Here is a 288,358-nt window from a genome sequence, read left to right on the forward strand (position 1 = left end):
CTGGGTTCAATATCTAGCACTGTATTAACTGGGTATGGGGACGGCTGCTTGTAACCCCAACACTTGGGAGGTAGAGGCAGGTAGATCAGAAGTTCAAGCTCATCCTTAGCTACTTGGCAAGTTCAAGGCTGACCTGGGTTACAGGAGACTCTGTTTCAAAAGAAAAGTAAATGAACAAAAACATAGCAAATAAAGAAGACAACAACAACAACAAAAAACTACATTAGCAGATCTTTGGGGAGCTGTGGCCCAGTTCTTTGGGGAGCTGTGACCTGGGTTGGGTTTTGGAGGCATGTCATATGACAGAAGCCTCGTTTGTTGGCCTAGAGAGAGAATTAGGTAAAGGATGAATTTGGACCACATTTAGGAGCAAAAAGTCCAACACTGAGTGTCCCTGAGGTCAGGGACACCGGAAGCCAGTCGCCTCTTGCCAACAGAATGGAAGATGACTCCACAGAGTCCTCACTTTTTCACTGCTGGGAACCGTGTTTGCCCGAGGCACCTATGACAGTGAGCTTATCTGCAAACAGGGTCTTTGCTGGCAGAATCGAGAGAAGATGATATCATTTGCAGTGAAGATGGAGGCTATTCCACTGTGGTTGATGTTCTTATAGGAAAATAAACATCTAGGGAGGAGACTGCCATATAAAACCACAGATTCGGAAAGAAGACACAGATTCAGGAGGAAGACGGGTAAACAAACATGGAGCCTGGGGCTTCCAGAAGTTAGAGGAATTCAGGAAGGGCCCACCATGGAAAGCTGGGGAGTGAGAAAGGTCCAGCCAGCATATTGACATTATTTCAGCCTCAGGAGCTGTCAGACAACAATTTTCTCTTATTTTAAGTCAACGGTTTGTGATGCTTTATTAAGTAGCATAGGTAATGAGGATACCCAGCTATAACTCTGCTACTGTGGTCCCACACTGTCCCGCAGTCATTTCTAGATAATCATTCAGAGGCTTAATATGAATTACAGAATGTTCGGCCTATTGTTTAGGCTTATTACTAACTAGCTCTTACATTTAAATTAAATTTACATTTAAATTAAATTACATTTAAATTCTTTTTCTTTTGGGGGAGCATTTCAAGACAGGGTTTCTCTGTAGCTTTGGAGCCTGTCCTGGAACTAGCTCTTGTAGACCAGGCTGGCCTTGAACTCACAGAGATCCACCTGCCTCTGCCTCCTGAGTGCTAGGATTAAAGGCATGCACCACCACCACCAGGCTTAAATTAACTCATTTCTACTAATCTTATATTGCCATGTGGCCTATCTGCTGGCATCTTTCTTCTTGGCTGTATCTCTCTTGACTCTGTCCTTCCTCATCTGAGTTCTCAGTTTGATTGTTTGGTCTAACCTTATCTTGCCTGGCTATTGGTCAAACAGGTTTTTATTATTAACCAATGAGAGAATACATATTCACAGCACATAGAAAGATCATTCCACAGCCATGGTGGCCTTCCGAACAGTCCCAGGAACTATCTGGAGGATGAGTTTGAAGGATCCTGTGAGCCCAAAACCTTGAGGATAGCTTGGGAAACATAGGAAGACACCAACTCACCCCTTATTGGATTCAGTTGGTTAAAAATAAACAGAAGACACCAACTCACCCCTTATTGGATTCAGTTGGTTAAAAATAAACAATCAGCCATAAAGTTGGGAGTGGACATTGTGGTGGGGTGGGCAGGAAAATGTTGGAGTAGGGAGAGGGGTGAGCATAACAATCAAAAGACATTGGATACATGTATGAAATTCTCAAAAAAATAAATTAAAAATACCAATAAAGAGCCAGTGACATGGCTCAGAGGCAAAGACGCCAGCAAGCCTGGTGACTTGAGGTCAAGCCCTGGGACCCACGTGGACGAAGGGGAGAACTGACTCCTGTAAGCTGTCCTCTGCCTCCCACACGCACACAGTGGCACTCTTGTCCTGCCACACGTGTGTGAGTGCACATGCAGAACATAGCATACAGAAAATAAGGAAATGCAAAAAGGAAGATGATTTTTAGAACTCCGGGAGACTAGGCAGCTCAGCAAATACGACGGCCTCGGTGTGACAAAGAGCTAAAGGCTGGTCCAGCTATCAGCATAGGAAGTAATAGCGTGTGCCAGTCTGGGGTCTTGGGGTCCAGTGAGGTGCCACATTCTCAGGACAGTACTGGAGATAAATTCTGACCAGAGAACAGAAGCTGAAGAACAAACATAGTTACCTTCAGGGTCTCTGTACCAGGGCTTTCAAATCCATGACTTTAAAAAAAAGTATCATTATCCCAACACTTCAGTTCCTAGTGTCCTCCTCATCCAGGTTTGCAGACAGTCAAGGAGGGTAGCGTCTTACAGAGCACGGCTGCCAGGATCTGTTCAGACCGGTCAAGCATTTGTTTAGATTGTTCAGGCTTCTGCTGTGATGAGCTGGTGACTGTGGCCTACCAAAGGTTAAATGTTTGGGATTCCAAATGCTTTGAACGAGGCAGAGCCTATTCAGAGCCCCTCAGTGTGCTAGACATAAATAGTATCCTAACCTCAGGGTCTTAGAGACAACTTCTGGCCTCTTGAAAGAGAGCGTGTAGAATTCCTGGATGTGTAGATCACCGGAGAGAACGTTTCTGTGTTGTTTCCCTCCCTGTGGAGGGGTATTTATGATGTGACACCCTGTCCCTATTCTCTTGGAGGAAGAGTGTTTTATGTGACCAGTGGATGCAGGATAAAGGGTTGAATGTGTTTGGTTCTGCTCTCTGCCTTTACTCACTGGGTGTGTGGGCTCTGCTCTACTCTATTTCTCTGTAGTGTGGACCTTAAAATTGGGTTTACGTCTGTCTAATTCTGGGGCTCAGCTTAACTTTTTTACATTTATTTAGTTATTGTGTGTGCGTGCGTGCGCATGCGTGCGCGTGCTTGTGCGTTCTTCAGTGCTCAAACTGATTTTCAGGGTGTGTGTGTGTGGAGAAGTCAGAGGACAAGAGTGAGTTCTCTTCTTCTACAGTGGGAGTCCTGATATTGAATTTAGGTTTTCAGACTTGGCAGCTGGTACCTTTACCTACCGAATAGTCTCACTGCCCTCTGGTGTTCAGTTTTTTTTGTTTTTTTTTTTTTTTTTTTTTTTTTTTTTTTTTTTTTTTTTTTTGGTTTTTCGAGACAGGGTTTCTCTGCAGCTTTAGAGCCTGTCCTGGAGCTAGCTCTTGTAGACCAGGCTGGTCTCGAACTCACAGAGATCCGCCTGCCTCTGCCTCCCGAGTGCTGGGATTAAAGGCGTGCGCCACCACCGCCCGGCTGGTGTTCAGTTTTAAGACCACTTACCCACAGGTGGGAAACGCATTCAGCATTTTCAAGTCTGACCACTGATGCAGGCAATATCACCATCCCTCTCTCCCTTGCTTCTACATCTTCTCTCTTAACTGGTTCAGAATTTGCGTTGTGAAGAAGGGTACAATTTGTTGTGGTCCTTCAAGACCACAATAGAAAGAAGAAAGGTACTGGGAATTAATTGGCCTTTTGTTTGTCTGAGAAGGGAAAGACCTAAGACTCTCCAAAGACACCCCTCCCTCCCTGTTCATTTCCTGGCCGCCCAGACTCCTGAAATAACCACACAGAAACTGTATTAATTAAATCACTGCTTGGCCTATTAGCTCTAACTTCTTATTGGCTAGTTTTTGAATCTTAATTTCACCCATTTCCATTATTTTACTATGAGGCTTGTGGCTTACTGGGTAAAGTTCTGGCATCTGTCTCCCGTGGGGCTCCATGGCTTCTCTCTGACTCTGCCTTCTTTCTCCCAGCATTCAGTTTAGTTTTCCCCACCTAGCTCTTCTCTATCCTATCACAGGCTCAAGACAGTTTCTTTATTCATTAATGGTAATCACAGCATACAGAGGGGAATCCCACATCATCCTCCTGTATGCTTTAGGTCACCTCCAGATAACTTATAAGACCCAGTACAGTGTAATTATTATTGAAGTAGTTGTCATGGTGTATTGTTTAGGGAGTAATGCCAAGAAAATGTCTGCACATTATTCAGAACAGGTACAGTCTTTCCCTCTAACATTTCTGATTCTCGGTTACTAGAATATATGGATGTGGGACACTCAGATACACAGTATTGAGCATGCACACACACGCACACACACACAATCACCTAACACTATTGAAAATATGTCTTTGGTTCTCAAAAAACAATATTCCTGTCTTTTCCCAAGTGTCTTTATTATCTTTATAAAATCAGCACATACTGGCTAGAATTAAGCAACACAGGATTAAAAAAAAAACCCACGAAGAAAGTATGCCATCTGAAGTTCTTACTGCAGAGATGGGAGTTGATGGTGACTGTTCTGTTTTATATAACTTTCTTCATGTGATTGTGACTGTAAATTGCCATAGTCACACCACACAAGCGATTCTGCTGCTTACGTTCTTGCTCAAAATATGTGACTTTTTCCAAAACTATTAGTCTGTATTGTATTTAATGCCTGCATATGGTAATGATGGTGATGCTGGTGGCGGCGGTGTGTGTGTGCTTGTGTGTGCACATGTGTTCATGTGTGTGCGTGTGTGCTGTCATCTATTTAACCCAACTTTACTGGTTGACAATAAGGTATTTCTGCCTTCCTTTTCACTTTTATGAACAACTCGCTGACAAGAGGTGAGGCATGGGCCTGGAGCCCTGAGGAAGTGGTGTTGACAGCCTGTTTTCCCCAGGCAGACAGGAAGGACTTGCTCCCTCCTTGGGGTGTCTGGCTAGCTGCTGCCTTGAGTTTTCACAGTCTTAGGGAAATCACCATCTATGACAAAGAACCTTGTTAGGCGTGTGACTTGTTTGTGTAAAGGAATTTCAGTCTGGAAGCTACTCAACCTGGAAGTTTCACTACAAGAGGGACTGCATTGCTCAGGTTTCCTGGGGGGTGGGGGATGGGATGGGGGTGGGACTGCCAAAGCATGGAAAGCCCCGTGGTAATTTAACCACAGAGAGAAAACCGTGTATGACTTTCTCCACTGCATTCCAACCTGGACAGGTAACCTGGTGCATCATTCTGGAAATATGTCCCTTCGGTGTGTCATTCTGGTTGTAGTGATGATCTGCAGCTTCTTACGTGAGCCTTGTCAAACCGGATTGTTAGGTCATCTGCTACAGTGAAGAAAGTCTTGGGTCCAATTCTCCTCACCTTTCAAGTCCTGCCTAGTGAACTTACGTCTTAGCAAGCAAGCAGAAGGCGTGGACACATCTGTCTGTATCAGGGTGTAGTTCTCATAATCAGCCATGCATGTCCTTTATCATTGTTACATTTTTTTATTATTCAAAGAAGATACATAGTAATGGTACCATGTCAAAGAAACCAGGCAGCGCTAATTGGCCTCAGTGAGTTATTAAACACATTTAAAATGTGGAGTTGGGAGGAGATGTGTTGCTCATGGGGCAGCAGAGTTGGGAGTAGATGGGATGGATATAATCAAAATAGGTTACATACATGTATAAAATCCCCAAAGAATGAATAAATACATTACAAATGAATCTCAAAGGGTTTCGGTCAAAGACTCTTGGGGAACATCTAGGTCAAAAGATTTGAGAGGAGGTAGAGGCCCAAAGGGAGGCTGCTTGGTGAGAGGGCCATACTGCTAGGGAAAGGGAGGGCCAGAGGATTGATCTTTCTCAAAAGTACCCTAAAAATTACCTATGCTGCATAGGCATTCATCGGCTGTTTCTGGTTCTCCTGAATGTTCTGAGTCCCCTTGGGAGACTGTTGATGACACATTAACCATCCAGGATAAAGACAGTCTGCATAGGCAGAGAACCCTTCTTCTCTCACGGAGATGATCTCCCAGCTGTCTCCAGGATGGAGACAGTCTGCATAGGCAGAGAACTCTTCTCTCATGGAGATGATCTCCCAGCTGTCTCCAGGATGGAGACCGTCTCTACATAGGCAGAGAACCCTTCTTCTCTCACGGAGATGATCTCCCAGCTGTCTCCAGGATGGAGACAGTCTGCATAGGCAGAGAACTCTTCTCTCATGGAGATGATCTCCCAGCTGTCTCCAGGATGGAGACAGTCTACATAGGCAGAGAACCCTTCTTCTCTCACGGAGATGATCTCCCAGCTGTCTCCTTACAGAGGTGGGAGGAAACGAGTACAGTTTGATAGCCCAAGCATAGTGTCTTGGTGGGAGGAAGTGAGTTCTGTTTCCATGGGAACAGTATAGAGTCCTCGAGTGGATTTAAAAAAATAGTAAGTCGAATGTGAGAACTGAGGCCATCAGTATCCTCATGGCTTAAGCTCTGGGGGTTAATCTGGTTTCACTACTCATTAGAGGAAATTCAGGCCAAGTGAGAGGGCTGTAAAGCTAGAAGCAGGTTCAGGATGACTTCATGGACCCAAACTGTTGTTTGAGCAAACTGTTGTCTCCTCTGGGCCTGCAGGCCCGCCCCTCTCTGCGCCAGTGCTGAGTCTCAGACTTTGTATGACCCGGTATGACTTGTGTCCTACCTTAAAAACAATCTACAATAAGCCCCCGAGTCTAGACCTTCAAATCCTGGGATGCCTGTCATCGACTGCCTCCTTCTGAGATGCTGGAAAGTCTATTAAGGTGGTACTCTTGAAGAACTTACAGAATAAAAATTTATTACTGTTGTTATTACTACTGCTATTATGTTGTTACTGTTGTTACTGTGTGTGCGAGGGGGCACACACTCCTGTCATAGTGCACATGTGGCATCGGAGGACAACTTCGGGGAGCCAGATTTTCCTTCCACTGTGGATTCCAGGGGCTGAGCTCAGCTTATATCCCAAGTACTTATCCACTAAGCCCCCTCCCCCCCCCTTTGCTAGAGAAGGCTAAATAAGTTCAGCATGGTTTGAACTTTTTGAAGTATTCATTGATAATAGTTATTGGAAGATATTTTGTGTTGCCCCCCTCCTCTCTCTCTGTATGTGTGTATGTGTGAATGTCTGTCTGTCTTTGTGTATGTGTGTTTCTTTATTTTTCCTCTTATTGAAAATAGATTTTTTTTTCTCACATAATACTTCTTTATTACTTTCGCTTCCCACTAGTCCTCCATTTCCTCCCCTCCCCTCTGGATCCTCTCCCTTTCTGTCTGTCATTAGAAAACAAACAGGCTTCTAAGGGATAATAATAAAATGACAAGATAAAACAAAAAGGGCAGGAGAGATGGCTCAGTGGTTAAGAGCACCGGCTGCTCTTCCAGAGGACCCGGGTTCAATTCCCAGCACCCACATAACAGCTCACAACTGCCTGTAACTCCATTTCCAGGGGATCTGACACCCTTACACAGACATACATGCAGGCCAAACGACCAATGCATATTAAATAAGAATACATTATTTAAAAAATATAAAACAAAAACTAACATACTTAAATTGGACAAAACAAACCAACAGAAGGAAAGAGCCTAAGAGAAGGCATAAGGAATAGAGACCCACTTGTTCAAACACTCGGGAATCCCATACAAACACTAGACTGGAAGCTATAATAGATACCCAGAGGACCTGGTGCAGACCCATGAAGGCCACGTAATACTGTTTCGGTGTCTGTGAGTTCATATGAGCATTGATTATGTTGATTTGAGCACCTTGTTTTCTTGAAGTTCTCCATGCCCTCCGGTTTTTATACTGTTTCTGCCTCCTCTTCCGAGGAACCCTGAGTTCTGAAGAGAAGGATTTGATGGATACATCTCTCTTAGGGCTGAGGGTTGTCCAAGGTCTCCAACTCTTTGTATAATGTCACCTGTGGGTCTCTTTGTATTTGCTCTCATCAGCTGCAGGAGGAAGCATCTCTGATGATGGCTGAGCAAGGAACTAATCTATGAGTATAGCAGATTGTCAGTAGGAGTAAGTATATATGTATATATACACATACATATGTAATATATTATATACCACATATGTCCAATATATACTAATATATATGTTTTAATATATTTATTATGCTCATATATATGTATATACACACACACACGCACACATATATTTTAGAACAGTGGTATTTGGTTTTCCCCTAAGTCCCTGAGCTATCTAATCTCTGGTTCTTGCTCACCCAAGCCGTGTTGGATATGAGTCCCATTTGGTGGAGTGGGCTGTCAGTCAAATCAGATATTGGTTGGTTACTCCCACAGAACTGCCCTGACTCATATTGCAGGCAGGATGCCATTTAGATGCAAGCACTTGTGGCCGGGTTGGTGTTTATGTTTTCCTTTGGGTAGAGCGCAGAGTGCCTTCATGCAGCAAAGACGATTGACCACAACGGTGAAAGCTCTATGTCAGCATCAGTTCAATATCTGCTTGTTCGGTGAGGTATGCGGGTGTTGTCTTCAGCAATGGGGCCTTGCCCGCGGTGTATGGAAAGCAGCCCACAGTCTTGACAACAGCCTGGGTTGCTTGGAAGTTCCCATGGGACCCTCAGGTGAACAACTCAACTCGATGTAACCTATCCCAGTACTGAAAGCGTCATTTGGTGACAAGAGATGACTATTTGGGGTAGTTTCTTCTTTGTTTGGTGGTTTCATTTAGACCACTTTCATAAATGCATATGTTTTAGGAAGCTTTACTATATAGGCTATCCTTCAAATGGCCCTTAATTTTAGCTGTCTCTCCCTGAATTCCCTTCCCTGTCCTCCTCTTCCCTCCCCCTCCCCTCCAGATCTAGCCCTCCATCGGTCCATAACTACCTATTCAATTACTCTTTCCTAACAAGATCTACCTGTGGTCCCTAGTGCCTTATTCTGTATCCTGAACATTGATGAACATTTCTTTCAGGATGTTTTGTGTTTCTTTCAGACTTCTGAACATTTCTTTAAGGGTTTTTCAGCCTTTTGAGTTGCCTGTTTTGAGAATTCTGTTTATATCTGTACTCCATTTTTTAAATGGGGTTGTTTTCTTGATATCTAGCTTTGTGGTTTTTATATATTTTGGTTATTAGCCCTCTATCGGATATGGAGTTGGGTAAAAACCTTTTCCCATTCTGTGACTGCCACTTTGTCCAAATGATGATGTCCATTGCTGAGCAGAAATTTTCAGTTTCATGAAGTTAATTTTATCTCTATCTATCTATCTATCTATCTATCTATCTATCTATCTATCTATCTATCTATCTATCATCTATCTACTATCTATCTATCTATCTATCTATCATCTATCTATCTATCTATCTATCTATCTATCTATCTATCTATCTATCTATCTATCTATCTATCTATCTATCTATCATCTATCTATCTATCATCTGTCTGTCTATCTATCTATCTATCATCTATCTGTCTGTCTATCATCTATCTATTTATCATCTGTCTATCTATCTATCTATCTATCTATCTATCTATCTATCTATCTATCTATCTATCTATCATCTATCTATCATCTATCTATCTATCTGTCTATCATCTATCTACCTATCTATCTATTTAGTTTTTTTTTTTTTTTTGAGACATGGTTTTTCTGTGTGACAGTCTTCACTGTCCTGGAACTCACTCCATAGCCCAGGCTGGCCTCGAACTCAGAGGTCAGCCTGCCACTGCCTTCCTAGTGCTGGGATTAAAGGTGCGCCTCCACCGCCTGGCACATTTATTAACCGATGACTTTAGTGCCTGTGCTAATGGTGTTCTCTTCAGAAAGTCTTTTCCTGTGCCAGATTTCTCTGCTATCAGGTTTAGTGGATCTGTTTTTATGTTGAGGTTTTTTTTTTTTTATCTATTCAGAATTGTTTTGTGCAGGATGAGAAGTATAGAGCTATTTAAATTATTTTATACATAGCCAAATGCTATTTGGCAAGCACCATTTGCTGAAGATACAGTCCTTTTTTTTTTCCAGTGTATATTTCTGTCTTCTTTATAAAAAAAAAAATCAGATATCCATAGGTGCGTGGATTTATGTCTGGGTCTTCAATTCAATTCCATTGATCAATGTGTTTGTTTTTGTGCTAATACAATGTTGTGTTTACTACTATAGCTCTGTAGTACAGCTTGAAATTGGAGATGGTGATACCTCTGGAAGTTCTCTTATTATTCAGGATTGTTTTAGCCATACTGTGGGGCTTTGTTTGTTTGTTATTGTTTCTTCGATGTGCATTTCCATGTGAAGCTGAAAATTGACCTTTCAAGATCTGTGAAAAATTGTGTTGAATTTTGATAGGGATTGCACTGAACCTATAGATTTCTTTTGGTAGGATGGCCGTTTTTACTGTATTAGTCCTACCGATCCATGAGCATGGCAGAGCTTTCCATCTTCTGATATTGTCTTCAGTTCTTTCCTTTGTGTCTTAAAGCTTTTATCATACAAGTCTTCCACTTGCTTGGTTAGAGCGACCCCAAGATATTTTATAATATTGGAGGCTGTTGTTAAAGGTGTTATTTTCCTCATGGTACATTTGTCTTTTATATATGAGGGGCACTGATTTTTGTGAGTTTATTTTATCCAGCTACTTTGTTGAAGGTGTTCATCAGCTGTAGGAGTTCTCTGGTGACATTTTTAGGGTCATTTATATATACTACCATATCATCTGCAAATAAAGATACTGTGACATCTTCCTTTCTAATTTGTATCTCCTTCAGTTGTCTTATTGCTCTAGCTAAGACTTCAAGGACTATATTGGATAGGCATGGAAAGAGTGGACAGCCTTGTCTTGTTCCTGATTTTAATAGAATTTCTTTGAGTGTCTCTCCATTTAAATTGATGTTGTCTATAGGCTTCTTATGTTTAGGTTTGTTCCTTGAATTCCCTAATCTCCCAGGACTTTTATCACAAAGGAGTGTTGGATTTTGTCAAAGTTCTTTTCTGTATTTAATGAGATAATCATGTAGTTTTTGGCCTTCTGTTTGTTTATAGGATGGATTACACCAGCCAATTTACATAGTCATTCCTGCAAATTTGGGATGAAGTCTACTTAATCATGGTAGGTGATCTTTCTGATGTGTTCTTGGATTCAGTTTGCAAGTATTTTATTGAGAACTTTGCATTTATTTTCATGACAGAAAATGGTCTGTAATTCTCTTTCTTTATTTGGGTCTTTATGTGGTTTCGGTATCAGCATATCTGTGGCCTCATAAAACTAACTAGGCAATGTTCCTTTTGTTTCTATTTTGTGAAATAATTTGAGGAGTATTAATGTTGACATTTTTTTCACAGAGAAGGAATTTTTATTGAAAAAAATTTTATCCAGTAGAGAATTTCAATTATGAATCATGTTATTAAACTCATGTTATCTCTTTCCCCCTTCTATTGAAAATAGATTTTTTTCCCCCTCACATAATATGCCTCGATAAGAGTTTCCTCTTCCTCTGTTCCTCTCAATTCCTTCCCACTTCCCCTACAATAACTCTCTGAAGGGACTTTTTTTTCTGGTCCAGTCTATCTGGTTTTTTGTGCCTTGTCAGATAGCTCCTTCTTTAGGTCAGGAAATTTTCTTTTTGACTGTTTTGAAACTATTTTCTGTGCCTTTGATCTGGTGCCCCCCCCCCCCATCTTCTCTTCCTGATATTTTTAGATTTGGTCTTTTCATAGTGTCCCAGATTTCCTGAATGTTTTTCTGTGTCAGGATTTTTTTTAGACTTAATATTTTCTTTGACTGAGGGATCCACTTCTTCTCTTGTGTCTTCACAGCCTGAGACTCTTTCTTCCATCTCTTGTAGTCTGCTGGTGAGGGTTGCTTCTGGGGTTCCTGTTTGAGTTCCTAAATTTTTCATTTCCAGATTTTCCTCAGTTTAGGTTTTCCTATTTCCACTTTCTGGTCTTGAATTGTTCTATTCATTCCCTTCCATCGTGTGTTCATTTCTTTAAGGGCTTTATTCATTTCCCCTTTAAGGACCTCTATATCTCTAGCATATCTATAAGGCCTATTTTAAGTATTTTTTTTTGATTCAGCTTTGCTTGTAGGTGTGGTTACGGGGAGGAGGGGGTGTTTGCCGGTCAAACGTGTTTCTAGGTGTTGGGAGCTCTGACACTTAAGGTTGCAGATGGGCAGGGACCCTGGGGGGGGGGGCAGGGCACAGGAGAGGGAGGCAGGGTGCTCACTAGATCTGCTTAGTTCCCTGAGAATGGGGCAGACAGTGAGGACCGTCACAGCAGATGGTCTGCTGCAGAGCTGGGGTTGGCACTGGAGGACTGGATTTGCAGGACAGGAGGGAGAGGTGAAGATCTGCAGTTAGGTTACTCGTGTCTCTGGCTGGCGTGTCCTGTAGTTCCCAGGGAATGTCTGCTGGGGTTAGGGGCTGGGATAAAGCAATGAGTGGTGGGAAGGAAGATCTGTGGGCTCCAGGGGAGATGGTGTGGGGGCGGGAGGGGTCCGGTGGAGAGGCCACAGCAGCTGGTTGGTCTTCTATAGAACTTGGGATGAGACTGGGGGGGATTTGGTCTGGAAAGAGCTGAGTGTTGTTTTTATTTCGGCAGTGACTGGACTGAGCCTTACTCTACTGCTCTCTCAGCCAGCAATTGCAACTCCGCAGTTGCCAGCCTGCTTCTCTAGCAGCGACTTGGCCCCTCGGGCTGCAGCCTGGTGGGAATTCTGTTCCCTCAGTCACCAGCCCTGTTGTTGCTACTAAAGGTGTCTTTAACTAAATCTCTATCATTCCAATTATAAATAAGACTTGAGATTCAAAGGCTGCGGTGAAAACCTGGGAGTTCAACGAGGTTGAAGAGCAACTAACTTTCTCTCCTTGCTGGTGTCCATGGAAGACCCATGCTTCTACTTTGCCAAACCATAAAACATTGTGACATTCCAGACTGTACCCTACTGCTTCCTGTTTCTCTCTATTTCTTCCAGTGCCCTCTGGTGCTCTATGATTACGTTCTCCCAATTAGTGGCTATTGCAGCCTCCTGATCCAAGGTTAATTTTATTTAATTAATGCAAATGCAAACTCAAGTTCACGGTGTGATCGAATATTCCTCAACAGCCTAGATACAGGTGAAGATCTGCAGGTACCCTACCTGCTTCCCTGACTGGAGTGGTTTTTGTCTGGGACCAGCCTTGACAAAAATACCACTTGCCAGGGTAGGGGCATGGGGGTCAGAAATATAAGGAAAGAGTACGAAGACGCGAAACTAATAAAACAGAAAACATAGAATATTACTGGGAGGGAGTTCTAGTGAATACTGAAATCGCCCACGTTTAATTTCCAATTGCTTTAAATACCCTGACTCCAAGATAAAAGAAAGCACTCTGAGACATCAAGTCCTTACCATTCTGTAGTCTAGGTAGCTGAGGTACCCTAAGTCACACACTCTAGGTTACGTGTGTATGCGAAGACCGCCCTCCCTAGGTGACCTCATAGTTAAAAGAAAGGAGCAGAAGTACATCTGCATATCCCGACCGTCCATCAGGATGGTGTTGAGCTATCTTAATTTCAAAAGAACCAAGCAATCACCTCCTGAGTTAGGACTTACAACTATGCTCGTCAAATCTCCAAACTCTCTGACCATCAGACAAGGTGAAAATGGGCCTGCATTTTTCAGCCTCCACACAGTGGCCATCAAGAATCCTGAATATGTATCGATTATTACGTAAACATATCTTAATTTGCCAAACTCTGCAATAGAAATAACATTCACCACTTGCCATAAATGATTAGGAAGTAGTCCTTGGGGATTTACTCCCAGAAGAGGTAAAGGTAAATACTGGGGACATACATCACATTGCTTAACAATTTGGCGTGCTGCTTCTCTTGTTAATTTACTTTCTTTTTCTTTCTTTTTTTTTTTTTTTTTTTTTTTGGTTTTTCGAGACAGAGTTTCTCTGTGGCTTTGGAGCCTGTCCTGGAACTAGCTCTTGTAGACCAGGCTGGCCTTGAACTCACAGAGATCCGTCTGCCTCTGCCTCCTGAGTGCTGGGATTAAAGGCGTGCGCCACCACTGCCCGGCTTTAATTTACTTTCTTAAACATATTCTATTTTGATGATGCAGAGCATGTGATCACTGAGCAAGCTCAATGTGAGGCAAAGCAATTATTGTTGTAATCTTATCAGCTAAAGCATTACCTTCAACTAAAGGACTGGCAAGGTGTGCCCTAAAAGTATGGCAACCTTCTTTGTTGTAAGGCATTTTGAAGATTTATTTATTTATTTATTATGTATACATAGACAACATTTTGCCTCCATTTTTGCCCGCATGCCAGAAGAGGGTGCCAGATCTCATTATAGATGACTGTGAGCCACCATGTGGTTGCTGGGAACTGAACTCAAGACCTCTGGAAAAGCAGTCAGTGCTCTTAACCACTGAGCCATCTCTCCAGCCACCTATAAGGCATTTTGAATTTGCTGGAACAGCATCTTAACTTGCTTATTGTTAGCCCCAATACATGGGATGGTTTCTAGGACTTGAAGAGCATTAAATATATATTGGCTGTCAGTATATAGATTAAATGCCTTATCTGTAAAAAGCTGAAACACTATTGTAATGTTTTAAGTAAAATGCTGCAGGTCCCCAAGCGGCAGCAGGCAGCAGGTCTTGAGACCAGGGCAGGCCACCTAAGGCAGCCCCAGGCAGGAAGCCGCGTGGTGCGTGAGAGACCAAGATGGATAGGCACACCATGCAGAGTGAAGTTGGATATTTATTTAGTGGGTTATGGAAGGGAAGGGGAGAAGAGGGAAGAGCAGAGAAAGAGGAGAGAGAGAGAAAGAGAGAGAGAGAGAAAGAGAGAGAGAGAGAGAGAGAGAGAGAGAGAGAGAGAGAGAAACAGACAAGAGGAGAAGTAGAAAGAAGGGAGAGACAGAAGCTGCCTCTTTGAGAGAGAGATGGAAAGGAAAGGACTCAGGCTGGAAGCTGAAGATCAGCTTGCCTCAGAGAATGGGGGAGGGAGTGGGTGTGGCTTGTTCCTTAAAGGGACAGGACTGACCATTACAACTATAGCAACAGCTCACAGCTGAACTATCTGAGCTGAGGATGGCTCTGTTTGCACTACATGTCCTTCACCACTAACCACATAGGCTGCTCTCCCATTGGAAAACTCATCTGTAAAAATTAGTGTAGCATCCTTTAAGGGATCTTTTGCTACAGCTTTAAGAAAAATAAAGGAATATGGTTGTACAAATTGTAGCAATGATCAATTGGGAAAAGATTATTAATCTGGCCTTCAAATTGAGCAAATGCAATTGCCTAAGAATCACTATTTTGAAATGATGAATCAATCTGTTGCTTAGTATAAGCAACATTGATCACAGCCTGTTTTCTGCCAAACTATCTCCTAGATTTCATCCTGCTCTTCTTTGCTAAGCAAGCTACTGCTTCAAAATAAGGGTTTTAATACCTCAACTGGTGAAGTGGGAAGGTGTAGTCAAAAAGTGGGCCGTTTTGCTGCAATACAGCTGTAGGAGTAAGTTTTATAGTAAGATACATGCTAGCCAAGACTGATCATAATTAATATAATGTACTTGCTGTTTCTGTATAGCATTCTACCTGGGTGAGTACCTGTCTGGCAGCTTCTGTAACCTGTCTGGTGGAACTCAGATCACTGCTCCCTTTAAGAATTTCTCTTTAGTGGCTTAGGGTCTCCTGTAGAATATTTTAATAAGGTTATTGCCATCGAATGTTTTATTAAAAGTTTATAAGATATATTTCTAATCCTAGTTGCAAGTCTGTCCAGCTGACAGGCTTGTCTTGTTCATTTACGTTTTCCACAGACCCCTGTCTGGGCTTGGAGCTGCAGTTAGCTGCAGTTCCTTGCGGCTGGTTTTTACAGCGTGGCTGCCAGGCTGGAAACTGGGATCTGGGCTTGAAACTGTGCCGTGCGGGGTGGCTTGCAAGCCATGCTCCCTCCACCACTAGGCCGTTCTGCCTGGGTACTTGGGACCAGGCAGCCGGTCCCTCATTGCCTGCTCTGCCAGGGCAGGGCACAGGCCACATCCAGCGGTCCAGTCATAGACCAGCATTAGATTCGGCTGACAAATTCAGCTCAGGTTCTCAGGTACCCTCATTGCAGCGGCTTTGAGACTGCCGTGTCCACAATCTTAGACGGGTATAGCCACACCGATTCTTACTATCCTTGCATTTTTATTTTAAATCTTGTAATCATAAAATTAGGAGAATTCCAGAATCTTCTCTTCTGCTAAAAGCCATAGATTTATCCATGTAGGCTCCTTGGCTCATGGGTCAATTAGCCTCTAGGCATTTCCGTTGACTGACTCAAGGCACTGACTGTGAGAGGTATAGCCCTTTAAATGTTTTTGTCTCCTGCCTTTCCTGGCTCCACAGCTCAGTGTAGGTCAGGCTCAGCCCGCTATAGCGCGTGTGCGTGGACTGCCACAGTCCCAGCGGTAACCCAGGCCGTTGCTGGGCGGTGCACCATACTCCCATCGTCCTTCCCACCCACTCAGCAGCAACAGAGGCTGCGGCTAGGTGACCACAGCGCTATTGCTTGCAGAGCAGCCCGAAGGCAGCGGTACATATGCCGTCAGCGTGAGGAGAGGAATATAATATTTACAGACTCCAAAAGTCTCCGTATTAGTTTCTGCTCCACCTCAGCTTCCCTAACTATTAAAATATATCCAAGCAACTGTACAGGTAGTTGAATACTATTTCCTTGTCCCATTATAGATATTTACAGTCTTACTCCTGATTTTTGGCCCTTCCTTTTTTATTATCTATTATTTATTTCTGAGTGCTCATTACTCACCTCTACACCTGTGGTGCAATTTTCTTTATGTGGGGTCCCTCACGTACTCCCTTGTATACCTGACCACATTTCTGTACATTTTGGGGTTCACTGGTCAGACCCACATTGTGGTGCCATATGACGGGAACCAGCCTTGCCAAAAATACTACTTGCCAGGGTAGGGACATGGGGATTAGAAATATAAGAGTAGAAGACATGAAAATAATAAAACAGAAAATATAGAATAGTACTGGGAGGGAGTTCCAGTGAATACTGAAATTGCTCATGTTTAATTTCCAATTGCTTAAAATACCCTGACCCCAAGATAAAAAACTGCATTAACATGATACAAGGAAATGAACAGACCAGTTGAAGGTCAAAGGCTAAGTCCGCAGTTAAATATTCTGTTGCCAGAACAAAACAAGTCATGATCACACCCTAAACCAAAACATTCTGTAGGCAAACCACTCCCTGGGTGGAATCCAATGTTATCTTCTTAAGGGAACTGGAACCTTAGTTGGCTCCTTAGCTTCTGTTTGAAGTAGGAACAGGTCTACTTCTATTTTCTATTTTCTGTTCCTGAAATACAAGGTCTAGATATTGGCCACACCTGTTGACTGTAACCTTGAGAGAGCAGAACTCTCTGAGCTAAATTTAGACGGTATCTTTGTTTGAGGTAGAAACACAATAACCTTGAAGGAATAGAGGTAAGTTACAACTCTCTGACCTTTGGTCACGGTGGAAATAGGCTCACATTTTTGGGCCTCCACAGGTTATGGGCATTTCCTAAATAGGATCCTGCTCTGTGTGTGTGTGTGTGTGTGTGTGTGTGTGTGTGTGGTATTAATATTGTTAACTTGGCAGTATCTAGAATCACTAAGAAGGCAAAATTCTCAGTAAGTATGTATGCCTATTTCTAGATTGAGTTAAGTGATGTTGGAAGACCTTAAATGTGGGAACACCATCCCGTGGCTTGAGTGAGAAAGTGGAGCACTTCATCCTGGCAACAGCTGCTCCGCCATCAACAGCTGCTCCGCCATCAACAGCTGCTCCGCCATCAACAGCTGCACCGCCATCAACAGCTGCACCGCCATCAACAGCTGCTCCGCCATCAACAGCTGCTCCGCCATCAACAGCTGCACCGCCATCAACAGCTGCACCACCAACAGCTCCACTTTCCCTACTGGGAACTGTATCTTCTTGAACTGTGAGCCAAAACCAGTCCTTCTGCCATTAAATTGCTTTTGGTTAATAGTTGATCACAGCCATGAAAAAAGTAGCTAATATACCATCTAACCCAGGCTGGCCTCAGACTTAATATGTCACTTACATGCCCAGGAGACCTTTAACTTATGATCTGATTGCCTCTGCCTCTAGAAGGAGGGTGCTCTAGGCATCTGACAGCAAGCTTCCTCCCCAGCTTCCTGTTTGGATCACCATTATTTCTCTGATAATTAAATAGAGAAACAAGCCTGTAGAGAAGGAGTTTACCTCATCAGTAGGCAGGGGCTACATAGGTATAGCCAAGGGTTCTTGTTAAGGTGAATGCCAGGAAGACTCTGATATACAGTATTTTTTTTTAAATAAATATCCTCCCTGCCAGGCTGTGGTGGTGTACCCCTCTGGAGGCAGAGGCAGTTGGATCTCTCTGAGTTCAAGGTCATCCTGGTCTATAGAGTGAGTTCCAGGACAAGTTTCAAAGGTACACAGAGAAACCCTGTATCCAAAACCAAACCAAAACAACAACAACAAAATCCTCCTTTTGCATAAGGACAAATTGAGGTTTAAAGAGAATAGATCCTTTTATGATTTTGGGGAGAGACACTAAATTTGTCTTCTTTGAGGGATATCACCTTTCCTTGCCCTGGATTTTTAAATTCAGCCAACAGCCACTGTTTGTCTGAAACATCTTTTCTTTTGAGTCAGGGTCTTTTTCCTCTCTTGATCAGAGGTGTATGGACAAGGCTTTCCCATGCAGTGGATTGAGGCAGGATCTTGCTATGTTCCCTAGGCTGACTTCAAATTGTAAATCCTCTAGTTACAGCTTTCCTGAGAGCTGGGATGACAGTTGCATGTCTTGAAGCCTGACTTTATTTATCTTGGAAGGAGAAACATCTCATTATTTGTTGCTGTTCATGAAGAAAATTCCACATTAGGACAAGGGATGTAGCTCAGTTTGCTAGGCATGTAGAAAAACCTGGGTTTGATTCCCTGCCTATGGCATCCCATGCTTGTGATCCTAGCACTTGGGAGATAGAGGCAGGAGGGTAAGAAGGACAAAGTCATCATCTGCCACAGACTGAGGCTGAGGTCATTTGGGCTATATGAAACCTCCTAGTCTCAAAAGGCAAAACAAATAAAAAAGGCCTAACCCCCTGCAAAAAAACAAAACAAAACAAAAAAACCCTCAAAACTCCACAAACAAGTGAACAAATAAACTGAAGCCTCCCCACCCCAAGCTAACATGGAGAACCCAGGGAGATGTTAACAGAGAGGTGCGTGGCTTAGGGAATTGAAACTTATTTGCTGGCAGGAGAGCTGGGACGAGGCAGTGGCCCCAGGATCCCTTTCATTTTCTGCCTTTTTCAGATTTTTCTCTCCTGATTCTTTTTTTCTTGTTCCAAGTTGTCCATCAGATGCTCTGCAGAAACTGGAAAATTCCCGGAGGGAGTTAATGCTTTTTGGTGTTAACAGAAATCTGAACCACAGGGAAAACAAGCTCTTTGTATGTTTTTGGAGACAGTTCTAAAACGAAACTTGTTACATAATTCTCTAGATGGTTTTAGGCCCCTTGGTACAGCCAAGGCTGTGTCGTGATCTGAAATTCTGGCTTGATCAGTTATACACCATGTAAGACCTCAGATAAGCTAATTTCTCATCTTCTCATCTATGCAACAGGCATTGTGTACTCAAAGAACTGTGTGCATACTAGGATTCACAGGATGTCCAGCAAATAACATATTCAGTAACATTAGCCAGTGATTATTGTTACTCCCTTCCTAGGGGAGCAGCCATGTTTAAATCTGAAGTCTTGTAGGAGCAACACAGTTGATATTCTTTCTATTAGCTGCTACCTGCAGTCTGAAATTGAAGTAAGCAGTGAACTTTGTGTAAACACACGTTCCTAAATCCTTATCGGGAAAACTCGCGCTGGGCAAGGTCTAGCTGAAGTTTGATTCCTGCCTAGAGGCTTGTTGGGAAATGAGATACACCTCCCCGATTATAGGGATGGGCAGAGCCTAAGAATGTAAACCCTGGGACGAGTATGCTGGAGACTATCTGAACTCCTCAGAGAGGAGGACTCATAAAAACCAGCATGGTGAGGGAGCAGCGTTGGGCAATAGCGCACGCACACTTCATTCTCAGAAGTGGAGCCCTGTCTCTCTTATTGGGGACAACACAGATGTGGCTCCCTGGGCAGTGCGAGGCACTGGAATGTGAACGTGATGATCAGAAGAACAGCTGCGCACATAAGTAAGAGCATGGAAGACTCGGCTTGCCTCCGTTGCATTCCTCACACGCCAGCTTTGAGCTGAGGTCTTTGGGGAAAATAACGCACTGTCTGTGTGGCTTCCCGGCACCTCCTCTTGGTCTCATCTTATGCTTGATCCCAGCTTCAGTGGCAGCTAATTATAAATGCGACTAATTTAAATAATGTATTTTGTAGTGAGAAGCGGCGGGGCTGCGTCCCGCCACCCGCCGCTGGCTAACTTTACACCCGAAATAATTACACGGAAACTGTATTCTTTTAAACACTGCCTGGCCCATAGTTTCAGCCTCTTATTGGTTAATTCTCACATTTTCCTTTAACCCATATTTAGTAATCTGGGTAGCACCACGAGTTGTGGCTTACCAGGAGAGATCTTAACCTGCGTCCATCTCGGAGAGCAGCAGCATGGAGACTCACCACGCGACTGCCTGAAGCGTCTCTCCCCAACTCTACTTCCTTGTTCCCACAATTCTGTTCTGTCTACTCCACCTACCTAATTTTCTCTTAAAGGGCCAAGGCAGTTTTCTTTATTAATTAACCAATGAAAGAAACATAGACAGATAACTCTCCTCCATCAGTATTTATTAAATTTTATGTGTGTTTGTGCCTAAGAGTATGTATGCGTAGCATGCGTGTGTAGGAACCTGAGGAGGTCAGAGAGAGGGGTCAGATTCCTTGGAATTGAAGTTACGGATGATTTTGAGAGCCATGTGGGTGCTGGGAACTGAACCTGGGGCCTCTGCAAGAACAGTGGATGCTCTTAATTGTTGAAGACTCCAGTCCTGAGGCTGATTTTACTGTCTTAAGTTTTAGAGTAGTCTCTTTCTTTTCTGGGTATTTGACCCTTGGCTCGTCCTTGGTTTAAGGTTACGGTCTGCGTGCTAGGATATGAGAACATGTTCCTTTCTCTTCTCTGATGCAGACCCCAGTGTCTGTCCAGACCCTCAAGACCAGAAGAGCACAGCTGAGAGCACGCATGAGCACAGTAGTGCCACGGAAGAGGGAAATGGCGGTAAGGCGGATCATGGCATTGGTGGAAGGACCTTTGTTGAGACTTGCGTGACAGAACTGACCCACCAGGGAGTGGCTGGAAGACACCGATGATCAAATAGAGCAAAGGTGGCTTGCTCATGCTGACAGAGACATGTTGCGTCATGGAGAGAGGGCAGAAGGTCACAGGAGTTGTGAATCATGATGCTGGGGACACAGGAAGATGGAAGTACAGATGAAATCAAAGGAACTTTGTCACTGATTCCGGTAGCTACCTCAACACAGTTTACATTTTTTATTTCCTAGGCTAATCTAAAGTAGCGGTTCTACCATGGAATCCTCATATGTACTTGATATTTGCTAATCCTTTTCCCTCTACCCGTGCCTCCAGATCCTCTGCCTACCCTTTGCTTGTTCCCGCTGCCACCAGCTTCTCTTCCACGCCCCATGGTTTCCCTTAGCAGCTGCCCCCTCCTCTTCCTTTCAGCAGCATCTGCCCTCAAGCACAGGATGACCTTGAACTTTTGATGCTCCTGCTTCAAGTCCCAAGTGCTAGGATTACAGGCTAGGGTGACCAAGCCTGATTTATGGGGTGCTGATGATCAAACTCAGGGCTTTGTACAGGTGAAGCAGGCATTCTGCTACCAGGACTATATCCCCAGCCCTTAGTTTCTTTAAGACATTTTCCCCTTCTTATGGTCCCCTTCCTAGTTTCATGGCCTTCACACAGACAGTCACACAGACAGACAGACAGACAGACAGACAGACAGACACACACACACACACACACACACACACTAAAATAAAGGGTCCACATGAGAAAAAAGGTGGTATTTGTCTTCCCGGGTCTCGGATTCTTGTGTAAGAATTTTTGTTCTCTCTCGTTTATCTTTCTGTGTGTGCACTTATTTGTCATGGTGTAAATACGTGTGTGTGTGTGTGTGTGTGTATGTGTGCACTCGTTGTCATGGTATAAATACATGTGTGTGTGCGCGCACACTTATTTGTCATGATGTAAATACATGTGTGTGTGTGTGTGTGTGTGTGTGCACTCATTGTCACGGTATGGATACAGAGGTTAGAGGAGCTCATTCTCTTCTTCTACCCTGTCAGTTCCAGGGATGGAACTCAGACTGGCTAGCAAGGCTTTTTTACCCACTGCTTAGTCTCACCAGCCCTGGTTTCATTTTTCTTTATGGCTGGATAAAATTCCAGCTTGTTTCATTTTCAACGTACAGTCACAGGTTGATGTGTAACCATGCTGGTTCTGTTTCCCGGTTTCCTAGCTACTGGGAAGAGTATAGCAACAAACAGGATGTACAATTATCTTTCGGTAGGGCCTACAGTCCTTTAGCTGAATTGCCAAGAACGGCATAGCTGGGTCAAATGATACTTCTAATTTTAGTTTTATGAGAATAGCCATACTAATTCCCTGTGGCTGTATAGATTTGCAGTTACATCAGGAATTAATAAAACTTTTTTTTTCTTTTTCCTGTGTCCTGGCCAGCATTCATTATTATTTATTTTCTCGATGGCCATTCTGACTGGGGTGTGATGGAATCTTAAAACGGTATTAATTTATATTTTTCCAATGGCTAAGGACGTTGAACACTTTTTCAAGTATGCCCTACCCGTTACAATTCTTTTGAGAACTGCCTGCTCACTCATGGGCCCATTTATTGATTGGAAAAATATTTTAAATTTTGCAGCATATGCATTATGGATACTAGCCCATCACCTGCGGTGTAGCTGGCAATGATCTCTTTCTGTCGCCTGCCCGTTCACTCTGCTGATAGCTTCCCTTAATAGCCAACATCATTTTTTGTCCCTGAATAGCTAACATTTGGGAAGTGGGAGACTGGTATAAAATGAGCATTTGGTGTGAATCAAGCTATATTCCACAAACTGTTTTTTTTTTTTAAGTTAAAAAAAATCTCTTTTGATGCCTGTGATGGTAAAATACACCTTTAATCCCAGCATTTGGGAGGCAGAGGCAGGTGGTTCTGGTTCTAGGTTCTAGGCCAGCCTGGTCTACAGAGCGAGGTCCAGGACAGCTTAGGTTTTACAAAAAAATTTTGTCTCAAAAACAAAACAAAACACCTAAACCTAACTAACTAACTAACTAAATAAAAATCTGTGGTATGGGTATTTTTGATTGTGCGTATGTCTGAATGTCTGTGTACCACATGTGTGCCTGATGTCAGAAGAAGGTGTTAGATCCCCTGTAAATGGAGTTTATGTAAGATTGTGAGCCACCAAGTGGGCACTGGGAATTGAACCCTGGTCCTCTTGAAGAGCAGCCAGTGTTCTTAATCACTGAGCCATCTCTCCAGCACTACCAAATAAGTTTTAGCCATAGAAGGGCTTAATCTTTCTAACATTTTCCTGTTTTCAAATTATGCCAGGTTTATATGTTAATCTAAAACCACATTTGGATTTTGGGGACTGTCTGATTCCATAACCAACATAATTTCTGATTTGTGTCTACATTTTTTTTCTGTCCCAGCATTTTGAAAGAGAAACAGGAGCCTGGGGAGCATAAAGAACGGCCTGTGCAGATGGTGTGGTTGCACAGTGGCCTGGACTGCATTCAGATACATGCGATCTCTCAGGGACTGCTGGGCTTCTGAGGTAAAAGCAAGGCGGAGCCTGGGACTGAAGTCAAGATACCTCTGCATTTCTCCAGGCTTGCAAATCTTTCCCCATGGAGAACATCGGTTCTTTGAGACTTTACCCATCTTTGCTATCACGGCTTCACAGAAACGTCTCTGCTGGATAAAAATAATTATACACGTTGGAAAAAAAATCCTCAGTGTGGGCTGAACACTCGGTAAAGTCCTGTGAAAAGTACACTGTTAAGTCCTTGTTGACGTTAAACCTCTAATCCCCACACGCTTCCCTAGAAGATAAGTAGTATTGACGTTCGTTTTCAGATAAGGAGACCAAGCTTGTTCAGCTGTGCGCGGCAGAGCGAGCCCTGATCTAAGCCTGGCTGTCTCCAAATCCCAAGCTCTGCACTGCAAACTGAGAGTGCCTCCTTAAGGACAAATGGCGTCATTGACGCCCGACAGCGTGACCAGACCACGACAACCATGCTCCTTGGAGACACCACCAAGGATCTTGCAAAGTTTAGAGCCTAAACTCAAGACGGCCACTTACAGGTTATTTTGGTTGTCTCTCGGTACATAAGAAATCTCCCTAAATTTCATTTAAAGACTACAGTAATTGTTTCTCACAGTTCTGTGGGCTGAGAATTTTTACACAGGGCTTAGGTTGTTCCGTTTTACGTGGTGTAGAGCTGGGTAGTCCTTGGCGTAGCTGCGTATTGCTGATGCCAAGGTCGTCCTGTTACTTAGTGGTTCTCGGTGGTCCTTTCACGTGGTTGGTGGGCGTTCTTCACAGTTTGGTGGTTGATTCCAGGATGGAAGGTGACCACATACACCGCCGAGGATTGAAACTAGGGCTTCATATGCATGCTGTGACCGATTTGCATTTGACACGGTATTGTTTCTTCAAGCTAGAAGTGGAGTTACCCGATAAAACACATGATTAGTTACGTTTGCATTTTATATCAGCAATAAGTCAGTTCAGGCATAAGTGGGTCTCATATCTGGGGTGTATTTATGCTAAAAATGTTACTTTAAGAAATGAAACTGAAAATGAGCAGGATATTCTGTAAATTCCCTTGCTATCTCTAGTCACAAGAACAATCTGGACTCGGGAACACAGGAAACAGACTTCCTCTGGTAGGCAGAGGCAGCGTGTGTCAGAGAGGCCCTCTCTGGTATTCTACCTTGCTACAAAGAAGAATGAAATGCTCAAAATACATGATATGCATATATGGAAGGGTGAAATGAGCCTCCTGCTTTTTATCTAACTAAAAGATAATAAATATGAAAAAGATCCGTGTTCTTTAGGCAGAAATGCTAGCAAAGACCAGGTTAATGTTCTGGTCTCACATGGCCAGAGAAAAAAGAGCCCTTGTTCCCACCCTTGCAGGCCCCTCGGAAGACCACAGCCAAGGCAGGACCATTTTAAAACATTGCCCCTGTTTGGCAGAGCGGGCCAGTTGTGCATTGGCATTTTCTTCAGTGTGACCTTGGAGAGAAGGCTAAGGCACATATGTGATGTATTTTCATTTGGAAATCCCCTTCAAGAAGCAAACTGTGAGCTCAGCTTTATTACGTTAGCAAGGTCATAATCATCCAGGGACCTGGAATCTGAGATTAATACAGCACAGAGACCAGGGCTTCAGGAAGGAGGAGGCAAGAACGCAAAGGTCACCATGGAGTGAATACTGGGTTGAAGTTGAGGCAGAGAGTCCTAGGCCTTAGGGACCAAGGCTAGTGAGCCCTCCTGTCCTGTGCTTGTTGGGAAGTGCCCTTCTCTTTAGGCTTCTTCACCAGAGGGATTCGCTTCCTGTTTTTATGTTTGCCGGTCTTCTGTGTCTCCATGGCTTTTGGGGGAGTTTATTATCTTAAGGAAGGGTCTTTGTTAAGGAAACTGTCTTCTTTTAGTGAAAAAATAGCCCGATTACTAAATTCGTACATCTGGGCAAAGAGTCGAGGTGGTGATGGCCGTAGAGGTTTCCTGGAACCTGGGGTGATTGTTGAGAAAGATTATCCCAAACCTCTAAGTCAGGAGATAATTCCTGCGTCACCCTGAGGCATTGGTTGACATGTTTTTCTGGTTCATTTTGTCACGTATAGGTGGTGAAGCAGTTAGACTCTGACGTCAACAACCCTGTGGAGGTGGAAGTTTTGTCTGAGAGATGTCCAAGTTGAGCCAAACCCACCCTGCCCCATCCTCCTTTTTAAACTGGCACTGCAATTCACGACGGTCGAGTTTTGCTTCTCCTCCTTTTTCAGTTTGTAGTCTCTGTGTTCTTAGCCCTGGGCTTCTCTTCTTGATGACGGATTCGAAATCTGACCAGCTCAGGATCTCTGGAAGCGGGAATTGCAGCTACTCGGGGGTAAAGCACAAGCAATGTCTACTCCTCCACCCACTGTGGCTCGGTCCACTTTCGGTTGCTGTAACCGAGTGCCGGAGACGGGGCACCTGATAAGTCTAGAAATGGGGGGAGGGGCTGGTCTTCACCTTTATCACAGCCTGCTTTGTGGCAACTAAGCAGATTTTCAGGAAAGCTGCATTAATCTCTTGAACCACTGTGTAAGGATGATGGCTTCCTGCTACTGTAGACCATGGTATAGTCCTTGGTTATTTTTCATAGTGATTTCTTCCACAAAATTAAATACTTCTGCATGCTTCCTGTGTTTCGAGTCCACAGGGACCAACTCTCCACTGTTACTCAGAAGGGCACTGTTCCCCAGAGAACCTTACAGGGAGAGATGAGCTGGTTGGCATTTTTTGTTGTTTGGCTTGTAATGTTCCTGTCCGTGTTTGGGATTCACTCCCCTCCCTCCCTCCCTCCCTCCCTCCCTCCCTCCCCCCTTTCTTTCTTTCTTTCTTCCTTCCTTCCTTCCTTCCTTCCTTCCTTCCTTCCTTCCTTCCTTCCTCTCTCTCTCTCTCTCTCTCTCTCTCTCTCTCTCTCTCTCTCTCTCTCTCTCTTTCTTTCTTTCTTTCTCACACCCACTTGTAATGGTGGCAAATGCTCCCTTTATGTGATCCTAGCTGTGAGCTCTGAGCCAGTATGAGTCAATCACTGGGTGCACCTGCTTGACCTTGTAGGCTTTCAGACTTGTGAGCTAAGCAAACCTCACTTCTTTACGGTTGATCCCGTTTCTGGTATTTTGTTCTAACAACACAACATGGACTGAGAGGTGCAGAAAACCCTGGTAAGAGCAGTAATAGAATTGGTCTATTTGGAAACGGTTGGCAAGGGTGTTCCCTTGGTTTATCTTCACATCAACCTCTGAGGTCTGCCGAGAAAACTTATGGTCTCTATATTGTAGAGGGGACACCATTAGTGTCAAGGTGGTGACATCATTAGTCTGACATCATGTCTGGTCAGTGGCACAGTTTGGGCAAAATCAAGAGCGTCTAACTTTGATGCTTGCTTCTCGTGCCTCAGCCTCCCTAAGCTCTTCTGGCTTACAGCACATGGACACTCACCACTCTATTCTGTGCTGTGGAGTCTTGAACATGAGTCTCCCTTAGAGACTCCTGCTCTGCACTTTAGCGGCAGAGTCCAACGACACGGTGCCTAGTATCTGCCTCTCCCCCCAATACCAGTTGTCTGGAGGAATGGGATCCAGCCTTCGGTTGAATCCCAAATGAACCCGTACCTGGTTCTCCCTCTCCTCTCTTCTGTCTCTGTGTTTCTTTGTTTGTTTTTCCCCTATTTGTAGCCCAGCACATTCCACAACTTCAGAGGACCCCAGGTGAGCTGCTCGCCTGGCTGGTGCCACCTCCTGGGACACACTGCTGATACAACCTGAACTTACCGCTATGACAGGCTTTGAATGCTTTTCTGTGTGGCAGCCTCTTTCCCCAAAGTGTCTGCTCCCGACTCTATGTCTTGGCATCTACAATGTCTTCTTCCCTTCAATGAACTGCTCCCGCTTAGTTCCATATCTTTCTATCTGGTCATAGGCATCCGAGTCAGGCCAGTGTGTTCCTGAAATGTGGTAGAGCTTTTTGCATCTTAAGAATCAGGACGAAAGCCTTTCTGTCAGAGAGACTTACAGTTATTTGCGTTATGTAAGAATAACTCTCAAGAGCCATCCAGGCATAGAGGCGCATGCGTTGCAAAGGTGGAGGAATCAAGAGTTCTGTACTTCACGAGGCGGAGTCTCAACCAAACAACCCGCCAACAAAACTTCCTAGAAAATAGGCATAGAAACTAAGTGTACAGTCAAAGAGCCACAAAAGTACCATGTATCTATGAGGCACGTAACACATTATGTCCACACCAGTACTTGGTATCCATGGCATCTTACACAGACGTTCTTGGGTCCATGTGTCACCGTCTAAGTTGGTCATATAAAGCTTGTGACTGCTCACAACACTCTGGTGAGCAGGCGATATTGGCCAGGCACGCTTGCACACGTGTTCCCGCGACTCTCTGATGGAGCATCTGTTGGTTCCAGGCACCTTCCATTAACACTTCATTATCTTCAGCTCAAGGGTCTCATGTTAGGAGACAAGCCGAGGGGCAGGGGGAGGGGGGATTCAGTGCAGGCTTGAGACTGCTTTTTTTTTTTTTTTCCTCACGTGCACTGCTGTCTGGATTTGTCTTTTTTTTTTTTTTTTTCTGACCTCTCTGTTTCTCTTTCTGCTATCACCTTGGCAAGCATTTGATTTACGCATCTGAACTTGATTCACAATCCTTCTTGATCGGTAACCTCCTTGAAGTCAAACAAGGAGCCTATTTTGTACCCAGTCGTCCATCTGATAAGTAGCATCAGGTCTTACTCCAGCTGTGTTTTTGGGGGTGCTTGAATGAGACATCTGGGTTCCTGAGTCACTGGGAGCTGTTTACCCCCCTCTTCCACCATGTTCCCTGAGCCTTAGCACAGGAGTTGTCTGTACCATTTTTAATGTCACCATTTTGTCGTGGGTGCCCAGGTGTTCTGTGTGCTCTCTGACTGGATTCCACTTCACTATTTCCACCTACTTCTGGCCTAGTGCCAGCTTCTCACACTTGTCTTTCTCTGCCTCCTAGGTTCTTGGGTTCCTTAGGGAAAGATGTGAAGACTTGAAGGAGCCAATAGGAACAAGAAACTTGGGGCTAAAGAGTTGGCTCATCAGTTAAGAGCTCTTGATGCTCTCTCAAGAGGTCACAAACTCAGTTCTCAGCACCCACCTGATAGTTCACAATGCCTGTAGAGACAGTTCCATGGGAGTCAGCCTCCTCTTCTGGTCTTTGTAGGCATCAGACAAATACATAGTAAGCACACATACATGCAAGGAACATACTCACATACACAAAAAACAGAGACAAGAACTGACAGCTCCAGGAAGAAAAGGTGAGAGACTGGCTCCTCTTTAACCTTCTAACCCATGAGAAATTATTGTGTGAAACCCAAAGGCTTACCTGAAGGGAGAAACACCCTCTTTAGACTTCTGACTCCGGGGTGGATCCCTGGCATGGAGAGATCTGTACAGCATTTAGAGAGGACAGAGGACACGCCATGGACAGATCCACCTGCTGGTTCTGAAGGGCTGGCCCGTCCACCTAGATTCCGTCACCATATTCCTCTTTCTCAGTGACCCCATTCACTACACATTATAAGGCCCAACGGTGTACTGGGTGTGAGCGTTTATCGTTATCGTCAACCTGAGGCCTTGGCACCCCTTCACTCTCCCTCCAGTGTATGAGAGGTTATAAGGCCTCTGCCAAGATGTCAACAAAAGGTTATCCTGGCCCCGTGAACTAGGGTAAGGCTTTCCCTTTCATCCTTGTTTTGTGTGAATAAACTCTTTTCAGTGCCCATGCATGTACTCTGCCAAGTTTCCACTCTGCTCTCAACGCCTAAGAGTCCACAATGACCCACCTGCCTCAGGTGAGGGACACAAGGTGACTGAATGCCGAAAACACGGAGCAAACCGGCAAAGACTGGCCTGGTCCGGACAGATCCCGGAAGCAGAGGCTGAAGAGAGTAAACAGATTGCGGAATGCAGGGAGAAGGTAGACGGCTGTATCCACGTCTGTGTTTACTGTGGGGGGCAGTCTCTAAGGGGAAGGCGCGTCTGTACATTTCACATTCCCGGAGTTCAAATCAGTAACTGAGTTGGTATAAACACAACATTGCTCATGGGGAAAGCGGCAGCAAAGAGATGCGGCTGTGGCCGCCGGGGCTGCCGGGGAAGCAGGGACCTGGAGATGATTAAAGCAGGAATCTCCAAATGGGATTCTTTTAAGATTCTAAGTGACGGATTTGAGAGCCTTAACTTTTATGTTTTCTTCTTGAAGGTGAAGCTAATCAGGTAGAGCGTCTGGAGAGGGAACAGCAGTGAGTCACTGTGAAACGCAGGCAGTTTCAGGGACAATTAGACCTTTCAAGGGAAGGAATGAGACGCATTGTGCCAAACGTAGAGTCATTTTCAATGGGTGTGTGAGTTCTGAACTAGTTTTGGTATTCAAGTTTGGTTATTTGTACAGAGGATGAATTTACCTTTCAATGGACTGTTGTCTTCCTTTGGTGACTACTCGCCAACTGGGAATTCATTTATTTCTAAAGCAGTACAGGGCTTTTTGGTTTCAACTACCAGAAGTGAATGGGCCTCTGTCTTTCAAGGCTGCACATTTTTCTGTGTCATTCAGGAGAGATAAGAACCCCAGTGCTGCGGAATACAATGGGCTATTCTGGTCCCTCAGAGGTAGCTGAGTACGTGAGGAATCTCTGGTCTTGACCCTACACCCACCTTGAAGCAGAAACTTTGTTATCACAGCCCCCAAATAAATCCACTGCACAAAGGATTAATGAATAATGACAATGTTACTGGCCCTTTCTTGGGGAGACAGAAAAGATCTATGTATCCTCTAGAGATAGTTTTGATTTGTAGAAAAGCCTAACAAAAAATTTCATGAGACACACATGCTTCCCCTACCCAAAGGGGAAAGGGTCACACTCTTTTTGTCTCTCTTTTTATTTTGGCATTCTTAAGCAAAAATGATCAGATCTTACCAGCTATCCCTCCGCCTGACCAGTGAAGAAGGACCTTGTTTCTTCACTGAAGGAGGACCAGAGGGTCTAGGACATGGGGGAAGGATCAAGACATTGCTAATTAACCTGAAATCTGCCAATAATTCATGATAAGTAGAGACGAGGAATGACCCCCATTTTGTGGTATCCTCTGATCTTACCAATATTGGGTTTCCTTTGGGCACGGGAGTCTCTTCTTATACAATATTTTAAATTTATTCTTTGGCAATTTCATAAGGGTATACAATATATTTTTTATCATATTAACCTCCCCACTTTCCCCTCCATCTATGGGTCCATCCGCCTGTTCATCCCTCCCTCCCTCCTTCCCTCCATCCATCCATCCATTCATCCTTCCCTCCAATGTTATAGATCATCCACTATAATCAAGGGAATGTTAAAAACAGAGATGAGCAAAACTGACAAGATTTGCTGTGCTCTTGTAACAAGAGAACTGAGTGGCTCTCTCTGACTACATAGGAGTATCTGTGGGTGATAAATTCTTTGAAAGCAAATCTGATATCAGGTGAATAACAAAGGCCTTATTAATGACATGGCATTTGCTGACCTAAACTTTTAGGGCTCACAAAGCAAAACTATGACTGACATTTCCCCCACCTCTCAAAATTGAAGTTTTGGGGTCAGTGTACTGAAGTATGTTGTCCAACTCCTACAGGATAAACAGGAATCTAATGCAAAATGGCAAAATTTCTTCTATAAAGGGACCGACAATACTGATTGTTGGCTTTGTAGGTTATATGGGCTCTGTCATACTACAGACCTCTGCTGTTTATCACATAGAGGGGTCACTGTGTTCATATATATCTTTACAGAATGAGGGTAGCTTGCATTGGGCCTGTTAGCTGCAGTTTGCTACCTCTGAACTAGGTTGCACTTTCTCAAAATTTCTTCCAAGTGATACTGGCAGTCGTTTTCCTGAATGGGCAAAGCCTCCTTCTGTATATGGTCCTTTGTTTTATTCTCTTCTTTTCTTAAGACAATTCAAATTACAGTCATCTAATCTGGGAAGTTTTATATAGGCCATATGACGGGTAGTTTTAGTTGTCAGGTTGACACCACATGGAATAACCTGGGAAGAAAGTGCCAATGGGGGACTGTTTAGATTGGCTTGCCTTTCAGGGCAAGTCTGTGGAGGATTATCTTGATTGCATTGATTGAGGTGGGAGGCTCTGCCCACTGGGGATGGCATCATTCCTTGGGCAAGGGATCCTGGGCTTTATGGGAGTGGAGGGGGTGAGCTGAGTATACGTATGCAAGTCTTATTTTCTCTCGTCCTGACTAGGAAGGTGATGTGGCTGGCTGTCTCAAGCTCCTGCGTACCACTCTGACTTTCCCTAAGGATTGTAACTTAGAATCCTGAAGTAGAACAATCTTTTTGCTCCCTAAGTTGCCTTTGGTAGGGCGTTTCATCATGGCAACGGGAAGCGAGACTGTGGTGGTTTGAATGAGAATAGTTCCTGGAGGCTCACACGTTTGAACACTTGGTCCTCAGTGTGGAACTGTTTGGGAAGGATTAAGAGAGAAGGCCTTCTTAGAGGTGTGCCACTGAGAGTGGGCTTTGATGGTTCAGAAGCCTGTGCATTCCTGGGAAACTTGCTCTCTCTGTCTTTCTGTCTCTCTGTCTCTCTGTCTCTCTCTCTCTGTCTCTCTGTCTCTCTCTCTCTCTGTCTCTCTCTCTCTCTCCTTAGAGTTAAGGGTGTAAACTCTCAGCTGCTTCTCCAGTGCCATGCCTGTCTGCTTCCATGCTTCCCACCACATTGGTCATAGACTCATCCTCTGAGTCCAGGTAAGCCCATTGTAAGCCCCAATGAACTCTTTCTTCTGTGAGTTAGTTGCCTTGGTTGTGGTGTTCTGTATGGCAATAGAAAAGTAACTAAGAAATCACGACAGGAATTGGTACTGAATTCCTTTGCTATGACAAACTTGTGGCTTTAAACCTTGTGGCTTTTTAAAGGGGTTGGAACGGCTTTGTGACTGGAAGGTGGAAGGGGTTGGAACTCTGAGTTAAGGACCCTTGAATTCTGGAAGCTGGGTCATTCTAGTGTGAATTTGGAAGAGAAAACTGCACAGAGAAATGCAGGCAGTAGGGGGGTGGAGATTTCAGAGGGAAACATGGCGCTCTACCAGAGTCTGAAGTATTTATGTAATGCTTTGGTAAAGTGTCTGGATTCATTCTGGGCATGTCCTGAGATCCTTAGTGAACTTGAATTGGAAGACAATGGACTGATTCGTTTGGCCTAGGACATTTTGGGATGAGAGGGCCTTCTGGCTGGTGCTGAAGCAGCAGCTGGAATGGACAGAGAGCATCATGGTAGAGGAGACAAGAGGAGAGTGTTTCCACAGGGTCAACACACAGCTGGTACAGCTGCTGTCTGGTAGGGTTCGACAACACTTGCAGCCGGCAGCAGGGATGAGTGTTGTAAGCATTGTTCACGTGGTACTGATCAAGTGGGTCATGGAGATCAGCTGAGCCTAGGTACTGTGTGTTAAGCTCCTGAAAGGACTGCTCGTAAAGCCGTGAAGTTGCAGTGGGGACTCCAGGACATTGGAGATTCCACCAAGGAGAGCTTCAGATTTGAAATGGAGCAAGTCTAACCTGGAGAGAGAAGGTGCATAGGCCACAGATGGTAAAACTGGAGACAGGCTACCCAAGCCCTCCGGAGGGTGGTTGATTACTTTATAAACCCCAATGCTGGACACAGAATTGCTGGAGTTTGGTTTTCTTTGGTGTGGTTGTTTTGTTCCTTGTTTTTCCTATTTTAGGGTAAAAATGCTTACTCTGTGCCATTATTTCTTGGAATTATATAACTTTTTTTTTAATTTTTGGACCAGCCAGGCAGTGGTGGCATACATCTTTGATCTCAGCACTTGGAAAACAGAGGCAGGAGGATCCCTGTGAGTTTGAGAACAGCCTGGTCTATAGAGTGAGTTCCAGGATAGCCAAGGCTATACATAGAAACCCTGTGTCAAAAAACCAAATAAATAAATAAGCAAACAAATAAATAAATAAGAGACTTTGCACCTTTTAAAGGTTTGTTTGTATTTTGTTTATCTTTTTTGTTGTTTGTTTGTTTGCTTTTTTTTTTGTTTTCCGAGACAGAGTTCCTTTGTGTGGCCCTGGCTATCCTGGAACTCACTCTGTAGAAAGGATTGGCTTTGAATTTAGAGATCTGCCTGCCTCTGCCTTCCCAGTGCTGGGATTGAAGATATGTGCCACCACCGCCCACCAGACACTTTGCGCTTTTAAAGCGTTAAGATTTTAAAAGCCTAAAGGGACTTTTAAAGTTGGCCTGTGTCTTACATTATGAGATGAACATAAGGCTTTGGGGCGAGGAGTGGGAAGGAGTGGCTTAAAGTTCTGTGTGTCAAGTTGACAAGGGGTGGGGCTGTGGTCATGCCCCGTCAGCTTGCACAGTGGAATCACTGGGAAGGGAGGCTCAGTGAAGGGATAGGCAGCCTGTGCCTGTGAGAGTTTCTTTACTGGTGAACTGAACCGCGAAGACACACCCTGGATGTGGGCAATGCTATTGCATGGGCTGAACCCTGGACTGAATGAGAAATTGATGAGGAATGACACATTTGCAAGTCAGTATGTATTCACTTCTGCTCTTGACTGTAAACGGAGGTTGTTCTTTCATTTCCTGGCCACCCAGACCCAAATAATCACACAGAAACTATATTAATTACAACACTGTTTGGCCAGTAGCTTAGGCATATTCGTAGCTAACTCTTACATCTTAAATCAACCCATTTCTATTAATCTACGTATCACCACGAGGCTGTGGCCTACTGGTAGAGTTCCGGCATCTTTCTCCTTTGGCAGCTACGTAGTGTCTCCTTAACTTTGCCTACTCTCTGTTTGGATTTCCAGCCTTGCTATAGTCTGTCCTGCCATATGCTGAAGCAGTTTCTTTATTAACCAATGGTAATAAAACATATTCACAGCATCCAGAGGGGACCCACATCTCTGGCCTGTGAACATGACTTGCTGCTTCAAGTTCTTGGCTTGATGTCCTCTCAGTGATAGACTCTGTCCCTCCTGGAATTGCAAGTCAAATGCTTTCTCCCTTAAGTTCCTTCTGTTATTACTATTTTTTAACCATAGCAACAGGGAATGAAACTAATGTAGTCTATAAGAAAACAACACAAGCCGGGTGGTGGTGGCGCACGCCTTTAGTCCCAGCATTTGGAGGCAGAGGCAGGCAGATCTCTGTGAGTTCGAGGCCAGCCTAGGCTACAAGAGCTAGTTCCAGGACAGGCCCCAAAACTACAGAGAAACCTTGTCTCGAAAAACAAAAAAAAAAAAAAAAAAAAAAAAAAAAAAAGAAAGAAAGGAAAGAAAACAACACGAAAAGATGTGAATCTTACCTCATTCCCTTAATTATACTTCAAGAGCTGGACATCGTGGTGCATACCTGTAGCCCTGCATATGAGAGGTTGAGGCAGGAGGATCTCTATGAGTTGAAAGTCAGCAAATCTCTGCCTAAAGTAAGTTAAACAAAACCCCCAAATGTCCTTCAAGATTAGTCACTATTTACAATTTGAGATTTATCCATTTTACATGTATGTGACTGCGATAAAACCTATTTTATGTGTGTGTGTGTGTGTGTGAGAGAGAGAGGTGTTCTTTTCCTAACTTCCTTTTCTTCTCTTCCCCATCTTCTCTCCTGCTTCTGTCTCTCCTTTTATCCCTCCCTCCCTTCCTCCTTCCCTCCTCTCTCTCTCTGTGCTAGAAAGACTACTTCACAGTGTTCTCTTCCACCTTCAGTTACCTCATTGCACCCTCTTTGATCTGAGAGGCCTGCCTTCCACAGTTGGTGCACTGTTGCTGCCAACTGACGTGACGTCAACTGGTTTGATCACATCCACCCACTACTTCCCCCCTCCAACCTTCCCCAAACCACCCCCACATGTCTTCCTCCTTATGTCATAGCCCATTCTTTTCCTTTTTAGTTCACCCACCGAGTCGAATTAGCGCACCTCTGTGCCCACGCACTGGGAACCTACCAGAGGCTACACTCCAAAGAATGCCTCACCCTCCTTCGGCACCACCAACTGCTGATGGTCCTCAGCGAGGGGTAGGGCCTCCTGAGGTGCTCGCCTGTTCCTGCTGGAGTTTTCAGTGGCTTGGTCTTATGCAGGTAACCACAGCTGCTGTGTTAATGAGTGTAACGACCGTGCCATGTGTGTAAGATGTTATCTCATGACATTCCACCCATCCTCCGGCTCTTACACTCTTTCTTTTGTTCTCCCATGATCCCTGAGCCTTGGGCGATGGAGGTGGGGATTTTATATAGATGTTTCATTTATGAGCGAGAATTCATAGTCAGTCACTTATTCTCAGCATTTAGAACCGTTGTGACCCTGTGCTAACTGCTATCTATTGCAAAAGGAAGATCCTGGGACAAAGGCTGAGAGTAGTACCTGTTATTCTTTTGGTCCCCGCCCCTTTCCACGCCCACTCCCAGCGACCTCTGGTCTCTTGGAGTCATCCTGAATCTCTTCCCTCTCTCTCTTCTCACTGCCCCCCTTTTGCGTGTGCACACACGCCCCCCTCCCTCCCTCCCTCTCTCCCTCCCTCCCTTCCTCCCTCCCCCTCCCTCCCTCCCTCCCTCCCTCCCTCCCTCCCTCCTCCCTCCCTCCCTCTCTCTCTCTCTCTCTCTCTCTCTCTCTCTCTCTCTCTCTCTCTCTCTCTCTCTCTCTTCCCTTCCCTTTTTTCCTCCCTCCCTTGACCCGCACTGTGGAGCACCCCCCTTCCCTTAATAAACAATCCTCCCATGCACGTGGTCGCATCCTGGGTCTCCCTTCCTCCGGCTCCGAGATACACCCCACGCCAAAAAGAAGAACAGCAGTACCAACTTATGTATATAAATATAATTTTAAAGAAGGCAGTTTGACAACATGACCACTTAACAAAACAATAGTAACGAGTCCCCCTAGGGCTCTGATCTCCTCAGGCATAGGCTTTAAGACTAGGTTTACAGTACCAGGCATGAATTCTCTCCTGTGGATCAGATCTCACTTCAAACCCATTTGCCAAGTGGTTGGTTGATTATCCCATAATAATCATGCCATTGTTGTACCAGTGGATACATTTTGCCCGGAAAGTTGATATATCAAATTTTGAAATCTACTTATCTGTAGATATGTGGGAGTTGTTGTATTTATGTTTTTTTCCAAAGTAAGGTGAAGCATTAGGATGCCTTACTGTTAAAATACTGAGAAATAAGATATTCTTTTATTGCCATAACTATATAATCAGTCCTAAGAAATTTAACTTTGAAATATTGTCATTAATATATTGTATATATTAACATAAAATTCGCCCAATAATGTTTTTTAGATCCATTAATTTAACATCTATGACCTTCCCCCCCTTCCTTCTCCACATTTCTGTGCTGGGGATCAGATTTGAGGGTCCCACAAATAGGGGGTTAAACCTCTAATCATGCAGCTCTATTACAGCCTTATACATTTTTACATTTTACAGCCTTAATCATTTTTTTAATGATTTGTCTTTATTTCATGTGCATTGGTGTCTTACCTGCATTTATGTCTGTGTGAGGGTGCCTAATTCCTTAGCACTGTAGATACCAACAGTTGTGAGCGACCATGTGGGTGCTGGGAATCGAACCCAGGTCCTCTGGAAGAGCAGCCAGTGCTCTAACTGCGGAGCCGTCTCTCCAGCCCCACGCTCTACTTTAATTTTTCAAAAAAACCTTTTTTTTCCTCTTAGACAAAGAAAGTTCTAAATAATCCAGATCAGTGGTTTTATATAATGCATGATTTATGCCTTTCTAGTTATATATATCTATATTTGTCTAATTATGATTAGATCCAGGGAAAACATTTTTTTGGCAAAAATTCTAAATAATTATCTTTCTCACCCATGAGACCCCAAATGTCAGTTTGCCCCATTCCCGGTTCTATTTGTTTGTTAGGTTGGTGTCCGTCAGTTTCATCATTATTAGCTATTTATTTTTCTTTGCAATTACGTAAGCAATCATGGGTGATATTCTGATATTGGATCCCTATTAGCTTCACCTTTGACTCAGGGACCTCAGGCTCATGGGTTATCCTAGCCTGGATCAGTCACTATCATGGTGGCTCTCATAAATCACATCTCTTAACCGCTAACATCTCCAATTAAAGCTGTTTCTAATTTTTCTTATGTAATTACAGTCTTAAGGGAATAAAAATGTTGGTTTATTCACACATACTACACTGCTTATCCCAATGGAGGTCTTGGTAAATCCGTGGGAATAAAATTTAGAATCTAGTTGACCTATTTACCAGGTGATCTGAAAGCCATCCGGTTTTATTAGTGCTGGGCTGGAAGGAAGGCTCCCCAGGGGCAGAGGCTCCACAGCCTGCTCTTCTAGGATCTTTGGAACTCAGTAGGTGTCCTAGAAGACCTGAGGCAGTTTGGTTCGCTAGGATTTTGGAAGAAAATCTTGTCTCTTTCAACAAATAACTTTTATGATGTTTAAAGGAAATACCCTGACTTGCATTTGGGCTGTTACAGTCTGAATGTCTGTGCCTCTCTCTCCCCCTGTTTATATGATGAAGTCCTAAACCCCAAGGTCAAGGTGGTACCTTTCAGAGCTTGCTAAGTAATAAGGACTGATTCTTCATAAATAGAGTTATTGCCCTTATAAAAGAGATCCCAGAGAGCTGGCTTGTCCCTTCTACCATGAAGGAACTAATGACAAATGAATATTCTGTGACCCAAAGGGGGACCTAGCATGTTTGCGTGTGATCTTTAATCTTCTAGCTTAAATACATTCTATTGTAATAGTCCAAATGGACTAACACAGTCTCTGGTAACCATGGAAGATGGAAGAGTAAATTGGAGAGGAGGCTTGGAATAATAGCACTCACTTTTATTTAGCAACTAAAGCTGACTTGCTGAGTGGGTTGTCACCAGTGGTGACTAAGTAGTCATGAGTTTGCAAAGCTCAGATAACTGGCCAGTTACCCAGAGGCAAGTAATTTGTACTAGATTCTTTCATAATGGAGGAGATCATTAGTTTCTTTTTTTCCCAAAATAATTGCTCCAGATTTGAGTTGGTTTTCATTGCATAGCATATACCTCAACCATAAAATTTCTCAACCAAGGGAAATAATTATATCTTAGGTTATTGCCTTAGTTTTCTGTTGCTGTGAAGAGAAAACATGACCACAACAACTCTTAAAAGGAAAAAAGCATTTAGTTGGGGTGGCTCACGGTGGCTCATGGTTCAGAGGTTTAGTCCATCTTCCTTTTGAAGGCTTCCTGTGTGTGATTTCGGGCTTGAGTCTGAAGCAGATAATCAGGAATTAAGCTCGTGTAGCTCAGTTGTATTAGATTATGCAATACATGTAATAGATTATGGTCCTATAACATCTCTGAGATCTGCTGCATATGACATTTAAAATTTTTTTTTCTGCAGTGAACCATGGCCATTCCTAGCAGTGACCTGTGAAGTCTCCAAAAAGATGATGAGGCCCCACAGCAATGAATTCACCTGGGTTGTGGTAACACCACTAACCTAACAAACACCATCCAAAGATCAGCTTTGGACTACAAACTACTCAGGACAACTTCAGAACATTTAGCCAAGAGGATCCTACTGTGGAATATTAGTTGAAGATGTCCTACATTTGTTTATGCTGTAGAACATTTGTTTAATAATGCAAAGATGTGTTGCCTTCTTTTATGTTGCATTTGTTTAACTCTGTGAAACTGTGTTACCTTGCCTGCCTAAAACACCTGATTGGTTTAATGAAGACCTGAATGGCCAATAGCTAGGCAAGAGAAGGATAGGTGGGGCTGGCAGGCAGAGATAATAAATAGAAGGAGAAATCTGGGAAGAAAAGATTGAGGAACGAGAAAAGGAGAAGAGGAGGAGGACATCAGGGACCAGCCACCCAACTACACAGGCAGCCATGGAGTAAGAAGAAGGGGATATAGAAAAAGATAAAGGCCCAGAGGCAAGAAGTAGATGGGAAAATAAAAAAAAAAAAACTGGCTAAAAAGTAAGCCAAACTAAGACCAGACATTTGTAAGTAAGAATAAGAGTCTGTGTGACTCTGGGCAGCAGGCCTCCTAAAGAGTAAAAAAACAGAAACAATCCCCCCAAAACATAGTCCAGTTTCAGAGACTGCTCAAGTTAGGACATCAGATAAGTACTGCACTTTGTACAACAGATAGCTCTCCCAGGACTTGATCTTTATCTCAATTTTTTTTTCCCCCGGAATCCCCTAAAGATGCCATCATCCCCAGACAACAGGAAATAATTTTAAGAACATGATGCCCACATTCTCAAGAGGTGGGGTGGTGGGTTTTTTGGTCATTCAGTAGATGTTTGTCATTATTTAGTGTGGGCAGTAACAAGTTGTTATTGGTCATGATCAGAGAGGAAACTAAGCAAAGGAATTTAGATTCAGGGACCTTGTTATGAAAAGAAAAAAGGGGGAATATAGAAACGATAGGATAAATTAGGTGGTAGTGGCACACATCTTTAATCCTAGCACTCAGGAGGCAGAGGCAAGTGGATCTCAGTGAGTTAGAGGCCTGCCTGGTCTACAGAGTAAGTTCCAGGACAGCCAAGGTTACACTGAGAAAACAAAAACAAAAACAAAGAAACAAACAAAAAGGATTAAAAAGGTAGCTTATTGAATCGACTTGACTCTCAAACTAAGAAAACAACTACTAGTCTCAAATATTTTATGTTGGTATAGATTTTCTTATAATTGATATAAATTTAAGGCTATTTTTGTTATACTGTATTATATTTCTCTGTTTCTTGTTTAAGGTATTATACCTATGCAGCTAATTTAAAATTGTAGTTATAAAATTTTAGTCCTTGTAAGCTATTTAGGTATAATAAAGAAAGGCATGTTATTAGTTAGTCATCTATAGCAATCAAATTTAGAATCATGCTAGGTATGTTTTCAAGGTCAAGCAGGGATAATTTTAAATAGATAGATGGTCTTCAAATACTTCAGAGACCTACAGAATGCATGTAAAATCTTTTACTAGCGTTAGGCTTTTCATGAAGATGGGACACATCTGCTCCTGGAAGTATCAAGTTACTTTAAAAAGTTACGATGGGCACTGAAGAACCTCCATATGGAGTTTGCTTTCAGTGTGGCAAAAGCTAGCCATTGGACAAGAAATTGTCCTTGCCTTGAGTGCTGACATTATGCTGTCCAAATTGGACAGACAGGACACAAAAGAAGGTGATTGACAAATTTGGCCAAGACAAGGTAGGACAGCCCTTCACAATTTTCTGCTGCATGGGCTGGAGAGATGGCTCAGTGGTTAAGAGCATTGCCTGCTCTTCCAAAGGTCCTGAGTTCAATTCCCAGCAACCACATGGTGGCTCACAACCATCTGTAATGAGGTCTGGTGCCCTCTTCTGGCCTGCAGGCATACATGTAGACAGAAAATTATATACATATAAAAATATTAAAAAACAAAAATCAATTTCCTGCTGCACAAAATCTTCTGTCAGATATTCTAGACCTGTAGGTCAAAGATGGATGCCCCAACATTGCAGAAGAATTTTGGGTGACTGTCCAGGCAGCCAACTGTTTCTGTTGATTCTATAGTTTTGGAAGTTGCTTGTTTGGCACTTCCTGTTTACTTATATCTCTCTCAGGTCTCTGATGGGGTTGAGGTCTAGATAGTTATAGATACAGTTTTCCTTAGTTATGATAGAAAGTAAATTAGGTACAAAACTTTGGATTCATCAATAGAGAATAGATAATGGAGTATTTTCTCTGAATTTGCCAAATACAAATGAACTGGTCATTGTGAATGTAATTCTTACCTGATAATTGTTCTTATTGTATATAGTTTTGCTATGTTAGAGTTAAAAACCATTCCTTTTTTATTTGAACAAAAAGAAGGAAATGTTGCAAGAGATTTGTTTATGTTGCTGCTCTAGACTGCCAATGAAGTTGGATCTTAGTTTCGAGGGTGGAGTCTATACTAAACTGTCCAGAGTGGACCGTAGAGTTTTCTGGCAAACTTAGAGGAAGCTAGAGGGATACAGAGGGGGATTAAGGAAAGGCCTAAGGAGATGGGCAGCTGTTTAGATTGGGGAAGGTGGGGAACAGAGCAGGTGATTGTTTCTCCATTGCTTTGTGCATCTCTAAGGCTTTTTCCCTAATAGTTAACTCCTGAATTTTATGTTTTAATAAATTTAATAATATGTTTAATAAGAAGAAGTTGCAATAATTTACATAATCTTTTCAGGCATGTGCAGAGGCTAAAGAATTTCTTCGCGATCTTGTCAAGTTGACAATTAAAAGCAAGCATGACAATTCAGAATGTTTGGAAATAAACCTTTTTATTTTGTGGCGTAGATAGTGCTCTGGAATCTTTCTGAAGACACATCAAAGTAGGTTAATATTGTCTTCTCAAATCTTGCTCTCTGAGACTATAAAATGGAAATAATAATACCAGTTTGCTGGCCAGGTAGTCTAGCTGAATCAGAGAGGGGAGTGGCATGTTCAGTGAGAATTCCGGTCTTAAGAAAAAAAGGTGAACTAAGACACCTGACATTATCACTAGCCTCTGTGTGCATGTGTGCACACGTGTGCATGAACATCAGCATGTACCCATATACATATGTACAATGCACACACACACTCACGAGAGAGAGAGAGAGAGAGAGAGAGAGAGAGAGAGAGAGAGAGAGAGAGAGAGAGAGAGAGAGAGGTGACGGCTTGGACTTTATAGGGAGGGTTTGGAGCATGCTCAGGGTGGTGACAGTGGAAACTGGTCCACACTGGCCTGTAGAGGACTTGAAGGTGGGCGGGGGGGTGGGGGGGGGGGAGAGGGAGCACCTAGTTCTGGAATGTGGGCGGTCCTAACACACTGAGTGGAGACACAACCACAGAATCATCACAAGGCACTTGGTGGTAATGGTTCAGATGACAAAGGATAATAACGAGTAGAACAGCCGTAGGGGGGACCGCAACAAGATGACTGTGTGAGTGACCTTGTACTTCTCACTATTAGCACTGGCAGTGAGCATGCAATAGGGTGCACTCTCAATGCGCAGCAGAACTACGAAGCTCATGTGGCTTAAATATAATGGTTGAGAGGAACGATGTCACCTGTCCCGACAGGGCCACTTCACCCATGAACCTGCACAGGATTAAGTCAGTCAAAATTCTAGCATGGAACATGGAGAGGTGTGTGAGCCCCACCCTTAGCTAAGGTGCTAGCCGCAACTAATGGTTTCTAGGAGAGGAGAGTCAGATTTCTTTAAGGGTGTGGCCCCTGGTAGGTCTTCCTCGCTCTGGTGGATGGCCCCATGCTATGATCTGTAGTAAACACAAATTAAACCCTGTAGGTCTCTCTCTCTCTCTTTCTCCCTTTCTCGTTCTCTTTTTCTCTGGATATTAAGTTGTTATGTGAGTAGGGGTAGATCTGAGAGGAATTACGAGTTGGGGACTGAATATAAGTAAAATATACTGCATGCATGCATCAACTTCTCAAAAATTAATAAAAATATGATATTAAGGAGAATGTTTCGAAAGTACTTGGTCCCTTTTGGACATCCTGTCTCAGAACACTGCAGAGAAAGTGGAAAAAATCAAGAAGTAAAGTATGAAAGAGAAAGATCTTAGCTATAACAGCAAGAATTCAAAGTGTAGGAAGGAAAAGGAATTCTCCTGCTGAGAGCCCAGTCCTGAGGGAGAAGAGTAGCGGGCCCAGTGGGTGTGCAGCTGACAGATAACGCTGAGTTAGGGGGGGACTTGTGTGAAGATTGTTGTTCCTGTTTTGTTTGTTTGTTTGTTTGAGACAGGGTTTCTCTGTGTAACAGCTCTGATTGTCCTGGAACTCGCTTTGTAGACCAGGCTGTTCTCAAACTCACAGAGATCTACCTGCTTCTGCCTCCCGAGTGCTGGGGTTAAAGGTGTGCACCACCACCACTGGGCAAAGAGGGAATTTTTAAATTCTGCTTGGAGATAGTTTATGCACTAATTGCAGGTACGTACAGAGCTAAGCAAATGTGAACCAAGGCAACTGAGAAAAAAAATAAAAATAGATATATGATTATAACATACTGTGCTGTAAATCACATTTTTATAGCTAGCAATACAAATTAAATATTAACCAATATTTTGGCTATGACTTTGTTGGGAGGCTAGAGATGGATCCATTGATGAGGGTCTGGTTTGTGAATTAATACAGATTAATACAGCCGGATCTTTGTTCTTCTGAAGTCAAGAGTTAAAGTCTTGAGAAACTGCTTAGAAAACCTGTGAGCATATGACCTAGAAATACAGCAAGCAAGCCAGAGGAGAAGCCAATGGCAGACATGAAAGTGACTGAGGAAAGGAAGTCTGAGGGAGGGGTGATCTGGAGAGGCTTCTTGTTTTAAGCCTCATGGCGCTGCTCAGCTCTTCAGACTGCATAATGAAGTCTTTGACAATGAAAATGAACTATATATAAACCAGTATGGAAATGAGGTGGTGATCAGTGGGTCTCATGGTACGGTGTTCACAGGGAACGGCTCAGAGGCTGCAGGCGTCCTTCGCGGTTTGGTCTTTGAAGTAGTCACAAGCTTATCATGTTCTCTCTGACGGAACAGAAGGTCTGGGAACCAAGAGTCTCTCCTTGCTCATTTGGGTGTAAACAAATATGCAGATACTGCACACATATTGGGCTATTTCTCTCACTGGAAACACACACACACACACACATACACACACACACACACACGAGCCCCCCTCCACATACATGGGCACGAGCGTGCGCGCACACACACGCGCACACACACAGACAATGGCTGAAATGAAAAAAAGAGATAAAAAACATTGTGTGTGCACAAGGAGATCAGAGGACAGACTTTGTATTGTTATTCAGGTGCTGTACACCTTTTTATATTCTATTTATGCTGTGTGTGTGTGTGTGTGTGTGTGTGTGTGTATGTGTCTGTAGAATCACACACACACACACATACACATGCCCCATAGTATGCAACTGTTCTTCCACTATGTGGGTCCTAACTTTTGGACTTAGGTTGTCTTAGTAGCAAAGCCTCTTCACCCAATGGATCGTCTTTCTGGCCCCATTCACTTTGTTCTTGAGGCAGCATCTCTTTCTAGCCTGGTTTTGCTGGCCAGGGAACTCTGGGGATGCACTTGACTCTATCTCCTTGCTTATCTTTTTTTTTTTTTTTCTTTTTTTTAATTTTTCGAGACAGGGTTTCTCTGTAGCTTTGAAGCCTATCCTGGAACTAGCTCTTGTAGACCAGGCTGGTCTCGAACTCACAGAGATCCGCCTGCCTCTGCCTCCCGAGTGCTGGGATTAAAGGCGTGCGCCACCACCGCCCGGCTCTTGCTTATCTTTTTATATTATTATTTTAACATAATATTCTAAGGAATTGTTGGATGATTTCATGTGTGTTTTGATCTTATTCTCCACTACTTCCTCTGCTACCAGATCCAGCTCTACGAGCCTAGCCTACCAATGTTATGTTCTCTCTCTTTTTCTAAACAATCCAGAGTCCAGTTTATGCTGCCCATGTGTTCCTGGGTGTGGTGCCGTCTGTGGCTCCAGGGGCCACGCCACTGAAGAAAACCTTACCCCAGAAGCCCTCAGCTATTTTCATTACCCCTTTAATGTGGGTTCTGAGGATCTAACTCAAATCCTGGCACTTGCGACAGAGCCATTCACATTAACTTGTAGACACATCTCTCTGGGGTTGTGCACATTCTCTGTCCCTGGTTCTTTCCCTTCCAGATTGTCTGAACCTACTCCAATAAGCTTCCGGTCCTACCACCCTACAAAACCAATATCTTTCTAAAATCTTTCCCAATCATAATTCAGTTTTCTTAGGTTATTATTATTATCTTATAATCTTACTCAATGCACTGGCAGCATTTGGCCCAGCTGAACTGGATTTTCTAAGTCAGGTTTTCCATTGGGCATCCAAAGAGCACATTTTCCTACTTTTTCCCTTAAATTCACTGCCCCTTCTGTCTCCCTTGTGAACTTCTTCTAATTTCTCATCTCAACACAGAAGCGTTCAGAGGGCAGTTACTGGCCAGGATTGCTTTTCCGTCTGATTTCTCATCCCACGCACCCATGAATCATCTTACAGCCTTACATATAATTAATAAACTTATGAAATCTAAACTTCTCTCCTCATTTTAGAGTTTTCTGAGAACTTCAGGTCTATGGATCTTGATCTACTTAAATGTGTCCCAAAGGAAATTTTAGACTATAACTAAACTATTGCTTTGCCTGGCAAAACAGCCCTTCTGGAGACTTTTCTCATATGAGTGTCTGGCTATTCCATCCTCTTAATGGTTCAGGTTAAATTTAGGTATTTTTCTCATCTCTCTTCTTTCTGGACCCTCACATTCCGTAGTCAGTTAAGAAGCTCTGTCGTCTGTACTCTGGGATAGTAGGACCCTGTCGCTGAACACGTCAATCGCACATTGTGCACACAGCACAGAAAAACCAAGCTGTAACCGATTGGAGAGCTTTCCTAGCGCCGCGAACTGCTCTGCTGGTTATGAGGGTAATGAACGGCTTTCTGATCCTATCTGAGGCCTGCTCTGTCAGAGGGAATCTACGCTTGCTACTGCCAACCTGTTTAACAGCCTGGTGCTGTCAGCCTGGTTAAGGCTGGGAGGTCATGTGCCCTAGACGGGTCCTTACTACCAGTTTTTGTTACACGAACATGTTAGACAGCTCTTCTAATTCGTGTTCGCAACAGTAGGTTAGTGTTACTCCTAACCATCATCAGAGAGCTTCTTAGAGCTACAGGCAGAGGCCGGTGCAGAGGCTCATAAACGGTCAAAGTGCCAAGAATAAGTATGGTGCCATGATTGGCTCTAAATGGGACAAAGAGGGATGGGAACAATGCAGGAGCCAGAGGAAACGGTGCTGTGCTGCAGAATGCTGTCTCCCGGGCATGAATGGCTAATGCGGTCAAGGACTCACTGCGGCTGTGCGTTGGAGTACATAGCTGGCTGGCTAGAAGCCGTAGTCTTCCATAGCCTGGCAGAGTTCTCTCAGCTTGGCAATACAGAAACTCCCTTCCTCCCAGCCAGGCTTCCTGCTCTCTGCCTGGCCTCATCTGGAGGATGTCCCTGGGCCTGGAGGACTGATCTTATCGGAAAGCTGTCTCTAAACCAGATGCCTGACTTATCTTTAGCTTGAACCCCGACATAGATTCCTGCTAGAAGCCTCCCTTGCTGCCAATACGGTAACCGACTTGTACTAGGAGCCTTATGGTAGGAGTGTGTTTTTTAATTGGAATTAGGGTTTGTCCTCAGGCTCCCTAATTCTATATATTCCTTATACTCTGGAATAAAATTGAGTTGGTTCAGAGAAATCTGTCTCCCAGAGGGCTGTCTCTGTTTGTGCTCATGGGCTGCGTACAAATCTTCCTGTTGCCCCTTCTGCCCCTGTCCCTCTCGAACTGATGGCCGTCAGAACCCCCACGGCTGTGCAACCCTGCATAAGATTTGTCCGTGGTTGGGCTTGCCAATATTTCAGCATGGTTGGGGAGGAGTGCATGAGGCCCTGTCTATTCCAGAGGAAGTCAGTCCCGTGGTTGATAGGAAGAAACTGGTGACATTTTCTTAGTGGTGTACCCATTGAAAAGTAGCCCGGTTCCAGGAAATACCATCCTGCCATGCTTATGTAGACAGATATCATGAAATCCAGTGGGTCACACATACATTAAAAGATATAAAGGTTAAAGGGGGCTTCTTGTGAGGAAGGGCTCCAGCTGAAGAGGGAGGGGGTGTGAGAGAGGGTAATGGAAGTGAAAATCGAATAAAAAAATACTATATAGATGAATGAAACTTTCAAAGAGTAAATAAAAATATAAAAGAAATTTACATGTTTTCATTTTTTTTCCTGCTCAAACTCTTTGACTTTCCATGTGGTTGTAGCTTTTTCCTTTTCTTTTCTTGCGTGTGTATGTGCATGTGTGTGCACGGGCCGATGGATGGATGTGCAAGCAAGCATGTGGGAGTCACGCTCAATCTTTGCGGGTATTCATCAGGTGTCATGGACCTTTTAAAATTTTTCTTTGAGACAGGATTCTCTCTGGCCGAGGGCTTACCAAGTACTCTGAGCTGTGAGCCCCAGGAAGCTTCCTGTCTTTGCTTCTGTAGTACTGGGATTACAAACCGGGGCCACCATGTTTGATTTTTTTTTAAAACATGGTTTCCCGGCATTGAACTCAGCTCTGCACGCTGATATGCCTAGCTTTTTGCTGACTGAGTCATCTCTCTTATTTCTTTAACAGATTTTCTTTATGAAAATTTGAATTCATATGTTTAAATTCATAAGATGTCAGGATGCCTCATTTTGACCGAGTGGACCTTTAGTGAGCATAAAACGATACTGTAAAATTTAATATCCTTTTTGGGCTATAAATCCTATCACATTAGATTAGCATCATCAAACATGCTTTCTTTTTCATTTCCTTCCTGTTGCTGTATTGAGACACTTTCTGCTGTGCTATAATAACACACAGACCTTTGATCTCTCTTCACACAGCAAAGTTCTGTTTCTTCTTATTCATGCACCCATGGAGGGATTCGGGCTAACAAACGTTCTATGGAGGACAAGGGTGGAAGCTGAAGGATCACCTAGGCCCTAGAGGGTTCTCAACCTTCCTACTGGTCAACCCTTTAACACAGTTCCTCATGTTGTGACCCCAACCATAACATTACTTTGTTGCTACTTCATGACTGTAATTCTGCTACTGTTAGAATTGTAATGTAAACACCTGACATGCAGGGTGTCTGATAGGTGACCCCAAGGGGTTATATGGCTCACAGATGGAGAACCATTGGCCCAGGGATCTTTTTCAGTGCTTCAGGCTGGACGAGACATCTGTCTCTCACACTCTGAGAGTTCGTCCTCCCTGTACAGAATAAGCAGGAAGATGAACAGGATTTAGCGAACAAATGCCTGGGCTTGGACTCATGTTTCAGGTTGCACTGTTTGAAGTCAAAGAGAAAAAAATACACCATCACAAAACCATATTCTTATTTTGGTCCTAAGAGATGGTTTATTATTTAAACCAGTCTTATTTATGTAGCTCCCCAATCATCTCTCATGTCTTCCTGCTTTGGAGTAAGTTTATTTGGTTTACCCTTCTGCCCTTAGGTAGGTAACCTTGCTGCAGAACTCAGCAATTCTTCTAATTGTAAAAAAGCATCTTTACAACAGCCTTGTGAGCTAGGTTTGATTATCCTCATTCTGGAGGTTGGGGGCCACAGACTTGGTCACAAAGCAAACAGGTAGGAGCACTGGGATGGTCTCCTGGGGACACTGAGCCTGACTTGGTTTTAGATGCCCCCATTCAGCTTTCTAGAGAATGAAGACTTTTCTCTTCCATAATCTCTAGGGTCCCTTTCGCCCCAAAGCTCTTTGCTGCCCTCTCTCTACTGCTTTCTGTAGTTGCGACCATGTAAAAAGTTGTCAACTCACTTTCTGCTTTAAGGGTTTAATACTTTCTGTTTTAAGATTCAAAGTGAGTCCACACTTGTTGGTGTTTTACAGACTCACTGGGCACATAGTGGGAACTAGAAAACATTCTCATGGATTAACATGTGTGAGTAGCAACTCTGATGGGGACCTTTAGAGCTGTCTAAGCGGCGGCTGAAGCAGGCCCCTCTCTGTGTCTGTAATCCCACAATGGCTCAGAACAGCTCCTCAGAAACTGTCGCCACACCTCTCTCACCGTTAGGAGACTTGAAGCGCAGACGGAACAGAGTGATACGCTTTCCTGATCCACATTCTGTGAAGGCTCATTCAGGCAAACACCATGCTAGATGCTGAGGCGGAGTCCACTAAGGTCTGCATTTAACAGGAGGATGTGTATCTGAGGCTTGTCATTATTTTTTTCATTACAAAATTTTTCATAACATTTAAAAAATGTTGTTTGCATTTGAGCTCGTGTGTATGTGTGTGTGTGTGTGACAGACAGTGAACGTGGAGGGCAGAGAATAGCATGCAGGAGCTGGCTCTCTCCTTCCACCTTGGCTTGCCTTCCTCAGACATTCCAGTCACTGCTTTGCTGAAGAAGTTCTTCCTGGTTCTGCCTTCTTCCCTCCTCTTGCAGACATTGCAGAACAAACAAAGTCTTGGTTTCTGGAAGCCTCTACAGTTACAGCAGCAAAACTGGGTGCTCTGGCTTGTGATAGTTTCCTGTGAGACTACCCTTCCTGGTTTCGCCTGTGGATTGCAGAAATCACTTCTTCCTGGGGTCCCTGCAAACATCACGGCCGGCAGGAAAACTGTATGATTAAAACCTGGGTCAGTACTATTGAGTAGGTGCTGCATAAAAAAACTTCCAGAGTCTGACTTCGTGATTTATTTCTCTTACACATTTAAACACAGTCAAACTTTAGAAAAAAAGTCTCCATGTGACAGTTAACACTATGAAGCTCCAGGGATGGTTACACCCGAACTCCCTTGCAAAGCACATTTTTATAGCAAAGCACCTATGACTTTACAAAGAGAATGAGCTCCATTTCTGGGTGTGGTGGCACATGTCTTTAACTCTCAGCATTTGGGAGGCAGAGGCAGGCAGATCTCCGTGAGTTCGAGGCCAGCCTGGTCTACAGAGCAAGTTCCAGGACGCTTAGGGTTACACAGAGAAACCCTGTCTTGAAAAACCAAAAAAGTAAAAATAAAATAAAAAAGAATTCGATTGATTGATAAACTGCTCAGGGTAAGGGTCAAGGGGGGAAGGATTTGTAATAAACTTAGGGCTCTACTGATGGAGGGTGGAAAATACATGGCCTCTTTCATGGTGATGAGTTCTGTCTAGTTACTAAGAGACAAAACGCAGGATAAGGACCCAAGCAATGCTCATGGTTCCACCTATGGTCAGGTTAATCTTTTCTTTCTTTCTTTCTTTCTTTCTTTCTTTCTTTCTTTCTTTCTTTCTTTCTTTCTTTCCCTCCCTCCCTCCCTCCTTCCCTCCCTTTCTCTCTCTCTCTCTCTCTCTCTCTCTCTCTCTCTCTCTCTCTCTCTCTCTCTCTCTCTCCCCTCCCTCCCTCTTTCTTTCTTTCTGCCCTTCCATCTTTCCACAACTGCCTTGGATGATTTAACAATAATGATGCCGAAACACGGAACGGGAAATCTGAGCCCACTTGAGGCTCAAACTCACCCGTGGACAAACCTCCCTGCGTCTCATACAGTCCTCTTGTTTCTCTCAGGACCACCCGTTCTCTCAGGCGACCTTTTATTTTCACTATCTCTGTCCTTTCTCTCTCACCGTACTGTCCCACCCTGATGCAGTCAGATCTAGGCAGGAGACCAGGCAGCGACGGAACGTGGCGTACAACACAGCAAAGTTCCGGGCTAAGGTAACCGTGCACCTACTCAGAGGGTCCGAGATCTGCAGCACTGAAGGCTGCAGTTTTTCCACTGGTGGTGAGAAAGTTTGACTGAGAATTCTGTGTATTCTCTGTTAGCCTACCACTTGATCAGCCGAAAGCCCCGAGAACCTTCCTCTGGTTCCCTGGTTTCTTAGCCCTGGAATTGTAGAGGCTGGGGATGCTCCCTTATTTTCCGGGTGCATTTGGTCGATTCAAGATTTAGAGGATGTCTAAGAAGCTGTATATTGACTCCCGTTTCACCTTGATCCTGGACCCTGCTATGGGTTCCAAAATCTCCATTCCAAGGTGCACACACCCTCAGTCTTGCTACAGGCTAATCTAAAAAGCTCCGTGAGATAGACCTCATACCTAGTTCATTTCTTCAACTCTTAGTTCAAACGTGGTTTCAACGTACATGGGATAAATGGCCATTGCTGGCCCAGAGTCTTTCGATTTCTAATACCTGAAACGACTTAAATACTTCCACGAGACAGAATGCCATCATGGTTCAAGACCCCTCCCCCAATATAACACAGGCCCTGGCTTTCAGTCACAGCCAAGGCCAGAATGCCCTCCACCTTGGCTGATGACCTAGGCTCACCTTGGAGTAAATAACCACCTGGCTTGTGGCCACCTTGGCTGATGATCTGGCAACTATGTGGCTTGCTGCCATGTTGGCTGTTGACGATAACTGTTAAAGATAACTAAGATATATAAGTTAATCATCAGTCATGCTGAGTACAAATGCAATTTATATGAAAGGAAGCTTGGAGGCATGCATTAAAGCAACACAGTGTTGGGACCGTTTGGAGTACTGGCCTCCAGTTGCTCTTTCCTGCTAGAGATCTTTACTTTCCTTCTGATTTGAGTTACTGAAAGCTGTGTCAAAGTTGTTTACCAGCTCTGCTTCACGAGCATGTGTTGCCTTGCCTTGAGGATCAGAGGATGAGGTTTTCACCTGTTGGCCCTCTTGACTGTTGGGTATATAAGCCTCTGTGGCGCTACTGAATAAAGGGGCTTCTTACCAGTGACTAGAGGTTCATGTCTCTGTCTCGCTGTCTGTGTGTCTGTGTGTTTCAACCTCCAGCCCCTTGCCTGAAGCTCGCGAACTGTATGGTAGCGCATAGAGCACAGACAGGCGTTGTGCGCTGCAACACAGTCCAGGAAATTGTTGACAACTAAGATTATACTTGATCAACAAATAGTCCACCCCTATTTTGTAAAATAAACTGTGGCTCTCACTTGGCCATCTCTTGATTAATTTCTGCTAGTGTTTTTGCTAGAATACTAGTAGTTTTAGGAAACAGAGGAGCCACTTTGAGACCTCTCTTTGTAGTTCAGTAATTATTCCTGGGACTGGTAAGAAAGCATAAAAAACAATCCTCAGCATGGCAAGGATTGTCCTTATGGCGATGTCTCCTACTCCAGGTGTGTCTTGTATACCTGCTCCACCTCCGACCAGAGGCATTTGGATTCCGCATTAATGAGCCGAGGATTAACATGTAGTGCAGTCAGTAAGCATAGCATCGTTTTGGGTCACCTTGCTGCCTCCTCAAGTCACTGACTAATTCTTCCTTGGATATCTCTTTTTGATTGGCTTGTCAGCCATCTTCAGATGTTGTATTTGACCGATGGTCTCCAGGATGCTGCCCTGGTCAGATCTATCAGAGTGGGAGCCATCTGGAACTTTGTTCATGTTCTGGGAAGACAGAGCATAACCTTGAGAAAAACGTCTGGTACTTTCCATTGGTTAATTTTTAGATTTTTTTCCATTCAACATATACTTTAGGCTCTGACTCCTTTAGGGCAACATCTTTCAGAGGGAGAAAGCTTAAGGTAAGCATAACTAAATAGCATAGTATGTGGGGATTTAGGTAGGTGTGTGCACCCTCCCCCTTTTATTTAAAAAATTGCCATTTAAGTGTTTGATGGTGTTGTTCCATGATAGCGTGGCCCTGCAGATTGTAAGGGATTCCTGTAACATGATTAATATCTCCTGAGTTGTAAAATTCCTTAAAGCGTTTGCTAGTATATACAGGACCCCTATCAGATTTTAGTTGTAATGGGCGTCCTAGAAAGAAGAAGGTGCATGATAAATGATTCATGGCATCCGAGTTGATTCACCCCTGCGAACAGAAGCAACAAAGTGCCAGAGAAAGCATCAACTGTTACATGGATATATTTGAACCGCCAAATTCTGAGCGATACCTGTTTGCCAATGGCAATAGACTTTAACTCTCGAGGATTAATTAAGGAGTTCTACCAGCAGGTGGCAGTGGCGTAAAAGAAGAGCTAGCTGGTGAAGCGTGTTGAGATCTCTGAGTAGCCCCCAAAGAAAGCATGAGGAGCAAGAAGGAGGCCGGCTCATCTCCTCGGCTTGAACTCTGGTTGATGGGAATGCACAGAATATGGGCTATAGAGAAAGATCGGGCTCGTTGTCGGATAGACGTCTCAAGGGAGGGAACTCGCTGTGAGACAACGTTAGTAGTGGGGGTTTAAGTCTTGCAGTTTCTAAAAGAGAAGCAGTTTGGCACAACTCGCAGAGTCAGTTAAAATATCCAGTGGCTGAGAGACATCTGATAAGAGCTGATTGATCACGGGGAGTTCACTATTGCGTGGACAACCGGGCATGGGTACAATCTTTTTTGTGGCTGATGTAGCATTTGTATATAAGACATATGCTCCTAATCCTTTAAAGAACGATCTGTAAAAGCACTAATAAGCATTGTCTCTGGGGTTTTTAGATGTGTAATTCCAGGTAATGTGCATGGGGAAGCTTCAAAAATAATCTTTGGGATAATGATTATCTGTAGGTCCCAAGTAACATGCTCATGTGACCTGCCAGTTATTATCAGTGCGGAACAAATAATAAACCTGCATCTTATTTAATGGCACAATAATTTCTATAGGCTTTTTTACCAGCAAGTTATTTAAGATGTGTCCATCATTATCAGTTTCTTATAAATAAGGAGTTACAGACTGATGTGGAGAATTAAGGCATCCATAAACTTCTTACTGTTGATATGTAATCCTAGTGGGTGATGAGGAGGAAGGAAGGCAGAGTCACTGATAAGGAAGTTAGGGGTTAGTTAATTCTACGGGCTACTATTAGCTACTAGTTAATGCTACTTTAGCAGTAGCATTGTTTAATGAACTAATAACTCGCTCCATTTCAGGTGTTAGACTTCCTTTACAGGGCTCCCAGGTGCTTGCTCCCTGTGCAGGAGTCTGATGTAACAAATGACTGATTATGGTTACCTTACCCTTCCACGATCTGGTGCATGGTCCATCCATTTGTACCATTGCATTTAACCTGATGTTAACTTTGTTTTTAATCTTGTATCAATTCGTGTTAATCTTGATGTAAAAGTTCTCCTCCTGTAACTAACTTTGTAGCACCATTGTTACCTCCTGCCATGTTCTGGATCTTTGCTGTTAAGTTTTAACACAGCCACTCAGATGGACCCTCTTCTGAGGCATACTAACTGCCATGCCCCTCTTCGCCCTTCTGTCAGCCTAGAAGCAGTTATTGAGATGCCCCCAAACCCTAAAAGCAGTTTGGGTGACCTCTCAAAGGGGACCAAGGGGCCATGGGCCATCCAACTCATCCTTCCTCTCGTCACACTGAACAAAGCAGCTGAACCGAAGCATCAGTTAACCTCCCTGTCTCAGGTTTGGTTACATCCATCAGGACCAGCTCAGCTCCTTGACTGCCGTACTCCACGATTACAAAGGACCGGATCGAGCCGCTGGGATGGGATTTGTGCTCTCTGTGAACAGGCTACTTCCAGGCTAACACATCATCAGTGGTTGAAGATGGAGCCTAAGACAGGGACCAGAAAAAATTCAACCACAAGCCTCCTGTGTATGGGTTCCAGTTTGCTCCGCTCTGGCTCTCCCCTGGATAACTGCTTTTCTTTTTATTATCCTCACACTTATGTTTTTACTCTGCCTTTACAATGTTTTATTTGCTGAACCCCACACAGAATGTCCCATCTAAGCTCTCCCAATACCCTCACCCTGTAACAGAACGGTTTCATTTATTCCTGATACATCTGCTAAGAGACCCTGTGGATGCTGTGGAGAAACTCTGGCTAAAAGTGAATCTTCATCTCTTCCCTCCCATGTCAGATACAAGTCTTTACATCAGTCTTCTATGTTCTCCTCTTCTCCTCCTTGGATGCTCTGTAGCTCCCTGCTAGTTCTGCTAGCTCATTCGGGTGCAACAGCTCTGGCAATAGGACCACTGTTACCCCGAGTCAACTGTCCGTCCACTTTCTCTCACTGGTCCACTCTCTTTCTCCCTCCTCTGCTCCTCCCTCCTCAGCCTTCCAGAAAACCCCTCGGTTTTACTCTGTAAACAGAATAATCTGCTTACAACCTTCTAATAATAATTAATAATACTTTTTCAAGTCTCTTCAGTAATGCAGGGATGACAATTTCATGGTCCATTGCAGCTGATCAAATTAAGACTCTCCCCTTGCCGTGTGACCAGAAGACCGCCCCACCCCCCTTTTCATTGGGCCTGGAACCACACACTCCAACAAAGACCTTCCTCAGCAGAAAACAGTTATGACTCCCCTGCCCTACATTTTAAAATATCCTCTCAGAGTTAGGAATGATAGTTTCCTGCTCAAAGACTACACTTCCCAGCTTCCCTTGTGGACTACGGAAGTCATTTCCGCCCCTGTAAGGGGCCGCATCCCATCTTCTGGTCATTTTGGTCATCTGCACACGTGAGTGATAAGGAGCTTCCTCGCTGTGAATAAACATGGTCCTATCTAAGGTCAGACTGAGCCTCTCTTTCTTTCCTCCTCCTGTCTCTCTACAGCTGCCTTACACAATCTAACACATCTAACAGCTTGCATGTGCTTTGAGCATTGAGTTCTGAGCATGTTTTCAAAGGTTCATGGCTTTAATTCTTGTATACGAGGGGATGCAGTAGAGAAATTGCTGGCGTGATGGCTCCATGATACGGTTAAACTTTTTGTCGTAGACAATGAGAGTGAGAACAGCCAGAGACATCTGGAGGAGTCCAGAGCACAGAGAAAAAGATGTGGACAGACCATGGCCAGCAGACTGGATGTGGCCAGGGCCAGGGAAGCGGGAGAGGAGGAGAAAGGGTGTAGATAGTGAGAGGGGGGTGGGGAGAGAACAGGCATAGTGGGGGTATAGGAATAACACCTAGTTAGCGGATAACCAGAAAGAGAATAGTTAGAATCTGACGGTGGGTAGCTGGGAAGGGAGGCCAGGAGACTGGTGTGGGGCCTTTGAAATGTATAACAAGTACTTATGAGTAGGGATTGAGAAAGCCTGGAGGCTGGCATGGCTTTGATATGCAGCCACGTATGGCTCAATGGAGCCATATGTCCTTTCTGCCAGAGGTAAGGGAAAAGACAACTCTGGCAGATGGGAACTGGTTTCAAAAGTTCCTGAGGAATGCTGTTTTTTATCTAGCCTCCAGAAATCCTCCTGTAGTCCAGCTTGAGCTCATTTCTGTCTATTTGGACAGCTGTGAGAACTCGTTGTCCAGCCTTTTGTTGATGATAAGGGGTGATGTAGTGTCTCTCTTCTGTAGCTGCTTCTTAGTTGGGGAGGGTTGGTTGCCGTGGCAGTCCAGGAAGGCCGGAATTTGAGTCAAAGGCCAGGATGGGGTGGGGGTGGGGGTGGTGGCAGGATCTGGTTTAGCTGAGGGAGCCTGGAGAGATACAAGGAGCAATCACATTGGTTTAACAATGAATGGCAAGGGATCTCAGAGTACGGTGACCTATCACAGTCGACCCTCTGAAGGTTACATAAATTGTTTTATGCTTACAAAAAGAGATAAGAGCTTTAGGTATTAACAGGACCACTCTCTGTAATCTAAGCTGAAGTACTCACTGTAGGGAAAGCAGTTAACAGACTTAGTGACGGGAGTAGACACACATCTCCAGACCATGGCAAAGCAAACTTGAGAAGTGACTGGCATAATAAAAGCATGAACATTTATTTATCTATAATAAGACAGATATTTCTTGGATATTTCTTGGCAGGGAATGAGAAGCACTTTAAAGTCTATATTTAGGAAACAACCACAGGAAGTTTAAAATTTTGAGCCTGTGACTATGATGATTTAAAAAAAAGGTTTGGTAGCCAGTGTTTTACCAAGGCTGGGTTAACGTACCAGGACTCCACCGAGTGATCTGTGACGTCTTAGCACCGTGTGTCGTCTTTAAGATTCATCTCACACACCTTCAATTCCTTCCTCAGACTTTTACAACCTGCATAAACTTTAAACGTTTTCTTCTTTTTTTCTTCCTTCCTTTTTTTCTTTCTTCATTCCTTTCTTTTTTGTTTTTTTGAGACAGGGTTTCTCTGTGTAGCCCTGGCTGTCCTGGGACTTCCTCTGTAGACCTAACACCTTTTCTTTTTATCTGGAAAGATCTAACCATTTACCATGAGACACAGGTACTTGCTTACTGAGAAAAGTCACCCAAAAGCCAGTTCTTTTCAAATAAGGGACGGTAACAATCAATTTCTTAGTCAGAGCAACAGGATAGCTTGAGTTTGCTTTTTTTCCACTGAAGTCTGTTTTGTGAGTTTATCTTTCTCAGCATGAAGCCTGTCAGCGGGGGTAAACCTGTGTGTGAGCTCCCCTTCCCAGCTCTAGAAAAGATTTTAAGTAGGAAAATGGTCTTGAGGGAGGAGCTGGCTCAGGTCAGCTTGCTGCTCCCCTAACTGATAAAGCTAGGGCTTGCCCATCCACACACCGAGATCTGAGGAGGATCAATTAGAACAGGAAGTATAACCGAATGGCCTCTACACCAATTAGGATGAGAGCTACCTGCCACCAGGACAGTATGATAATGCCACTGGCTTTGCTGGTTGCCAGTGCTTGGCAGCCACACAGGGCAGCGTTATGTCTTCAGTTGACACCCAGGGAAATGTCACAGCAGCCTTCAGCCACCAGACCCAGAAGGTCACAGAGATTTTCCCGTGGAGGAGGGACTTGGACAAACTACCTTGGTGAGGCAGAGAGGGCAGTCAACCCAACAGCTGCCATAGTTTCCGCAGGGCCTTGGCGGCAGGGGAGGCGTGGGCAAGTCTTTGCTACACTCGCAGCAAGCTCTAGGTGTAGGGTGTTGCTGTCTTTCTCAGCTCCTTTACCAGAACTGGTACTTTTGTCTGTCAGGGTGAGAGATCAGGAATTAACTTCCCGGTAGGCAGACAGATTGGGAGAAGAGCCACCGCCAGGTAAGAAAGGTGGCCAGTTTCTTTCTCAGCCTCCTAGCTTGAGCCTCAAGCCCCAAGCTTCAAGCTGAGAATCCCCGCTGAGGAACTGGCCCAACAAGTTCAAGGCCTGAGGAGGACAGGTCACACATCTTTTCAGACCAATCATCCTATCTGTCTTCAAACTGACCAGCCCTGAAGTGGGGGAGGAAGGCTCTTCTGAGCCTTTAAAACCCCAGGCCTTCAGAGGAGACCGGGTTTCCGGCTGCCGGACTACTCTCTCTGCTTAGACTGGGTTTTCCGCTGCCGGAGTACTCTCTCTGTTTAGCATAGGGTCTTTTTCTCGGTGTGGCTGCTGCGTGTGTGTTTCCTCATCCTCACAGACGTCTTCCTTCAACTGCCGAGTCTGTCAAAAAAAAAAAAAAAAAATCTGTTGCATTTCAGATTTTTTTTCTGCCTTTTATTTCTTTAACTGGTAGGAAAGCTGAACCCAATCAAGACCCCCTAGGCCGTATTATTTCTAGACTGACTTGTCATTTTGGGGGCTGGCCTCCGGATTTCTTCTGAAGACGGTATAATTTTGAAACCTCATCCCTGGATCTCTTTTGAGGACCATCGACTCACCAAGGTAAGGAATCCAGGAGGGGGATGCGTGCTGGTCAGTCTGGCCGGCCCACGCACCAAGTGTCCAGGTGCCTTTCGCAGTCTCCGTGTCGCGGTCTCTAACGCCCCTAGGCAACGCTCGCCGGTTTCAGAGGCCACGGAAACAGGAACCGGTCCTCTGCCTTGGCATTCCTGGCCTCTAGCAAGCACGTTCTCAGAACAGCCGATTTACCGGCCCAGCCTCACTGGTTACTTAGCCCGTGTTCTCAGCGCAACCGCAGAGAGAGAAGATAGGCCAGACGCAGTGGTACACCTAATTCTAGCCCCCGAGAAACATCGGAAGATCGCTGCCAGGTGATAACAACCTGATATATAGTGAGCCCAGCCAACTGTTGTGAAGTCATGCTGTGGTTTCTAAGTTTTCGTTTATTTATGAAATATGCCGACGATTTCAGATAACTTATGAATTCTTTCATCTCTAGCAGCACGCATTGAATAACCTTACCTTCATTGAAGTTTTTAATATTCTTAATGATCTTCATTTGTCCATGCTATTTTGTCATAATATTAGAATATTCTTTTTCTGCCTGCTGTTGTTATTCCTTTCCCATGAGATTATTTTTAGTTTACCTTATTTTGGGGCAGGGGTTGAGACAGGGTTTCTCTGTATAGCCCTGAATGTCCTGGAACTCAACTCTGTAGACCAGGCTGGCCACAAACTCAGAGATCCGCCTGCCTCTGCATTTTGAGTGCCGGGATTATAGGTATGCACCAACACCGACCGGGTCATTTTTGCTTTTTATATTATGAATAAGAAGTTAGAGTCATACAGTCTAAATGCTGTTTGACTAAATAGCATCTTTATTTCAAGAGAAATTTTTGTTTTATGAAACCATTTGTGTCAACTACTTTTGTACTTAAAAGAAAACCATATAAATGTCAGTGAAATGGATCTATTACGTCATCAGGAAATTTTATATTGAGCAATTTCCCAGAAAATTACAGCTCACTGTAACTAGAGTCAAATCCAAAAGGATTTGCGCTATTGGATTGGTCAATCTTTCAGTAAATTGATTACTCAGAGCCAGGCACTACCTTGGGAGGGTTTTGTGCGTGTATTTGTGAGTTTTCATTTCTGTTTGTTTTAAATCACTCCATGTTCTAATATCCATTCTTCAGGTCCAAAATGCTTTGTTTCATTACTCCCCATATTTAAGTTTTGGTCTGGGGAATCTTTAAAAATATGACCGACTTATGGCTTAGTCTCTCCTCCCACCTTTGCATAAGTGCAGAGATATAACTAGATTGCAGTGTCTGTGCAACAAATGCCTTTGTCTTCTGTGCCACCTCCCTGGCTCGAACACAGCAAAAGGAAATAGGATGCCCTCTGGGCTTTGTGAACTATATGGTATTAATTGTCTCCTTACCTTAAATATCTTCCGACTAAAATATCTTGTTCACGCCACACAAGCAGCAGTTGCCAGGTTATATTGTGTTCCCCAAAGGAAAACAACCACACTAGACACAAGCTTAAGTTCATGAGGCTAGTGATTAGCCCTTACTTAGTGCCTCAAACACAGAGGTGGGGTATTTCAAGAGCGGCCACCTCAATGTGAATTCAGGCTCCTTCCAGAGCATTCCCACCATTTACAGCGAATCCGTATAGGTAGAGCCATCTTCATATCTTAGGACAGCTGTGGAGTCACATGTGCGTCATCTGTGGAACGAGGCAAAGGGGACTTGGGCTGGACCTTCACAGACAGTGCACTTAGAGGAAGGGTAATTTTAAAAAGCAGCAAATCTTCAACCTTACAAAATAAAACACATACTCGTAGATCCCACCCCCTCCCCAACCAGGGTTCTCAGCCTGTGGGTCGAGACCCCTTGGGGGCCACAGCTCAGATTTTTACATTACGATTTATAACAGGAACAAAGTTACAGTTATGAAGTAGCAATGGGATAGTTTTCTGGTTGGGGGTCACCAAAGCAGGAGGAGCTGTTTTAAAGGGTGGCAGCGTCAGGTAGGTTGAGGAGCCCCGCCCTAGACAGAGAGTATCGTGTGCTGACATCTAAATCCATCGCAGATCAGCATGATGAGCCCAGAGTAAAGAGTCGTTCTTTCGGTAGACATAAGCTAGCCTCTGTCGGGCAATCGTCATAGGATATATAGCATTTAGTGAGTAAAAGGGGTCCCTGTATTTAGTAATGGTTACAATCTTGAGAATCAACATGGCTTAATTACACGAGTGTATATTTAGATGTTTTTGTAACATTTAGTTCTTTGTATAATTTTGGTACTTTGAAGAGTTGTAGGTATTTTTGAACAATAAACCTTCATGTGTAGGATAACATATGACTTAGTGATTACATTGTAAACCATCTGTGTGTTTTCTCCTACCCAACACTTCCCGAAGGCCTGCCTCTTTTGTCTTGAATCGCTATTCAGTTGATAAAATTCATCTGTGAGTCTAATTGGAAGGATGACTGAAATTTAAAGGCGAACATTACCACGAATTGATTGGTTGGGTTCACAACAGCCCAGAAACCATTTAAAGAGGAGTTGTTAAAGCCTTATCTTAAGAAGAGAAAACATCAGACCTTCACAGTTTTAAAAGTTCAGGACTACTTACTTGCCAGTTTGAAAAGTCAACTCTCATCTCCCATACCCTTCCTCTTTCTTTTCTAGAGACAAAATGGTAACACAAATTTTTGTAGTTTCGTGGAAGTATATAATGTTTTTTTCCTTTTCTCTCTTCTCCCCTCCCCTCCCCTCCCCTCTCCTCTCCTCTCCTCCTCTCCTCTTCTCTCTCCTTTCCTTCCTTTTCCTTTCCTTTTCTGTCTCTCTCTCTTTTTTATCAAATCGATTCCCCCTCTCTTCTATAAACCTTCCCATAAATCACTGAGTCTAGTTAAGGTTGCCAGTATGCACAAGGATGTTCCTCTACTAGAGGTTGGGCATCTTACTGTGGGTCTATCACAGTCTGACTCAAGTTTTTTTTTAAATATAAAAAGATACTGACTGGTTAAGACCAAACCAAAGAGAGTTCTCTAGGTAAGGCCCCAACTAAGGATTATAAGGATTATAAAGGCAAAACCCACAAAGCTATAATTTTGGGGAGCTAAATTAACTCATATCCTGCCTGGAGCAGGCAAGTCCAACAGGTACCTCAGTCATTCGAGTAAACAAAACCAGAACGTAGCAGTTAGCCTGTCTCATCATGTGACCCATCACCTTGTAGGAACAGCTGAGGCAGTGAGATATTTTGCAATAATCAGCAATATTTTTTTAAGAATAGCCAACTACAACAGGAAGTGATCCATCTTGGGCCAGCTGATGGTACATTCAAGGTAAAAGCAGCTTCCTTTTGGCTTATACAAGCTAAAAACTATTTTGTGTTTACAAGCTGAGCACAGGAAATTTATCCTCTAAACATAAAGGTCACCATCACGCTACCATGAGCCACACTCAACAAAAGAGATTTTCCCATCTCCAGCAGCTGTCAATTATCAAGACCTTTCAAGTGGGGCCTCCTGAGTCCCGTTCTTACCCAGGCCAGAATGTCGACTGGTTCGATCTTGTACAGGTCTTGTGTGCACAGTCACAGTGGCTCTCAGTTTTGAGAGCCAAGTCCAGAAGACAGTATTTTCCATCATTCTTCCTTTTTTTACTATCTTTCCAACCCACCTTCTTTAGTTCTGTCGGAACGTGGGGGAACATTGTGATATAGATGTCTCATCTAAGGATGAATACTCCGTAGTCAATTATTTTCTGTACTTTACTAGTTGGGGCTTTACTAGAAGCTGCTCTGTTAGGTTTGGGGGTGAAAGCTGCACGAATAATCTATGTTTGTAAGACTAGGTATTAAAACGTGGTTTGATACTTAGCAAAACAATAGTATTGGGTTCTCCCCAGAGCCTATGACCTCCTCAGCCATGTGTTCTGGGAAAGAATTATAGTACCAGGCCTGAGTTTCTTCTTGTGGAGTGAGCCTTAAAAAAATCCAATTATAAAGCTGTTGGTCACCCCTGTAACTCGTGCCTCTGTTGCACAAATAGGCACACATTGCCCAGCTGGTCCCTATTGCATCTCACAAAGCTGCTGGGTAAGGCTGCTGGTGACTTTTCTCCCTTACCTGCGTAATGACAGAAGAGCTAGTTCAGCAGGTAGAGCACTTGCTACATAAACAAAAGGAAGTTCGAATCTCCTATATCCTTCTAAAAGCTGGGTGGTCATGGAGCTCTGCCTGTAATAAAATATTGTAGGAGGCAGATCAGGGAATCAGCAAGTTGGTGAGACAACTAGCTAAACAGTGAGTTCTGGGTGCAGTGAAGACCCTTCCTGGACCTCAAAGGTGGAGAGTGGTTGAGGAAACATCCAATGTTAACCTCAGGCTTCTATACACATGGCCTTATAACCACCCCCCCCTCCACATGCATGAAATACATGTGGAGCCATTTGTCTTCTGTGTTCAAACTAGTCTCAGAAGGCAACAATTGAAGAGAAATTTGGCCATGAAGCTCTATTTCTACTGTGCTCATGAGATTAAGTTGGAACTAGATTCCAGGAGTACTGAGGCCATAAGACCCTGGCAGGGGAAATTGATCAAGAGTTCTTTTTAATTTTAGATGGAAATATCTTTTTAGGAGATATATAGGTATACACTAAAAAGAAAGAGAAAGGGCAGGGATGAAGAGATGAAGTGGGAAGATAATATGGACAAACTAGAGAGGGATTATAAATGGTATAAATACCTGTGATTTCTAAATCTTGGTAGTTATGTGATAAACTTTGGTTTCATAGTGCAGGAACTATCAGACCTTGGAGATTTGTAGCTGTGGAAAAAGAACTGGTTTGAGAAAAGTAGACTCTGTGACTTTTGATGCATCCGTGGCTCCAGGCCACCGTAGGTCAGGGGCCCTCACTTCTGACACAGATCCCTGCTATAGACTGACCTATGCTCTCCCCAGAGCTGCATGCTGGAGCCTGGCCTCAAGTGTGAGGATATTCGAGGAGATGTGTTTTAGGAGGTAATTACAGTTCAATAGAAGGCAGGTTGTGTTTCTCGTCTGCTGTGGTTGATGAAGGTGCACACACAGAGAAGATGAGCAGCTTTCTGCAAGCCAGAGAGAGCCCTCTCCAGGAACCAGACTGACCGGCATTAGTTCAGGACACAGCAGTCTACAGCGGGAAACGTCCCTGCTGTGTAAGCTGCTCTCTGTGTGGGGCTGTGTTATGACAGCCGAGAGTACTGGACAGCATCTGTGGCCTCAGCCATAAAACCCTTTAGTTGTTACCTGTGAAGATGAGTCTCAAGCTATGTCGTCTGGTCTGGAAAGCCACCCTCAACTGGTCCAGTTCCCGTTCTTCCCAGCTAAACCATCCAAGTCACCTCCCTACAGTTGTACCTCCTCGTCGGGACTACCAGCCCGCAAATTAACGACTTTCCTTCTCTTCTTAGATTTTTATTTCACACTTTCACTGAAACAAGTCCAATAATTTGAGAACATACCTACAAGAATATTTAAAATCTCCTATGCTCTTAGATTCAAGGAAATTTTGGCAACCCATTCCCGGATTTGTTTCCTGTATAACACAGCGATGAGATGATTTTCCTTACCGAGTGCAGGAGACAAGTGAGAGAATCAAGGGGGCGCTAAATGCCCAGTAACGGGAGCCGCTGTTTGCTTCACCTCTGTTCCGATTTAACTGACAAGCGGTGGCTCCCGCTCCTCATGGTAGAGGAGAGCATCTCCAGGTTCCATCGAAACAAGCTCAGCACAACACGGGTAAACCAGACAAAGCAAAAGCTGATAACGGGGAGGGACTTTTAAAAGAGGCTCAGACACGTTAGGATTTGCTCTTTCCATTTTTCTTCTCTTTAGCTGATTCTTTAATGTGTGAATTTATGGTTTCTGTTCCCCCTCGAACTTTGGAGAACAAGGGAAATAGGATACATGGCACACTCTCAAAGACATTCTTTTTATCTGGCTTAATCTCATCTATTTATTCAGGTTGTATCGTTGGGCAAACTTCTACAGCATTTCTATGTGGAAGATGCGGATTTCAGATTTCTTTCTTCTTTTTTTTATTAATATGGTTAGTTTAGAACTGGGCTGAAACTTGATCTTCTGTATATATTTGGATAGAGTGATGGGAAATGCTTTTCATTAATAAATATAATTGCTAATAAAATAGTTTAAATTAGAAGAATAAAACATTTGAGCAATATTCAGTATTATAAATGATGACAAAAACTGCTACATAATTTATGTAATTTAATAAATTTTACTTATAGAATTAGCATAGCAGAGAAAGCTGGTTTTCTCCTGTTGTAGCAGAGACTTCCTAAGTCTCTTTCACAAGAGGCAGTTAAGATAATGCTTCAGTAGAAGTCAATAGAGACGCAAATAATGCATTTGTTAGCTTTCTGTTTTCCTGTTAAAATTTGATGCCTATTCCATACATGTTAGTTCTTTTAAGAGTGTTGCAGGCAAATGCGGCGGCAAATGCGGTTCAGGTCCCCCTCTGCTTCTGTTACTTCCTGGTCATCTAGGCATTAGATATTAGAAAGTAAATGATGGTTAGCAAACATAATTCCAGTCAGCCTTCCCTGGTGGTTGCACAGCGTTATCGTCAAAATATAACAACCTGGAAAATAGGAAATCTCTCTGAAAACGTTAAATCATTACAAAAATGTACAAGCTTTTATAGTTACATGTCTTTGTGCTTCTAATACCATTATTGAAATTAATGTATCCCCATATCTTATATTATCCAGAGTCCTGTTCTAGCTTCATTTAGATTTTATGTTGTAAAGGAGCCTGGTGCTCACATCTTGCTTACCGCCATGACCCTGTGCGCGAGGAATGTGGCTCCCAGGGAAGTTAGCAAGGAGATAAGCCAGGGCTGTGTGGACACACTAGTCTGTGGTACGCTGTAACCATGAGGCTTCTCAGCCATGCTTTCCCCTGGAGACTCACCCAGACATTTGCATTCCCACAGTATATGTTTTCGGAAAATACTCTTTTCCTGAGACGGCAAATCTGGTTCACAGATTTCTTCCTGAGACCGAGCCGTTCCTCCTCCACTAGAGAATGTGACTTGATAGTCTCATAAAAAAATGCTTTAAACAACAATTCATTTTCAGCACCTAGTTATTATAGACGTGTTAGAATTTCCGCTTGAGAATACTGCTTACATACAGTTAAATTCAAAACACGGAAAAGACTGGCCAAGCGATCCTGTCTCCAACCACAGCAGCAGCAACAACAGAAGACAAAACCAAAACCCCCAAATCTGGAAAATATAGAAAAAAATGAACCAGTTATGAGAATGGCTTTATAACTCGCCTCTCTCCACATGGTGTAGTTTTATACTGTTTTTTTTCCTGTCTTTATTTTCCGTGGCCTTAGGGTGCTGCTAACTCATCCAAATCGAGATACTGCAAATAAAAAGGCACATGGCTTGAGAAAGTAGCCTGCTGTGGTTTAGTGGGCATGACCCTGGGCTCCCTGAGTTCTGCAGACAGATGTAAGGAGCACAGAGAGGAAACAGCATTGGCTGTGCTGCTAAGAGAACCTTACATGAAGGTGGACGACGTTTCTTCAGAATGTTTCTGCCTTCCTAGCCGTCAAGTTTATCCCTCATGCCTTCATTGGTGGACCATAAACAAAGAATCAGCCGAAGTAAAATTTCTGTCTCTTTAGACATAGGAAAGTGTTCACTAGATTATATATTCATCATAAGCCTTTGTTTGTTTGAACAGGCTCTTACTGTGTAATCTGGCTGTCCTGGAACTCACTATGTAGACCAGGCTGGCTATAGAGATCTGCCTGCCTCTACCTCTTGAGTGCTAGGATTAAAGGCATGCGCCACCATGTCTGTCTACCCCATAAACTTCTTAAAAGATCAACAAAGGGAGAAAAGTAAAGAAAATCTGCACCAGGAAGCTCAAAGTTACTAGCATCAAACTGTAATACATGTGCTTTTTCTTTTTTTTGAGAAAGGGTTTCTCTGTGTAACAGTCCTGAATGTCCTGGAACTCACTTTGTAGACCAGGCTGGTCTCGAACTCACATAGATCCCCCTGCCTTTGCCTGCCTCTGCCTTCTGGGTGCTGGGGTTAAAGAGTTGTGCCACCATGCCTGGCTCATGTGTAAAATTAATACATGAGTTTCTTGGGTAATTTACACATGACCAAATATGTGTGCACTGGCTGGACTAGACTCATGAATGTCTACTCGTTGTAGCATGCCTTCTCATGAACAACATATTAGAAAGCTAGTATTCTTCAGATCTCCCCTCCCACTTTCTTAGTCTTATGGGGAAGAGTCACGATCTAGCTATCCCATTCAGAGCTATTTTTATTCTCCATACCAGTTATGGGTGCCTGTATCAATCATCATCTTCAGAAAAAAAGATGCTTCTCTGACGAGGACTGAGAGATGCTCGGATCCCTGGATATAGTGAAAAGCCATTACGAGTTTAATATTTACCTAGTATTAGCTTCATCTCCAAGGCCTATGACCTTGCTGGGGTTTTGGGCTCAGCTAACAGTTTCAGGCAAAAAAATACTATGTCCTGTAAGGCAGCCAAAACCCCATCATGAATGGGGAAAGGGCACGTAAAAATTGCATTGGCTAGTTGTGAGTCCTGTGTCAGGTAAACGCTTTGCAAGTATTTCCTATTACTCTGTAGGATTTTACATTTTTCTTCCCTGACTGTTTTGTAGGAGATGCTTCTGTTAACTGAATGCAATTTACTTTCTTCTCATTTGTTCTTTTTGCTTTCGATGTCATTTCTAAGGGATTTTTGCCCATTCTAAGGTCCCAAAGTTTTTGTCATATTGCCAAGCATAACAAGGTTCAGTTCTTCCACTTAGGCCATTGGCCTATTTTTGGTGCAATTTTGTTTATGTTTTTGGTGCAAGGGAAGGGTCTAGTCTCATTGTTTTGAAACATGGCTATCCATACATGCCAACATCTTCAGGTGAAAAGATAAATATTTCCTTACTGAATGGTCTTAAAACGCTTGACATTGTCAGTTGATTGTAGACATTGATCTGTTTAATGATTCTCAGTTCTCCGTGAATCCATACGGCTGCCAAAATATATTGATTACTGTAGCTTTGAGTTGTTTTCGGTTTTTGCATATGATTGGTTCACACTAAGTACACACGAGTGGAATTTTCTGTGTCATTTTCCTATACATGTGTCACAATTAACCGTCCAAATTCACCTTTGTTAATCCTTCTGTTTTCAGACTGCATTGTTATTTTCTCTCCATTCATTTGGCTCTGTGGACTTAACATGACGGTTTCCGCTTGTACCCAGTTTTTTGGGACTAACTTGATTTCGTCCTTCTTTGTGGACACATGCTTGCAGCTCCATTATGATGCGTCACACTCTTTCTTTATCTGCAAAGGCACCCACCTATATCACAAAGTGTGAGTCTGCCAGCCTTGCTCTTTTATGTGATTGCTTTAGCTATGGTAATAGCCAGAGTCTCCACATGAATTTTAGGATTTCTCTGTCAATGTTGACAAAAGAAAATCCTGTTGGGGAGTGCACAGAAGTTACAGGAGATATATAGATTACATAAAGTAATGTTGTGATGACAGTATTAACAGTAAATATTAATAGTAAATCTTTCCTTCTGGGAAAGATGGGTATATTTTTAGCCAATTTAGGTCTTAAATTTCTATTTTTTTTTACTAGATTAAATATACATCCCTGTATAATAACCTGCTGGTCTCCCTCCTCATTTAACTGCTGTCTGATAAAATGAATATAGATGGGCGGATAATACAGAGGAATATGAACACTCAAAAGAATTCCAACCATCCTACGTTTTTAGAATTCCTTATTATGTATTATAATCAGGGAGGTTGGTTTTTGTGTTGATTCCTGAGTAGCTCTCATATAACTTTCATTATGTTATGATATCTTGTTATAATATTATGTTATAAATTTTCTTCAATGAAACATAACATTTAAAAATTTATACACAATACACATCGTATTTACGTGTGCAGAGCAGAAAAGTCTATGCATTTGTAACAGCATCCACAAGCTCTAGATGAAAGCACACTGGTTTTTTTTCCAGTGGTAGTTTATCGTGGGAGAGGAAGAGTCAATGGGATGAAGAAGGAAGAGGCTAGGGCTCGACTTGCATTCTATAAAAGTGTTTCCATGTACTTCTGTTATAATTTAAAATACGCATAATAGTAAATATAGCTATAGCTTCAGTGAGATGCTTTTGTCAACGTCTGTCACAGCAAGACTAACATGCTGAACTTGAGATCAAGGGTGATGTTGAGCCGCTGGTTGAGGTTGCTCACAGTGAGGAACATTATTAGGTTATTAAAAATGTTTCTAGGGGCTGGAGGTATGGTTCAGCAGTTAACAGCATTGGCTGTTCTTCCCGGGTTCAAGCCCCGGCACCCACACGACAGCTCACAACTGTCTGTAACTTTAGTCCAGTGGATCCAGCACCCTCACACAGACATACATGCAGACAAAACACCAATGCACATAAAATAAAAATAAATAGTTTAAAAATGTTGCTGAATGGATGGTATCCTATACTTTCAATCAGAGCAGACCACTACCGGCCCACTGTCTAGTGGCGGTGGGGTTGTAGAACCGTAGGCAGTGGTAGAGGACAAGGGACTGAGCACGGATTCACAGGAGAGAACTCAAACTGATTTACTAGTATCAGCAAGGCTATACTGGGTTGGAAATGACATACATGACCACTGTTTACCGAGGACTATAGAATAAGAGTTATAAATAAGATGATAATAGTTAAAATTAATACTGCTTCAAAAATTCCACTGAGACTGGGCCTGCTGGCCTATGCCTTTAATCCCAGCACTCAGGTCCAGAGGCAGGAAGATCTCTGCGAGACTGGGGCTGGCCTGTTCCATACTCAGTTCCCGGCCATTCAGGGTTCCATAGTGAGACCCTGTCTCAAAACAAACACACGAACAAAAAACTCCGAAACATCCCACCACACTGAGTACAAATATATAAGGTTCTGGAAACTATCAGCGGGAAGAATGGTCACCCAATGCAGTAGATAACCACTTTTTGTAGTTACTTTTTAATAAATTGTATATTTTTAATTACTTTTACTTTTTGAGTAATTATGTAATTATATCATTTTCCCTTTCCCTTTTCTCCCTTCAGACCTTCCCATATACTGCTGCCTCCTTGTCTCTTTCAAAGTCGTGATCTCTTTATTAATTGTTACATGCATAAATGTACATGTATATACATATATAACCCTCAATCCAACCTACTCAGTTTGCATAATGTTATTTGTACGTACGTTTTTCAGGGCTGACCATTTGGTAGTAGATAACCAGTGGGTGCGCTTGTCCCTTGAGAAGACTGTTTCTCTGGCTTTCAGCATCCCTTAGTCACCAGTAGTACTTTGTATAGAGTTGAAACCATGTTTTGGGCTGTAGAGATGACTCAGCTGTTAAGAGCCATTAACGTTCTTTCAGAGGATCAGAGTTTGGTCCCAGCACCCATATCAGGCTGCTGACACCCACCTGTAACTCAGCTCCAGGAGATCCAACACCTCTTCTGCCACCCTGTCCCTTCCTTGCACTACAGACATAGATGCATGTGTGCACTACAGACATATAGATGCATGTGTGCACTACAGACATAGATGCATGTGTGCACTACAGACATAGGTGCATGTGTGCACTACAGACATATAAATGCATATGTGCACTACAGACATAGATGCATATGAGCACTACAGACATATAGATGCATATGTGCACATCAAAAAGATCAGCCATGCTGTATATTGCCTTGCTCACTCCAGATCCCTTCTAGCTTTCACATCTTTTGAATCAAGTTTGGGAAATTTGTAATCCATTTGGGTTCCCTGAATGCTTCACCTTAAAGGTCCTACTCTGAAAGGTTCCTCTTTCACAAACTGGAATTGCCAGGTTATTTACTAGCTGTTTGTACCTGGTGTGTAAAGAAACGTTATGGCGCAGCATCCAGGAATGGTGAGGACCATATTCCATGCTGCGGATGGGGCAGGGACTGAGAGGAGCTGGACTGAGACAGAGAATAAAGCAATTAGAGACTCCTGATGGTGCTCAGTTCTTTGGCTGGAGTTGTCTCTGAGATGAACATAAATTGGCCCTTTTAGGCTTAGGTAGTTCTACATTTTCTGAAATGTGGCTAATGACATTTTGACCTAATTCATCTAAGCTCCTGGCTTTGGCTACTTGCAACCAAACGAAGACTAAATGGCTAAATATAAGCAATATTTTAAGCTGCAGCTTTGAAATAAGACAACGTGATAGATTGAGAGTCTCTATTCTTGAGTGTTTAACAGGCATCCAACCCAAGCCTGTACTCTGAACCACCTAGACAAAAGGCCTGCTTCATGTTACATTCAAAATACAGCTGCCTTGGACTTTTCATGGAATCAAATGGAATTTTTTTTTTTAAATATTATTTATTTATTTATTACATATACAGTGTTCTGCTTACATGTATACTTGCAGGCCAGAAGAGGGCACCAGATCTCATTACAGATGGTTGTGAGCCACCATGTGGTTGCTGGGAATTGAACTCAGGACCTCTGGAAGAGCAATCAGTGCTTTTAACCTCTGAGCCATCTCTCCAGCCCCTCAAATGGAATTTAAGAGTCTCGGAAAGGACCCTGGTGGTGGTGGTACACGCCTTTAGTCCTGGCACTCTGGAAGCAGAGGCAGATCTCTGTGTGTTCCAGGCCAGCCTGGCTGTTATACAGAAAAACTCCATCTTGAAAAATCAAAAAAAGAAGCCTCTGAAAGTGTTTGAAAAGCAAATGAAAACCTAGAAGTTTAGCAGAAATGCTCTCTGTAATCACATGTGCGTATCAGAATCTCGTAACGACATGCGGTCTGTTGTATGAGTTACAAATATCTAACATTGCTGCTTACTGGAATTCAGACATGCTTTAGCATTTCCAGTATGTCATGAGGAACAAGACTGTAGTTTGCCAGTGATTTTAGTGATGCAGAAAGTAAATGGCCTTATTACTTTACTACTAACGTATTCCAAGGCCATTCATGTAATTTTATTTATTTATTTTTCTACTTAACAGTATTCTGATTTGGCACTTTCCAAACTCCAGAATTATGACAGAAATCTCTAGACCTTAAAAATTATGCAGTCTTAGGCATCCTTCTATAGAAGTAAAAGTTGACAAAAGCAATTTGGTATACAATAAAAACTGTGATGAAGGTGTATCTGTAGATCGCACGTTTGCTCCTGACTCTAAAGCATCAACATCCCATGGTCTTTGTTTCCTTTCAGCTTTGAGGGCAAAAGGGAAGTCATTTTTTTTTTTTTTAAAGCTACGTGTTTTTCAACTTCTTTTCCTTTTTAGATCTAGATCTTTAAATCAGTTTGAAACAGGAAATGTCTCACTTCCTGCAGGAATTCATTCCCCTCAGGGTGCAAAAGCGTGGGCTCACGGCTTCTCCGTAAGCTGGGGAAAGGTGAACCGAGGGGTTGAAGAAGGGAGTGTCTGGGATGAAAGGCCCGTCTGTTGTGCACAGTTACTGCCTGCTTACCTCACAGAAAACCTGGTTAAGACGTGGGCTATCTCTGTGAGTTCGAGGCCAGCCTGGTCTACAAGAGCTAGTTCCAGGCCAGGCTCTAAAAAAGCTGCAGAGAAACCCTGTCTCGAAAAACCAGAAAAAAAAAAAAAAAAAAAAAAAAAAAAAAAAAAAAAAAAAACAAAAACCACAAGGACCAAGAGGGAGAACCGTGAAAATGCTTCCTCTCCCAAAGAGGGACCAAAGCAGACAGGAAGGGTAATAAAAAATGGGAAGTTGTCTGAGGAGTGTTAACCAAAGAAAATGCTGGAAGAATTAACACACAATTAGTTCTGACAAAGAAAGAAAAGCATCTGAGTGGCGAGGAAAATGTAACCTGTTTAGACTGAAACCATGTTTTTATTAATTCATCTTAGGCTGCGTTTAAAACACCACCCCATTATTCTGCCGCATCCTCCCTGACCTGTATGTATCGATTACACACGTGAGAGACGGCGCCAATCCACATTAACGCGCACTTGAACGTCTCTCCTCGTTCCCCTTCAGCTTGTGTTTTCAAGGCTAAAAGATGGCTTCCTGTCGAATATTAGTGAACGCACCCTGCACAGATGTGACTGTATCTCTAAATAGTTGAAGGACGTGTTCCAAGGGTGAACCTCAGAATGTGTGGACAACACCCGCGCACGTATTTGATTCCCTCGGAGCAGCGTGCGAGAGTCCTACCAGCCCACAGACACATCCGCACGGGTTCCCTAGTAAGCATGTTTGTGTTCTGTATTTCAGAAATGACTTATATGATGAAGAAAGAACGTGCCTTTTGGGCATCTGTGTGTCTGTTGCTTAGCGTCGTCCCTGAGCTTCTCAATGCTCTGCCTGAGAAAGTTGATGAATCTTCAGAAACCACAGGTAAATGCTGCATAGTTGATCTGCTGGTTTTTTGTTTGTTTGTTTGTTTGTTTGCCAAAACTCTCATATTTTTCATTATGTTGGAAATTTTAATGTCTTAATTTTTATTTTACTACTTTATGTTTATGTATGTTTTAACTATTTGTGTGTATGTGTACCGTGTGTGTGCAGTGTCCTCAAAAAACCAGATGACAGCATTAGATCTCTTGGAACTGGAGTTATAGACAGTTGTAAGCCACCATGAATGTGCTGGGAATTGAACCCTCATCTTCTGGAAGAGCAACAAGTGCTCTTAACTGCTGAGCTATCATTCCAGCTCCCTTAGGAATTTTTTGTAAAACAAAGTAGTATTTTCCTTAAGATAATTCTTGTATTATTAAGTGGGTTACGTTTTAGACTATACAAAACCAAGTCACTTCAGCAAGAGAAAATTTTGTTTGTTTTTTGGAGACAGGGTTTTCCCCCGTAGCTCGGGCTGTCCTGGAACTCACTCTGTAGACCAGGCTGGCCTCGAACTCATGGAGAGCCACCTGCCTCTGCCTCCCGAGTGCTGGGATCACAAGCATGTGCCAGCACAGCCTGGCTCTGAAGGAGATTCTTACTGACATGATTTTAGCTTTGAGCTAGGAAAAAGAACTGTGTCCACAAGCTTCAACCATCCTCTCCTTTCTTTTCAAAATAAGAATGTCTGAGATGAAACTCACATTGGAGTCTTAGTTGAGCTGCACATCAAAGGAACTAGTGTGGAAGTGAGGTTCAACTCCATAAACTGTGTCAAAAATAAAAAATTAATAATTAAAAAAGGAAAAACTTGAACAGGTATCATAGAAATTTATATATTTCTCCCAAAGTAACATTTTGTATAAAACTATTGATAGAGCTCAGGTTACTGGTAATGGAAAATATTAACGTGATAGTCTCCAAATTATCTTATTTCTGACATATATATTTCCATATATATATTCTCATCTCTAGTGACTTGGTTTCATGTATTCCCCTTAACAAAGGTTGGGTAAGTATATTTTCTGAGCCCGAAACTGTAGTTGATGGGAGGGAATAATGGTGAGTGAAAGTCTTAAATTCTCACAGCTTTGTAGAGTGTTCTCGCTGCGTAGTTCAGGTTGACCTTAGACTTACAAGCTTTTGCTTCTCCTCACAGGGCTAGGATTGCAGGCAGGGGTCCCGCACCTAGCAATAGCTTGACTTTATTGTAGATGTGATGTAGTGGCATTTCATTTGTATTTTAATAAATAAAGCTTACCTAAGGACCAGAAGAGTAAAACAGCCACACTGGCCAGCGTTATAGCCCAGGCAACAATGATATACACCTTCAATCCTAGTAGCTATACTAGCTTGCCATAGAAACCAGGCAGTGGTGGTACACATCCTTAATCCCAGAACTAGACAGAATTATAAAATGGGAGGAGACCACTCAGTCACTGTCTCATTCTGAGGTTTCCTGGAGGCAGGATCACAATTTTCACACTGAGGCTGAGGTAAGAGCCAGTGACTGGCTGCTTTGCTTTTCTGGTCTTCAGGTTGAACCTCAATAATTGTCTCTGAGTTTTTATTACCATACTTCAACTTGAAGCTCTCTTGATCAATGAGTTGCACAGTCTTAATTAGGTTTGTTTTGTTTCCATTTGGTTTTTAATTATTTTTGCAATACCCAGAGGCACGAGCATGTAGACCCTTAGACAGTAAGCAACTCATAGGCTCTAAATTCACAAACAATCTCCAGGAAAGTAAAATCCTAGCATCAGGGTGTCCCATAACCTTGAGCGCCCAATAGTCTACTGAGACTTTTTTTTTGACATCCAAAGACACAGGAAAGGGAACTAAGATTCAGTACCAGATTTTCATAGGAAAATAATTTGCAACTTTATAAACCAAAGTCTTAGAATGCTATTGAGTGGAAATCACATTATTAAATCTAATTGTTTAACCCAAATGCCAGAGGGGGCATTTCGGTCATTCAGGTTTGTGAAAATATTATTCTTATTAAGATTGTGTAGTATACCTGTTATAACAGTATGTAACGGTCAATTCTATCATTTTCTGGTATAAATAAGAGCAACTTAGTTAATTTCTGAAGTTTTTTGGTTGTAAGATGAAGATAACATTCACATTACAAAATGGTGATCATTAGCTAATTTTATAACAAAGTTCTGGGAAATTAATTACTCAGAAAAAATCCCGGTATTACTATAACTACATAAACAATTTTGAAACAACAAAGAAACTCTTTTGTGGTACACTCTCACCCTCTTGTGGCAGAACTATTAAATAACGGGCCCCACTTGGGCTCTGTGTTTTCCTGAACAGACACACACACACACACACACACACACACACACACACACAAGCTTATAAACAAGAGCTTATGTAAATCAGTAAAGGAGAAGAAAGACAAAGCCTGTGGCCAGTTCACGTTTCCCTTCCCTTCCACGGTCTAGTCCCAGCCCAGAGAGTGGGAGCCAAGTACAGGGTCCTCCCAGTCAGTTGCTCTAATCAGTATTACCCCACCCATACCTCAGTCCTGCTCAGAAGCCATCTCTAGGTGACTCTTGATTCTGCAAGTTGACAACTCCAACTACCACAGTCTAAGTGTAATTTTATTAATCCTATAAGTGTCTGGGCTGGGGAGATTATAATGTGTTTGTCTTGCAAGACCAGGACCTGAGTTTTATTCTAGAATCTCTGTAGAAAATGCTGGACCTTGATGTTGCATGTGTGTAAGCCTGGTGGTGGGAAGCCGAGAAAGGCAGATTCCTGGAGACCACTGTCAGAGAGCAAGCCAGCCAGCCTCGCCTACCTTTTGAGTTCCTGGCTAGTGAGAGTTAGAGTAGTTGAAGAAAGACAGTCAGGGGTATGTGTGCCTCTCCACATATATGCACACATAAATAAGTAAACGAATAAACAGATAAGTGAGAACATACCAATTTGTTAGAATCTTAATATTATTAAAATATGGCTAGAAAATATTAGTTTAATATATATAGCTATAATAATAAAATACAAATGGAAGAAGATACTTGAAAGTAACCTAAATCAAATTTATATGAATATTTTCCAAAAGTTTGTTTTAAAATTGCAAGGAATTTAAAAAATGGATTTATTACTAGAGTAGCATCAGTATACAAATTTATGCTTTGCTTTAAAATATTTTCATATGAAAACATTGAAGTGATGTCCACTCATGCTTTAGTATTTGAAAATAATGTTATAGTTGGGTAGTTGTGCGGATGGATTTTGCTCTAGCAGAGCACGGCTGCCCTCTAGAGGGCTAATTAGCTCATGTCGTTTAAAGCTTCAAGCACCTTCTTTAAGGATTGTGAACAAATTATGAAAGCCGTGGAACATACATGCACACTCGGCTTGCAACTCTCACGGAACTCATAATGATTTTACTTTTCTGTTCTAACTTCCTTATTTAAAAATCGAGAGTGAAAATTATGTATTTGACAAGGTGACAATAAGGACATTGTCGTAGTGTTGGCAGAGAATTAAAGAGTTAGACGCGATATTGTTATTCTTCCCTTGTAGATTCTGCGCTGCCACCAATGAAACCGAAACAAACACTTTGCGCAATGAAGGTAGACGACGGGCCGTGTAAGGCGTTGATAAGGAGTTATTTTTTCAATATTCTTACTCAGCAATGTGAAGAATTCATATATGGGGGATGCAGAGGAAACGAGAATCGATTTGAGACCCTGGAAGAGTGTAAGGCAACATGCTTACCAGGTAGGTTTCCAGGAAGCCTTTGACACCAAAGCCTGCATGGATACCAGGCCTAACTGCAAATTCAGCAGTGTTAGACAGTACCATTCCCCAAGAAACCCCATTGCTTTCTGTAGCTGGAATTTTCTTGGGGCCGCCAACCAGCTCCGAAATAGAGACACAGAGACTTATTATTAATTATGAATCTGTCCCACTAGCTCTTTTAACCAGTTGTAATCTGTTTCTAGTCATCTGTGTTTTGCCTCTGGGTCTTTTGCCTTTTCTTTCATTCAATATGACCTACTTCCTGCTTCCTCTGTATATGACTGGCCCCTGGTGTCTCTGTGGTCTCTTTTTCTTTCTTTCCTGGAGCCTAAATTCCTCCTCCAACTTACTCTCTCTACCCGGAAGTCTTGCCTCTACCTCTCCCCTTGCTTTTGGCCATTCAGCTTTTGATTAGAACTATCAGGTGCCTTAGGCAGGCAAGGTAAAACAGCAACACATTTTTGCATAGTTAGACAAATGCAGCACATCTTTGCATAGTTAGACAAATATTCTACGACAGTTTACATTCCTAGATTTCCCAGTCAGCTGTTGTTTTTGAGTTTTTTCTTATCAGTTATCATAAAATTATGAAGCCTCATTTATCATCTTGGGGTCTACTCCATGGTGGAAAGGGAAGGGACCCTGAAGTTCACAGAGAATTTCATAGATTCATTGACATGAGTGCAGCTAATTTATCTGCGGGCTAGGCTGACAGGAAAAGCATTGTTTTTCATACAGACTTGGCTGCACCTGTTTTATAAACAGGACACTCTGCAAGCACGCTTCTTGGAAGATAAAAGCACGCTTCTTGGAAGATAATGAATCAGAGAATTGACTGTTAGGCTCTGAAGATAAATATATTAAATGTACAAATTTCTGCCATGTGAGTCAGCTTAGCACTTCTGAGACTGACCTAGAAACATCTCATTCCTCTTCTTTTTTTCTTTTTTGTTTTTTCAAGACAGAGTTTCTCTGTAGCTTTGGAGTCTGTCCTGGAAACTAGCTCTGTAGACCAGGCTGTCCTTGAACTCGGAGATCCGCCTGCCTCTGCTCCCGAGTGCTTGGATTAAAGGTGTGCACCACTACCACCTGGCTGAAATGTGTTATTCTTATTGGAATTTTAATACTACAAAAAAATTCCAAATTTCATGTATGCTATGCAGACTTTACCAAACCTAGCTTTGGTGTTGATTTTACTGATGTAGGTCTATAAAACATGTGATAATGTATGTTGCATCATAATTTCATAACATTTTAACAGTGTTTACAAATTTTATCATTGGTAGTTTTGCCTGATCCTGATGCATATAGCAGGAGAGCTACAGGCAGCGAGATATTACACCTTCCAAAAGCTGCACGGAAGAGTTTAAAAGGTTTCAATAAAAAGAACTGATTTATATTTGAGGGGATAGACATATTTAGCCTCACCTCAACATTACTTAATATACCCAGGTATTGAAATGTGAAATAACACCCTATCACTATGTATAAGTCTACATTTTTATCTATCACTTAAAATCATGTCCAGACGAGGAAGTGCGAGTTGGAGGTTCAACCCAGTGGTAGAGTTTTTGCATAGCATTTGTAAAATGCTGCATTTGATAGAGACTACGACAAGAAATAACAAGAGGACTAAAGCAAACAAACAAAAATGACTGGGCTGTAGGCAGCAGTGGTGGCGAGGGAGGCCTGTCCTGTCCTGGCCTGTCGGAGCGCTGTCCCTACAGTGTGGGGCGGAGGAGACGCTCCTGGCCTACAGGTCCCCAAAGACTTTGGCTAAGGTGAAGAGGAGGAGAAGGAGGAGGCAGCGGTGGGCGGCTGTGGTGGGGGAAAAATGACTACAATCATCTATAAATAAAAATAAAGAAGTCATTAAGACATCTGTGTGAGGATAATATTAATGTAATTGTTCTTGTTTAGGGTCAAGTTCATAGTATTTTAAGTGATGGCCTCTCATTGACATACTTTCTTTACAGGTTATAGAAAGACGCCCGTGAAGACAATATCCGCAGCAGGTACACTTTCGCTTATGTGAAAACTAGTAGCGTTTATCTAAGACAGCTGGATATTCCGTTTTTATAGACCGCTGTTGTGTATTGACTTTGAATCTGTGCAGCATCAGAGACAATGTTTCCTCTGGTGGATACAGTGACAGCCTGGACATTGCAGACCCTGTTCAGTAGGGCGGCTCCACGGGCTGCGAGTCTGACGTCACAGGCTCTCTAGACCACTCATTCTCAACCCATGGGTGGGGACTCTCTTGCAGGAGGTTGGACAACCCTTGCACAGGGGTGGCACATCAGGTATCCTGCGCATCAGATGTCTACATTACAGTTCGTAACAATAGCAAAATTGTAGTTATGACGTAACAACTAAATTATTTTATGGTTGGGGGGGGTCACCACAACGGGCGGAGCTGTATTAAAGGGTCGTTGCAGGAAGATTGAGAACCACCGGTCTAGAGCCACACAGGCTGTTTTAACAACATGCAGACAGCGAGTTAGCTCTTGATTGTCTTGTTTTAGTTCTCCAGTGCACTGGGGATTTTTTTTTTTTTTTTCGAGATAGGGTTTCTCTGTGTAGCTTGGACCCTGTCCTGGAACTTGCTCTGTAGACCAGGCTGGTCTCGAACTTGCAGAGATCTGTCTACCTTGAAAGAAAAAAAAAAACAAACAAGCAAACAAATGAAATAAACTCAATCACAATTTGTATAACAAATAAAAGTGATTATTTATAATTTAAAAACATATCCCTTCAAATATTGAATTGATATTGGTAACAGTGTTCAGTCCTCCAGTTAAGTAAGGTCGTAGTCATTGTTAGCACTTAAGAAAACAATATATTTATAAAATGAGTTTGTCTACAAGTGAAAGAAGATTTAATTTTTTAATTTTTTAATATTTTACATACCAACTCCAGTTTCCCTTCCCTCCCTTTCTCCCACCCCCTCCTCTTGCTTCCCTCCCCCCTCCCCCCGAATCCACTCCTCAGACTGGGTAAGGCCTCCCTTAGGGAGTCAACAAAGTCTGGAATACCAAGTTGAGGTAGCACCAAGGCTCTACCCCCTGTATCAAGCCTGAGCAAAGTATCCCACCATAGGGAATGGGCTCCAAAAAGCCAGTTCATATACCTGGGAAAAGTGCTGGTTCCACTGTCAGCCCTGCCCCCTACAAGATCAAGCCACACAACTGTCACCCACACTCAGAAGGCCTAGTTTTGTCCCATGCAGGCTCCCCAGCTGTCAGTCCATGGTCTGTGAGCTCCCACTAGCTCGGGTCAGCTGTCTCTGTGGTTTTCCCCACCATGATCTTGACCCCCGTGTTCATATGATCCCTCCTTCCTCCCTTCAAACTGGACTCCAGGAGCTCAGCCCAGTGCTTGGCTGCGGGTCTCGGCATCTGCTTCCATCAGTTACTGGATGTAGGTTCTATGATGACAATTAGGGCAGTCACTAATCTGATTACAGGGGAAGGCCAGTTCAAGCACTCTCTCCACTACTGCTAGGAGTCTTAGCTGGGGTCGTCTGTGTGGATTCCCAGGAATTTCCCTAGCACCAACTTTCTCCCTCACCCCATAATGGTTCCCTCTATCGAGAAGATATCTGATTGAAGATTTTTTTTGTGTGTGTGAACAGAAGTAGCAACGTTGAAATACTAAGATTTCTTTTTTAAAAAATATTTATTTATTTATTACGTATACAGTATTCTGTCTGAAGGTCAGAAGAGGGCACCAGACCCCATTACAGATGGTTGTGAGCCACCATGTGGTTGCTGGGAATTGAACTCAGGACCTTTGGAAGAGCAGGCAATGCTCTTAACCTGTGAGCCATCTCTCCAGCCCCTAAGATTTCTTTTAAAACATAGAAGTAGAGAAAAATTAAATGCCAGGAAATGTTTACTGTATGAGTAGAATGCTAAAATAGATTCTGGAATTCAAGAAACAGTCACTTTAAGTATTAAATATGAAAAAGATTAATGCTGTGAACATACGAATGTTAGAAGTGCTTCGTTGTTATAGTTACTCCGTAGTAAAAGTCCCATCAAATTGAAGTTGATATATTTCCTAGCATTGAAGCAGGACAAATCAATTCCCAGGTTTAATGATAATGACACTATTACAAGATATCAAAAGAAAATCAAAAGGTAATGAAGATTCAGGCCAGTTCCCCAGGAGGAAAGCTTAGTCTTAAGCAATGCATGGTGTGTGGGCATGCAGAGAACTTGACATTATGTTTCTGTGGCCAGGAAAGATGCTGCATGGCTTGTGTCAATATGCTTACTCAGGCACAACTGAGGACCATTTACCGCAGAGTGTATGCAGTTCCAGGAGGGTGACACTTTCAGGAATATGGAGAATTACCTTATTTATATCCTGTTTTATTTTTAATTTTAATTTGTAGACCTAGGAATTATTTTACATGTGTACATTCTCAACTTTCTCCTAAAATAAGTTCATGTAGTTTGATGGGGGAGTCTCAGAAAAAAGCTTCCATATAGAATTTATTAATAATGATCATCAGCATAAATTATATTATAATTTTTGTTTTTCATATGCAATATGTCTCATTCATTAATTCATTTCATGAATAAAATTTGTATATTTAAGATTACTTTAAATTTCACAAAAAGTTATATTCTAAAATTAATCAAAATGAAAATTGAATATATGTTTTTCCCTTTAAAACATTAGAATTTACAAAAGCCGGTTTTCCTGTTTTGTGTACGTGACACAATTACATATCATAGTGAGGACAGGAATATATATGATAGGAAATGATTTCACAACACGAACCATCAAAGAAACAAATCCAGACTCAAATGGGCTGTCATTTCATTGCTGTTAAATCCAAGCAGCAACCAGAGAAAACAGTACGGATGCTCCTGATCTCAATTTTGAGTTAGGAATAGAGATACTGTTTCGTCTAGCGATCAGCCCCACCACTCAGTACGTATCAAGGAGAATAGGTTGCACATCCCATTCACTGAAGTCATATTCTGCAAGAATTATATGGAATGAACTGAAGGTTCAGTCTGCAGATAAAGGGACAGAAAATGTGTCATATTCCACATGGTGTGGAACTATTCGGTCATGGATAAGAAGGAAATCTTGTAACTTGCAATGGACTTGGTGAGCATCATGCTGAAGGCAATATACAGCATGGAGCCTTGGAAAGGTGATCTATGAGTAGGTGTAGCATTGTTACCAAGACTGTGTGGGGGAGAGGGAACCACATAGAGTTACTGCATGGGAGGGAACATCTAAAGGATCTACCATATAGCGTGGACTTCAGTTAACAGTCATCTGTTTAACTCTTGTGACAGCTGAGAGAGTGGATGTTCCTTGTGTTCTCAGTCTAAACATGTTACAGTCATGAGGAGTAATCCACTAATTATCCAGATTTAATTACTCCATAATGTATATGCTTGAAGCTATCATTTTGTATACAAAAAATTCACTTAAATTTGAAAAAGGGAACAACATAAAAATTTCTTTTTTATTATTTTTATTGAGCTATATACATTTTTCTTCGTTCCCCTCCCTTTCTCCCCTCTCCCCTTCTGCCCTCTCCCGTGACTCCCACACTCCCAATTTACTCAGGAGATCTTGCCTTTTTTCTCTTTCCTACGTACATCCATGTATGTTTCTCTTAGTGTCCTCTTTGTTGTCTAGGTTCTCTGGGATTGAGGGCTGGAGGTTGGTTTGATGTGGGATATCCTCTATATGTGTTGTTTTTGTTGGATAATGAATAAAGCTTTTTGGCCAGTAGCTTAGCAGAGTAAAGTCAGGTGGGAAATCCTAACATATATATATATATATATATATATATATATATATATATATATATAGAGAGAGAGAGAGAGAGAGAGAGAGAGAGAGAGTAGGCAAAGTTAAGGAGATGCCATGTAGCTGCCAAAGGAGGCAGATGCCATGTAGTTGCCCAAGAAGCAAGGTAACAAACCACGAGTCTCATAGTAAAATGTAAAACAATAGAAATGGGTTAATTTAAGATATAAGAGCTAGGTAGGAATATGCCAGTGTTGTAATTAATATAGTTTCTGCATGATTATTTGGGTCTGGGTAGCCAGAAAAATGAACGATCAGTCTCTTCTTACACTGGTTTTCTTTGCTTTATATCTAAAAGCCACTTACGAGTGAGTACATATTATATTTGTCTTTCTGGGTCTGGGTTACCTCACTAATTTTTTTTTTCTAGATCCATTCATTTGCCTGGAAATTTCAAGATTTTTTTTCTCTTTTTTTTCTGCTGAGTAGTACTCTGTTGTATAGATGTACCACATTTTCTTATTCATTGTTTGGTTGAGGGACATTTAGGTTGTTTCCAGGTTCTGGCTATGACAAATAATGCTGCTATGAACATAGTTGAGCACATATCCTTGTGGTATGATTGAACATCCTTTGGGTATATACCCAAAAGTGGCATTGCTGGGTTTTGAGGTAGATTGTTTCCTAATTTTCCGAGGAATTGCCATACTGATATCCAAAGCGGCTGCACAAGTTTGCACTCCCACCAGCAATGTAGAAGTGTTCCCTTTACCCCACATCCTCTTCAACATAAACTATCATCAGTGTTTTCGATCTTGGCCATTCTTACATGTGTAAGATGGAATCTCAGAGTTGTTTTGATTTGCATTTGATAGTTGAGGATGTTGACCATTTCCTTAAGTGTCTTTCAGCCATTTGAGATTCGACCCCTTTTATTGGATTATGTGTTCTTTTGTTGTCAAGTTTCTCGAGTTCTTTGTCTATTTTGGAGATCAGCCCTCTGTCTGATGTGGGGTTGGTGACCCAAGCTATAGGCTGTCGTTTTGATTTGTTGACCGTGTCCTTTGCTTTACAGAAGCTTTTCAGTTTCAGGGGGTCCCATTTATTAATTGTTTCTCTCAGTGTCTGTGCTGCTGGGGTTATATTTAGGAAGCGGTCTCCTGTTCCAGTGTGTTCAAGTGTACTTCCCACTTTCTCTTCTATGAGGTTCAGTGTGGTTGGTTTCATACAACATAAGAATTTCACTGACATTTACTTTAAGAGACAACAAGAAACCAAGTTAACTTCCAATTTACATGTTGAGAAGTTATAGAAAACAGATTTTTATTCTTTACTAAAATGATATTTTAATAAGAACTTTTAAATTCTTCTTCAGCTCTCGCTAACATTAATGAGTGCTGGTCTTGTTTCATTTCTTCTATTTATTGAGATTATAATATAACCACACCTTTACCTCCTTCCAAACCTTCCCATATACCCTTCCTTGGTCTGCCTCAAATTCATGGCTGTTATTTTCATTAATTGCTGATATATACATATATCAGTCATGTTGGTGAGACTTTGAGTATAGCCTTCTGACTTTCTTATGAGGCACAATCTCATAGCAAACTCTTGCAATCACACACTCACACACACACACATCTATATGTTCCTAAACATATAACATATGTTTCCAAATACATAATATATATTCATAAATGCATAAATGCACAAGTACAATCTGATTAATTTGTATAATGTAACACACATATGTATGTACATATATACATATGTATACAGGCATATGTTTCCAGGGCCAGCTGTTTGGCACTGGATAACTAATCGGTGTGCTCTTTCCTGGAGTCTGTTTCTCACACTTTCCGTTGCCTATAGTTCTTCGTGCAGGGATGAGCACTCATGACCCTCCCCCAGGTCATATTTAGCATGACTGTTGTGCTTGTACTGTTCAGCTCATGCTGGTGATAGTTTATCAGTGTGGCTTTCCTAGGAGACACAATCTTATAGCAAACTATTTCCTTGGGTCTTACATTCATTCTTTCCACCCTTCCACAGTGATCCCTTAGCCTTAGGTGTAGGGATTGTGTTGTAGATGTGTCAGTAGAGATTGATCTTCATAAATATGCATTTAGATTAGGTGTGGTTTTCTGTAATGGTCTCCTGCTGCAAAGAGAAGTTTCCTTGACCCAGGGTGAGGATGACACTTATCTGTGCATAGTGAGAATGTAGTTAGGGATTATGCTGATTTATTACAGTGGTGGTGGTTATAGGTTCTCTAAACCCATGACTTCATTATCCCTGGGTAGCTGGCTAGGTCTCTGGAATCAGGCATGGTTTCTCTCTGTTTAGTGGGCTCTGAGGTATCCTAAGGTTATAGAGCTGTTGGTCACTGTCAATATGTGTGCTTCTATTGCACTTAGGGTCACTGTGTCATTCCGGTCATTTTTGTTTATAGGTGGTATAGCTGGGTAGGACTGTTGGTCATCTCCCTCCCTTGAAGCTTGAACGGTGCCTTCCAGTACTCTGAGAACTAGCCCTCAGGGAGGAGACTTTCAGGCCACTTCCAGCTTAGGGGACTCTGGGCTCTGTGCCTGAAGTACATGGGATACACACTCTTTAGATAGTAGAGCACTTGTGAGCACCGACTTCCTGATATAAAAAAAGAAGTTGCTTTAAGACATGGAAAGGTATCATAGTTCATTTTGTTACCCCAGAAGCATATTTATAGGAGAAATTGGAGGAATTGGAGCCTTGTCCAAAATATTCAAGTGCAGTAAGACTTTTGAGCATAATACATTTGAAAACGAACTCGATTCTCTTCACAGTATGCATGTAGATAGAGATTGTAATGTAGGTCACAATATTGCAGCTTTTGTGACAGCTGTGTCTAGCCTGTTTTGGAGCATGATCAAAGGAAGGCTGTCAGACTTTGCAAAAGTCCTTCTAATCCCTGAACATGTATTTCCTTTCTGCCTCTACATTGTTGGTCCAGCCCAGTGCTTGGAAGAACAAGAAAAGAGAGGGTGGGGAGGGAGGGAGAGACCCAACAGTGGAGGGTGACATACTGAGCACAGATATTAATTCCAGCATAAGAATTCAGGAACTTCCAAGAATAGCCAGGTCAACTTCTGTAGCCCTAAGATCCTTTCTAATGTTTAAAGCTTCTATAGCAGTCTTAAAGAACTAACACAGTATTCCATTCCTAGAGATTCCCAACACTTCAATCGACTTTTCTTTAATAGTAGTGCATTAAACTTAATAGAAATTGTTAAAGCAAAACTTACCATAATATTTTGTACTTCTAAAGCAACGTCAGCCTGTATCAACCCACCAGCCTTTATTTTATTGGTTCATGAAAATGTTAATAATAATTCCCTGTAATCTCATAAAAGAAATTTAGAACTGAAATGCCAGATAAAAATATAAAAAATAGTTTCACCGGGTTGTGGTGGTGCACGCCTTTAATCCCAGCACTCGGGAGGCAGAGGCAGGCGGATCTCTGTGAGTTCGAGACCAGCCTGGTCTACAAGAGCTAGTTCCAGGACAGGCTCCAAAGCCACAGAGAAACCCTGTCTCGAAAAACCAAAAAAAAAAAAAAAAAAATAAAAAAATAGTTTCATCTTCCTTATTCCAAGTACTCAAGGGTTAGATAATGGTTTAGTTTTAAATTAAGTAATTTTATTTATGTTGATTGAGATAACCATTACCTTCTGGTTTAACCTTTAACCTTTTAAAATTGGCTTTAAATTTATCTTCCAAATATGTTGATTATAAATTTCATTAAATAGCTAAATGATAATAACAAAGGAAGGATATTTCTTCCTGATGTATTTTGTCGTTTCTAGGGAAGCCGGATTTCTGCTTCTTGGAAGAGGATCCTGGAATCTGCCGAGGCCTCATTACTAGGTATTTTTACAACAAACAGTCAAAGCAGTGCGAACAATTCAAGTATGGTGGGTGCCTGGGCAACCAGAACAACTTCGAGACCTTGGACGCATGCCGGAGCACCTGTGAGGACGCAGGTGAGCTCCCGGCTCGTCTCGGTTGGGGCCGCCTACAGGGGTCATCTGAGATGAGGACTCTGTGAGCATGTACCTGGATTCTGGCTAAGCTGCACAAACAGAAACTAGCTCTAAAAGAGATTCCCAACTATGTTAAAAAAATAAATACAGATAACTAAGGCATCTCTACAGTTCCCCTAAACCCCATAACGTTATCAGATATGGTGGCTCCCTGTCTCTCCTCAGAGGACTGCGGTCTGCACGCAGCACAACGGCTGAAATATGAGGTTAATAATTACTCATAAAATAATAAAGGGAAACCTTATACATGGACTGTTGCAGGATTTTGGTCACTAGCTACACATTTACAAGTGGAAATCTTAACATGCGTATGTGTTTAAAATTCCTCTTTTGCTACTTTAGAACTGCAGGGGGACCAAATTGCAACAAGTCTGCTGTTCTTTTTATTTTATTTTAAAAAGAAAACAAACTATCTTTTTTTCATTTTACATACCAATCCCAGCTCCCACTCCCTCCCCTCCTGCCGTACCCTGCACTTGCCCCTCCTCACCCCTCATCCACGCTTCAGAGAGGGGAAGGTCCAAGGCCCTCCCTACTGTATCCAGGCTGAGCAAGGTATCCATCTAGAGAATGGGTTCCCAAAAAGCCAGTACAAGCAGTAGGGATAAATCCTGGTGCCACTGCCAGTGGCCCCACAGTCTTCTCCAGCCATACAACTGTCACCCACATTCAGAGGGACTAGTTTGGTCATATTCTGGTTTCTTCTCTGTCTGGCTGAAGTTGGTGAGCTCCCACTAACTCAGGTAAACTGTTTCAGTGGGTGTCCCCATCATGGTCTTGACCTCTTTGCTCATATTCTTCAACTGGACTTTGGGAGCTCAGCCCAATGCTCCGCTGTGGGTCTCTGCCTCTGTTTCCATCAGTTGCTGGATAAAGGTTCTATGATGACATTTAAGATATTTATCAATCTGACTACAGAGCAAGGCCATTTTGGGCACCTTCTCCTGATACTAGAGAATTTCTCAGAAATCCATAAGGATGATCCCAGCTAAGACCCCTAAGCAATAGAAGTCTGCTGTTCTCAAGCCAACAGTTGCATTTGCTTGTACATAAAGATACGAAATTCTGTTTTCAGATTGTAATTGCTTGTGTTGTTTTTTTTTTTTTCCCCAGTGAATGAGTTACCGATGGTCAACTATGTACCTGAACGAAATACTGTAAATAACACTTTGATTACCCAATCTACCAAATCGCCCATCCGTTGGGGTAAGAATCTTTATTATTATTATCATTACTATTGTTATTATTTTTGGTTTTTTGAAACAGGGTCTCTCTGTGTAACAAGCCTGACTATCCTGGAATTCACTTTGTAGACCAGGGTGGCCTTGAACTCACTGAGATTTGCCTCCCTCTGCCTCCTGAATGCTGGGATTAAAGGTGTGTGCCACCACTGCCCTGCTTTTATTATTATTTTATGAGTATATTATGGTAACAACAGAAGTGGATGCGTGTTAGGATTATCTTTTAAAAAAATAATGATTTTATTATTTGAGAGTATGTTAAAATATAGATATTTGATGAATTTAAGGCACTTAATCTCATAAAGGTAGTCATTTCCTTAATCTCTTTTAAAATGTGTTTTGAAGTTGGGCTTCTGTGTATTAACATGTAAAAAATGTGTATATGATGCATTCTTTGCTTGTATTAATTTGGCCTGATTACTTCATTTGAATTTGTCAGCATTTTCTGTTAGCTTTTTGCCTATCCTAGATTTTTAACAAACTGGCTTTTAAATACAAGACTTTCTGCCCATTGAGTTATTCTCAGTCACAAGTTATCTATGTTCATTCCATGGAACAGTCTATGCATTTTTTTTCCCAACTGCTATTCACTGGCCTGCTCATCTTCTTGTCTGTGGACTCACTCCTGGATAGAAGCCCCCCTCCTCTGCCTTGACTCTGGCTACCCAGTCTGATTCATTCAGTGTGTCTATCACTTGATGTGCTCGCTCTGCTCAAGTTACTGTGCTACAAGGGTTTGAGTACGGTCATTCATCACTTGCCTCTGTTCCAGCATTTGCCTCAATGGTAAGCATATGATAGGCGACTTACATGTTTTATTTATTAATTTTGTGATCCACAGTTACAAAAGAAGGAACCAATGGTGGTTGGAAGAACGCTGATTGTACTTACCGAGTCTTTCTGAACATCTTCTGCCTTCACGTACTCACATTTCTTAGTTTTAGGGTTAGATAGCATTTTATGTATAACCTATTATGCATCACCTTTGGGTTTACTTAATATTTAGATCATATACTTGATGTTTTTATACTCGTAATTAATAAAGTTCTAATATTAGCATTCCCAACATAGTCTTTTTACTATGTCTAGCTTTAAACTTCTAACTAGGAAAGAAAGACTAATCATATTGGTTCTGTGTCTTTAGGGGTAGACTTGGCTGTTCTTGGAAAAAAATAAATTATTTTCCAAATTCTCACAGCCCACTTTGCCTCTGTACATCATCTCTTAACAGTGGCCTTGGGACTCCATCACCTTTATGATATTTTGAAAAAGCTCATCTTTGGGTAGACTTCAAAAGCCTACTACTGCTAATCCGTCTCCAGCACTTGGTCTCTGAATGAGAAAGCAAGCACCTAAGTACTGCTCCAGGGCTGTTCTGCTTCATGCCAGCCTCCAGGTCAAGGGAGAATGACTAGATGTAATAAAGAAGACCCTGTGGCCACTTGAAACTCTCTCCTGACTCTATCTAACATATGACCTGGGGTCAAGCTCCACATACATAGAAAATGGTGGAAAAGAAACAAATACATATATAATTATATATATACGTGCACATACATATGTATATATATCATTGTCATTGGCCTTTTGGAAGAGGAATAATGTTGACAGAGAAGCTATTCAATAATCAAAGTGTCACTGCTGACGTGTTTATGTTAGAGATCCGCAATACAATATTTTCACTTCTATGTTCTCTTGGAAGATACTGATCACACGCAGAGGAATATTGCAGTTATGTAAAATTTCTGGGAAAACATCCCCCTACCAACTAGAGAATTACACATTTAAATGCATACCCCATGAATGCATACATCATGAGCTCTGTGGACAGTGCTGTAAGCTTCATTTCATCAACAAGCACACACAGTTTGAAGCAAGTGTGGTGGCCTTCAAATGTACGCTTGCCGAGAAGCCTAGAGTCTATCTCATCCTACGTATTCCTGCATAGTAAACCTGATGGCTTGTGCGGACACCCTGGCGAGCTGGCTTTCCATAAATAGACAGCGTTAGCAGAGCTCACACCGGGCCTTCTACTTCCTGGCAGGAGCACTGGCACGGAGCAAGAATGTGGCACTTCCTCTGCCAGAGTCGCAGCTGTCGCCCTGCCTACCTGGCAGATCTCTTCACAGACAATTCTGAGTCTAATCAAAGACCACGGCTGTCCCAGATAGCACAGCCCTCCAGAGAGGTGTTTCTCAAATGTCAACAGATACTCTTACTAGAGACGAAACGGACAGCTTCACTGGGGTCAACCAAATTAGTTTAAATGACATTCGCACCGAATAAAATCATAGAAATTTAAGTTTGTGACAATTATAGGGCCACACCAAAAACTTAGTTGCGTATTCATACCGACCAGACCACTAACCAGCGCTACTAATTTGTCAAGATTTCTTGTTCTTAAAACAGTAGGAGAATACATATTGGAATACGAATTTTGTATTGACAGCCAAAAGATAAATGAGGATTAAGAATTAGTTTAGAAATATCTGCGCTACTCCGTCTTAATTCTCCGAGTGTTGCCTTTCTCTGTCAAGATTGGATGATCTCTGCAGAGATGAAGTGAGAGGCACCACTAAAGAGCCCCAAGTCTACCTTTCGCAACACCACAGGGCTGTGCTCCCAGTTTTCAGTCATGTGAATGCCAGGAGCTTGCTCGCTGGTATGCATCTGATCATGGAGACATAAAGGCCTGGCTGTGTTCTGTGATTTCCAGAATGACGCCAGGTGGAACACGCCAACCTAATGATTCCTGCCTTCAGGTGCCGGAGAGCTATTTGGCTCAGCACTGCTGCCCAGGGCCAGTTTCCAGCCGCCTTGTTAGGGTTTTCTGTTTCAATTCGGCACCTTTCCCCTGTTCAGACTCGAACACCACTTCACACACGTGAAGGGTGCATGGACACATTTGGGTCTCTTTGATTGGCAATTGATGAGGAGAAGGGATTTGGGGGTTAGAAATAATGAATATTCACCGACTTTATCTGATCACATTACTGAAATATTCGCTCGGCAAGTCTAGAAGTGTTTTCTACTTAGCTCTAGAGCGCTGTCTCAGGGTGGGCAAGGACACGGGCTTCACAAGTGGAATTGGAGCTTAATTCCAGTTCTGTAATTTCCCGACTTGTTTTGTACCCTTGAAAAAAAAAAGCAGGCAGCTTCTCGAAGCCTCTAGTTCTTAGCTACATGTGGAATGCAGTATGTCATAAAGTATTTAAAGTCCCGCAGTATTTGTGAAGCTCTTCATCCTGTGTTGTCATTAACAAGAATATTGATTTTTAAGACCAGCTTGGTGATGACAACAATGACCCAGCTTCACCTAAGATATATAGACATAAAAGAAATAGCTCAAAGATACCTACTAGTGAATCTTTTATTATAGTTTTAGTACAACTAAGGCTGTAACCTTGAACTGAAGAGTCTTAATTCATTATAGTTATCTGAATTAATACACAGTGCTTGTAAAATCAAAGCGTAAGTAAAATTTCATTTTCTGTGTCTCTGGATTTGATTTGCGATCATTGGAGGCATTAAATACCTGTCTGTCCACCTTTATGACCCAAGGTACTGAGTTACGTGTTTTCTAATTTAAGTGAAATTTATAATTTCATCTGTCTGGCTGATGGGAATTGTAATAGAACCTGGAAATGGAAGAATGAAAATATGACGGTGGTTTTGTTCTTTGGAGATGTAACTGGCAGGTAAGGGAAGGCTTCAGTGATGAGATATTACGGGGTATGGCAGGAGAGGCTGACATTTAAAACATGAATACGGTGACATGTTTCTCAGGGTAAACATGCTTGCTGCCGAGACCTCCCTGGGGAAGACCTCCTTTCTCACTTCCAGACGTCTTCAGTTGCCTGTAGTTCTCCATGCATATTCTAAATCTGCTTTTCCAGTGTTACTCTCTGCCATCCACGTTGTTGTGTTCCGTTCTTTAGTTATTCTAGACTCTTCCAGATAGACTAGAAATATTCTGATTTGTGTGCTCTCACCCGTATTCTGCCATTTCTCTGATTGTTAAAATCCCGTTCTCCTGTTAAAGCTAACCAGCGTATTAAAAACACAGAGGACAAGAAACCTCCAGCTGCACAGACAAAGGTCTATGACACACGTCTTGGGTCAGCAATCATGATCTGTATCTTTTCCTATAGAGGGTTCTCCATGTAATACTTTTAAATTTATTGTGTGTGTATATGGGAGCTTTGAATGCATGCATGCATGTCTTTGTATCTCGTGTGTGCGTTGCCTGAGGCAGCCAGTATCAGTTCCTGGGCTGGAAGCGCAGATAAAGGGCCAAGTGGGTCCCCTGTAAGAGCTGCAGGTATTAAGTGCTGAGCCATGTCTGCAGCCTCTCTGCACAATGTTTTAAGATGAAAATACTAACCCTTGTATGATGGTATTGACCGTAAGTACATTTTTCCAAACATAACATTTCCTAATAAAACACTTAATTGGAAAAAAATATGTTCCTGAAAATTTCATAATTGTCATTGTCTAAAGCCTTTTTGCTTTCTGGATTGCTAAGAAAAGTTCCTGAGTATAGATACCGTAATGAGCTCTGAGTATGGATTAGCCAACTCTGGGTGAAAGCAAACAAGTACCTACTTAGTTTCTCTCTTTCTTTCTTAATCTGCATAGGCTTTCCTGTCCAGGAAGGATTTCTTACCGTCTGTTCCTATGACCTTTCAGTCTCAAGTTTCCTGGATGCACAACCTCTACAGTTTACCCTCTACTAAGTGGCCTGTGCACACAGGGAAAGAAAAACAATCCTCAAGGGAATTTCTGGGCAGCTCTTGCATGTTTTTCAATGCTGAAGGAAGTATCAGTTTCTGCTGGGTCAGTGACTGCCCGCCTGGTGAAGGGCTGTGTGTTTTCTTCAAGGCAGAGGAGATGGTGGCCATACTGCCCATCATCAGCCAGTGCAGGTTCCAGTCTGCAGCATTTTATTTATCCCTGAGGGAACTGAATGAACTCTAGTCAACTATTTTTATTGAGTAACTTGAGCATTACAATTTAGGAATATTAAACACTGAAAACAGCAACAGCAAAAGTTGGCCATAATCATATCATACAGAAAAAAAACCACATCAACTTGTCAATAAATATTATTTAACTTGTAAAAAATTCATCATGGAGCAAATGACTAAAAGATTTTAAGTATCTGCTGGAGGAGTCCAGAAATATATAATGACCTTAACACAAATTTTTCTCTGTCTGTAGAACTTTAGCTTAGCAAACTTCTGAGCTTACATCCCCATAAAGCTATTTATGTAATCTCTTCTCACATAATCTCTTAGTACTTTGCCCGATAAATAATATATAATTTTCATTTTTATTTATGTGATTATATATGTATGTATGCATGAATTTGGGATCTTGGCATGTAATACAAATTAGCATATTTTATTCATTTTAAGTTACACATTTTTCAACATCTTAACATGATTGTAACTATGATGAAGCCTATCACCAGTAGTAAGCAATAATAGAGTCAGGTTTTCCATATTAGTAGTACACAAAATAGTGCATTTGAAAGTTAAAGCCATAGTGGATCCTATGCAAGTGATGTTTAGTAGAATAGATGAGCTATTATGCATATATTTAAAAGAATATATAATGGTATAAAATATAAATATGAATTCACATGTTACTCAGAATAGTAATAATATGTAGTACATAAACATATATTTGTATATACAAATGGTTTTGGAAAAAACATTTGCCAAATCATTGTTAGTAATTTAATTGGGGGAGGGCATTATGCAGATGCTTTGTTTCATATTTTTTATGTTTTGGTAGTATTTAAATTTTCATAAACATTGTAATAAAATTGTTTCTCTTTACTACAACTTATAGGGGAAAAAAGAATGACTTATTAGTCAAACTCCCACCCCCAAAATCTCAGAAGAAAACAAATTCATAGGTCATGAAGTAGTTCATAAATACTAGTTTGCTTAATACAATGAGAACCTACACAGGAAAGTATTGTGGGAATAAGACATTTCAATAATGTTTCCATGCATTAAGTTCAAAGTTCACTCTATAAATTTTAAAGTAAATTTACATAAAACATTTTCCTTGAAAAACGGACCCTGGGCTGCCACCTTGTACTTTGGCAGTCCCACTGGTAATAATAGCAAGAGAGAAAAGGGAGAGGGGTATGCTGCAAAACCTTTCAGGAAGTCCTTGAGACGAAATCCACTCGACTTGCTATTGATGGCGGGATCAAGACAGAACGAACGCATCTGGCTACTAATGTCCCTTTGGAACACGAGCGGAAACCGGCCAGGTCAGTGTCTTTTTATCCTGCCGTAAATTTCTGTCTCCAAACATAATCTAGACCAAAGAAATCACATTGTGCAACTACTTGAAAATGTATCTTCTTTTATTGTAGATCTCAGCGTTTGGAACTTAAGTAGGTGAATGTCTACCTATTGCCTAGAATATGTTTGTTAATTGAGCATAGGCAAACTTATTTTTTTCATGAGGTACAAAACTATTCCATTTTTCTCACTTCTGGAAATGGAGAGGCCAGTCAAGGACTCCAAACGTTCTGCATAAACCGTCTGCTTTATTTTACCTGTGATTTATAATAAAGCAAATGGTAGTCAGCATTAACATAATCTTAAAAACAACGAGTTCACTTCAATATTGCCTGCAGCTTATGTATTGGGGAAACAAGCACCTTATTAAAAAAAACCTCCCAAAATGAAAAGTGTTTTGATTTTTTTTTAATACTTCAATATACAAAGTGCTCAGAGATGAATTTCAAATTGTATTCCTGTCTGAAAATAACATTCTTTTAGGATTAGGAACATGCTTGCTGTTGTGGTCAAAGGTCGGTTGTATTGGATCTGTCTAGACAGGGTCTGGTATCAGGACTAATAAAAGGAGATAAGAGCGGCCACTGTTCGTTCTCGGGCAGATGCCTTCGAGTGGAGCGAGTGTGTGAGAGCAGAGGTGTGTGGTGTGCATCTGCACGCTGCCCTCTGCTCCCAGAGCTGTGCTAGACACGTATGCACATGTCACTGTGCACAGGCAGCAGAAATGTGAAGTCTTGCATGGTTAAATCGCCAATGATGCTTTTTCTGATGCACCCGCAGTCCTAACTGCCTGCTTTCATACGACCCTTGCCTTCTGCTGCATTAAACCTGTTTCCACTGGTCTCTGAGTTCATTGACCATTAGTAAATATTTTTGGATTATTAGATGTTCCAAGGCAGAGAGAGGCTAGAGCCCATGTGCCCATTATACCATTATACTTGTGTTATATACACTATGATTTGTGTTCCTCTAGAAATGCCTGTTCTGGTTCTAGTTTTCACCTGGGACGCAGGGCTTTTGGTTTCTGGTAACATTCTTCCTCCTTACCTCCAGTCAAGGGGCAATAGTCAAATTAGCTTTTCTTCAACTTGAAATATGTTTGATTTTGATTATGAAGCTAAACTTTCATCGGGCCATACACTAAGTGGAGGAGGAGTTACTCTCAGAGAATGAAAATTTCTCTTTGTCCTGACATAAGGGGCCTTAGAGTGGGCATTGCTATTAAAACGCAGTAATTAACATTTGTAAAGAAAGGTACTGTTATAGATATGGGTACATTAACAGGCATTATTGCAACTTACTGTGGACTGACATATCTTGTAGAGAACACACCAAAGTGAAAGTAATTTATGCTTTACATATCCTCTCTATATAATTTGTTATAAAAATATGTGGTGCCTCCTGGGAAAAACCATAAAACAAGTAGCAAATCCCTGCTTCTCAATGTCATTCAATTGCTTCCAGTCTGCCACTGTTTCTGAGCCTGGTTGGTGGCTTTGGAAGTTACGGAGACAAAGGAGGTGAGGTTGCTGACTATTCACATCTAAACCTGGGAGTCATGAAACAACACAGGAGACCTACTGGAGTTTCTGGACAATAGGCAGACCCCCCTGCAACACTTCTCTCCTACCTTTAGAATTACCGTCTTAAACAGAAAGTGCTAGCGTGTGATGGAAACTTTACAACCCATTCCTGGCACATGATCTTAGCTCAGGTTTATCATGGGACACACTCATGTTCAAAGATGCAGATAGAACATATAAGGTAATAGTCTAGACACTATGGATGCTACTTTAAAGATGCTAAGGGTTTTTTTTTCAAAAGTAGCCTTTATATGTTTAGCCAAAGACCTAAATGAAACTAAATATCCTTTATGTGAGTGTAAGTCTCACCTTCTGCACGTTACCTTTGTAAATTCTTCCTTATATATTATTCCATCATCCCCAGTGCCTCTCTGATTTCCCAGGTTCTTACTCGGTATGCCAGTGACGTCCAGACATTCTGATTTCCACTCACGTCTAGAAGGCAGGAGATGATAAAGATGTGTTTCTTGAATGAAGCCGTCTCTGATGGGTTGCTTCATTTCAGCTGTCTTCTTCCCCGAACTTTCCAACCAGGGTTTGTGTGCCAAAAGATTGCTGCTTGCTTTCCGCACAACCTGCTTGCCTCTGTCGGCCCCTGGACTCTTCACAGCCGCATCTGCTGCCCACAAACGTTTATCAAGTCTTCCTCTGTACGTTCTGTGTGACACCCACCATCTGCCGAAGCCACTCAAAGTTCTTCTCCACAGCCCATCGCCATCCAACACCTCGCTTGCAGCCTTCGCTTACGACCGCCAGGCATGGCTGGACAGTTGAGAAGTAACAGCTTGCCCTACTTGAAAGAAATCACCAAAGGAATTTTAAAAAATGTTACTCGGCTCCAATTATTTTTCACATTAGAGTTATCAGTTTTAATATCCTTTTTACCCTAGTTGCCTGTTCTTGGTTTTTGAATATTTGCTGGTCCTATTGACAGACAAGAAGTATCTACTCCAAACTAGTGACTTACTTTGCTATGGAAATATGGAAAAATTTATTGGATGTATACTAATTTAAATGCATTTGTAAATATATAGCTAAGGTTTCAGAAGGTAAATCGTTGAGTAGAACTTGTTTTGATTGTGTATAAGTAATTTGTTCACATAAACACTAACCATAAGCCTTTTTCATAAGCCTTTCAAATGCACTCTGTTTTGTTCATTGGAGAAAGACCATGGTATTATGGACATCAATTTGTTTAGGCATATTCCTGTCATTGAGACTCTTGGGCTTTGCTGCGCATTCATCTTTGTTGGATCCTGCTTTATTCAGAAGGCATGCCGTAAAACTGATCTGCAAGGGATACATAATAAGAAGGCCCAGGTTCACGATGCAGTGGGCTTACCATATTTTCTTGAGTCTTAACATTTCAATTTTAAGATTTAAATTTAAAATTAAACTTTCAATTGTTTATTCATTCATCCATTCACTTATTTATCTATCCTTCTATCCATCTTTTTACTTCTAGAATATAACGGCCCTTCATGGTGTCTTAGTCCAGCAGACAGTGGATCGTGTCAAGCCAGTGAAAAGAGATTCTACTACAATTCAGTCACCGGGAAATGTCGCCATTTTAAGTACACTGGATGCGGGGGAAATAACAATAATTTTACTACCAAGAAAGACTGTGTGAGGGCCTGTAAAAAAGGTATAAAAGACATTCTTCCCATTAAATTGCTAATATTTGGAATGATAACTATGCTGAAATTATGAAATACTTTACCTTATGAAATAACAAATATTTCCTTATAAGGAGTAATATAATTTCTTAGCCAATATTTGCCCTCCTACCAACTAAACTTAGATAATCTTAGTAGGTATGGTAGCTATAATTATTCTCCATATGTATTACAGGACAATTATCAATTTCAAATAGATTGAAATTTTTAAGTTTTTATTTTTAAAAGATTTATATATATATGTATATATATATATATGTGTGTGTGTGTGTTTGTGTGTGTGTGTGTGTGTGTGTATGCATCTGGATATGGGAATGCCATGTGTGTGAGCAGGTGTTTGCAGAGTCTAAATAGGATATCGGATTCTGAGAACTAAAGGTGTGGGTGTCTAAAGTAGCGTTGGGAACTGAAGCCAGTCCCATGCAAGAGCAGGGCACACTCTTAATGTCGGAGCCCCCTCTCAGCCCGATTTTCTTTCGTAAATATTTAAGAGCTAAGAATTTATTTTTTTTTAGAAATACATTAAAATTCTTGCAAGCTCTCTTTTAATACACCAAACTTTTAACATTTTGATGACTTTTCCCTTGAATATAATGATACAATACAAAGAACACAAAGAATTTATGAAAAATATAGAAATTAAATAAAATAATGTGTTAGTCTAATAACCATTTATATACCACATATCTACCTTTTAATAAAAATAAGCATGTATTTTCAAATGAATTGTAGCATACTTACCCAGTTTTGGTGACTCTCACATGCAAAATGACTTTCTTAGAATTAGAACTTTTTGCAAAAACACGGAGACAAATGAAAGACTTTGAGGAAATTTGAGATAAGTTCATATGTGTTCTCTTTTCACTATTATCATTTACTGTTCTTATTACAGGTTTCACCAAAAGAATATTAAATGGCGGAAAAATTAACACCCAAAGAGGAAAGGAGCCTGCAGTGAAAATAGTGTATGCAGCCATTGACTAGTGTTGAGATATAAACACACTATTGTTACTCTAGTTATACTAAATATTTCCACAAGGTATTTGTACTATGATGTCTATTCTTCTACTACAATAATTTTGATGAATATATAAAAGTTAATTTCCCAGGCCACTGTGTTTGTTAAGGGTGTGTTTTCCTTAGCCATTGTACTTTTTTTGTAAAGCAGCAACTTATAAACCGGTTACTGTGAATTTCATCTTGCTCCCTTTCAAACCACTTCTTGTTTAACTACAAGGTCTCCTACTGCTAAGCACACGAACCCGTTTTCTCTTTTCCGTCGTGACCATCTACTGGAAGAGATACTTTCATTTGTTGTAATCATGAACATTATGTACCCTTGATAGTCTAAGCCTTCCCAAATGATTTCAAGTTTAGCAGTGTAAGAAGTAAAATACTGTACCCTGAACAATAAACCTGACTGTTACACACCGGTGTTTACTAAAGAACTTCTGAGATACAGAGCTGTAAAACCAAATAAAAATCATTGTCCCCGCTCCACTCTGCATGTGCTCTCTTCTTTAGAACTCGATGATCTCTTTCAGTTATTAAAGTGCAGTCACACATTATGACTTCTTAATTGTCAAAGAAGATAGCACACAAAGCCTCAAGGATCCATGGAAGGGCAGGAAAGATGAATGAGTAGCTAGGCGTAGGCACCGCTCTCCTACAAGACACGAACTCATGTCCTGGCACTTCTGCTGGATGGATGGCTACCAGCCACCTGCACCTCCAGCCCCAGGTGCTCTGATGTCCTTACCTGGGGCAGCTACCAGCCACCTGCACCTCCAGCCCCTGGTGCTCTGATGTCTTCTGGTCTCCACAGCCATCACACACAGATGTGTCACACACACAGATACACATTTACACATATTAAAAAAAGCTTTAAAAAGCTCATGTAAGCTTTTTATGTTTGTATTTCCATTAATCATCACATCAATTATTGCATAAAACTAAACATTCTTCAATAAAAATTATGTAACTCTATGTTATATAAATTCTTCCAGTTCAAACTATTTTAATACACTGGGTTCGCCCCACATCGGAAGAAAGAAGAAAGCATTGCACGATTCGTCAGTTATTCAGAGGACTTTGGTTTCTCTGCCAGCAGTTCTTACTTTATATTATTTGAACACAGAGACCATAATTATGCTTTTGACATTCTTTGTGCAACGTAAAACTCCCACTCTCAGTCCCTCAAGTCCAGCCCTTGAATTACTCCAGCCACACTGCTAGTTTCTTAGAGAACGTTACTCAGAACACTGGAAAAAAGAGGGCTGAGCAGAGTGGGTCACAGGGGTTTATTATACAAAAGGGTAATAGGGAGGAGGGGGAGATGGACAAGAAAGTGAAAGAAAAGGGGGGGATTTACCAAATAATAGTTCACATTTGATTATTACTTTGTATAGTGAAAAAAATATATGTAAAAGTGAAGTTTAGCATCAGTTCCAATAAATGAATGAATTTTTATGAAACTCAAGATTTTTTTTTCCTGAATAACATGCAGCAAAATAGAGATCAGATAGTCTGATGATAACATGCACCAAAATTGTCAGTAACATGAAGCATAGTGATCAAGTTTTGAAAACATTCTATTAAGGTGATCAATAGGGCCTAAACGCTCCCAGTTGCTTCCACTTAACATATACTAACAGCCTTAGTGTTACAGTAAATATAAAAAGACAAGATACAGAAATTAGCTAGGGATAGTATATTATGTCAAATTCTTTACATATGTTTATCATAAATAAATAAAAAAATCCAAGAGAGGTCCATGGTCAGGAAGAATGTTTATTAAACCTGGAAACTCTGATCTCCAGTATACATGAATATAATGCTCTATTTTCTCACAGTTTGAGCCATTTTGATTCCCAGACAAATAGAAACACTGTAATGCTCTTTGAAAGATGATCACTTATTGACCATAGGAAAAAACCCTAGGAAGATGATGACTAGATATTGAAATAGTTTTTTTTAACATTCCCTCAGACTTTTTGTGTACATTGGCCTCAAAAGCTCACACACCAGGGGAAATCTTTGCCATTTCCCTATTCCTGACCTGGGAATGGCTTTGCCTTCCCAGTGGGTCTGAAGCATCGGGGTCTTGGTCATGTCTATGTCAACTCAGGAATTCATCCTCTCCCCACACACCCAACATCTCACCTACCCGTTGGCCAAAAGCTCGAGAATCACATCATCAATGAAGAGAAGTGGAAACAATGTAGTAAGTCAGATACTGGAGAAGCCCCATGAAATGCTGTCCTCTGCTCACAACAGCCTTCCGTGGTCACCTGCACGGGCTCAAGCCAGTCCCATGTGACAGCACGGAGGAGGGAAAGGACCCCAACCTCTACTCTGAGTTACTGCTGAGAGCTGACAGCTGCAGGAAGAGAGAAAGTCACTGTATCTACAGTGAAGACACTGATGAATTCCCACAGCCCAGAGGATGTCCTTACACACGTGTGTGCATAAGCAGCACTCACTAGACCTAGTGAGTTATTAAAGGAGAGAGAAGGAAAGGGGGAGCTAGGAAGTAATGCGGGTCGAGATGTGTTGGGGGCCTCAAGTTGGATGAATGGAGTGAGGTGGATATGATCCAATTTAAATGGTATATATGTATAAAAAATTCAAAGGTTTCAAACAATAAAAATATTCACTGCAAACTCTCAAGAGCAGAGAATGTCCTATTGGCAAATTTTGTATTCTGGTTGCTACCTGAATGTTTAATATGGCAAACTGATTTGTGCTCAGTGGATGACTCCTCAGAGACTTCTTTCTAGTGATCAAAAGGTTGAAGAGCTAGATCTTGAAGATATGAATATACACAAAGTATGGCTTTTATGAAAGGTCAGCCAAATTTTAGGTTGGAACAATTTTTTTTTTGGTTTTTCGAGACAAGGTTTCTCTGTGGCTTTGGAGCCTGTCCTGGAACTAGCTCTTGTAGACCAGGCTGGTCTCAAACTCACAGAGATCCGCCTGCCTCTGCCTCCCGAGTGCTGGGATTAAAGGCGTGCGCCACCATCGCCCGGCTAACAATTTTTTTATAACCTATTAGTGATTAAGATTTTGGCCAGATAGCTTTGAACAAATACTTCCAAACTTAAGCTTGCTTATCAAAATGTGAGAAGCATTTACCATGTTAGGAGTGGTAGAAAGTTCGATTTACACTCCTGATCAGCTGTTTAGGAGTCCATCTTCATTGACGCATTCATAGATTTCAGAGTATGTGTGTGTGTGTGTGTGTGTGAGAGAGAGAGAGAGAGAGAGAGAGAGAGAGAGAGAGAGAGAGAGAGAGAGAGAGAGAGAGAGAGAGAGGGGAGAGAGAGAGAGAGGGGAGAGAGAGAGAGAGGACATCATATCTTTTCTAGTTGTTGAGATTTGTTTCGTTAGTGAAAAGGAAATAGGATTTTGCTTTTGCTCTTGCCAACAAGCCCCGTTTTATAATATAAGAACACTAGGCGGCAGGGTGAGACTGCAGATCCCCAATTCGTCAGCTCTCAGACATTTGCTGCTTTTACAGTTCTCCAGAGTTCCTTCTAAAAGTATACCGTGTTATTCTTTAACTTCTGCATTATGTGTATTACAAATCTCTTAACACTTATAAGTACTTATATTCTAGAGAACACGGTTGTGGGAATTTATTTTTATGAATGAAAATTTGAAAAAAAATAGAATAAATTACAAATTGCTAAAAACTTTCACAAGTTATATTAATGACAATAGTTGAGTAATAATGTCTTTTATATAGGAAAACTTGAAGACTGTCATCTTTGAATTTAATGATTAGTTTGTTTTCAAATATAAAGTTGGCCACTTAAAAAATGGACTATGGGTCAAGATGTCAAATACAAATTTAAATACAACTTTCATTTTCCATAATGAAGATTAGTATTCAAAAATGTGAAGCATTTCACAACACGTCCAGCATAAATTGATACCATTTGATGAGAAACCATCGTTTTCACTGTGATCTGACTCTGCTCCAGAAATAGAATGAATTATTTTAAACCTTTCTGGGAAAGGAGATTTTTGGGCCTCCAACGAGCTGCTCACACATCAACTCTTGTTCTTTTCTTACTGCTCGTCCACACAGACAGAGCCATGGAACAAGAGTGACTACATGTAATTTCTCACCCAGACGGGGACACTCCTGAGCCTCGAAGGGGTTCTGCCCTTGGAACTGAGAAATAAGACACTCAACCCAAGACTGCTTGCAGCCAGGGAGCTCACTTCACCTTACTTAAACCAGGAATGTCTAAGTTTTTAGGTCTAAAATCCATTCTACTTGTTCTATCTCACGCTACATCCGCCTGTACTCTTTCTTTTTTCAGTAGACTCTCACAATTACCACCAAACAGACAATACTAAGAACCACGAACATTCAAATCTACCAAGGCATATCAAGAAAGAGGCTTTTTGAATAGGTAAATATCTGGTTGATTCTGATGTAAGTGGACGTTCTTAGGGGAACACGTCATGAAATGTTGTAAGAAATACTACAGGCTCATGAAATTGCTGTTGTTATGTGGATGACATGCATGGATTGCTCACTTTAAATTCAGATTTTGCTCTTGTGAAAATTTTATGCATAGGAAGCCTTATGAAAGCATTATTACTTACCTTTAATACAAAATTTGTACAAACATGATAAAAATTGGTTCTTTGGTTTTGGTCATAGTGTACTCACTCTCTATGGATGTGGTGTTGGTGGAAACTGTTTTACCAAATGCAATTAAGTATCCTTTGCTTTCAAAAAAGTCTTAACAGTAGCTGCTAGGTAAAGCAGTACATGCCGAATCCAACTTGTTATCTTAATAAACTTTCTTTTGATATAAGTGTGTAAGACTTACGAGTTTCTCAAATAGTGAATTCTTCTAAGGGATGAAGCAATTAAACTTTAAATCACACCAATGATTTAAAGATAAATAATGAATTTTGCATGATTAGAAACATAAAACATTGCTAATTTAGAATATAATATCTGACAGCATCCACAAACTTATTTTTAAATGCTTTCTTTGACCGCCCTTGCATGTTCTCTGGGAATGGTCTATCTATAGCATGCTCCATGTAAAAGGGTTTTGTTTCGGTTGTTCTTACAGAACCACGTTTCAAGGCAGTGGCAACAGAAACTCAAGCAGTGAGTTAAGTCAGCAGAACCCTAAGTTTGTCACCCACGATTTTTGTTCTAACTTGTTTAACTTGTGGATATAAGAGCTTGTTTTGGATCCTCCTGATTAATTGCCTTGTGAGGCAAGGGCCGTTTTGTAGGGGAGCCATTTGCCTTATTTAGAGACGTTGGTACTTCTGAGCCCCATAAAGGACCAAAATGGAAGTTGTAAGTTCTGCAGTAAAATTTTGAAGTGGACAAACTTGGCTGTTCCTCAAAATGCCTTTCATTTGTGTAGCGTTCTTCACTAGACCAGAAAAGTGGACTGGAAGCCCTTTGCATGGTGCCTGCCACTATGTGGCTGTACTGGCAGCATCATCTGCTAATGACAGATAATGTGATTTATTATTATGTAGACAGCGTTCTGTTTGCATGCTGCCTGCAGGCCAGAAGAGGGCGCCAGATCTCATTACAGATGGTTGTGAATCACCAGGTGGTTGCTGGAGTTGAGTTCAGGACCTCTAGAAGGGCAGCCAGAGTTCTTCTAGCCTCTGAGCCATCTCTCCAGCCCCAGAGAATGTGGTTTCTTGAATGCTTTTCACGGTCTTTAACATGACAAAACAGAAGACACTTCTTAGTTGTTCTTTATTTCCTAAAGCAGAGTTATTTTGAGTGCTTATCTGAAACTACAAACTTGATCGCTAGTAATCAAATGATTAAGCGCTTCACTGTGTTCTGGGAAAGGTCACAAATGAGACACACGTGGGATCCTATGACTGGATGGCTGCATTAGCAATACCCCGCTGGCTCAGAAATGCCTCATTGATTTCTGGAAATGGTATAATTTCGTTTTACTGTAGGTGTCCAAACATTTGTTGTCATGCTAAAGCATACATGTGAGAGGTTTCACTCAGTCTTTTCACGTGTCCCTACATATCTCAGATACTCTAGCTTCCCAGAAGCCCTCACGGCATCTATTAATATAGCATGTATTAATACAGTGTGTGTTCATCTGATTGTTGGAATGTATGCTCACTACTCTAAGAAAGAAACATATATGATACTAACAAGAATTATCCGGAATCTCTATGGCACAACCATAAACCTATGTGCCCAACCAATAATTTATTCTAAACACTACAAGTTGTATTAAACTCTCCATTTATAACAGCTCCTTGTACATCTATCATACAGGAGAATGGTCACTGGGTTGTGATTCTCCAGGAATCATCTCAGAGAAAGAATTCCTTTACTTACACAGACTCTGCTTTGTTTGAGCAAATCCAATGAATGAATCAAAAAATGTTAATGCTTTAACATTTACGGAAATGCGTGTAGCTTTCTACACGCCAGTCTCTGTCTGGCCAAACATTCTTAAAATGGGATATATGGGCATGGACTGTGATCATTTGGAAATTAAAATCTAGTACTTATTTTCCTCTGGGCTTTACGTTGTAAACACCCTACCTAGAAGGTCTGTCCGGATCACCCCAGCAAGCGTGAGGACCTGCATGGGTCGTAGTCACTCTTTTTCCTCACTCCTTGTTCCCTGTGCGCTCGGGACTCCACATCAGAGCTCTGCCTAGGCACCCAGGAATGTCTTTGTTGTTCTTCTTGATTAATGGTTATTATTTAAGGAGGCAGCAGTGATTCACAGAGTAGATTTTTCTTCTTAAGAGCGGAAGGAAACAGCACAACAAAAATATAATATAACAGTTCCCTAAAGAAAGCAAAACTAAAATTCTATACAAAGTAACTTCCCAATGTACCTCATCGGCTTACTCCCGCTCCCAATGCTACCTTGTGTCATTTCAACTTGTTATATGGCTTTGCTTTATTTCAACTTTTTATACAGCTCTCACTTTATGGGTGATTGATTGAGATTGTCAATTATGTCTCTTACTTATATATATATATATATCCTATTATATATAAATACATAAAATTAAAGATTTTGTAATGAATTTCTTCCACAGATCTAGATTGTGAAAGTTTAGAAAGACCACAGTCACATGCTAGTCTTAGATTCTGTAGCCTCTGTCTTTACTTCTGTTACTAATCTGCAGGGACTCTGGGCTCCTCAGTTTGATACTATTAGTCTGTGCCTTTGAGCTCAGTCCTGTGAGATTTTCTTGCTCAGAAGAGTAGCTTACCACTTTCTAAATGTTATAAAATACGTTGATTTAAAGTTTAAAAGATATAAGGAATTCTGGATATTATTTCATCCTTTGTTTCCGGTTTGCAGGTGAGAAATTTGGTGCCAAGGTCATGTGACTTTTAGTACTGTCTGGTTTCAGGAGTTATGATTATTGCCAAATCTCATAATTTATCATATTATCATATTGGACAAAATTAACTAACAATATATTTCAGGTTTATAGTTTTTTCCCTACTAATACTCAATGTTTTCTTAAAATACTTATGATACAATTATGTTTAGAGACAAAACGTTAAAAAAATTAAAGTTTTTACTATTTAAATTATTGCTGTGTATCATGTTACAAAATAACCACAAAACGTTTTCTTTAAGTTTATTTTGAGATAAAATATAATGTTTAGGTTATATGCAGTAACATAATTACATCAAATTTTTAAAAGTATGTACAATGATTTTACATTTTGTACCCAAATTGGCTTTATAATACATACACATATACTTATGTTATGAATGAGTAAAAGGAGTTTTTAGAAAGAGCAGGCCAAAGCTGCTCCATCTCCTTGTGCAAAATTGATTGTGTAACTGGATCACATATCAGTGCTCCGAATTATTGAGTCTGAAGTAATTCTGATGCTCACAACTCCATGCACATTTAAGAGAAAGATGTGACAGATAGCACTGGCCCCATTTGTTCCGGGAACTTTAATTCAACACACACACCCCTACACTTAGATTGCTTTCAAATCGCAGTCAGCAAGTTCCAACAACTCAGTCTAGGTGAAAGCCAGCCAGCTTTGGCTGGTAACAATGTGTTCATACAGCAAAGGATCTCTGTCTGTTCAGGCTGCTTCTTGCTCTTGTCAGAGGGAGAAGCGAGCTGTAGCTGCTTTCCTGGGGTAAGCTATTTGAGAAAGAAAGTAACCTAACACTAACTGCAGGCGGGGCGGGGTGATGTAACAGGAAGCGGTGATGTTTCCCTTCTGTGACTGATCACTTACAATCTGACAACACTCCCCATCTCCTCAGAGCAAGCCCTCTCTCTCCAGCGGCGCAGTCCTGCCTTGACTCAGGCTCCGCTGCTTGGAGCTCGCCCGCCTGCAGGACCACATTGCAAGGCTCAGACTCTCCCACACCTCGTCGCCTGGGAACTCTCTCCTGTGGAATCTCAGAAAATCAAATCCCTCCTGTGACTATTACACACAGAATTTCCTTAGAAGCTGTGTTTGGTAAGTGTATTACTCAAAATATGTATTCTTAGCAAAATTCTCAGGTAGCTTGGCAGTGTTTCCAGTGGCATTGAAATAATGTTGAGACCGCCTTTTTTTTTTTTCATTCTACACAGGGAAACTAGAGAGTGTTGGTCCAGAGTGCATACCAGACCTATTACTAGTGTATAAGAGTGTTTACAGCGGTGTTTAGAAAATAAAATTACCAACTAATAACAATGTGAATGGGCTGAAAGGCAAATTTCTGGACAAATACTCAAATCCGGAAACAATACCGTTTAAAACTAGTTCTGCTATTAGCTAAATTCAGCTCTGACAGCTGGAAAACATCTGCCTCTCAGGAAGGGTCTTTAAATTTTCCACATAATCAGTATTCTAAGAAGGGGTAGCAGAAGGCTCACCGGGTCCAAGGGTCTTCCTGTGTGACGGAGCACAAAGCAGGACCTGTGTTCGCCTTTCACTTCAATCCACACTCAGAACCACGGAATCGAGGGGATTCTCATTGTTCTTTGTTGCCTGATCTGTGTAAATACCTTTGCATTTGTTTTGCTTTGTTCTTTGCTGTTGCTTGTTTGTTTTCTTGGTGGGGGTGTTCCTGAACTGTTTCCACTGTATTTAGATCATGTTTTACAAGTAAGGTAAGGAAAAACAAAAAAACCAAAACCAAAAACAAAAACCACCTAACGTAAAACAAAACAAAACAAAACAAAAAAAAACCCCGAACTGCCCAGTGTTGTTTAAAAAAAAAAATGTAGTGATCTCTGCATTACTTCACGGTTTTTAAACTTTGAATCTTAAGAGCAGTGTTAATTCAACTGTCCTTCTGCAAACTTTCAGGGAGGAATATGATAGGAGCTCTCGGTGCTATGACAAGCGAGTGTATTAACTCCTTAAACGGAGGAGTTCAGTTAGGTATTCTGGAACGATGCTGAGATGAACCATCTGTAGTCCCCTCTCCCACAGTACAGACTGTCCTGAGAACTGCAGAAACTAGTGTCCAGTTAGCAAGTGGTTGTTATGGAAGCCCTGCAAATTATCGCCAGGGGATGTCAGACATCAGATTTGGACACAAATGGTGTGTATTAGCATAGTTATTGAATTCTATGTTTTTTTTGTTTAAATGAAATTGTACACTGCAAGATGCCTTTCCACGCTAGCTGCCCTTCTGACCACAGCCACCCGTGGTCTGGCAAACAGTGTCTTACAAATTCATCCTGAGTAACTCCTCAGTGATTCTTGGCTCTGTGTCCATACATGTTTTTCAATGTAATGGAAACATTAATTTATACACTTGCAATTTTTAAAAACATTGCAGCTGATTTATGTTTTCAGGTTTATTATTATTATTATTATTATTATTATTATACCACTGGGTCTCAGATGTGCAGACATGGATAAGGTGTTTTTAAGATATGACATTTTACAAATGTTCATTAAGTAATGGAGAAAGAATCAACACATTAAATAACCTAATGCCATATAGTAACAGAAATTAAAAAGCTTTATTCTAAGATGGATTATTCTCTGAAATTAGGTATTATACTAATAAAATATTGTAAATTAGTAACTTCACATTCTTCTTATTTTTGTTGAATTAATGCTCCAAAACACAATCATCTTGTATAATTTACTTAAATATCCCCACCTGTATTAACAGCATTATTTAAAATAATCTTTATTATCAAAAACCGTAACAGAAAAATGCCAGGCAGTGAATATTGATGGTCATTAGGCATAGACATCACTTGAGTTAATAACCGGGAGATTAAAATAAGAATTCATATCATTCTAGAATAAATGTGGCTTTTAAAATAAATAAACAAATGTCTGAGAATGAAGCTATGTTTTTAAAATTTATGTTAGTTTAACTTTACAGGAGATATGCCTTTTAGCATCCTGGAATCAATGCCTATAGTCTGAGACAAGTCTTAAGCATGTCAAATAAAACACAGAATTCAGAAGCGTCTGTCTCTTGTGATCTGAACTAGGTTTTCCCTAGATTATTCTATTTGTAGAGCGGTATGTTTAACGGCTGTTTGCAGCAGTCCAGCAACAGCAATAGTGTTTCCAGTTTATCTCGGCTTACATTTTGATAGCCACTATTATTTAGAGTTGTTTTCAAATTTTGCAGATAAATTAATGCAATTACCCTTAATGAATTGAAATAGGTATTCACTAAGCAAAATGTATTTCATGCTTCATACATGACTTTGATTGAACCTAGTAAGTCTACTTCTTCTTCTAGAGGTACAAGATGTCACCTTTCCAGAGTTCAGATCAAGTCCCAGCATCTGATCCCCTGCTTTTGTTTGGGATTTAGGAAAGCTTCTAAAGCACTAACGTAAGTCATATAATATGGCAGTTTTAATGGAAGACAGGGGTCACGTCTCACATTAAGTTGTGGTACAGCTCAGCTCCTGACTCATTCCGAGTTCACTCACAATGAGGGTGAGTGACCAGCTCACAAACCATGAGAGAACAAACATTCCTCTGGGCCCAGTGGTGAGGACCAGTTTGTGGATGAACTCTAAACATGTATTTTTTTTCCCCATAGCCACACTGATGAATATCTTGCATATCACCATAACATGTATTTATTTTTGAATGTAGTCTTTTTCTACAAAGAATAACTCAATGTTTTTATTACTTTTAAATTCGCATGTAACTTTGAATCGGATCATAGTTGAATATTAAGTGGAACAGCAGGTAGAATACAATTACTTGCAAAATTTGAAGAATAAACAGGAAATTATCATGCTTAAGGAAAAATGAAAACTTGTGAATTATATGCCATAATCATAGTATAATATTCACTTGACAAAAAGAAATACATTTTAATATTCTGTTGCAATTCTCTGGAAAGCAGAAATTCCTCAATAAATCCAGGTGATTATTTTTTCATGTGTAATTAGTATTATAATATTTGCCAGTCAATTAGTTTAAGACAACTAATCTCAAAACTTTTTAAATTAAATTCAATTTTTAAGTTAATAAGTTATTTTAGAAAAAAGGAAAAAGTTTAATTTTTACAGACACATTAAATGTTTTATTCCCAGCCAGGCAGTGATGGTGCACTCCTTTAATCCCAGCACTAGGGAGGCAGAGACAGGTGGATCTCTGAGTTCGAGGCCAGCCTGGTTTACACAGAGAGTTCTAGGACAGCCAGGCTTTAGAGAGAAATCCTGTCTCAAAGAACCAAAACCAAACCAAACCAAACCAACCAAACAAAAAAAGAACCCAAGCACCACCACCACCACCACCGCCACCACCACCACCACCACCACCACCACCACCGCCACCACCACCACCACTACCACCACCACCACCAACAACAACAACCCTCCCCCAAACAACAACAAAATTATTTTACTCTCTAATATTATTAAATAAATTTACCATTGGCCGTGAACTGAACTAGGGTCTCTTAGTTTGGTAGAATTATTATCACATGATAAATTTTATTTTTACAAAACACATTCCTTTATTTTTTTCTTTAGTTAGCTTCTTTATGTAACACTATATTATGTAACAAACACATTAATGTACTGTTTGCAAATATGGTCAAAATAGGGTATTAAGGATTTTAAAAGTAAAGGAGTTTAATCCATACATGTTTTTAATAAATATGTGACATTTTTCTGCCTTCTAGTCAATTAAAAGGACAAAATATTAAATTCACCTAAAGCAACATGAGTCAAAGAAATGGAACAACAAATAAGCAATTACTTAATAATCCTATGATAGTTAAGTTATAATTTTCTCTTTTATTACTGTCTTTGGGTGGAACCTGTTTCTAAGAGAACTCTCGCTCCCCTTAGCACTATACTGTTTTTTTAAACTAGAAGAAGCCACCTTTGTAGAGCACACACCTTTGTAAAGACGTGTCATTGCTGTCTTCAAGCTTAACCTGAGTTAATTGTGTTTAACCAGAGTGCAGTTAGAATAAGCAGCAGGTTGGTTTGCAAGAGTGTTCTTCTTACACCCCAGTTCCCTGGAAGATCCTTCACGTGCTCTTGAGTAGATAAGGCTGTCTTTAACAATGAGAACTGTATAAATTTGTCTTACAGCCAAACACCAGCCGGAGACTGATAATTATGTGGTTATCTTGTGTATATCTAACTTAGTTCAGCCTACTAAGTAGAACTGGAAGGGAAAATTGAGACTTTGGTCAGAGTGTCAGGGAAGAATGAATGTGTTGCATTTTTAATGAAATGATAAAGCTGTGGAAAAGTAATTTCATCAGTACAAAACTGTTATTAAGAATTCTGCAGCTATTTTTCATTATGAGAGTCAAAAGAGAGACCTGCTTGGTAAATGGAAACCTAATATTAGAATAGCAGGTTTTGTATTTTATGGAACAGGCTGCCTATGTGTGTGCCTTCAAGAACTTAATTTCAGTAAAGTTATATTTTAAAGGTCTTTGTAAGAACATTCCGGTATGCTTTATTGGCTAAGGAGAACAACTTATATGATTTGCCTTAGACATTCAGATGTTGTGTCCACACACGTGGCCTAGTAGACTCCAGCCCTACAACACTCACACGCTAGCCTCAAGCTCACCCCGTTAGTCTTCCTCCATCATCTGTAAGCTGCGAGTGAGACCCACACGGCTTCGTAAGGTCCAGTGTGAAGAATGTGGGAGAATACACGGGACGCGCTTAGCGGAATATTTGTGTCAATGCATCTCACAGATCATCAGATCTTTCTGGAACGCAACTGGAGCCGTCGTGTGTACCTGCGTTTAGACCATGAAAACACAATCTACTTATGTGATGGGGCCCGAGCAAGTGTAACTTACAACTGTAGCTTACAGTTGTAATTTACAAAGTGATTGTCCTTCTGTCCCCATGTAGCATGTAGCAGCTCATGACTGTTTCTACATAACTTAGAATTTAGCAAGGCATGAGGGCTTGTATGTGTAATCACAGCCGTTACAAGGCAGAGCCAGGAAGATTACCCCTGTGTAGAGGCCAGTTTAGGCTACTAATAAGCCCTAGGAGAGTATGGGCTGTAGAGTGAGAAGCTGTCTGAAGTAAGTAAATAAACAAATAGCTGTCAAGAGCGTCAGGGATATTTTAGTGATAAATACTATAACATCCACAGAAGCTTAAAACAAAAAGGATACCGAGAATGACCCAACAAATTCGATTTATGTGATTTATGTGATTTATGTGAAAGTCTTCTTGGTTATTTGGGTTTTTAGGTTGTCTTGTAGTAGATATTTCTGATTACTTTATAATGGTAAACACATGTTTTCTTATATATTAAAATCTCTCAAGAATACCCATGCAAGAAGATGGGAAAACACCTTTAGGTTATGAAAGGGTTGAAGGCAATTTATTGTAAGAGTTTGCTTTTGAGTATTTGTGGATTGTGACCTTCTTGAGAGTGTAGTAAAAACTGAAAACACGTTCTGTGGAGACAACCAGCATGCAAACAAGCTTCATTCACAGAGAAACATTGTTGACGTCATTGCACGGATTCACAGGACTTCCTGTCTGATGGAGCTTGCTTTCCTGACTCTCATCCACAGAGGGGTTTTACATTTCCTTTGTCCAGACTACACTCTGCTGCCGTGGTGGTGGTGGACTCTGAGGAAGAAATCCTTCTTTTTGTTTTTCGCATCATGGTTTAATCCCACAAGGAAGACCTCTAGTCTAACTCAGTTGACTACATAGTTCTTTCTATTAAGAAAATACTAGGACTGAACTGCATGACATTGGCAGAGGGATTAAAGGAAAGGAATTTTCACTGCTGAAGTGTGAAAGGTCAAAGCTGTTTTAGAATCCCCCAACAGAGATGCCTATGTGTGAGTGGTGCACGATTCATTAGATCACTCTTTATTTCAGAGTGATCGGCTTCTAATCCACAACCCACAGCTGTCCGTATTAATGTATGGATGCAGAAAATATCTGATTTATCAAGCTCTGATACTTCAGACTACACTTAACAACTGACCACTGTTCTTGGGGCAAATGAAGAAAGTAGAATACTAACAATACCACATTGAGTTCACACCTCAGCTTCTTGGCTGCTGCCCAAAACAGAGGCCCTGTTCCATGTGTCTTTAAAAACCCATAGAGGGGGCTAAAGAGATGACTCAGTGGGTAAGTGCACCAACTGCTCTTCTAGAGGACCTGAGTTCAGTTCTCTGCACCCACATGTCAGCTCATAAATGCCTGTAACTTCAGTTCCAGGGGATCTGACATCAGTGCACATAAAATTAAATTAAATTATTAAACAAACAAACAAAAGCCCCAATATAGGGCTTTCCATGTGATGAGAGCTTGTTAAGTCAAAACAATGTTGACAACTCTGTTGTTAATTTTGATATATTTTATTAGGATGGAATTTTGTTATTTAAAGACTTATATGTACTAACTATGATTAAACAATGTATCACTGTATTATAATAATTTTAAGACTTAAAACATGGAATATAGCATAGTAAAATCATTTGTAAAATGTATAGCTAGGGAAAATATATGAAAAATTGAGTTAACTAAAAATGAGAGAAACATTAAGATAATTAAGGTTTCAACAGTGTCAGCTGGGTTGTTGAGATCTTACTATTTGATCAAATCTCATTGAAAGTCTTCCTCTTCAAATGATTGAAGTCAGTTTTCAAAGTTTTATTCTTAAGGAATTTGTTCTTAAAAATAAAACCCACATTTTCCCAACCTAGTCCTAGAACTATATGCATTAGTTCACAATGCGTATAATAAAATTAACAGGGTTTATATATGAGTTTGGTGAATTTTTAGGACTAGTCACGAAGGGTACAGTTTTCAGAATGACAGTAAAAGTCACGTGTGTTCACTAAGTTCTGAATTTCAACATTTGAAGGACCCTTTTACATGAATCTTCTGAAGTTGCAGACCTGAGCACATTTTAAGAACCTACTTTAATGTACTTTTTTTAAATTCAGAGATAGGAAACAGCCTCCTAATGCTGCTTCTCATGGAGGACTTTGTTAGTCTAGAGATAGTCTGTGCTTTGAGGAAGAGAGGCTAGCTTGCACCCTCAGACAGCAGCTCCCCCTGGTTTGACTTCAAGCATTGTTGAAATGGATATTTCCAAACACCCGACAGCATCACAATCTTAGAAGGGGAAAAACACCATTTAAAAGTGTAACATATGAGCTTATCTATCTGGACATAGGTCACAATGTATCCATTCCAAATTGAAAAGCTATTTGAACTAAAATTAAATTTGTATAAACACCAAAAATCATCTTGTACAACATTATGGCTAGAAGTCTGTGGCGGTGCTCGGTGAGGGAGGTCTTGCTGGAGTAACACGGGAGAGCAAGAACCTTTGCTGTGGGTCACAGATGCATCCCTGTGGCCTCTGACTGAAAACTGACCCCACTCCTCATTATTCATGGGTCCAGGGTTCTTAGGAAACAGGGCTCAGAGTGCCTTCTTGCCTTTGCGGAGCTCCTTAGCTCTAGAAAATGGGCTTCACGATGGTGCTTCTAATATAAACCAGCACACATTAAAGGGAGATAAGTATGCCATCTTTCTGTATGTTTCTAATGTTCTCCTCCTAGACTCCAGCAGCCAAAGTTGCCCTCTTCCCTGTATTGTGACTCACTATAGCCAATTGTGTGAGCTCTGCCCAGTTCACTACTTACAACCTACCTATGGCTCCCCCCTCCTGTCCTCTCCTGCTTTTCACCTATGTAGTACGGCCTGCGTTCCTCCTATACTTTTAAGCATCTTGCAACAAACATTCTACTGTAATTTACGTACTTGTTATTATTTTTTACATTTTGTCTATTCCTCTAACGTGTTCCTTTCTCGTGTACAAAGACATTTTACCAACTTTCTAAATTTTCCTTGGAGTGTTTGAATGTCATAGGTGCTTAAAGTTGCTGAATAAATGAGTAATGAATGGATTTTATGTACTGGTCTCTGCGCATTGAAAACTGCCCATTGACCTCTTGGCTTTAGATGCTGGAGCTTCAGTTCTGAGTGTGTTAGAATCTCCGCACACGTCCAAAGAGATGATGTCCCGAAACCAATGACTATTTTATTATTCCCGGGTTAATCTCACGTTTATCCCTAACTGCCTTGGTGAGGGGAGATGAACTGAATGAACTGAAAGAGGCTTTCTGTGATGAGCTTGGTGTTAGGATTTCACTGAGCTCCAAGCAATGACCCGTCCAGCTAGTGTAAACAAGAATAGAGCCCAGGATCTTGACACCAAGTGCTGAAGCCTTTCCACAAGAGGCCCAACAATGGCCGAAACTGGCAGAATTATTGTTGAAACTGGCAAGCTTGCCAACTGTTGGCTCCTGACAGAGTCTTACTCCATTGCTTGCTGCCTTTCTGGACAATGGAGCTAGGTCATCTGCAAGAGCCAAACGCTGGCTGGGCAGTGGAGATGAAAGAAAGTAAGTCAAGTATTTAAAAAGATCGCCTGTGGGGAACGCCGATTTGGTTCCACGGGGGGGGGGGGGGGGGGCGGGGGGAAGAGTTTAGGAGGCATTGAGTTACATCCCCGTCCTCTGTGAGTCATTAAACTCGTTAATGCCAATCGACGAGTATTTAAAAAAGACTCCGAAAAGAATGCTTTCAATGTCCTTCATGTGTGTACAGTTTTATAGGTTTATTAAACTTAAAGCGAAATCAGTATTTTATAAACTCATAATATGTATATATATTATACAGAAACAGAAACAGATTCTGACACACACACACACACACACACGAGTGAGTCATGATTAAGTAAAATCTTGATCTGTCACAATGCTCAATGCTCCATGTTTGACTTCCACCAAATGTATCTTTTTGAGTTGCTATAACTCACAAGTTATAAAAATAGCAACCAATCCTTTGTAATGTGGATTCCCCATTTGCTTGAGAATCATAGATCCAACCATTCATTCATGAATACCACAAAGACATTCACTCTGAGTCCAGGTATTTATATAATTCAGAAATATAATTTGGGGAAGGATAAAGAGTGATATACATTATATTTGGATATATACAGTATGTATTCAGACATAATGAATGAAATATGCATCATGGTTCCTATTTTATCTTATCCTCTAGTAGCCAGGTGATGAAAATTTTAGACCATAAGCTGCAGACTGCACTGTACTCAATCCGCTCTAAGCGGCTGAAGTGCTGCTAAAAACCAAAATTCAAAGGATTTCTTATTGCTCTTCTTTTCTGTCATTTAATTCTCAAACTTTCTGACTTCATTTGAAGTGGTCATTATTAGGTACTGTATTTATGATTAGATTATCATAAAGCATAGAGAGAGTCATGCCCTAACTTTTAAAATTTAATCCTCATTTAGTGTATTCCTAGAATGCAAAGATTTCTGCTTGATTTTATTTTGTAGGTTTTATAAATAATGTATCCCAAGAGCATGCGTGCGGAAATGTATGCTAAGCAAGACAGTGCAATACTGTGCCGCATGTTTTCTGCAATCCAGGTAGCATCCACCAGGAAATAGAAAACAACGTGGCGCCAAGAACACTTTAAAAAGACAAAATAGCAATAATATCTAACAAGTGAATTTGATTAAATTGTGCAAAAGGCACTTAAATCACCCATAGGAAAATAAATACTTTAATGAAATTTCAAGTCAAGTGCTTCTGAGTGCAAAAATGATTAATTTTTCAATTTGCAGAGTAACTTCACTTTCTCAAGCTAACACTGATCTCTAGAGCGACAAATGAGTTTCCCATGTAATCTTCTTCAGAAAAACAAGAATAATTGTGCCCAAATAATTATTCTTTTTCATCTAGATTCAGCAGGGGAAACAAATACTTTTGAGAGTCTCTAACAGAATACTTAAGAGATTGAATATAGTCTATTTAAATATTTAATGCTAAATTACATCTGTGAAATTTGCTGTGCATTTTGAATAGTTCAATAATTACTGCAATTTGCTCTTCATTGCATAGAGAAATCTTGGTACCGCAAAGGGTGGATGGTAAATCTTATGATACAACATGTTTTGACTCTTCTGTATGCTGGTATCTCTTTACTCTGTGAAGCATTTCCCTGCAACCTATTAGCACCAATGACTAAATAACCACCTAGAAAGTGAATTAGTGTCTGAATCGATGATGTAATTTATGATGTCACCTATATACAATGTTAGTTATCATATTTGATAAGAGTCATTTCTACTAACTTCTGTTGAGAATTACTCACTTCGTAAAGTTTAGAAAAGCATTTGTTTGTTTTGTTTTCTGAGACAGGGTTTCTCTGTATAGCTTTGGCTGTCCAGGAACTCACTCTGTAGACCAGGCTGGCCTCGAACTCATAGAGATCCACCTGTCTCTTTCTCTCCAGTGCTGGGATTGAAGGTGTGCACACCACTGCCCATATTAGAAAAGCATTTGTATGCATCATAGTTTGGCCAAATATTTAAAAACATTTAACACAACCTAAAGTGTTTTACTTTTTTTTTGTTTGTTTTTTGAGACAGGGTTTCTCTGTAGCTTTGGAGCCTGTCCTGGAACTAGCTCTTGTAGACCAGGCTGGCCTCGAACTCACAGAGATCCGCCTCCCTCTGCCTCCGGAGTGCTGGGATTAAAGGTGTGCACCACCACTGCCCGGCAAGTGTTTCACTTTTGAGGGAATCCAGTATATCACACTTGCTACAAGTATCAAAATGAAAGAAGAGCTTGGAGACCTGTGTAGAAGTTGATGAATTAGAAATGAAAGGAACAAAATTAAAGAAGGAGGCACGAATCAGAACATCTCACCTAAATTAAAAGTAATTACTAATGACTAAATGAAAAGTCTGATATAAAATCAAGTCAGAAATGAAATTTGAATTTTGAAAGTAAAAGGAACTATGAAAGACAAAGAAACACTAAATGAACTCAGCAGGCTGAATTTATATATTTAAATGTATAGTGTGTGTGTGTGTGTGTGTGTGTGTGTGTGTGTGTGTAACAATACTAACCAAAGAATGAGAAGTGGAGAATTTGAGAACAAATAGAGGGAAGTGTGGAAGGAGCTGTAGGGATAAAAGAGAGGGGAAATGGTGTAAATACTCATATATGAAATTCTCAAAACCTAAATAAATTTATTTAAAAAGGAAGATAGAATGAAATGAGAATAAGCAAAATAGCAGGATAAAATAATAGGCTAGGCCAGAAGATAAATTGGCTCAGTAAGACATATTTTGTTTGCCACAACAATAATAAAAAAGTCCACCCTCAAAGCATGTCATTTAGGGTGGGGAGACACTAGGATCATGACCATGGGTGATGTATACTACAAAGTGTACTTTTTTAGTGAATAAGTAAATCTAAAGTTGTCTTGAGAAGTAAAAACTTTCTCTATGTTTTTGGGTACTTGGGGGTTAATGGTTAAACCTAAGAGTTACTACCTAAGATAAGCTCTGAGAAGTGTCTATTAATTTGTGAAAAGCAAACAGATTTACTGTGTTCTTGGAACTCAACTGGCCAAGACAATGGTGCCACTTCTAAGTGGTGGTATCTTAGAGTCTAAGCTGTTGACACATTCTGGTTTCTCAGGATAGCTTCTGAACAGACAGCCATCACATTGGAAGGATCATGGCTATTTGGTAAAATTTAAGTGCTTTTTTCCCCCAGACCTATCAGACAGTATGAGGTGGTTCAGCACAGCCATAAGTAATAGAAGTAATGCCTAAGTTTCCCAGTGTGCTCAGATGTTCTGAAAGTGATCTCTTTACCGCCCCGTAGCTTGTGAGAGCATGCTGTATGGATAGATTAGGTTCAAACTCCCAACAATAGCACAAGAAGGTAAACAAGCCACATGCATAAATTAAGTGACCATCTCTTTCAGAAATTACCAAACTCTAAGCATTCACACTGACATACCATCCCTCCGTCGCAAAAATATATATGTAAAACTTTTTTTGAGGCTTAGCCCCGAATAAGTAGCATTGATAGCAATTTTACTCAAAGGCACATTTACCTCTGTGGATCACTTATAACAACGAGTATCAGAAACTTGTTATTGATTCGAATTACAACTTTTCTGCTTCCATTGGACTCAGGAGTAAATATTAATACACACATAGGTGCGCACACACACAGAGAGCTACACACAATAGGACACACACGTGCATGCACACATACACACATGCATGTGCACACACACATAAACACAGTTGAAAGCATATATTAACTCAAGGGTTTTTCTTTTTTTTTGCCATTTTACAAAACAAAAAATAAGTTAAAAACAAAAATAGTCACATCAAGATTGGACAAACCAACATAAGTAAAAAACCCAAGAGAAGGCTAATAGTCAGAGACCCACTCCTTCATACTCAGGAGTCCCATAAAAACACTAGACTGTAAGCTATAACATGTATGCACATGTATGCAGAGAACCTGGTGCAGACGTGTGCCAGTCCTGTGCTTGCTGCTTCAGTCACTGAGTTCATCTGAGCCTTGTTCTCCTGGTGTCCTCCATCCCCTCTGGCTCTTACACTCTTTCTGTTTCCTCTTCCACAGGATTCCCTGAGCTCTGAGGGGAGGGATTTGATGGGAGACATCCCATTCAGAACTGTGTGTTCCAAGGTCTCTCTCTCTCTCTTTCTGTGGAATGTCTAGCTGTGGGTCTCTGTTTTGTTCCCATCTGCTGCAGGAGGAAGCTTCTCTGACGATGGCTGAATAAGGCTCTGATCTATGAGTGCAGCAGAATGTCATTAGGAGTCATTTTATTGTTACTTTTTTTGGGACCAGCAGCATTTGGTTTTACCCTAGGTCTCTGAAATTTCTTGTCTTTGGTTCTTTGTCATCAAGAAGTTTTGGGTATAGGTTCCATCTCGTGCAGTGGTCTTAAGTGAAGCAGGGGTAATCAGACACTGGTCAGTTAGATTCAGGGATTTTTCATCGTTGGTTACCTGAAAGTCCATCACTAGTTTCCTAGAAGATTCATAAAAAAGTACTATGTACATTTAAAAAACAAAATCAGATGGCTAGAATTCAGACAAATGAATCATACTCATTAAACTTCAAGTACATAATATTTTCATATAACAGTACTTGTGAACTCCCATGAATATTCTAATATTTTGACTGTAAAAGGATGAAAAAAATTTCAAATTATACTATGAGAGTCAAAGCTATTCCCCTATATTCTCATCATACGCTGGACATCTATGTTTTGACTTAAAGATTCAAAATGCACAGTTCTTGGCAGTCATACTGGGTTAATGCTCTGCAAAGTGTACTCTCTAAGATTTGTGTCTCACTTGCAGGTTTTATCTGTCATCCTATCTAAGTAAACATTACTAGAACCTGGTTTGTCTGAGCATCAAGTTCTTGCCTAATGACTCACGCTTACAGCTCCACCAGTTAACTGTTACCCCGTACTAGAATTTGGATATCTGCAGATCACTTTCCCCTGTTATGATATTATTTAGCCTTAATGTTTTGATTTTTGCCTTATGAAACTGCAATCATGTTTTATGTGGCAATGACCTCTTTCATGTAGTGTTGTGCCTTTTGAGTTCCTTCACTCTTAGAGGATGTTGTATGCTATGTTATTTAACCATACTGCAGTGTTCATTGCATGGATGTATCAGAATGCACCCACCCGTTCTCCTGCTGAGGAATACAAGAATTGCTTCCAACATTTGACCTTTGCAAGCAAGGAAGTCATAAACAGTTCACCTATGTAACGCCCCACACCTGTCTGTATGAACTTCTTTAGAGAAAAGACTTATAAGACCTGTTTCCAAGCAATTCATAATGCTGACCCAATTTAAATTCCCAACAGTAAATGAGATTATTTTAAAGATTTATTTGTTCTGTGTACAGTGTTCTGTATGTTTGCAAGTAAGAAGAGGGCACCAGATCTCATTTTGGATGGTTGTGAGCCATCATGTGGTTGCTGGGAATTGAGCTCAGGACCTTTGGAAGAGCGGGCAATGCTCTTAACCTCTGAGCCATCTCTCCAGCCCCCAGTAAATGAGATTTTTATTGCACCATAGACTTTCCAAAACTGAATTGTTGTCAAACTTTCTAATTTTGCCATTCTGGAGGGTGTAATGCAATATCACATTGTGGTTTTGATTTACATCTCTCTGTCCATGAATCACGGTGAATTTGCATGTAAAAAGAATAAAAGTTTCCCTTTCAAACATTTGGTTCAAATTAGGTAATTGAAGTAATTGATTTGGAGGAACTGTGACTAATTCACTTTGTGGATCATCTGTCTATCCATGTCTATCTATCTATCTATCTATCTATCTATCTATCTATCTATCTATCTATCTATCTATCATCTATCTGCCTGTCTTCATGCCTGTCTGCCTTTCATCTATCAATCATCTTTCTACTATGTATCATTTGTCAATCATTAGCCTGTATATCGTCTATCCTCTCTTTCTATACATTTAAATTCTATTAAATATTGAAAGTAAGTTACGGAGCTCACAAATCAACTGAATATGATGTGTCCTTTTCCCCACGGCTGTAATGGTAATAGAATATTAAAACACTATAGAAGGCACTGGAATTTGTGTCTTCCACACAAGTCATACTTTGGCCAACTTCATCATTGTCTTTATAACCATCGTTGAATTCATCTTTTTTTTTTTTATTTCTCCATGGCTTTCATTTCCACTTAATATGGTTAGGTGTGGGTTTATTTCTCTTTGGCTTAGTTACTGACTATGGCAACATCTCATGAAGGACATTTATTTGCTTATGTGCACATGCTCTGTCTCTTTTCAATGTTCTCGAGACTCAGTTCCCTTAAATGTCGTTGCCCGGCCAATTAGACATCCTGCTACTGAACAAAACTAGTTGTTCCTTTCATTTTTGTCTAGATATCTGACATTTCCATGAGGTTTGTGTAATTTTTATGCTCCATGTTGGATATTCATCTACTTTTACCACATTATTTGATACTATATGTATTCATGTCTGTCTTATACAATGAAAGTACATGGCAACTCATACACTACAATTTTGTTAATATATGCAAGGTTTTTTATCAACCAAAATTATCTCCATATTTAATTTTGTAATAGCCAGTTAGTTGGTTTCATAACCTAATTACCCAAGGGTTTAAAATATTCTCCCATGGTCTCTTTGACTGGGATAAAAAAAATGAAAACTTTTGAATTATACTGAGTAAGAACACTGATATCCCTCAGCTGTTTCTATTTCTAGTGGTATTTTCTAACAAGTTGGGAAAATACTCAAAATAAACCTCAACTTTGAACCTGCGGAATTCCATATGGGTGCCAATAAAGTCTGAGGCTGAAGAGATTTTATTTTTTTTCAAAAGCATTTTTAGAAAAATCCCAATTCTAGATTTAGACAGCTTTGATTCACATCTAAATAAATCTAATATAACCCGATCCCAATTCTAATAATAGCAATATTAGATTACAATTATATATAGAAATTATGGAAACAATAAATTTTTAATGATAGAGTAATATTATGAGGTAATTAAAATAAGTTTTGGTTCACAAAATACTCTATTGCTTTTAAAAATAGTTTTTTTAAAAATGTGTTTGAATGCTCACATGAGCCTTTGTCTTGACTTTGTAGAAATCCTTAACAGTGACTTAGATGATCATTAAGGCAAAACAGTAGATTAATAGATCATGAGGACAAAACCAGCAAAAGTTTCTCAGATCACAGTGGCCCAATCTGACATCTTTGAAGTTCAGTCTATCTTAATACGGTGTGAATGATAAGCAATGATGGCTGTATTATGACTCCATCTTCCTTTCAGCGTTCACTCACCCTGGAAAGATGTCTACAGGCCATTCATTTAGTTTATTCGGTAGTAGTAGATTACTAGGACTCTGTGTAAAAAGAGTTCAACTTAGCCGGGCGGTGGTGGCGCACGCCTTTAATCCCAGCACTCGGGAGGCAGAGGCAGGCGGATCTCTGTGAGTTCGAGGCCAGCCTGGTCTACAAGAGCTAGTTCCAGGACAGGCTCTAAAAAAGCTGCAGAGAAACCCTGTCTCGAAAAACCAAAAAAAGAAAAAAGAAAAAGAGTTCAACTTCATTTTTGACCCGATAAGTCTCTGGGTTCTTCCTTGACCAGGTCTAAGACTCCCCCTTGCTTTTTCCCATTTCCACTCTGGCAGCACTAACCCTCTACCCATCCCTGGAACCAGCCGACTCATTCCCGTTCCAGAACTGTGGTTGATCAAACCATCACTCTAGGACCGGCCTTTCCCTAGGGCGGTCACAGCAGCCTCCCCTCCCCCTTACAAAGTCACTGCTACTGTAGCAGCTCCTCAGAGACCTTTCATGACTGTCTCTGTCTCCTCCTCAGCTTTCCTTGATCAGCTGTGTATTTCTCTGTCGCTCTTAGTAGTGCTGGGCCTTTGCATGTCTAATTATCGGTAAGCTTTCGCCTTATTAGCTCCAGAAGGACAGAAACTATGGTATCCTGATGTTACAGAGCAAAGCTACACTTACACAGACTCCACCTCCTTCTAGTGCTGAGATCTCATGCTATAGGAAGCTCTGCCTTCATGTTTTGTCCCTCAACAACCCCGTTATAAAGTTATGTAGCCATGCTACAAAGCAAAGCTCATCTTTTTACTTCCAGGCTAGCTTAATGGTAACCTAAATGTGACGGACACATCTCCTCCAAACTTCCCTTTCGAACACACCATTTAAAATTGTAATTTTAGCAGAGACACACACAAGTCTATGCTTTTCAATTAAGTTCTGTAAAATCCCACCATCTCCTCAGACTGCTGCCAAATTCACAGGAAGTCCTTTTGTCATCCAGAGCCCTACGATGATACACCAACATCTTGTGCTACCAACTCTCAAAACTTTGGGAGCCGGGCGGTGGTGGCGCACGCCTTTAATCCCAGCACTCGGGAGGCAGAGGCAGGCGGATCTCTGAGTTCGAGGCCAGCCTGGTCTACAGAGCTAGTTCCAGGACAGGCTCTAGAAACTACAGGGAAACCCTGTCTCGAAAAACCAAACAACAACAACAACAAAAAAATCTTTGGATGGTCTAACACTCAGGTATTGCATATATTTCGACAAGATATTCAAAGTAACACCTTGAATTGCCAATAAAGTCAAGGCTATTAAGAATGTATTAATTATAGGAACAGAAACTTCACAGAATAGTGTATAGCTAACTTTTAAATAAAAAGAAACCTTCAGTGGCAAACCAATAAGTTACTAATAGAGGTAGAATTATGATTATGCACATATATCAATTCAAAATTATTTTCTCAAGACATGGAGGAGTAGAATTAACCCTATAATTTTATTTCTTTTGGCCGGATGGGATAGTAAGGTAATTTTGAAGGTGTCCTATCATGTAGTTTATTCTAGTGATTTAATGAGGTAAGCCATGCATATAAATGTATATCACATTACTCTAGAGATGGGTTTTAACTGTCATGATATGGCCAGGTTGTTATTCATTTGTACTGTCTTCTCTGTTTTCTTCACCCACAATCACTGTTACATTATATGCCTGTCACTGGGTGAGATAAACGTTTCTTACAGTTAGAAAGCAGAGGGTACCTCACTTATAAATAAAAGAACAAGAAGATGGTGGAATGGTTGTTTCTATATTTTGCATGATTCCAGATGCTATTTTTAGGAATCCCTAGGAAAGAGTGTGAATGTCAAAGAACAGCAGGGGCCTTGGTGCTTCTAAAAGGACAGACGTGTTCAGTCGTTATAGTGCTAGGGCACGTGAAACAATGGTGCACGTGAAACGATGGTGTGTCCGTTGATACGTGTGATGGCCCCTCCCCACAGCATCTCATTAGATTCCTTACCCTAACTTATGTTCGGGTTGAAAGAGTTTTAATAATTGATTAATGGTTTTCCTGCTAAGTTATAGTAACCCTAATGAAAATAAACTGTACTAAGCTGCGTTCTCTTGAACTCCGAGCTTCGTGAGAAGGTTCCTTTTGTCTGCTTTTTAAGCTGTGGGTTTTTTTTTTTAAAAAGAGTCCCCAAGTTACGCCATCAGACCCCCAAAATAGACTATCAGTAATAGCTCTTTGTCCTAGTCTTCGGGAACCCGTCATTGTTCCGTCCTTTTATGTTAGTTTCCTCTGCACACTTCGTTTCGGGTGACTCATGGCTCCTCGCGGGGAGGCTTCACTACTCCAAATGCCTGCATATATGTGACAGCTTCCTGGCGTGTTCCAAGCGAGGCTCTGCCGGATCACCTCGCGTCATATAGATGGGGGGGGGGGAAGAATCTATAACAGAAGAGTATTTTTAATAGCAAAGAACTGGCTTTGGCTTGTCAATGTGTGCATCCACCTAATTTGATATTGAAGAGGATTATATAATATTTTAGAATATCATTCCAATGTGCAAATTGTAGTGTGTACTTAGTAGTTTGGAAGAGCTGCAAAGAAAAGGTCAGATTTAAACTGCTATCTCTTTAGTTGCTTCATCTCATAAGACTTATTGAGTGTGGATCAGACTCTCTCTCTCTCTCTGTGTGTGTGTGTGTGTGTGTGTGTGTGTGTGTGTCTTTGTGTGAGGCTAATTGTGCCTTTGTAGTTATTTTTATTTCTAATAATTAAGTTTAAAGTAAAAATCCATTTAAATTCTAGCAAGAAATAGGTTCACAAAGTCCTTCCCATGTACCCAGAAGCAGCAATAGCCCTCTATCACATCCGTTTGAATCAGTAGTGGTTTAGTTTGTCCTAAGAAAATAGCCTAGAGTTGAGCCAAGGGGAGATGATGTCTGTCCTCAGCTCGGAGTCACTGTTACGGACCGTAGCACAATTCTCCAACTCCTCCTGGCTCCTGTGTTCTAAGTCTGTAAGTGAGCAGTTTCTGCTGTAAGGTTCTCAGGTCTGCTCCAGCTCTGAGAGTCTGGAGTGTCTGATTAAAATGCCTCCACCTAGAGAGGCCCTGAAACCCCCACCTTATGTGTATGGTTCTAACTAATAAGAAGACCGAACGTCACAGTTTGGGTTTTCTAACTTCAGGCCTTTGGAATGGTTAATTTGCACAGTGAAACTTGACTGACAGGTAGGAGAGAAGGAAGGGCAAGGTCTCTGACTGACTGCTCTCTGAGAAGCATCGAACTCATTGCTAGTGCTTAGTCAGCTTGCTTAAAACCTTCTGACTCCACAGTGGTAAAGACGCCAACTTTCTACTAGGTTTCTAAATAGCTCCTATGCACAGCTCACATTTAATTCTTTATGCAGCTTGAACTGAACCCAAGATGTTTCACGCACCTTTGGTTAGTTTATCCTGACCACTTCGACTAAAGATTCAGCTCAATAATTATCGCTAAGCTAAGTAACCAAGTTGTTTGGATTCTAGGTTCCATTTGTTTTTTTTTTTTTACTTGAAGACTAGAATTATTTGTTAATTTCACTGTACTTAATGTTATTTTGAAGATAAATGGCATTTTTAATCAATCTTGGTCCTACATATGAGTATAAATATTGATTCATGATAAATTATTATTGTTTTATTTTCTATCTTGACTTAATTAACCTCTCTGTCAAAGCAGGTTAGATATCTCCTACCAACTACATTTTGATCAAACATTTTCTTCTAAAATTGCTGTACTAGAGTGAACCCAATAAAATATAATTTACCTCTATTTATTTGTTTATTTTCACACTGGGTGTTAAACTGAGGACCTGGAACATGCTAGAAATAGGCTATACAAGGGCTGCACACCTGCCTGCTTACAATTTATGCAACTCTATCATAGCTACATCTCTCTGAGCTTTTCTTTGCTCTTAGTCAGTTTACTCAGTAGAGCCATCTTTGGGTGTTCAAAGATGATCTCAGTTTTACCTACTCTCTCTCTTCAGCTGTAGATGCCTCTGGCATGTTACATTAATAGAAGTATTGCTTCTATTTCTACTGGTCAGTAAAGACACATTGACACTCTGTGTTTCTATTCAAATGAACAAGCCTCTACTTTAAACATTGGAGAAATGTCTAGAACCTGTGAAGAAACAAAGGGTGTATTTATAAAGGGGGCAGAACGCTTGACTATGGCTTTACAGGAAGTTCCTGCTGTGGCCAAATGCTCTTTACTTTCTCAGACTACTATAGATATCTCACAAAGGAAAACCAAGCACAAATATTTGCAGCTTTTATGTGCTGCGTCTAAAACCTTCCTGCCAGTGAAAAGCAGACCTCAGATGTAAAGAAAAGCAAAGCTCTGGTCCCATCAGTCCGCGGATGGACCTGCCAGACTCTCGCTCCTGGTTTGCATTCCTAAAGGTTGTTTGGAAAGATCCATTTCTTTGCAATCAGAGTGTTTTTATTTCTATTATTATCATCTGCTCTTCTACCTCCTTTCCCTTTTTCCTCTTTGTTTCTGTTTTTGTTTTTTAGAGACTGGGTTTCTGTGTAGCTTTGGAGCCTATCCTGGAACTTGCTCTGTAGGGCAGCCTGGTCTTAAACTCATGGTCTCAAACTCACAGACATCCACCCCCCTCTGCCTCCTGAGTGCTGAGATTAAAGGCCTGCACCACCACTGCCCACCTGAATGCTGTTCCTTAAGAGGCCTCCCTCCTGCTTTATGAGATACAGGATCTTTCATTAGTCTGAAGTTACCTCCCAAGGGTGATGATTAGCTGGCCAGTGAACCTCCTTCCCTGGCATTCCAGGCCTATCTTTCTCATATAGGTTCTGGGGATCAAATTCAGGTTATCCTGCTTTGAAGACATGTACTGCACATGTCTACCTGAGCTATCTCCTAGTCCCCAAATGGGTCTTGCTTAAGAAAAAAAATAGATATCATCTTTACTCAAGATATGCTTAGATAGATCAGAATTTGTCAAGTCAAGTTAGCAAACTGAAGGACAGATCATAATCTCTTCATATGGAGACTATTATGGCCAATAGCAGGTCTTTATCAGTGCATAAATGGAATTTAATAGAACATTGATACATTTCAAAATGTTCTTTTAGATTTCTTGGAAAATAATATCTCTTAACCCCAAGTAGTTGATGAGTTATCACCCTATGGATGGTACATTGGGAAACTTGGCCTGCTAGAAACGTCAGAATCAAAAAGTTAGACCAGCCCTAAAGAATAATGGCTTTCATTTATGACTTTTTTTTTCATTTGTGGCTTTCAGCCACACTCATAGCTCTTCTTCACATTCCAACACTTTAGTTTCTGATGGCCTCCCTTTCATATGCCATTATAATGGTGCTAACTAGATTTAATCAGGAAGAATTAGACTCTCATATATTTAATTGAATTTATTACTAAGATACTATGCAAATGAGAAATGCAGAGTCAGGTCTGGTGGTCCAGGCCTATAACCTAAGCTGCTCTACTTGGGAGGATGAGGCAGGAGACTTGTAGGCTTAAGGCCCATGTGACTTATCGTGACTTCATCTCAGGATGAAGGAGGAGGAGGAAGAACTGGAGATGGAATTCTGTGGGAAGACTCTTCGCCCAGTGTACACAGAGCCTTAGGTTTATCCCTAGTAAAACCATACAAATACTAGAAAGTAGGAGACACTCTGTTTTTTATGTGGTCTACCAGCTCTAGGTCATTAAAAACCTATAGACATTTGTAATCAGAAACAATTAATATGGGAATGCTTCACATAGTCATTATTTATAAGCTAACCATTATGAAATTTTATGTTTTTGCTATTATGTAAATTGACATAATTGTATGCATTTGACATGTAAAATGTGATATCTTGAAGCACATATGTATGGCATAGGACAGCTAAATCCAGTCAATTAGCACATGAATCCCTTTACATAGTTACCATTTTGTTTATTATTTTGGTGGGAACACTGCTGACACTTCTCACGGATTCCTTATATTGCCGTTAACTACGATCACCATGCTGTACAAGCAGTGCGTCTTTCAAGCTTACTCCTCATTTGTAACTGACTTTGTGCACTTTGACCAACATCTCTGCAATCACCACTCCATCATCTCCATAAAATCTTTGGGGACCGCAATGTACTGTCCAGGTGTGTAAGATCAACTATTTAAGGTCCACAAGACTGAGGCCATGTGGTGTTTTTCATCCTGAGCCTGGCTTATTTTTCTAAGTATAATGGTCTCTGAGTTCATCAGTTCCTTCGTCTTTTATGGCTGAGCGATGCACCATGTGTATGTAGCACATTTCCTCAGCCACTCGCCAGATGAAGGTGCTTAATTGGGTTCCATATCCTGGTTATAGACACCGTTGCAGACTTCATGTTCCTAAGATATGTGCTGTAGTGCTCCAGCTGGGTTATAGAAGAGTTCTCTTCTTATTGTTTTACAGGAATCCCATTTTCCATAATGCCCACGTCAGTTATATTCCCACCCACAATGGGAAGGTATTCTTTTTCTCCATCTTTCATGGATTTCATCATCACTGATCTAAAAAGTGGGAGGTGATATCATGGGGGCAGGACCAGAGAGACACTAATTAAAAGATAACAAAAGGACATGTATCTAGGGCATGGTCACAGTATGGGGACTAATCGATGACATATTTTCTTGACATATCAGCCATTCAAATGTTTTCAGCCAATATCTTATTAAAAAAACACTTTAAAATACCTTTGTGTCTGAATGAAATAATGTCAAAGGCACAGAAAGCCTGCCATAAACACCACTAGATGCTGACATAGCTCACAATTTTATTTTTTAATTATTATTTTTTTAAATCAGTTTATCAAGAAGGGTTTGTTTCCCTTCTGTTTCTCAATATTTGCAAGGCATTCTGTTTTTTTTGTTGCTGTTTTATTTTGTTTGGTCCTCATAGTCCACTGTTACATTTGCTGACCCAGGAGCACACTTTTAAGAACTGACTTAGGGTGTGCTTTCAGTTCTCTAGGGTACCGCTGAAACCCCCTTTTGTGTGAAAAGTTCAATGACATACATGTAAGATTAGGCCCTTAGTCAATGTCCCAGCATTTAGAAGACATGCATTTACATTTGTGTGGAGTGGAACTCTTCCTCTCCTGCATCCCACATTCCATCAGTTAATGAGTTCACACTCTGGTGATGCAATGCATTAGAACCTCTTCTTCATGTGCTGCCTTTAGGACTTTCGCAACATCATCCATTGCCCCAGGCCTGTGGTTTGTGGCACCAACCAAAGAATATCTCAACAGCATCATTTTCTGTCTATGGCTAAATCAACCAGTTAGTCAATACAATAAGTGAACACTTGGCAATTCATGTTTTCTAGGAGGTTCAGTTACTGAATGGATGGAGACAAAAATATGAAGGGAAGAGATTGCCTTGTTGACTGCGGGCAGAGGGCATCTTTTCTCAGCTTCATACATGTGCTTTGACCTAAGGTATTTTATATTGATAAAAAATAGTTTTCTTACTCTCTTATAAGGTAGGTTGCTGATAATTATGGACTTTTTCAATACATAATAGATTCCAAATGAGCCGCTTTCGAGTTGGCTGTGCTTTACATAGAGAAGTTAGCAGTAAGCTTAAAATGTGACTGTATTTGTAATTCTTGTAATTTAAAGTTACTATTATGTAAAACAGTTGGCTAATATTGAGAAATCCAGGAAACTTTGTGAGTAAAAATATATTAATTGACTTTGGTAAGCAACTATAATTAATTATACAGCTTTGCCATACTCAAAGCATGGTGAGAAAATTTCCTTCTTAATGGGCCCAGAGGTCCAGATACATATATAGCATGATGTGCTGAACGAAGGGGTGGTCAGCATCCTGAGATGGATGGAGCAGGACCATGCAAGAGTCCATCATGGACTTAGAATGCTGAACAAGTTAAAAATGTTATTTTTTTTCTTGTAATGTTCCATTTGTCTTGGCTGTAGATAACAGAAACCATGGGAACGGAAAGCAATGGGAAGAAGGGACTACTGTTTCTTAGTTGGTGATAAAAAAGATAGATTATAGCGAAATTTGCATATAAGTCATAGAAATGATTCCTTATAACACTGTTCTCTTAATTTAGATATAACACTTTCCATCCTTCCTGCTGGATTGGAGCAGCTAATTATATCCAGTTGCTAGAAAGTGTTTTCAGCTCATTCCGTGCTGACCTTTCATTTTGTGATCGCGTCAGTGCTGTATAGATTGTATCATTACTCATGGTTAGTTTATGTAAGTGTTGAGTTCAGAAGAGTCACAAAGATATGTACCTGAGTTTATATGATTAGTTAACATAATTCAACCTCAGGCATTATCCATATTGTCTTTGGTGCAAATCTCCAGTCTTCCTTCAGGTCGAGGTGTTGGCAAAGCAGTTCTGAATCACCCCGGCTGGTATCACATCGCTGCTCAAACACAAACCACGGTTTTCTCCGTGTGTGTCCATTCTGCAACCATCAACACACACACTTAGAGCCTGAGTGAAAGGAGCATTGAAAGGTGAGGCCGTTAACAAGAACTGCTGATGGTACAGTAATTTCTATCATCCGGAGTGTTCCAAGCCCACTCTTATCTTCTTACTACATTATTAAGAATGATTTAAATATCATCAGCGTCTAATAGCATCCTCTTGCTTTCCCCCTATTTAAGAGTGGGCAAATGCAGTCAGACTAACAGGAGAAGAATAACAACCACCGCAGAGCGGCGGCCAGATCAGCATTGCAGCTGCCTTGCAGGTTGAAAACACAACACTCTAACCGTGGTATCAAGACGACATGGCTTGCTCCTGTCTTTTGCCTTTGCTCATTTTCTTTCTCCTCTTTAGAATCTATTCTCTTTCCTTATTTCCCCATCCTCTACTCAGGCTTCCCAGTGCTGGGATTAAAGGCATGTGAGCCTTTATTGCCCTCTGATATACATAAGTGAGAGTCAACTTCATAGTTATAACAATGTTTTTATTTCTCCTTCTTTTCTTCTTTCTCCTACCCTCCCTCTGCCCCTCTCTCTGCCTCAGCCCTTCTTTCCTTCCTCCTTTTTTCTTCTTTCTCTATCTCTCTGTCTCTCTGTCTCTGTCTCTGTCTCTCTCTCTCTCATGTGTGTAAACATGGGAGTATTAAGACTGAAATCCTGTTTGCATGCTGAGCCTGTGTTCCACCATCGTGCCCACTTCCCTTTATATACATGCTTAATTTAGTGTTGTATGGCTATTACATAATGCCAAACTATTGTGACTGAGTTTGTCTCAATTGATTTAAGCGTACCCGTGCTGGAGTCTGGGGAGATAGCTCTCACTGGGTAGGAACACTGATGTTGTGCAAGAAAAAGACCTGAGTTCGAATCTCCAGCACCCATATAAAAAGCTAGGTATGTTACCTGGGTGTTAACCACCCCTTTGTCCAGCATATCATGTTACATATGTGTCTGGGCCACTGGGGCCTATGAAGAAGGAATTTTTCCCACCATGCTTTGAGCATGGCAAAGTTGTATAATTATAATTGCTTACCGAAGTCAATTAATATATTTTTTTTTTTACTAACGCGTTTTCTGTTTTACATAACAGTCACTTTAAATCATAAGAGTCGTGATGTTGTTCTTCTCTCAGTCAGGAAACTTTATAATCTTAGCTAAAACTTGGTATTTGCCTCTGCGAGGGCCCTACTTGGTTTAGTCAAACCTTTATCCCACGTCTCCAAGTCTTCCAACACCTCTACGCTTTCCATGAATCCCATCAGCTCCTTCTCTTCTTTTCAACAACCCTTGTTACAAAAGGGGGGGGGGAGCAGATGGGATGCTATTGCTTGTTTCTGTACACCAAAGCTCCCCAGAACTGCTATCCTGCCCTGCGCTATCCCAGTTTTAAAAGCTGGTCAGCTAGGTCCTTCCCCGGTGCTTCTTGGCGTCCCATTTCCTCCAGTCTTCGGAGAAATCGAAATGTCATTTGTCTGGTCAGACTCTCTCATTCAAATACATCCTTGTTGTTGCTGTAAAGTGTTGATGTCAGCTTTATCTAAAAATAAAACTGCACTCCACAGGTCTTCCCACACCTACCGCTAAGCTTCTCCTTTTCAGAAGCCACCCCGTCCCAAGGCTTCTTCATTCTTGTTTCCTTCCCTCACACAGGACTCCTCTGCCTTACCGGAAACAGATGTCTGCAGGTGTTGCAGAACACAGACCATTGTCTTTGGCAAGTTACCGAAATCTGAGCTCAGTGTGTTCTTTTAGGGCTCTACCTGCCTTCCAGGCCATCTCGCCAGGTCCTCTCCTTTGCCCGCCCTCCCATCCCCCTTCTGATAGAAGCTGTTTGCTTTTGTGTTGCTCAACTGCCCTTCAACTACAAATGTCTAGTGAAATACCACTTCCTCCGGGAAATCATCCCTCGAGCCACCGTATGAGGTCATCTCCTTCCTTCATAGGACTTATCTTCATCTGCGACTTTAAATGTGTGCAAATGTTTAACTCCCGTCTCCGCAGAATAACTTATAAGAAGTTTAATCTCATCTCTTTTCATTTCTCTTTACTCATACCCAGTCCTCTCTCAGGTGCCCATGGTACTTGTTGCGTGAATATACCGAACGTCAGCGTATTATAGAGCCTCATGCGATAGCATGTGCATTCTACCCTGGAACATTGCTGTGTTGCTGTCTGCAGTGTGACGACAATCACTCAAATTGTGTGACTGTAAAGTCAAATATTGCTGCCAAATCTCTTTGGCTTAAAGTTACTTAAGCTTCTTAGTACTTGTGAAGGAAAATGTCAAAAAATATGTATTTCCTCACAGATGCTAGATCCCAGCATCTCCTTCATTGGCCCAGAGAGACAACTTTGCTCCCCACCAAGGTTATTTCCCCAGTCAAAACAAGCAAGCCTTGGAAGCTGGCTCAAAGGAGGGAGGAAAAGAGTACTTGTTTTGGAAATACTTTCCCAGGGAGATCAAGGCAATTACCCATCATTATTTGACAAACAGGGCCAGTTAAAGGCATTCACATGTAAAATATCTCTTCATGAAACCACTCACAGCCTGGTGACAGCCAAACAGTGTGAGGAAGAGAAAAGACTTTGGACCTTTGAGCAGGAAGAGTTGCTGGCCTTTTCTGTGCTCTAAGTCATTTACTTATAAATCCTGTAAATGAGATTGCCACTTCTTTATAACAGATAAATTCAATACTTCCACAAAACAGCTTTAATCACTATCTGGACTAGAGAAGAGAAAATGGGATAAAAACAATAAGAGAAAAACTGCTCTGTTGCGTTCTTTGGTCTTTGGAGTCTTCAGCTGTTACAGGGATGTAATTATCTCCTTCAGCTGTGTGGTGATTACTTCATTTCTTTTTCTAAAAGGTTACTGGTTGCTTTCTAAATGGCAAAAATTTATGTATGCATGTCAATAACATAAAAAAATCTGGATTATCCCAAGAGTTAAAACGAAAACTGTTGTAGAAAGAAGCTTGCTTTGATCCTCTGTACAGAAGAGGACTGTAGCTCGAGGTCTATTCACTGCCCATGTTTATTACTGCGGTGGAAGTATCGTCTTCAGTGGGGATTTTTGGTGAGTGAGGGAAATTCTCTCTCTCTCTCCCCCCTCCCCTTTCTGTTGTATTTTTGATACACTTAAGAGTGCTCTAAAGCCGGGCGGTGGTGGCGCACGCCTTTAATCCCAGCACTCGGGAGGTAGAGGCAGGCGGATCTCTGAGTTCGAGGCCAGCCTGGTCTACAAGAGCTAGCTCCAGGACAGGGTCTAGAAACTACAGGGAAACCCTGTCTCGAAAAAACAAAACAAAAAACAAAAAACAAAAAACAAAAACAAAAAAAGAGTGCTTTAAGTAATCTTAAAATATAATGTCAGTCTTTTTCAAAGCATTTATTAAGGCACTGGGAATATAAAACTAGTGGTAGCTATAAAACAAAATAAAAAGTTTTCTATTTATCTATCTATCTATCTATCTATAATCAACAAGCAGAGGATGTTATATATTAAATTGAAATTTTGTCTCCTATAAACTCCAACGTAAATTAACGATTAAAAATATTCTCTGTTTTCGGTTTGAACTTTAATACTTAATGTATATGCATATACATAAACTCTGCTTATAATAATGTGAATATTATTCGAATTTTACTTAGAACAATAGAACTGAGAAGGGTTAATGAACATTAACAATCTGGTACCACAACATTATTTCAATTAAAGAGGAAGAAAATGAGTCCACCAGGTGAAAGATGGTGCCACACACCGACTGCACAGTTGTCTACTCACACTGACTGCACAGTTGTCTACTCACACTGACTGCACAGTTGTCTACTCACACTGACTGCACAGTTGCCTACACACACTGACTGCACAGTTGCCTACACACACTGACTGCACAGTTGCCTACACACACCGACTGCACAGTTGCCTACACACACCGACTGCACAGTTGTCTACACACACTGACTGCACAGTTGTCTACCCTGACTACACAGTTGTCTACACATGTAAACTACACAGTTGTCTACACATGTAAACTACACAGTTGTCTACACATGTAAACTACACAGTTGTCTACACATGTAAACTACACAGTTGTCAACACATGTAAACTACACAGTTGTCTACACACACTGACTGCACAGTTGCCTACACACACTGACTACACAGTTGTCTACCCTGACTACACAGTTGTCTACACATATAAACTACACAGTTGTCTACACACACTGACTGCACACATTTGTCTATACATACGATGTTTTTGTCCTGTAACAGAAGGTGAGACAGCACACAAAGATAGGATCTTTAGGAAATCATTTGTACCCTGCTCAAAAAGTCTTAGAAGCACAACTCTCATCTGTTCTAGATGCCGTTCTGTCTCCACTGTAATCCCTGGGTTTGGTTAAAATTAGAACCTGGGTTTCTTCATATGCAATTTAATGTTTGTTTTAATTTTTTTACTCACAACTTTTATGGTAACTTTTATGTGTTTATGCTTACTATAGTTGTAATGTCAAAACCCCACATATTTATACTCAACTTTATTTCAGATCTCAGTCCTTACTTGGTGCCCAATGATTAATTTTCTATGTTTTATTTTAAAATTGTATTTTCTACTATAATATGAAGGTTGATATAATACAAGTGATAGTGAAAATGTACTACTAAAATTTGAATGTGCACTACAGGTGAATTAATAGAGACCACTCATTAGAATTTTCATCCCCTTCCCATTTGATAGCCATGATTTATTTATTTTTTATTTTCCTTTGTATTGAAAATAGATTTTTTTCTTGCATAATATATGGTTTTTCCTCCCAGTTCCTCCCTACCTCCCTTCCCATTTGGATCCACCCCCTTTCTGTCTCTCAGAAAACAAACATATTTCCATAATTTATATGTCTATTAAGTTTTTATGTTCTTCAAAGTTATGAGAAAATAATTTCTTCAGCAAGTTTATTGATTTTCTTTTTTTATTTTAAAACTTAACAAAGTGAAACATTTTAGTAAGTTATGTATATGTGTAAACACCCAGCAAATATACCATAAAAGTCAGCAAAGTGCATCCCTTTTCACACAGTTTTGTTCCCAGTTCCAATGGCAGCACAGCAATATTTACAGTATTGAAAACAGTAGATTGAAAACTGATAAATTAACTGTGAATAAAGCTTAGGTTCCCAGTGCTTCTTTGTGTTCCAGAGTTCTGCTTTTTCCTTCTCCTTGGTGGTTCCTTACATCTTCCAAAACCAGAACCCTCCAAGATTTTTCTTGACAGGACTTTCCCATGGAAAATGTGTTTGAAACATGAATTGATTATTGTTTTATTATGTTTTCCTACACATAATTTTATAGATTAATCAAAAATACACTATATATTATAGAACAAGAAAATATCTGAAACGTTCTGGGACTTAAAAAGCCATTTCAAAGGACAAATGAAGGGATGGTTTTTACTCTCATCAGGTGCCCTCTGCCCTGAAACGTTAGTGGAGTCTGCTGGTAAGTTTTGACAAGACACAAACGAGGTGATTAAATACTCTCTGCTTCACAGCCACTCAATGGCACTAATTTATAGGAGCACATAGAGCATCAGAATATCTAAAATGATGAAAGCGTGCACACACACACATTCACACACACACACACACACACACACACACACACACACACACACCACATGCTGCGCACACATACACATGTCCCCGTGTACAGATACATGTAGACCTTAAATAGTACAAGTAAGAACATAAAAACCACAATACCACGTTATTCCCAAGTTCTCAACCTCAAAGGACATTCTTTTACACATAAGTGTTACAGCTCCCCCCTCCCCCAACCATTTACTTTGTGTCTCTTTCCACCAGTCTCTCTGGAACTAAGAACCCCATTGTTTGCAGACCACCACATCTGACACCCCCGTTCACTGGTGCTCCTCTTTAACTAGGAACGATGAAACTAGCATAAACAAGAGATGATAGTGCAGACTCAGGGGCCCCTGTGGCAAAGCGCGGAAGATGCCCTCCCCTTAATAATGCTATCCTCAGGCAGAAAGAGAGACAGAGACAGACAGACACATGGCATTGTTATTCATTACTGCTCCTAAAGGAGAGGACAAACACGTGACAAAGTCAGAAGCAGCTGGGTTATGCACACACGTCGAAGCCATTTGATTAGAAGCAAATGACGGAGACACAGTTCTCTTCCTCATTCATTCTTGAATGCCTTAAATCCCACTAGCATCGGGTCCACAGCGTTTACTTTACAAAAAGCAGGGAGAATGGGCACTGTTAAATATTCATATATAATTTGACTGAACATTACAAGTTTTGTAACTGTGACCAGTTACAGCGTGATCCCAGACGTGTCGTCGTTTCAGCTCTGGGGATTGACCACCACTGCGCAGGCAGCGTTTCCCCGGCACTGTGCTCAGTTAGTGATTGGGGAACTTAGCACCTGCGATCCCACGTGGGCCTGAGGATGCACGTGCTATTCCCATCTTACAACTGCAGACGCCTGGAGGAAGGCTCAGGCCTGGCGGCTGCGGGTGTCCAGGATGCTGGGCCTTCTACATGCAATCAGTACCCTCGGCCGTGCTTCGGCTCATTTCTAGGGTTTGCCTCCTGTGGCCCACCCTTCGAAACTTCTAGTGTTATATTTAAGTGTTTTTTTTTTTTTTTTAATGCCAAATTGCCATGCCGTTTGGATAATCATTTTGGCTCCTGCCCCCAAACACCTCATCGAGTTTTCCAGCCGCGGGCACCATTAAAATGTGGGTTAGATAGTGTTTATCTTTTGCTCCTTTTCATCTATTTCCTTTCGAGATTGCCATTGTTTTGTAGTGCAGACAGACTCTTGTCAAGGAAACCGTGTGCGAGGAAGACAGACACGTAGCTGGTGACACGGGCTGCATTGCAGTCAGAGAAACGTGTCAACCGAGGCAGCAGGGTTATTTCGAAACAGCCGAGTCAGATTCAGTATATCGTGGCTGTTTACTCGCTGTTCAGAAACAACAAAAGATTTTAAAAGGGCAAAGTGGAGGAGAGCCTTATCAAGTATACCCAGAAGCACTCTGCACCTCAAAACCAATTCCATGCATTTAGCGAAGACGTGTTTTCCAGACGGCTCTTTACCTCCCGAGTGCCTGCTCAGCCTCAAGGTACTGAGTTTATAAAGAGGGGCATCCTTTTCTTTTTCTTTTTCTTTTAGGATATTTAAATGTTTACAGGCAAGTTTTATTTTCTGTTCTGATTTTTTTTCCTCTTGGAAAACTCTGCCTGGGTGTTCAGACTTTCCCCCAGGTGGCTTGTCTGAAAGTGTGACTGTCGGGAAGGTGCACCCATTTCTTCGCGACAGTTTTTATTTGGGAAGGTGCACCCGTTTCTTCGCGACAGTTTTTATTTTGGTTAGAACGCACCAAGGGAAGATTCCCAGGGCGGGGGCGGAGCGGAGGCTGCGAGGTTAGGAAACATTTCTCTGTTGTTAAGGCCTATTAAAACCTGTCAAGCGTGACAGGGCTTTTTTTTTTTTTTTTTTTTTCCTTTAACACATCCTGGTCCACTTAGAGTTGAGAGTCAGAAAAAGTGCTTGGCACAACGATTTAGCAGGAAAGAAAGCTATTTTAAAAGTCTTTTGGGAACATGTTTGTGCAACAGGAAAAAACATACAATTGGGTTGATAATAGCAGCGCCTAAAGGTTAGAGCCGCTGGAATGGGTTTGCCATCTTTTTCACAGGGAACGCGTTGTCCTTCGGCGGCGGCTCACACTTAAGCGCAGTTTAATTCAGCAAGGAGCCCCTTCCTGCAGACTTCTTTTACACTGGAAAGTCTATTTTTAAATCACAACCCAGACATAGTCCCAAGAGTTGATAATTAAATTAAGCAGTGTTTGGGATGTGCGAGATTACAGCTGCTCGCAGGGAAAGCCTGTCCCCCGATGCCTGACCGTCCCGTGCAGGTGTCCATTGGTGAATTCCCCTGAGCCGCTCAAGTTCCTCACCGTCCCCCGTGTCTCCATCACATGGCTTGGCTCACTCCTGCATCCTTGCCTTTGTGTTTCTAGGTCTTCATCCCTAGAAAGCTGGGCTCTTTATCTACTCCTCATACACATCCTTGCTGACTTGAAATTCATTCGACACTAACGTTTGCTTCTTTTGGGGGACAGGGAGGTTGGTTTTTCGAGACAGGGTTTCTCTCTGTAGCTTTGGAGCCTATCCTGGTACTCGCTCTGTAGACCAGGCTGACCTTGAAATCATAGAGATACGCCTGCCTCTGTCTTCCGAGTGCTGGGATTAAAGGCACGCGCCACTACCACCTTAGACACTAATGTTTGTAAAAGTGATCTAAACTAATTTGCAAACACATTTATCATAGTATATAGTTTTGCCCCTTCATCTTAAAGACAGCTCATAAAGACCAAATGTCTAGGACACGATGGGGGTGTGTGCCCATTACAAGGCTTTTTTTTGCCCATCTCTACAGTCATGAAGTCAAGGTTCCTGGAGTCATGAAATGACTGAACTGGGCTCAGGATCCCCCATCCCCCAAACCAACACTTTTCTCAGTTGTCCCTGAATCAGCCATTGATTTCTATCCCAAAACCCAATATCCAATTCTGGGGATGACCTATACTTTTAAGTTACTAAGTCCTCAGATCACCCAAAATGAAAGTTTTCTAATATCACAGACATCTAAATATGTTTTTCTGTGTCTTGGTCACAGTGAGCTGTTGAAACCAATCAACATGGGCTGAGTTCTAAAAGTCACGAAACTGAAACCTCCGTGTCTGGGTTATTAATAAAGATGCCCTCTCTGGTTATTCTCATATGACGTCATTGATGGCACACAAAGTTCCAAAATGTGCATGTGTTCACACATACATGTACACACAATGCACACCCCCTCCCCTCTTTTCCTCTTTGTGTAAGTCAATCCCTTGGTGAGACTCTACTCTCACGGCTCCATCTAAACTTACCACCTCCAAATGCTCCATTTCTAAGAATGACCACATTGAAAATTAGCATCGATGTGAACCCTGGGGTGGAGAGAGGCATAAACCTTCTACCTGAAGTCTTGTCTGTTTCCAGTCTTATCTTGTTTGCTCACATGATAGTTTGCTCAGCTCACTTGCTGTAGACCTTCCAATATAAATCAGTCTCTTCAACAGCGTGCTTGTTTTCTCTTTGAATTAATCCTTCTGATTTCCGGAAGGAAAATTTGTCATGCATTTCTAAATTTTTGAGAATTTCTTATGTACAAGTGCCATACGGACACCATTTCCAGCCTCTCATCTCTCACCAACACTTCCCTATGACCGCTCCTCAAATTTATGACCTCTTCTTTATTTTTGGTAAATGCACACCCCCTCTCCCCCAACACCACTGATCCCATCTAGTGTTGCTTGTCTGTTTATGGTTTTAAGATTGAACTCTTGGGACTAGATAAGACTAGATAATCCAGTAGAGGGCTCATTCTTGAAGAAAAGTGATTGATCCCCCCCCCCTCTCTTTCTCATCATTGATTGCTCTTCATCTAGGACTGGGCCTAGATGAACACCCCCTTATCAAACATGTGAGGTGCGTGCTTGATAAACCTCAGCTTTGGGTTACCTTATTTCCTTTTCTCTTCCATCATGTAAATATGTGTGCATGCATGTGCGCATGTGTGCATGTGTGTGAGTGTGTGTATACACTGAATCTAGGACCTCGTTCCTTCTGGGTCAGTGCTCTACCACTGGCATACCTCCAGCCTCTCACTTCCATAATGGCATCATTTGTACCCAAGCGTATATAACTTTGATGTCGTCCAACCTTTTTTTTTTTTTTTTTTTTTTTGGTTAGTAACTTGTACTTTCGATGTCGTGTCTACAAAAGTGTTTTCTAAAGTAGGGTGACAGATAGTCTTGCATACTTTCTCCTGAGAGTTAGCTTTACTTTTTAAGGTGGGTGTAAACATATTCCACAGGTACACTTTAAGTATTGATCATCCAAGAACATATACTACCCAGTAACCATCACTTTATAGATCCATTGAATTTAAGGGTTAGCTATGTGACCCAAGCTAGTGGGAGTTCACTGACTCCACATTGTCGGCTGGGGAACCTGTATGGAACTGAACTAGGCCCTCTGAATGTGGGTGGCAGTTGTGTGGCTTGGGTAGTTTGTGATATCCAGTATTTATTCCTAGTGAATGAACTGGCTCTTTGGAGCCAATTCCCTTGCTCGGCCTAAGCTACAGTGGGGAGGGCCTTGGTCTTGCCTCAAGTGGTGGTGACAGACTTTGTTCACTCCCCATGGGCGGGCTCACCCTCTCTGAGTAGTGGGTGGGAGATAGGGTAGAGGGGAGGTGGGGGGAGCAGGAGGAGGGAAGGGAGAGGGAACTGGGATTGGTATGTAAAATAAAAAAAGATTGTTAAAAAAATAAAAGTGTTAGCTATGAATTACTAGCAGGGCATGGAATATACTAGACAGGGGATGATAAATCCTTAAATCATTTTTTTTTTGTATAAAATATTTACTTTTACTTTGGTAAAAGAAATCCTTAAGTATCTAGATCATGTGACTGAAAGTCATGTTGTGTGTCATTTTGTAGGTATTTCGTGCTATTTCAACCACAGGGTGAAGGGTGAAGCTTGCTTAGTCTAAAATTAGTGAACTTTTCTCAAGACAATTACAAACCAAACCAAAACTTAAAATCAAAAGTGTGTGACCACACTGGTGAGGGATTTCAGAACTGTAACTGACGTTAAATATGGCCGGATTCAAAGGCTCTGATGAAGTCATCGGCTTCTGGACAGCATGGCGTGCTTTGCTGACTGTCCCTGCTCGGCTCTGGTAGGTTACTATGGTAAAAGGACGTATAAGAATACCCTGATATGGTGCCCTGCCTGCCCTTCAGCTACAGTTTGAAGATGTGCTCTTCTGACAACCCTTCCAGAAGGGAGGATCCTGACTCTATCTCCGTGGCTCACCCAGCTTAAATCAGAGGGTTCGTTAGCCTGATCAGAGCTTAGTCACATCTTACTCCAACTAATTCTTTCCATATTAGATGTAGAGAGTGTGCTGCATTTTTTTTTTAAATGGCTCCCTCCCACCTTTTACTAATTGGGCTGATATTGGCCACTTGCCTTTTCAAATAAAAAGAGTGTGACCAAAATGACCGGAAAACGGCTAATTATGCCCACAATGGGGAAATTATCCCCATGAGTAAATACTCCAAAGTATAAAATGAAATCCCAAACGCGATCACAAAGGAATCTCTCTTAATAGTTATTCAGCCATCCAGCCGGAATACTCATTAGATAAGCAAGTCAGCACAAAGCTGCTGATCTCCTTTGGCGTGTATCCTACACAATGTTCGTGAAGGCTCTTCCAACCCTCCTTGAAGTCAGATTAGAAGGCTTCATGAAGCCATCTTTAAAAAAAAAAAAACTTAGAATGCTATTTTTTTATGATGCCACTATATACAAAAATTTTGCTAGAGCTTTTGTTCCTACAAGCCCACTATTATTCAGCCAAATGATTCGTTTTCATTGTCTGAGTCAAACTTAAACTCTTAGACTATTAGTAATTGGAGACCCAAGGAAAATGTTCCTAAGACATTAAAAACAAATAGACCAGAAACAGTGTCAGGAGATTGGTTTTAAGATGTTAGGGTTGTAGGTCTTTAAAATGGTTTATTTACTTACCTTCTGTTTATTTGCACGTATGTATGTCTGTGTGATTGTATGTTTGCCTGAGGAGACGCGGGGGCCTTAGATACTCAGGAGCTGGGGTAGCAGGCGATTGTGCACTGCCTGATGCATTGCTGGTTTGACTTCTGGCACCCACATGGGGCAGCTCACAGTCTCCTGCAAGAGCAGCAAGTGTTTTCTTTTTTTTTTTGGGGGGGGGATAATATTATTTATATTTGATTAACACAATGTATTTTGATCATATTCAGCTCTCTTCGTCCATCTCTTTTCAGATCCATTCTTGTCTCTCTACCCAACCAACTTTATTCTCTCTGTCTCCCTCCCCCTCTCCCTGATCCCTTCTCTTCTTCTCTCTCTCCCCCTCCCTCCCTACCTATTGAGTCCAATTGGGGTTTCTCAAATACTCTGGTGTGAGGCCAACCCTTGGAGTGAGGTCAACCTAACAAAGCCACACCTTAAAGAAGGCGTGTCAGTTGCCAACAGCTGCAGAGATGGAGGCGGGGCTTCCCACTCAGCATCTCCACTCCCTTCTGGGGTTTTCTTAGCAAGAGCTTGTGTAGGTCTTGCCCACGCTGCTCCGTCGCTGTGGGTTCGTGTGGCTAACTGCCCTCTTTCCTGGTGGTCATCCACCTCTTCTGACTTTTACAATCTTTCTGTCTGCTGTTTCCTGACCCCTCCCCCCCACTATACAATGATTTTATTGCTCCTTCATAATTGTAATTTTGGTAGTGTTATCAATTGTAATGTATCTGTCTGATGTATGACCTTAAAGAGGTTGTGGCCCACAGGTTGAGAACCACTAGTATAGACTCACAATCAAAAACCTTCTAAAATAAGAAATAATCACTTTTTATGATCCGATTTCGTGATGCCAACGTTGACATCCTAAAGCATTTTACCATTTCATCTGCTTACGTATTCAGTAAATGGTTATGAGCTTCTGGTCAGGAAAGTGCGCCGATCACTCAGATGTGGCTTCTGTCTTTTAAAAACCATACTAGTAAATGAAAGGAAATGGAAAATTTACAAGAATAATACACTGCAATAAGTTATAATTAAAAAAGGCCAAACTTTGTATTAGAGGACTTCTTGCAACTCTAGTTGCATTTTAAATTTTTATAAATCGAAAATTCAGTTGGATTATTCAATGTTCCGACTATCCTAGACAAATGAAAACTCATATTACGTTTGAAAATAAATATAAACAAATATGAAACAAATAATATAGGAAACATTATTATTCCATGCATAACTAGCGTTTATTTTCAACGTTTCTGATATTGCAGATAATCAATTCAAATTCAAGTGTGTAAAATAATATATAACTGTAGACACATGATGCCAGAACTTAGATACTTGTGTTGATGTGACCCTAGTGGCTTTGTGTATCATGCATGTGTGCATGAATGTGCACAAGTAGTGATAAAATTGGTCAGCTTTCCAAACAAATTTGCTACAATCTGACTCTATACTAAAAGACAAACTAGAGAGGATTAATCAGAGGATTAACTGAAAAAATTATGAGGAAATGTATTTATGAAGGGTAGCCAGTCATTAAAATTAGATCATTAGAGGCAAAACCTTAAACCAACTCAATCATGCATTTAACTTTGTAGTCTTTGATTTAGTGTTTTGTATTCATTTATTAATGTTTTGTGCTTATATGGTGGAAGAAAACACTTGCATGGCATATCTGTGGTGGTCAGAAAGTTATTAGCAGCGGTTTATTCTTGCTTTCCTTCCTGGGGGTCATCAGGTCATGTGGGTACTCAGGTTGGCAGGCTTGGTGGCAAGCACCTTTTCCTTCCGAGCCATGTTTCTTATTTCTTATATATATATATATATATTTTTTTTTTAGGAAAAGGTTCTTTAATACTTAATTATATCAGATACCATGTAACCACCCAAAACAGAGATGGCAAATAAAAATTATACTGTTTTAGGTATTAAACCTAAAAAGGAATTACTTTTCCGTGGTTGGAATAATAAAATGTTTCAAGATTAATCATTATTAACAACATGGTACCAAAAAGGGTGAGAGTGGGTTATATCCACGCAAGTGTAGAGATATCAGTGATTGTATGAACAGAACCTGTGAAGCTGTGTTCACGGTAATCTGACAAATCTATACGGACGTCTTCGCGTCTCTGTGGTGTCAGCAGTGCGGCGTGGCTGAAAGCGGGGCGTAAGTCAGAGCTGCCAGGCTCCGTGGCTCATCAACTCACCAATCCCAGGAAACCTGGAGAGCTCCCCGGCCCCAGACGAAACGTGTTACGTAGTGATGAATTTCATTTTGCTATCGATAGTTTTACATGCCTTACTTAACCAGGCATCCTAACACGTTCTTTTCGATGTGCTAAAGCTTAGAACACTACACGGACACGTACCTCTCTTTAATACAAATGCAGGTGTCCCTCTCACCGCCCCACCCAGAATATTGCTTTTTTCTGTTTTTTTTTTCAGTTGATTTTGGATGATAATTGAGGTTTCAGAAAACCATACCCATTGTTTTAAAATAGAATGATTGAAAGTACTTCTAAATCACATAAAAGTATAAATATAGAAAAATCTACTAAAGTTATAAATATCTTAGGAAAATATGTTAACAAACCAATGAAGAAAGAAAAATGTGAGTGCTAATATTCAAAATCATTTTGTTTGTTTGTTTATTTGCTTTTATGAGACAGGATCTCTCTGTATAGCTCTGCCTGGATTCAAATTCTCCATGCTACCATGGCTGGCCTTGAACTCACAGAAACCTGCCTGCCTCTGCCTCCAGAGTCCTGGGATTAAAGGTATGCACCACCAGGCCTGGCAACATTTTCTTTGAAAATATAACCACTTTGAAAATTATTTGCTTTCAGGAAATATGTACATTTCTAGGCCAACTGTGTTCTTATTATATAATCTATTGTTTATATTGAAAATTACATTCAGTGACTAAATTGTCTTATGGTAACTCAAACATAAACAAAGAATCTAAAAATCAGGATAAAGACTCTCCTTCCCAGTATCATTTCTGTAGTTCATTAAAAATTAGAATAGCTTAAGAATATATAATTTTAGTAGAGGTATTACTTAGAAAATTTCAGTTTGCTATGGAAATAATTTTGTCTTGTTAGCATCATTACATTATTTTAAATCAATCCATATTTTAGGTCATGACCCTTGTAATTAAGAAGTTATTGAAGACAATGTCGAGTGTGGGCCAGGAGAAAATGTGATTAGAGTCTGGAGTCGACCGTGCATGTGAGTATTTGGAAATAAGGTTTTCCCCGGGTGAAACACCACTAACCACGGAAATAGCAGCGCGTTAATTACGAAACTGCAGAAACCTGGATCCGTATTTACAGTCTAGCGCCCAGTAGTTTAAGGCGTGAGAATCATACAGTCCTTCCTGATTTTCAGGTATACTTCCCTTCAGATCTGAAAGAGCAAGTCCAGGGTAGTTGACTGATAGAATAGAAGCAATATTCAGAAGATTGCTTATGATCGAAAAAGAGCAGGCACAGCTAGCAGGGACAAGCAGTAGAGCAAACTCAACCTGACAGCTGATGGAGTCTTAATCATGTCATAAAAATCCCCACACAGCGTGGCGTCATGTGGAAAAGGGATTCTAATTTTATTCTGAAAATGGTTATAGAATGAACATCATGCCTTGTTTTCTAACAGAATTTTTAATCTAAAATCCGTTGTTCAATGGCAAATATCTACTGAAGGTTTTTTTTTTTTTTTTTTTTTTTTTTGAGGCAGGGTTTCTCTGTGTATCCTGGGAGCCTGTCCTGGAACTCACTACTGTGTAGACCAGCTCACTCTGAAATCACAGAGATCCACCTGTCTTTGCCTCCAGTGCTGGGATTAAAGGTGTGCCACCACTGCCCGACAGTTTTTTATTTTCCGTGAGAAATCAACACTACATTTAAGTGGGTATTATGTCTCGTGACTGTCTCATGATAACCCAGATGTTTAAGATTAGTCTGCTAGAGTATATTACTAGGACATCAGCTTTAGGAATTTCAGCCCAGCAGAGGCTATTTCAGTATGCAGCTGGCAGATGGTGTGTGAGAGGCCCTTGCACCAGCACAGAGCACAATCAAGCATTAGAAATACAGTAATATTATTAATAATGTTCACCCCATAACCTTATTTCAATGATGTAGATGGCTTTGAGAATATTCTTATATTCCTGACTTAAAAGAATTAATCGCTGCATTTACCACTTTTCTTATCGTTTTAACAAAATACCCGTCAGGGAGAGGGTTAATTTTTGCCCATAATTGGAAGGTTTAGTCTATTTTGTCAAAAAAAGCAATGACAGTAGGGGTTTGAACTCTGGTCACTTTGTGTCTACAGTCAAGAAGCAGACAGCAGTGGATGCTCCAATTTGGCTTGCAGACAGACAGCAGTGGATGCTCCCGTTTGGCCTGCTTGTCTTTTTGTATTTAGTTCATGATTCCAGGCCATAGAATTCTGCTCCCTACAATCTTAACCCATCCAGCAGTCATACCCAGAGGCTAACGTAAAACAATCATTTATTTTACATCCAGGCTGCAGTTCCCCCTCCCTCCTCTCTTCCCCCATCCCCCCTCTGTTTTTACCCCCAATCCACTCCTCCATTTCCGGTTAGGAAAGGGCAGGTCTCCCATGAGTATCAACAGAACAGGGCACATCAAGTTGCAGTAAGACTAAGCACCTCCCTACGTATTAAGACTGGGCAAGGAGACCCAGTATGAGGAGTATGATTCCAAAAGCCTGTATATGAGTCAGGGAAGGCCCTGTTTCCACTGTAAGGGTTCCCATCAGAGGACCAGTCCACAAACTTGTGACAGACATGCAGAGTGCATAGGTCAGTCTCTAGTTGGTGCTTCAGTCCTCTCAGAGGCTAACTTAATGTAGATAATTCCTCGCCGGTGTGCCTGGAGGATTGTCTTCCTACTGATTCAAAACCTGTCCTTTGATAATTAGTATTAACATAAATTTAATCAAAATTTTCTACAGTGAAGAATTAAGAATTGAAATCTTTCTCTTTCTTTCTTTCTTTCTTTCTTTCTTTCTTTCTTTCTTCTCCTCCTCCTTCTTCCTCCTTCCTCCCCCTCCTCTTCCTCCTCTTCCTCCTCCTCCTTCTGATAGAGTTTCTCTGTGTAACAGTCCTGGCTGTCCTGGAACTCACTCTGTAGACCAGCCTGGCCTGAACTCACAGAGATCCACCTGCCTCTGCATCCCAAGTGAACCTCTTGGCTTGAAACTTCATTTTTATGTTGTTTGAATGTTAATTCTCAAGAAATTGGCCTGAGAATAATTTACTTGCTTAATTTAAAGTCAGAAAATTGCAGATAATGATATATATATAATAAAATATAAAAGATAATTGTGTAAAGCTGATTCTGTTTGTAGTTAAATAATTTTGTTCAAATTTTAGTAAAGGAAAGAAGCAAGATACTTTCTAATCACACAAAAATACTTATACAAAATGTTTTATTATTTGTAAATCAAATTAAACTAGAATATATTTCACTAAACTCTGTTACACTCTAAGCCATAATGTTCTCACTACTTGTATGGCTACTAATAAAATCCTTAGGATTACTGTAGAATTATAACAGATATTTTCTTTTGAAGCAATTATTGATTTTATGAGTATTGAATTTTATATCTTTCATTTTTGTTACAGTTTGAACACACAGCACCTTTCATTTGGACTCTAAGGATGGAGAAAAAGCATATACTGTATTTTGTGCTTCTCTTGCCTGTTAGTATGGTAAGCATTCATCCTCACATATTTATCTCATTAGTTATGATTAGGCTTTACTTACAATATATCTCCAAATGATGAAAGTTAGTAAATACAAGTTAAAGTAGTTATTAGATGAGTACATTGATTTCGTTTTTATATTCAAGTAATACAGCAATATTCCACTTCTTCTTAGTATTTTTTTATACTTTGATTTTTATGACCAATGTGAACTTTGGGGTCTTTGGAAGATTAGTGAATTCAAATGTGCAAAACTCCCGCTAAAGTGGCAAAGTTAGAAAACATTGGGATGGCATTTCGTGATAGTACAGTTACGCACAGCACATGAAACACACTTAGAGAGACACATGGGTTCTGCTATTTTTTGGAAGAGAACCCACATTCTAGTCTTTAACATTTTTTGTTCCCCCAGTTGATTGTCATCTAGGAGACATGTGCTGTATTTCGTATTCGTTTACCTATTCATTCATGAAGTCTCTCATTCAAATTGCTCTTGCGAGTGTGTCTCCATGTACATGTGCACATGCATGTGCATCTGTACATATGTGTGTTAGAGCTGTGAAGCCAGAGGAGGATTAGCAAAGCCAAAAGAACTGCATGCCTCCTGGTTTCGCTTCTTATTGATGTGTCTCTTCATCTTGCCCTCTGCGTCAAATTAAAGCAAGCCATGTTGCTCTTCTTTATATGAGCAAGAAACCCAGAGACCCATATAATCTCATCGGATTCTGTGACAGCAAAGAATTTTCCTCTGGTGTTTCCAAGAAAAGCCCTCAAAAGTATTCAGACAAAGGAATAAAAAAAAAACAGTACTGAAAACTTCAACGAGCACACAAAGCAATATTATGTTTCTGTGAGTCCATGCACTGGAAAATATCCTCAAGTCTAGAAGTAGTCTAGTGTCTGCACTCATGAGATGTTATCTTGGGTGGCTGACTAGACTTCAAAGGACAGAACTGTTTCTTCAACTAACACCCTCAGTTAAGTGTGCCAATAAGCTACATGGGCCAACTTAAGTTCCCTGAAGGCAATACTGTAGATATTACAAATCAGCGTTGTGTAATATAAAGAACTCTGACCCTTTCCCACCGACAGTGTGTAAATATATTTGAAATTATTATTATTTTTCTTGATTTCTACAAACCTTTTCAGAAAAATGGTTTTATGTGTTTTGTTTTTCTAATTCTGACTTGGAATAGGATGTAGTTTAATCTACAGTGCTTGCTTAGCTTACATGAGATGCTAGGTTCAACACCCAACACTGAAAAATAAAACCAAATGACTTAAAGTAGTCTTGATGTTCTAGAATTTCATCAATTACTCCCCAGGGTAACTGCTGTATAAATCTCTAATCAAGAAACTCAACCCTACCAGAAGATAATTGTTAACATTAGTGTTCATCAGGCAATATGATGCCATCCAGTGAGAAAATTACTACTTTGACGTTACAAGTGCACAAAATTTGATGATGTCCCATGTCATCGGTCCTCCCTGATATCTGCGTGCTATTTTCTACTGTTTTACAATATGAAAGAGAGTCTTGCTAGTAGTGTTGGATACCTTATGAACATTCACAGAGCAAGTAAAAACCCTGGGAGGCTGTAAATATAGTTGTTGGCGTTTCAGAACAAGTGTTCAGGTTGTACTGTAGTTGGCCAGCTACCATAGACATGGGCAAGTCGACGGTGCTTCTCAGTGCTGTCGTTGGCATCGCCCCGAAGGCTGTTTGAAACTGGACACAGTAAGAATTTAGACTACAGAAACCAGCGAACGCTACACACTGGGGGCTTTCCTCTTAACACCATTTAGCGATCAGGTGCCTCTATGCTCTTACTGTTTCCCACCAGGTCTCTAATAAAGATTTCCACCATTCTAAAGCCATTGTTGTTTTCCTTCCTTAGAGTCTTGTCTCGGCGCAGGCAGAAGAAGAAGGCTTTAATCAAACGGGGCTGGGAGTCACTAGAAACAAGATCATGACGGCTCAATATGAGTGCTACCAAAAGATTATGCAAGATCCTGTTCAACAGGCAGAAGGTAGCAGCTGCTAATTCTAGATGCACTTAACACATATTTAAAAGAACTAGCGATGTGGGTTCTTTTCATCCATTAATTAAAAGTTAACTAGTTACTTATTTTCTAGTTTATGTAAAATTTCTTGATGCATTTTGTGAAGTGTGTTTATGACATGATCCATCCAACTCACTCCTTTTAGTAAAATTCAACAAAGTGCTTCCTACACAGAATTTTCCAAAATTATCCTTTAGAAGGTGTAAAATTAGTCAAAATATTAGTAGGTATTAATATTAAAACAAGACAGTGCATTTTGGAATTTGAAAAGATACACTAAAAATAGCCAGGCAGTGGGGGCACATGCCTTTAATCCTAGCACTCAGCAGGCAGTGGCAGAGGCAGGGGACTCTCTAGGAGTTTGAGGCCAACCTGGTCGACCAAGTTCCAGGACAGCTTGAGCTGTTACACAGAGAAATCCTGTCTCAGGGAGTGGAGTGGGGGGAGGAATGCACTTTTTCCTTTAAAAAATTAAGTAAAGGGACACTAATTAATAACTGTCTCATGGTTAGAATAAAAGATAGCCTGATTTATAGAACAACAATTGCTTGGAAGAAATTGAATTGGTCCTAATATTCATGCAGGGTCATTTCTAAATCTGGTTTGAATAATAATAATAATAATAATAATAATAATAATAATTCTTAATAGTTATTGTAATGCTTGCTTAGTGACAAAAATCAAGCAATTGTGGGTTTTATGCATCTTCATTTGCAGGAGACTTCTTTACACTGAGAAACCTTCCTTAAGTTTGCTTTCATGGTCAGCTGCGGAGACTTAGTGCCCTTTGTTTCTGTTTCCCCTCCAAGGCCTTTACTGCAACAGAACCTGGGACGGCTGGCTGTGCTGGAATGACGTCGCGGCGGGAACCGAGTCGATGCAGTATTGCCCTGACTACTTTCAGGACTTCGATCCTTCAGGTGGATCTTATTGAAATCTGTTTAGTGAACCCTGTGTTTATTAAATGCATTTGGAGCCTATCACAAAAGTAGTCTAGAAAGAGTTGTAGTCTATAACTATCTTGATTTTAGCTTTCTATTTCTGAATTCATTTAACCAAAGAAAAAATTTGAATAGAAACTGTAGGTTTATTAAACTCTGCTTAATTTTTTTTTCCTTTTTGTTATTAAAGAAAAGGTTACAAAGATCTGTGACCAAGATGGACACTGGTTTAGACATCCAGATAGTAACAGAACATGGACAAATTACACTCTGTGTAACAACAGCACGCACGAAAAAGTGAAGGTATGTAGTAGCAGTTGTGAGCTGAAGTCTGGTTTAGACTTTAAAACAGTTCCGTAAGTACCGGGGAAAGCAGACAATGTTCCATTCCACACTAAAACTGTTTCCTGGTATCATTTGAGAAGAACAATGGAAAAAAAAATCTGTGGAAAAGCTGCTTTTAATTCTGTCATTGTAAAGGGGAAATAGTTCTGTAATGTAACTGTGTATTTACAAGTCAATGTCTCAGCATAGGGGTTTCAGATTTTCCAGAGAAAATATAACTTAAAAGTGTAATATAAGGGGAAACTTTAATTTCTAGTGGAATTCTGGAATTATTCTGTAGGCAAACAGGATAAGCTTAGTGGGTTCGAAACCTCCATCTGCCCCTCAGTAGAAGGCACCCATACTAACTGGCTGTGCAAGACACTTTCATTCTTGTTCCTGCTATGAAACTTAGAATTAAAGTCACAGTTAAGGACATTACTCACAGAGTAAAGCTTGATTGAAATACTTTCATGTATTTTCATTTTGTGTGTGTATGATTAAAAGTGTAAACTTTGATATGTGCCTCCTGTTTTGGCACTTTATCTGCCCCATGGCCATGGCAAGACACCCCTGGTGTGCTCACCAGGGTAAGTGCACATTCTTCCAGTGGATCTCGGAAGACCATTGTGGTGTAGTCACTCAATATCTGCATGGTATCACTGTATTTATGTATCATGTATGCTCTGCCTATTCAGAGATGTTTAAGTTAACAAACCCAAACCCAAACCCAAACCCAAGCCAGCTGACCAACCACCCACTTACTCACCAAATCAATTACCCACCTACCCACCCACCCACCCAACCAGCCAAGCAGCCAGCCATCCACCCACCCACTCATCAAACCAACCAACCAACTAACCAACCAATCAACCAACCAGCCAACTAACCAAACCTCTATAAATATTAAAAGTAAATTGAAAAACAAAGAAATAAGAACTGAGAATGATAAAACCCATTTCTACAGATCAAAGGATCTTTTAACTTTCCATATTAAGATGTCTCTGAGCCTCAGATTCATGAGAAGAAACAGATAAACTCAAGAGGTAAAGAAAGCCTTATCAGACATATGATCCTGCACAAACTAAACCTTGAGTATCACTTGATTTTTAAATATAAAATGCAGATTTTGTGTACAGTATAAACTAGATCAGTAAGTGCATTACCTCAAAGATTTAATATATGACTTCTGATTTCTTAAAAAGGAGCATGACTTATAAGTATTTGATAACTCACTTGGCATAAATTTGAATAGATGTACTTCATTTACATGTTTTCAAGTATTTGTTGATTTTTCAAGCAAGTGATTATAAATCTTTCAACATGTTTTTTTAAAAATAAAATTTATTAAATTGTATCTTATCTAATGCACAAGTAGATTTTATATAAAGAATTAATTCTATTTTTTTAAATCACACAATTATAGACTGCACTGAATTTATTCTACCTAACTATAATTGGACATGGATTATCTATTGCATCCCTGCTCATCTCTCTCATCATATTTTTTTATTTCAAGTAAGTATATTTAATTTTTAAAAAAATTTTAAAACTGATAAATTAAGATTATGTGTGTATTGAACTCACATGCTGATGAAATATAAATAACAATATTAAGCTTAATATTTAAAGTAAACTGCAACATTTTTATTTTATTTTAGTTTCATGAAATAGGCAAGTTATTAATGAAATATCTTATTCATAATTTTATGAGTTATTAGGCGTATAAAAATAAAAATAAAAAATACGCTTTGATCATGTTGGTTTAGAGGGCCAGCCTTGCTTTCTTGGTATAGCCCCTCTGGATCATATTCTTTCTGCCTTCTCTTCCCCAGGGTTTCTTGAGTTCTGAGGGTAGGAATTTAATGAAGACATCCCATTTAGGTCTCTCACTCTCTCCATAATGTGTGGCTGTAGGTCTCTGTATTTGTTTCTATCCTGCTGCAGGTAGGAGCTTCTCTGATGATGGCTGAGAAGGGCAATGATCTATGAGTATATCAGAATGTCATGAGAAGTCATTTTATTGCTATTTTTGAACAGTAGCACTTGATTTTGCCCTAGGTCCCTGGGCTATCTAGTCTTAGGCTCTTAGTCACCCAAGTAATATCAGGCATGGGTTTCATTTCATGGAGTCAAATTCTTAAGTCAAATTAGATATTGGCTGGTTACTCCCAGAATCTTTGTGCCACCACTGACCTAGAATACTGTGGAGGCAGGGACACCATTGTAGATCATATGGACGGGTTGATGTTTACATTTCCCTTTTGATAATAGGCAGAGTGCTTTCTTGTATCAAAGATGCAGGAACATAGGGATAAAGACTCTATGTAGGCACTAGCTTGACTTGTCTATGTTCAGTGAGCTGTGTAGGTGATGTCCTTAGCAATGAGGCCTTGCTGTCAGTTTGTGGAGAGCAGGCCATAGTCTTGGCAACAGCCTGGGTTGTTTGGGGTTCCAATGGGACTCCTTCAGCCAACAACTCAATTAGATGTAACCCAATTCTGTCACTGGAAGCTTCATTTGTTGACAAGAGATGACTAGATAGGACTGATTCCCCCATTCTATGCAATTTGATTCAGATTGTCTTCATGTATGTATATATTTTAGGAAGTTTCTACTCTGTTAGGTTTCCTTACTACTTCATATTTCCTTCCTATTCCCTGTCATCCCCCACTTCTCCCTCTTACCCTCCTTCCTCCCCACTTGATCATCCCATTCCAGCCCCAGCCCCTCAATTTGGTCATAACTGTCTATTTTGTTTCTCTTTCTTAATGATATTTATATTCTATATTATATATAGGATATATATTATATTCTATATTTAATATATGTTGTTCTATGGGTTGTTGCTTGGTTATCATTGACTTAATAGCTAATATCCATTTATAAATGATTATATACTATATTTATCTTTCTGAGTCTGGGATACCTCAGAATGATTTTTTTTAGTTCCATACATTTACCTGGAAATTTCATGGTTTCATTTTTTTCAGTGATTGAATTGTGTAGGTGTACCACATTTTCTTTATCTATTCTGTTGAGACAAAACTAGGCTTTTTCCAGTTTCTGGCTATCATCAGTTCAGAAGCAATGAGCATGACTGAGCAAGTATCTCTGTAGTAAGATGAAGCATCCTTTGGGTATATATCCAAGAGTGGTATAGCTGAATCTTAAGGTAGATTAGTTCCCATCACCACCCTGATTTCCACAGTGGTTGAAATTTACATATATATATGCTGTGCACCATGGGCATGTATGGTATGCATGGGATCAGAAGAGACATTGCATCCTCACATATTTAAATATGTTCCTTTTATCCCTTCTCTCTCTATGAGCTTTACCATGAAGGGATGTTGTATTTTGTTGAAGGCTTTTTCAGCATCTAATAAGATGATCATGTGTTTTTTTTCAGTTTGTTTATAAGGTGGATTGTATTGACAAATTTTTGTATGTTCGACCATCCCTACATCTCTGGGATATAGCCTACCTGGTCATGGTGGATAACTTTTCTGATGTGTTCTTGGATTCAGTTTCCCAGTATTTTATTGAGTATTTTTGCACCAATGTTCATGAGGAAGATTGGTCTGTAATTCTCTTTCTTAGTAATGTCTTTGTATGGTTTGAGTATCAGGGTAATTGTTGCCTCATAAAAAGAGTTTGGCAATGTTCCTTCAGTTTCTATTGTGTGGAACAATTTGAAGAATATTGGTATTAGTTCTTTCTTGAAAATCTAGAATTCTGTGCTGAAAACATCTGGTTCTGGGCTTTATTTTTGGTTGGGAGACTTTTGATGACTGTTTCTATTTATTTAGCAGTTACAGGTCTATTTAATTTGCTTATCTGATCTTGATTTAATTTTGGTAAGTGATATTTATCCAGAAAATTGTCCATTTCCTTTAAGTTTTCCAATTTTGTAGATTGTGAGTTTTTGAAGTATTACCTGATGATTCTCTGGATTTCCTCCATGTCTGTTGTTATGTGCCCCTTTCTTTTCTGATTTTGTTAATTTGGATATTCTCTCTCTGCCTTTTGGTTAGTTTGGATAAAGGTTTGTAGTCAGAGACTGCTCATTCATTTCCCAGTTGCCCAGACCCAAACAACACAGAAACTATATTAATTACAACATTGTTTGGCTAATTGCTTAAGCTTCTTATGAACTATTTTTATCTTAAATTAACCCATAATTCTTGTCTGTGTTAGCCATATGGCTTGGTAACTTTCATCAGTGAGGCATTCTGATCTTGCTTCTTCTGTGTCTGGGTGGTGACTGCAGATTGAGACTTTCCTCTTCCCAGAATTCTCCTATTCTGGTCACCCCATCTATACTTCCTGCTTAGCTACTGGCCAGTCAACGTTTTATTAAACCAATACAAGTGACAAATCTTACAGGGTACAAGACCATTGTCTCTGTTAACTCACTAGTGTGGGATTTTCCTAGGTTTTTTTATGTAGGCATTTAGTGCTATGAACTTTCCTCTTAACACTGCTTTCATTGTGTCCTATAAATTTGGGTATGTTGTGTGGTCCTTTTCATTGAATTTTAGGAAGTCTTTAATTTCTTCCTTTATTTTTCCTTGACCCATTGATGATTCAGGTGAGCATTGTTTAATTTCAATGTGTTTATGGGCTTTCTGAAATTAGTGTTACTATTGAATTCTAATTTTAAGTCATGTTGGTCTGATAAGATACATTGGGGTTATTTCAATTTTTTGAATCTGTTGAGGTTTGCTTTGTTACCTAGTATTTTTTCAGAAGGTTTCATGAAGTGCTGAGAAGAAGGTATATTCTTCTATGTTTGGATGGAATGTTGTGTAGCTGTCTGGTAAGTTCATCTGAGTCATAACATCTGTTCACTTGTTTCTCTGTTAATTTTCTGTCTGACAGACCTCTCCAGTTGTGAGAGTGGGTTGTTGAAGTTTCCCACTATTAGTGTGTGGTTTTAATGTGTGATTTAAGCTTTAGTAGTGTTTCTTTTATATATGAGGGTGCCCTTGTATTTGGGGCATAGATGTTCAGTATTGAGATTTCCTCTTGATGGACTTTTTCCTGTGACTAATATGAAATGTCCTTCTTTATCTCTTTTGATTGATTTTAGCTTGAAGTCTATTTTGTTTCTTAGTTCCGTTTGATTAGGATAGCTACGCCAGCTTGTTTCTTAGGTCCATTTGATTAGAAAAGTTTTCCCAACCCTTTACTCTGAGGCAATGTCTGTCTTTGAGGTTGAAGTGTGTTTCTTGTATACAACAGAAGGATGGATTCTGTTTTCATATCCATTATGGTAGCCTGTGTCTTTTTATAGGTGAGTTGAGTCCATTTATATTAAGGGATATTAATGACCAATGATTGCTAGTTTCTGTTAATTTAGTTTTCATTGGTGGTCATGTTATTGTGTGTGCTTTTCCCTTCTATGGGATTTGGTGCTCTGAGACCATCTATTGTCTGTGTTTTTGCTATGTAGCTAACTTCCTTGGGTTGGGGTTTTCCTTCTAATACTTTGTGTAGAGCTGGGTTTGTGGCTAGGTAATGGTTAAATCTGGTTCTGTCATGGAATATCTTGTTTTGTCCTTCTATGGTGATTGAATGTTTTGCTGGGTAGAGTAGTTTGGACTGGCTTCCATGGTCTCTTAATGTCTGCAAAATGCTTGACCAGGACTTTCTGGCTATTATTGATTCCACTGAGAAGTCAGGTGTAATTATGATGTCTACCTTTACATGTTACTAGGCTTTTTTCCTTTGTAGTTCTTAATATTCTTTGTTTATTTTGTATGTTTAGTATTTTGATTATTATGTGGTGAGGGAACTTTTTTTCATCCTCTCTATTTGGTGTTCTGTAAGCTTCTTGTATCTTTATATGCATATCTTTCTTTAGGTTGGGAAAGTTTTCTATGATTTTGTTGAATATATTTTCTGTGCGTTTGAGTTGAACTTCTTCTCCTTCCATCCTTATTGTTCTTAGGTTTGGTCTTTTCATGGTGTCCCATATTTTCTGGATATATTTTTTAGATTCAATGTTTTCTTTGACCAATAAAACTATTTCTCTATTATATCTTCAGCACTTGAGAGTCTCTCTTCCATATCTTGTATTCTGCTGTTTATGCTTACATTTGTGGTTCCTGATCATTTTCTCATATTTTTCATTTCCAGAATTCCCTTGGTTTGTGTTTTTTTTTTATTTTCTCTATCTCATTTCTCAACTCTTGAATCATTTCTTTCATCTGTTTGATTGGTTTTTCTTGCTTTTCTTTAAGGGATTTGTTGATTTCTTCTGATTTTTCTTTGTATTTTCCTCCATTTCTTTGAGGGAAGTCCTCATTTCCTCTTTAAGGGCCTCAAATATTTTCTTAAAGTTAATTTTTAGGTCATTTTCTTCCATTTCATCTATAGTGGGGTGTTCAAGTCTGGCTGTTGTAGAGCCACTAGTTTTTGTTGGTGTCATGTTGTTATTTGTGGTGTTGAGTGTGTTCTTACCTTGTCTACCCATTTTTTCCTCTTATTGGTGTAGTTGGGTCTGTGTCTCTGGTGATCAGTCTTCTAGGTGCCAGTGAATCCAAGGCTCAGATGGTTCCTTCTCGTGATACTGTTGGGACCACATTTCTACTCACCCTGGAGGTCACTTGGTGTTCCTGGAGTTCGCTTGGCACTCCCCGGGGTTGTTTGGGCCTGCTCCCATTGAGGTCGCTTGCTTGGAACGCTCCCACTGAGGTCACTGGCTTGGGCATGGTCCTGCGGAGGTGGCTGGCTCAGGTCTGCTTCCATGGAGGTCTCTGACTCTGGCCTGCTCTCCTGGTGGGTGTTCCCTTGTATCTGCTCCTGCAGAGATCACTTTCTCTGGCTTGCTCTGGAAGAGATTGCTGGTTTGGGCCTGCTCTTGTGGAGGTTGCTCGCTCAATCCTATTCCTGCGGAGGTCACTGACTCGGGCTTGTTCCCGTAAAGGTTGCTGCCTTGGGCCTGCTCTGGAGGAGGTTGCTGGCTCAAGTCTGTTCCCACGAATGTCCATTGCTGGGACCTGCTTCTCTAGAGGTCACTGGCTGGGGCCTGCTCTGGCGGAGGTCACTGGCTTGAGCCTGCTCTGGCAGAGGTCACTGGCTCAGACCTGCTCTGGCAAAGGTCACTGGCTTGGGCCTGCTCCAGCAGAAGTCACTGGCTTGGGCCTGCTCCCATGAATGTGCTTTTTTTTTTTTTTTTTTGGAGATGGGATTTTTCCCTGAACCTGGAACTTACTAGGTTAGGTTGACTGGCTGGCCAGCAAGCTCTAGAGATCCTCCTGTCTCTGCCTTCTCTGTAATATATTTTTAATCTTATTATGCAAATATTTTATATTTTTCAAAGTCTTGCCATTTCTTAGTCAAGCATGCTTTTGTTCTTTTCAAATTGTATTAACCCAGAGTCTCCCACGAGCAACACTTTTAGAATGAATTTATGACATCTAACTCTCTCAAACTTAGGACAGGTTTCTTACAGAGTGGTCTTCACTCAAGGTATCACCAGACACTCAGTTTAAATCATCAGAAATGTTGTAGTAATTTGAGAGTCCATTCTCTTTTTCATTCCTCCTCATTGTCCTTTTTCTGTCCTTACCAAGTCCAGTTTGCTTCATCTCTTTTCAGCAGGGACTCACTGTGTAACCATTGCTGGCCTGAACCTGTGTATGTAGACTAGACTACTCTCAAACCCACAGAGATCTGCCTGCCTCTGCCTCCCAAGTGCTGGCATTAAAGGTGTGTGCCACCACTGCCTGGCAGCTATTCTAGAAGCTTTAAGATCAGCTTTCTTTATTTGCCTGCAGATAATCTTTAAAAATTTATATCAAGTACAGGCCTCACTTGTCATTCTCTGCTTAAAGATTTAGATTGCTTTTTGCTGCACCTCATGTAAACACAAAACTATGAATGAATCCTGCCTATCATCGTCTCTGACTCTCTAGCTTGATTAAATGTTTCATATCTGGGAACTACACTTGATCATTTCTTCAGGAGGCTCTCCCTGAATTCCTTACTGGAGCTGTAAACCTATTTTACAGTGGACACGATGTAAAAATTTGAAAGCATTTGAGAGACAATAATCTTTAAATTAAAAAACCATCCCAGCTGAGACTCTTCGGATGAAACTGTCTCTGTTTTTTCATGTAATACACCAAAACATCCCAGGACATTAAATTTCCGAAGGCGATAAAGTTAATAGCAATTACATTGCATTCCAAAACCAGCAGTAAGAAAGAAAACAATGGTTTCCTGGCATTCTAGGTCATATGCCATCATGCTATTCTGATTTAGCAAACATGTCAGTAAAATATACACCAAGTGAGAATCAAAATTAATACTACTTCCTCATGTGAAAAAATCTAAGAGCCGATAAAATGATCACTGGGCTTATGAGGCAAGTGGGGGCTGCCAAGGCAAACAATACTGAAGCCAAACTGGACCAGGAAAAATAGAGCATCGGTCTAAATCTCTGTCAGACTGCTCATTCATTCAGTTCTCAAAGGAGAAAACACTTTCATAATAAACGGGTTATCAAGGAGGTTGAGAAGTTAAAGCAAACAATATCTATTTTCATTATATCATAAAAGCACAAAGAACGTTAAGTCATAAAGGATTAAGATTCATAGTAGTAGAAGCATAATAACCTCATGAGTATAAATAGCTATAATTAGGAATAGAGTTTGTACAGTAACAAAGAGGAGAGACTGCATGGCTTAATTTATTTATTTATTTATTTATTTATTTATTTATTTATTTATTTTTTTTTTTTTTGGTTTTTCGAGACAGGGTTTCTCTGCAGCTTTTTTAGAGCCTGTCCTGGAACTAGCTCTTGTAGACCAGGCTGGCCTCGAACTCACAGAGATCCGCCTGCCTCTGCCTCCCGAGTGCTGGGATTAAAGGTGTGCGCCACCACCGCCCGGCTTGCATGGCTTAATTTAAAAACCTCTTAATAGCTGAACAAAACGTAGTGAACATCTCTGGTTATCAATAGACCTCATTGCCACTCAGAGTTTTCAAAGAGAAATTGTTCACTAATCTATCAAGAATGTTGACATGGATGGTCAGAGAAATGGTTCAGTCAGTAAGGTGCTCTGTCTGGAAGCATGAGGACTTGAGTTTGAATCTTCAGCATCCATGTACTAAGCTGGGAGCAGGAAACTGCTGTCTGGAATTCAGTGCTGGGAAGGCAGAGAAAGGACACTATGGTCCTGCTCTTCAGCCAGCCTAGCCAATTTGGCAAACTCCATGTTCAACGGATCTTACTATTTTAAAAAAAATAATTGAAAGAGTGGTTGAGGAAGATGTCTGGTGTCAACTGGTGGCCTCTACATGCATACACACATGTGCATGTTTCCACACATGTACAACAAGCTGAACACACTTATACACACAAAAGAATATTAGATAGTCAGCTGTTCCTATTTTGGGTTTATAGCTGAGCTTGAAGGCTTATAATGTTCTTTCAAAGCCTAAGAATCTATGACTGGAGAAGTGATTTGAATTAGAATGAGTTATCTTTAGGTTAAAATATGTAACATCAAAGAAATTGGTACTTGTGAAAGTATTTTGCATGTAAAAGAAATTCATGTAGGTAAATAATCATTGACACAAATTTCTGGCTTAGTGTTTTGATGTCTCTACTTATGTATATTTTACTCTAAAAACAAAAGTTATTTGTTGTGGGAAGTCCTTCTTATATGTGTTGCTTTTATTGGTTAATGAATAAAGAATCTGCCTTGGTCTGTGACAGGGTAGAGTAGAGCTAGGCGGGGAAAACTAAACTGAATGCTGGGAGAAAGAAAGCTGAGTCAGGGAGACATCATGTAGCTCTGCCAGAGACAGATGCTGGATGAAATCTTGCTGGTAAGCCACAGCCACATGGCGCTACACATATTAATAGAAATGGGTTAAATTAATACCTAAGAGATAACCAATAAGAAGCTAGAACTAATAGGCCAAGCAGTGACTGAAATAATATGGTTTGTGTGATTATTTCAGTAGTCTGGATGGCTGGGAAATGAACAAGCAGGCTCATACAACAGTCATTCAACCAATTTTTTAAAGGTTAACACTTAAAGCCTCCAAACTATTTTTTTTTGATTAACAGAAGAATTTTATTAGAAGTTGTAGAGAAGAAGCCGTAAAGATATTATATGGGCTAACTTTCCTTATTTCCCAGTAAAGAGCTAATTTTCCCAGGTCCTTCTCAATCTATAATCTTTCTGTTTGACTTAGCTTTCTTCTTTGACTTGAATATTCTTGAATTATAGATAGCTCGAAAAGGAAGAAACAAAATTACAAACCATTCCTTTGTTATTATACAGACCTTAAGTCCTTGAGTGAAATACAGCAGATGCTCGCGTCAGAAACTCAGGGCATTTCAAGTACCGTTTTTGTTTTTTGACAGGGTTTCTCCGCGTAACAGTCCTGACTGTCCTAGAACTTGAGACCAGGCTGGTTTCAGACTCACAGAGATCCACCTGCCTCTGCCTCTCGAGTGCTGTGATTAAAGGCGTGCGCCACCACCACCTGGCTTTCAAATACCTTTTACATATGTAGTCATCATCACAGGAGAGATGTATCAGAGCATGGTGCGATTTCTCATGCTGTTTCTCATGCTTGGCATGCAGATGACATTACCACCTACATGACCGCTTTGTGATTAGGGCTGTTAGAGTATCGGGATTGCCACGGAGATTCAGTGCTGAGCAGCATCTTATTCAAATCAAATGTTCGCAGGTGTGGATGTTGCTGTCACTATTTCCATTGAAAGTTCCCAGTTTCGCTACTTCTAGTAAATATACTATAAGGTCCTTAGAGTAAAACTTAAAAAGCAAAACTTTTAGAAGTTTATATTTAGAAGGAAATTGTCATAATGCCCATGTAAATGAAAGCGAATATAGAATGAATAGTTTGGTGAAGGGTATTAATGCTATAATTATTTCAGTATGGGTCTTTGAATACAATTATGTGAAACACAAGAAAGCAGCCCCCCAATAAATAATGTCTAATAAAAATGATATAAAAACATCAAAAAATGAGTATCAGGAGAGTAAAAACCATTTCTGTTTTGTTTCTTCACACATCTTAGGCCTTAGAATAGTATCTTGCATGAGATTAGCTCTCAGTGAGCGTTTGAAGAATGAGTAAGTCCATAAAGGCCTTGTAGTTTCCACGCAGACCTGACTTTGTCAGAGTGAGCCTCTAACCCCAGCAAATTCCTTGAGGCTTTTCCAGGCTTTATTGTCTCCATCAAGAAAGCGAGCAGATAGGTCAGGACTCTGAACTCTGACCCACAGAAGCATCCAAGTAAAATAAGAGGACAGACTGCAGCTAAATCAAAGAAAGTCGGGCACCTCAGCAATCCCCAGATTTAAATGCTGCATGAAGCGTGCACATGGACCGTCAGGGGTGATAGCAATGACCAATTTTGTGCCAAGTAACCTGGAAACAATTTCTAGAGGAGCTGATACTTCAGATAAAATCTCTCTGTGTGAACATCCATCCACGTATTCCTTCTGCTTCTTAACCCGGCTCCTCATGTGGCGACTTCTTCAGTTAGTCTTTGGTAGAGGAAACTCTTTTCTCCCCACTTTGGTCATCAAGGGTCACTGGTCCACCCTCATAAAAACCAAAAACTACACAAAATGTTGATTCAGGGTACTGTTTGTTATTTTTTGCTTCGAAAGGGAAGACAAGGGTCTACGACTCATCCATCCTTTAAATTAGAAACAGAGAACATGGAATGCTGTTCACCAGATAGATTTGTTTTATATTAGAGCCAATTAAAGTAAGGAATCAGAGCAGGAGATTAAAAGAAAGAGCAGAAAGGGAGGGAGAGACAAGAGCCATAACTTTGGGGTTTGCCAAGCCCTCAGAGGCAATGCCTTACTCATAATAATCCTTGGAAAAACAAAGCAGAACCCTTTAGATAAAAAATAAATAAACTTTACTGGGATTAGTTACAAATTATGTTTTAATTACTGTGCAAAACTGAAAGCGTAGCAGACGTGCATCTTACTTTCAACTCAGATAAAAGGCTTCATCTGCTTGCACATAAAAGGGAACACGCAGCATCTATCTGACTTGTCAGCGAAAACATGGTGCATTTATATATGTATGTATGTATGTATATATATATATCAATTTGTTTTGATTTCTTGAAAGGACATCTCTGCTGAAATTTTACATGCTACTCCCAACTTCTTTTAAAGCAAGTTGCATATTTTTGAACATGTAGAAATTTTCTTTCTGGGTTATTGACATAAGTTTCTAATAAAATGCCTCAAGAAAAAAGATCCCATTGGTGAGTCAGGTATTCTCAGCGTAGCGAGATAACCTTGTAGTTTGTCTGCATGCACTTTGTATTTACACGTTTCAAGACAAATGACCCAAGTGCTCACCTGTTCCCAGCTCAGATCTGAATATCTTTAATTATTGTTAGGAACATATGTCTTATTTGTTTTCACGTTTCTCTTGAATTAGAGCAGTTTTATTTTTTTCCTTATAGCTTTCATTTTCTTCAGAAATTATATATAATTTAGCCATGAAGGTAGCGGAGAATCAAAGGAATCCTACCTTGAGTCTTGTTCTACAAATCTGTCTGATAAACTAGGACAGTCACTGAAAAGTGGCTTGTTCAAACCCGGCTTTTGATCTTTCAAGAAGTTTGACAGGGGCTGAGCTCGCGGTCAGCTAGGGTTGTCCAACGTCTGTCCAGACGCAGCCACCACACCCTTGCTTTCCAAACTCTTGTCTTCCATTTGTTTTCCTCAAGTTCTCTGTGCTTAGGTCCTGAAGTGTACTGTGTCGTCCTCATGTGCCCCAAGCTTTCTCAGTTTAACACTGTACATTGTTCACCTTAGTCTTTCCTTAGTCTTGTTTATGACATCCTGCTCAGTTTATCTCCAAGTTGTACTTTAATCAGTGTATTGAAAACTGTGCTCGTCATACTGAAAGTCGTGTGAGTTAAACTCATTTCCATTACACAGTATGAGTCGTAGTTGTAAAAAAAAAAAATCTCAAAAGTGTACACCGACTTATGTAATAAAACTGCATTTCCACATCAGAGTATCAGATTTGGGTAAGAGCAGCATAGGGCAAGAAGTAATAGATTTTGCTCAGTAAAAACCATTTCTACTCTAAGATAACTGTTGTTAGTGGATTATTGAGGAGAGTCTCAGATATGGAAATAAAATAAATAACCCACTGCAAAACTGGGATTCTTTTAAGAAATAATTGCATCATTTGAAGCTACATATATATGTTAAAGATAAATGTTTACTGATGTTTTATAGATTTTAACTTCTTTATAAGTAGATTTTATGTAGTTTCTTGAAAAAAACTTAAACCAAAAGTGCTACTTAAATTTAATTTAGACACAAAAGTGTCTAAATTAAAATGATATAAAACAACACAAAATTACTTTAGCTGAGCTGGCAAACAATTGCTTGGCATAAAACTATACAGTTATTTAATTGTATTAAAACCTGCAATACAAAGAGAACATGCAATAAGAGTCATTTTCCTCCAGAGGGGAATGTATTTTGTAATCTCATCTTGTAGTCTTGCAGACATACATAATTTCTTGATCCACACACAGAGATGTGACTATATATGAGAAACTCCAGGTAAACGCCTCTCAGAATTGTGCCATCATTTTAGTAGTTAGGGAATGTGAAGCCACTGAGTGACTAGAAACTGTACTGCTACACTTGATGGCGGGGCATTCAGATGTTAAAAACGGAGATCCTAAAGAAGAGGAGGAGAATTAGACAAGTATGATATAGATATGTATATGTGTACAATATATTTACATATTTCCCATATATAGATAAAATATATATAAAATAAAAAAGCAGAAAAATAAACATGACAATTTTTCTGTGGCTGCAATCCCACAGAATGAAGAAAATATCTTGCAAATTAATCTCTTTAATTAGTTTTCTGCACCTGTAGAAAGGTGCAATGTCACCTTATGCTGTCACCTCTGGTCTTCTTCCTTCTCAAGACACCAAGTTCATCACTTTAATTAACTAAGGACATCTTCTCTACCGAAAATCCATGTCCCCGTTATTCCTTCTGGACTGAGTCTGTCCTGAAGTATGACTTCTACTTTGACCACAGCCTTTCAATTTTTTCAAAAAGAGCACAAGTATTAAGAAGGACATCAATTCATGTGTCTGTTTGCTCTCCACTGTGATAAAAAAATAATTATTCGGGTCTTGCTCTGAGCAGTTCACAACTCTTCCCCCAGAATTCAGAAACAGTGCCAGCAGATAACTCTAAACAACAATTAGGAACTAACCGAGTAATAAACTAAACCCCCATTACTTCCTCAGGACCTTTCAATTCAATAAGTCATCTGTTAGATGTATGACCTTGAATAACCTTCAGCTTTATTAAGAGAGAACGATATAAGGGGTTGTTAAGGCAATGACTGTAGCTTGCTTATGTTAGTGCCTGGTATATATTAAAGACTCAATAAATGGTGGCTGCTGTCATTACTGATTTTACCTCTGAAAGGGTTTTGCTTGTTTTTGGAGTGCAAGAAATGCAAACATCCAAAAGATTGTTTTCTCTTCTGATGGTTTCCTGCCCATTAGGAGGTGAGGGAAAGCCCTTGTATGACAGAGCTCACAGAAAGGAAGCGTTCAGCAGCCTTGTCCCACCTGTGGCACAAGAGGCAGCCCTGAAGGGCAAGGATGGGGAACGAAGGACTTGATGGGAGAGGACCACTTCCAGGCAGGGATTTTTATTGAACATTCTATGGAAATAAACACAAATCTTTTAATGTGTCTAGATAATAAGAAAAAGAGCTGTCACCAGAGGGTTTTTTTTTTAAAATATTCCTGTCACAAATTATCAGATGCTCTTATTAGCACAAATCAGTTCAACAGACAATCAAAATTTAGACCCTCCTTTGGGTGTATTAATTGCTTTCTGCCTATTATTTCTGCTGGTACTCAGATTGGCATGAGGTGTCCTTTGAGATACATGGCCAGTGACTTAATGGGAAGTGATCTGAGCACTCAGTCATTAAATTAGATAAACCAGAATAAGAAAGTACTCCTCCATAGACAAGGGTCAGCTGTCTTCCATTCTTCTCTACTTTCTGCTGCTCGTCAATAATACCAAGAAAAGTAGCTTAAACATTTCTTTTCACAAGCAAACCCAAATGGAAAATTAAGGCAAGATCCTTGACCACATTATCAGCTGAATTTTGAAGAAGCATCAGCAGAATATCGTCACCATGATAGTAAAGACAGTGGTTTGGAGATTTGTGTAGACAGAATAGAATTCCTAGGGAAAGTAATTTAGGTTGTTTGATCAACTGAAAATACATCATCCTGAAGTTATCTTCTGAATGTTGAATTCCTGTGATTGTAATAAAAACATGATAGGTTTTTAGTTCCTTTGTTGAGTAACATAAACCATGGTTATTTCACTACCAAAGCAGTTTAAAACCATTGAGATAGAATTTGATGCCATCTTACTATTGCATCAGGAAACTGTTGGCTGCGTAATTAAAATTAACTCTATGCTAAGGATGCTAAAGGTAATAATTAGCATTGATAAGTGTTCCCCATGTCATGCTTTATCATACTCAACCTTCAAGGTAATCATGTAATGATCCCTCTAGTACAGATAAGGACTCTGAGGATTAGAGATGTTAGGAACTTGTTCAAACGCGTGCTGTAAGAAAGGGCTCAGCTTCAGAAGCCCAGTCAGGACCGTGTGTGCTGACTTGATGCTATCTATCTGCTGTAAAACTGTTCCAGAAGACAGTGGAAATGGGCCATCATAGAATGGTATCATTGGCATACTTGTACCAACTGCCTCTATAACTCTGCTTACCAGAAAGTGCATCTTGAAACGATTTTCTAAAATAATTATCAGAAAAGATTATGAAATGGAAACAATACAGACTCTTTAGCCACATTTTTTATTCTGTGGTTATGCTAAAATAGAAAGGGTAGTGATTAAAAAAAACAAACCAGCATGTTTTTTTGCAATGTACTTCCAAGGATTATAATTGCTTTTAGTACTTGAAGAAACTAATAATTTGGAGTAGGTTAAAAAACTTGGACATAGATTAGTAATTGAAAAATACTCCTAATTAGGCATGTCTAGACATGCCCCGCTGTGAATGTCTTCTTTTCTTTCTCCTTTTCTTTATTCTTCTCTCATAAAATACATCCTGACCACAGCCTCCTCTCCCTGCCATCCTTCCTCCCCTCTCCCCCAGATCCACTGCTTCATTTCCTTTCAGAAAAGAGTAGGCCTCCATGTGATATCAATTGGATGACTAATTCCAGCACTTTAGAGGCAGAGATAGAGGCATGTGGGTATCTGTGAGTTGGAGGCCATCCTGAGCTACATAGCAAGATTGAAGCCAGCTAGGATTATAAACGGAGCCCTGGTCTCAAAAAAAAAAAAAGTCAATAACTGTGGAAGAGAATTTGACCAGCGTATACAAAACCATGAGTTGCAGTCCCCAGGACAAATTTTATATGTATTTACCTCAAAATTTTAGCATGTTTCAAGTAAATCATTCACTTAATAATTAGATTAAAAAAATGTCACTTACAAGTTGATTTCTATCTGCACCAATCTTCTTACATGTGTTAATGAGCTTGCTTAGAAGGCAACAATAGGAATCAGTACAGTCCGAATCTGCGACCTTTCTATCATGAGACCTTGATGGAAGCCATATGTCAGATTGCATCTGTCTGCTTTGTTTAATCTGCCCAGTGCCTAGAGGCAGACGTGGAGGAAACCAGAGCAACAGGCCGATGTTTTAGACAGTGGGGTGTGTGTTCACAACACAGAGGGAACGGGTTTGGCAGCTATCTAGTTTATTCTAACAGTCTCGACAGCTCAGCTGAATATCAGGATTGCTACAGCCCAGAGCAGTGGCTTGAGCAGTGGCTTGAGTTAAGTAGGCTGATACTCTGTTACAGCTTCAGAAGACAGTATGTAGCAGCTGCTCATCCCCAAGTTTTCACCATTTAAGACAGATGGGGGAAAGGGGTGATCACACGAAAAGGAAGTTGCTAAGGGGAACAGACACGTAGGCTAGTATAAGAAAGGGCAGGATGGTCACACGTACAAAGAGCAGTCTACAAAGTTCTTTAGCTATAACACTTTAATTTCTTCCGATCTTTTCCCATGAGCATATCATACATACATACCAACACTTACAATAATCTTTTAAGATCATATTTATTGTTGAATTTTATACATGTATACCATGTTATCGTAAATGTTGGTACTATACCCCCTGATCCTATCTTCCAACTTTCATTTGCTATTTCTTTCAAGTATTACCATATTTAATTTAATTTGAGTTAGCTCATCAGTTGGCAGTGCTGGAGACTGAACCCATGGCTGTGTGCATGTTAGGTGGGTGCTCTTTTTCCTAGCACAGTGATTTTTAAAATCCTATTTGATATAGAATCTCCCTAAGCTTTTAAACCTGGTCTGGAACCTTCCGTAGCCCAGGCAGCCTTGAACTATTAATCGTCCTACCTCGACCTCCCAAATAGTTGCGATTTCAGGCTTCTGCCACCAGGTCTGGCATGTAGTGCTCTTTTCATAAAAAACTTTAATGTTTGCGGTCAATTACTTTAAAATCCTTCAAATTTGTCTTTTAAGCAGTTTCCTAATCTTTAATCATAATTGGAAAATTATGTGCATTTTTAAAGATGGGCACAAGTTTTATCCAATGATTTAGATCAGCAGAAAATGGCAAACTAGTCACATCAAGGGATTTTTTTTTTTTTTTTTTTTTTTTTTTGCTGATAGCTTATTTACTTAAATTCTGTAACCCAAAGAAGTATGTGCATCACTAAGTAGTTCCTCCCTAAACAATTCTTGGAATGACATAGGAACAGTCGAAGTCCCCAGCAGACAGTTGGCGGTTAGGACTTCCATCTTAGGAGAGCGATATGGAGAAAAACTGCACGTTCTACTGGTTCCTGTCAGACGAACATCCTTGTGTGGTCCCTCCCCTCTTCATCTGCTGCCTCCCTTCTCACTGCTGTGTCATTTGTTGGAAACAGGCTGTCCTTCAGGGCTGAATTTCCTTAAATGACAGAATCGTGCTGCTCCTCAAAACTCTTGACAATTCCTGTCTGCTGTAGAATATCTTCAACACTCTGTAGATCAGACTTTATTCGAGCTGTCCTCTCATTGCTGCCGTGGAACCCAGCCAAGTTCACCGACTCTGGTATGAAGCCAGGAGCCACAATCCTTTCTATCTGATGGACTGCAGACGGCCACAAGCACCTGCTGTCCAGTGGTCGTCTCGGCTACACTCAGTGGTTATTTAAGAAATGTCTCAAGCTTTTCTAAAGCTTTACTGATAGCATCCAGCATGCATTGGCAACCTTTAAACATTAGTTTGGGTTACATTGACTTCCTCGTTCTTGGACACAGTAGAGCTATGTATGTAGACCCACAGAGCCACACACATTTTGGAACGAAAATAACCTAAACTTTGTAGTTTCAAACGTGGAAATCATTGGTACCCGTTCGAATTCCGAAGTTCGACACTTTTTTTTTTTGCTTTTTTTTTTTTTTGTAAAGGGAGGTGGTAAAATGATACTAATTCTTTAATTTTCAAAGTACAAGTCTTGGAGTCATGCAGGGTGGCTTCTCAAGGGAGATTATCTGAATTAGCTTTAGTAAAATCCTTATGAGGTTTTACTTTCTGCAAAGAAACGGTCATCGTGCATTCCCTCACACGTGTTTAACTGTGCCAGTGAGCAGTTAGCTTTATGTGGGTTTCATTTTGTTATTATTACCTGGAACCGCAAATAAAACTGTTCAATTTCTTCATGAGTGAATCTGTGCAGGAATTTTCCCTTGAATGTGGGCCAGCTAGTCATGTGCAAAACAAACAAACAAACAAATCTAAGATTGACTGTGGATTACATCTAAAAAGCTGCTTCACTCAACTGTAATGACATCTCTTGAAAAATCTACCCTTTAAGAATACCACAGGGTCAGTTCTTCTTGGTTTTATACAAATGATAAAAGGTCAACTTCTTTTTATAGCTTGAGGATACCTGGGTCAACCAGAGAAATAATCAGCGAAACTGAACAATCTTCCTTGACCCCTAATTTCTGTTTATAAAGCTAGTCTAAATAAAATTATATTTCCCATGACTGGTCAGTATAAACATAGTCCACACCACCCCAAGGAAACATACTTGTCTATGAACACAGGGGACCGTGCAGTGTAGCCAGAGGCATTGTATCTGCTGAGAGTCTCAGATAAAGTGAAGGATTCCAGTTCATTATCAGTATTGTTTTGATTATGTAACTTCACTGAATTTCAATTTCTGCTTTTGCAGAATGAATTAAAATATTAATTGCATTTGAATTAAACAGAAGAAATTAATGCAGAGGTTTTGTACAGACAAGTTCCCTACCCCTACGTATGGGGTCCTCTACCAAGCCAACTCATTTCCATCTGGGCTTTTCCTCAATTAAAACTTTTATCAAGTGAAAATTATGGATAAAAAATATTTTTTTTTCAAAATTAGAGCAATCTTTATCAATTGAAACTGTGCTTTATTTGAATTACATCTGATTACAATTGTAGAAACATTTTATGATATCAACACAGGGTTTTTTATTTTTACTTATTTATTGATTTTGCCTTGTAGGAGCTTAAGTTGCCAGCGGATCACCTTGCACAAGAACCTGTTCTTTTCATTTGTGTGTAACTCGATTGTGACGATCATCCACCTCACTGCGGTGGCCAACAACCAGGCCTTGGTGGCCACAAATCCTGTAAGTAAAACCCTTGGAGAATTAGTGGGAAGATATATGGGATGGGGGTGGTTTCTGGTATGGAAAATTTATGTCCTTAAATTAATACTTATGTAAACGTTGGGTTTGACATGCAGGTTTATCTCAGCGATATTACTGTCTAGGGAGGTAAATTCCCTCAGTATTTCCACAGCCTCAGGTCGCGTCATGGCTATGGAGCCCCTTTGATCAATCCAATTTAAAAAGCAATCAAAGCAACTGAGTTGTTACACGAAAGAAAAAATATGTAATGGGAACTCTAAATTATAATTTGGCATCAGGCTTACATTAAAAATTCATAAAACCAGGAAGATAAGAACTTACATACTTTGTATGTAGAATAAAGTTAAAATCTGTTAAAATAAAATGTTCCAATGCTCTACCAATCATTGTCTCAATAGATACTGATAACATTTTCTTCCTAAAGCCATATTTAAAAGTTTATGCTAAAATTTATATGTATGTAAGTTCCCTATGATATTTATAGGTAAGCTATACTTGGATTCAAATATATGTATATATAGCAGAAGTAGTCACACTTTTGGAAACATCTAGTTTAGTATCTCTGCAGAACTCCAATTTTGGATATGGATGTGTGTGTGTGTGTGTGTGTGTGTGTGTCTGTATTTGTGTGGTGTTTCTGTGTGTTTGTATGATGTGTGTGCTGTGTGTGTTTGTGTGGCATGCATATATGTTGTTTGTGCATGTGTGATGTGTATGTGCGTGGTGTGTGTATGTGTGGTATGTGCATATGTGTGTGCATGTGTGCTGTGTGTATGTGGTGTGCATGTGTGGTGTGTATGTGGTGTGCATGTGTAGTGTGTGTAGTGGTGTGCACGTGTGGTGTATGTATGTGTGTGTGTTTGGCATATGTATGTGCTGTGTGTTTGTGTGTGCGTGTGTGTGGTATATGTATGTGGTGTGTGTGTCTGTGTGTGTGGTGTGCATGTGTGGTGTGTGTATGCGTGTGTGTTTGGCGTATGTATGTGCTATGGGTTTGTGTGTGTGTGTGGCATATGTGTGTGATGTGTGTGTCTGTGTGTGTGGTGTGCATGTGTGGTGTGTGTATGTGTGCATGTTTGGTGTATGTGCTGTGGGTTTGTGTATGTGTGTGGCATATGTATGTGGTGTGTGTGTGTTCTTGGGAGCATCAAGCTGTGTTTTCTGGATTATATTATCTAGTTACTGAAATCAGAGAAGGGAAGGAGTTTGAAACAAATGGGTCAATAATAACATGTGTTTTGTGTGTTTTTAGGGTAATTTACACAGCTCTGAAGTTTCGCCCATGGTTTGCACATGTGCATCCGGGTGATTCAATCTTTCTCGTGTTTCTCTCTAAAGTCACTGGGGCAGGAAACAGACCAGGATATAATTAGCAATATAAAACATGAGCTGACATTCTGCCATTTCAGAATGAATTTCTCTACAAATGAGAGGAATCGTTGTGTAACCCAATGGGAGTTTCTAAATCCTACAATTATTCACAAGGGTATATATTTATTGAACAAAGTATAAGTTAAAATACAGTGAATTTATTATTTAGAAAAGCATATTTAGAAAAGCATATACTATTTTGATTATAGTAACAGTGCTCTCCACAGAAATACTTATTGAAGTATAGTCTAAATGCTTTCTCCCATAATAATTTATATTAATTTTGTTTAATTTTTTTGTTTTGTTTTTTGTTTTCTGTGTGGTTCTGGCTGTCCTGGAACTTGCTCTGTAGACCAGGCTGGCCTCAAACTCAAATATCTGCCTGCCTCTGCCTTCCTAGTGTTGGGATTAAAGTGACATCAGAATCAAATTGAATTAGAAAAGAATGTAATACCTATTTAACTATTAAAGGTTAAATACATCATAAATATACTCAAATTGTGCAGTTAAAATTATTTTATCTTTAAGAGACTTGGTTGTCATCTTGTAAAGAACATACCGCATTGTTTAAAATTTTGTAAATGAATTTTCCACACAGATGAGGAAATGACATTACAAATATCCTTTAGAAAGGTGTTATTACATGTAATAATAATAAAAGTAAAATTATTGACTTTTGTTTAGGATGCAGACCTGATTAATATCATATGAATATTTGCAAATTATTTCACTTTTCTGCTGCTAGTTTTTATCTGTACAATGTGTGGCCATTTCCAGTGCATGCCTCACAGAAATATTCAAGGATTTGGTAACTATGTGTAAATGATAATTGTCCAGACCCTTTAGGATGACATTTACACACTCGCTATTTGCTCTAGTCCACAATAACTCTAAACGTCTTTCCATTGCTTTAGCTTCATTAGAGAATTACTCAGTAAGTTTTATTTATTCCTGTGAAATGAGGGTTACAAAATTTTCCAAGTATTTAGACATGTTTAATTAAGTGTAGATAAGGCTATCAAAGTTTTTCTAACTGAAAGCCACAGCCACAATCAAAGAGATTGCAGTTGTGGACGGGTGGACAGTTTATGTTCGTTGTGCAATAATCGGAACACATTAGAAAAGCAGACACCCTCAAGCAAAGGGAGATTTTGGACTTTGCAGAACTGTTTGGAATATCACATGGTTCTTACGAACTGATAAAGTTCATGGTTAATAACTTTAGGGCCATCACGGGGTGGTGTTCAGAAGAGCACTGTGCGACCCAGACACCCTCGTGTGCACAGTTGTGTGGTGGGGAAAGAAGAATCCCATGGTTTCTGAAATAAACTGTTCAAACGCTTCTCATGTGGATTTCCTAGACTAAGAACCACTTCCCCCCTTGTCACAGGTGAGCTGTAAAGTGTCTCAGTTCATCCATCTCTACCTGATGGGCTGTAACTACTTCTGGATGCTCTGCGAAGGCATTTACCTGCACACGCTCATCGTGGTGGCCGTGTTTGCAGAGAAACAGCACTTGATGTGGTATTATTTTCTTGGCTGGGGTAGGTGCCACTGTCATTCATGACCTTTGTAACCAACTGATTGAGAAGGCTTTCAGCTCTCAGGCAGTGGGACATATTATCAATCACTCTTAACATGTAAACTGAGGCTCTCCTCACTGTGATGGGTCGAACCATGGAAAGCAAAGTGTCACAGGCTCATGGTTTCTCTAGTCTCATTTTGATTAATAATACGCCTTTTTAAACATTTGATATTCCAGCGACAGGCTTATCTTAGTTGAATGACTAGAACAGTAGAATTAAAATTATGAATTAAGGATCTGGTCTTCTGAATTTCCTTTGTCGTGTGTAAAAAGAGGTCACTGGTGTTTTAAACTCCACCAAGGAACCTTTGAGATTGCCTTCCCTCCCTCCCTGCCTTCCTGCCTCCCATTTCCCTCCCTCCCTCCCTCCCTCCCTCCCTCTCTCTTTCTCCCCCTCTCTTTTCCTTCCTTCCTTCCTTCCTTCCTTCCTTCCTTCCTTCCTTCCTTCCTTCCTTCCTTCCTTCCTTCCTTCCTCTTCTGTCTGTCTGTCTATTTGTTTTTGAGACCAGATTTTTTGGCTTAGAACTTGCTATTAGATTAGGAAGGCTTTGAACTCGCAGAGAATCATCTGAGTGCCCTGTAGAGATCTTCTTAGACTGTCATTTTATAGTTAAACTAGGGGTGTCAATAATTAAATTAAAGTATGCAAAGTATCTACTTCTTTCACATAATCTCTTGGCATTGTGTGTGCTTCTTAAGGTCATTGGAATAAGGTATAAGAACATAATATGTACAAAATTTATTCATGTAGGGCAAGTTTTCAGAGATAAAGCAGTCATTTTACTTTTTAAATTATCTACCTAGATGGAGATGTAGATTCTGAGAAAGACATATGCCTGTTCACATACCCAATTGTTAGTACATTCTGATTGTCTTTACCATTTTTTCACTTCAGTTTTTTCAAGATCTTACTTAGAAGCTTCAAAACACGCAGAAGTCTTGGTATAAGAAACATATCTTCTCTTTTTTTTTTCCCTGCAAAACATGGCTTGCTGTGAAATCTGTCTTTTACAATAGAAACTATTATCAGTCTCAAGATTTTCCAACATTTGATATTACATATTAGTCAAGTTCATCCCACAGAATTAAATGAATACAGAAATTCTTTTTTTTTTTTTTTTTTTGGTTTTTCGAGACAGGGTTTCTCTGCAGCTTTTTTTTTTTTAGAGCCTGTCCTGGAGCTAGCTCTTGTAGACCAGGCTGGCCTCGAACTCACAGAGATCCACCTGCCTCTGCCTCCCGAGTGCTGGGATTAAAGGCGTGCGCCACCACCGCCCGGCCTTACAGAAATTCTTTTAAGGATTGTGACTTAGCAGCGTGCTATGGTTTTAATCTCTGGAATTTCACTGATTCAGAATGATGTATGATAGTCTAGCCTGACAGTTTGTCACATTTACTGCTTGGCTATACGTTTGCCATCACACAGCAGATGTAGGTGGCTCATTATTTTTTTGCTCCTGAAGTGTCTCCAGATGTCATATTTGTGCCTTCTTTGAGAAGCCTCACCTGTAGGGAAAGACATCCATTCATCTGCGTCTGCTTTGTTTGTAGGGTTTCCGCTGCTCCCCGCCTGCATCCATGCCATGGCCAGAAGCATGTATTACAATGACAAGTAAGATGGCTTCCGTTGGTGACTTCTATTAGAACTAAGCAAAACGAAAACCTTCTGTTTATACATTATTGTCTTTACTTTATACCCTAGTTGCTGGATCAGCTCAGATACCCACCTCCTCTACATCATCCATGGACCGATTTGTGCTGCTCTACTGGTATGTAACTAAAACCCTCTGTTTCTCACTGTTACCTGTATTTCCTGAATCTCCTCTCCACCCTTATTAGTCAGAGTTGATGTGCTGTTCAACTAAACGGGGCTCATCTCATAAATGTCGTATTTATGAGATGAGCAGGAAAAGTAAGTGGCTAATTTGCAAGTGATCGAGAAGCATTGGGGATCAAGTGTAGGAAGTTGCATTTGCAGCCTAACTCGAAGTGATGTTGAAGCGGTTCTAAAGGAGTTAGAGAAACCCTAAGAGCCATGCAGCAAGCACTCTGGCTTGGGCTTGTGGGAAATAGCTGGTGCCCAAACCACAGCCAGGCAGGGAAGAAGCAGCAGAAACAAATACGCGGACTTTTCTTTCTGTCTCTGATTTCTTAGTTCCCTCACTAGCCAAATACAGTAAATGTCAGAGGGCCAGAGAGCCTGGGTGATGATACCATGAGTCCTGTCTTCTGAGGCAAGTCACAGAACAGAGGAAACCACGACACAGCTACGCAAGAGTAACAGGCCAATGAGGAAGAGCGCTGCTTGATGTATTCTGCAATCACAATACTCATCACTTAATATGTGTTAACAGTTGGACATTTTTGAATGTGGCTATGTTACCAGATAATTTGTAGAGCTCTATTGCAATTGGGATTTCCTCTTTTGGGTTCTTAGTCTCCTTATTTAAATTTAAAAACACGTGCATGAACGTTCATGCGCACCCCCCCCCCCACCCCCAAGGAACAACATTATTGCAGTTTAAGAGAAAACAGCAGGGTAGTCAATCTGTCAGTCTTCACAGCTGGAGAAAGAAAGAGGAGGAAGAGAGAAAGACATGACATTTGTAAGCAGCCACAGGGCAGAAGATGGGCGGGAGTTTCAGAGAAAGAGTGAGACATCCCAGGGCATCAGGAAAAGCATGTTAAGTTTTAGAAGAAGAGATAGAAACCACAACAAGAAAAATTTACACTGCTCTGCAAGCGTTTGCTTTTTTTTTTTTTTTTTAAAAAAAAAAAGAATAAGATTATCTCATTGAGGTGATATTTTTTTCCTCCCACCTCCTCAGCATGGCTTAAGATGAATCAGTTTCCTGTGGGTGCCCAGGTGGTGGACATGTCCAGCTAGAGTAGCTCTTAAAGTAATTATCTCTCCATGTAGGGACAGAGGCAGATTCAATTCTGTCCTGGAGAAAATAGCTCTCCCTGATAAACTGTAAGAGAGCCCTAATACCAATCTTCAATGGCTTCCAAGGCTACTACAATATTCCCAAGAGTCTCTAGAATCATTTAGAAAATATGCTGAAACTGAGGAATAGATACAAGCTATTTCACCATGAAAATCTAGAGATCCAATTCCAAAGATATTCATCAGAAAGGATTAATGTCTGGACTTGATTCTGGGTCACATGGCCATGTACAGTCTTGAGGCAAGGATGCTAATTTAGTAAGAGTTAAGAAGCCAGAGCTTCTTTCTAGCATTCCTAACCACAAATCCAGGAACATACCCCACTTCTGGCCAGGGATGAGAATGGAAATGTGCATTTTGGGGGTCCTTGCCTCTGAGATGCCTGGGCAGTTTCATCTTCTGTACTTTTTCAGTTATAGGGCGACAAAGACCACACATTATGCTTTCATTATGTTACTTCAATGAGCAAGAAATGAATAGTAGCTAGCACGGAGCGTGAGAGATCCTAAGGCATTTACATTTCCCAAGTGATATTTTGCAGTTGGCATTAAGTTTTAAATAAAAAGAAAAAGATGTGTATTTCTTAGAACAAGTTAAACACTTTGACTCTGTTTTTACACATAAATTCTATTATTTGCCAAGTTTTTCAGCTTCCATTTAGTTTACATGATTGCCTTAGAACATTGTTGATTTAGTCTGGCACATTACTTTGAGGTAGGACCAAGGCTGTCCTCCCTATATCTAGGCTGAGCAAGGTGTCCCTCCGAAGAGAATAGGCTCCAAAAATCCAGTTCTAACAACAGGGATAAATCCTGGTCCCACTGCCAGTGGCCCCAAGGCTGCCACAGCCAAGCAACTGTCCCCCATATTCAGAGGGCCTAGTTTGGTGCTATGCAAGCTCTCCTGCTGTTATTCTGAAGTCAGTGAGCTCCCACTAGCTCAGGTTAGCCCTTTCTGTGAGTATCCCCATCATGGTCTTGACTCCTTTGCTCATATTATTGCTCCTCTCTCTCTTCAAATGGACTCTGGGAGCTCGGTCTAGTGCTTTGCTGTGGATCTCTGCATCTTCTTCCATCAGTTGCTGGATGAAGGTTCTAGGATGACAATTAAGGTAGTCATCAATCTGATTACAGGGGAAGGCCATCCTCTCCACTACTGCTTAGGGTCTTAGCTGGGGTCATTCTTGTGGATTTCTGGGAATTTCCCTAGTGCCAGGTTTCTTGCTAGCCCCATAATGGCTCTCTCAATCAAATATTTCTTTCCTTGTTCTCCCTCTCTGTCAGACAGAGAACGTGGATGAAAGGGATGGGAAGGTATAGATGAATTGAAATTAATGCTTCATAAGATAGGTTCTTAACTACTGAGTCAAATTCCATGCAATCCCTTTAGGACAGTTGCTACAGGACAATAAATAGTGAATTGTAGTTGTGAAAAGTCATTTACAATTATAGCAAGTCAAAACTTCATCGTCTAGGTTGAATGCCAGCTGGTTCAGTTGTATGATCATCTCTTTATAAGCATAAAGAAAATTAGTTTTATTTTAGGTACTTGTTATAGAAATGTTTATATAAAAATGCTGTGATGATTATTACAAAAAAGGGAAGAGAAACCAAATATATACAAAGAGTTATGGTTATGACGGCACAGTATAACTTGCTTGGAGAGTCTACAGTACGGGCACTGTTGGAAGGGCGATTCTTTAAAAGTTAACGTTTGTTGAGGCTGGAGATGTGGCTTTATAGAGAACACTTGCTGCTCTTCCAGATGACCTGGGTTCAGTTACAAGCTGCATATTGGGCAGCTCACAGCTGCCTGTATTTCAGGCAGTTCCAGGGATCTGACTTCTTCCTCTGGCATCCACGGGTACACACACACACACATACACACACATACACACACACTTGAATAAATCCTTAAAACCTAACAATTATTAAGAACAATTCCTTTTTCTAAAGTGCTTATGATCTTGACTTGGAATCATAGACAAGCCTTAATATTATATAGAAAATGAACTAAGAAAACGACTAAAATATTTCCTGGATGAATGTGTTCCATAATAATTCTACCATAAGTTTATTTTTCTAAAAGTTAATTTTATCAAAATTTATGTACCTGTAAACTGAGCAACATTACTCTAGAAATACACACTATTAATGCGTGATTATGCAAAATGTGCCTTCAGTCCTTATACATGAAATAGTCCAAGTTTTATAAAACCTCAGTTATCATCTTAGCACTAAACATGAACTGACTTTTAGATGCTCTTTTATTTAATTTTTTTAGGTCAATCTCTTTTTCCTATTAAATATTGTACGTGTTCTCATCACCAAGTTGAAAGTTACTCACCAAGCAGAGTCCAATCTTTACATGAAAGCCGTGAGAGCTACCCTCATCTTGGTCCCGCTCCTTGGCATTGAGTTTGTGCTCTTTCCCTGGAGGCCTGAAGGAAGGGTTGCCGAGGAGGTGTATGACTATGTCATGCACATCCTGATGCACTATCAGGTAAGGGACTCCCGCCAATCAAGAGGACAGCTTCTGTAACAAGTGGATTATAAATACATGAGCCCTTTTTGATTCCCGTGCCTCCTCTTGGGCTCTTTTCCTTCTGTTGGTTTGTCTTGTCTAACCTTGGTGTGATCATGTTTGTTTTATTATATTTTACTTTGTTATATTTTTAAGAAATGAGTGAATGAATGGGTGAAAAACCTAACCACAGGAGTAAAGATTGACAACTGAACTGTCAGGTATATCTGCTGGGAGGGCAAAAAATAAGTTTTCTTTAATGGAATACACTGGGTATATCAACCACTCTAGACAGGTCCAGGAGTAGTTGGCCAACTTATAATCGACTTTCCCAGGCTGTGTGTGTGTGTGTGTGTGTGTGTGTGTGTGTGTGTGCGCGTGTGTGCTTTTGTTTGGTTACAGTTTGGTGTTTTTAGTTTTTTTATTATTTGTTTGTTTTTCCCTTTTGGTTCTATTTTGTTTTCCTGGTTTTAGGGGGTTTTGTTTTTTATTGAGTATTTGTTTTTTGAGAGAGCTTAGAGTTGGGTGGGTAGGGTGAGGGAGAGGGGAGGATCTGGAAGGACTTGGGAGAAGGGAAGACTATGACCAAAATATCTTAAATTTAAAATTGTTTTAAATAATAAAGAATATAATAATAATAGATCCAGAATTATATATTATATTATATTATATTATATATCCAGATAATTCTGTTTTCTTTTTAAACAGGGTCTTCTGGTGTCTACAATTTTCTGCTTTTTTAATGGAGAGGTATGGTTATTGATTTTTAATACTTTTATAATTTAAACATTTTTTTTCTTTTAAAACAAGATGGAATTATAAACTCCTCCCAAAACAACTATTTTTTTTTTCCGAGACCGGGTTTCTCTGTGTAGCTCTGGCTGTCCTTGAACTTGCTCTGTAGTTTGCTGGCATCAAACTCACATCTGCCTACCTCTCTGCCTAAGTGCTGGGATTAAAGGTGTGGGCTACCACCACCCAAGCCCAAAACAGCTATTTCAAGTACCAATTTTATCACAGAAAAAAATAACATAAAGTTATTTTTTTGTAGTCCCAAATTTTCATCTCAAAATTTAGGTAATATTAGAGTTGAGAAATAGGGAAAAGTTAGACTTACTTCAAAACACTCCAATGACGAGCTAGCCCTTTGATCTATCATGAAAATGTACTAGGTCTGGATGCTGCTTTGAGGCCAGTGCTGGGCAATCTTTAGCTTCATAGAGCCTACACTGAGACAGAATCTACTAATTTCCCCCATTGTCTTTTTCAGTAGACTCAACTATGTAACCTTTTGATGGTTTTTTACCATAAATACAAAAAGATTAAAACAAATTGACATTGGGGATTTATAGGTTCTTACCTGAGGAATTCCTCCTTGAGAGGCTTCAGTAGTCTGTCCATCTGGATATTGTTACAGCTCAGTGGTTTGAACATTATTGACTTTGCTTTTTATTTGCTTCTGGTCTACTTGGCCAGTTTTCATCTGGAGCAAGCTAGCAAAACAGCGCAGAAATCGAGACAGCAGCTCAGTGAGAAATAGGCACTGGACAACCAAGAAACTCCTCAGGAAACCTCAGATGGGGAGCACGTGGACCAGATGGCATAATTTATGAGGCTATTTCCTATAAAACAAGTCATTGGAAATTGTACTCATGAAAAACTATAAAGTCCTTTGTCCTTGTCTAAGTAAATTTTTACTTTTTCTCTTTGGATGTAATCACACAAATTGTTTCAGTCAAAGTTAACATGTATGTAACTGAACCTGTAGCCGTTACATGATATTGATTTAGAACACCATGTCTAACATGTCACATGTGGCTGTGGAGTTGTTGTTAGGGCTGTGACTCTTCTACGTCATACATGACAGTGACCATTTCTCTCTAGAAAATGCAACGAGAAAGAACCCATAAACCATTTGTTTTGACAGGGAAACTCGGCAGCCTTTATTATGAGTGTATACAGACACACTGACTTAGGCCATCCTGTATGTTGTTGATGTCGACTGTACCATCAAATATTCCTGAGAAAAATATGAACACATGCCAAAGAGTATGTATGACACAGGGAAGATGTGCTTTTTATCTGTAGACACAGATTAGTGTCTTTTAAATATTGAAATTGTAGTCACTAGTAAAGTAGGTGATGTGGTAGCGGACTAGGGTCGGAGGCGCTAGAGGACGAACATGGTGGTACCTTCCAACTCTGGAGACACTTCTTCTTCCTAGCCGTCATAGTTCGGGAAATATTTGGAACCAAGGAAAGCATATTTGTCCTTAAAAAAATGGAAATAAAAGCAAGTTATTTACATTAGTGCTGAAAAGGTGAACGCAAAGGGAGGAACGCAAGGAGTTTACACAATGCCTCAACCTCATCACCTCTTTAGAATATCATAGCTCCATCACTCTGTTGCTCAGATAACTCATTGTTTTAATGAAAAACCACGTAGAACTGAGAAATCTAATTTTCAAATTGGCTCTCTCCTTCCGAAACAGCGTCCAGGGAATATTGAAGTTAGTGCCTTGTATTTCTGTTGTCATTTATCTGTATAAACAAAAGAGACATAGTACCTTGTTCTTCTGCCATGCCTTAAATTGAGAAAATTTGGCCTTGAAAAACTTTAATAAGAAGAAAACCTTTGAACAAGGTTGTTGCCAGATCCATCAGTTCATGACAACATCTGTAATATCTGTCCTCTTTCCTTCTGCTTGGGAGACACAACCCCTGTTGGAGCATGATTCATCCCTCGCCTGAAGAAATGCCTTAATCACTCCCTTTCTGCCCCTTTGCCTCTTAGTTTCTTCCCACTCTTGTAGCATGAAGAAATAGCTGCCAGATTAAGTCTGTGTGGTTCCAAGTATGTCATGTTTTTGTTAAAGTCAGTTGCTTGGCTTTAGTTTCCTTCTTGCCCTTCTCGTTAGGTCAAGTGACTTGCTTTTGCCTCATATCTGCGCTTCGCTTGACTCTCACTGCTGGCTTTCGCAAACATCTATTGTCCTCTCAGTATTTCTTGCTCGTTAACTGTAGTTTGACAAGTGGCCAGGCCATTCCACTCAAAACGATGTCCTGGTCCTCTATCATATTCTTCAAAATGGATTTAGGTTAAGGAGTATTATCATTGATCCTTATCGTATGTTAATGAGCATATACTATGCTAAGCCTTTGATTTAGCTGCCTGTATAAAGCTCATACACAAACCACTGAAATCATATCCATATCTTTAATAGAACCAGCCATTTTTTATTTTTTCCCTTTTAAATTTATTGAATGTCTAGTTTAATACTCTGTTAAGTAAGCATGATCTTGTATTAGAGAGAGCAGTTAAAAATGTAACATTCTTTTTTAAAATTTATTTTATTTAAGTAACATTCCTTAAATTTATCTTACATACCAACCACAGTTTCTCCTATTTTCTTTCCTCCTGTTCCCTCCCACCGACTTCCGTCTACCTTCTCCCCATCCACTCTTCCTCTGTCTTCATACTGTAACATTCTTATCACACAGGTTTGCAATATTATTTATATTCTTTTTTAAAAACTTTGATAAATAGTAACCCACATTTCAGGATACTGTCCTTTCATGATTTAGGCATCAAGAAGAAATAAGTTGTTGGTCATAGTCATAGATTCTTCAAGGACAAGCATCTAACCGTTAAACTCATTTTGACTGCTGGGATTTGGTTAGCTTTTCCTTGAAAACTATCCATCCTAGGACCTCAAGATGGTATCTTCTTGTTGAGGTCTTTATAACATTAGTGTGGAATATTTTATGGGAAGCTACATCCCATGCCCATTTGATTGAGGCTATGCAGTTCTAGCATCTAATTCTTCTAGCATTCATAATAAATGAGAAAAATATCTATAAACATGAGAACAAAATAACTCCCACCCAAAATAGTTACATAATTGTTCAAAAATACTGTTCACATCTCTAAATATTTACATAACACATTATAGTTATCATTTTGCTTGCATTTTTGAAGCTATTATATACACAAATATTACTGCTACTTTAATTTAAATATCTTATATGTTGATTTCGAATTAGTAGATCACATCTTCACAGTGCACAGGATTATCCCACAGCACATAAAAAATCTGGCCAAAAATTAGTTGACAGCTTGGGAAAATCTATCCAAGCAATGAGGACGCAGGCAAGCATAGGTCAGGCCAGAGCGGCAGGGTGAATGCTTCATGAACCGAGAGTGGTCAGTCTCTAAGCTGCGCTTTTCAGACCTGAGAGCGGAAAGGAGGTAGATGGCATCTGAGATGGAGCTGAATATTCTTCTTTGTGTTCAATGACTCGGAATGAAGAAAGTCTTTCTAGTGCTCTCAGTTCAGTCAGAATCAGCGCCATTGTGTCTAAAATACTACTCAGAATCTCTAATTTCGCTCAGGAGAAAAAGGCATTAAAGTACACGTCTGTTTTAAGCAAGAAAGATGCAGGAGAAGGACTAGGAGTTAAGAGCCCTTGCTGCTCATGCAGAGGACCAGGTTCATTCCTCGGTACCCACACGATGACTCAGAAATATCTGTAACTACAAACCTGGGTCCCTAATTCCCTCTTCTGGCCTCACTGGGCACCAGGCATGCATGCACAGAACACAGTTACAAACATTCAGACAAAACATTTGTAACATAAAGCACAAATAATAAATTAATTGAAAATATTAAAAAGGAAAGAGACAAAATATGAAGAAGCAGAGAAGCGACATTCTTAGATGTTTTCCACCATAACTCTTGTCCAGTCCAGTGCATTCCATGATTTCAGGAAGTGAGGTCTGTGAGAACATAGGCTCTGGTGTTTTCAGAAAGTAGCACATTTTTAGCATACAGCCATCGTTCAATAAAAGCTACTCTTAGTGATGATGGTAGCGTAATTCCCCCGTGCCCTGTGTTCTTTTTATCTGCATCATTCCCCAATTCATGTACACTCTCATTTCATTAAGGTATTGATATAAAATCCATATATACATATTATGTTGGATATGAAAGGTGTGGATGAATTGTGTTTGACAAAAATACACATAGCCCATTTGGATTATTATAGCTTTAAAGACTAGACACAATACAAATATTAAAATATTAATTAAATCAAAAATACAGATTAATTGTAATCTGTTCCCTAGTATAAAAGTGTTTTGCTTAAAATTTGTGTGTTATGTGTAGTGGAGACCGAATTTAGGACATCAAACAGGCTAAGCAAACACCTTATTCAGGAGCTAAATCTCTCTCTCCCCTTTTCTTTTGGCTTTGACACAATGATATTCAGGCCAGCCTGCAGTTACTCAACACTAGCATGCAGATATTGACTGTGTGGTCTTCCTTCAGAGGTTTCCTTAGTCTCTTAAAGTATAGACTAGGATCACTTGGTCTTCCTCTTGAATTTAAAAAATAAACCCTAGCCGGGCGGTGGTGGCGCACGCCTTTAATCCCAGCACTCGGGAGGCAGAGGCAGGCGGATCTCTGTGAGTTCGAGGCCAGCCTGGTCTACAAGAGCTAGTTCCAGGACAGGCTCTAAAAAAGCTACAGAGAAACCCTGTCTCGAAAAACCAAAAAAAGAAAAAAAAAAAAAAAAGAAAAATAAACCCTTTCTGCAAAACATTTTTGCTTTGTTTCAAATAAGACATTTTCATCTTAACTAATGGGTTGTTTTCACTGCTTCTGCTTCTTGTTGATTGATAGGTTCAAGCAATTCTGCGAAGAAATTGGAACCAATATAAAATTCAATTTGGAAACAGCTTTTCCCACTCCGAAGCTCTCCGCAGCGCATCCTACACGGTGTCTACCATCAGTGATGTCCCAGGGTACAGTCACGACTGCCCCACTGAACACTTAAATGGAAAAAGCATCCAGGAGTTTGAAAATGTTGCCTTAAAGCCGGAAAAAATGTATGATCTAGTCATGTGATACCAGGGAGCTCTCACCTGTTTCCTGCCACTCGAACCTATGATTTTATAGCCAGAAGATTTAACAGCGAATGGATTTCTTGAATGCCACAAAGAAAGCCCTCAAATGAAATGAGACTTGTGTTGATAAATGTCCAACCCTCTCTCTATGGGGAAGAGCCTCAACTGATAGTGTTGGCCAGTAAATGCTCCCACTGGGCTGGTTTCGAGTTATCAACCTGTTAACTGTGGAACTGGAAAGAAGATAAACACAATCACCTCTTGGGAGCTGCCAGGTTTTGGAACCCACACAGCACTGCACGCTCGCACAAATGGGTGACCGTACCTTCACACCTGTGCTGACCAGAGAGCTCTGCACTTCTCACCGGAGGAGATCTTGCTCCAGTTTACAGACATGAAAAGATTTGTGATTTATGTCGGTTATAAAACTCTCTGACCTATGGTCATCTGTTGGAAGTGAATGGTTTTCCCAGAGGAGACTCCAGCCATCTTTATGATGTCTCCAATGGACTAGACGGAGTGCGTTATCTCTGTCATCTCATGTTCTTTTCTTTAAGAAAAGCAACTGAACAGAATTCCTATGGGTTTCTCAGTTGCTGCTACAAACAGTTCTACCAATCTGACACTTGGTGAGCAAAATCTAGAATTTGCAGTCTTTTTCTGAATCACCAGGGAGACGTATTGGTGGAAGCTGCAAACCCCTTGTCAGCTACTTTCAAAAAACCTTAGTGCAGGCCTCGGAGATCAGTTTCCTGAATCTGTGCATAGAAACCTTGGCCTTTCAATTTCTACTGTGTAGACAAGTGAGCACTCATTTTACATGAAGGGAATCAATGAAGGATTTCTTTTTATCTTCTAAATCTGAAAGAGAGAGAGAGAGAGGAGAGAGAGAGATTTTGTGCAAATGAACCTGTAAATACTCTGTCATTTTATTTTATTGTTTTAATTCTAAACAGAACCTCGGTAACTTTGAAAGCAATTAGATAATGCAGCATTATATGCAACTTAGTATCTGATGCTGTATCTGGGCTGATTTTATGGTAGAGTCCTGAAGTCTATATTTGGTAAATATTTTAAGGACAACCAGATACCAGCATCAGAAGTCTGAGAACTATTAACAAACCCCAGAAATACCAGTGATTAAATATGAAATATTTATTTAACAATGCAAACACATTATCTTTAGTGTGCTGACATATTTCTTCAATTTTGATGACGACTCACTGAAATCAGGAATTTTTTAACAGCTACAGCAAGAAAAACTAGTCTGCTACAGGTGTGGGCTTTAATTTACTAAAATATACTTTACTGACTTTTACTAAATGAAGCTGTCTAGTTTTGAAAAAAGACCCAGGTTGCCCCGCACCGCTGCCTTGGTCTGCGCTCTATGCGCTAGACCTCAGTTTGCCAGCTTCGGGAAAGGGGCTGGAGGTTGAGAACTCAGACGCAGAGACAGACCAACACACAGAACTCCCAATGCTGGTTCAGAAAGCCCCACTTTATTAACACCATGTAGACTTAAATACACTGCAGTTAATGGTCAACAGGTGATCCTCTGAGCCTCTAACTAGGCACAGCTTCTAGAAACTTAGAAGGTTCTAGGAGGGAAAAGCACTGAAGGCTAGGACTCATTAATCCCAACACCAGGTTATTTTTTAAATGAACCATAGAGGAATTTTATCTATATAATATACACTGTTTCAGTATTTCAGTAGACTACTGTGGGTGATAGATAAGACAAGCCAGGGAAAGCCTTGAACTTACCATGGAGGAGGAACTGTCAGGTGTTTAAGTAATAATTAAATTAAGATAGAGGAAAGCCTTGTTCCTGAGGTAAAGAGACATCTAAATGGATTCAGTTCTTCTAATATTGCTTTGTTCTGGACTTTCTGAAGGGCAAGATTGATTTCAGTTAGTAAAAGTCAGTTTGGGGAAAGTCATGTATGTATTTGTTGAAGCATGTCAGTCAGGTTACAGTGGATGAATCGGACATAGTGTCTTATGTTGTCTAACATCGTCAAGGAAAGTAATTCAGATTGTCAAGGACTGACACAGTAGATGATCTGGTATAAGTATTTGTAATCTATACAGGCAAAGGTGTTACTAAGGTGGGTTCAGTTTTGTGGATTCCATAGCAAGCCATCATTAAAAGGGAGTGCAGATTGTTCTGAACTTTCAGTTGCCAAAACTGTACAAAACTTCTTTTTACTATTCTCAGATTTTAGCTATTTATTATTCAGAGGTCTAGATTCCTATCCTTGCGGACAGTGTTCACGTAGCTCTGCATTCTCCCCAGCTGTCAAGTATTAGCACAGAATGCTGTTACCAGAGAGCATGTTTAAAAGGTAGTACGCGTTTCAGTTTTATTCTTCTTTTCCCATATTGAGCTAGCTGAGATTTCTTTACTGAGGCGTAATCCTCAGCCACACTGGTCTGAGGTTCGTCAGCTTTAGTTTTGTGATGATATTTGAAACTAGACTTCTACAGCCGAAGTGCCAACGAAAACTTTCTGTATTGCCTGTAGAAAACAAAAACCTGACAGTTTTGAAGGGAAACTTCTCTGGTGCCTAAAAACTAATTTAGAGAAATTTCTGGTATTTTAAAAGTTTAGGTCTATCGTTTTTCTACAGTTGTTTCTTATAGTCATGGCTGACCTTTTTAGAAGTGACTTTGTACTTTTTTATTGATAAGCCATTCGTCCTGGAGTTTAGCGTTTGTTCGAATATAACAAACTGTATAGAATTTAGCAGAACGCGCAGTGTTCTCACTGCTTAGTTTAATGTGAATATTTTAATTTTCTTCGTGTTATAATTTACTCACAGAAACAGTACCTTCAAATCATATCCAAGATGTTCCACTCACTAAAGAGAATGTATGTTTTATCTATTTAAAAATCTCTTGTTTAGATCTTATGAGAATATTAAAGCTAACATTGATGCTCACTCATCTCCTCTGGAGAGCAGAGTAACTGAATCTCTCACAAAGTTCTTGCCACACTTGAGATATTTTGCAAAATAAAAGATGATGTCTTTAGCCTTTTCTTTAAAGACTTCAATAAACTAGTAAGTAAATTTAATAAATTAATTAAAAAGGTGTGAATTTGTTTTCATGCTAAAACTATCACACACACAGGCCTTACACTGTAAGAAAAGGAAGATCCTCTCACAGAGGAACACGCTTAGGGAATCTTCCTCCTTTTTTGCCCTGTATTTCAAAGTGTGGGTTTCTGTTAAATATTAGAAATAAAAGAATGAAAGTTTTTCTCAAAAGAAAACACGGTCATAACCTCATACAAATAAAAACTTAAATGTGCCAGAGATTTTGTTTAACTCAGTAACTAATGTTGGAACCAGTAATATGCCAAAGGAGAGTTTAAAATCCCCTTTATGCTTGAGAATATAAAAATACAAGTAAATATACAAAATATTTGTATTTAAGAATACTAATCAAGTATACATATTGATTAAAAGTAGGCAAAATAGTCAATACAATTAGACTACACACCTAGGAGAGACAGACATTAAACTAATGTACTGGTATTGATATAGAGTTAAAAAAATAACATAAGGCTTACCTAAGAACGAAGTGCTTACATTTAACAGAACTAATCCCTATTCAGTGGTAAAAAGCTAACATCCAATAGAGCCAACTAGACAGACCATATTACCTCTGAAATTAATCATTCATAAACGATGAGGCCCTGAATGAGATCCTAATAACACATGCTGATACACGCAGAAGGTGGAGTCAGCATTGTTACAGCTGAGGTTATGTTATTACGTTATGAAACAAACCTAAGTCTACCAAGTGTTCCAAGCATATACTACTCCAGAAGCACACTGGGAATGGTATAGAATGAGATGGAATTCCTCCAGACAGCATTTACCATTGACACAGTATCTGACAATCTGATCCAGCTTACTTTTTAACTAAAGGATGTAACGAGCACACACAACGATAGGTTTAATTTTCAGATACAGTTGAATTCTTCTCCCCATACTCTTTCTTGCCCACGTTCCGGCCCCATTCCACCCCCTGTGCCCTTCCATCCTCCTTTCTGCGTGTCACACCTGTGCTGTTATCACCCTCCCTGGACATTTTTTTCTCCTCTCCCGACCTCCTGGTTAAGTTTGTAGCTTACAGACTTATAACCATGCTCACCTCTGTTTATGCACACACACACACGTAGGCATTAAAAGCTAAGATTTGTGTATAGGAGAGATTATGTTGTTTTGTCAGTGAATCTTGGTTACCAACTCAGTGTAGGTCCATCAGTCTGCCCTCAGTTATTTTCAGGTTCATCAACCTCCTTTTGTTATTTTGCTTTTCTTCATAGCAGAATAAAATTCAGTTGTGCATATATACTGCATTCTTTTTATTCATTTGTCTATCGATGAACATCTAGGTTGATTCCATTTCCTTGCTGTTACAAAAAGTGCCTTAAGAAACACAGATGCATGAGTACCTCTGTAATAATACACAGAGCCCTTTGGCTGTGTATCAGGAGCGGTATAGCTGGATCACATGGACATTCGGTCTTTAGCATTTGGAGAATATTCCATCCTGATTTTCACAGTGCCGTACTATGACAGTGTACTCTCATGACAGCAGGAGTTCCCGTAAACGAGAGAATCTTTGCACAATGCTGCTTTGATTTGAATCTATGAAAACTGCAATTCAAACGTCGCAAATAAATTTACAACATAGTTTACAGCAGATGCAACTATTAAAAAAAAGTTGTTGAACTAAATCTGGTTTCATCGCTCTTATAATTACAAAATGAAATGGTTTATGCTCCAACTGGGGACCATTTCAAAAATCCCTCAGTTGACCCCAAAACAACCCTTCCCTTGAATCAGAGTTGACACGCTAGTCTCTAAAAGTTCTGTAAACATTTACCTCAGCTTACAGCATGCAGGAGCAAAGGTTGGAAACACAGTACAGCTTACAGCACACAGGGGCAAAGGATGAAAATACAGCACAGCTTACAGCATGCAGGAGCAAAGGGTGAAAACATAACAAACATCAAAAGGCATAGTAATTTTTGTCTCATTGTGTTCCATGTGGAGTGTGTGCACTATGTGTATATTTGTGGTCCTGAGCTTCCCTCTGCTGAGTGACAAGAGCCTCACTAGCTGCATGCTTCTGACTGCACATCCAGGTTACAGAAGGAACCTACATTCCTGAACAGAGGATTCGTTGCAGCCCAGGAACCCAGAGATGGCCTTCTTTTTCTTTGCTTCATTTTGCTGTTTTTCTTTATATTATTATTATTATTATTATTATTATTATTTACTATTACTATTATTATTGTTACAAAATGCAGTGCCTAATGGTCCAGGTCTATATGCTCAGGTCAGTTTTGTAGACTGCAGTTTGTGTGTGGTCTGTAATTAACACATGCTCCCTGAATTCAGGCTAGCCATACATTCTAGTCTGTCTAAGAATTTAGATGTGTTTTCTTACAGCTCTGGCATCAATCCTGGTTTGGCATTTGTAGTTCTAGGGTTAGATCCATGGGAAGAAAAATAGAAAGAGGCATTGGCCTCTGTTTCTTCACTTACTGTTCTCAACTTTGGGTTTGCTTTGCCTTGCTATTTCTTCCTGTGCTGACAAGTGAGCAGAATCAAGGAAATAGGTCTACCTAGAACATAAGTCTGAGCTTGTGAGCATACCCTAGACCAATAACGTACCCTAGACCACCAGAGTACCCTAGACCACCAGAGTACCCTAGACCACCAGCATACCCTAGACCACCAGCGTACCCTAGACCACCAGCGTACCTTAGACCACCAGAGTACCCTAGACCACCAGAGTACCCTAGACCACCAGCGTACCCTAGACCACCAGAGTACCCTAGACCACCAGAGTACCCTAGAACATCAGCGTACCCTAGACCACCAGCGTACCCTAGACCATCAGAGTACCCTAGACCACCAGAGTACCCTAGTCCAAGCTGGTGGCCTTTGCTCATGGAGGTACCATGTGAAATTTTAGCTGCATTTTCCTTCCTGGTGTGGGTTGTGCATCTTCTGTGACCTCCCTTAGGTTTCAGGAATGATCTGGGAATGAGCAAAGGGACTTTCCAAAGGGCAGAGAGGGTAGTTTATTCCAGAACCAGCGTATTTATGTGCAAGTCTCCAGGGATTTTTAGTTTCCCAAGAAGCCTAAATTTGAAACTAATTTTCTACATTGTTAAAATTATTTGCAAAAGAGAAGTAGAAACTTTTTGAATTACCTTGTAGTTTTATTTATATACTTGACATCTATCTAGTATGTAGGCTTTATATTAGACCTTGCTTTAGATAATACTAAGGAAGAGCCTGAATACATATGTTAGATAATAGCACCTTGGTTTTCATAAAGCATATGTATTCCCACACGTGCTTCTACTAATCCTTTCTTGTCCCAAGTTGAAAAGAATATCAGATAGTTAAATATTCTTTTATTTAAGCCATAGATTTTTCCATACCTCTAATATATATTATAATATGATATTAATCATAATAAAACATTTATCATAGTAATATATTAAACCTCACACATGTTGTTTTCAACAGGTTATACATAATAATTCTTAGTGACAATATCAAACAAGCTACTAATTTACTATATTATCATTCCACTGTTCAAATATTACACCTGTGAATCTCGGTGAAGCCTTTAACTTTAAATAAAATTACAAGAGAGTCCCTTCAGAAATCATGAGCTTCTTCCACAGTTGCATTTTAATGTCTAGCTATGCTGCTCTTTCAAAGATCATTTCAGATTCTTTTCTCACATTGAAACAATAAATATATGTTCCATTCTTAAACTTATTAAACTTCAGAGTTTACACATCCTATTTTTCATTTAATTACTCCGAGGAAGATTAGGCTTACCAGAGTGTAACAATCCTACCCTCTTCTATCCAGTAACTATGTGTGACACCCGATCTCTGCCTTTGTCCTACTAGCTAGAGGTGGGTATCGCATATGACTTACAAAAGCAGACCTAAAATTCCACACCTCTTCCTCTTTCGTCTATAAAAATGCATTCAGGCTTGTTGCACACTAGACAGACTGCCTTGACTTTCATCCCTTCTCAAATTGTCCATCACATATGACATGAATGGAAAGCTCTCAGCATACTAGGTAATGTAAACAAATGAGTTGATGCCTTAGAACTGATTTTGCAGACACTCAAAAGGTTTCCTGAGGTTGGTCTCCCTGTAGCACAGTCTGGTTGGTGTTCACCTCATCATGGTTGGTTTCAGTCTCCCTTCCAGCCAGCTGCATCATCTTCAAAAGCCAGCTCTCCTTTCGTGAATCCTCACCATTCGGTCCCAGTGTTACCGTCCCCCTTGGCTTACCCTGCTTGTCCCATTTGATGAGAGCTTCACACATAGTAGGCCCTCAATACATAACTGTTTCATTTTTCTCATCTAACAAAGCTGTATCTGATCTGTAGAGGAAATGCAATCCTTCCGTGGTGACTGAGAGTGAGTTTTTGACAGCTTTAGCTCATGTTATGTTGTTACCAGATTATTAAGACGACCTAGTGCCCATTTCTGGTTCTAATCGACACATACAGACAAGAGACAAACTAGAAGATACAACAAAGCCCTCTTAAGGACTTCTTACTGCCCCCTTAATAAGGAGTTTGGAGGAACTATCTGAAAAACAAGATCTGGAAGAATAAAAACGTGGTTTTGAAATAGTTTCTGTAAGAAGAAATTGACAAAGGCAGAAAAAGCCCCGCTACTGTACAAAGCCACGGAGGACGGGCACAACCTTTCCTCATTATCTCTCTGTTTTTGTATTGAAAGCAGTTCATCCCTTCCTGCTCTGTTATTTCCTGTTGGAAGCGTCTGTCCACAGTAACTGCAATGGAAAGAAACCCTTTTCATTCATCTGACACCACCACTGAGCTATCACACACAGCAGTCGGGTCTGCTTGGCTTCTTGCCTCTTTGGAGCCATAGCCAGCGAGGCCAGCGCATAGAACCAGGATCTGGAACAGGGTGGAAGCGATAGCCCTGAGCTGCCCTCCGACCTTCGCTTGTTTTTGTGGTTTTCAACTATCCATTTCCTCAGATGGGGGTGGGTCGCAGCAACAAAAGGATTGTCCTGAAATACGCTGTTTCTGAGAGGTTCTAAGGGTTTCAGAGGTGTTGATGTGAATGCGCAAATCAACAAGCAAAGATTTGCAAAGCACGCAGAAGGGGATTTAAACGTGGAGTAAGACTTTGCATGCAGGAGCAGGAAACTGGAGGCCTTCTAGTGATTTCCAAGGAAGTGCTTATCAGCTGTGATGTGAGAGTTATGGTGCCTCCCACTGAGGTAGCTGCCCCACACCGAGGATGGTGCCCCACAGCCAGGTAGATGCTCCATACTGAGGTATGTGCCCCCTAGTGAGTTAGGTGCCCCCCAGTGAGTTAGGAGCCCCATACCGAGGATGGTGCCCCACTGCCAAGTAGATGCCCCACACCGAGGTAGGTACTCCACAGTGAGGTAGGCGTCCCATAGTGAGGTAGGTGCCCTGTTGCCAGGTAGATGACCCAGGGTCAGGGAGAACAGTTTATTCTCTATCTTCCAGAAAACACTTGATTCACAACCTGTCTTTTCTGTTTTATCATAGTGAGCCATGTTTATCATTTATCAGATTGCAAGGGAAACATCTTTTTTTTTTTTTTTTTTTTTTTTTTTTTTTTTTTTTTTTTTTTTTTTTGTTATTGCTGTTGTCTGAGACAGGGTTTCTCTGTAGCTTTGAAGCCTGTCCCGGAACGTGCTCTTGTAGGCCAGGCTGGCTTCAAACTCACAGAGATCTGCCTGCCTCTGCCTCCCGAGGGCTGGGATTGAAGGCGTGCGCCACCACCGCCCGGCTGAAAACTATTGTTTCCTGAGAGGGTAGCCCTACCCCTTAGGGACTAATAGAAACCAGAGTCCATGAACTTGGATGTAAAGAGAATATCGCTGTTTTCCTTAACTGGCTAAAATTTAGGATTTCTTCCCACCGTATCCAGGCATGAAGAGCTTCAGCTCAGAAGAGCAACGGTTAGCCAACAGGAGCATGCCTCGGAATTTCCTAGACAGCTTGGTGGGAAACTCACTGCTGATTTTGTCAGTCTCGGTGAGCCTGAGAACTTGGAGTTAGGACGTTCTCAGACGCTGCTATAGTATGCCTGATCCAGGCGCATCCTGAATGCTGTTGCAGCAGCGTTGCTCAAAAGGACAAGCAGTTCTCACCACTGAGACCCGGAGCTGTTTAGCGGTTATTGTCAAGGCTTAATGCGGCAAGATTTGGAGATTGTGCATCTACAGGGATGCTGGAATTGCTTGCCACTGAGACCCGGAGCTGTTTAGTGGTTATTGTCTTGCAATCAAGGGTTCATGCAGCAAGATTTGGAGATCCTGCATCTACAGAAATGCTGGAATTGCTTACGTATTCTAAAGACGGTTAGATATTTGCTGAGGGGTCCATGCCTTGAAAGGCTGGTCTCTTCTCATGATAACAATATAAACAAATAGAAATAGTTGCAAATTTATCAAGAATAAACAAATTTTACATCTATCCAGGAGAGAAATACAGGAGTTAGGGAACTGTGTTTAAGGACTCAATCCAGAGTAATGCATCACTCTCTATAAGTGTACTGTGAAGTCTCCCGTCTGACTGATGGGCGATCCATTGTGACATCAGAAGTCCATTCTGTTCCTCTTGTTCTTATCTGGGACACTGTAGAATTCTAGCTAAGAAAAATCTTGAGTTCTATTATGTAAATATTAGTGTAAACTGACGAACAGGGAAGGTATCTTTGCATCTATGCTCGATTTAAATTCCAAAGTTTGTTTTCCCACTCATAGTTCAGTTAGTTCTGCTTCAAATTAGATTAGTCTTTTTTTCCTCTAGGGATTATCTATTATCTACTTTTTCCCAGCCCTAAGTACAAAGTATATGAAAACATTTTGTGGTGATAAACTCTTGTTTCATGGTCTTTCTTCCTTCCAGTGACTGGAATTTTAATTATCATTAGCTCCTGAATTAGGGTTCTGAATGGTAGTGGATTCAATTCTAAAATTATCAATATTTCCTAGGAAAAAGGAAGAAACAAACCATGCAGGTGAAAGTAAATAATTGGTTGGTAGGGAATCACCATATGTGATATTCTCTACTGAAGCTCTAGATGTTTATTGTTGGGGGAGGCTGATTGTTCATTTCCTGGCCATCCAGACACCCAAAATAATTATACAAAACTGTATTAATTAAAACACTGCTTGTCCAATAGCTTAAGCTTATTTCTAGCTAGCTCATATTTTAAATTAACCCATTTCTATTATTTTATATTTTACCATGAGACTTGTGACCTACCTGCAAGTTTCCGGCTGGCAGTTTGAGTCTTTCTCCTCTGTTGGCTCTATGGTTTCTCCCTGACTCTGCCCACTCTCTCTCTCTATATATATCTTCCAGCCTGGCTATATTCTGTTAAACCATTGGCTGAAAGCATCTTCTTTATTAACCAATAAAAGCAACATCTCTGGCTGGGCGGTGGTGGTGCACGTCTTTAATCCCAGCACTCGGGAGGCAGAGGCAGGCGGATCTCTGAGTTCGAGGCCAGCCTGGTCTACAAGAGCTAGTTCCAGGACAGACTCTAGAAACTACAGGGAAACCCTGTCTCAAAAAACCAAAAAAAAAAAAAAAAAAAAAAAAGCAACACATATGCAGAAGGACTTCCCACATGAGTTCATATTGTGCTGAGAATTCTAACATCATTATGTTCTTTCCGATGGGTGTGTATTGTTTTGTGTAGCTATGCCATGCCATTTAAGCTTAGCTACATAATCATGAGGAGGATGGAGGTGATGGAGATCTACAACCTAAGCACTCTGGAGGTCCACAAGCTCAAGTCCAACCAAGGTACTGCAGACCACATCTCAAAAGGGAACCATTTGTCTGAATATAGAGAGCCTTAAAATAAGGAAAATATGAGGAGAAAGTTAATAATATTCTCAGGACACCAGGCAGCTGCTAGAGCAGAGGTTCTTAGCCCTCCTAATGCTATGATCCTTTAATATAGTACCTCATGTTATGATGACCCTCAACCATAAATTAATTTTGTTGCTGCTTCATAACTGTTTTATAATTCAAAGCACACTGTAAATACCTGTTTTCTGATGGCTTTAGCCGACCCCTGTGAAAGGGTCATTCATCCCCAAAGGGGTTGCGACCCACAGGTTGAGAACTGTTCAAGAGGTCAGCGTACAGCTACATTCATTACCAAATAGTATAGGAAAATCAACAACCAAAATAGATTTAGAAAATTAGGTAAGGCCTGCCAAATTTAACTACAGACATTTAGAATTTGAGAATCTTGAATACAAAACCACTTTGATTTCTCAAAGAAAAATGCCTAAGCCCTCTCATGTTAAGCCCGTTCCTTCATTTACTCAGGCATTTCTGAAGCAACAAAACCAGGAATAGGGAAAGATTGAAGCGCAGTTCGGCTTGATGCTAAGCTATGAAAGGGAAATGAGGTTTTCATTTTCCTTGTGTCAAAATAAATAAAAGCTTTTTTATTAACATCCACGCTCTCCAAGACACTCCAAGATTTATTCTAGTACAGCCAAAAAAAAAAAAAAAAAAAAAAAAAAAATCTGGAAACTGTTGGTGGAAGTTTTTCATCTCCGCTCTTTTCACAAACCCATGGGAAGGTATCAGCTACGAAGTGGTTAAATGACAGCACACGATTACTTCGTTCCTTTGATATCCTTCTGTTTCATGTGAAAGGCCGGAAGAGGATAGTATAGTTCTGAAATCAACTTTACGAGTGCCTTCTTTAGTTATCACAGGCTCCCCTCCTCCCCCCCCCAGGTCCCTGTCCTTTGGATTCACTTTTGCGAATGATTGTTTTCAGTTTCGGCTAAAAGAAATCTCAGCGTATCTGCCAGGAATGGAAAAAGCCTTTACTGAATATACCAAGTTATAACAAAGCTAATAGAAATCACGGAGAGCCCTGGGGAAGTCACAGGCTTGCATAGTACAGACCTCTGTGCGAAGCGGGATAACAGGTTCAAAGTAACAGGTTCTTCAAGCAAGCCTGTGCTGAAGGAGTTCTCGAGAATCAGTTGGCTTATCTGGGGGCCTGGTAGCAATGGGAAATACGAAATACCAAGGACCAAAGGAGGGATGTGATGCTTGAATCGCTCAGTGTTCAGTCGTGCGGGGTTCTGAGGCGGAAAGTCAAGCAGTGTGGCCACAGGCAATGGACAAGCAGAAACACCATTCCAAATGATGGATTGGACAGAATCGACCCAAGGCACTGGGGAAAGAGGACAGGTCAGACAGACATGAGTTGAGGGCAGACTTTTATGTAAGGTCAGATTTCAGGAATCCTTCCATCCACCCTTTTCCCTACTGTGGTCAATGGTGTATCTACTAAATACTGAATGGGGAGACCATTGGGAAAGAAACAGCTGTATATAGACGTATTGACACAAGATGATATTGGAATATCAGCTCAACTATCCCAACCTCTCTTTGTGTCTGTTCTCTGCCTCATCCTTTCTGTCCTTCCCTTTTTTTTTCTTCCTCTCTCCTTCCTTTTCTTCTTTCTCTTTTTACCTATCAACCCCTTACTCTTTGCTGTTTCAATAAAAGTTTGGTAGATGAGGTCCGTGAGGACTGGTGGGAACTGTTTGGAGATAGTAGGGGGTAATGTAGGGGGCAGTATTTGAGGGATTTGAGAGAGTGGTCATAGTTATGTGGCAAATAACTTGAATTTGAGGACAGTTGAGAGTGAAAACTCAGACTAGCTGAAGGAAAACAAGGGTCTCTGAAGGAGAAGTGGGAAAAAAAAATGCCAGGAAGTTTCAGGAAGTGAGGAGGAGAGCTTAAAGTCAAGTTAGACTTCGCAAGCCTGCAGATGCTGAAAAGCAGGAAAACGTTAGTAACCGTGGTAGGAGGTGTAGATGGGCAAGACTGGATGAGTCTGTTCATTTATTCGCACACATGCATTGCAAACGGTGTAATTTGCTGTGTTCTCTGGTTACAGCACAAACACGGCAGTACATGCTATCAACTGTGTCACATTGAAGGATATGGATGCTATATCTATTTGATAGTCTTCCCAGCAAATACATGATGTACAAGTTACACCGGTCATGTTAAGGGCTTGCATTACCACCTTCTAAGAATTATATTTCTGTCAAACATGCATTTAATTACTTGGCATCGATCACTTTCTGCCCCACATCTTTATGTAACGAATCAAAGACATACCTCGACTGGTTCTTTATCAACACAGTCACTCAGCTACGTTTGAGATGAACGTCACTGAGAACTTCCTCTCATGGTCTCGAGTTTGTTTCCCACGCTCACATGATCAATAACCGCACATTATTACTTAAAACTTCTGGATAGAATAGAAATTGAGTAAATGATCATTAAAACCTCCAAGTTAGAAACACAAACATACACCTTTTAAGTAGCAGTCTTTCAAAATAAATGATGTATCCAGTCATGATCATTACGCATGCAAAAATCCAGCTAGCTACAGTAGGTTGTTTTTTTCCAGTTGAACTCATGAGACTCCCATTCAACTTAACTTCCTTTAAACTGCAAATAAATCAGCCGGGCGGTGGTGGCGCACGCCTTTAATCCCAGCACTCGGGAGGCAGAGGCAGGCGGATCTCTGAGTTCGAGGCCAGCCTGGTCTACAAGAGCTAGTTCCAGGACAGGCTCTAGAAACTACAGGGAAACCCAGTCTCGAAAAACAAAAAAAAAAAACAAACTGCAAATAAGTAAAATAGAATCACAACTCTGCCTTGCAGGGTTAGGAATTAAATGTAAATAAATTTATATATAGTAAGTAGCCACGAAAGAGATTAGTATGTAAAATTTTGATAATACTATTAATGTAATATATTAAGGAAAAATTATAATAGTTATTAATGGGCATAAAATTGAGACTCTGTTCACTGAAATATCCTTTATTTCTTAATTCTCTGCTAGGCACTATAAACACCTAGATTAATTTAATCTAAAAGCTTGGTGTGATGGTTTATGCTACAGTGTTCAAGACAGACTATCCTGGTCACTATTGCAAGAAACGGTGATTTAAAAAAAGCAGAAGAAATCCTAATAAATTATTACTACTGATTAAATGATGGAAAAACAAATGAATTGAAACTCACCATTCTAAGAAAATTGGCTAAGGCAGAAAATTTCACAACCAAAATTTGCCTTTTAGTTTTCTAATGAATTGTATTTTACATACTAAATCTATACATTTATTTAGCCATGATTTACACATTTCTGGTGCTTCCTAAAAACCTGTTTTATCTCCTTTTTTTTTTTCTAAAGTGTTTTGCTTCCATAGGCTTTGTGTTTCGTTCTTAAGAATTTCACTTTTAGCTAGTGGAGCACTCTTTGCTTCCTGTGCCTGTGACCTTAAGTTCTGCTGACCTAGAAGTTTTGGTTCCCGAGATGGTGGTGGTGTGGGGGCTCAAGCCAGGAGAAGCAACAAACATTCCATTGCACTGGAAGCTAAGACTTCTACCTGGCCACTTTGGGCTTCTGATGCCCTTGAGCCAACAGGCTAAGAAAGGAATAGTAGTGTTAGGAGCTGATCCATCCAGGTTACTGAGGGGAAATTGGATTGCTTCTCCATATGGAGGTAAGTAAGATTATGTGTGGAGCACAGGAGATCCTTCAGGGTGTTTCTTGATGCTGCCATGTCCTGTGAGTAAAGTCAATGAGAAACTGACAGCCTATTCCAGGCAGGGTGACAAAGAGCACAGACCTGTCAGGAATGAAGGTGTGGATCTCTCCTCCTGTAGAGTCCAGACCTGCTGAAGGTGGAGGAAACACAGAATGGCAGTGGAGGAAGGTAGTTATAAATACCTTCTGATTCAATATGTTCTGATCCATACATATAATTTGGGTGATGATCAATTCAGGCCAATTAGCCTATTATCAGCTCAATCTTTAACTATTTCTGGTGAGTACCTTCAGCATCTTTTCTTCTGGCTATTTTGATATGTACAATGCATTCTTTTGCTTACTGTGAGGTGGTAAAATACCAGACCTCCTCCTTCTTGCTCACTTCAACCTTAGGCCTGTGTATCAAACATAAGCTCTAGCAGAACAGGCTGCCTTTTATTCACACGATCTTTCTGCTGAGTTTTGTATGGCCTGAAATTGTAATTTGTATCCTGTTTATCTGTTGCATTTACTATTGAGAGAAAATTAAGTTTAAAATCACACAATATGTACACACACACACACACACACACACACACACACACACACACACACAGGAGCCCACACATACCCAAACACATTCACATATGCGTTCCTTCACATAAGATATCGGATAGAGAGAAATTTGAAAGTGTTTCAAAAACATGAAGAAATTATGTATGTAATTTATAAATGTAAATTTACTCTTGTCATCACCGTCTTATTTGCATAAATCACTAGAAACAGTAAAAGTCAATATAATTAACACTTACATAAAAATATTTTGAAAGTGTAGATTTTTAATGAAGACCACGTACCAGGGTTTTGAGAGTTTATTTAATAAATTAATTGCAGCTCCTTTTTACTGAAGTCACTTCCTGATAAACAGCCAACATGAAAGAATAAATAAATACAAGGCAGTCTCTGACTTCCGGGCTTCTTGGCCAGTCGCAGCTGGCATGTTATGATCTTGGCTTGGTGACAATGGTTATAATTACCTTCTGCTAAGTGTGTGAACTCAGTCCAGCTGTGCACGTCACAGGTTTGTAGTTCTGTTGGGGTAAAAATTAAGATCAGCGTTGAAGATGGAGCCAAGAGCAGATATATTTTCCAGCCCCTCCCCTCCCTCGGTTACTTGTTTCATCCGATTGGAATTACTCCCAACTTTAAAGAAATCACAGAATGAATTGCCCCTTTCCAGCCACTGTTTGTCCAGCAAGTCAAACACACACACACATCTGCAGCTATAAAATGTCTCGCCATGTGTATGTGTGGTATTTTCTGTGTACTGAAACGGTGTGATGTTTTTGTGTGTGAACACTATGATGTTTACATCATTATAAATCTACATATATACATAAATCTACATGCTAGTGAGCAGTTTCTGAGATGTACTTAAATCTTGTGATAATGGTTATGTACTTTGAATTAGAAATTTTCCAAAAAAATCAAATTGATTTTTGTATCACTTTCTTTCAGAAAAATATTAATTCAAATATATAAATTGAACTGCAGTAAATGATATTGCTGATGTAAGTAGCTGATAATCTATTTATTGAATTTATAAGGACTGGCATCAAAAGGAGAGAGTGCAGCGATGAAGAGAGAAGATGAATGAGAAGCTGAGAAATTTGAGGCTCTCAACGATGAATTTCAAATTTCAAATACAGGAGAATCTGGAGATTGAGCAGAGGACATTTTGTTTCAACTTGGATAATCTGACTAATGGTCTCACCAGGGACTCGGCTACAATAGGACAGATAAGAGAAGACAAATGAAATCAATTTTCCTTCAAGAGAATATGTTGCAAGAGTTTGATTATGAAAAGACTGAGAAAGGGAGGCGATGAGAAAGAATAGAATTTCATGCCCAAGGGCCTGGAAAGAAGATGGTTGAAGTCATACAAAGAAAGGGACAGTTAGAGAACATTTAAAGGAAAACAGATGGCTGGAGTCTGAGCATTGATAACACTCACAAAAGAAGACTTATAATGCTCCTTTCCAATAAAACACACATGCATATGTTTTTACAGTACACCTTGTGTCAGTGACGTTTCCATGAGCTGTCTGCCTCTGACTTTACCTGGAAGGGGGGGTGGCCATTTAAGATCAAGGAGGAAAACTTAAGAAAACAGCGTCAAATATATTGACAGTTAGGAACCGATGGGTGTCTTAATGTCACTCATTTAGGGTTACTTATAGTTTTATAGTATTTATTTATATTTTATAGTATAATTTATAGTCTAGGTACAATATTAAGACTTTCAAAAGTATATTTTTAATCTTCATCACACAATTTTAGATACGAATAATGCTTCCATCTTGCAAATTAGAGAACTGAGACTCGCAGAACTTTTGTAACTCAGCCAAGTTCGTGACACTGAGAAAAAGTAGAATTAGTATTTGTCTCAGCGGTGACCCAGTGGGGCCACTAAGATGTTCTCTTCAGTAAAAGCTGAGGGACTGTTCTGCTTTAGTGGCAAAATTAGAACCACTCTTTTAGTTACACTTTTGAAAATCTTAATTAAAATCACATTTCTTCAATTTATCCTGCCTGTTTCTCCCTCTACCTCCTCCTATGTCCCCTTCTCTCATATACTATCAATTTCTTTCAAATTGATGGCCTCTTCTTCTTTGGTGTGTGTGTATGTGTGTGTGTGAGTGTGTGTGTGTGTGTGTGTGCCCACGTGTGATGCCACTTGACTGACAATGCTTCCCCAAAGAGCCATAAACTATTCAACAAAAAATATTCCTATAGCAGTCATGAGAAACCAACATTCTAATCGTTGGCTAGGATAGACCAAGTGACTCCCAAAACAATATAGGAAATTTCTGATGCCTCTGATTGCCCCTTAGAGGTGGAAGGTAAGTTCCTGTTGCTTCAGATGCTTAGAATGCAGGACTCAGGAGATTCAAGATGTAGTTAAGAAGGAAGTCTCCTTCCTGGGGGCTAATTTTGATAGTACTGGAAGATGTCAAGCTGCCAAGGGAGGAAAACAGTCAATAGTTCTATCAACCCTTGACTCCTGTGAACCATGCAATGGCCAGGATGGCACGATATCCCCAAGCATACAATAACGGTCCTCATCTTGGTGGTACCTCAAAACTGTCTAATTCTAAGGAAGGCCCACTCAAGAGTGCAGAAATAATGACTAGAAACCTAGCCAACTAACTGGGGCGAGGGAGGTCGTGGATCTCAGTAGAGAAGCTGCCACCACCGCTGTATGAGGGTAGCAGGATTTCTAAGTACATTCCAAACACTGGAGTTTCTTGGCAACTCATCTCTTAGTGCTATGCTGGGTTAAAATTAAATTTATTTATGAATGGAAATTAATTAGCAAATTCTATAAACAAATGATAATGTATAGTATAGAGCTACCACGTACGTCCCTAAAAGCCTTTTTCAAGGCTTCTCTGAGAATACATTCATTATAGGCCTTGTCTTTATGTAAGCTAGAATTTCAAAATTTGGCATCAGATAAAGTTCTATATATTATTTTCCCTTCCGACATAGCAACATGATAATAATAATAACTATAGTGAGAGGCACACCTGCATACCAGGACTGTTGTAAGTACCTTACCTGTAAGAACTCTATCCATAATCACCATGACACCATGAAAACTGTAATATTATGATTATTTTTATCAGTAGTTAAAAGAAGATCATGTAGTAGGCAGGTTTCAGAAGTTGTATGCATTAAGAATGATACAGAATGCAACAGGGCAGTATTTCATCTTCGGAATTTGTGCAGTTAGGCCTTCTGATATTGAGTAAGTCAAAGCTTAAGGGACTCCACCCATCATGGCTTTAGTAGCTTACGTAGATGTGGGCTAGAAAAATGCTCACCATGTATAACTAATTAAAATTATAAAAACCCAAGAAGCCACATTTCTGGTTGGACTTTACAAAACTTAACACGCACTTATATACTTATATTAAATGTGCCTATAGTCTTATACTTACATTTTATGTTGTTTTTGGGGGGGTATTGGGAAATAAGATGAGAACATGCAAACAAAGAACAGTTATATTAAAAACACAGAAAACAATATTTTCTAGAGTTTTAGTTGTATTTAAGTTGTTTTCTTTCTTTTTTTTCTCTTTTCTTTTTTAAAAGGGAGCCTGCCTTGTTGTCTATATTGGTCGAGAATATCAGGTTCCATAGATCCTGCAGTCCAAATTCTTATTTAGGTAGGCACACTACATCAGTCAGGGATATTTTGACATATACAGCACTGATATCCCGTTACCATGTCAAGAACCACAATTCTTTTTTTTTTTTTTGTTTTTTTTTTGTTTTTTCGAGACAGGGTTTCTCTGTGGCTTTGGAGCCTGTCCTGGAACTAGCTCTTATAGACCAGGCTGGTCTCGAACTCACAGAGATCCGCCTGCCTCTGCCTCCCGAGTGCTGGGATTAAAGGCGTGCGCCACCACCACCCGGCCAAGAACCACAATTCTTAAAAGTTAGGATAAAATGAAACATTCTTGAACTTTTAAAAATATTCTAAAGGTGATGAGATAGGGTTATGTTCCATTATAATTAATTTTATATGTTTTTGCCAATTGACATTTATTCCTTATAACAATTATATAAAATTTTGAGTCTACTATTTTATGGATACGTAAGTAACCACATTAGGAAGTTCTACAGTTCTTACAAAGCTTCTTACATAAATACATGCTGGTAGAAGAAAGCCATGGCAGACAGCATTTGGACTTTTGTCCATAGTTAATAGGGTACAAATACGCACTAGACAAAGCACCTCATGGAAATCTGTGCAAGTTTCCCGAGTCCAGTGTCACTGGCAAGTTCTACTGCCATTACTTCACAGACTCAAAATTATAATTCTCCCATTTTTGTTTTTTAGTTACTAGAGTGCATTAAAGTGTACTGCCAGGTCAGGAGAGACGGCTCAATGGTTAAGAACACTGGCTGCTCAGTTTCATTCCCAGCACCCACAGGATGGCTCACAACCAACTGTAATTCCAGTTCCAGAGAATTTGATAATCTCTTCTGGATCCACAGGCATCAGGAATGCAGGTAGTGCACAAACATACACATAGGTAAAACACCCATTCACATAAAACACAAAACAAATCAAATTTGCACAGCATTTCCATATCCTAGCCTTGGTACATGCTCAATAAATTACAGAAGGTATAAAGGTATAGCATCATATTTTAGCTGTCTGTGCTTTAAGGGAAAGTGTTTCTCCACAGTGGACAATTGCATTTCAACTAACTTTCTTTCTTTCTTTCTTTCTTTCTTTCTTTCTTTCTTTCTTTCTCTCTCTCTCTCTCTCTCTCTCTCTCTCTCTTTCTCTCTCTCTCCTTCCTTCCTTCCTTTCTTCTTTCTTTCTTTCTTTCTTTCTTTCTTTCTTTCTTTCTTTCTTTCTTTCTTTCTTTCTTTCTTTCGTTTTTGGCTTTTTGAGACAGGGTTTCTCTGTGTAACAGTCCTGGCTGTCCTAGAACTCACTCAGTAGACCAGGCTGACCTTAAACTCACAAAGATTCACCTGACTCTGCCTCCTGAGTGCTGGGATTAAAGGCATGAGCCACCACTTATTTTTCATGCAGTATATTTTGATCCCAAACTTCAATAGCTTCTCACTCTTTCTGTAAAAAACAAAACAAAGAAAAATAAAAATCACGACAAACAAAATCGAACAAGACCAGACTGAATGGAGCACTGACAATGGCAAGAGGTCAGCTTTCTCCAGTGAATGTCATGAGATGCCAGGACTCTCCCAGGAGTAGCTAGCCAATACAAAATGGGCTCCATGTTTATGTGTGTGCATGTGCTTTTTGTTTTATTCTTGGCAAATGCATGGTTTATAGCTATAAGGGTCCTATGTGAAAAATATCAATCTGTGAGATAAATTGATGATTGATCACTACATGACTTTTAAGTAGTTAATAATTTTCTTTAATATCATGGGGAAAAAGTCTAAGATTTTTTTATAGGCACTTCATTTGATTAACTAAGTCTTCATGACCAAGAACAAACCCTCTGTCTCTTAGCCTTTGTCTAGAGCTCTGTAGTTGGTAGAAGGCAAATGAAACTAATGCTTAGTGAAACGATTACCTCTTCCCCTTTTACTCTTCTAAGACAGCATTAGGCAAACTGAAAATCAGAAACCCCTAAGTGTGCATATTCCTTTAAATATATGAGGGGAGGCATTTAAAGATTTATGACATTTGTTTTATATTGTGACTTCTCAGTCCTTGCTAGGATGACAGAGGTTGGGAAAATAAATGCCCCAAATTTTGTTTTCTGGTTTGGTGTTTATATTTGTGGTTGCATATGTGATACCAGGAGTGGGGAGGGCGGAGTCTGAGGGGGTAAGACAGGAGTGCAGAAACCAGGAGAGGCGAGTTCCCAGGATACAACAGCTTTTCTCCAGGGGAGCTCTCGGGTGGTTCGTATTTCTTCTGTTGTTGCAGGGAAAATGGAGGATTTTTCTCACCTAATTTATTGACTAACTCACTATAATCTAGAACACATGTCATGCCTCAGGGCAATCTTTCAAAAACTCTTTTTCCTTCCCATCTTTTAGCATTTATCTTGATTCCTATCTACAACTAAAGGGAGATCAAATTAAAGATTAGTATGATTATTTCTCTTTTTCAACACTCTAAGGTAAATTTCTGTAAAAAATTCAGAAAACCAAGGGTATTTTTAAATGCATCTATTCCTTTTAGACTTGTAGAACCTTCCTGGAAATGCGGTTGCTAGCTCCTTTCTTCATTCTTCATGACGCCCATAGATAGGACCCATTTTGCTTCCTTTGGGTTTGGAGAGCTAAGACACCTTGCAAAGATTCGCAGCTGGCCCATTATTTTCCACCTTCATGAATATTCATTACCATTTGAAAAGATAGGATGGCAAGGGAAACGCTCAGCTCTAATAAACAGCAGTGTCTGTCCCCTCCTAATAGCGGCTTTCCTGTTCTTAGACATTGATACTAAAGAGAGAACTAAAGAGAGAAAAATCCCCTCCAAAGAAGAGGGGGACCAGAGGAGCCCGAAAGGATCTGACTGAAGGGGTTAAGTCATCTAAAAACTTGACACATGAAACCTGGGCCCTGCAGAATCACAGGTAACTCACAGCACACCCGGATGCTTTCAGACCGCCTGGCGTGCCTCTTACCCCACCGAGGGAATTCGGAAGTGGACTAACACACAATCTGCAGTGGAGGTCAGCAATGAAGACACTGGGCTAGTGCATCCTTAATTCTTGACACTGGGGTGTTTCTTTTCCAGCACCCCCACTGCTGTGTTGTTATTGGCTCTGTGAAGAATTTGCTTCTGGTAATTTATGACTAATGGTATGAAATAGGAAGTTTTTTTTTTTAAAAACTTCCCCATGCATATTTACCTAACACCAGAAAAAGTTTCTGTTGTCTCTATTGTTGAATTAAAAAAAAAAAAACGAAAAAAGAAAAAAAAACTTTTAATAAAAACTGTTCCTGTCATGCCAAGCTAGGCACAGTGTCAGGTAAACAACCACCAAAAAAGCAGGCGCTCATAAGCATTTTCTTTCTCTCTCTGTCTCTCTGTCTCTCTGTCTCTGTCTCTGTCCCTGTCTCTCTCTCTCTCTCTCTCTCTCTCTCTCTCTCTCTCTCTCTCTCTCTTTCTTTCTTTCTTTCTTTCTTCCTTTTCTATTTTTTTTTTTTTGTTTTTCGAGACAGGGTTTCCCTGTAGTTTCTAGAGCCTGTCCTGGAACTAGCTCTTGTAGACCAGGCTGGCCTCGAACTCAGAGATCCGCCTGCCTCTGTCTCCCATGAGTGCTGGGATTAAAGGCGTGCGCCACCACCGGCCGGCTCTTTCTTTCTTTCTTGCATTTAACTTTTTGTTTGCCTGTTTATTTTCCTTTTAACAAATTCCCCTCTAGACCTTGGCACGCTCTGTCCTAAATGGGATGTCTTCATCAAATCGTCTCCACAGGGCTCCTGGTACCCCATGACGGAGGAGGCACAAAGACTGTCCCCTGCATATATATATATATATATATATATATATATATATATATATATATTGTGACTTCCAGGTTAGTGTTTTTATGGGATGGCTGAGTGTGCAAACAAGTGTGTCTCTGATTCTTGGGCTCTTTCCTTCTGTTTGCTTTGTCCAGTTTGTTAGTTTTTGTTTTTCCTCATTGTATTTTATCTTATTACAAATTATTTTGGCTAGAATGTAGGTTCATCTAAAATATACAAGGTGTAACGCATAAAAAAAGAAGCATGAAATTTTAGTTTTACCAAAAGCATAAGCATACCATTAATGCTAAGATGAATTATACACACGAGAAAAAAAAAACATGTTTTGTTATCAATAGAAACGATTGTTGTTTAACTTGGAAAGCCATTATAGGTAAGAATCAATATTTTCTTTTATGTTCCTAACACATTTCTTCAAAGCAAAGTATACAATTATACAGTGGTTGTTTAGAGTCTATGGGGCTGCTGAGCACACACACACACACACTCACATGCACTTTTTAGACTTTCCTGAGTACTACAACAACAAACTATTTTTGTTCAGACACTTTATACTGGAGAGAGCTATTTTTACAGTGAATCACATCCTGGTCTTCAAAAACAATGGGATAAAACTGGGTCCCCAATCCAGGGGTGATATTTCCACTGTGAACAGGAAGTGTGCGTTTGTGTGTGTGTGCGTGTGTGTGTGTGCTCGACTTTGCTGAGTTCTTGTCTACAAAGCTCTCAAGGATTGATTGAGTTTACTTAGTATTTGTTGTGCATTTTATCAGATGAATATTTTGCTTTCACTTTAAATTAAGTTTTTAATTGTTCTCAAACATTTATAAATTATTAACCTTTATTTGCCTTTTCTGGGTTCTTTGGTCAATAATCTATTCACATTTTTATTTTTTTCTGAAATTTTAATCTTATCTTACCAATTTAAGAATTAGTATACTGGCTGTAGCATTTTTTACTCTTCCCTCTGATCTCCATAGAGATGGCTCCTCAGAGGTTAGCTAAGTGTGCCTTTACTGAAGGGAAATGACCTTGGGAATCAAATAGTCCCGGGCAGCTAGCAGACAGATGGAGATGCCTGCTGCATTTGAGATTTGGGCTCCAGAAGTGAGCCAACAGGGAGCTCTACATTCGTTTGTATTTTCTCAAGGTGGGATGGTGATGTCCAGGCACTTACTCTGAAGGGTTACCATAGATCAAAGCCTCAAAAGTGATACTGAGTGTGGTTGATGACTTTCCTGCTTTAAACATCTGTAGGGTTTCTCTCTTCCCTTTATCACTAACAAAAACAGTTAAAAATAACTATGAACATTGTCCATGGGAAGAAAATTTCCTCTAACTAATGCATTTACTTCCATTTAAATGCATTTTGAAGTGATAACTATATGTTTTGAATTTAAAAAATGTTTCAGTTATAGAAAAGCCTAGAAGTTTAAAATTTCCACCATAGATAGACTTTTTTTTTCAATATTTAGCTCCTAGAAGGAGAAACTGCAAATGACATAGAATACGCATGCTTACATACACGTGTGGCCATGCACACACACACACACACACACACACACACACACATCCTTAATTTAGTAATTAAATGGCAGGAATTTAAATGTGCACCATTATTAAACTTGAAAATCTTTTTCTGAAATAAAAAACAATTTTTGTTTTGATTTGAAAACTTCAGGAACATGGGCATTTTCAAGATAATTTTGAAATGGACTAGTGATTTAGCTAAAATGAAAAGATCAGAAATAGATTTTGGTATATAGTATTTCTTCTTCTTTTTTTTTTTTTTTGGTTTTTCAAGACAGGGTTTCCCTGTAGTTTCTAGAGCCTGTCCCGGAACTAGCTCTTGTAGACCAGGCTGGCCTCGAACTCACAGAGATCCGCCTGCCTGGGATTAAAGGCGTGCACCACCACCACCTGGCTTATAGTATTTATTCTTTTAACAATCTCAGGACTCTTTATAAAAGCCCCCCACCCCTACACTCCCCACCACCAAAAGACAGAATCTCCACAGGAACCTGATTCATCGTCTTGTTTCAGGATGCACTTTTGAAGTACAGATCTGGGACGAGACAATTGATTTAGAAGGTCTGCATTCGGTAGTTAATTACTTAACACGATATTTCTCAGGCCTTTCTACCATGACATGGCATATGGATCCTATTAGATCGAGTCAAATGAACCAAGAACTGCAGGCAGCCTATCTTCAGTAATTAATTATCCTAATTGAGCCATATTAATGTTCTGTCTTTGTACCAATAAGTTGTTCACACGTTGTTTTTTATGGTACAATATACAGCAGTTAAATTTAAGACAGAGAAATAGAATCATGTTAATAATAATTAAACAACATAGATTGTGATTCAGATAATAAAGTAAATATCCAATATGTTTGCAACATAATTAGTTTGTGGGTTAAGAGGAAAACACTTTCACAAGTAAAAAAGAAAAAAAACCTTTTCATTTGGTAGAGGTTTTCCAATAAAAGAGGGATGGAGGGAAATACTTGAAATGTTACTTTGACTGTGGTCTATTCACTGCGAGCTTTTTTGACAGCCCAGGGGCTAGAGGGAGCCTCTCAGCACCTACTTCCTCTAAGAATAAGACCCCAGCTCAGAAATCCTTTCTACCATTCAGGAGAAAAAGATTTGCATGAGTTTGTCTGTAATGACCAGTTTGGTAGCAGAGCTGTGATCTATGGGGGAGCTTAAAACACACTGCACCTGCATGGGTAAGAGCTTACAGAGCAGTCAACGAAAACATTCTTGAGAGCCTATTGTACTGTCCTAAACCTACATTCAGGTGGTTAAAGGAAGATATGAGCCAAAAGAACAGTGCAAAGTCTTAACATGCAGACGCACCCGTGGGGAGCAGGATGAGGGCTAGAGATCATAGAACTCTGAGACCATTCTCAACTTTAAAAACCACGCTTATGACCTTGAGCAGTAGAGATGTCAAAAGCTGTGTTCCAACAGGAGATTTCTCTAGCTGTGTGAGGTCTCACATTCCTGTGAACTTTAACCGGGAGGAAGGGTATGGATGTATCAGAATTAATCTCACAGTTCCTTCTGAAAGTCGTGGTGCCTTTAGACTGGATCTGCCTTCCAGTTCTGGCCCCTGCTGCTCTCATTTTACCTCAGATTTGTCCTTGGTTTTTTCTTCTAGGATGCAGTCTTTGTGGCTTGGCCTCTTGTCAATCTGAGTTTCTTGTGTTTGTCTAGGCTAGGATATCAATGAGAACTCTTAGCTCTGTTTCCTTTTTTCTTCTCTTTTTCTAGTAGGTTCTTGGATGGACAATATTCTCCTCAGGCAGAATCTAGTTGTGAGATAATGAGAACACACCATCATTCCTGAATTCTTTTATCTGATAGATTGGCTGCTGCCACTGGTACAAAGAAGATGGATGAGCATCTTCCAACCACATCTCTCTGTTACTGTGTGCTCTGTCAGTCAGACCCACTCTTCCTGGGCCACTGTTAGTCCAGTTCTCTAGCCTGGCTACACTTTGCTGCCCTCTTCTGACCCATGGCTCCTATGGTTTGTTTTGTTTCATTAAATCTACTTATTTAGTGTGTTGTGCATGTATGTGCTTGAATGCAGAAGCACATAGCTTATGTGCTTCCGTTTCTCTTTATGTGAATCCAAAGGTGGGACTCAGGTTGCCAGCTTTGGCCGCAAGTACTTTTACTGGCTGAGCCAGAGATGGTTCTTAAAAAATGTTAACATTTATTTCATTATAGCTTTTTCCCCATATTTTCCCTTCTTTCAGTTCCTTCCCTGGAGAAGACAACTCTTCTTTTTTTATTGTATAGATATTAAAAACTATACCAACAACCACGGTTTGTCTTGGTGTGCTACAGACTACAGTCAAGAGCAGGGAAACAGATCCTGGCCCCTCAAGTTTCATCCTATTTAGGGGTTTGACATCTCAGCTCCACGAACAGTTTGGTTTATGTGCTGCCAAGTTGTTTGTTTACTTGTTTGCTTGTGCTGGCACAAGTTCTCCATATGCTGTTCAGGCTGCTGTTTAACTCATCATCCTTCTGCCTTAGCCCCCGAGTATCGGATTTACATGCATGTATCTATCTCCACACCTGGCCTGGGGGGTAAATACTGATTGTGGGTGTTTGCTCCCAGAGGTGTTCTAGTACCAACACTAGTTTATAAAGTCACCCAACCTGCTGCTACCTCTAAGGAAAACATTTGTTTTTGTTTATCTCTTCACTCTTTTTGTTAATTGCTTTGGGTGAGCAGCAAGGAGACATGTGACCTCTACTTTCACATCGCTACTTAGTAGTGAGCAGAAACAAGATTTCATTGGAGAAAAGTCAAGAGTGGTCTCGAAGAAACTATACTACACCCCCCCTCCCAAATGGTGTAATGCAATAGAACAGCCAGTCTCTGGGTACCTGATTCCTCTTCAGGTCCTAGATGCTGGCAGAGACCACTGCTCCTTAGATCTAGATGCTGGCAGAGACCACTGCTCCTTAAAGTACAGTACCAGGAGAGTAAAGAGGAGGCTTTGATATTTCATTATAGTTTTAATCCAGTGTGAACCAATCAGCTTTCAGTATCTCTGTGGAATTAACTCTTCTCAGGTTCCTGTTATTTCTATCATTCCTATTCCGGCCTATTAATAATAATTGCTGGTTTGTGATGTTTAAGAAGGTAGAGTTATATTGAACATGGAGAAGTTGAGCTGGTACCTGCCTAGATAGAGTCTTCACCTCTGCTAACTAGTGTTCATGGTACTAAAAGGTACTCTGCATGCTACCACAGGAGAATGGTAAACACTGGTCCGAGTACAGACTTCAGTCTACAGTGATGGCCTGTCTGCAGGAGGTGCTACTGCAGTAGCGGCACAAAGCTTGCGGGAGTGGCCGGCTAATATCTGATTGGATTTAAGGCCTTTCCCTGAGACAGAACACATCCCCTCCACTGCTCCAGTGGTCAAGAACTAGAAACCAGACAGGCCAGGGACCTAATGGAAAACAAAAATACGACTGCTCTGTTAAAGGAGCATAACCATAAAATGACTCCTAATAACAATTTACTATGCTCATAGATTCGGTTTTGCTCGGTTAAAATGCGACGGAGATCTGTATATCTAACTAAATGAGACAGAGATCCAAAATAAAAACATAGATGATTATGCTAATCCTAAAAATGCTTTTATTTATTATTTTGATGAGTTCACAAAAAAATCTAAAATACTACAACTATATTTACATATTCATTAATTCAATAAGTATTTATTTAGTCTATTAGTACCGTCTAATAAATAGCAGAATGGATTATCCATATTCATTTATGTTTGTGGATGATTATTCCTATCTGGGCTACGGCAGTCACTGAGTCATCAAATTTATGGTTTGGTGGAACAGATACATGTGCCCTCAAGTCTATGCCCTTCCAACATCAGTGATCAGAGAATATACATAAGCATTTTAGAGCATGTGCCCCTGAAAGGCAGAATAAGAAAAGCCTCCTGAGTACTGCCATACATCAGCCAAAAAGAGAAGAGGATGGCAATAAATAAATAAAAAGACAGAAGCAAGCATTTAAGTGAGATAATGGTGAGCTGAAATACACGAGCGCACAGCATAGAAAAAAATCCCACGATCATGTCACAGGAAAAACTGGCAAGGGTGGAACGTAGGTTGGAGAGTGTGAGACAGATAATGAGGTGTTTGAATTCCTGGGGCTGTCCTGTATGCAAACCTGTTCGCGATTTTGTGATGGGCAGTCACTAAGTCACTTTCAGCGGAGTAAGAACGTGTTCAAAAGCGTCCTTCCATTTAACTCTCTAAGTCCTGCTGGACCGACAGACAGGAGGAGGATTTGCCAATGGTGACGGAAGGGCAATGTAGAGGGCAAGGAATTGAGAGACTTAAAAAGTACTTTAAGATTCAAAACCAGAAAACGCTAACACAACAGAAAGACAAGAAAGAAAGACTACCGCTTGACTACAGCACAACGGAATTATGTAAAAACAAGGTGTCGAGCCAAAGACTCAAAACCTTGGAAATATCCCACATTCAAACACACCCACACCTTCCATATTCCTAAGAAACACACAATCAAATTTTCTTTCAAATCAAGACATTTTGAATATTAACAAAATTAAAAAAAAAATTGAAACCTATGCAATACAACTGCCAAATGATTCAGGTCAAAGCCTCTCTCTCCTTTACCTGCTGAGAGGCAGGGCTGGGAGTCTGGGCTCCCTCTCTTTCTGCTTCTCTCTCATTATCCCTGACATCACCTGTGTCAGCCAGGGCAGTGTGATTTCCTCTTAAAATCAGTGTGTATTCTTGCTTCTCCCCTGCAATCTCCATTCTGTGAAGTTTGTAAGCTATCTTAGTTTTTGCTTTAATTCTTCAGTTATGCCTGTACACGCTCTATCCTTAGCAGCACATATACCTCATTTTCTTCTTTTCCAAACCCTTTATCTGCAGACTAATTTATATCTAAAGACACAGCTCAAAGAACCTGCTGGGTTTTTTTTTTTTTTGTTTGTTTGTTTTGATTTTTCAAATCCACTTGAATTTCCTAGCATGCTTCTGGGTAAAGTAGTTCTCCAAAGCAACAACAAAATGAGGAAATGAACAGAGAAAAATGGAAAGAGACAAAGTTACTTTGTAATTCTAAATAATTCTGCAAAATAGCACAAAAGGTTTAATTAAGAAAGACACGTCTTTATTTGCAGGTTGGCAGGGAAGGCCTCATTAGCTAACTGCTTTCTGGCGTATATGATCCCATATTTCATCTGGCTGCCTGAGCAGAGTGAATGGGATTCTCGTGAGTTACATAAGATCACCTTGGAAGCAGAAGCACTGGATCCTGTGCGCCTTATGAAAACAACTATTCATAACAGACTCAACGAGAGCTCAGTTGGAAACTGTGATGCTTCTGCCCTGATGATCTGCCCCTGGGCCTCCTTTGTTGAATGAACACAGAAGCAGTCTCACAGAGAACGAGGAAGCCCTAGGAGTCCTGTTGGGCTGATGTACTATCCAGAACATGTTTTCCTGTGATACTCACACTTGCATCGTTGAACAGCACAAGGGCCGGAAGCTCTACATGCTATGTCACGTCTCACATAGTCCACCTGAAGTGTGCAGGCACGGCTTTCTGCTCCCATGGGGAGTCAGCAAAGTCTGTCACATCACTTGAGGCAGGTCCATGGTCTTCCCACCCTGTATCTAGGCTGAGCAAGGTATCCCTCCATAGGGAATGGATTCCAAAAAGCCAGTTCATGTACTAGGGATAAACCCTGGTTCTACTGTCAATGGCCCCACAGTCTGCCCAACACAACTGTCACCCACATTCAGAGGGCCAGGAAGAGCAAGTTACTGCAAATTTCATGGCAAATGCTCTAGGCACATGACTAAAATTCTAAAAGCTAAAATCATAATTTTGAATCTAACCTGGGCTACATAACAAGTCTCAAGGCAACTGACTCTGCTTCAAACAAACAAACAAACAAACAAACAAACAAACAAACAAACGTAAAATTGGCTTGGAAGCCATACAGGCACTCTGGTTCCTAGAGCCTTGTTCTTAATCATTGCAATAGTTAATTCATTTAAGTTTTTTTTATTGTTCTGTGTGCTTTGAAGCAGTTTTAGTTTAAAATATAAAATACAAAAATCAGAATGTAAATGCTAGATAAGCTAAAAAAATCAAAATCTAAGATATGTTTCTAAGAAATCTTTGGGCTCTGATACTGTATATCTATTTTATCATCTTTGGATCCAGAATAACTCCAGGATATTTTTACTCTGTGCTTCTGGTTTTAAAACAATGCTTTGTAGGATTTTTTTTTTCTCCAAAGAAAAGATAAGCCATGTGATGTTTATGTGCTCTAAATCCAGAAGATCATATTTTTCTGAAGTATTTTAAAATTTATTTGCTAATTTCTTGTGTGTGTTCCTGATTGTATGTGTATGCACACCACGTGTGTCAGGTACCTGCAGAGGCCAGAAGATGGTACTGCGCTCTCCTGAACTGGCCTGGAGCTAAAGGTGTAGGTGCTAGGATCTGAACAGGTCCTCTAGGAAAGACTCTCAACTGCTGAACTTCCTAGCCCTCCTTTAGGAAACATTGCAATGTGATTGAAGAGGAAAAAAAAGATCAAGTCAGTCAGTCTTTTGCTGTGAATGGAGATAGTGAAAGAGATATCAATATAATGACTTCTTACTCTCAGGACTGCTTGTAACTGGAGGCTTCTCTCCTGCCAGCCAATTCCTGAATAACCACTCTGAGGCTTAATATTCATTACAAACTGTTTGGCCTGTTAGCTCAAGCTTATTATTAACTATCTCTTACAACTTAAATTAACTCATTTCTATTATTATATATTTTACCACTAGGCTTGTGGCTTGTTACCTCACATCTTGCTTCTCCAGAGCTTGCTGGTGTCTCCCAGACTCTGCCTTCTTTCTTTTTCCCTTTATCTTTGCTTGGATTTTCTGCCTGGCTCTATTCTGCCTAGCTATTGGCCAAATCAGCTTCTTTATTAACCAATGGTAATAAAACATATTCACAGCATACAGAAGGGCATGCCATACCAACTACTGTTGTTTGTCTACAAAATGTTTCTTTCTTCTGTTATCCCACCAAATTCAGGCACCTTAGTAGCCATGAGTGTCTAATATCTGTGTCCTCTATTTGGGAGGAAAGCTACTGAAGTGGTTTGACTGAGAACAGCCCCATAGGCTCCTATATTTGAATGCTTAGTCACCAGCAAGTGGACTATTTGAGCTGGGTTGGAGGTTTGGTTTTGTTGCAAGAGGTGTGTCACTGGGAGTGGGTTTTGTGGTTTCAACAGCCCACATCAGGCCCAGAGTCTCTCTCTTTGCTTACTGCCTGCAGATTAGAATATAAAGCTCTCCAGAAGATGTTCATCAACCGAGGAATGGATAATAAAAACGTGGTACATTTACACAATAGAGTTTTACTCAGCAGTTAAAAACAAGGACATCAGGAAGTTTGAAGGCAAATGGATGAAACTAGAAAAAAATATCCTGAGTGAGGTAACCCAAACTAAGAAAGACAACCGTGGTGTGTAGTCTGGGAGTGACTACCCATGGGACTGACCTAGGCACTCTGCATATGTTACAGTTGCATAGCTTGGTCCTCTTGCAGGTCTCCTAACTGTGTTAACAGGAAATGTCTCCAACTCCTTTATAGGCTTTTGGGACTCTACTCCTCACACTGTGCTTCCTTGCCCAGCCTTAACACATGGGGAGGTGCTTAGTCTTACTGAAACTTAATAAGCAAGGTTTTGTTGATACTCATGGGAGACCTGTCCTTTCTTAAACCGAGGGGGGAGTGGATTGGGGGGGAGGGTGGTAAGAAAGAGGGGGTTGAGGGCAGGAACTGGGAGGAGAAGAGGGAGAGAAAACTGCAGCCAGGATGTAAAATAAGTAATTTTAAAAAAGGAGCCACATTCAAATTCAACAAGAAAAAAAATATAAACTTTCAGCTCCAGTGCCATGCCTGTTTGGCTTCCTGTCATGATTATCCTGGACTCTCCCTCTGAAACTGTAAGCAATCCTCCAATTAAATGCTTTCTTGTAAGTGTTGCTGTGGTCAGCTGTATCATCACAGGGATTTAATAGTAAGATATCCTCATTCTTGCTGGGTTCCATCTTTCAGGCTTGTATGTAGAAAGTGCCGCTAGTAGAAAACTCACAGTCTGGGCTATATGTCACTTATTTATTTTAGATAGCGTAGTTTTTCATTTAATAATTTTTTGTCAAAAATTATCTCAAAAATGTTCTTTCTTTCAACTTTTCCATATTTTTTTATTTTATGATGGATGGTGGGATGTCGATTCAGTCAGTGACTTTGTTATCTCTGGAAGCAGGAAGTTGTCATTATAGATTTGAAATGTTCAGAAAATACTCATCTATGGTACGGGACCAGTAGGTATGTGCACGCAGAGTTTGTTAAGCAGAGGGGTGTGGAGTAATCATTTGCTATGTAATTAACAGCCATGTTGCAATCTTAGATATATTTTTCTCATATGCTTTATTTATATAAGTTTGTATGTTTACTTTTAAGTATTTTAATTGCTTGTCAATACCTCACAGACAGGATTTTATAGGAGCTAAATAGTGGTGACTGTCTTAGATAGGGTTTCTATTGCTGTGAAGAGACACCATGACTACAGTGTTCTGGAACTAGCTCTTGTAGACCAGGCTGGCCTCAAACACCAGAGATTCGCCTGCCTCTGCCTCCCAAGTGCTGGGATTAAAGATGTGTGCCACCACTGTCCATCTTAATTTAAATTCTTTCACTTGGTGCTCAAGAAGGAAGGGGGTTTGAATTATTATCAACAACCTGATGCACCGAGCTACAATAATTACTTGGATTTGATTTATTTTTGTGTTACTCACATGTTTTTACTTACAAATGGTTAAAATGTCATCCACTATGATATGGTATGGTATGATATGATATAATATAATAAGTAGGGATAATGTCTGAGGTTTAGGGAATAACATTTCAGATGACACACTATTCAAAAACACTAAAATTATATTAGGGAAAGTCATATACCAAACAGATCATAGGAAGTATTTTATTAACTATTGTAGATTAATCCCATTTTCCCCACACTGTAAATCTGTAATATTTTCAGGCTGCTCATAAGAGTCCCTTTGTCTATGAAGGAGTGGGTTGAGTCATCCAGTCATCTGGCTCTTCCTAGCTCACTATTCCACAGAGAGATGACTTCTGTTGAAAACCGTCTACAGCATTAGCGCACGCCCACTTACCCCTTGGCCTCTCCTCAGTGAACACACACAAGTCCTGGGATTCCCTCAAGAAAATATGTCATAAAGTCTCTTTTTCTGTTAAATGAACTTTTCTCCTTGGGAAAGTAGTCAAATGGGAAAACAGCTGAGAGTTACATATAGTCCACTGAGGATGATATTAATGTAGCATATAATCTGAGAAAGGAAGTGTGTGTGTGTGTGTGTGTGTGTGTGTGTAAATGTCTACATAAAAATAAGTTTTAAAGACTAGCCATGTGAGAAAATACTTTGTTCATGTTAAAATATTCAAATGTGAGGAGGTCAGTCATAATTAAGCTAAAAAGCAGAAAAACAGACTAGCTTCAGCTAGAATATAAAGAGATATCTCAGCAAACTAAATTCCTAAATACCCTCCTAGTAATATTCAGGAAGCTAGGATATATAATCATGAGAACTAGAAAAAAAAGTACATATATATCAGCAAGACTGCATTTGCTCTGGTAGTGACAACTGGGTTTAGATATCACTTACAATTTCATTTTATTTGTGACAAATAGCTCATTTCAAGACTCTTCCACCTTTTCTACAAATCAAGTTGAGTAAACATGAGACACTTAATCTTTCAAGTTTTTAGGGATGACCATGATTTCTGGGCCACTATCTGGGAAAGCATGTAATCTTTGATCTATTCGTCACTCAAGGGTCACCATCTTGCTGTTTGTGTTTCGCTTGCACTATGTGGCTTTTACTCAAGGACCAGGAAGTCCTGTGGGTGTTGTGTAGATGCTCTGTGCCTTCTGACAACTAGTCACCGAAGGGAAAATATCAACAAGTTGCATGCGTATACCAACTGGCTCAACTGCGAGATGGATTTCATCAAGTCAAGCACTTACCTCATGTCATATTCTCTCTAACCTGAGCTCTCAACGGTTTAGATCCCCAACAATGAAGTCAAAGCCTTTATTCTGTTAACCCCGTCATTCAGTGGTTCTCAGCCTTCCTAATGCTGCAATCCCTTAATACAGTTCCTCATGTTGTGGTGACCCCCAGCCATAAAATCATTTTTGTTGCTACTTCATAACTGTAATTCTTCTACTGTTATGAATCATAATATAAATATCTGTGTTTTCCAACGGGCTTATGTGACTCCCTTGAAAGGGGCATTTGACCCTTGAAGCAGTCTTGACCCACAGGTTGAGAACCTCTGGACTAACACACAGCAGTTCTAAAATCTAACCACAGTTTTCTTTGAGAAAAGGTCATTAAATATTAATAGAACTTACTCATACATCAGGACTTATCTTAAGGTGACCATTCTAACCTGAATCCAAGGGATTCTATGTCTCTGAAGGACACATGAGTACAATTGCTATGTTCTTAAAGTTGAGCAACTCATATCCTGTTTAGACATGAGATTTTAAAAGCTAGCAATACTTCAGTTCACCCACCATGTTTTTAATACTAGAAAGAGAATGATTATCCAAAGCTCTGGAAAAAAGAGGTTTGATCACCACACATTTTTTCTCTGCTTGTAATAGTCATTCTCATCTCTTCCTTAACAGTACAAAGTACTTAAGTACTGATTTAAGTACTACTTAGTCTCTATCATGCCCACCTTCTCTACCAACAGCCTTAAGTTTTAAACTAAAACTTTTAAATCAAATTTTATAAAGAAATTCATGCAAAAACCTTTAAGGTTTTTTTCATGTGTTACCAAAATGACATATTAATCCTGATACTCTCACTGTAAGTGTTTAGGTACTTTTAATGCATATATGTAAGCAATATATAAAATAATAAGTAAATGTTTATATATAAATAATTTTGAAATTACTCAAACTTTTTTTTGTTAAATTTGATGCAAGCATTGTGTTTTACTTCTTTTGGTCTAATATCCTTAGAAAATTTCTCACAAATATCTCCAATATTTATGCCAATAAAAACCAAAGATTTCTTTAATTGCAGAAATTGGTACCATTTTAGCATTCAACTTTCATATAAAACTGGCCATCCTGTGAATGTGATTCATAACCTTTCATCTACATCACCAAGTTTTGGGACTAGATTTTGTGTAAACACATGAGGTTATTAGAGAAAAATAATTCAATACAATTCTAGAAGCTCTGTCTGACAATCACTGAAATAAGGTCATGTTCTTCTCTGGATGTCTTATTTAATAATATGGTTCACTATATCAAAGCAATCGCTGTAACTTTCTGCTGACCCACGTTCTAATCACGTATGATTAAGTGCAACAGGCCTCTTGTTTCCTAGTTTGTTTGCTTCCAGTTTCATACTAGGCAGCGAGCGGTGCAGAGTCATTTGAAAGACCGCCTGTCCACTGCAGAGTGTGATCACAACCTCCAGCTTTCCCCTAGTGATGAGCCAATCACTGCGTCTAAATCCAATTAGGCCAAATTACAAGCCCAAGGTGGCAGTCCATGTAGATGTTCGTTATTTCCAGAGACCAGGCTTTCCATCTGGCACTGCTTCCGAATGGCATAAGTTACACCAGGCAAGCCAAGGGGGAAACAGCTTTCACCCAAGGAAGAAGCGTTCCCACTCGAGAGCTGAGCTGCCTCACAGCTGTGATGCCCCCTGCTTCTCTCAGAGGACTGTTAGCACTCTTCATCCTCTAAGGAAATTAGTGACTCTCAGCAGGACATCTGGCCTCTGCACCCACTGCTGCTGGGAACACTGGGGCAGCTTCACTCATGAACTAGGGCCCCAGACTCTCAGTCATCGACTCATGCTTCCAGATCTCCAGACACCGTAGTGGAAGTTGAAATGAAATAGTTCTTTCTGCCTCCTTCCACTTTGTAAATAATCATCAATTGCATACTAGTATGACGTAAGAGTCAGCCATGGGCATTATTTGGTCCTAATGACTGTAACAGAAGGACATGCAAGAGAGGAAAGAGACGGCTAAGCTCACAAAGCAGGAATAATGCCATAGCAGTATTTCTAATGCAGATAATGTTGTCCATGAAATGATAAGAGTCTCTAGGATGGTTGCTTCCAAATTGCTTTTCTCTTCTTTTTTTTGATTTTTTTTTAAAATTTATTTATTTCTTTGTTATGTATACAATATTCTGTCTGTGTGTATGCCTGTAGGGCAGAAGAGGGCGCCAGACCTCATTACAGATGGTTGTGAGCCATCATGTGGTTGCTGGGAATTGAACTCAGGACCTTTGGAAGAGCAGGCAGTGCTCTTAACCTCTGAGACATCTCTCCAGCCCCCCACATTGCTTTTCTTTACGTTATTACATGGGTTTTTGTTTGTTTTTTGTTTGTCTTTAGATATGACCAGAGGAATGGTATTTTTCTTTAAAAGGCAATTAAACAACTTACTTGTGACTGGAGGAAGAAGGTGGGAAGGGAATGTATCCCCAACTCCAGGCAAACCAAACTCAGACAAAAAGTCCAGTGCAGCAGTGCACATCTATAACCCAAGCACTGGGATGGGAGGTGGGTCCTGCTGGTCAACCAGTCTAGCTATGATGGCAAGTTCTATGCTCAATGAGAGTTCCAATGTCAACGAAGGAAGAAACTCAGTATCGACCTCTGGTCTCTACATATATGCACACACATCCAGGTAAGTGTATCATAGTCATGCAATAGAACACAAGAGTATCATCCCACTACATAATCCCACTACATATCATCCCACTACAATAACAATATGAAATAGGGTTTTGAAATTTTTTTTCATTTGTTTCTCTTTGTCCCAAGGTTTGTGTTATCTTAGGGAAGTGGCATGAAATCTTGAGCCTATACAAGATATCAAGTTTTTTTTTCAAAAGAAAACTTTCTAAATTTGGTTAAAATCTGTAAGTTATGGCTTTTAGACAGCACATACTCACTGCTATAGCCAATGAACAAAAAAACTTTGATTTTTCTCCTTCATAATCATTGTGTATCTTGTCCATCCCACGCAATTTTAACCTGCAACTTGCTTTTTATCCTACAAAAGAAGAAGATATAATGACACATTTTCTAGGCTCTGACTATTTTATGCTAAAACAATGGAAATAGAATTTAGGCAATACATTTCTAATTACATTATGGCCATCATCTCCTAAATTTATAAGATATGTAGTTTTGTCCGTGAGTTCAGTTAATCAATATTTTGGGAAAAGTGGGAGACATAAGAGGACTGAGTGAGTCAAAATTTGGGTGTGTTTAATGGTTACACCCATTCCTGTGAAAGTAGGTCAGTTTGAAACTGTTGCAAAAAAAATTCAGACCACCCAGATATCTGTGTGAAATTTTATTGAGTTGAACACAGCAAGACGGTAAGGAAGAAGAGAGTATGGAACCTTAGTTACTGTGGGATCTTATGTTATCCAGAGAAAAGAACTATTATTTTGAAAAAACAATAACTGGTGATATTGTAGCTTTTTTCACCTTTGCTATTTATTTTAGAATGGTAAAAATTTGGGTGCTAAGGGAGAAAACTTCCTCATCTTACCAGGGCTTGCATACTGAGGTTATTGTTTTGGAATAGACCATCCTAAATTTATTTCTATGTTTATCCTTTCTTTCACATTTGCCATTACTCACTGGAATCTCCTTATTCAGAAATTATGTATGTGGATCATTATTTTAGGTTCACTATTAATCTTTGGCTTTCCTCCTTTAGAAAAATGATGTTGTAGACTATGAAAAGAGTTTAGTAAGATGAGTTATTTACACAGAATGGTGTTTTGCAGCATGGCTGAAAGACAAACATGACTTTTTTGGAGGTTAAGAGCCTCAACAGCATTTTGATTCTTAGAACACATGAAGTTGGGAGAGAAAACTGCAGAACAGAGAGGAACTGGAACTGAAAGGGAGAGAGTGGAGAATGGCTATGATCCACTATCTATGTTTATGCAGCTCTCAAACAATGGAAGTGACAGTGTCTATTACTCTACTTTCAGCCTCCGATTCAATTTCTATAGTGATAATAAAAAAAACCGAAATATACTTACGTGTTCTTCTAACTGGGCACATTAAAATATGTGCTCATTCTCGTGGATGTCTAGAGGTGTGTGTAGGGTATTACTTAGGACACCCAACTAGTGTCCTGTTTGACTAAAGTCTTGCGATGTTCTAATTTACATTATTTTGCTTTCTTCAAAAGGAACTATTAATCTATCTTATTAATATTATTTAATGACAGATGTTAGTTATTATATTATATAATATATTACATTACTATATTCATTTTGGAAGTGCAAAAGAACATCTTAGTGCTGCTGTACATGCTATCTATAGTGGAATGATTCTTTTCTTGTTTTTTGTGTTTTTTAATTTTTTTGAGAATTTTATACATGGGTATTGTACTCACAACATTTCCACTCCTTCTTTCTTTCTTGCAACGATTCCTGTGTCCCTCCACCTCCCTCTCAAACTCATGACATCTTCTAATTCTAGAAGACTGTTACTTATATATGCTACCTACTGCGAACATTTAGTGTGTCTCCTCTGTGCGTTTGTTTAGGGTTGGCTGCTGTTGTGAAATATTTGTTAAGCTATGCAAAGGTGTATTGCATTTGTTTAATTATGTAAAGATGTGTTGCTGTTTCTCCTTGCCCACATAAGGCACCTGATTGGTCTAATAAAAAGCTGAATGAATGGCCAGTAGTTCTGAGCAAAACTTCTGGGCAGGGAGTGCAAGTTGGAGGCAGAATTTAGGCTCAGGGAGAAAGAAAAGGGGATGACAGGAAGATGCCAGGGGCCAGCCAGCCAGACAGGGATGAAACAGGAAAGTAGGACGTACAGAATGAAAGAAAGGTAATAAGCCCGAGGCAAAAATGTAGATGAATAGAAATAGGTTAAATTAAGTTAAAAAAGCTAGTGGGACAAGTATATGCTAAGGCTGAGCATTCATAATTAATAATAAATCCCCATTTCTTTACTTGGCAGCTGGTTGGTGGTCCAAAGAAAATGCCAATACCAGACAGCTTTGTACTAAATCTAGCAGGGACTTTGACCCTGAAGAAAAGTGATTCCCCTTCTTCAGCAGTCACCAATTGCCTATAGCAATCACATCTAGGTGTGAGGCCTTGTGAAATTCCCGTATCCATGTTGGCACGTGAAATTGTGTAGTCAGTATGTGGCCTTGCTTTTGCAACTGTATTGTTTGATTTCATGGATACACCATCCTTGTCCTATTGCCATTCATGTCTAGAAAACACTGTGGCCAACCAGGGTTTCTGGAACTCTTGCTCCTGGTCTTTCTGCCCTATTTTCCATTATGTTCCCTCAGTGTTAAATGTAGGTATTCTGTTGTAGGTGTACAGCCTTGGTCTGGCCATGCCACCATCTCCCATTACCTTCATTTTATCCGTCTGGTTTTCCGGGCTGGAACTACACAGATCCCCCATGCTTCCACGGTTACAAAAGTATTCCAGAGTATTCAAATTCCCAAAGCAAGGAGAAATGTCAGTCAGCAGGGCTGGAGGCAAGAGGGATAGGAGATCTACCTGGTCCTAACCAGGCATAGAGAAGACTCCCAGAGAACCACTTTACAGGAAGCGCAATTTTAAATGCTGTACTCAAAATCTGCTAAGGGTGCAGGTTTTATGTTGTGGTTTTTCCTCAGCAAAAGGTCATATTTACTTCTTTGTCTCTTATACAATTTTTATTTGAGTTATTATTTATTTTTGAAAAGAATAAAAATATTTGTCACATCCTGTATAGTTCTTACAATTTCCAATACCCTAATCCAGTTTTAATGAAATTTTAAATTTGCTTTTACCTCTAACTTTACCTACATTTCCTCTAACAAACATATCAGTCTACTTCTTTCTTGGCTAAAAAGAGAAATTCCATTTCCTTGTTAAATTTACTCAAGATATATTTTTTTTTCTGGAATGGATTTTGTTAATATAAGACTTTGTAGTATCTCTTTGACAGTGCTTATATTATTATGAATTCATGTTTGGATAATTTTGTTTGTTTGGCTGTTTTTCTTTTGGAGACAGGCTCTTGTTTTCTATAGTGTAGCCTTGAACTCACTACCTAGCTGAGAATGACCTTAAATTTCTGATCCTCCTGCCTCTATCTCTCAAGGCCTGAGGTTTTCAGTGTGTGACACCAGGCCTGGTTTTATGCAGTGTTGGTGATTGAAGCGAGGGCTTTTTGTATAATAGACACACACTCCGCTCTCTGAGCCCATCCTCAGCCTGTTGTGTGACATTTTGTTTGTTTGTTTGATTTTAAATGTTATGTAATAGCTTGGGTCTGTTTCACAAGATGAGTATTTGTCTGGTCTTGAATTTAAGCTCTCATAGAAAAAAAATTGTTTTCTTGCCTTTAACTTCTTGAGTTTATAGCAGACTTGAATTGCTCATTCACTGAAGTTCATATTCAAAGTCAGGAAAAACAAGAATATTAAACAGCTACAACTGATATAAATATTATCACGGAACCTCAGGAAAGAAATCTCAGAGATATAAGTCTGGTGACAGGATCCACATGCACCATTTTTGCTGATACCCCTGCCCCCAGTTCCTCCACCCACTAATATGCCTCCACACTAACAGAGAGAAGAATGGCTTCAGTGAGAAAAGTGCCTTGTGGCCAGTTAGTGCAGGATCAAGAGGAACAGCCCTGCCCTATCACAAGGAAACAAATGTGAGAAAAGATAAGAAAATTCAATGAGGAGAAGTCGGAAGAAACAAAGCAGTCTAAGCATAGACTAGCACTTAAGTAAACATACTTCTTAGGAGGAAGCAGGCACGGCTCTTGAGAGGTGATTAATCAAATGAGAGGCCATCTAGATTCCAGGTTTGTAAACGACCATTTGTAGAGTAAACACGAAGCAGAAGCAACACTGAGGATAAGTTTATTCTCTCTTCCTATGGCTGCACTCTCGTCGATGTTAGCCAACATTAGGGACACTGCCTTTGAAGACGACACCGTGCACAAAAGTGTTACCCAGAACATTTGACCCGAATGTCAGAGACAGTTTCCCTGAGCATTCACGATACGACACACAGCATGTGTGAAAGCTGGGGAGACTCCTTTGCTCTCTGAGCCACATTCAGCCAAGTGCACACCGTCTCTCAGTCTGTGTGCAGATATCCCCTCCCACATCATTTTAGACCCTGCTCCAGAAGCCACCTTTATCAGGAATTGTTTTATCACCTTGCATGATAGCATCAAGGCGAATGAAACCAAATACCTTCTTAGCCAAGCCGTATTTGTTGTAAGTAGCCAAAAGCAATAAGCCAGAGGTAAATAATGGAATAAGAAAGTTGGGTCATCTAAGGGACACACACAGAGATCTAAATGGGAAGGAGAAAAAGGTAAGATCTCCTGAAAATTGGGAGCATGGGGGTCACAGGAGAGGGTATAGAGGAAGAGGGGAGCAGAAAAATGTATAGTGCAATAAAAACAATAAAAAAAGAAAGCTGAGCTGGGCGGTGGTGGTGCACGCCTTTAATCCCAGCACTCGGGAGGCAGAGGCAGGCGGATCTCTGAGTTTGAGGCCAGCCTGGTCTACAAGAGCTAGCTCCAGGACAGGCTCCAGAAACTACAGGGAAACCCTGTCTCGAAAAACCAAAAAAAAAAAAAAAAAAAAAAAAGAAAAAAAAAAAGAAAGCTGAATAATAACAAAAAAGTTTGGAAATGTAAAATTGTGTTTTAACTAATCTAAAGTCTATGAGTTCAAAAGTCTATGTGTAACTCTCTTTGAAACAACAAACTCTTTTGTGCCTATTTTCATAGACAATTTATATGCATATTTCCTATAAGACTTTTGTCTCCTAAACTACCTCAAACTGATGTGTCTAATGTGTCCACCGCCGTCTCCTAACATAAAAGTAAAGAGCTTGTCTGTCACTCTCAGTTAACTCTTGGCCTCAGGCCACAGTGATGCAAGCTTGTGTTTTATTTGTATAATATTGGGTGAAAACCTAAGCTTTCTAAGAAACAATAATATGGATTTCCACAAAATATGTTACCCATTGTCACTAAATAACATTCTTCTGATGTGGGACTCCCTACTGTATGCTATGAACACCATTGGTTAATAAAGAAGCTGTCTTAGGCCTGTGATAGGGTAGAGCAGAGCTAGGCAGAGAAAACTAAACTGAATGCTGGGAGAAAGGAGGCAGAGTCAGGGAGATGCCATGGACCCGCCGCTGGAGACAGACATGCTGGAACATTGCCAGTAGGTCACAAGCCTCATGGTAAAATATAAAATAATGGAGATGGGTTAAATTAATATGTAAGAGCTAGCCAATAAGAAGCTAGAGCTAATGGCCCAAGCAGTGATTTAATTAATACAGTTTCTGTTGTGGTTATTTCGGGAGTCTGGGCAGCTGGGGAACAAGCAGCCTCCTACAACATTCTTCTAGCATGTTTTTTTAATTCAAAGAAGGAAGATGATAAAAGCAACTTACTACCATAGTTTCATTTTCCAAAGCACCATGGAAGTCTGTACACCTGACCCTGATTGTATAGAGCATGAAAAAGGTACAGTCTGTGTTCTGTACTTGATAAACTCCTGATAAACTCAGGAAAAGCAAAACTCTGAAGACAGTTGAGCAGTAAGAATGCTGCTTTAAGGCTCCAGGAAAGCAGAGCTCGATATTCACTACCAATATTCTTTGGAAAGCTTTGCAGTCCTCACACTGGAATGAATAAAATTTCCAATTACAAATTGGCCTGATGTATCTTCCACCAGATTGAATCTTTCCTCTAATGATCTCTGTATACAGACTCAGATCCACATAATAAAATAATCAGAGATGCACATGTACTGTTTATATGCTTGCTAATCAGGGAACACATGGTTCTTATATTGAATGCTAATTCTGTTGTATACATCTGTGATAGCCCGTTCCATAATACAACTGGGTGGGCCCAGCCAACGATACACTAGACTGTAATCATGTTATCTGGATGCCTGCGTTCACTGGGCCAGTGTTTTCCTTTTCCCACGAGAACCTTCTGTCCTCATAAAGCACCCGATAACTCATCTCTCCTGACTGAAGAGCAAGTCATCTACAATGCAGGATTCAAGAAGATGGGGATACAAAGCTTGCATCTCCTGCAAATAACTCTCCCACGCTGTGCGTTGGTGCCTGCTCCGTGGCTCTGTGGCCATTTTGTCCTCCATGAATTACTGATATCCCCGTAAATCTGTCTGAGGCATCACCCCTGAACATCCTAAAATGGACAGGGCAACCTCAGTGTCTAAAAGGAGTGTCTCCCCAGCACAGTGTGTACCACCAGGCCCAACACGGTATAGATGCTCTGCCACAATGATTCCTCCTCCAGTCCCTGCATGCCAAACTGGGCAAATGACTCGTTCCTTTCTTGTTTCCAGGCTTTCTCTATCTCAGGGAAGGTTTGCTTCAAGCTTTTCTATGCTTTTAAAAGTTACCTCTGCTTCTAAACCTTTCCCTTTAGAAGTTCATTTCTACAACATACAGGGTTCATTCTTACTCATTATCCAATCAGCTTACAGGTAAATCTATAAGGCAGAAGCCTGAGTAAGTAGTGCTATCTATATATTATTAGTAAAACCTCAATCCCTCAACCATTGCTCAAGGCAAATGCTCCCAACAAGTATTTGAGTATTTGTATATAAGAGAAATAGGAGAAAAGGAGAATTTTGTTCTTGTTTTCTCTAAGGAAAGAAATACTGTTTTGTCTCATGCATGGCAACTGTCAGTTGTACAGGTTAGGAATAATTCTGCATGTGGCTTAACTTCTGAAGCAAGATGTTTTGACAATGATAGAAATCTCATTGAAAAAATAAATCTGTAAAACCAATAATGACCAGAAAACTAAAATTGCCAAACCTTCATAATGGTTTAAGCATAGATGAGAGTAAAATAATTATAGATAAAGAGAAAAATGGCATTTTGCTAGTTTTTCCATGAATTCAGAAGTTACTATTTCACATATATAGCTTGTTTGCAATGATTTCTTACCAGCCATGTATTTTACAGTTGACACGATAATTACAGGTAAAATTTCAGATCCAACCATGTAGCTTTTAAATTTGCAGAAACTAAAGCAACACTATCACCGGCAGTCAGTATGGTAGTTAGTTAGAAGGACTTGGAATTCTGTCTGTAAGACAACCAAGAAACAGATGAAAAGATATCAAAATGTTTGCCAGTGAATGCTTTAGTGAATTCAAATGTCCACGTAGATGGTAATACTCAGAAAATAATGGGATAAAATAAATTTTGTACAAAATGTAAGATGGCATGTCAAACACTGCACCATGCTTAGTCACATGGGGACAGCGGTAGGGAGGAAAATGCGGGAGCTGGATAGGTGTTTGATGAAGCATGCCTTGATTAGAAACTTAAGACAGAAGGAAACTTAAGCATTAAGTGGAAAGATCACATGCAAGCTACCATCATACATGGGCTGTTGAGGTGACATTCTCTTCTTTGAAAAGTATATTTGTCACTCAGTGGGATAATAATTTTATTATTTAAAAGTAGTATTTTCATTCAATATGCTTTGGTCACATTTTTTTCCCCTTTCAACTCCCTACCCACAAAACACCATGCTATTTTTCTCTGTCTCTTAAAAAACAACAAAAAACCCCAAACCCAAACAAAAACCAAATACAAAAAAAGTCAAAACTAACAAGTAAAAACCAGTAAGACAAAAAAAAAAAAAAAACCAAACCAAAAAAAAAAAAAAAAAGCGCACACGCAAAAACCACAGAGTCTTTTTTTTTGTTGGTTGGTTGATCCTGGAGATGGCATCTGCTCTGGAGTGAGGGCTGAGATGCCCAGGGCCACTGGAGAAAGCTGACTTTCCCATTCCCAGCAGAAAATATCAAACTGAAAATAGCTTCTTGGTTAGTAATAAGACTTTGAATTCTCTTTGCCTTCTCAGTGCTAAGATTCTGTCTGGTTTGAACCTGTTCGGGTCTTGTGCATATTGTCAGTCTCTGTGAGTTCACATGTGTATGATATGTGTACCTTTTTGTTGTGCCGTAAAGACATTGTTTCCATCTAGTAAACCACCATCTCTGGCTCTTACCATCTTTTTACCCCCCTTTCTGCACATATATCTTAATCCTGAGGAAGGATGTCTGATAAAAGCATCCCATTTAAAACTGCTCTAGAGTCTCACTCTCTCTGAATATCGTCCACTTGTGGGATCTCTGTGCTAATTCTCATTTACTGCAAAAAGAACTTCTGTGTTGAGGGTTGAGTGATGTGCTGATTTACGCGTCTATCAATATGTCAACAGCACTTATTTTATAGCGATGTTCTGTTATCAGAACCAGTAGCAGCTTTCCTCTGGGACCTACGACCCAAACTCTCTCATAGTCTCAGGTTCTTGGCCACTTAAGCAGAGTCAGGTACGGTTTCCATCTCATGGAGTGGACCTTAAATCGAAGCTAAACACAGTAGGTTACTCCTCTAACATTCCTGCCACTTTTGCAGCAATATATCTTATAGGCAGGTCACTGTTGTAGGTCACAGGGTTTGCAGATGGTTGATATTGATGATTGTCTTTTTCCTCCCTTAGCAGGTGATGCACCTTCTAGAAGCACACAAGGGAATCAGTCGGGGTGAAGTTTCTTGTTGGGCACAGCTCAATTTCTTCATTTTTGATAAGTAAAGGAATAAATTTAAAACATCAAGTAAAACCAAAAATTGGTAAAAATGTAATAATTGGCCTACATAGTAAGAGAGACAGAACTATTGGGCTGAGAGAATACATGTCACCTAGACTACAGTTTTAGGTGAGCCAGTCTAGGCTGCCAGCAGTTGAGCTGGACTACTGTTCTGCCAAGGTTTCTATAGTTCTGTTCTGTGACAAACCTTGGCTTAGCCTCCACCCAAACACCTTACACCGAAGCGTCCTCGTGCAGCAGATGGTAACTTACACAGAGACCCACAACTAGGCAATGTGTAGAGAATGAGAGATTTTGGAACTCAGTTCTAAATAGGATGTCTTCATCAAAACCCTCTCCTGAAGATTCAGGGATCTATGTTGAAGAAGAAAGAATTGAAGAGCCAGAGACGGTAGATGGCTACAAAGAAATGGCATCGTCTTGAAGTACACTACTGATGCACGTGTGAACACAGGGACCGTGACAGCACGTACAAAAGTTCACATGTTCTAACAGGCAAACCCCAGCACTGAGCAGACGGGATCCCATCTCCAACCAAGAAGCTCTTTGTAGCTGATTCTTGCTGGGAAAGGCAGACTCAGTTTCCTCCAGGAGTGTCACTGGCATATCAACCACTGAAGTGCAGATCTGTGCCCAGGATGTAAAATAGACTCCATGTTTTTGTGTGCTTTTTGTTTTTCCCTCTGTTGGCTTTTGTCTGTATGTTTTGATTCTGATATTTTGATTTTTTTTCCAAAAGAGAACATGAAGTTAACAGAGTTTGGAGGTGGGAGGATCTGGGAAGAGTTGTGAGAGGGGAAGATATGATCAAAACATATTGTATAAAAATTTAAATAATAAAACACATTGATTAAAAACTCAAACAAATTAACAAACAAAACGTCTTATGTTTGGTGGCAATCATTTGAAATCTCCGGTGACTGTCAGGCAGAGATAAGTGGAGCAGAGCAGAGCCCACTGGGCTCCCTGGACAGCCTGTCTGGCCTAATCAGCAAATTCCAGGCCAGTTACAGATTCTGTCCCAAAGAATAAGATTTATTGTGCGCTAGAATGGATCACACCTGAGATTTTCTTCTGGACTACACACATCCACACATGTGCACGCGCGCACGCGCACACACGCGCACACACACACACACACACACACACACACACACACACACACACAGGCATGTGCACACCCCCACTCCTCACTAAAACAAAATAAAACAAAACAGATGAATGGATAATCAGATTGCAGTCCATTCAGGCAAAGGAATATTACTCAGTAATATCAAAGCCTATGCTAGCAAGCCACTAAAATATGCATGAACCTTGCCACTTGCTATATGAAAGAAGCCACTGTGATTAGGCAATAGGCAGCATGAATCTATATGTGAACCTCAGGAAAAGGCAGAACTACAGACCAGAAAAATCATAGGCAGTGGTTAGGTTGGTGGGGGGCAGGAAAGGTGGGTAAGGTAGAACATACGGGACATTTAGGATAAAGAAACTAGTCTATAAATTACTGTAATGGTAACTATGGGGCATAACATAATTTTCAAAAAAAATAAAGCCACACAGGAGTAGACCCTAATAAAATTAATTAACTTTAGTTAATTTAATGTGTCAGTACTGGGCCATTAATTTCAAGCAACGTGACTCACTGTTAGCAATCAGGGACCTTGCAAGCCGGGGAGAAAGGCAGTACATGCAAACTCTGTATGATTCACTTAATCTCCTGCAAGTCAAAACTAATCAAAGAGTTTGTTAGCTAAAAGTATTAATTAGTGCAGTAATAACAGTTGTGACCAGGACCACTGAAAACTCATTATCTAGTACGTAGTTCTCAATATAGAACAGGCCATGTTTAAAAAAAAACTGTATTTCAGTCTTAAATGTGTGAATGGTTGCACAAAAGTCATCTTTGTAAGCAACAATGAAGGCTATTTTTGTAAGCAACAGAATAAAGAGAAATTTGTGACTCATTTAACAAAATATAACTGACTATATCAAAATGAACTTTGTCAGAAAGGCGCTGCATGCACAATGAGACAATTATACTAAACGTCTGCGAATAGTGTGTTGGCTTATCTGAAGGTATTGTTCAAAAGGCGCACCTGATTGGAGACCCTGCGAATGGGCTGTCACCGTGCTCCGGTGTTGACTGCAGTTGCACTGTGTGTTAACTAACGACTGAAGTCTGAGGTCTGTTGCTGTCTCTTTATCTCTAATCCAAACCCTTGGGGAATTCAGGTATTTCTCTCTTTTCGTAGTTCTGGGGTGATGGGGAGGGACAGGGACAGGCAAGAGGAAATAGCTTTTTAGTTTTTAGCAAGCACAAGCTTTTGCCTCTTCCATTTAGTGGATAGACTGCCTAAGGTCGTGGGTTCCATTTAAAGGTGACTTCTAGTAGAGCAGGACAATTCCGATTAGAGCAGAGGGAGGGAGGGAAGATCACTGTTTCCCTCCCGTCATTCTGCGAAACGTAGCTCTGTTTCAGCAGAGTCCCATGGTTACACTGGGAGAACCCCCCCCCCCCCCCCGAGTTGTTCAGACTTAACGCTGTCCTCACATGGACCATATCTTTAGGGCCCCCAGAAGGTGGAAAAACTAAAGTTAGTCCACTTTCCACCTTAAACAATAGTAAAGTTTCAATAAAGGGGGAAAGTAAAGATGGTTTTATTTTTCTCATCTTCAGACAACTTTACCTTCATCTTCCAAGTTCACTAAGATCCTTCAATTTTTGTTTCACATCAGAAAGGAAAACTTAGTCAAAAAGTTCACTAATCATTCCTTTCCTCAGAGGTAATAAGCAATAAAAGCTGTAATGACTAAATCCAGAACATCTTCGTTTCCTATTTCTTTGAGGAGAAGAGCTGAATTAAGGGAAACCGAAGAGCACACTATGGACTCATAATTCAAGTGAAATACATTAATTAGTTGCAACAGGAAAGCATGAGTTACGCTTTGAAAAGTGATATAAAACATATACAGTTTCATTCTGGGACTGTGATTCATTCTCACTGTCCCTTCTGTGGACGTAGTTAATGGGAACAATGGCTATTTAAGCACAGGTGGCACCTATGTATGCTACTGCGGGTCCTTTGGGATCCTGGAATATGAATCAGGAGGGGGTGAGGTCACCTTGGGAGAGGAGCCGTGTGGGGGTGCGCTTCCTGCTCGGGTGTGTGGTCATGTGTTGACTAGTCCTGGTGAGTTTGTTTGTTGGCGAGCGGTTGATAGAATTAACCAGACTAGCTTTAATATAAAATATTCAGCTTTAATAAAGGAAAGAAAGCGGGGACTATCAAAGCCTGGGTTCCAGCGAGGAGCGTAGGAAAAACAAAGAGGAAGCGGGAAGCACACCCGCAAGTTTTTTTTTTTTTTTTTTTTTTTTTTTTTTTTTTTTTTTTTTTTTTTTTTTTTTTTTTTTTTTGGTTTTTCGAGACAGGGTTTCCCTGTGGTTTCTAGAGCCTGTCCTGGAACTAGCTCTTGTAGACCAGGCTGGCCTCGAACTCAGAGATCCTCCTGCCTCCGCCTCCCGAGTGCTGGGATTAAAGGCGTGCGCCACCACCGCCCGGCTCACACCCGCAAGTTTTATAAGTAAATCTTAGCCTAAGGGGAACACACCCCACAAACAAGGTGATTGGCTGAGGTTCCCCTTCATTTGTTTAGTATAAAAGTTTCATGTCATCATTGTGAGAATAACGGTCTCTCAGCGAGGTCTAGTTTCTTGTCTCTGCACAGACACGGCAATAGAAAATGAAGGTTGTAGGTGACATTGCCCTGATGATTATGTATCCTTGACATGAGGAGATTATTCTAGAGCACTCAGTCAGAGTTTATGAAGTCATGGATCCTTTAATATCAGAAGAGGAAGCAGAGTCAATGGAAAAATGACACAATGTGAAAAAGTCCAAATGGCCACTGTTAGATTTCAAGACAGAAAGAGTCACAGTCCAAACGGCTTCCAGCACTTGGAAAGGCGTGGAGAAATTCTCCCTAAGAAGTACCAGGATAAATTCAGCAGCACTGATTCCTTCATTCTAACCAGTGAGACTCAATCAGACTTCTGACCCCTTAGGCTGCAAGATAAGCCTATGCAGTTTTAACCTACTGACTTGGGGAACTGTGACAGAAACAATAGGAAGCCGGCAGCATTTCCTTTATCTCTATAATAAATACCTTTTTAAGAAAATATTTTATTCCATGTAAATGGCACTAAGAATGAAATCTTAGGGGACAGAAGAGACCTCTCAGTGGGTAAAAGGGCTTGCTACAGAAGCTTGAGAACCTGAGTTGGGAATTTCAGTACCCATGTAAAAGCTAGGTATGGCTACATTTTCCCCTTACCCTCATGCTAGGCTGGGGCAGAGACAAAAGTATTTTAGGAACTTGCTGACCAAGAAGTCTAGTAGAAACAATGGGCTCCATGTTTAGTGAAAAAAATCATGTCTCAAAACATAAAGTAGAGAGCAATACAGGAAGAAACCTGATGTTGATCTTTGGTCTTCACATACACTTGCACACCCTTGCACATGTCTACACATACACACACACACACAAAAACCCACATACATGTACACACATACACTTTGGTATTCACATACACCTGAACACCCTTGCACATGTCTACACACAAAAAAAACACACATACAAGTACACACACATACTTTGGTCTTCACATACATCTGCTCACCCATACACATGTCTACACACATACACACACACATACTTTGGTTTTCACATACACCTGTACACCCATGCACATGTCTACACACACACACACACACACACACGCACACACACACACACACACACTTTGGTCTTCACATACACCTGCACACCCATGCACATGTATACACACACACACACACACATAATTTACTTAACTCTGTTCTACACCATGTTTAGTTATACAAAGCACTGAAGTACATTTTATCATACAGGACAATAAGGTCTGTTGTCTGTTGCGGTGTTTTATCACAGATACTAGAACAGAGAATAAAGAAAGGACTCATATTGTCTTACAATAAAACTAGCAGCCCAAGATGTGCCACACTTCACAGACACGAATCAGCTGTATTCGCTTCTAAGTCAACCATGATAAATGACCATTGACTTGGCAGCTTAATATAGCAGAAGGTTTTTGTCTTTTATAGTTCTGAAAATCAGAAATCCAAAATGAATGTGTTGGTAGGATTGCATTCCCTTTGCAAGCCCCTGCAGAGAATCCTTCCCCACTAGGGAGTTCCAAATGTTCTTGGCTTGAGGCTGTGAATTCCAGTCTCTGTGTTCACACGACTTCTGTGCGTACTGTGCCCTTCTCATGTCTTATAAATCACTTGCCTTGGCTTTAACGCCCACGATAATGCATGAAATCTCATCTTGAGATTCTTCTGAATAAAATCCAAGTAGGCATTTCCGCAGTAAGACCACCTTCAATCTACTGCACTGCTTTGAAATCCTTAAATCTGTAGGGTTTCCTTCTACAGAAACAGAGAAAGTCTACCATCATTAATACAGTCTTCAGTTTTCATAAACTATTGATTTGCACAAATGATAAATGGGGACAATAATTCATTTAGTGAGAATTTAGAATAGCTGACTTTCATAGGCTGTTGAATGAATTGTTAATTCATAAAAACCAATAGCAAAACACTTTCAGATATACATTCTATATAAAAGAGCAACTCTTTCCTAGGCCTGTAACTAAGAAAAACACTCAGGAAATAGTGTTCATGCACAAGAATTCTCTCTCATCCACCAAGTAAGTATTTGTACCGGAAACATTAACACACGAGCACTACATGAAGTTAAACACATATTCATGCTCAAAAATCTCATTTAGACCTTGAAACACAGCCATAGTTAAGTAGAAAAATTATTAAAACCTTACTCCAAGAGAAAAAGTGGGCTTTTGAATATGGAGCTATACCTAGGTAACATGTACAGTGCTGCCAATACTCTAGCAGCTTGGGCATGGTAACAGGTGTCTCCTTTATATACAGTCATTAAAACAGTCATATACATAAAGCATATACATAGAATACTTGTGAAGATATATGTAAACATAAACACATAGTCTGTAATTCTTCATGAATTTTTAATTTTTTGGTGAAATCTTAATCTTACAATTACTGTAATAATGAATCAAATAAATTAAAAGGGAGACCAAACTCTCTGCTTAAAGTTCCTGAATATAACAGGGGGAAGGCAAGCAACTACAGAAAGGCCCCGAGGTTAGGGAAGTTTCTGTTGTCCAGAGTGTTTCTGTAGCATCAGTGGGAAGGGAAATTATGCTTGATTTCAGCTATTATCCAACAATCTGTCTATGATGCTTGAAGAATCAAAATGAAAAGGAACACAATGATGTCTAAGTGCTGTGTGCTACACACGGTGCAACAGGGTTGGTGTCACCCTGAACAACCGGGGGGGGGGGGTTATTGGAAGAAACAATACCCAGGCTGCTTTTTTCCTGCTAACCACAGATCCTGCCAGTCCAGTGACTTAGACTCCAACCTAGCACTAGCTAGGAAAAAATAATGCTGATGAAAAGCAGAGAGAAAGACTCACACATTATACACTAGAAAAGAGAATCAAAGAGCCAGCATTTTTTGCCGTCAATGGACAGAGGGGCTGGAGAAAGGGAAGCTCCATCTGAGGAAGAAGGCAGTTCTGAGGCCATATGGAAAGAGCAATGTTTATCAAATAAAAATGTAGAAATGGCTCCTGCCCTTTCCATTCTTACAAAATTAAAATCTGCTGCAGTCATCAGTCTGCCAGCAAGCACTAATGACATTAGGGGATGTTAATGCAATGCGTTAGCTCACTTGGGAGCAGAGGTGTCAATTTGACTTTGGTGAATATCACAGAGGCGTTCATCTGTGATGGAAATGAGTTTAAATTAGTTTTAAGTTGATGTATAAATCCAAGCTCGGACAAATCGGGCCAGAGAACTTAATTAAATATTCCAGCTTCCGTAGTACTCGACGCATTGGCAGCAATCAGAATTCTTGCCTGCAGGTCTGACCCGGAAGAAGAGGAAAATCATACTTAAAATAGAGCGTTCTTAGGGAAAGAGAGGCTTTGAAATGTCTGGTCATGTATTTTGCTTACTCAAGTTTGTATTCTAATGTTTTTTTTTTTTTCTCTCTGAGAATATATTTCCACTACCATTTAAAATACACAGTCTTTAATGAAAGCATCAATCAGTGAAATATATTTACACGATCAAGAAACAGTCATTGGGCATTAATTGCCTGGAATCTATCAAGATGCAAAACATTAAAAGGAAGATCAGATAAGCCCCCCTATGTGTGGCCTGGACGGTGTTTGTGGAAGAAATGAGCTTTCTGAGGACCACCATAGTACTACCTCATTTCTTTCCTCTCTCCTTATTCTGCTTTCCCACAGGAAGCATGCCAGCTACCTCCAGGAGACTAAAGCTGATCCCAGAGCCCGACTCTCTCCTCTCTTTTCCTTCCTTTCTCTAATTCCAGATCAGAGGCGCACGAGTGAGCCCTAAGGATTTGTTTTCTCTCGCTGCCTCTGCATACTTCTGAAACCGCATTTATATAAAGGCCATAGGAACAAAATATAAGCTTCTCAGAGAGAAAAAGATTTTGTTTTTGGGCTCAATCTCAGAGGGAAAAGTCTTACGATATTTAAACTAGCTCAAAGAAATAAACTCTGAAATCTCAGGCACCTTAATTGCCTACAAATGATGTAACCAACATCAACAAAGTCCCAGAGAATGCAGACTTTCCAAAATCCTTATTTTTATGAAATAATATCTTATTCCTTCAAACTTCTTGTACCGCGGCAGGGTATCTTTGCTCACCTCACAAATGTCAAAATAACTCCCAGGTTCCCCTGACTCAATACTTTTCTAACACTCTCCTTTTCAAATTATACCTCAGGGCAAATTATCTCCTACACTCACAGTTCCTCAGGGCTGCGTACAATCAAGGTTGTTTGAACAGATGCGTTTGGAAAATGCCGTATGCGATTTAAAGTTCGCAATGTGCATGGGTATTCTAAGAATCCTCAGCCCTTGACTCACAAGTAAATCACTGCTACCATTTAGATGTTTCTCTGGAAGAAAAAAGCTCCCCAGAGTGCAACAAAGGCAAAAATAACTCAATCTATCAAAGATAATCTTAGAAAATGATGCTTCTGTTTGCCCTATAAGCTCGCTAATATCCAGTCGCTATTTTTGGTATATTCCCTAAATTTCATTGTGAGAGGCAACACGAAAGGACTTCTACTGAGTCGGCTCTTTTTATAACCCCTACTGGGGTGTGGAAGAGACCAGTCGTTAGGGACAGAGGTCAGACCTTGTATTAATTTGCTATGTGGCACGGTTGACTTTACCACAGGGAGACTAAGTGCCCTCCCTACCCAACCAGGCAAGTTCTGAAAAAGGATGCATTCCTCCGGTGCCTTAAAGCACGGAAGAGGGCATTCACTAGTCATGGGGGAGGGCTGACTAGCTTTTTTTGTGGCTTTTCATATCTCAAAAAAATATTTTTTTTCTTTTTTATTGAAAATAGTTTCTTTTCTCATACAATATAATCTGATTATAGTTTCCCTCCCTCCGTTGTGCTAAAAACCCTTCCTCTAATATTCTGCCCAGCTCTTCACCCCATTCTTATGCTCTTTTCTTCCATGGGCTAATCTTACTGGTAATCTTCAGTCTCGGAATCATGAGTCTCCTCACCTCCTCTGTTATATTCAGTTGTTCGCTTCCACTCCCGTTTCCGGAGCCATGATTATTAGTCAGAGGGGAAACGCTGTAAAATTACGTCCCCTGGGAAGTGTTTTCACCTTTATTCCCCCCTCCCCCCATACCATCCCTTCCTTTACACACGGGGCACAGTCTTTACCAAATCATTTAAACAGGATTGTTTACAGGCAACTTTTCAGGCACTACCAACCACACGCAATCTTTAGAGTCACACCACAGCTCAGCGTGCCACTAAATTTCTGGTATTCGCAAGCGCATATAGAACTGCTAAGCAAAAATCCATGGAGTGATTCAACTACCTCTTTTAAAAACAATTCAACTGAATAAATATAATTAAATTAAATTAAATTTATTTTGTGGGACAATATTTCGAAATTTTTCTTTTAAAAAACAAATAGCTTAGCCGGGCGGTGGTGGCGCACACCTTTAATCCTAGCACTCGGGAGGCAGAGGCAGGCGGATCTCTGAGTTCGAGGCCAGCCTGGTCTACAAGAGCTAGTTCCAGGACAGGCTCTAGAAACTACAGGGAAACCCTGTCTCGAAAAACAAAAAAAAAAAAAACAACCAAGAAAAAACAAAAAAAAAAAGAAAAAAAAAAAAAACAAAAAAACCCCAAATAGCTTAATATATTTTAACTGATGCATTCTTTGACAATTTCATATATATATATGTGATATGTTCTGGTGACACACATCCCTTTACCTTCTACTGTCTTCCTCCCATGCTCATCTGCTTCTGATCAAGTCTTTGTTTTTGTTATGTGACACACTGGATTTAAACAGGGCTAGTAATGTGTGCATGGCTGTGAAGCTACCTGCTAGGGCCTAAATACTTCATTAGTGGTTACATCTCTAAAAATACTATTTGTTCATTATGCTTGTATTTTTTTTTTGTGTTCTGTTTTGAAAGTCTTTTCCTGTGCAAAGGAGTCCAAGACTATTTCTCTTCTATCAAGTTTACTGTATCTGATCTTATTGGAGGTCATTGATCCATTTGGAGTTGAGTTTTGTGCAGGGCAATAAGTTTGGATCTATTTGAATTCTTCTACATGCAGCTGTCTGGTTTGACCAGCATCATTTGCTGGAGATGCTCTCTGTTTCCCAGTGTGTTTTTCTGGCTTCTTTATAAAAAAAATAAATAAAGTGTCCATAGGTGTGTGGACTTATATTTGGTCTTCAGTTAGATTCCATTGATCAGTGTGTCTTTTGCTATGCTGTTCTGCTTACTATAGCTCTGCTGTATGATTTGAGATGGAGGATGGTGCTATTTCTAGGAGTTCTTTTCTTGTTCAGGATTGTTTCAGCTATCCGGATTTTTGTGCTTCCATATGAAGCTGAAATTTGTCCTTTAAAGTTCTGTGAAGAATTGTATTAGAATGTTGATTGGGATTATATTGAATCTGTGGATTGCTTTTGGCAGGATGGCCAGTTTTACTCTCTTAATACTACTGATCCTTGAGCATGGGAGATCGTTCCATCTTCTGATATATTTTCCAGCTTTTTTCTTCAATGGTTTGAAGTTTTTACCATACCAGTCTTTCACTTATTTGGTTAGAGTTAACTCAAGATATTTTTTGAGGCATTTTTGAAGGTATTGTTTTCCTGATTTCTTTCTCAGTACATTCTTTATCTGTATATAGAAAGGCTACTGTTTTTGGTGAGTTAATTTTGTATCCAGCTACTTTGCTGAAAGTACTTATCGGCCATAGGAGTTTCCCGGTGGAATTTTTATGAATAATGGATTTTATGTATCACTTACATACTCTATCATAACATTTGCAAATAAAGATACTTCAATTTCTTCCTTTCCAACTTGTATCTCTTCGATTTTCTTCAATTAGTTCATTGATCTAGCTGAGACATCTAGATTTATACTGAATAGGTATGAAGAAAGCGGGCAGCTTTGCTTTGTTCCTGATTTCAGCAGAAATGCTTAGAGCCTGTCTCCATTTAGGTTGATATTGGCCGTGGACTTGCTGTAAACTGCCTGAATTGTTCATTCCTTGTTTCCTTACTTTCTCTTGGACTTTCATTACGAAGGGGTGTTGGATCTTTTTTTTTAATATTTATTTATTTATTATGTATACAATATTCTGTCTGTGTGTATGCCTGCAGGCCAGAAGAGGGCACCAGACCCCATTACAGATGGTTGTGAGCCACCATGTGGTTGCTGGGAATTGAACTCAGGACCTTTGGAAGAGCAGTCACTGCTCTTAACCTCTAAGCCATCTCTCCAGCCCGGGGTGTTGGATCTTGCCAAAGACTTTTTCTGCATTTAATGCAACAATCGTGTAGTTTTTAATCATTCATTATCTTTATATGGTGAATTACATTTATCGATACATGTATGTTAAACTATCCCTGCATCTCTGGGATGAAGCTTACTTGATGATGGAGTCTGATCTTTTTGATGTATTCTTGGATTCAGTTTGCGAGTGTTTCATTGAGAGTTTTTGCATCTATATTCATAAGGGAAACAGGTCTGCAATTCTTTCTTTGCTGGGTCTTTATGTGGTTTAGGTATTGGGTAACTGTGGCCTTGTAAACACGAATTGAGCAATGTTCCTTTTGTTTTTGTTCTGTGGAATAATTTGAGAAACATTGGCATCAATTCTTTGAAAGTTTGCTAGAATTCTGTGCTAAAACCACCTGACCTTGGGCCTTTTAAAGCTAGGAGATTTTTAATTACTGCTGACATTTCACTAGGGATTATAGGTGTGTTTAAAATACTTATTTGATCTTGATTTAACTTTGGTGGGTGATAAATATCAAGAGAACTATTCATTCTTTTAGATTTTCCAGTTTGATGGAGTACAATATTTTAAAGTATGTCCTTATTATTCTCTGGATTTTTCTCAATGCCTATTGTTATGTTCTCCTTTTTTCTCTAATTTTCTTTATTTCAGTCTTCTCTCTCTGTCTTTTAGTTAATTTGGTTAAGGGTTTGTCAATCTTACTGATTTTCTCAATGAACTAATTCTTTGTTTCATTGATTCTTTGTGTTGTTTTGGTTGTTGCTGTTTGTTTCTATTTTACTGATTCTAGCCCTGAGTTTGATTATTTCTTCCTTCTATTCCTTTTGGGTGTTATTTCTTCTTTTTTACTATTTTATTTTTTTTATGAGAATTTCCTTTAAAAAGGAAAAGTGTTGATAAGCAAACAGCATAGTCAAATATCCCTGGAGTCCTGAGACAACTAAATCTCAATGCTGTATTAGAAAAATCACCAAAACCGTGCTGCAAAACTACTCTTATCAGCAAGAATATCTGGAAGAATTCTCTTTATCTCATAAATTTAATAGAGGAGCAGAAACTTCTTTTAACTGAACATTTTAATTATAACCTGCAAGATATGTTACTAGGAGATGAACATGATAATCATTCTTTTCAAAAAAAATGAACAGTCTTCATTCTGAGAATTCATTAGCAGGAAATAGCCACAGTTAAGTAATACCGAAAATGAAATTACCTCCACTCGTGTATTCATCATGAATTCCCCTTCAGAAGTGTAATGAACGGAAATCAATCATCAACAGCAATATAACCCGTAAAAAGATTTAAGCACAAGAAATAAAAAAAAAAATTAAAAAGCCGCAGATACACTGACAACAGCTTTATAAAAAGTGTTGAAAAATCTTTAAGGTATTATGGCATGGGATGGAACGATGGCATGGGAACATCATGGCGGGCTAGCCACACAAGCACGAGAACCACCTGAATTTCCAGAACCCACATCAAGATGGACACTGTAGCTCTGTCTGCAGTCCCCATGGCCCGCCAGTGAGCTAGAGGAGGCTGGAATGAGAGAAAGCCTGGAAGCTGGTGTGCCAGGGAGCTGACATAATCCCAGGGGCAGACGACCAAGGTGAAAGGTGAGGACCAACACCCGAGGCCATCCTTTGACCTGCCCACGAACGCTCTGGCACACGTGTGTCCTCACATACAGGACACCAAAACAGGCCCCAAAGACAGCACTAAATAAACTCTCACCACGCATTTTAAACCCACTCATAAATATTTTACTGCTAAATACAACTCTTCTGTCTTGTTTAAGGTCAGGTACTTTGATCTGTTGTGGGGGAATATAGTAAAAACAGCGTATTGCACACATGCTGCAGATAATGAGACCAACAATTTAAATATTATGAATGATGGTCTCAATAGGGCTTGCTTATATTGCTGTGACTATGTGGCCAGTTCTCTGTAAGAAGCTTTTGTGTTTATTATTTCAGCAATACTCCGGAGAAGAGGAGAGCATTGGTTATCTCCGTAGTTTTAGGGAGAGAAACCACAATTTTGAAGATGAAGCAGCTTATCTAGTTGCATAGGTGTCAGGGGTTAGATAATTAGGCTTTGAACACCAAATAGCTTCAGGGCCTTGGTTGTTGCTTCCATGCTATGTAGTTCCTGGGCTGTGAGCAATCATTTTCAGTGTTTCTCTTTGTCTCTTATTGCTACTGTAGCGTTGTTAAACTTATTTCTCTTCACAAAATGAGACAATTAAAAATAGTGAGCCTAGTCTCTTATGTAGTGAATGAATACTGAGCACCACCTTTTGGGCAGATAGAAAAAAGAAATTGGCCCTTCACGCTGACCCCTTAAAGTTGAGAAATTAGACCAGGTATGTCCTGGTCAGCATATCTACAGCATTATTCCTTCACGATCTAAATGTGTCTACAGAACTCTTCCGCTTCTGCAATACACTGAGCCAAACTCCCAAAGCCTGTGCAGACGGAACAACATCTGCCATTCTATCGAGAAAGAAAGATTGTTCTCATTAATATAATCCGGTCTGACAAAGTCAGCTGAAGATTAGAAAATGCTGATCCTCGTGTGTGTGTGTGTGTGGACTATTGTTTTATAGGTGTTGGACACAGCTTTGGGTTTTTTCTTCTCCTCCTCTCCCTCCTCTTCTTTTTCCTCCTTCTTTTCTTCCTCCTCCTCCTTTTTTCTAGCTTTTGGATTTAGAAATAAACCTGGGCTACTCTTCAGTCTTGACCAACCAGCTTTCAGAATAGAGTATCTACTATATTCCCCTTGGTTCTCAGACTTCTGGATTCAGGCTAAAGTACCGCCTGCTCTCTGCTTTGCCATCCTTCCAACTGCACACCGTGGGACTCATCCTACATAATGTTATAATTCCAAACTATCTCTCCCTGTCTTGCTATCTGTGTTTCTCTCTGTTTCTATGTCTCTCTCTATCCTCTATAGCTATCACCACACACATACACACCATTTTCTGTTGGCTAGAGAGCCTTGACTCTACAAACCCATTCTTTTTATTTATAGTTTCAAATTTCTTTAAACAGAGAATATTTTTATAAGTACTAAAAGCCAATGTTCTCAAATTCCTCTTAAATGTTCAACATTATTAATTTTTCCTTCATAACTGAGCTATACAGTAAATGTAGAAAGCTCCTGAAATGATGTGACAGAATCAACCTGGCAAAGGCAAGCAAACAGGATTTCATCACTGACTTGGTATAGGATTGAGCCTCAGGTCTGGAGAAGGATGTGGGAATAGTTTAATTGGGATGTTAATTTTCTCTCCACCCAAGAGCCATAGATTAGCCCATAAAAATCACAGCTGCGGACATGGGAAACTTTCCTTCAAGTTGTGGATCGGGGGAGTTCAAGAGACTCTCAAAATAATATAGACCGTTCCCACTGCTCTTGGCCGTCTCCCAGAAATTGACTGTAAAACTATTGCTGAAGACATTACATATGTAAGATACAAAACTTGAGAAAATCAGGAATGTGTTCATGAAAAAGCCTCCTAGACAAGAACTAGCTATCACAGTAATGGAAGATGCTATACAAACTTTCAAGGGTAAAAACCACCAAGAACCCTGCCATCTGTAATGTCTATAAACAATAACAACGGTGAGAATAACAAGATATCCCTAGAAGAGCAATGGTGGCCCTTATATCCTGAGGGTGAACAGCAGCCACATAATTGTACCAAAGGCCTGTACTGTAAACCTAACATACCATCCACGACTGCTGAGGCCATGGATCCTAGAGGAGAATCTACTACTGACACTTCGCCAATCCAATAGTGTTTCTATTTTCATTTTAACACTTGTCCTGAGCCACAGATGTTATAACTCCAATCCTCATCAAAGATAATTTGCTTTGTTGCAGAAGGAGACCATTATAGAAGATTCAATTGGTCAAAATATAGGGAATAATTGACTGTTGGTTACCATCTCCAAATTATCCATCTCAGATACTATCCCTATGCCTAAAGCTCAGGGAACATCATGGAGGAGGAGCCAGAAAACCTATAAGAGTTGGAGACCCCGGATGAATGTCTGCTGTAGGACAGTGTCTGCTATTTGTTACAGGGATGCTTTACCCAGGAAATCTCAACAATATTGGTAGTTTGTAAGCAATTTTATTTGGCCTTAATGCATTTCCTATTTGCTTTCCTTAAATTTATATTTCATTGTAAATACTTTCAGCTGTCTTCAAGAAAATATGTTATCTTATATGATTTAATTCAACTTTTTACTCCCTATGTTGAATTCTAAACCTAATACTAAAAAAGAATATCCATCTAAAAGCACAATTTACTACTTTTAACCTCTTCGTACTTAATTTTAATAATTGCAATAAAATTTTATCATTTTATGTTATTAGAAAAGTTAAGTTGAATCTCTATTGAAAAACATAATCCTGAGTTCATTAATGATTTATGAAGAGAAAAATATGTAATTGTTTCAGTTTTTAATTGTTTTTTTGAGCTATATATTTTTTCTGCTCCCCTCCCTTTATTTCCCCTTCCCTTAAGCCCTCTCCTATGATCCCCATGCCCCAATTTACTCAGGAGATCTTGTCTTTTTCTACTTTCCATGTAGACTAGATCCATGTATGTCTCTCTTAGGGTCCTCTTTGCTGTCTAGGTTCTCTGGGATTATGAATTATAGTCTGATTTTTCTTTGTTTATGTCTAAAAGTCACTTATGAGTGGGTACATATAATTGTCTTTCTGGGTCTGGGTTACTTCACTCAATATGATTTTCTAGATCCATTCATTTGCCTGCAAATTTCAATATGTCATCATTTTTTTCTGCTGTGTAGTATTCCATTATGTAAATGTACTACATTTTCCTTATCTGTTCTTTGGTGGAGGGGCATTTAGTTGTTTCCAGGTTCTGGCTATGACAAACAATGCTGCTGTGAACATAACTGAGCACATGGCCTTGTGGTATGATTGAGCATCCTTTGGGTATATACCCAAAAGTGATATTCTTGGGTCTTGTGGTAGGTTGTTTTCTAATTTTCTGAGAAATCTCTATACTGCTAGCTTGCACTCCCACCAGTAAAGGAGGAGTGTTCCCTTTTCCCCACAACCTCTCCAGCATAAGTTGTCATCAGTGTTTTCGATCTTGGCCATTCTTACAGGTGTAAGATAGAATCTCAGAGTTGTTTTGATTTGCTTTTCTCTGATGACTAAGGATGTTGAGAATTTTCTTAAGTGTCTTTTAGCCTTTTTAGATACCTCTGTTGGGGGTTCTCTGTTTAGATCTGTACCCCATTTTTATTGGATTATTTGTTTTTTTTTTTTTGATGACCAATTTCTTGAGTTCTTTGTATATTTTGGAGATCAGACCTCTGTTCAATGTGGGGTTGGTGAAGGTCTTTTCCCATTCTGTAAGCTGCCATTTTGTCTAGTTGACCATGTCCTTTGCTTTACAGAAGCTTCTCAGTTTCAGGAGGTCCCATTTATTAATTGCTGCTCTCAGTGTCTGTGCTGCTGGAGTTATATTTAGGAAGTGGTCTCCTGTGCCAATGTGTTCAAGTGTACTTCCCACTTTCTCTTCTATAAGGTTCAGTGTGGCTGGCTTTATGTTGAGGTCTTTGATTCATTTGGACTTGAGTTTTGTGCAATGTGATAGATATGGGTCTATTTTTATTCTTCTACCTGTTGATATCTAGTTATGCCAGCACCATTTGTTGAATATGCTTTTTTTCAGTTTATATATTTTGCTTCTTTTTATATTTTTTGCTTCAGGTGTAGGTGTGTGGGTTGATATCTGGGTCTTTGAGTTGGTTCCATTGGTCCTCCTCTTTGTTTTTATGCTAATACCAGGCTTTTTTCCTGTTATTTGTTTTAGTTCTTAATTTTGGCTAGTAATTGTACAAAGTCTGAGGTGACTTGACTAAAACAGCCCTAGGTGGCACTATTAGGAGGTGTGGCCTTGTTGGAGGATGTTGCTGGTTGCGGGCTTTGAGGTTTACGTGCTCAAGCTAGGCCCAGTATCTCAGTTCTCTCTGCTGTTGCAGATTCAGATAGGGAACTCCCATCTCCCTCTCCAGCACCATGTCTGCCTGCATACTACCGTGCTTCCCACCATGATGATCAGGGACTAAACCTCTGAACTGTGAGCCAGCCCCAGTTAAAGGTTTTCTTTTATAAGAGTTGCTGTGGCCATGGTGTCTCTCCACAGCCATAGAAAGCCTGATTAAGACAAATTCTCATATGTAACCCAAATGCCATCTTATGTCAGAAAATGTGCAGAAAAGTAACATTAGAATCTGTTGGTATAACATGTGTGGAGCATGGCATAGGGATCATTAACCCAGGTCTGTCTGTCTGTTTCTCTCTCTCTCTCTCTCTCTCTCTCTCTCTCTCTCTCTCTCTCTCTCTCTCAACAAATTCTGTGTACACTTTTTTCCTCATACAAAAAAACTATTTCTTTAAGTTAGGCAAAGAAGAATCTAAGGGGCAGAACTTTACCTTTGATGGAATGCCAGCTCTTCCTAACATCCCTCAATACAGAAGAAATCAAGACCTGTCAGCTGTGCGAATGACTTTTACCATGAGAAACCATAATTTAATATTTAGTAAAATTTTTATTTCTAGTTATATCACTTTGCAATTTAATAATTTTTTTTATTAGAAATGTTAAATCTTAGAATTGTTCAGAATGTCGAAGCACCTAGAACAACAGTGTAACTATTGTTTCTGCAGCAGCTACTTCCTGACTCTTCAGATAGATGTGCGTTATAATCGTGTAGAAGACGCCTTCCCAACATCTTGTCTTCTCTTCTCTCTCTTCCAGAACCATGATGTCACAGTAAGTACAGGGGCCTGAACTTAGCAGCATTTCCTGTAAATACAGGAAGTATGGTTTCATCTCAAGTGCTTCCGAGTTAAGGCGTTGGAGAAATCTCTTTCTGAATCAATCAGCTGCAGCTTTGGGTGGCACTCTGCAAGTCCTTCCCTTTCTCCACAAGTCTCTCAGTGAAGGAGTTTGAGACCAGTGCCAACTGCATTATATGGTGCTGATACAGAAACAAAAAAAGATAATATAAAATGAAACTTTAAATATATGTTCTTATTCCTCATATTCCCATACACTGAACACACAGACAAATAGCAATGACACATATTAAAAATAAATCATATCTTAGCAGTGTTTTTAAGTATAAATATCACTATAGAAAACATTGTGATTCTTCAATGCCTACAATCTTGTCTCCCAAAGAAGAAAATTTTGAAAACAATTTTTAAGTCATTTTAATATGATTGACCAAAATAGCTATTGATGACTGAAGCTCTCATTACAAAATGTAATTTAATACATTTAAAATATAAAATAAACTAGGTGGTGGTGGTGCATTCCTTTAATACCATCACTCAGGGAGGCAGAGGCAGGCAGATCTCTATGAGTTCGAAGCTAGTCTGGTCTACAGAGAGAGGGAGTTCCAGGACAGCCAGAGATACACAGAGAAACCCTGCATTGAAAAAAATAAAAAAACTATATATAATTTTTTAAAAAGTAAGTTAAAAGTGATTTTTCCATTAAATTTCAAAGTATATGACCTTTGACCAATTTTGAGATTCTATTTCAACAGTTTAATGAGTATGTAACTCATAGCTTCTCTATGTTTTATATTATTAGTGTATATGCATGCACGCATGCTTGCATGTGTATGTGTGTATGCATAGTATGATGCATTTGAGTGTAGACATGAACATACAATGGCAGGCATGTTGTGGTCAAAGGATAGCTTTTAGGAACTAAGTTCTCTCCTTCCACCTTGGGTACCAGGAATCATACTCAAGTGATCAAGCCTGCATGGCATGCCCTTCTATGCACTGAGCTACCTTCCAAGTCGGGTGCTTCTGTTTTTAAATGTGCTTTAAGTTGCAATTAAAATTCTCTTGGTTTTATATGACTCTGTCTCATTTGCATAAAAATGTATGTAAAACTGTAGAACAATTGTCAAGAGAATATCATGTACAAATAAGATAGACGTATCAGAAACAATCTTAGGGCTTCCTAGGTATCTATCAATATCTGCATGTACAGACAGAAATGAAGGGGCGATCGATCACGCCCCTTCCCAGAAAGAGTTGATTATAGAAATTTATTTTTATGATAGGATGACCGGTAACTGCTGTTGCAGAACTGGAGAAGTGAGAAAGTAGTGTCATAATGCATAACTTTAGAAAAAGTTCAAGACCTGCGGGGAGAGGAACTGATTCCGAAAGTCAAGAGCAACGGAGGGCTCCATCTCGGACAAAGAGATCAAGTATGCTGTTACACTCATAGATCAGTGTCTTGCTCGGCCACCATCAGAGAAACTTTCTCCTGCAGGAGACGGGGACAAATGCAGAGACCCACATCTGGACAAGTGTGTAGATAGGGAAAGACCTTGGAATACTCAGCCCTAAATGGGGCATCATCTCCATTTAATCCTTCCACTCAGGGCTCAGGGAACTCTCCAGCAGAGGAAACAGAAAGATCATAAGAACCAAGGGGGATGGGAGACTCCGTGGAAACAAAGTCTTCCTAACATACCAGGATCGATGCACATATGAACTCAGAAGCATGCCCAGGGCCTACACAGGTGTAAATTAGATAATCCCAGCTCTGAGAGTTGAAGCAGACACATGCCTCCATCCCTAGTCCAGAAGCTACTGCCAATTGATAACTGCCCCCATGGGAAAAGATAGCTTTTGCTAAGGGACTCTGGTTGGGTTATACAAACTGTGGCCCCCATACCGAGTCAACAGGAAAAGAACTCAATCTTATTTCTAGAGACTTTTTCCCTCATAATGGTTTGTCTGGACACTTCTTTTTTCAATATTTTAGTTCTTTTGTTTACGTAGTATGGTTTCCTATTTTGTTTTATATAGGTTTTCTCTGTGTGTGTAAATGTCTGTGATTCTTTATATATATTTCTTGTGTTTTTTTTCCTATGACTTTTTTTTTTCTGCTTGTTTGTTCCATTCTGGTTTGTTTGCTTTTATTTCATCTTATCTTACCAGTTTATTATTATTATTAGTTTTAAATGCTTGCTTGTCTTCTAATGAGAGAAAGAAAAGGAGTGGATTTAGGTTATGGGTAGGGAAGTGGGGGAATCTAGGAAGAGCTGGGAAAGGGGAACCATAATCAGAATATACTGCATAAAATCAATTTCAATAAAAATAAATAAATAAAAAACAAATGCACAAAAAAGAGATAGAGTACACCCTTCTTATTGTTTTTCATTCTATTCAAGCAGCCACTCCACTGAATAACGTCCACCCACAAATGAGTAGGAGATCCTCACTCGGGTGAAACAGAGGATGCTAACCTGTTCCAAACACCTCCCATAAATGCATGCAGGGAAAAGGGGTTTTATCAAATAATTGGACATCCCTTCAACCTATTAAGATGGCAGATAAAATTAATCAGAAAAGAAGATATGGTAAAGATATAAGGCGTTGTTAAGGAATACTACTTAGATAACTCCATTGGTTTCTAATACCAAAGGTTTTCTATTCAGTGCACTTATTTCAGATTATTCAAAGGGTTTGTGAACTAGAGCAAGCCTTTTCTATTTGGTTGGAAGATAGTTCCTGTCAAAGTCCAAAGAACTGCATGATGGGACATATAAATAACACAGAACCAGTCATAGATAGTTGAAACATACATAATCTTACAGTTATTTCTGTGACTTATTTGGTAAGTAATAATGGACTTAGGCTCAGTGTTCGCAGTCACTCCAACTACTGAACCAAGTCTTTGTGATGATTAATCTTGATTGTCTATGTGGTTTTATTGTTAAATACCTAGGAGATTAGTCAAATACACATCTGGGTAGGCATTTCCAGAAACAATAGATCATAAGACATCTTATCATTCATGGATCCAAAAGTTGAAAGTGCTATTGGAGAAATAGAACTATTTCTATTTCTCTCTGGAGAAAGTGCTATTCTAGAAAGTTGAACCTGGTTGGAGGAAGTCAGTCACACGGGTTCATGTGAGCCCTGGAGGTAATATCATGATCTGGCCTATTTCCTCTGCTTCAGATCCGCCTTGATGTGAGCAACTCCACCACACCCTCCCCACTGAACTCACAAGCAAAACAAAACTTTGCTCCTCCGAAGTTGTTTATTCCAGGCATGCTTCCACAAAGCTGAGAACACTAGCTGAACATTAGTGAGGAACAAGTTAGAATAAACATATCTTGAACATTGCAACCTCCCAGAAAGTATCTACTTAATATAAGGATAAATACATGAACAAGTGGATAGATTAATAAATTAATGAAAGAGAAAATGAGAGGGCATACCCATTCTCGGTTATCTCACAGAGGCAATGAACAGTAGCTTTGCAAAGAAGGGAACTGAACCATTCCTGAGAACATCATTGAAGAGAGTCTCCACAGGTGGAAAATGTGGGTTAATGCTTGAATGTTCAGAAATGCCAGAACATATTTCTGGTCCCCTTAGGCAGCATTTCTTTGTTTTTCACGAATAGTTTATCGTATCTAAGATATTCAATGACATTTTGTTTTATTTACATTTTTACATGTGACGGGGTCAGAGATCCCTGGTTATGATGGCTGATTCAGGCCAGAGATCTTGTTCTTCAATACCAGTAAAAAGAGTGATATCCACATTTACTTCTGTGGAAGAGTTAAGTTGCTCATATGGGATGTCTTCATGTCTTCCTTTGCATTTTCTGCAGCATTTCAGATTTTTCTGACATCTACCACTCAGTCCCAAGCTTCCGACTTAGGATGGGGGTTAGAGTGACAGATACCACAACTAAAACTTCTCCATGGGGGTTGCCTTCTATTTCTAGGGGGCATAGACATTTGCTAAAATGATCAGCAAACCTTTTTCCATTGCTATCAGGTAATCTAATTTTAAATCATGAGCTAGAGTGGTGTGTTAGTACAGCAAACAAAATCTAAAACTCTATGACCTGAAAATAGCATTTTACTTCTGTAGTCATTCCCCCAGAAAATAGAAACATAGTCAAAATAAACTCAAGAAATCTATAAATTCTATAAAATTTTTGACCAATACTCCCACAGCTATCGAATCAAGAAAACTCATAATTTAGAGGCTCTTGATACTACCTAGTGACTATCCTAATTTTTAAAGGATTTTTTGACTTTAGTAAGGTGTTAGCTGCTATGTATTCTCTTTCCTTCCTTCCTCCCTCCCTCCCTCCCTCCCTCCCTCCCTCCCTCCCTCCCTCCCTCCTTCCTTCCTTCCTTCCTTCCTTCCTTTTTTCTACAGATCCTGAATTCTGATTCTAAAATAGTTTAAATTCTTTGTGGGGGTTTGAAACCAAATGGCTTCCATAGGTTCCTAGAGACTGACACTATTAGGAGGTGTGGCCTTGTTGGAGGAGGTGTGACTTTGTTGGAGGAAGTGTCACTGGGGGTGGGCTTTGGGGGTCTTAGATGCTCAAGCCAGGCCAGCGACTCACTCTTCCTGCTGCCTGTGGATCCAGATGTAGAACTCTCAGCTACCTCTTCAGCACCATGTCTGCCCCTCCCCTTTATGCCTTCATGTTTCCTGCCATGATGCTGGACTAAGCCCCTGAGCTGTAAGCCATCTCTAACTAAATGTTTTCCTTTATAAGAGCTACCCTGGCCATGGTGTCTCTTCACAGCAACAAAACCCTAAGACATTCTTTCTACATATTTGCATGTTAATAATTCATTCACATGCTTTCAGCATTTACATCTTTGGATTTTAGGGGCACACTTAGAGTAGTAAACACAGCATCTGGAATTATTGCTTAATCTTAAAAATATTTCTTCTTGAGGCTGGAGAGATGGTTTTAGTAGAACACTGGCTGCTCTTCCAGACCCAGCGTTCAATTCCCAGTACCCACAGGGCAGCTCACAACTGTCTATAACTCCAGTTCAAGGGGATCCCATGCCCTCTTCTGACCTCTTCTGGAGCCAAATACACGTGCTACTCAGACATTTATGCAGGTAAAAGATACACACTTATTAGATAAGTAACAGAAAATCTTTAAAAAATTTCATTTAATCGTTCCATTACATTTTAACGTTCAGTTTCTACAGGGACACTGTTCAAATTTTAGTGTCAAGATATAGTGTTTATAATTACCAAAATAGCGAAAGTACTCAAATAGTCTGGAGGAGTTCCCTACAGATATTTCTTGGGGATGGAAACACCCAGGAAGCTGAAGGAGTTCCACAATTCTATCTCGGAGCAATGGTCAGAGAAGGGAACTGAGAAGACGCCTGGTCAACCAGAAGAGTTGGAGGAACTAAAGACCAGAACTCCAAGGAGAGCAGGGGGAAGTTCAGGAGGACTAAGAAAGGAAGACTTGTTTCTGTCAAAGTACCTTCCACCACTTTTTCAGTTTCTGTTAAGCTGATCCCGCCATGACCCGGATTTAGGAACGTCTTTATAATCCCCCTGTGGGGATGGGAGTGAGACCCGTGAAATAGAAGGAAGGCAGATCACACTGTCACAGAGCGAGCATGGGGAGCGTGAAAGTCGAGCCGTCCAATTTTCTCACTCTGTCAGTGAGACAAGCGAGGACAGGAATGACGTAGTCCCTGGCGCACGGAACCAGATTATTTCACCTTCTCGTAAACAAAATTTAGAACGGGTCCGCGTCCTTCAGTCCTGGAGTTCTTCCTTTGAGTTCTTTAAAAGACCTTAGACTAAATCAGCTGATGTTTTCGGATTCAGATTCATTTCCCCTGTGAATTTATCACTAACTAATTCGCAGCCCCCGCTGAACTCTGCCATTTAGAATGGATGTGAACCGCGCCACGTTCTCAACGCTAGTAGGAAAAAAAAGACTCAATAGCAATACTCAACAGCGAGATTCTGACGACAGAATCTCCACTGTTACAACATTAATTAAAGTGAAACTAATACGCAGAATCAAATATATTTTACATTTGAGATAAAAGTTAGACTGTCTCACTCGAAGCAACATTCGTCATACAACTGAAGTGCATTGTTAATGATTTTCTTTTGTCTTCTAAAGACTTGGAGAAGAAAAGGGGGAATTCTCTTAGCTGTGCAAAACACAAAGAACGGAGCAAAGACTGTCCTTAGATTATCTTACACAAACACTATCCAAGGGGAAACTCTGTAGAAATTTGAACCCCACAGGAGAGTCTCCCGCTGGGGTATTTCCTACTTTTGTCGTGATGTGTTGGTCAACTCCTGAGTCGGGTTGAATTGGTCAGCGTCTTGTGTTGACCTGGTCCATTTGAACACGGCTCCAGGGACCGTTGTAGCACAGATTCCATTCACAACGAGTTTTCCCCAAGAAAATTTATTAGAAAAAGTTTGTGTTGTTTTCGACTTTTTTAATGTACAGGTTTTTGTTTGTTGTTTGTTTTTACTCTGTATGTTCATTAGGAAATGAGAGATGTGGTTATTTTCTCAGTAATACTGGGAGAAAGAGTAATTAAGTTTCCACTAGCACGAATCTGTGAGATTTTTGATTGAATGAAATGTACAAACTGACTGACAGAACGCTATGGACGAATCCTCGTCCACACGGATAAACGAGAAATAGAGGACTAAGCTTTTGACTCCTGTTTTTTCTTCATCTAATTCTCAATTCTTCCTTTGCCTTCTATTTGTCCTTCTCATCATTGCTTTATCACATTTTCAATTAAAATACATTTAAAAAAATCATTCATCTTGCTTCCCAAAGCAAGGACCATAAATTGTGAATTTCCTTTGATTTACTATAAAACTTCCAAAGAATTTATTTCCTACAAAATGTGCTTGTTGCTGTTCTCCAAATGTCTTTCTTGCTGACTCTCTTTCTGGCAGTATGAGCCCCACCTCACTTTACATGAGACTCCCCATTAATCTATACACTTTAACTTCGTATCTACAACATGGGCACTAGTGTAGACCTTGCATGGCTATTCATATGATTTATAGGAACCTTTGATTCCATACAATTGATGGAATGTTCTGCACTTCTATTCAATCACACTTAACGACATAGTGGTCCTGCCCTGATTTCACAGTGGGTTAGAAACATCAGACCAAAGGCAATTATTGAAAACAAAACATGCACATAGGGGGTAAAGAGGTTTAGGTCGGGCGAGGCTTAAATGGCCAGAATTTTACATTCGGTGCATACATTTTATAGCAGAGTTGCAATCAGCAGACAGCTCTGAAATCTGAGCGAAGGGATATTTATTCTCGGGATACAGAGAACTACCACCTTTTGAAGAACATATCATCCTAAATTATTTGTATTTTCCAAAAAGGAACTCAGCAGGTTTCTGCTTCATTCTGTTTAAAAATACATTCTAATTCCTTTTTATATATGTTTTTATTGAGCTATACGTTTTTCTCTGCTCCCCTCCCTTCCTCCTCCATCCTCTTCTACCCTCCCCTGCGAGAACTCCAAATAAGCTCTCAGGGTCCAATTCTTTTCATAATGGTTCAATTCTGACTTTGTATCTTGAACTTGACATTGGCCAGTACCATCCTAATAACTCAACGAATTTCACCAAGAACTGGCTAGCTTGTGAAAATAATTATGGTTTGAAAGGAGGGAAAGGGAAATTGAGAGAAAAGAAGACGGCAAAGATTAGTATCAGTCTGTTCTCCAATAAGTAGCCTTACCTTTTAGGATACTTCCTTGGGATGCTTTTAAGAGTAATTCTCTGAAAAATTTTCAAGACCTGAATGGCAACTGAGAAGATATTTTCTGTTTGAAAGCTCCGATACCCTTACATAGTGGGCGTCCCCCTAACATCACAGTAGTAGGACTGAGACACTTGGGGCATTTTGTATATTCCATCTTGCTGTATGGCTGATCCCACACTGGAGGATCACTTCAATCTGATAGTGGTTGCTATTTTGGTGTTCCTACTTGTTATTCTGTACGTACAATTTAACAACAGTTTTTGCATCGCAAATTATTACGACAATGTCTGTTGAGACATGCACGCTCCTGTTTCATGTTTATATTTCACTCCCATTAAAGCAGTCCTAGTACCCACTGAGGACACAGTGAAATAAATTTGGCACTGCTATAGGCATTCTGACTTATGGGATTTCAAAATTCACCCTCATAAATTGGGCAACAAGAACAAGAAGTTATGAATCATAGCAAGCTTGAAAAGTTGTATATAAATTGGAAATCAGACTCTCAAAATGGGGCTGGCACAAAAAATGGGTTTGACACAAAGCCAAACCATAAATACATAATTCTGCTTACCAAAGGGGAATTAAAACGTCTGTTCTTGTTTTGAGGTCCATTGAAAAATCAATAGGGAGCCAGTGCACAGGGTCCTCTGGACAAATCAAATTTAACTTATTTCAGTTTGTTGTTTAGAATCTCGGGTTTCAGACATTTGTGTTTCATTTTTAAGAGCTTAGCTTTTAAATGTCTTATTCTAAAATATACAGAAAAAGTACAAGAAGCCAAACACTTTGTTATCTCTCCATACCATTCTAAGTCCTTAAAAAAATGTGCTGCCTTTCTCCTCAGTAAATATTATATGCCGCACACAGTCATGCACTTCAGTTATTTACACAGAGTACACATGTGATTTTTGTGAACCTAGCAGATGTTATAAATATAAAGCACCATTACCGCTAAATATTTCATTATGTATTTCCTAAAAGAAAGGAAACTTCTCACATAACCAGAACACATTACCAATGCGCCTTGTGGCTCTTTTCTCATGCTAATGAAGTGTGCTTGGCGGTTTCCTTGAGAACAAAAAGTAATCAAGAGACTGAGATTAGTAGAGTACCATCATCTACTTCTGCCACATTTGGATAATAATTCCAATAAATTTATTGATCTCAAGCAGTTTTTTTCCACTATCTATGAGCCAAGACCTGACTGAAGACGACAGATTGCCTTTTGTTGTCCCACCTCCAAACTTGAAGTCTGGTGGAGTGTTCCTACAATCCTTGTTGTTTAGAGCCCTGAAGTTAATGCATTGGTCAGTGATTTGGTGGAATTTAGAGTTTGTCACATGCTACCAGGATTAGATTCTACTTATTTGCTAAAACTGATGCCATGGTGGTGACATCCACTCATGTTAAGAAGACTTTGGTCAGATTTTTCAGCTGTAAGTTAGCTAGCATTTAGACCGTCCTCCTAGAGATTCTACAGAGGTTGAGAGTGTCATCCCACAGAGGTAGATGAGCGTGTTTACTCTGAATCAGAAGGCAGCTGTGTGAAGGGGTGTTTGCTCTCTGGGTTCAGAGAACTACCAGCTTTTGAAGAATGTGTCATTCTAAATTATTTGTGTTTTCCCCAAAGGAGGTCAGCATGTGTCTGCTTCATTGTGTTTTAAATTATAATCCAATTCTTTTCATAAAGGTTCAATTCTGACTTTGTATCTTGAATTTGACACTAAAAGAACAGTTTTCTGGTTGTAAGTGCTTAAAGGACAAGTTCTTTATTTAGGAAATTGAGTTGTTTCAGTTTAATATTCTTTTTAAATTGTTTCTTTTATTTTTTGAGAATATAATATACTCATATCACTTCCCCTTTCCTTTCCTCCCTCCAAACTCTTCCATATTCCCTTCCTTGTGCTCTTTCAAACTCAGGGACTGTTTATTCACTAGTTGTTGCTACACATACATCTGTATATACATATGCATGCTAAAATACATAAATACAACCAGTGAGTCTGTACAATGTTATTTGTATATATGTTTTTAAGGTTGACCATTTCATATCAAACAACCAATTCCTATGCTCTTCCCTGGAGAAGACTTTCTTCTACCCTCAGAATTCCTTACTTACCTGTGGTTCTTTGTGTGGGGTTGAGGCTCCCGGGCTTTCCACGGTCCATTTCAGCATGTTTACTGCTGTTCTTGTTCAGCTTATCTGTAGGTAGTCATGTTGGTGAGACTTTATGGGTGTAGCTTCTGGCATTGCTAGGAGACACAATGTCACAGCAGACTCCCTGATCTTTTGGCTTTATGCCCTCTTCCCCATCTTCGCCCTCTTTCTCATCTTCCTCCTGTTCCCTGTTGACCCCTGAGCTTAGGTGAGGGAGTTGTTTTGTAGATGTTGTCTTTTGGGATTGGGCTCTGTCACTCTGCATTTTGATTGGTTGTGGTTTCCTGTAACGGTTTCCATGTGCTGCAAAGAGAAACATCTCCGGGTCTCTATTCATTCAGGCATTTATTCGTTCACTATTATGATGTGTTCTGTGTGCCTCTTAGCAATGATGGTCAACACCTGAACCCTAATAAGATGCAAGGGAGTGGTCAGAACGGACATCTCAAACAAGCCTCCAATAATCCTGTGACTCAGAGGATAACTTAACTTGGAGTACACACACAACAACCATTAAACGACAGTAACAATTACACTTTTCTGGTTAATTCCATGTACGCATGGTTAATACTCCCCCATCACCTCTCTCGGTTGAGAACCGCAGCCCACCAACTCTACCATCTGGTTTGCAATTACTCATTTTGTTGCTGTCTTATGCAGTCCACCTGAGTCTGCTTGAGTTTTACCTCCTCTTCTCCCCCACTTAGTTTGCGCTATTCTCAGGGGATGTCAGTCCTGAGAAACTCAATGAGTTGTGTTTCTTTTCTTTTCTAAATGGCACTTTCTTGATTCAATTTGCGACTCTGGCACCTGGCTCTCCTTTGAGTCTGATATTCGTTGTCTTTGCCCTCTCACTGTTGATGCTTTTCTTTTGTTTTTTATTTCCATTTCCCCTTCTATTTTCAGCTGGCCGCCAATACTCATCTCTGCTCTTGCGTCCTGTCCGTGCATGCTCCAGGACAATGCTGAAGAGCTTTTGACACACCAATGCCTTGCTGATTTCACATTCTGCCTACCATATGCATTCCCTACACAGAGACTCCGATCGCTTCTGTTTCAACGTTATTTCATTTTAATTTTTCGAGGAGTGTATGTGTGTATGAGTATGTTCACTTGGATGCAGGAGCCCACAGACGACTGAAAAGGGTCCCCTGCAGCCAGATAGCAGTCAGTGTGAGCTGCCCTCTGTGGGTGCGAGTCATAGTTTGGAGAACCCAGAAAACCTTTATTTTGAAGATTTATTTGAGATGATCTGATGTGTAATGAACACAGTTTTAGCTAAGGTAGGCAGAAAATGAATTTCAATATAAATAGAGCTGTGCACAAAATATGAAGTCATGTTCATTCTTTTTTCTTCTTCTTTCTGCCATGTTTATTCTTTTTTTTTTTTTTTTTTTTCCGAGACAGGGTTTCTCTGTGGCTTTAGTGCCTGTCCTGGAACTAGCTCTGTAGACCAGGCTGGTCTCGAACTCACAGAGATCTGCCTGCCTCTGCCTCCCGAGTGTTGGGATTAAAGGCGTGTGCCACCATCGCCCGGCCTGCCATGTTCATTCTTAATGAGCTCTTACTATGGCTCTTTGCAACTTAAAAAGAACTTCATCCTAGACTGTAGTCATTTTTCTCTTTGGGGTTCTTAGATTCAGGGCAGAACTTTCTCTTCAGGCTTATAGAGTTGGTATTTGTTCCTTGCACTGGGAGGGTTATGTAACTAAAGTTCACTATCGCTGTGCAATCTTCTGAAAACCAACAGGCTACATTCCTACAATGTTTCCGGGAGGCTGGCATGGAGAAGGGAAAGGTAAGAAGGATACTAATTGTCACTAACTCTGTGCAGTATAAAACACCTGTTGTAGCAGGGTTTTTTTGCAACTGAAACTTTTCATCCCATGATCCAGGGTAGGTGCTCCTGGTTGCAGCTCATAGATTCAACAGATGAACACACCTGCATGTTCAAACACTGAAATATGAATGCAGATCCTGGCCAGGCCTCAAATCTTCTTAAAGTCCTTGCTAACGTCTTAAAGCACCAAAGATGGTACTTATGTATGCTGTCATTAGGAACCTAAACAACTGACAGAAAATTCAAGGGCCACATCCTGAAAATCTCTGGGGGGAAGTTTCATGCAGAGTGTTCATTTACCTCAGTATGTCATTATTGAGGTGTGCTGTGCCCACAACACAGACATTCTGTTACTGGGACAGCCATTCACCCAAAAGCAATTCACCAAGTCATATTCCATTTGATTAACATCTATAGTCTCAGGATTTTCTATTGGTAAGAGAATGATTTAATAAAACCCTCTAAATTGCCACATTTCACATTGATGTACAGAAAAATAAACACAGACACCACGAAGTTACTGTAATACTATATATTTCTACTGGCTTTATTTTTTGAAATCTTAACTGTATCAGGTGAGACTTCTGTTAGAAGGTACAACAATCTGGAAGGCTACGATATGTGGAGAACAAAACATTAATGACATTTAAATGAACTTACGAAGGAAAGCATATTAGTTACCATGAAAAATTGATGACTAGATGCATATTTATCAAGGTGAATGGAGAAAAAAAACCCTCAACTTTTAAAAAAAATTTTAAATGTTGAGCTATTCCTCAAAAGATGTTTAATAGAATAAAATTGTTTTCTTCATATAGCTGAAAAAGCCCTAGCATTTATACATTATGTTTATAGCCACAATGTAGAAATATAAACTCGGTTTATAAAAAAATAGGTTTAAGATGTCTAATCTACATGCACACTCTAAAACTATAAAAGCAAGGCCTGTGTAGGGCTTAATCTACTGTATAATCACAACTGTAGAGCAATGTGGGTTCTGTGCTCCACATACAACAATTCAGAAAAATACAGCTCTGGCATATTGTTTCATTGTCAAAGAAAGTCTACTAAAATAGGCTGCAGAAGTAGCCAGAGATAAATGTCAAGATTGCTGAGATTTAAAATTCTGATGACATAACTTGTACCCGTTTGATATCTTTATTTTGTGCATCATGGTTTCTGTTTTCTTTCTTTTTTTTTTCTTCTATTATTCTGGAAAGTTGCCTGTGTGGTGCCAAGCACAGTAGGAAAACATTAGTTACTATGCAACAACATAGAAACAGGCAAGTAAAAGTACTTTGTAAAAGCAATTATCAACAACACAGCCGATTAAAAGCTACACCCAACTGTGGGGAATCTAGTATCTTCTAACCTTTTCCTTTCGTTGAGCCTGTGAAAAATGACGACTATTCATAGAGATCACGAGCTACAAATCACAGAAATAGGAAATTCACCTTCAGACCATTAAAACAGTACGGCTTTGCAAAAATCTTTTGAGAATGAACGGCCCAGCAAAATTCAATCATCGCAAACAACTGAAAACTTTAACCGTCTGACACTGTCTTCATGCACAATCTCCAGGTAAGACTTCAGCAGGTGTCTTTGACAAACAAAGAGAGTCATTTCCTTACAGTGAGTCCCTCTGGTTCTCCAAAGACAGCGAGAAAACTGGCTACTGATGACTTCTAGGCAGGGGAGTGGCTATGCTCCTCAGATTTGCTCCGTGAAGCCCGCCAGGCTCCAGTATAATTCCAAATATATGGACACACAAGTCATTCTGGTTAAATTCAGTGGCTCTCCAGAAGCAAATCCACAAAGTCATGAATATGGAAAGAGGACTTGTAGGGAGTTGGGGATACAGGGATAGGAAGGGGAATAGAGACATAGATTCTGAAAATTTAAATTTAATTAGAAATGCTGTAGAAAAGCAGGTACATGGCATATGAGTACTTATACAATAACAATCATTTTATTAATTGTACCATCCGCCGATGCCAGCCTGACTTGAGATAGCGAGGGTGACACAGGAACGTGTGAAAGGAGCTAGAATTTGTATGTGGTCGCGGTTACCTGCCAGCTCAGAAGCCAGACGTGATTTGCTACTGACAGGTACTGATTCCCAAAGAAAAACCCTTCGTTATCTGTTGCTCATAGAAACAAGATCACATTGGACACGAGTGGAAATGGAAAAACCCTTCTTTATCTGCCGCATAGAGAAACAAGATCATACTGCACACAAAGTAGAAATGGGCACATGTTGTATGATGAAATCATGTGTTCATCACAGTTGACATTTAATGTCCAGGTACAAATGTTTGCTGGAGTATGCAGTTTTGATATTTTACACACATACACTCACACACATGCTCTCACACACTCACACACCCACACACGCTCATACACACAAACACACACACTCTCACACACACATACACACATACACAGTCACACACTGTCTCTCACATACATACACACACAGACGTTCTCTCTCTCTCTCTATCCCTCTTCTCCCTCTCCCTCTCCTTCTCCCTCTCTCTCTCTCTCTCTCTCTCTCTCTCACACACACACACACACACACACACACATACACTCACACACGGTCTCTCTCTTTCTCTCTCTCTCACACACAGTCTCTCACACACATACACACTCACACACCCACACATGCTCGCTCTCTCTCTCTCTCTCTCTCTCTCTCTCTCTCTCTCTCACACACACACACACACACACACACACATGCACACGTGCTCCCACACTGTCAGTATGTGTTAGGACAACTCCCTGCTGTTAAAAGGGCAGGAATAACCGTCTTGTTTCCTTGGATTTCTTTTCCTGCTGCTTCTTTGGAAGTAGCCACAGGGTTTAGTATGAGCCTCAGAGCAAGGATTTCCCCCAGGATATTAAAGACAAGTGGCCTCCTCTGCTTGGATTGCAGAAGGATTTTCTGAGGGCCGCAGATACCCACAGTACCAACCCTGTAACAGTTTGAAAACTGAGTCTGCTGTGTCTGTTTAATAGTCCATAACTAGTATTTTTATTTAATAGATTTTCCTGGTTATTTTCCCTAATTATTTAAAAATCAAAATGGCGTTCTTGGGGTAAAGTAAATAATTTTCAATAAAAATTAAGCCCAATGAAAAATAAATCATTGCCCACATTGACACCACGGTCTGCTTTAGGCTTCCTACAATATCTTCCAATCGGTCTTGCACCAGAATGGGAAGTTAGATGATTTTAACTGTTAATGATAACAGGTAAATGATTTTATCCTGGCAGGGTATACAGATTCATGTAAAAAAATAAAGGAAATTAAAAAATTGGTAAATAGACGCATAATGGACAGATTATTAGAGGTCAAAGGTTGCTTGCTGATCTTCAGAGTTGATCCGTGAGGCCTCCAGGCCCAGCTTCAGACCCAGGGCCCTGGAAGGCATGAGCAGCTGGTGTGTAAACAGGAGTTAAGTGAGAGGCACTTTCTTTCCTTCTTAGTTACAGAAGCATCTAAAAAGATAATCTTTATTTACCCCTCATTTTTATCTTAATTTCTCACTTCAGTTTTCTGAAGATAAAAGGTTTTCATTTGTTTGCCTTGTTACTAGGAAACTGGTGCAAGAGGAGGAAATATGAGCAAAATGAGGCCTTCAGAGGAGAGAGAGCAGAGCAGAGGAGAGAGAGCAGGGCAGAGGAGAGAGAGCAGGGCAGAGGAGAGAGAGCAGGGCAGAGGAGAGAGAGCAGGGCAGAGGAGAGAGAGCAGGGCAGAGGAGAGAGAGCAGCGCACATTGTTTTCCTGTTAATTCTAAAACCTAAAAATACTAGACAAAAAAACCCTAAGTTCAAGGGGAAGGTCAAAATATTATCCTGGGTTTGTTACAACAGGAAGAAGTCTGGGCAAAATCAGATAATTTGAAATTATCAGTATAAATCATTGAGCTAACATTGGTAACGATGTTCATAAATACACACTGGCCAGTGAGTGAGTCAAGTTATCAGCTACATTACTGCTAATACTGATTTTTCACAAGCGTGTGTGGAGCCGCTGCTCCTCCCCTCACCACTCTGGATCTACCTGTTGCGTTCTGGAATTCACGTTTTGATGCTTTCGGATTTGGGATGGATATGTAATAATGTGTGGGGAGAGTTGGACAAGGAAGGGGGTGCATAGGAAGAGACAATTTAAAAAAATCTATGTGTAAAATTATCGAAGAATAAATAAAAGTATATTTTAAAAATAATTCACATTCTTATCTTTTTATGACTACAATCTACCACTTTAGCATGAGGTAGACATACTTTCTGAAAGAATAGCAGGTGATGATCAAATCTGCTTACCCTGCTTACAATATAAACAGGGGAAATAATCGACTTTTGTTTCAGGTGATACTGATCATCAGAGCTGATCCCAGGAAAAAAAAAAAAAAAACGAGAAAAAAGCAATGCTTCCTCCTTGTTATCCAACATCCTTGCCTTTTGCTCCTAGAATGTTCTTAGCCCTTCTCTTGTCATAGCATGTAACTGATCTATCTGATTCCTATAAAATAAGTGATAATACACATATACTACAAAATAAATAGGTGTGCTTCATTATCTCCTATAAATTCTCCCCGTAAGCCTTACCTGGAGTTTCAGTTCTCAAGCCAGAAAAGCCCTAGTATTTTAAAAAAAAATGTTAGTCATGAATGAAAACTTGCAAATGTGTTTCCTGGAACAAAGGGTCAAATACTACGACACAATGAAGCTGGCCACTTCAAAGCTGATATTATTGCCAACATCAGCAAAAGTACCAGCGAACGCAGCTCGTGACATTAACAGATGGGAACAGATAGCTGGAAAAGACAGATAAAAAATAGTTGAGACTGGATATGATCAAAAACTAGTACCTATCAAAGTAGAGTTTTCAAATTTGAGATTCTCAATCATAAACATGCAAGAAAATCCTCCTAGTCTTAGGAAACACACAATAAAGTGTTGAGAGGTGGACGTCGGGCCTCTAGGTCTCACTCTCGGCTGGGCTGTGTAAAAAGAAAGACCAATAGGATGTCCACAAAGAATGCCGTGGCAGACACAAAGCAAATGTCATGACATCCAAATATCAGGTTGACCCGTGGGGTACACAGAGTCAACTGTACTTACATTACATGTTTTCCAGAGAATTTAATCTTTCAAGATAAGAAAGTTAATAAACAACAAACCCTACCAAAATAGCCATATAGTAAAGCCATAAAGGGGTTAATTAACAAATATGATATGAAATTCTTTTTGAGCCATAACCAGACTTGAACATTAGTCATAATTTGTAAAGAACTTAACAGAATAATGTAACAAATGCAAAAGGAAAAAGGAAAGTTTATGCCTCCAAAATTCCCAGTCTAGAAATTGTGAGAACCGATTACTACATGAGTCAAACCTTCATTTGAATGTCAGTATCTTATAAGTAGCGTGATCTTTCCTAGGTAATTCTCCTTACTATTAGTCTCTCTCACTATTATTCTGAGGTTAAAAGAAATGATTATTTATTAAAATTCAAGCAGAGGATAGAGAATGAACACTTACAGCTCTGGAATGTTGTGGGTCTGAATTCAAATCCCGAAAGAGCCGCTTACGAATGAGTTGGACAAATGCTTGCCCTCTCATCCAGCCTGTGTATGTGCAGGCGCCATGGAGGCCAGAGGAAGGTGTGAGATCCCCTGCAGCGGGAGTCCCAGGTGGTTGTGAGCCTGATGTGGTGCTGGGTTTGAACCTGAGTCTTCTGGGAGAGCAACAAGAGCTCTTCATCCATGGCCATCTCTCCAGACAGCAGTATTGACTTTAAAGCTGTCAAACTGAATTCTAGAGACTGCAATTTTGAAATCTTTGACTTCCAGTGAAAAGATCTAACACTTATGAGAGACTAAAGCTGATTATGCATACTTAGTAATTTTCAAAGCTTGACTCTAAGTCTAAAGAAAAAAAAACAGATGTGTACACAACACAAACATTTAACACATAGTCCATAATGGGGGAGAGCAAATAATGTGGTGAAAGTTGTTTGCTTATACCACTCTTGGGTATATACCCACAGGATGCTCAGTTATACCACAAGGACATCTGCTCGATTATGTTCATAGCAGCATTATTTGTAATAGCCAGAACCTGGAAACAACCTATATGCCCCTCAACCAAAGAATGGATAAAGAAATTGTGGCACATCTACATATTAGAGTACTACTCAGCGGTAAAAAACAATGACATCTTGAAATTTGCTTGCAACTGGATGGGACTAGAAAGCACCATCCTGTGTGAGATAACCCAGACCCAGAAAGAACATGGTATGTACTCATTCATAAGTGGATACTAGCTATAAAGCCTATAGTTCATGATCCTAGAGAAACTAAGTAACAAAGTGAACTCTGAGAAAAACATACAAGAAAATGGGATGGTTGAAATGGAGGAAGGACAAAGATGACAGCAAGGAAAGAGATATTTTGATTGAGGGAGCCATGATGGGGCTAGCAAGAAACCTGACACTAGAGAAATTCCAAGGAATCCACAAGAATGACCCAGCTAAGACCCTAAGCAATAGAGGAGATGGTGTCCAAACTAGCATTGCCCTGTAGTCAGATTGATGAATATCTTAAATGTTACCACAGAACCTTCATCCAGCAACTGATGGAAACAGAGGCAGAGACCTGCATCAGAGCACTGGACTGAGCTCCCAAAGTTCAGTTGAAGAGTAGGAGGAATGAGAATATAAGCAAGGAGCTCAAGACCATGATGGGGATACCCACTGAAACAGTCTACCTGAGCTAATGGGAACTCACCAACTCTAACTGGACAGGGAAGGAACCAGCATAGGACCAAACTAGACCTTCTGAATGTGGGTGACAGTTATATGGCTGGGGCAGATTGTGGGGTCATTAGCAGTGGCAGATTTATCCTTACTGCTTGTACTGGCTTTGGGGGAATCCATTCTCTTTGGATAGATACCTTTCTCAGCCCAGATATATTAGGAAGGGCCTTGAACCTTCTTCAAAGCAATGTACCTCACCCTCTCTGAGGAGTGGATGGGGGAAGGTAGAGGGAATGGGAAGAGGGGAGGGAGTAGGAACTGGGATTGATATGTAAAATGAAAAAAGATAGTTTATTTTCTTTTTTAAAAAATAAAATAAGAGGAAAAAAAAGTTGCTTGCTTGTCCCAAAGTGGTAAAATTTGAACAAAATCACGTAGAATAGAAAAAACTCAGAAGAATGGTCAGAGTTGAGGCACTGACCAGCCAAAACGTTTTGGTTGAGACATCACAGGTTCTCAGGTTAGGTCGCTTCTCACAGGCTAAAACAAAAGGAACCATACGCAGCCCAGCATCCTGAAGTGCTTCAAACACTTTTCAGAGGCCACCATATACACCGTAATTCAAGAGCAGCAGAACAAATGGATTCAGAGGTATTTAGGGGCAGATGGACCACAGAGAACCACACTCACTAGAATAACAGTGACTAAAATCTGGTGCTGCCCCCTCCCAACTTCCAGGAACATTTATGACACCTGAGAGGACTGACTGTTAGATATCAAGAGGTAGAGATTGGAAGAGATTAAATGTCCCCGTGGAGACCACTGTTGAGACAACAGAGGACAATCAGAGAGACCTCAGATGGGCTAAGACACTTGGGTGAAAAACTGCGGGTAAACAACACCAGAGGCAAAACCAGAATCCCAGAGTCAAGCAAAAATCAAGAAGGAAATGCCAGCGTACAGACCCAGAGCAGTGAGTTTGCTTCTGGATGGTCCCTGAGAGTAGATGCGAGGTGAAACGAACTCGTTCTTGCAAACCAAAGACTGCCTTTGAATCAGCTGCAATATAATTGGGGCAAGATGAGCTAGTTACAACGTAGGAGCCCGATGGCAAAAAAAAAAAAAAAAAAAACAAATCTTTTCTGCCGAAAGAAAATGTAACCTAAAAGCATAAAACCACAGTTAATATTTTCCATACATATTTAAGCAGAAAACAAGTACAAATAGGTGGAAGGAAAAAACAATGGTTGACCATAACTGAAAGGAAGAAGAAAATAAACTGAGAGAAATAATTGTACTGGAGTATCAAGTAGTGACTAAGGGTGAGAAAAGAAAAGCAGCTAGGTAAATGTAAACACTAAATTATCTCAAAATGAAGAATGTCATCCAAAACCTAAACGCTACATAAAAAAAGATTAAAAATGAAAATAAATATTCGAATCACTGACTGGATGATGTTTTTTATAAGTTTGACTGAATCAGAAGACAGAAGATATAAAATAGAAGGCGGCTCAGGAATAAAAATCAGTAGGTGTCAAAAACAAAGGATGAGCTATAGGGAAAAGTGAACAATTATGTAAGCAGATCGCCTGGTGGGAAAGACCAGCCAATCAGCAGATGTTTGGAATTTATGCAAGATGGGAAGAGTTTGAAGGAAGAAATACTTAAACAAAAACAGGTTTCAAATTATTAACATTTTAAAAAACTTCAGAAAACATTCTTGCTTTAAGATGGGTGAATGAATACCAATGTGAGCAAGCAGGCTGTAGGAAGGGAATGAATACCTGGTTAAGAGGAAAAGCATAGTTAGAAAATAAAAGTCCACAATTATAGCCCATGTCACTTGGATACATTATCTATTGAAACTGTCTCATGCTGAATTTAAAAATCAAGATTCTACTTGGACATTCTATCAGAGGTGCCTGAAAGAGATGCTGTGTAAGAAGTAGGGACAGGAAAACTATACCAAACAAATAGCATTAAAAATAAATAAGATGACATAGTCCAAGTAACATTTTATGAGAGATAATCTAAGCAAATTTGTTTTATAATGAAAGTGGCTGTATTATGTAGGCCACCCCAACAAAACACACATTTTTGATCAGTAGCAGAAATTAAGCTTTGACCTTAATAAGATTCTAAGTGTTAAGGTACAAAGAGAGGTGTTTCAGGGCCATTGGAAGGGTCTTAACATCTAAGCAATGAATTTAGGATGCCCATGAAGAGGCAGTGTGTGGGGGGAAGGGCCCGATAAAATATTCACCAATTTCAGAGAGCACGTATTCTTCTTCACTTCCCAGGTTCCTTGTGGAGGTTGGTTTGCTACCTAAAAACCATTTAAGCAACGACTCCCAACTACCATCTGTTCCACCAGTCTTAGTGTAATGGCTGTTATTGGCACTGCTGTTTGACTGATACCCTCAAAATGTTTATAAGACTATTGTTAGCACAGTATTACAGCACAATAATGTCTATAAGAAAATTGTTCTAACTCCCATGTCTACCTTACTGTACTGTGCAGTACTTTTGGATTTTGTTTTGGTTTAAATGCATGTCTCTCTTGCTCCTTTTCTTTCTTCTCATTTACATTTAATTAAGTATCTTTAATATTTCTGAAAGCTGACTCAAATCTTTCCTGAAATAATATATATGTACAAAATAAATCAATGCTATAGTCATTAAGACGCGGGACTGTAAAGTGTCTCAGCATGTAAGGGCACTTGCCACTGAGCCTGACGACCTAAGTTTTCAATCCCCAGGACCCATTCATGGAGGAAGGAGAGAACTGACTCTTGCAAGTTGTGTGACTTCCATAAGGATGTTGCAACATGTACCCTCCCCGGCACAATAAATTTAAATAAGTATATAAAATTCTATTTCCTATGAAGTTTCAAAAAATACATAGTGAGATTATTTTAATTAGGCATTTCCATATGTTCTAAAATTTGATGAGCCAAGAATAACAGAGACACCCAAAGTAGTCCTAATTCGACTCACAGTTTGAAGAGGGTATTTAATCAAATGCTCCTTTGAAATAGTTGTCGGGATCCATCCTTGATAGGTTCATATGTCCCAGGGTAGGAGTGTGTGGATTAAAAATGTTAGGCAGACGCCTTTAATCCCAGCACTTGGGAGGCAGAGGCAGGCAGATCTCTGTGAGTTCAAGACCAGCCTGGTCTACAAGAGCTAGTTCCAGGACAGGCTCCAAAGCCACAGAGAAACCCTGTCTCGAAAAAAAAAAAAACCAAAAAAACAAAACAAAAAAAAATAAAAATGTTAGGCAGGAGGAACAGAGATATGAAAGAAATACAGAGATAAAGGATTGTGCCGGGAGGGCAACCCAGTGAAACTGAATACTGAATATGCCCATGTTATTTTCCATATGCTTATCTACCCCAATCCAAAAGGGGAGAAGAAGGCTGAAGATTGCTTTAAGATGACACAAAGTATAACCCGAACAGTTACTTGCTTCAATACTTGAGACATCAAGGCACTATTTCTGAGTTAGCATTCTGAGGTTTGGGGCAGGATATGTAGCCAATACACCTTAGACCAAGTGTCCTGTAGGCAGCCACTCCCCAGCGTCAAACCTCCTACCTGAAAATAAAGGAGCAGAAATAGGCTTGAATTCTCTGACCATTGGTCATGGTGGAGCTGATCCACCTCTATGGGCCATCTTAATATCCAAAACATCAAGTAACCACACACTAGGTCAGGATATTTTGTTTGTAGCCACTCCTTAAGTCAGATTTCTTGTCAATAACTTTGAAAGAGGGAGAATAGGCCTAAGCTCTCTAACCTTCAGTCAAGGTGGAGTGAACCCACTTCTATGGGCCCCCACAAATAGTTCATTCTTTTTTTCTATTTAACTTCTTATTGATTCTTTGTGGATTACATATCAAGCATTGCTGTGGGACAATGGTAGGAACAGGGCCAGCTCTCTCACTCTCTTTACCTCAGGGCCAGCTCTCCCATCTGCCACAGGTAGTGAGAGGCTGGGCAGTGGAGAGCAATGACCCCTACCTCATGCCACTATATGGCAGATGAGGGGCAGGACCAGATATCCCACTCATATTCTTGGGGCTGGTTCATCCATGCGCAGTCCACAGGGTCAGCTCCACTGTGCAGCTGAGGAGAGGTGCGGGGTCTGCTCTCCTGAGTGCTGTGGTTGGTGAGGAGCTGGCTCAGCTCTTCCACCTGCTGCAGGTGGCAAGGGCAAGGTGGAGAGGGTATCTTCCCCTTACTCACACCACCACACAGAGTGTCTCTGAATGCAGTATATTCATGGTTGTCTGTCTTTTGAAATTTTTTTCACATACTTTTATAGACACACACTGAAGAGAAATATAGGCATATAAAATGGAAAGGCTTATACCAGGCAAATAATGCTGCAAACAAAACCGTAAAACTGATTTTAAAGATTCAGTAGTGGTAGTCACAACTTTGAAGATTTCAATATTAAAAAGAATTTGTAGCCCTTCCTTCTTCCTAGTCAAACGCTTACATCTTTTCTTCCCCTGTTCCTTGATGTTTCCCAGGCCTTAACAAGGGTGATGTAAGGATCCTATCTAAAGCTGGGCAGCCAACTTTCACTTATTCTCAGGACTTGAGTAGCTACATAATTCTCCATTCATCACCACTCATTGCAAAGAGAAGCTTCTGGGCCTCGCACAGCCAATACAATTATGATTTCATAGCAGATGTAACTACTTGCAATGGGCCTAAGCAATACTGGGTCTGCCAACAGTCAATCAGGGATTTCCTTCAAGAGATTCTACCTGACTTCCTGAACTATTGGGTACTAGTGATTCCTGGAAGAAATGGAGCTACTGTCTCTAGTTATGTACCCACTAATGAACCCCTGGGCACCAGTGGGTAATGCCATACTTGTGGCCACATAGAAGGACCTGGTTAAACTTGTTCGGTTGACAAAAACAACACAAAATAAATGAATCTAAGAAAGGGACTTGCAGACAGTGGGCAGTAGGGTAGAAAGGAGAAAAGTAAGTGTAGACGCTGAGAGTAATCACAATATGTCTGAACACAGTCCAAGAGTGGAATCATGCAAGGGGAATTCTGAGCGCTCATGAGGTAACCAAGATGGTCTTGTGACCTCAGTTTCTGTGAACACATGGAACTGTTCTTGGAGTGCGCTTTTGTGCCCCTCCCAAGGTGTAGTGGATGGGAACAAGTTTACTTCGGCTCATTCGTTACAACTGGTGATTGTTATTTGTTGATATGCCTCTATGGAAAAACACGCTTTTGTCAGGTGTGGCTTGTTCTTATCATCGTATACAGCTTGAACTCATAAGACCTTTACTCGTGTGATTTATGCTAACTCTCAGAGTATACATTGTCTGATTTTCTGAATAAAGCTGGCTATGACGTAAAACTTCAGTCCTCCCCATATTTAGGCTCCAGTCCCCCAGGCTCCACCAGCAATGAGAGTGGTGAACAAAATGACATCCAAACAGGGACCTAAAGTCAGCTATGGGATACGAGGGTAGGGACCCTCACAGAAGGACGTGATGCGGCAGAAACAAAGGAAGGCTTTGCCTTACATTAAGTGTGCATCATTTAAACTTTTTTTGTAATGACAAGAATGCTTTATTAATTCCCACGTTGGGGTGGCCCTTGGTGACCCCAAAGAACGTCACAAGCTCCTTTTAAGCGGAGTTAGGGGAATTCCAGAGAGGAGGGGTTAACCTGGGGCTGATTGGTGGAGGAAAGATTAGTCTGGGAGGTATTAGTGGTTAGAACCTTCCAGCAGGTAGGGAGAGTGATCTTCAGTTATCAGGAGACTGGGGGGTGTCTGCTGAGCCAGAATAGGGGCTTTGGGGGCCTGCTGAGCCAGCAGAAGGCTGTGGTTTTTCTGAGAACTGTTTAGCTCTGTCCCATTTTAGTGAACAGAAACAAAGGCTTAGATTTCTGCAAGGCTACTAGGAGAGCCTGGTCTTGCCCCACCCCCCAGCTATCTCACACCCCCCCCCCCTTAGTAGTGGGTCATCTCACATTCTTAGTCTTTCTGCTTAATTAGTAAATCAGGGGAAGACCTGATGTGAACAATAACATGGATTTGATTCTTGTTGTGTTTATATATTACCCTTAACTAACACTCAGTTTAAGAGTGTTACAGAACTCTATAGGGTTTCAAATTTCATTTGCAGATAACTACGGAAGCTATGGGGTTTTTTTTCATAAGAAATGAATTTGTGGTTACAAAAATTGTCCAACTTTCTCCTGCTCCACAGGGAAGATACCTACTTATTGATGGTCATCGAATGGTGTAGAAAGATTCATGGCCCAAATGGTCATCATTCCATTGGTGCTTCTTTCTCTTCAGCCCAACGGGTGGGACAAGCTGCTTTGATTCATTTGTTAAGCTAATTCCTAAACCCTGAAATATCACTTCAGATTCTGATTATAGTGTAGAATTATTTCCAGCAATAGACTCCTATTTGTGCATACTCTAACCTCCCCGATTTTACTACAGAAGGAAAGAAACCTATTGATGCATGAACCTACCTTATTTTTACTTCTCCAGACAAAAACTGGGAAGTGGTATGCATCTGTTATTACCGATGGATCTGCCGAAACCTTATGGATTCCTCTTCAGATCCTCCAGTCCCAGGCCATCCAGGACGATGGTGGAGGGTGAGGAGGTAGTGGAAATCACCAGAGAGATAACAAACCTCCAGCTGAAAGGAACAATGAGAAATTGACCATAAGATATTGACAATCAAGAGTCAAATCTGCCCACTTGAGGCCAATTAAGGACTTAGGCACCAAGCGAGAGGATAGTTTATGAAACACACAGAGTCCTATGTCACCTGGGAATCTTTTTCTGGCAGCGCTAGCTGTGCATCTACAGCGAGTGTCTCTGAATACATATTATGTTCCTCCTCCTCCTGCGCTTGAATTTATAGATTGGATGGGTCCAGCTCCTGTTATCTGACTGTGTGTTTATACCTGGACCTTGGGACCATATCAGATGCATTCATTCATCTGAAGAATGGAAAGCATTGAGTTTTTCTCTGGGATTTAAATCACTTCCAGTTTATATCATTTATTTATGCCCCGGCAATGCTTACGCATGCATGAGTATCTCGTTTATGGTGGTTCTTCAGCTGTTCCTGTCCTGGGCAGTCCTAGATGATTGTGTTTTTTTCATATCTAAGGTTCCACAGTCTTCCTTTATGCTGTCTAACTAGTGGTTTGGGGGCCTTTCTTTTCTCCTTATTCCATGCGCTCCTCCAAGCAGTGCTATCTTTGGGTATCTGCCATCACTCATTCTCATAACATGGCTGAAGTATCTCAAGTGCTGTTGCCATATCTTGTAGTTTATATTTCCTTCTGCAGATGGAGAATGTTTCTTAGTGACATCATTGCAAGTCTATCTCTTTATGTGATGCCTAGAATGCTCCTGAGACATGCCATCTCAAACAATTTACGTAGAACATCATAGTATCTGTACTCCTACTGAAGGCAAATGTGTGCTTATGTTTTGCCTGATACCAAAATGACTAATCATATGGGTTTCTTTTCAAGCAATTCTTTGTATTTTTCCACACAATAATGCAACCAGTAGTGATAGACATAATTTGGATCCCTGTGCAGAGTGTTACACACAATGCTTTTGCTGTTGCGTTATTATTATGTTTATAATTTGTTTATATGATACTCACGCATCAAACGGCAATTAGATTTATCTACAATGTCTCAAATCAAAACCAGTCCAGATATCCTGCAATTAAAAAAATGAAAAGGGGCAATGTCAGATCATGGTCCAAGAATGGAATCCTGCGAGGGGATTTCTGAGTGCTTGTGAGAAAACTTCAAGAAACCAAGACAAGAAAGAGTCATGTGACCTGAGTTACTTCAGAAAGCATGGACTTGTTCTTGGAATGTGCATGCATGTCCCTCCTGGGTGTAGTGTGGATAGGTGTGAGTTTACTTTAGATTATTAATTACAACTGGCTATTGTTATTTGTTTCTATACCTCTATGGAAAAAAATGTGTTTTCGCCACAGGCAACTTGTCCTTGTGATTGTATATAGCAAGAACTTGTTAAATCTTACTCATGGGATTTCTCTTAACCCTCAGAGTATTCTCTGAATAAAGTTGGTTATTGCATAAGACTTTAGTCCACTTCATTTTTAGGTTCCATTCTCCCAGTTTCGACCACCAAAGAGAGTGATAAACAGTAATACACTATGTACAAATATAAAATTTCCAAGAAAAATGTTTAATAAAAGTTACAAAATAAGTAAAATACAACGAAAAAGAAATAATGTAGATAATCAAAGACACAAAACCATGTCTGTAAATAAACATAGATATTATTTAGGATCAATTCTTTGTATCTGAACAAGAATCTTCTTCTCTGAAATTCAGTGCACTAGAAAAAGTAAAAGAAAATGAGCAAAATATCTCTCATTTCTCTGATATTTTTCAGGGAGGTGGACAAAAGAATCCATGATATAAAACACCAAACTATTGATGTAAGTAAGAATCCAAAAACTAAAAGGCAGAGATAGGTGGATCTTTGCGGGTTTGAGGCCAGCTTGGTCTACATAGTGAGTTTCAGGACAGCCAGAGCTACACAGTGAGACTCTGTTGGGAAAAGAAATAGAATCCTAGAGCTATCCTCTAAGAACAAAAGCCAATATAACCACCCCTTCAGGGGACACTGTATGCAAGCATGAATTTACATGAACGAACACTTGTTTTTGTTTTTATGTCAAATTTTTAAATCTGATGAAGACGAACTGGTGGGTGATATTGGCAGAAATTGAGTCAGTAGCACGCTAAAGGAGGTATCATTACTAAAGTGAGACAAACATTTGGATCACAGATCTGAAAAGCACACCTACTTTCACTGGAATCTTATGTGAAACGCCCTGGTTGCCATGGATCTCCATTTAGTTTCCTTGTGAACGAATCCAGCCCATTTCCTCAGCTGTGATAACAGATGACCTGCTTCAGATGATTGATTCTTTATCTGAACTCTTTACAATATAAACGAATTTAAACTTTCATTGTTGTTTTGGTTTAATAGATAGATAATTTAGATAAATGAAGATTTTTAAAAGTTTTCAGAGATCAATTTTCATTATAAGCCATTTATTAATGTAATTTTCATATTTAAAATTTTCCATAACAGTGCCTTTAAAAAATAATAACAATGAATTGATATAACCATCACATTAACTTGTAAGTAACCTCATTCATGTAATTAAAATTTTAACTATGTGCATGGGTTTGTATGAGGGTTTGTGCATTTGAATGTAAGTATCCGCGGAGGCCAGAGGCGTCTGATTGCCTAGAACTGGAGTACAGGCAGTTGTGAGGCAAGTGACCTGGTTACTAGGAACCAAACTGAGACCCTCTGCAAGGCATTACAGCTTTTTTTGCCTGTTATTAATAAGACACTCTCAATATCACTCCTTCCATTGTTAGTTGAAATGAAAAAGTAATCTCAAATTAACAGCTGTCATGGATAATTTTTTCCTATAAAATTCCCTCATTTTAGTCATTCTCATCATTCTCCTGGTCATAATGATGATTTAATACCACTTTTTAAATGCATATCTGCAGCAAAATTTGCTGTTATTCAACAATTTCATTTTTATTCTCTTTCTCTGAGAATGAAACCCCTGGTTTTTGTTAAACATATGATCAGATAGGTGTATGGAATAAAAATGATGTTTTATAGCCTGGCTGCTAGACATGGCATGTGGCTAACTCCCCGCTAGTGGGATGTAAACAGAACTGGTGTGTATGACATCAAATCACAGTCCAGAGCAAGAAAAGCCTTTTTCTCAGCAGCACATAGGCTTGCCGACAACCAATCCTGACCATGGGATAACAGTAATACCCATATTAAACCCAACCCATGTAAGAGGTGTGCTGGGTTCTGGGATATTTTCCAGGTAACTGAGTATACCATAAGTATGCTGCCTTTTTTATAATATATAGTTTTTAAAAATTTATGTTACATCCTGGCTGCAGTTTTCCCTCCCTCCTCTCCTCCCAGCCCCTCCCCCATTCCTATTCTGTTTCCACCTGCCTCATCCACTCCTCCTCTGTCATCCAGCTGATGGAAGCAGATGCAGACCCATGTCAAACATTAGGCAGAGTTGGGGAATCCAACAGAAGAGGAGGAGTTTCGTGAGCCACCTTTTTGGAGTGACTTTTGCTTTGATCCTAGCCAAAGCAGGGTCGTACACTCCAGGGTAGGGGTGTGAGAGTTAATTTAAGATATAAGAGCTAATCAATAAGAATTATGAGCTAATAGGCCACTCAGTGCTGTAATAATACAGTTTCTGTGTAATTATTTTGGGTCTGGACAGCCGGGAAATGAATGAACAGCCTCCACCTACAAATGAATGAATATTTTTTTTTCTTGGAATGTTAGGAATCACCCAAAGGGAAAGTGTCCATATCAGAAGGTGTATGGGCCACATCAGTGGAGTTTCAACTAGTTGAATTTAAGAGAATTTGAATGTCAAAATAAAGACCTAAAAAGATTATAAATCATTGGATAAAATAGACGTAACCTCCCTACACTAAGTCTTAGAATTTACAAGATGAGAAACAATACCTCTTTTCCACATAATGTATAGTCCCAACCAGCACTTTAGAAGAAATGAAGAAATTAAAAGTCACAATGGGCAACATTGTAACAATCATTAATTCAGTTGAAAAGGATGAAACTTTGCTGAAACAAGTCTGAAACACTGATGGGGAACTGACAATGCATCTGTTTCCCAAAGTGTCTTCCCCGTGAAAAAGTTCCAGACCACACAGAGAGAGAATAAAGGGAAGGGATGCTTAGCATTTCAAACCCTATCCCCAACTGTGATGGTGGAGAAAGTAGGCTTCCAAGAGGCTCTCATGTCATGAGGATACGGCTTTTGGGACACCGCTGACCCCTTTAGAAGAGGTCAGAGTCCTGGCATCACTGCTCCCCACCTTGTGAAGTCACAACCAGAAGAAGGTCACACGCAAACTAGGAACTGTATCCTTGCCAGACGCTAATCTGCCAGCAATTTTGTCTTGGACTTCCCAGCCTCCAGGAGTGAAAGGAAATAAAATATAAATGCAACATTTCAGTTGTGTTCACTGGCTCCCTCTGAAATAGTTGAATTCTGGTTATCTAGGAAAAAATGTTCTTTTAGTGGGAATCAGTTGCCACATATTCTCAATGAGAGTCAATCTTGTTGGCAACCCACAAATAGGCAGAAAAAGAGGGTTGGTTTTAATTCTATCTTTTCCGTAAGTTTGAAATTGGTCTTTCAAATAAGTAGATAATATAAATTCTGAATTCTTATAAGTAAAATGGAAATCTTGAAAATATGTTGCTGAATTGTCAAATATTGCACAAGAAATTTATTCCTAGTGACACAGCCTTTTCTTATTAAGAGGATTAGGGGCTTGTGTTAGGGGCTACTGTGCTCCGAGCTAATCTCTTGCAGCAGTGGGATAGTAGGGGAGGTTGTGGTGGGAAGAAGAGAAGGTAGAGTTGATTCAAAGGTACAGTGGAGATTGGCTCGTATTCATTGCGCTCACTATACAAATCTTAAGAACATTTTTCACAGAAGGAAAAAATGGATCAAATTCATATGGAATCACAAGGTGCCTCAAAAAGACAAAACATTCCGGGAAAAATAAAGTCAGAGGTGTTATAGTCCTCTGCTTCATTGCTTAAAAGAAAGCATTGTTCATTTTGGTAAGTGTTACCATTTTCTTCCTATTGATATGGCAAACACCATTATCAAAAAACAATTAACAGGAGAAAAGGATTTATTTGGCTCAGATTTCCAGGTGACAGTTGATCACCAAGGGCAGCAATGGCAGGTACTTTCACATGGAGGCAGAGGCTACTTGCTGGCAGGATTGTGCTCAGCTAGCTTTCTTATATAACCTTATAACCACCTGCCCTGGGAAGGAGGCATTTACAGTGGGCTAGCACAACAACCCCCACAGACATACCTGTGGGCAAATCTAATCTACACAGCTTCTAAATCAGAGGTTTTCCTCTCAGGTGACTTTAGGTTGTGTCCTGTTAACAATGGAGTAAGCTGATAGCTATGCTGTAAGGATAGACATGTACAGACATAACACAGGGAGTCCAGTAGTAAACTCCATTCTTACTACACACACACACACACACACACACACACACACACGCACACACTGTCACGTGCACACACTGTCACGCGCACACATGCTCACACACAATATACACACATGCACGCACACACATATGGACACAAACATACACACACATGCACACACATACACACACATGCACACGCGCACAAACACACACATGTGCACATTCCCCCATGTGCTGTTCTGTCATACCCTGAGATGTCTTAGGATTCTGCTTGCAGGACAGTCATGCCCATAAGCCCTTTAGAGCATGGTGTGAGCCCAAACAAGCTTACTTTAGTTTGGAAGTTGTAAACAATGATGATAATAACCAAAGTGGGTTACCCATCACTTCTGAAAGAGCCGATGCAGGGTGGTGAGAACAGCCCCATCTGTTTTAATACAACAGTTGAAAGGCTTTTTATGCAATCAATGTGGTAAAGAGATAACCTCCAATAACCAGGACAAGGAATTCTCACACATGTGCTAAATACATTACTCTGTAATAAACTATTTAAAATTTCATCCCTAAGGAGAAATCTAACTATTATGAAGGTCATGAGGTATTCTCAGGAAGAATGTAAAATCTGTTGTGTAGTTAAGGCAGATTAAAAAAATAATTAATTGTGCTAATGATTTTTTTCTCTCCATCGTCTGCCCGGAATACTTACTTTCTGATAAGAGAGTTCAAATATATACCGTGCATGAGTGTGTGTGTGTGTGTGTGTGTGTGTGTGTGTGTATGTACAAAAATTATAGTAACCATTTGTTGAGTTAAGTAACTATTTGGACTCATTAGCATAAGAATTTCTCCATATCTAAAATACATAAAAACATGGCTTAGAGAAAGATACCCCACTGTTGGAAAGTTGAAATAATGGAGTGTTCTTTCCTTTGGCATCCCAAGGAGCAGAGTGTCCTTTACACTCTCCAAGAACGAGGTTTCTATGATCATTGTTCAAGGTCTGAGAGACAGCAATACATAAATTTTCTCCCTGCTTCTCTACAGAGGTACTCAGCAGCCAGGACCAATAGCCAGAAAGTCACCGGCTTTATTCACAAAGTTTCCTAACAGCATGTGCTCTGTTTGGCCCTAAACAACAGTTATAACTCCCAGTCAGAACCTCCCAGCACTTGGAAATGAAGATTATTTCCAGGAAGCCTCAATGAAGCTGGATTTGTAATGGTGTTACAAAGCAATAAAACATTAACAGAGGTTGGTCAGCCACGTTTTGATGCAGCTGTGGGAACACAGGAAATGAGGCTGGGTAGGTATATCCTGATGGATAATTAAGGAGGAAAAGCCCTGAGCACTCCATTCAAAAGGACAGACGACGGGGTGGTGCTTTAGAGACAGGCAGGGCTCTGGGAACCTGGGGTGGCACCGTGCTTACAGAACGGTGGTGGTGCTCACAGAGAGATGGCAGAGAAACGCAAGGGGAAGAGGCAGCAGCAGTCCAACCAAGCTGTTCCCTTGCTTCAGTTTGCCTAGAAGCAATCCTGTACAACGTGAGGATCTCTAAAGTCCACTTCCGTCATGAGAGGAGAGATGTCCTATCCAAACTGTCCACACCTAGGAGGGATTTCCTCTGTGGAGTCCATGAAGCTATCTGTGTCAAGGCCAGGAAATTAGAAGAATAAAACTTGGAACTAGAACAGATAAACCCCAGAGAGCGTATTTACCGTGAGAAGCAATAACTGTGAACATATTGAAATAAAAAGTTCGCGTAGCATATTTTGTACTGAGCTGTAATTAGATACTATGAACGAGAAAGGAAACAGCCCCTGCCATGCAGGCTTCAGTGCTCTGGCGATCTTCTGAATACTGCATGGCCTGGATGTAAAGCGTCCCTTCTGTTGACAAACACGTGATCTCTGTTACTGTGACAAGAAGTAAACACTGTGTTCTTGGTCTCTCGCGGGGGCGGGGGGGGGGGGGGGGGACAAGACCCCTACAGGAACTGAACTGGCGGTCTTGAGTGCTGTATGCCGCTAAAGAGCCCATCTTTGAGCAAACAACCTGCCATCCTCCTGCACTTGGAAGCTAAGAAAGTCGGAGCCAGGTTAGTAATGGGATAGGAGATGGCATGAGTGGCTGCTGTGTTAGCTAGCTACAGCGCCGCACAGGCTGTCTCTGATACTGATGATACTGGACCAAACCTCTGAAGATCATGAGCCCAAATACATCTTTTTTCCCCAATTAGATTGTCTCCCTTAAATATCTTATCTCAGCAACAGTAAGTTTGAAAAACACAAACATGAACAGCTTCACACACTATCACTACCAGAAACCCCATCTCTGAGACCATCACTAGGGATTATGTTCCAAACCATGAATGCTATCTGGTCAGAGACTTTCAGTCTCTGGTAGGAAGACATTAGGTAAGGTTTGTCCCTGCCCTGGGGCTGTAATAAAACCAGACAAGTATCCTTGTGAAAGGAGTCAGAAAGTGTCACAGTTACTCTTCCATTTGCTGTGTTAAAATGGGCTGAGAAGGGCAAAATGGGAAAGTACCAGATCGGCTCACAGTTTGACACAGGCGAAAGTAATTTGTAGAGAAAACCACAATTAAGAAAATTCCTCCTTAAGAGTGGACTGTAGGCAAGCCTGCAGGGCATTTTCTTGAGAGTGATTGATAGGGGAGGGCCCAGACCACTGTGGGTGGTGACATCCCTGGGTTGGTGGACCTGAGTTCTATAAGACAGTTGGGTAAGCAAGCCATAAAGTGCAAACCCATAAGTGGCACTCCTCTGTGACCTCTGCATCAGTTCCTGCCTCCAGGTTCCTGCCCTGTTTGGGTTCTGCTTCTGACTTCCTCCATTGATGAACCATGCTGGGAAAGTATAAGACAAATACATCCTTTCCCTCCCCCCCCCCCCCAAGCTGCTTTGCTCTCGGTGTTTCTTCAAGGCAACAGGGACATTAACGAGGACAAGGGAAAAGGTCTATTCTGGCTTGGTTTCAGGGAGATGCAGTTTATCATGGCGGGAAGGTACGATGGAGGAATGAAAACCGGATGGTCATATGAATCTTTACTCAAGCATAGAAACCCAGGTCAGGCTATAAAGCCTCAAGGCCCAACCCCCAGTGAACCATTTTCTCCAGCGAGGCTCCACCTAATAAAGATTCCACAATGTTCCCAAACAGTGCTGCCAGCAAGAGGCCAAGAGTTCAAATGCATTTACCTATGATGGACATTCATATTCAAAATGCAGCACCAAGTATACTGCTGATATGCGCTCAAGGAGAAAAGGCCATGTAAGGACACAGAGAATACAGACAACTGTAAGCCAACAGGAGAGGTCTCAGGGGAAGACAAGCCACGACTCTCACGACCAGTATGTTTGAAAAATACAAAGCAACTTGGATGTTTGAAGATACAGAGAAATGATGTTACAGTCCTTAAACATCTGGAAGTGGAATTTTTTTTTTTTTCTGTGAAGGACCTCAGTGGGGTTTCCCACTGATGTCCTGTTAACTGCTGGGATGAGGGGGAGCAACCTAGGTTATAGAAGACTACGTGCTATTCTCAAAATCTTCACCGAATACAAAGGAACACAGAAAACAAATAGGAAAACTTTAGATAACAGAGTGTTCAAGAACTCTGACAATATCAAGTGAAAAAACATGTACAGTGTGCATCCCAGGAAGAAAAAAAATACAAAACAGAACAAAACTTTGAAAATGCAGTGGCTGAGGATATCCCCAAATTAGTGGAAAACAATATATCACAGGTCAGAGAGCTACAGAATTCCAATCAAAAGCTTGGTATGATTTGAAAATAATTTAGTAGCATAAAAACTAGAAATAAAATATCAAATTACAACCAAAGCAAGTTGAGGAGGTAAAATTGTTGAACCCGAGAGTTGTGAGAGAAAGTCCTGTTCCACAGTTTGTGAGTCGAATTGGAATTAAAACCTAAGTGTAATGTGGTGCCTGCTTCTGTGCTGGGAGTGAAGCCCCGTGCGTAAGTACGAGTAAGAAGCATCTCGCCGAAATTTCAATGTTCAGCATATTATCGGAAATAACTATCTTTTAAGATGGGATACTTAACAGAAGGAAAAAATACCCTAGCTCAGGAACAGAAAGTACAAAAATGTCGTAAGGAAATGAAAACACGGGGAGTTCTAGAAACGGGGGGACAAGAGTATACAGAAAGAGGGGCGCAGCGCAGGAGGACGGACCTGGGATGCAGCAAGATGTAGCCTTCACGTAAGAGAAAAGGAATCACGGGACAAATGACAGTGGTTCTGTGACCAGAAACGCTAGATTTAAACAATGGCTGGATGCCTGTGCAGATGAACCGGAGTCAGGAAGAAGTGCAGAGAGAACTCGGGATTCTGTTGGACTGAGCCAGGTAGTGTATTACTTTCTAGGATAAAGAAAACAGATTACAATTAAACCACATGCCTTCGGAATGTTAGACCTTCTAACAAACACATGCAGCATCTATTGATAGTAAAAACTGTTTTTTCCATCTCTGCCGGTCCCCACTGCCTTCTCAGGAGTGCGACAGTAGCGTTCACCTCACACTTTCTGCTCTGGTAGACTGGGGCTGAAAGGATGTGTCTCCTGGGTTTCTTCATCACCACTAGGGATTGGCATCTAGCATCACGCTCAGCACCAGGAATACAAACTGTCAAATGAAATAAGTAGAAACTATTGAAATGATATCGATAAGCCATGTAAGTAAATGCTTTGCATACAATTTTATAATTTATGACTTCATTAGATTTTTTAAAAATACCAATCCAAGTTCCCACTCCCTCTCCTCCTCCCATTCTCTCCACACACCCTTGGAACCCACCCCCATCCAATTTTCAGAGAGGGTAAGGCACATTGCTTTGGGGAAGGCCCAAGACCCTCCCTTCTATATCTAGGCTGAGCAAGGTATCCATCCAAAAAGAATAGGATTTCAAAAAGCCAGTACATGCAGTAGAGATAAATCCTGGTGCCACTGCCAGGGGCCCCTCAGTCTACTCCAGCATTTCAACTGTCAGTCACATTCAGAGGGACTAATTTGGTCCTATGTTTATTCCTTCCTGGTCTGGCTGAATTTGGTGAGCTATTAGCTCAGGTAGACTGTTTCAGTGGGTGAACCCATCATAGTCTTGACTTCTTTGCTCATAATCTCATTCCTCCCACTCTTCAACTGTACTTTGGGAGCTCAGTCCAGTGCTCCGATGTAGGTCTCTGCCTCTGCCTCCATCAGTTGCTGGATGAAGGTTCTATGGTGATATTTAAGGTATTCATCAGTCTGACTATAGGGAATGTGAAGATTGGGCCCCCTCTCCTCTATTGCTTAGGGTTACCTGGGGTTATCCTTGTAGATTCCTGGACCAGCAGTTAAGAGCACGAGACAATCTTCGAGAGCAGCAGCACCCAAATGGAGGCTCAAACTGCACATAACTCCAGTTCCAAGGGATCTGAATCCCTCTCCTGACCTCTGAAGGCACCAGGCACACATGTGGTGCACAGATATACATGCAGGCAAAACACACATACATCGAAAAAAAAAGCAAAATTAAAAGACAATAAACTCAATCCATAAAGACTGTGTGTAATTTGATTGTTTCATTCAGTGACTTGTCCTTCCCCTGTCTCTTTCCTTCTCCTTGGGTCTTCCTACACCCCAAAACACAAAAATATTTAAATTGTGACATTTAATAACACAGTAATCACCTGTCAGTGTTCTATTGAAAGGGAAAATAGCATCTCTCAAATAAAAAAAAATCTACAAATTATTAAACATAGTATGTATGGTGTGTCAGAAGTCAAGGTAGGCTGAAAACTAATCTGATTGCACCAAAGACTCAGTCAAGTTGAGAATTCAACCTGGAAGAAATTAAGTCTTTCTTTAAAGTACACAAATGATCATTCCAGTTAGAAAATCGTACCAACTATGACATTCTCTTATGCCAAGTGTGGCCCTGAGCAAAACCCTGTTCTTAATGAGTTCTGTGAACGTTAATGGAAGAGGCTACAGATAAAACTTCTGAAGCCAGCCCAGGTCACCTGATGAGGTTAAGGAAAGAAACTGCTCCACAGCATAAAGCTAGGCAGAAGTCGCACCAAGTCACCGGGAGACCTCATCCAAATCACCGAGAATCGTGGCTTACAAAAAGACAGGTTTGAAGGCAGGTATACTCTTGTCTGAATACAAATCCTATCCGGAGTTTTTGTAGCTACAGTTCAATGTCTGGTTCCAAAGCCTCTAAGAATGGGCTTTCTGTCTTAGTGTCTATTGTAGTTGGTGACTTTTTAAATTGAAGCCAATATTCATTTACCACTCTGAATATGTAAGATTCCATAAAAATGATACTAAATATACTTTGCCTGCATTTTGAAATTGAACAACAAAGTATAAATGACAGCACATCTATTGATCATAGTCCACTAAGTATTTATAGATCATTGTAAAAATGTACCAGGGTTACCTTTAAAACACTACTGCTTCTCACAGATACTTCCCATCATTTATGGATTCTCATGGAGATACAGAATGAGATTAATGTAATTTTTATTGTGTAAACACAATATCAATTCTATAGCCCAAGGGTCTACTTCAACTTTTACAATATATTACTTAGTTTTATTCTCAATGTGTCCAAATATCACACAGAAAAATTTAAGGAAGGAAAAATTAGTTTGGCAGACAGTTTCAGAGGGTTTGTTCTGTTCTTGCTTGGTCTCATATATTTGAGCAGAATGTCAAAGTAGCAAGAGCCTCTGACAGAGAGCAGCCACTTACCTTTCTGTACATGAGAAGCAGAAAGCATGGTGAGAAGCCTTGGGCTGATATTTTCCAAGGACCTGTTCTACTGAACCTCTTTCTCCAGCTAGATCCCGCATCCCAGAGTTTTTAGAACCTCTCAAAATAGCACAACCAACTTTTTTTTCTGTGACAGTGAACATACTTTGAATCCAAACCTAAGACAAGACTTATTATTTAGTAAATACACTTTATAAGGCGGAGGCTTTTACATATAGCAGTTGAAGGTATTCTGGAAAGGGACCCACCATTCTCAAGGTCATCAGTACAGCTGTGACCCATGGGACAGGACGTGGATTGAATGTTGACTCTTGAAACATCAAGAGTTAGCAAGAGTGGGGAAGAAACGATGCCATCCCTCATAGTGACGTTGATGGGTTCAACACTTCAGTGCCAGATACATCTAAAGATAGGGCAGGAGCAACAAGAGGACTATAAGGAATGTCTG

General features: G+C 40.3%; 2 protein-coding genes across 9 annotated transcripts; both read left to right on the forward strand.

Moving 5' to 3' along the window:
• Positions 1-55,736: 55,736 nt before the first annotated feature.
• On the forward strand, positions 55,737-99,299 carry Tfpi (tissue factor pathway inhibitor). Of its 5 annotated transcripts, none has more exons than XM_038337190.1 (9): positions 55,737-55,837; positions 58,740-58,888; positions 73,226-73,348; positions 76,895-77,092; positions 79,090-79,128; positions 86,740-86,916; positions 88,090-88,182; positions 97,589-97,768; positions 98,692-99,299. In XM_038337190.1, the coding sequence occupies exons 3-9, from the start codon at positions 73,228-73,230 to the stop codon at positions 98,781-98,783; spliced, it is 900 nt and encodes a 299-aa protein (XP_038193118.1). In that variant the 5' UTR covers positions 55,737-55,837; positions 58,740-58,888; positions 73,226-73,227; the 3' UTR covers positions 98,784-99,299. The 5 variants fall into 5 exon arrangements, with proteins under 5 accessions (XP_038193118.1, XP_038193119.1, XP_038193120.1 ...); XM_038337191.1 differs by lacking the exon at positions 55,737-55,837 and adding an exon at positions 58,048-58,284; XM_042055456.1 differs by lacking the exon at positions 55,737-55,837 and having other exon boundaries at positions 58,481-58,888.
• Positions 99,300-106,937: 7,638 nt separating this feature from the next.
• Positions 106,938-189,569, forward strand: Calcrl (calcitonin receptor like receptor). Of its 4 annotated transcripts, XM_038337509.1 has the most exons (16): positions 106,938-106,962; positions 107,093-107,292; positions 130,430-130,541; positions 146,417-146,507; positions 148,930-149,016; positions 150,909-151,041; positions 151,884-151,994; positions 152,206-152,318; positions 153,766-153,857; positions 171,998-172,124; positions 174,907-175,060; positions 176,653-176,713; positions 176,804-176,870; positions 180,332-180,550; positions 181,280-181,321; positions 186,253-189,569. In XM_038337509.1, the coding sequence occupies exons 5-16, from the start codon at positions 148,966-148,968 to the stop codon at positions 186,475-186,477; spliced, it is 1,395 nt and encodes a 464-aa protein (XP_038193437.1). In that variant the 5' UTR covers positions 106,938-106,962; positions 107,093-107,292; positions 130,430-130,541; positions 146,417-146,507; positions 148,930-148,965; the 3' UTR covers positions 186,478-189,569. The 4 variants fall into 4 exon arrangements, with proteins under 4 accessions (XP_038193437.1, XP_038193436.1, XP_038193439.1 ...); XM_038337508.1 differs by lacking the exon at positions 130,430-130,541; XM_038337511.1 differs by lacking the exons at positions 106,938-106,962; positions 107,093-107,292; positions 130,430-130,541; positions 146,417-146,507 and adding an exon at positions 146,048-146,053.
• Positions 189,570-288,358: the final 98,789 nt, after the last annotated feature.

The sequence above is a fragment of the Arvicola amphibius genome, chromosome 7, assembly GCF_903992535.2.
Source record: "Arvicola amphibius chromosome 7, mArvAmp1.2, whole genome shotgun sequence".
NCBI classification, from domain to species: domain Eukaryota; kingdom Metazoa; phylum Chordata; class Mammalia; order Rodentia; family Cricetidae; genus Arvicola; species Arvicola amphibius.

Bases quoted from the DNA above. Each gene is read 5' to 3' on its own strand.
- Tfpi (XM_038337190.1), top strand. From the start codon at position 73,228: ATGACTTATATGATGAAGAAAGAACGTGCCTTTTGGGCATCTGTGTGT. The intron at 79,129-86,739 runs GTACACTTTCGC...TGTCGTTTCTAG, and splicing joins GAAGACAATATCCGCAGCAG to GGAAGCCGGATTTCTGCTTC. The intron at 88,183-97,588 runs GTAAGAATCTTT...TTTTACTTCTAG, and splicing joins CAAATCGCCCATCCGTTGGG to AATATAACGGCCCTTCATGG.
- Calcrl (XM_038337509.1), top strand. From the start codon at position 148,966: ATGGAGAAAAAGCATATACTGTATTTTGTGCTTCTCTTGCCTGTTAGT. The intron at 176,714-176,803 runs GTAAGATGGCTT...TTTATACCCTAG, and splicing joins AGCATGTATTACAATGACAA to TTGCTGGATCAGCTCAGATA. The intron at 180,551-181,279 runs GTAAGGGACTCC...CTTTTTAAACAG, and splicing joins ACATCCTGATGCACTATCAG to GGTCTTCTGGTGTCTACAAT.